Genomic DNA, 286921 nt, shown 5'->3' on the forward strand with positions numbered 1-286921 from the left:
CATCTGAAGAAATGGGGGTGGTGATTGATAGCACTTAGGTTGTTGGGTTAGGAGTGAGTGGCCACAGGGAAAGATGCTAAAGCTACACCAGTGCCCAGGGTAGACAAGTGCTCAATGAATGTGAGGTAGTATTATTTGTTGAAAACATCGTCTCCCAGTACATAGGGCTCAATAAAACAACAGTATTTGTGTACTTTGTGATTAAAGCAATTGGTAAATATTATACCATAAACTGAGCTGTACTTTCTTTTTTTTTTTTTTTTTTTTAAATTTTATTTATTTATTTATTTATTTATTTATTTTTGGCTGTGCTGGGTCTTCGGTTCGTGCGAGGGCTTTCTCTAGTTGCGGCAAGTGGGGGCCACTCTTCATCGCGGTGCGGGGACCGCTCTTCATCGCGGTGCGCGGGCCTTTCACTATCGCGGCCCCTCCCGTTGCGGGGCACAGGCTCCAGACGCGCAGGCTCAGCAGCTGTGGCTCACGGGCCCAGCTGCTCCGTGGCATGTGGGATCTTCCCAGACCAGGGCTCGAACCCGTGTCCCCTGCATTAGCAGGCAGATTCTCAACCACTGCGCCACCAGGGAAGCCCTGAGCTGTACTTTCATCCACACCTTCCATAGCCTGATGTGACTTTTGGCTTGTTTCTTCAAAGCTGTCATCTTCCGACAGCACTTGCTGACAGAAGCATGGATTATACTGCTTCCATGTTGCTTTTGTGTATTATTTCAGCCCTTTTTACTGTGGCAGGACAAGGTGATTCTACGATGGTTTATGGCTTTTTGTCTTTGGCATTTAATTAAGAACCTCAAGCCGTATATGTATCATTCCTACATGAAATTTTGTAAATTACAAAATTGAGTATTGCCTGACTTTAGGTACTGAAAAAATTGTAGTGGCTTGTCTTCATGTGCTGGACATTTAGTTTTTAAGTGTCATTAATCATGTTGGCCTCATAATATTTGTCAGTGCCGCCAGACCCAACATACACTTAGAGTGAGGAACGTCATTATCAATGTACGTTGTAAATGGACATTATTAATGTGTGATGTAAGTCCATGGTCTTGATAATTTAATACTTTTTGGGAGTTCCCTAGTGGTCTAGTGGTTGGGACTCCTCACTTTCACTGCCGAGGGCCTGGGTTCAATCCCTGGTCGGGGAACTAGGATCCTGCAAGCCACATGGCCAGATAAAAATAAAACTTTTTTATCAACTTCTTATCAGAAGATAATATTTTTTACCCGATAATGTGGCCATTGAAGAGTTTGTACTAGGAGTAGAAACATCAATCTTGTCATTTTCTTGTTCTGTGGAGTGAAGAGTGTACGCTGTAAGAATCTTGTAAAACACACATTTATTTACATTATTTGATTAAAACTTCCTTTCACCTGGTGAATGAACACTGGACTCAGAATGTAAACAAATGTATCAGGTACTTTGGTTTTTAAAAAGCCCATGTTGCAAAGCGGAAATAGAGACACAGACGTAGAGAACAAATGTATGGATACCAAGGGGGAAAGGGGTGGGTGGGAGGAAGTGGGAGATTGGGATTGACACACACTATTGATACTCTGTATAAAATAAAATATGACACATACACTATTGATACTATGTACAAAACTGATGGGAACATACTGTATAGCAAGGGAACCCTACTTAATGCACTGTGGTGGCCTAAATGGGAGGGAACTCCAAAAGGAAGGGGATATATGTATATGTATGGCTGATTCATTTTGCTGTGCAGTAGAAGCTAACACAACATTGTAAAGCAACTATATTCCAATAAAAATTAATTTAAAAAAATAAATAATAAATAAATTAATTTAAATAAATAAAACAAATAATAAATAGGCCCCATGCAGCACCATGGGTCAGGGGGTAGCTACAAATATCAGATGAAAGAAAGGATGAACTTGGATGTGCTGATGATGTGGACAGGGCAGAAATTCTCAATGATGCGCAGCAGAGAAGCAGGTAAGTAGGCCCAGGTAATAAAATACATATCCAGACAGGCTCCGAGACTACCAGCTCAGAGAGTCTGCATTTGCACAGTGCGTGGACACCAGGGTGTTTTGGGGCCTGCCCTGTTATGTTGGCAGGATTTCCATATTATGTGTCCTCTCTACCCAAGGCAGGAACGGAACTGGACTTCTCAGCTGGCTTGTGGGGAGGGCACAGGTGTCACTTAGAGTCACCAGTGAGATGTACTCACAAGAGACTCACTCAAGAGGGAACAAAGAGACCCCACAGGCCACTCTCTGGTTATAGCGACAACAGCACGTGCAGCTTCCGGGCAGCAGGGTAGCGTGACCGGCGTCCAGGGTCAGTCTCACTGGGATGAGCTGTAGTGGTGTCTCCCTGGGACAGGGGCAGTGAGGCTTCCTAGGCAGCCCTGTGGTATGGCTGGCCTTGTTCCTGGCTCTGTTTCTTCCCTTCTTGCCTCTCTGGCCCTCCCAGAGATTCTATGAACTTCCTAAGAATCTTTTAATAATTTCCTCTTTTTTTTGCTCAAATCAGCTAGAGCATTCTGTTGTTTGTGAGCTGGCAAGTTGACAAAAACTCCATTAAGGGCAGATTCATTGAACTCTAATGAGAAAATTGTACCTGTTGCCTTCACTTAATAAAGGAGATAAGACTAAAAAAAAACCCAGTGACATGAGAAGGACTCTCAGTGTGGGAAAAGGAAAATACAGATACAAGATGTTACAGTCAGTACTACCCTGGGGTCCTACATTTGAATCAGAAAAATCAATGTGAATTTGTTGGGTATTTTATCTCTTTTTAAAAAATTCCTAGCTTTGTCCTTCAAAAGCCCCAGAAACGGGAGTTCCCTTGTGGCCTAGTGGTTAGGATTCCAGGCTTTCACTGCCGTGGCCCTGGTCGGGGAACTGAGATCCCACAAGCTGCATGGCATAGCCAAAAAAGAAAAAAAAAAGCCCCAGAAAAAATGACCAACTCAGTGGTAATAAACACTTCTTGTGCGCAGTTGATTGTCTTGAAATGCTGTTTCTCAGTAAACGACAATGGGGCTTCTTGAAGAAATGGCTGATGCATGTGTGGGCAGGGAATGTACAAGGTGAACCTGAAACATCTGACCAGAAAGCAAAGAATGATCAAAGATGAGTAGGACTGGGTCAAAAAAGAGTCAGAACCAGGACTTCCCTGCTGGTCCAGTGGGTAAGAGACTCTGTGCTCCCAACGCAGGGGGCCCGGGTTCAATGCCCTGTCGGGGAACAAGATCCCGCATGCCACAACTAAGAAGTCCACGTGCCGCAACTAAAAAGATCCTGCATGCTGCAACTAAGACCTGGTGCAGCCAAAATAAATAAATAAATAAATATTTAAAAAAAAAAAAAGTCAGAACCAACTTGAAGACATCCCTGCTGGTCACAGAGGGCAGAGTTTGAACATCAATAGCATACAAATGGCAATGAACCAAAACATATCAATACATTTAAATCCAAGAATTCATAATAACACAAAAACAAGCAAACAAACACCAATTGTTCCCTTTGGAAGATGCTAGAAAGCTGACTATTTTGAAAACTACTCAACAGAGGGAGAGACTCAGGCCTTTACTCTTTCCTTCGTGTACAAACATTACTACCGGGTAACCACATAGATGAGAAATTTCTCTATATGGAAGTATTCCAGCATGTAAATAAACAAGGGATGATAAATTGAAATGTTACCGTTCACATTTCCTGAATTTAGAATCTAAGCACGGAACTAGCAAAACAAAACAAGACAGCCAGACGTAGGCCTCACGTTGAAAAACATACCACCACCTATGAAGAATCTTCCCTCCAAAAAACAACCAAACATTCATCTGATTAAACCTCTAAATACAACAATTTGTAGGAAATACAGAGCACAAGGGAACTCACTAAAGAGACAACAGTTTGAAGATACAGTCCACAAAATCCTCACTGTGGGAAGTCTGCAGGACAAATGGTCTGATTTCTTCAGTAAATAAATTGTAAAGGAAGAACGAGTGTAAAGGAAGAAAAAAGGGAACCTCTAGATTAAAAGAGACCTAAAAGACATGTTGGAAACAAAACAGACAAACAAAAAGCAGGCCAAAGCTAAACAATGATGTGCAGAGATTCAGGCCTGGATGATAAAAACCATGTAAGAAAAATGAGCAAGTAATCCCCGTAGAGGTCCACAGCCCTGCTCCTCGGGGGAATTGGGGTTGTCTGGGGACGGGCACATGGAGGGGTCAGGGTTGGGCTGTGTTGACAAAGTTCCAGTGGTGATGATAAGGTGTTGCTTTAGAATAACCCAATAAGCTGTGAATTTTCTTTATGCTGTTTTCTATATTTGTGTTGCATTTAACAATAAAAAGTTTTAAGTGATAATGGAAAACCAGAAAACATTTTCACTTGTTCATTTAGTTTTAAAATAATTTAACAAGCATTTCTGGCGTGTGAGCTGGGGAACCAGCAGATACTGATCCTTGCCTTCAAGAACTTTGTGTTTTGAAAGACGGGTGGTGCAGTGCCATGTATCTGTAATCACGGCAGATTGGAGCTGAGTGGAAGAAGGCAGGGCTTCAGGAGGTGATGGGTAGTCCGGGGAGGACTACATGGTGGCTGGGAATAGTGAGATGCAGTAGGAAAAAAAGGAGTAGACAGACTCCAAATATATTTTGGGGGTAGAACTGACAGATCTGTTGTTTGTGGGTGGGTGGGATAAAGAAAGTCAGTGATGCCTTTAGAATTGTTTCACTAAATGGACGTTGAAGCTATTATTACTAAGATGGCCAGATTTGAAGTAACATAAAGAAGAGGCACTCACGGCACTAAAACCTGCTGCCCTGCTACAAAAGGAGTGTCTCATACCATCTCCCAGGTTTCTGGAGCATCTTCTTTTATCTCATGGAGCTGTGAATGCCTTGCACGTAGAAGGCACTCAGTGCTGTCATTTGAATGCAAAGCACATGCCGTGCATTTACTGCGATTGCAGACTAGGAGGAGGTGATGCAGGCCAAGACCCTCCCCTGACATTGTGTCGTGTCAGCTTACTGAGTGCACACCATGCGTGTGACAGAGGAAGAAGTGTAACCACATGTCCTGACATTATACCCATGACATGTGAGCTTAGTGCTTTTATTCCTAAATTGTAAGTGAAGAAACCCAACAGCAGACAGCCTAAAGGATATGGCCAGGTTCTCACACTCCTAGGGGGTAAATCCAGACTCAAACTCAGATGTCAGCCTGAGGCCCATGTAGTTTGCTGCGATGACCAACTCACAGGGCCTCCATCACCATCTTTCTCTTCCCCCACAAACACTCCCACTCCCAAGCTACCATCCCCCGGGGAAGTCCTTCTCTTCTTGACCCCAGGACTCTGTCTGCTGGGGGCCCCTCAGAAGGCCACTCCGACTGCCCCAATGTCCTTGGGGCCAGAGCCACTTAGTGGACTGACCACAGGCTGAAAGACACTGGCTTCGACTGGCGATGACAAGGGGGGGATTGTGGCCGCGTCAGGCAGACCCAGCCCAAGTTTAAAGTCTCCGAGCTCTGCTGCTGCCCAAGTTGGTGAGAAGGGGAGCAAACCCAGGCGAAGCAGATCACTCCAGGCCTGCAGGCAAATCCCGCTCCCGAGAGGACCCGTCCGCAGACAAGCGGTGTGGGAGAGGTTTGGAATGAGCGGAGAGCAGGGTGAACCAGTGAGGGAGCTGTCATCCGTGAATGTATCTTAATCTTCTAGAACAAGATTTGTATACCTGACACCTACTCCCCAGTGGAAGGTAAACATGCACTTTCTAAATACCAGCTGTTTAGTGGCCACGAGGAAATTCTGCCTTCCCCCCTGCATGACGCCCACCCACGCCCCTGGCCTTGACAGCAATACTGCATCTGCCTGGCATCTTTCCCACATCACCCCCCACCCCCACCCCTTTTCTCCTTCTCTCGGTGAAATCCAAATTCAGCTGAAATGCCACTTCTGTGGAGCTTTCACAGGCATAGTTAATCTCTCCTTCCTCAGTTCTTCCAGAATCTGGTACTCTCCTCAATTAGAGCTTGCACTCCAGGGCGTTTTGATTTTCCTGGTCCACATAAGAGCTCTCTAAATGTGGTTGCAGGGAAGAATGAGGCCATGAAGCTGACAAGCATGTCAGCATATTACGAAGCTCAGGGGACTTCCCTGGCGGTCCAGTGGCTAAGACTCCGCGCTCCCAGTGCAGGGGGGCCGGGTTCGATCCCTGGTCGGGGAACTAGATCCCGCACGCATGCCACAACTAAGAGTTCGCATGCCCGCAACTAAGACCCGGCGCAGCCAAAATAAATAAATATTAAAAACAAACAAACAAACAAACAAAAAAAGAAGCTCGGGCTTCTGCTCTTGGGTTTCTTCACTTACAATTTAGGAATAAAATCACTGACCTCACATGTCATGGGTTTAATGTCAGGACATGTGGTTATACTTCTTCCTCTGTCACACGCTTGGTGTGCACTCAGTAAGCTGACATGACACAATGTCGGGGGAGGGTCTTGGCCTGCATCACCTCCTCCTAGTCTGCAACTGCAGTAAATGCATGGCATGTGTTTTGCATTCAAATGACAGCACTGAGTGCTTTCCACGTGCAAGGCGTTTACAGCTCCATGAGATAAAAGAGGATGCTCCAGGAACCTGGGAGATGATATGAGACACTCCTTTTGTAGCAGGGCAGCAGGTTTTAGTGCCATGAATGCCTCTCCTTTATGTTACTTTGGATCCAGCTTACTTTCCATCATCTACACTAATTGAAGGGTATTGTGTCATTGGTGACTGTGGTACCAAGGTAGTACCTACAAAATTCCGTAGGTGACTTTGTCACAATACGCAGAAAATTATTGTCTGATATCTTCTATTTAGCTTTGGAATGCTTCATATGATGGAAGGGGCAGACTCATTTTCTATTTAATCAAGGGATAGTGCCAGTCAGTGTGCTAGGCTCTGAGGACTCAAAGGTGCATAAGACGTTGACAGAAATGCAAAGAAAAGGTGATAAATTCCATAGTATAGGTATAAACAGACCTAGTTCTGGTTTAGAGGGAAGGAAAACCTCATGGAGAAAGTAGTGTATCAATCTGGATGGGCTAGACTTGCTGCAATAACAAACAAACCTCGACTCTCAGTAGCTTAACATCCCAAAAGCTTACTTCTCATCGATGCTACATATCAAATGCACATCAGCAGAAGTCTCTGCTCACTGCAGCCACCTAGGGCTGCAGGGTAATAGGGGTCTTGTCTGATCTCAGCGTGTGCTTCCAGGATCGCCTAGCCAGGGAGAGAAGGCATGCGGATTGTGCATTGCCTCTTCATGCTCCTACCTGGAAGAGGTGTGTATCATTTGCCACTTGCCACTTCCCTGCCCACAGTTAGCCACAGGGCCACACCTAACTTCACATCCTAGCCTGTGCCCAGAAGGCAGAGAGCTGGAAATACTCGATGAAGAACATGAATGACTAGTGCTGTGCAAGCGACTTTGTCCCAATGTGCAGAGATGCTTGTGAAGGGGAAGGGCTTCCCAGCGGGTGAGAAGCTTTAGGAAAGGTGCAAATGTGGGGAAGTCTGGCTGCAGAAAAGGGGTCCTAGTAGGAGTGCCGGGAGGCAAGTTTGCAAAGGAAGACAGGTCACGCTGTGAGAGCCAGGCAAGGAAGTTGGATTTGATCCAGGAGACACTGCGGGTTTTACAGGAGCTGTGGTTTAGGATGAGTAACCTGATTGCCGTGTGCCCGAGAGGTCAGAGGGTGGCAAACTGGAGGCAGGAGAGCCAGTTGCTTATTATTATTATTTTTTCTAAACGCACCACTTTACTTTCCTTGTAAGGCAGCCAGGCATTACAAACCTTAAGCACGTGACAGTCACATGATTTCTTCAATAAGCCCTAGAGCTTCCACAACTCTCCTGGGGCCTACAGCCCGAGTAGTCCTGAGAAGTCTAACGTTAATGCTTTCTCCACAGGCACATGTTCCTTTGAGGTTTGTTTTTTTTAAAAATAAATTTATTTATTTTTATTTATTTGTTTTTGGCTGCTCTGGGTCTTCCTTGCTGTGCGCAGGCTTCTCATTGCGGTGGCTTCTCTTGTTGCGGAGCAGGGGCTCTAGGCGCGCGGGCTTCAGTAGTTGTGGCGTGTGGGCTCAGTAGCTGTGGCGCACGGACTTAGTTGCTCCGCGGTGTGTGGGATCTTCCCGGACCAGAGATCGAACCCGCTTCCCCTGCATTGGCAGGCGGATTCTTAACCACTGCGCCACCAGGGAAGCCCTGATGTGTGGGTTGTTGAACACAAGCTCACTGGATCATTTGTCTTCAACACAGTCCATTTCTGTTTCTAGAAGTATTCACTGTGCTTTCTTCTCGATGAACATGCTGACACCATCTTGAACGACCTCCTAGTCAGAGTTTCCCTGTCTTCGTATATTCTAGCAGGTAGCAAAGGCCATTACAACCCTTGGTTTGGACACCAACTTTCACACCTACGTGTTCAGGCTTATCTTTCAGAAGTTGTTCTATCTTGTTTACTGCTGATGGGATCAGGGTGAGGGTGGCCCGGGTGGGCTGCAGCTTCCTCTGGCTCACAGCCTGCACAGTGGCCCTGACTAACAAAGCCGACATCCTCGCTGCCCTGGCGCCCCGGGGCCTCGGGCCAGAGCTTGGCCACCTCAGCCTCTCTCCATGGACAAGGTGGGCACATTCTCCATTTGCTTCTTATACTAATCCAGGCAAAGGGTGATAAGAGCTTGAAGTGGGGTCTTCTGAATGGGGAGGAAAGAGAGGTGGTACACATCAGCTACTGAAGAGAAAGACTTGCTCAGGTCTGGAACGAATTAGGTATGAGATGCAAGGGGGCTGCAGAGTCAAAGGCGATTCCACGGTTTTGAGCCTAGGAGAACAGTAATATTATAAATGGAGAAAACAGTGCAAGATGGCAAGGCTGGGAAGGAAGTTCAGGGCTTGCTGATGCAAAGCAGGGGTTTTTATTTTGTTTACTCTTGTTTCCCAGCACCCAGAACAGTACTTAGCATATAATATGTGCCCAATGATATTTGTTGACTCTGTAACGCCAGTAGAACACAAATGGAGAAGTTCCCAAGCAATTGTGAACGCCGAAGTGGCACTCCTTCATGATGCCAATGCTAGGAAGGCAGATTTACTTACTTGAAGCCACAAGATGAGTTGCCAAGAAAGTGTAGAGAAAAAAAGGAGGAGGCTGAAGAGAGAGAGCTTTGGGAACCTTGACATTTAGGGGCCAGAAGGTAGGACCGGAATCCAGGGAAGGCGGGCATTTGAGGACGGGATCAATCGGTATCGGATGCTGCAAATGGGTGAGGGAGGCTGGGGACAGGTAAGAGGGCACTGGGTTGAGGAACTCAGGGGGAGCTGGACTCGGCCACAGCGCTGCCCTCCTAGCGGCAGAAGAGGCAGCTGCTGGCCTGGAGCGAGAGGAGGGCAGTGGCCAGAGCGGGAGGCTGAGCCAGGGGCGGTTCTGGGTTTTGTTTGGGTTTGGAGGGGTTATAACTGAGACCTGGATGTGGAGCAAGGTGGGGAGAGATTGAAGATGCAGGGGGGAGGGAGGGAAAGAAACCAAGGTGGGCCTCTAGGAGGCGGCGGGGAGGTCGTCTTCCAGCGGGAAGGGCCACTTCTACTCGAGGAGGAGGGCGGGGGGTGGGGGGAGGGGGGTAGGGATTAAGTTTCGCAGTTGTTGTTCGGTCCTTCCCGCCCGCCTGTTCCGTGCGGAGGTTCCCGCTTCCCGAGGGGAGGAGGCGGTCCCGAGCCCGGCGGGATGGGGGTGGGGGAAGGGAGGGGAGGGGGGAGGGGAAGGGGAGCGGGGGGGAGGGGGAGGGGAGGGCCCGGGCCCGGGAAGGTGCGGCGGCGCGGCGGGCGGGGCGGCCCGGGAGCCACACCCTGAAACTACCTGTGCGCGACAGGAAGGGCCCGGCAGAGCCTCTGCGGCCGGAGCGCTGGGCCTGAGACCGGAACCAGGCCCGCCCCGCGCCCCGGCCCCGCGGCGATGGCCTGAGCCGCACGGCCTCCGGGACCATGAAGAGCGAGCGGGCGCGCAGGGCCACAGGCGGCTCCGGGGGCCTCGGCGCGGGACTCAAGTACACCTCGCGGCCGGAGGTGGGCGAGCGCGGGCGGCGCGAGCGGCGCGGGCGCCTTCGGGGCGGGACGCGTGGGGGTCCGCGGCCGGGGGCCTGGGGGGGCCGGGGGCCGGCGGGCCCGGGGGCTGGGGGCCGGGGGTCCCAGGGGGCGGGCAGCACCGCGCTCCTCTCGGCCAAGGGAGCCGCTACGCTGCCGGTTTGTGGCCGCGGCGCCGACCCGACAGGTGGAATTTCCTGCTCGGCGGGCTCCCGGCCGGACCTTCGGTTCCAGCCTCGCGGCGCCCACCCCGGTTCCGGCGGTCCCGCGGTCCCCTGTCCCGGCCCTCCTGCCCCTCGGGCCTTTCCCTGGCCTGGAAGCGGGCTCATCTCGGTCCCTGAAGAGCTCCGCGCTGTCCGTGCACATCGGGAAAGGAAGCAGCGGCGCAGGCTCTGAGTGGGTGATTCGGGCCGGGGAAGGGATGTTTCCAGGGGGCTTTGGAGTCCTAGCGTCCTCCGCTTCTGCAGGAATTTGTTTTTGTCTTGCTGGTCAGAAGGCAGTAGAGGACCTGTGCAGAGGGCAACTGGGAGACCAGAGCTTCGGTTGCCATGGAGCCTGGAGCTTAGGACTCCAAGGTGGGGCTTGCTTGGGCTTCTCCGAGGGGGGGATGGAGCCCTTTGGGAAGGTAACTCTATGGGACTAGATGTGAGAACCTGCGTCTTGAGATTTTTGGAGACTCTGAAGTAGGAAGCTCTCGTTTGGCAGAAAGAACAAGGACATCTTAAAAGATCTTAAAAACGAACATTGTCTTACCGTAGAGAGGCGGGAATGGGTTGTTAGCTGCTTTATTGATGGCTGCACCTAGGTGGCAGTGCCCAGGCAAAACTAGCAGCCAGGGCTCCACCTCTCTGCCAGCGGGGACCCCGGTGTCCTGGAAGGCCCGCACACTGAGTGGGCGCTGAGAGGCAGGGGCTGTTTCAGGGGGGAGCACTGGATGGTCTGCCTCTGCCTTTCCCCCGGGATCCTGGGGTCAGTAAGCTCCTCTGCTACCCCGCACTACAGCCGTTGCTCCCATGCCAGGCCAGATTTTGGAGGTCTCTCAAATCAGTCCCTTTCTCCAAGTGGCATCCTGACTGAGGGAGCTTGCAGAAGGCCAGATTCTGGGGCTGCCGTGGTTCCCTGAACCACAAATAGCAACTGAGGCTGGGCACTCTTGTCTTCTCCACTTTTCCACCCCCTTTGCGGAAGGAAGTGTGGACTCAGCAGCAGTCTGGAGGCTGAGGTCTGTGTTCCCACTGAGTGTCCGCCCTGCGGGAGGTGGATGCAGCTGGGTGGCCGTCTTCTGTGGCTTCTGTTTCCTTTCCGTAATTGCCATGTTTGTGAATCCCTGATAATTGCCTATTGGGGCTCTCGACTCCTGCCTCCTCAGCAGAGGGCCTGCTGTTTGGTGTTTGTTATTTCAGGACTGTTTTTCTTCCCTCCCTCCACGTCACTTGTTCTTCCTCACTCCCCTTCCTGGGACTGTCTCCTGCTGACACTGGTAGAGCTGGGTCTTCCTGGATTCGCCTCTCACCGCCCGCGCTGCACACCGTCCTCTGAGCTCCCACGGAGCTGCCACCCGTCAGCCCTCGCTTCCTTCCCCCTTGGTCCCTGCTCATTTCTCACCTGCCCTGAAGCTCATCCATTCTCCTCTGGGCTCTTCCTTCCACTCCGTTTCTGCCGTTTTCCCCCGCATGGGTCACTCTGTCTTTTCTCCTGCCAAGCTCCATTGAACCCAGTCTGTACCTCGTCCTGAGCTGGGCTCTCAAAGACAAATAAGATATGGTTGTTTCTTCCATGTCCTGGCTATTGTAAATACAGCTGCAATGAACATTTTGGTACATGACTCTTTTTGAATTATGGTTTTTTCAGGGTATATGCCCAGTAGTGGGATTGCTGGGTCGTATGGTAGTTCTATTTTTAGTTTTTTAAGGAACCTCCATACTGTTCTCCATAGTGGCTGTATCAATTTACATTCCCACCAACAGTGCAAGAGTGTTCCCTTTTCTCCACACCCTCTCCAGCATTTATTGTTTGTAGATTTTTTGATGATGGGGAGGGTGGGAGGGAGGGAGATGCGGGAGGGAGGAGATATGGGAACGTGTGTATATGTGTAGCTGATTCACTTTGTTATAAAGCAGAAACTAACACACCATTGTGAAGCAATTATACTTCAATAAAGATGTTTTAAAAAAAAAAGATATTAAGAGAGAGAGAGAAAAAAAAAAGATATGGTTGTTTCCCTTAAGGAGCTTCCCCTCTTGAGAGCCACGCTGAGAGTTGTGTGCGAACATTAGACGTGACTCACTGTCCTGGAGGAAGTAGCCTGCTGTGCCCAGAGCTCCTGTCTGTCTCTCCAGGAAGTCTGCGAATGTGCCCCTCCACTCCGTGCTTTCCCAGAGCTCTCAGCCTCTGGGTCACCCTGCAGTGTTTACAGTCAGGGTCTGCAGGCTCTCCCTTGACTCGTCTTCTGACTGGGAGGGGCAGCTGCTGTCCCTGGGTTTGTCCTTGGCATTAGCAGGGCCTGGCTGGGTCCTGCTGGGCCTCACAGGGGCACTGCTGCTTTTGAGTTCCTTGCTCCTGGCCTCTTCCATCCCTGCGTGGCTGGAGAAGGATTCTGTTTGATGGTGCTTGTACCTGGCTGCCTCCTTCCCAAGGCTGATGACTCTGGCCCCCGCCCCACTTCTACCTATTCCTATTTAGTGGGAAGTGGCCGCCTCTGTGTTCCCCATCGTCTCCGGAGCCCTGATGTACGTGTTGTGTCTGGGGACTGTGTGAGCCCTGCCTGCATGAGAGCAGGGGCACAGATGCCAGTTCTTGTGGCTGTTAATGAGAAGTGGGAAGCCTGCCTCACCGGGTGTCCTGGCCCCTGCTGAACCTTTGATGGAGGCTAGGAAGCTGCTTCGAAGGAGCTCTTGGTTCCTCCTCAAGTCAGCATTGCCCTGGGTAAGACTCAGTATCTCCTCGGCAAGCAGAGACCAGGATTGAGAAGTCAGATGTGGTGGGATCAAAATCAGAGGTCGTAGGGGCCAGGCTGTGCAGCTCTGGCTATTCAGAGTCTCATCTCTTTGTTAATTGGTCAAACATTCACTCATCCACATAATAGCTATTTATTAGGTGCCCACCGATGGAGCATGTGCCAGGTGCTGGGCAATAGCCCTGAGGAAGAGCCCAGTCACACAGTCCCTGCCTTCAGGGAGTTGAGTTCTGCATGATAAGAACTGGATTCTGGAGAAGCCCGCGGGCCACTTAGGAGGGATGTCTAACCCAGGCTCGAAGGGCCAGGGTGGGTGAATTGTGGCCAGAGCCATCTGTGATGTGGTGACAGGAGTATCCAACGTGGAGCCAAGACCTGGTGCTGCCGCTTTCCCGCCAGGTGATCTCAGAGATGTTACCTAATCTCTCTATGCCTCAGTTTCTGTGGCTATACAATGGAGATGATATATATGTTGCAGGTTTTTTGCAAACATTAAAGGGGATACCTTACATGAAAGCCCTTCGTAAGTTGCAGCCTGGTGTACAAATCACACAGTTTGAATTTCTGAGTTGGAAAAGCCTCAAGACAAACTGTAAGGTGATGTCGAATCAGCAGGATGCGTGGGAAGAGGCTGAGAACCCAGGTTGTCAGGATGCTAATGGCGCAGGTGTGCGGCCTACCTGCTGAGCACAGGGAGTGTCTTCGAGGGGTGCTGGGGAATAGCATCCCAGCCATGCAAACCCTCTTCAGTTTCCATTTCTCTCCCTTTACTTGGCCTCTATGAGGAAGGTCCTCCTGTGAAAGGGAAATGGGTGCTAAGACCAGCTACACATCCCTTTCTCCTTCCTACCACACAAAACAGAACTTCAAGCACTTCTTCCTTTCTCAGTTCTTTGAGCCTGTGCTGGCCTCTCCGGAAGGGGAAGGCCCTGTGCTGGGAGCTGTGTGCAGGGGTGAGGAGAGAGCAGGGGCGCTGGTAAGCAGTGGGAACTAAGACAGAGACCTGGGTGCTGTGAATGGACAGGAAGCCTGCGGGCCTTCTAACACCCTTCCCTCCACCTCGGTCCTGGGAGGACTTGGAAATCCGTGGCCCTCGTTTAGGACACGGGAAAACTGAGGGTAAGAGGAGACAACACGAGCTTGACAGCTGCCCAAGGAGGAAGCCCACGTCGCCTGCTACCCCTGGGAATCACTCGGGCATGGGTCTGTCCAGAGCCGGCTCCTTGGTGAGGGCGCTTCTCACCACAGGCTTCCCAACCTGGGCCTCTCACTGCTGGCTGCGGCCTGTGGCCGCCGTGGTTCTGGAGTCCCCTGCTGCCAGCTCGTTCTCTGGCCTGTGCTTCTGCCCAGGCTGTTGGCTCCTGTCTCTCCTAAGAGAGGAAGTCTGTTCTTGGAAGAGGAGTGAGGGTGTGACAAGCCCCCAAGGAGCCCAGGTCCCAAAGATGTGGCTTCTGACCTTGCTCACTGGCTACTACTGGAGCGTTTAGAATACTGATAATCATCGCTGGGTTTATTGAGCATGTACCGTGTATTGGTGTTGTACCTCTTAGAGTAAGACTATTATTATCCTTTTATAGGTGAGGAAAGTGTAGCACAGAGAGGCTAAGTAACTTGCCTAAGGTCACAGCGAAACAGTGTTGAGATCAGGATTTGAACTCAGGCCGTCTGGCTTCACTATATTCTACTTGGACTGCTGCAGTGCAAGGCAGGGCTGGCAGCGCAGTGGGCTCAGGAAGGGAAGAATTACTAAGGGTAAGAGTTGGTTTGATTTCGTAAGAAAATGGATTTTTTCTACTTGGGATTTTCTGAAATGCCTGGGGCTTAGCACATTTATAATAACCATTTGGTAGTATAGAAATGGGAAATGGGAACTTCCAAGATTCTCATGGAATTCTCACCCTGGCTGGCAGAGGTGAGAAGGGTATTTGGGGTTTGCTCAGAGCTCATGGGCAGTAATTGCCCTTTTTTCTTTGCTAAGAAATTTTTTTTCTTTTTTTCTTTTTAATATTTATTTATTTATTTATTTGGTTGCACCGGGTCTTAGTTGTGGCACGCGGGATCTTCAGTTGCAGCATGTGGGATCTATTTCCCTGACCAGGGATCGAACCCGGGCCCCCTGCATTGGGAGCGTGGAGTCTTAACCACTGAGCCACCAGGGAAGTCCCACTAAGAACTTTTCTAGAAGCAGATTCCTATGAAAATTCTGTCTTGGAATCTCATATTTTCAGAATTTGCTTATTCTGTCCAGGCTTGGCAACAGAACCTTTAGAACCCTTGTGATAGTTGGCTAACCAGTCAGAATCTTGGATCCTTTGTCTCTCTGAGTTGGTGGTGATGATGGTGAAAAGATGGAGAAGAATATGATGACAATCATTGCTACCCATCACTAAATATGAGGACTTCAATTTATTCTCTTTCTTTATCCTCACAGCAACTATACGCGAAAAACGCCTAGTTTACAGATGACAGCACTGAGATTCAGAGGACTTGCATAATGGCCCAAAGGCAGAGGCACAGCAAGAGTTCAAACCTAGATCTGTGCAACTTCAAAGCTTATAGCCTTAACCGCAAAGCCATTGTACAGTTGTATTCCAGAGACAGGGTGATTGATGCACATCCCCAGCAAAATCCTAGGACACATCGTTCAACAGAGTACTGAGAACGAGGTGCCAACACGAATCCACTAAAGACCTCTCACACCAAACTCGTCTGGTTTCTCCTCTTGATGAGGTTACTCACCTGATAGACCAGGAGATTTCAACAGGCTTTGAAAAATGTAGCTTTGTTTTTACTACACACACAACTAAAAATCATAATGGGACTCATCAGGTTGTTTACGTTTTGCATGACTCTTTCCAGTCTTTGCCACATGCATGGGTTTTATCTAGTGTGTTCCTGTACATGTACTGTTTATATTCTGGAAGGCATATCAGCCTCCTATCTGATGGTCACGCTGGAGGGCCAGGGACTGGAGGAGAGTCTGGTCTGGAGGGTGGTGTCTGGCTGAGCAGCTGGGCCTATGAGGGTCCCCTCGTGCATCCAAGTCCTTTGGGGCGGTGGCCTCGGGGCTGCCCCTGATTGCCTCCTGTGTCATTTCTTTCTTTTCTTTTTTTATAAATTGATTTATTTTATTTATTTATTTTTGGCTGCGTTGGGTCTTCGTTGCTGCGCGCGGGCTTTCTCTAGTTGCGGGGAGCAGAGGATGCTCTTCGTTGCGGTGCCCGGGCTTCTCATTGCAGCGGCTTCTCTTGTTGCACAGCACGGGCTCTAGGCACGTGGGCTTCAGTAGTTGTGGCACATAGGCTCAGTAGTTGTGGCTCGCGGGCTCTAGAGCGCAATGTCAGTAGTTGTGACACATGGGCGTAGTTGCTCCGCGGCATGTGGAATCTTCCCGGACCAGGGCTTGAACCCGTGTCCCCTGCATTGGCAGGCGGATTCTTAACCACTGCGCCACTATCGAAGCCCTGTGTCATTTCTTATCTAGTAACAACTCTGATGAAGTCTTGGAGGTTTGCTTCTCAGCTCTGTCGATGACACCCTAGTGGGAGGGAAAGGCCAGTACCTCGGATGACTTAATCATGAGTCAGAAGGACCTGGGCTGCCTGCAGGAGAGACTGCTGAGAATAGCACTGTGTCCGGCTGCCTTAGGGGTAAGAGCACCACCCTGACAGCAGACGCAAAGCCTCCATCCTCCCACAGCTGGGACGTGAGGAGTCTGAGGGGCGAACAGGGCACCACAGCAGATCCAGAATTTTGAGCTGACGAAGCCAGGCGTGTAATGGGGCTCCCTAAAATGTAAAGTAAAAAATTTTCCCCCTCCCTGATATTTTTATTTGTTTATACTATTTTTTTTTTGGCTGCACCCACGAGGCATGCGGGATCTTAGTTCCCGGACCGGGGATTGAACCCGGGCCCTCAGCAGTGAAAATGCGGAGTCCTAACCACTGGACCGCCAGGGAATTCCCTAGAGAGACATTTTAATAACTTGGTATTGCCTATGCATATTTTCTAAAAAAAGTTGCTTTCTTTTTTCTGATTATTAAAGTTAGAAAGGACTTTTCATTTTATTATTATTATTTTTAAATTTTATTTATTTATTTAGTTTTGGCTGCGTTGGGTCTTCGTTGCTGCGCGCGGGCTTTCTCTAGTTGCGGCAAGTGGGGGCCACTCTTCATCGCGGTGCGCGGACCTCTCACTATCGCGGCCTCTCTTGTTGCGGAGCACAGGCTCCAGACGCGCAGGCTCAGTAGTTGTGGCTCACGGGCCTAGTAGCTCCGCGGCATATGGGATTTTCCCAGACCAGGGCTCGAACCCATGTCCCCTGCATTGGCAGGCAGACTCTCAACCACTGCGCCACCAGGGAAGCCAGGAAAGGACTTTTTAAAGTTGAGCAATACAGAAACACACACAGTGAAATTCCTCTGAAATTCTCTTCCCCAGGTTTTATAACCCCTATAAATAGTTTGGTTTCTATTATCCCACAGTCTTCTATGCATGAACTAATACTTATGTGGATATTAATATATATGTGTACACGTATTCTTCCCCATATGGAATCATGATGTCATTCCTATTGTGCAGCTAAAGACAGGGTTGTAATGAATTAATTCATCACACGTTTATTACAAATCTTAACCCATGCTAAGATTGTGGGGCAAGACACAGCCGCCTCTCCGCTCCCCCATCCTTAAGGAGCAGATGATTGACTTTGAGAGACTGAGAGACTGGGATGCGGGTATGTTTGGGGTGATAGGGAAACCGGAGGATGTCACCCCACTAAAATGGTGGGGCAGGGGCTTTCCTTGGGAGCATCTCAGAGGAGACACCTAAGCTGAGTCTGGAAGGGTGGGAAGTGCCCAACAATTTGACTTTTTTTTTTTTTTTCATTTAATATTGTATCTTAGAGAGTTTTTCCATGTTATTTCCTACTCTTTGAAACACTGCTCTTGCTGTGTAAAGTTTCATCAGGTGGATCTGTCATTCTGTATTATTATTATTTTATTTGTATTATTTGTGTGTGCTAATTGACTGTGTTATTGGACAATTGATGGAAACAGAGTGATGGGGGATAAGGGAGGAAATTGGCGAACAGCCCTCATGGGGACCTTGCTGGGCAGGCCCTGTTTGGATTATGCTGTTGAATTCTGGGTTCCATGTCTTAACGGGAATGTTGCTGCTGTGCAATGGCCAGAGGTTCAGAAAACACTTTGAACCGTTGAGTTGAGCATTTTAGCCAGAGAAAGAGCAGACCCAGAAGAGTATTTCAGGAGCCTCCCTGAGCTGGAGGAATTAGGCTGGTTCTATCTCAGTGCTAATGTACAGGGCTATTGTGATGCCAATCACCCTGGGGGGGAAGGGAGAACTTTGTAACACTTGCCCTAATGGAAAATACTCTTTGCTGCAGAAAGGGTGGCCCTGGGAGGAGGGAGATGCAATGACGTCTAAACTGTTTCGGCTCTAAGAATCCGATTCCAAGGACACAGTTCTCTCCTCTCTCCCGTCCTTTGACTTCTGTGCACAGGTTGTAATTGTGGATTGGGGCCTCCAGGCGCCCTGCCCTGGCGACGGGGCTTTCTTGTTTGCATATTCAGTGCTTTCTCCCAAACAGCTAGATTTGTAGCTGAGTGAACATTCCTGGGAGCTACTGAAAAGGTGGAAGAGGCGTTTCTGAACATAGTCAATTCCTGGAGGCTGGTGTGCTTTGGGTGTTTCCACTAACTTCTTCAGATCCCTGGGTCCAGCAAGGCAGCCGTTAAAAAAGGCTAAAAGGTACCGTGGAATACTACTCAGCAATAAAAAGGAGCAAAGCATTGATGCACGATGCTCCAGGGAATTTTGCTGAGTGAAAAAAGGCAGCAATCCCCAAAAATTCTATACTGGGTGATCCATTTATATAACATTTTTTTTAAAATTTATTTATTTATTTATTTATTTATTTATTTATTTATTTTTGGCTGCGTTGGGTCTTCGCGGCTGCATGCCAGCTTTCTCTGGTTGCAGCGAGTCGGGGCTACTCTTCGTTGCCGTGCGCGGGCTTCTCATTGTGGTGGCTTCTCTTGTTGCGGAGCACGGGCTCTAGAGCACAGGCTCAGTAGTTGTGGTGCGCGGGCTTAGTTGCTCTGTGGCATGTGGGATCTTCCCGGACAAGGGATTATCTAACATTTTTGAAAGGACAGTTTTAGGCTAGTGGCTGGGGGGGCAGAAGGGAAGTGGGAGGGATCCTTGCGTTGGAACTGTTCAGAATCTTGACTCTTGGTGGTTACAGGAACATACACCAGTGATTAAATCGTATGGAACTTAATAGTTACACACAAAAGAGTACAAGTAAAATGGGAACTCTGAATCAGATCTGTGGGTTATATCAATATTGTGGTGTTATAATGTAGTCTTATGAGATGTTACCACTGAGGGAAACTGGGCAAAGTGTACAAGGGATCTTGGTATTATTTCTTACAACTGCGTTTGAATTTACAGTGATCTCAACAAAAATGTCAATAGCTAGAAAAAGCACTAGCCCATGAAATCGGAATGTGGGCTTGGTGAAAAGTCAAGAAGAAGGATGAAAAGAAGTTACACAGTACTGCCTTCACCTCTGTCTTGTTTAGTTTCTTTCTTGTTTAGTTTCTCATTTCTTAGTTTCTTAGTCTTGTTTCTTGGTTCCTTGTTTAGTCTCTTTCCAGTTTAGCTTCTGGGGGAACCTGCGTGGTTGTGCCCCTGCGGGCAGATACTTCTGCTCCCGGTCAGGTGACGGGGGCAGGAGAAAGGGGCGTGGCTGCCCCAGGAAGATGGTCTCTGGCCAGAAAAGACAGGGCAGGTGCAAAGTTTGTGGGATCAAAGAGACTGGCTGGGTTTGGGGGTGCTGCTCTGTTACACAATCTTGGAGCCCATCTGAGATGGAATTCTCTGGTTGGAATTACAAAAGAGGTTGTGCCCTGGGGGAGCATTTAACTGAGGACTGGGAGAGGGTGAGACCGGGAGGGCCTAAACTTAGATGCCTCGGTATCGGGTATAGCAGGTGACCGGGCTGGCTGACACCAGAGAGCCTGGGGGGCTATCAGCAGATCCCTGGGGTGTGGACTGAGCATTCTCTCCCCTTCTAGGCGTGGACACAGGTCTGGAAAGTTGCCTGGGTCCTGGCACCTGCCTTGGGTAGGCTACCTAATTCTGGCTAGGAAGAGAGAAGTCCTTCAGCCCATCAATCAGTCAGGTTCTAACCCTGGGCAAGGTCAAGGGAAGAGGGTACGGGGTAGAGAAGCAGTACAAAGAGGAAAGTGGGGCAGCCTGACCTCCTAGGACTGCCTGTCTGCCCTCTGTGGCTGGGGGGTATCATTGATGCCAAGGGTCTGAGGGAGGTGAGGTCCCAGGGAGAAAGACTGTGGACCAAGGTGGTCCTTGGACGCTTCCTGGAGGGGCTTGGCCCTGGGCTGTGTCCTCAGGGACAGGCTGGGCTTGGGAGGTGGTGACAGGAGCAGAGCCTTTCAGTGGTAGGATGGCTCCAGCCTCCTGCTTCCTTACAGCTTTGGGGGCCTCCTGGCTGGGGTCAAGGTTAGCACCCCCAGACCAGTGTTGAAGGGGTGGAAATCCACCAACTCCAACCCCTCATAAAAGAAAGACGAGGCTTGTATCCACGGAGTCTGGTTGCAGGTGGTGTGGTGCCAGTGCCACAGTGGTATGGGCCGGGGGTGGGGGGGGCTTGGGCAGTGCCAGGAATCGGGAGGGGACACAGACATGAAACCTGCAGGAGCTCGACGCCGGCTGGCAGAGAACCACCAGGTCCCGGGCCGACAGTGCCCGCGGTTGGCTGAGTCAGGCCCCTGGGGCTTTCCGTCCCGCTCTGACCAGGTGTGCAGAGTTTTGGGTTATTTTATTTCCTTCAGTGGGAGCTATTGGCTCTGGGTCAGCTTTCTGTTCTCCTTGGACTCACAGATCTACAGGTAATTCTGGATCCTCCTTAGGGCCCCGCAGCCTCACCCATTTTCCGGCAGGTCCTTCTTCAGGTGGGGCAGCTGAGGACAGTAACGAGTTTGAAGGGCAAGGGTGAGAGGTCAAGCAACAAGAAGGCAGAGGGCTTTGGGAGTCCATCACCAGCTGACCGGCCTTGGCTGGCAGTGTGTATCTGCAGAAATCTGCTGGCAGCCTCTGGGACTTCTGGATGGTGCTTATAACCTATCGTGGGAAGGTCCTGGGCGCAGAAGCCAAGTCCAGCCCCTTGCGCAGATACCTTGCATCCCAGGTGGTTGCTTAAAATAGGCTGACTGAAACTGACAACCCAGCTGGCTCCTGTCACTGCGGCGGGGGGTGGGTGAGCCAGGCCAGCAGCCCCCTGGGAATGGTAGGCAGCAGCGTATTCTCACAATCTAGTTCTCAAGAATGACCTGGGACACAGGTTAGACTTGCGGACCCCAGGGCTCTGCTCCTGCCGTGCTGCATTGGAATCTCCTGGGAGAGGGGCTGGGGAATCTGGATGCTGAGCAAGCACTGTGCTTCTTTTATTTATTTATTTATTTATTTATTTTATTTATAATTTATTTGTATTATTTATTTTTAATCTTTTGACTGTGTTGGGTCTTCGTTGCTGTGCGCGGGCTTTCTCTAGTTGTGGCGAGCGGGGGCTACTCTTCGTTGGGGTGCACAGGCTTCTCATTGCGGTGACTTCTCTTGTTGCGGAGCACAGGCTCTAGGCACGCGGGCTTCAGTAGTTGTGGCACACGGGCTCAGTAGTTGTGGCTCGCGGGCTCTAGAGCGCAGGCTCAGTAGTTGTGACACACGGGCTTAGTTGCTCCGCGACATGTGGGATCTTCCCGGACCAGGGCTCGAACCCGTGTCCCCTGCGTTGGCAGGTGGATTCTTAACCACTGCACCACCAGGGAAGTCCCATCTTTTATTTATATTTTTTATCGTTATTTTTCATGGCTAGGCAAGTCTGGAGTATGCTGGAGTGGTACCGTCAATGGGAGTTTCCTGTTTCTTGAGAATCTGGCTTCTTTGGGGATCAGATGCCCCGGGCTTGTGAGTGGGTGGATTCCGACATGGGTTTCTTTTCCCTTCTCCTTTGTTGCTTCGATCATCCTGTGATGAGCAAGTCAAGTGTCCTTTCTGTGCTCATAATTTCGCCGGGCCAGGACTGCTGTGACCACAGGATGGGTGAAGTCGCCACCCTTGGGAGCCTGCATATTGGCTGCACGCTGCCCACAGCCTCTTGAATTTTTTTGTGGGTGCTGACTTAACTGGAGAGAGTCCCTCTAAGTACAGGGTCCCTTCATCACCAGCAGCTTGAAGAAGGGGCCTTTCTCCAGTTTCACCCCTGGTATCTCAGTGCTACGCGTACTGTTCTCAGCGTCTCCCGGGATGACACATACAGTGTAAAGTTTTGGAATCCACTCCTTGCTCTGTCGTCTCCGGTGGCCTTGAGCCCATGCCGAGTTTCTGGGGACTCTGGCCAGGATCTGATTCGAACTGGCATCGGGGAGTGGCCACGAGAGTCATGCTGGCTTTGTCTTTCCTCTTGAAAAGGAAAGCATCTTCGAAGTGCTGTGGAATTGGCCCTCACCTTGGAAAACCATTGCAGGTGCTGAGACTGTGCTTTCTTGCTTGAACCATCTCAGGGATATTTTATGGTCCTCATGACCACGGTGGCGGGATGACATCATGGAATTGAAATCCGTCCCAGCTGGTGGTGGGTACACCGAGTCACGGAACCAACCGGTGAGCGAAGAGCGCCTGCCACCAGTCCACGGCAGAGTTGGACGTGGCACATGAAGCCAGCCACCCTTGTCTTCATCTCAGGTCGGTGTCTCCAGCCAGTGACATCACCTCTGTCCCTTGACCTTGATCCTCTGCTGCAGAAGCACATCACCAGACGTCACGTGAGGGCCTTTCGTGGCCCCTCCCAGGACTCTCGGCCACCTCTTCAGTCTTCAGCTTCATCCCCTGCCTTCCCGGCAAATCACACCCAACCTTGGCCAAATGAGGAACAGTCTTTAAAAAGAGAGCCTGGCATGAAGATTTATTTCTTCTCCGTCTGCTTTGACTGAAATCTTGTGCAGACTTTTAGATCGTTAGTGTTGTTTTTGCTATTTATAAACGTGAACACTTACCAGTAGCTTTTCTCCCATGAGGACCGCACGCAGCTGCCAATGCCACCTTCCGGCTTTGGATCTGCTGGTCCCTGGAGCCGGTGGGAGAGCGGGCCCTGGTGAGCGAGTGGCCGGTGCCAGGCCATCAGTGTGCGCTTGGGGAACCAGGTAAAAGGGTCCTCGCCAGCGTGAGGATTCTGTGGTTGACTTGGACACAGTTTTGCTTGCTAAGCATTTAGCTTTCAGCCCTGGTGAGTTTCGTACTTAACAGGAGTAGGGTGACCACAAAGGTTTTTCCTATAGCATCAAATAAAATATGCCTTTTCCTTTTTACCTTCTATAAATTAGTTTTTTGGACAACCACTGACCTTGGGGAGGACATGCGTCATTCGCACTAGTGTGCTTAAACCAGCAGAAAATATGATATTTTCCAGGGCTTATACATCTCCCCTCCTGGATTTTTGGACGGTACTCCCTCTATCCCTCCAGGAAGTTGGGTGGGGATGGTGGTGATCTGATTTGCCCCTGCACCCCACCCCTTGGGTTCTCCCCCTTTGTCCCTTTGGGGCTTCCCTCTGTGTGCACCCCTGATGCCTGTCTGTCCTCCAGGAAGTCATCCCTTGCTCTCTTGTCTGAGCTGGCCTTGAGCCAAGATCTAACTCGAGCTGGCCGGGGAGAAGAGGCCATGAGAGTTGCATGGGCTCTCTCTGTTTGTGGTAGGCCAGCACCTGCTTTACAACACTGTGTTTTGTAGGTGCACCTGTAAATGTGTTACTTTTACGAAAGAGAGGACAGGCGGAGGCAGGCACCAGCATCCTCCCTCTTCTGTTGGCTCTGCAGCCTGTAGAGAGACGGTTATGTGTAGGGAGAAGGTTATGTTTTCAATTAAGCCCGAACGGTTGGGAGCTCCCTGCCACCTGCTCCCGGGGGCCACCCAATCCCGTGCATCCGTGAAACCCCGACGACGGTTGGTGTGGCTTGTCCCGCTTTGCTGCTTTACTGGCTTCACTCCCTTTGTGACTTTGGACAGGTCACTCCCTGTCTCTCAGCCTCAGTCTCCTTATCAGTGAAAGGACTGGGTTAGGCAAGATGATCTCTAATATGCCTGAAAATGGAGCCAAGAGTAGGGTAATAAAAGGAAGTCGTCTAGTTACTGATTAAACAGCATTTCTGGGCTGAGTGGAGCCTGGTATTCACAGTGCAGGGACGACCAGGGCCCTGCCTATGAGCCGGCGTCACGGCTGACAACTTGCTCCACGGCCAGGCTGGGGTGGCCCTTGGCCTCCGCTGTCCATGCTGTTGGCCACCTTCCCCTTCCCAAGGAGCTTGCTTTCCCATATCCCAGAATACTTGCTCCCTGAGTCCTGGAAGCTGACCACAGGGAGGTAGAAAATCAGGATCAAATCTGGAGCTGCCGCCCAGTGACCGTGTGATCTTGCAAGGTCACCATTTCTCCCTGCCTTTCCGTAGAACGGCAGTGAGGGCACCAGGCATGCATGATTCCAGGATTGCTGTGAGGCTTGGGTAAGAAAACAGTTGTGAAATTACCCTGTGCATTGAAAATAAACATATTAAACTGTTATGTTACATTTCTTCCAACACATATAAACATAGACACACAGGGACTTCCCTGGTGGCACAGTGGTTGAGAGTCTGCCTACCAATGCAGGGGACACGGGTTCGAGCCCTGGTCTGGGAGGATCCCACATGCCGCGGAGCAACTGAGCCCTTGTACCACAACTGCTGAGCCCGCGCGCCACAACTACTGAAGCCCGTGTGCCTAGATTAAAACAAAAAACAAACAAAAAAACTTAACACAGTCTGCTCAGAGAGTCTAGCTAAAGCCTTACTGTTTTTTCATTTTCAAGTATGATTAGACAACCAAGGACCATTGGACATTTAAAGCAAACCTATAGCCTAGAAGGGCAAAGACAAGATTCTGAAGATAATATAAAAACAAGCAAGTTTGTATCCTAAGAAAGAACAAGGAGGTAGTGCATTCATAAAATAGAAAAGACTGCTCAAAAAAGAACCATCTAAGGATAAAAGTCACTCTTGGAAATGAAATATATAATTTTTTAAAATTAAACAAACATTTGGGGACTTCCCTGGTGGCGCAGTGGTTAAGAATCCGCCTGCCAACGCAGGGGACACGGGTTCGATCCCTGGTCTGGGAAGATCCCACATGCCGCGGAGCAACTAAGCCCGTGTGCCACAACTACTGAGCCTGCGCTCTAGAGCCGCGAGCCACAACTACTGAGGCCCATGTGCCTAGAGCCCGTGCTCCGCAACAAGAGAAGCCACCACAGTGAGAAGCCCGCGCACCACAATGAAGAGTAGCCCCCTCTCACCGCAACTAAAGAAAGCCCGCGCGCAGCAACGAAGACCCAATGCAGACAAAAATAAATAAATAAATTAGTAAATAAATAAATAAATAAAAACATTTGTTGCCTTTTTAGTAAATCTCGAGATCCGGTGATGTAAGTCCTCCAGTTTTATTCTTTTTCAGGGCTTGTTGCATTTCTATGTGAATTTCAGAAGCAGCTCATAAGTTTCTACAAACAGCCTGCTGAGGTTTTGATCAAGATTGTATTGACTCTGTAGGCACATTTGAGGAGAACAGACATCTTAACTCTCTTGAGTCTTCCAATCCATGAACACAGGATACTGCTTGATTTATTTCTGTCTTTTAAATTTCCTCTTACCAACGTTTTGTATTTTTCAGCGTACAGGTGTTTTGCATCTTTTGTCAGATTTTCCCAAAAGTATTTCATATTGTTGATGTTATTGTAAGGGTGTTTGGGGTTTTTTTTAGTTTTAATTTCCAATTGGTCATTGTTAATGTATAGAAGTACAATAGATTTTTAGATACTGATCTTATATCCTGCAACCTTGCTAAACTCACTTATTATTTCAATAGCTTTTTTGACTTACAAAGCTGCAGTAATGGAGACAGGGTGGTATTAGCATACAGATAGAAAAAGAGATCAATGGGATATAATAGTCTGGAAGTAGACCCGTGTATAAATGGACAACTGATTTTTGACAAAGGTGCAAAGGCAGTTCAGTAGAAAAGGGATAGTCTGCACAACGATGATAGTGGATATCCCATATGTAAAGGGAAAAAAAAGAAAAAAGAAAAAAAAAGAACTTTGATCCATACCTTGCACCGTTAAAAAAAAATTTTAACTCAAAATGGATTCTACACCCAAATGAAAAACCTAAAACATTAAAACTACTGGAAGAAAACATAGGAGAAAATCCTTGTTGCCTTGGGTTATGTAAAGATTTCTTAAATACAGCCACAAAATCAGAATCCATAAAGAAAAACCTGATAAATTAGACTTCATCAAAATGAAAAACTTCTCTTCTTCAAAAGACACAGTCAAGAGAATGAAAATCCAAGCCACAGACTAGGAGAAAATCTTTCAAAGTATATATATCTCATAAAAGACTTGTAACCAGAATACAGTAATAGGAAACTAAGCAAACCAATTTTTAAAACTAGGCAAAAGATTTGAAGAGATAAGTCACCAAAGAAGATAAACAGATGGCAACCAAGTATCCGAAAAGATGCTCAACATCATTAGTCAGTAGGGAAAAGGAACTTAAAACCACAGTGAGATACTTCTATTAGAACAGATAAAATGTAAATGACTGACCACATCGAGTGTTGGATAGGATGTGGACAACTGGATTTCTCACACACTGCTGATGGGAATGTAAAATGGTACAGTCACTTTGGAAGAGTTAAACATACAGCTGTCATACAAACTTGCTATTCCACTCAAGGTATTTGCCCAAGAGAAATGAAAGCATATATCAGTACAAGGACTCATACAGGAACGTTTATAGCAGCTTTATCTGTAATCACCCCTACCTGGAAACAACACAAATATCCATTAACAGGTGACTAAGTAGACAAATTGTGTTATATCCATTCAGTAGGCTACTACTCAACGCTGGAAAGGAATGCACTGTTAATATAATAAACATAATAACACAGGTGCATCTCATATGTTGAGTGAAAGTAGACAGTAAAGAGTACATACTGTTTAATTCCGTTTATATGAAGTTCTAGAAGAAGCAAACTAATCTTTACTGATGGGAAGCGGATCAGTGGTAGTTTGGGGACGGGAAAGGGAATCGGGAAGGAAATGAGGGAAGAGCCAGGAGGAAACTTTGGAAGGTGATGGATAGGTTCATTACCTTGATCATAGTGATAGTTTCATGGGTGTATACATATGCCAAAAATTGTACACTTTAAACATGTACAGTTTATTTTATGTCAGTTGTACCTCAGTGAAACTATTTTAAAAATTCCATAGAAGGTTTATGAGAGTACGTTTTTTTAAAAATCCCAAAATAGAACTAAATGACAAAGAAATGTAAAATATGAGAGAGGGGGAAAAATAGCCAGATAGGCGTGTAGAGGATGTACTCCTTTAAAAACATTTATTTTATTGGACTAGAGTTGATTTACAATGTTGTGTTAATTTATGCTGTACAAAAGAGTGACTCAGTTACATATATATATTCTTTTTCATATTCTTTTCCTGGTTTATCACAGAATATTGAATATAGTTCCCTGTGCTATACAGTAGGACCTTGTTGTTTATCCATCCTGTATATAATAACTTGCATCTGCTAATCCCGAACTCCCAGTCCAACCCTCCCCCGCCCCCCCCCCCCCCATCTTGGCAACCACAAGTCTGATCTCTATGTCTGTGAGTCTGTTTCTGTTTTGTAGATAAGTTCATTAGTGTCGTATTTTAATTTTTTTTTTTATTTTGGCCGCGCCTTGTGGCTTGCGGGATCTTAGTTCCCCGACCGGGGACTGAACCCGCGTCCTCAGCAGTGAAAGTGTGGAGTCCTAACCACTGGACCACCAAGGAATTCCCATGTGTCGTATTTTAGATTCCACATATAAGTGATATCATATGGTATTTGTCTTTCTCTTTCTGACTAACTTCGCTTAGTATGATAATCTCTAGGTCCATCCATGTTGCTGCAAATGACATTAATTCATTTTTTTATGGCCGAGTAGTATTCCATTGTATAAATATACCATATCTTCTTTATCCGTTCATCTGTGAATGGACATTTAGGTTGTTTCCATGTCTTGGCTATTGTGAATAGTGCTGCTATGAACATTGGGGTGCATGTATCTTTTCAAATTATGGTTTTCTCCAGATATATGTCCAGGAATGGGATTGCAGGATCATATGGCAACTCTATTTTTAGTTTTTTAAGGAACCTCCATACTGTTCTCCATAGTGGCTGCACCAATTTACATTCCCACCAACAGTGTAGGAGGGTTCCCTTTTCTCCACACCCTCTCCAGGATTTATTATTTGTCAACATTTTGATGATGGCCATTCTGCCTGGTGTGAGGTGTACCTCATTGTAGTTTTGATTTGCATTTCTCTAATAATTATTGATGTTGAGCATCTTTTTGTGTGCCTATTGTCCATCTGTATGTCTTCTTTGTATATTTTGGAAATTAAGCCCTTGTCAGTCATGTCATTTGCAATAGAGGATGTACTTTTAAGCTTTGGTGTTCTGAAATTTCAACATGATATCTTTTGTTATGTGTGCTTTTTCATTTATCTTTCTCACCATTCAGTGAGCCCTTTCAATCTGAAGAGACATACCTCTCTTTGGTGCTTGGAAATATTCTTCTAACATTTCTCTGATAACATCCTCTGCCAGACTCAGGAATTGGGCTCAGGTATTTATGGAAGATAGAGGTGAGACAGGGAAGGGCATTGTTAGAAATCCCCAGAGCCCCACCTCCATCCCAAACAAAACTACTCCTACCCATGAGTCCCCCATAAGGGATGGGAAATTGATTTCTCCAGACTTGAGGACAGCAGGTGCCAGAAGGCTGAAGTGAAGGGGAAAACAGTCACAGGTCTTTTCTCTCCCATGTTCTGAATGGTAGTGGCTGGGTTTAAATCACCCCACCCAGAAGATTAGAAAACTATTCTCTGCAGTAACTAAACCATCCCATAGAAAAGGTCTACACAGCCTAGCAGTTGGGAGTGCCCAGTGAAATATCTGGCTAGCCACTGAATTGTGGGCCAAGGTGAAGCCACCTGTGGACAAGCCATGCCCACAGAGCTTCTGAACAACCTTTAGGACTTCATTCCTAAATATGAGTAAACAGCCACACATCCTCAAGCATTTGAGGAAAGTCTTCAACACGAAAGAGGAGGTCAACAACAGAGAAAAGTTACTCAATAGAAATATCAGGATGAGAAGATTTTGCCTCCAAAATTCATAAAATAAGAAAGAACTCTTGGAAATGAAAGTTTTGATAGCAGAAATGAAAAACTCAATAGAAAGATTACAAAACAAGATGGATAAGTAAAGCAGAGGATCAGTATAATAGAACTTACAGAAAGAGAAGAGAGAAAATGCAGGAGAGGACATAATCTACAAAATAATACAAGAAAGTTCCCCAGACTGAAAGATATGAGTTTCCAGATTCAAAGGGCAGGTGGAGAGCTCAGTGTAGTGAAATTTAAAGACCCAATTCAAAGCATTTACTCAAGACTTTCAGAGAAAGACAACAAATCATGAATAGAAAATAATGGATTTGTACTATTATCATATTTCTCCAAAGCACAATTAGAAGCTGGAAAACTTTGGAGCCTTCAAACTTCTAAGTGAAAATTATTTGAAACTTATAGTCCTATACCCAGCCAAATGAGTGCAGAATTAAGGTCCTTCTAAACATGTAAAGTCACAAGAAACGTCCCTCTCTGGAAACTACTGAAGTATGTGTTCCACCCAAATGAAGTAAGCCAAGAGAGATGAAGACATGGAATCCAGGAAATAGGGGTTTTAACACAAGAGGGAGTTGGGAGTTCCCCGGTGGCCCAGTGGTTAGGACTCGGTGCTTTCACTGCCATGGCCCCGAGTTCAATCCCTGGTCAGGGAACTAAGACCCTGCAAGCTGTGCAGTGCGTCCAAAAAGACAAAAACAAAAACAGAACAAAACAACAACAAACCACACACACAAGAGGGAGTTGAAGGAACTTCCCAGGATGGTGGTGGAGGAAGTTCCAGACAGCAGCTGTGGGAAAGGACAGAGTGCCCCCAGGAGGAAAATGAAATGAGAGGTTCTTTGACAGACTTTACATGTGGAAGATTAGAAGAACATTGCAGTGCTCTTAGATTGTATGGAATGACTTGGGTGTATGTTAAAAAGAAACCCAAGTAAATGAATGTTCACAGCAGGAAAAACAACTCAGTTGTAGTGAGAAGGAAACAATAGTGAACAATATTTTCAAAGGCTAATAATGAAAACATACAGTATGGATATAATTTTTTTTTAAACTTTAGCCCCATAACTATTGAGAGGATGGGTGAGAGACAGAGAAGGAAGGACATCGAAATCCACCGTATCAGAATAGGAAGTCAGCTGATTATATTTTATATAGATGAATCAAGAGTTACTGGCATTGGCATATTATTTAGAAATATGGAGACAAATTCCAGAACAAGCAGCTTGGAAACATTTTAAGTGCCTCTGGGCTGTGTTTTTTATTTTCTTTTTAAAAATTTATTTCTTTTTGAGATGTAATTGACATAATAAGATGTACACCGTGTTGATTTGATACATTTATGTATTGTAATATGATTACCGTGGTAGGGTTAGCTATGGGATGTATTTCTGTGTTTGATATTGGATAAAGTCACAAATATAACCAATTAGGAAACTAAAGTTAGAGAAACGAGTATCCAGATGTGGCAGGAGTGGGGAGAATCTTTCACAACAGTGAGTAAATAGGTAATGTTTGAATGTGACAAATCATGAAATGGCAGTTCAAGCACTTCATTTACAGTTATGAGGTTAATACCAAAACACCAAATCTGTAAACTTAAACATGGCCACATCTGTGGAATTTGGGGTGGGGCTACTGCTTTTATTACACACCCTGTTGGAGTAGGTATGAGGCAGTTAACTCTAAAAGGGCCCAGCCCGGGACTTGCCTGGTGGCGCGATGGTTAAGAATCCGCCTGCCAATGCAGGGGACACGGGTTCGAGCCCTTGTTTGGGAAGATCCCACATGCTACAGAACAACTAAGCCCGTGCGCCACAACTACTGAGCCTGTGCTCTAGAGCCCGTGAGCCACGACTACTGAGCCCACGTGCCACAACTACTGAAGCCCGTGCGCCTAGAGCCCGTGCTCCGCAACAAGAGAAGCCACTGCAGTGAGAAGCCCGCGCACCACGACGAAGAGTAGCCCCAAGCCCGCGCGCAGCAACAAAGACCCAACACAGCAAAAAATAATAAAATTTTAAAAAACAATAATCATAAATGAATAAAAGGGCACAGCCCCTCCCTGGGTTTAGGACAGCAGATAGTGTGTCGGAGGGCGGAAAAGTTGCCAACCTGTCATCGCGTGCTGCAGACACCTCACCTGCCCGCCCGTACTCATGCCCCCCTCTTCCTGGAGACCCCCTGCCATCCTGTTTGTTGGAAGTTTTGTTTGTTTTTCATGCTCTTGGGTCTGAGCCTGGGTGTGGATTCCAGTAGAGACCTGGCCTTCTCAGCTCACCTTGGGGTCCTGGACTGGGAGACTTCAGGCTCAGAGCGGAGTGACTTGTCCTGCAGTGGCACGGCAGAGCTGCCCAGTTTACTGCCTTTTTGCTTTTGGCCGGTTAAACATCGGTGGAGCAAGGGTTGGGGTTAGGGCGTACAGCGCAGCTTGCCCGAGGCAATCCTGGCCCTGGGCTGGGCCCTCTGTCCCCACATCTGGGCATCCTCCTGTGTCAAAGATGAGTCATGTAGCTGACAGCCTCAATGACTGGGTTCAGATGGGCTGTTCGCTTCCCTTTTATTGAAACTCACAACTCTTAAGCAGCACGTGCCTGGGGGTGCATGGAGGGGAGGCCACAGCTCCTTCCTCCTGGCTTTTCCTTCCTGGGTGGAGCTGACAGCGTGCAAGGGTTCTGCCCGAGCCGGGCTGGGAGGCTGCTGAGGCCGGGGGTTCTGACCGGCAGTGCACTGATCTCTCTGTTCAGAACATGAATGGCTTTGAGGAAGGCGTGGAGTTCCTGCCGGCCAACAACACCAGGAAGGTGGAGAAGGGCGGCCTGCGGCGGTGGGTGGTGGCGGTAGCCGTGCTGGCCGGCCTTCTGGTGCTGTCCCTCGTGGCGGGGCTCCTGGCGTGGCACTTCCAGCGTGAGTGGACCCCCCTCCAGGGGCCCACCCAGGGCCGCCTGCTGTGAGCGGGAGGGAGGGATGGAGGGTGCGGTTGGGGGGGAGGGAAAGGAGGGCTCCTCCCACGGGGAGGTGATGGGGCTCAGGGTCTCCTCCTCCGGGGTGGCTGAGGGCAGCTGTGACAGTGGGGGGACAGGAGGGCGTGTGTCCCTTCCTCTGACCACCGTCCTTCGCTGGTCCCTCACAGACCGGAACGTGCGAGTCCAGAAGGTCTTCAATGGCTACCTGAGGGTCACGAACGAGAACTTTCTGGATGCTTATGAGAACTCCAGCTCCACTGAGTTTGCAAACCTGGCCAAGAAGGTGAAGGAAGCGGTGAGTCCCATCCCTGGGCAGAGCCCAGGCCCTGCTGTCGGCTCTGGCACGCGCACCCTCGCCCAGCAGAAAGGAGGCTCCCCTCTGCTCCCAGATGCCTGGGCTGGTGTGTGATGTGGGCTCCCGGGCACCTGGGAAGGGGGCCCGGGTCCCAGGAGGGAGGGAGCAGCCTGGGTGGGGGGCCGGGGTCATGGGTGCTCTCTGGACCCCCATCAGCCTCCTCTCCTTCCCTCAGCTGAAGCTCTTATACAGCGGGATCCCTGTCCTGGGCCCCTACTACAGGAAGTCAGCTGTGACCGCCTTCAGGTGGGTGCTGGAAGGCCGGCGGGAAGGCGCTGCTGTGCTGCAGTGTCTGGGGCCTGCGGAGTCATGAGGCCGCGAGGTCCTGCCTAGAGAGCCAAGGCCCCAGTCCTTGTCCTGACTTTATCTCCAAAGTACTTTTGCTTTTGCTGGTCTAATTGAATCTTTATGGGTGCTGCGTGGCAGGTGGCATTGTCAGCCCCTTTCAAGTTCAGGAAACAGGCGCAAGGAGCTGTGCCTCCGCGTGCCCAAGCTAGAGGTAGAACCCAGACTCCATTCCAGGCTTCTTCCCGCTCCTGAGCCTGAGCTGCACTGCCCCCCACAGCACAGCACGTCTGGTTGGGCGTGAGGCTGTGAGAGGAAAGGGCCCAGGCCTCTGGCTCAAGGGATCAGCAGGTGGGTGGGCGTACCAGAGCCTGGGGGCCGGCCCGGCCTGGAGAAGGTCTCTTGGTGAGGCCCCTCGGGAGGCTCTTAGTCCTGCCCCGTCTTCAGCGGGCGCCTGGGAGGGGTGGGCCCCGGCGCCTCAGGCTCGCCCTCTCTCCCCAGCGAGGGCAGCGTCATCGCCTACTACTGGTCGGAGTTCAGCGTCCCCAAGCACCTGGTGGGGGAGGCCGAGCAGGCCCTGGCGCAGGAGCACGTGGTCACACTTCCACCCCGGGCCCGCGCTGTCAGCTCCTTCGTGCTGACCTCGGTGGTGGCTTTCCGTGAGTGCAGGGGCGCGGGGGCGGGCATTTGTCTGGCCTGGGGCAGGCCCTGGACCGTGGCAGGGGGGGCCAGCTCTCCCAGAGCCAGTGCCCAGGAGAGGAGACTGCCTGCTGGCCGGGCACCTCCCTTTAGGGCAGTAAGGAAGCAGGAATAAGGAAATAGACATGTCAGTAAATGCTTTATTCTCCCTCTTGTTCTTCAGCCACTGACCCCAGAACAGTACAGAGCACCCAGGACAGTAAGTCTGCGCCCTCCTCCCAAAGGAGAAGCGGGGGGATGTGGCCAGATGCCCCTCCAGTCGAGGGGGTCCCCCAAAGTCACGTGGTTTGGACGGCCAGCACATCCCTCCGCCTTTCCCGGGCCACGAGAAGCCCGCTTCCCAGTCTCTCCCGGGTCCAGAGCAGCCTGGGACACCTCAGAGGGGCCTCCACCTCAGGCGGGGGTCCTGGTTGTTCCCCGTATGGCCCTGCCCAGCTCTGCCCCATATCCTCTTGCCCCACGCAGACAGCTGCAGCTTTGCCCTGCACGCCCGTGGCAGCGAGCCGACCCGCTTCACCACGCCTGGCTTCCCCGACAGCCCCTACCCGTCTCACGCCCGCTGCCAGTGGACCCTGCGGGGGGACGCTGACTCCACACTGAGCCTCACCTTCCGCAGCTTCGACGTCGCAACCTGTGACAAACGTGACAGTGACCTGGTCACTGTGTATGACAGCCTGAGCCCCGTGGAACCCCGGGCCGTGGTGCAGTGAGTGTCCCGGGCGAGTGGAGGTGGGCAGCGGGAGCCTGGCGGCTGCCCATGGTAGGCTGGGCCTCCAGAATGACTGCAGTGGAGGCTGGAGGTTCAGGCTACTGCCAACTTGCAGGCAGCAGGGAGCAGGCGTGGCGTGGTCCTCGGCCCGAGCCGCAGGGGAGCACCTCAGAGGTGACTGTCAGCCTTGGCAAGGATGCCGGAGGCCCACGGGTCCCTAGATGCGGGGCACTCCTTCACCTGTCTTTTACCTGCCGGAGTGGAGGTGCCACCTGCTGTTGTATTTTTCTTCCTTCCTTCCTTCCTTTCTTTCTCTCTCTCTCTTTCTTTCTTTCCTTCTTTCCTTCCTTCCTTCCTTCCTTTCTTTTTTTCTCTCTTTCTCTCCCTCTTTCTTTCCACAAGACTTGTGGGATCTTAGTTCCCCGACCAGGGATTGAACCCAGGCCATGGCAGTGGATGTGCGGAGTCCTAACCCCTGGACCGCCAGGGAATTCCTCCACCTGCTGTTGTAAATGAAGGTCTCGTTGTTACTCAGCGATAGTGAGGTCAACAGTTGAAAAGATAGTTTGTTACTCACAGTTCCCGAGAGGAGGGACCACACAGGGCCATATGGGGAAGCACCAGGGTCATCAGGAGGCAGAGGGGGCTGGAGGAAAACGTGGGCAAGAGCCTTTGTTGTAGATTCTCCAGGAAAGGCAAGGCAAGGCAAGGCAGGGCAGGGGAGCACCTTCGGACCGGCTGGTTTGAATAACTCCAGCGGGCTCTGGGGCCTAGGGCTGTCTCCAGTCGTCTGGTACCTGGGTGATTAGGGCAGGTGGAGAGTGGCCCAGAGCAGAACTCCACAGAGAAGGTGTTGGGGTATGGGCTCTGGATTGGTTAGTCTGCATGTGCAAGTCTCACCCTAGTCTTTACTGTCTCCAGGGATTGGCTAGCCCTGGGGGGTGGGGCTGCCTTTCCAGGGTGAGCAAGCCCCAGGTACCAAAGCATCAGGGTTATAGTAAATAAAAAGGCATAGATAGCAGGTACACACTACTATATATAAAATAGATAAACAAGGATCCCCTGTAGAGCACAGAGAACTATAGTCAATATCTCGTAATAACCTACAGTGGAAAAAATCTGAAGGAATATATCTACGTATAACTGAATCACTTTGCTGTACACCTGAAACATTGTAAATCAACTGTACTTCAATTAAGAAAAGGCATACTGCACCTGCTGAGGGTGCCGAGGTGAATCGGAGGCTGCCGGTGGGGGTGACCTGCCTTCACTCGGTTCCCCCTGCCGCTCCCAACTCAGTGGACCAGAGCCTTGCACTGCTGTCTGTGGAAGACGTTTCACAACTAATAAGGGGCTAAACTTCAGGCCCAAACCAGGAGGGAGCCATCTGCCGCCACAGCTTCACAGCCAGGACTTCGGTCCAAACACCCTTTTCATGCAGGGTTTCTTTCTGTTTCTCTAACTGATTGACTGTACAACAAATGAATACCTGGTCCTGGGCGGCAGAGTGGAGAACAGACAAGTACGAAGAGGACAGACGCCACTCATAATCTTACTATCTGGAAATAATCGCTGTTAAATGTGTGTTGCACATTCTTACAGAATTTTTTGCTATGTGTATGTTTGTGTATTTATTTAAAAACAGGATTCGTGGCACACTTGGTTTTGTTATGTGCCTTGTAAGGATGACGTATGTTATGATGGTCTTCCCAGGTGAGTGGTGTGTCTCTGACTGTCACCGGTAATGGCTGCAGGCCGTGGCGTTGGTTAGCGCACATGACACGCTCTTTGGCCGTGAGGCCTCTGGAGCCTGAGTGCTGAGTCTGAATTTCAGTCCTGCCACATTTTTTCTTTTTCTTTTTTCTTTTTTTTTTTTTTTTTTGGCTGTACCATACAGCAGGTGGGATCTTATTTCCCCAACCAGGGATTGAACCTATGCCCCCTGCACTGTAAGCACGGAGTCTTAACCACTGGACCACCAGGGAAGTCCCCTGACACTTCCCTGGTGGTCCAGTGAAGTGGACCACCACTTTTTTTTTTTTTTTGAGGGGGGGCAGATTTCTTTTCTCCATTTCTTTATTTATTGACTCATTTAAATTTTTAAAAATTTTAAAATTTGTTTTAATTTTATTTTTAAATTTTATATTGGAGTATAGTTGATTTACAATGTTGTGTTAGTTTCAGGTGTACAGCAAAGTGATTCAGTTATACATATACTTATATCTATTCTTTTTCAGATTCTTTTCCCATATAGGTTATTTCAGAGTATTGAGTAGAGTTCCCTGTGCTATACAGTAGGTCCTTGTTGATCATCTATTTTATGTAGAGTAGTGTGTATATGTCAATTCCAACCTCTTAATATATCCCTCCCCCCCTTCCCCCTTTGGTAGCCATAAGTTTGTTTTCCATGTATGTGAGTCTGTTTCTGTTTTGTAAATAAGTTCATTTGTATCATTTTTTTTTTAGATTCCACATATAGGTGATATCGTATGATATTTGTCTTTCTCTGTCTTTCTTCACTTACTATGATAATCTCTGGGTCGATCCATGTTTCTGCAAATGGCATTATTTCATTCCTTTTTATGGCTAATATCCCATTGTTTATATGTACCACATCTTCTTTATCCATTTATCTGTCGATGGACATTTAGGTTGCTTCCATGTCCTGGCTATTGTAATAGTGCTACTATGAACATTGGGGTGTATATATCTTTTTTTTTTTTTTTTTTTTTTAAAGGATTTTCTTATTTATTTATTTATTTATTTATTTATTTATTTTTGGCTGTGTTGGGTCTTCGGTTCGTGCGAGGGCTTTCTCCAGTTGCGGCAAGCGGGGGCCACTCTTCATCGCGGTGCGGGGACCGCTCTTCATCGCGGTGCGCGGGCCTTTCTCTATCGCGGCCCCTCCCGTCGCGGGGCACAGGCTCCAGACGCGCAGGCTCAGCAATTGTGGCTCACGGGCCCAGCTGCTCCGTGGCATGTGGGATCTTCCCAGACCAGGGCTCGAACCCGTGTCCCCTGCATTAGCAGGCAGATTCTCAACCACTGCGCCACGAGGGAAGCCCCTGGGGTGTATATATCTTTTTGAATTATGGTTTTCTCCGGATATATGCCCAGGAGTGGGATTGCTGGATCATATGGCAGCTCTATTTTTAGTTTTTTGAGGAGCCTCCATACTGTTCTCCATAGTGGCTGCACCAGTTTACATTCCCACCAACAGTGTAGGAGGGTTCCCTTTTCTCCACACCCTCTTCACCATTCTTGTTTGTAGACTTTTTTTTTTTTTTTTTGAAAGGATTTTCTTTTTTATTTATTTATTTATTTTTGGCTGTGTTGGGTCTTCGGTTCGTGCGAGGGCTTTCTCCAGTTGCGGCAAGCGGGGCCCACTCTTCATCGCGGTGCGGGGACCGCTCTTCATCGCAGTGCGCGGGCCTTTCTCTATCGCGGCCCCTCCCGTTGCGGGGCACAGGCTCCAGACGCGCAGGCTCAGCAATTGTGGCTCAGGGGCCCAGCTGCTCCGTGACATGTGGGATCTTCCCAGACCAGGGCTCGAACCTGTGTCCCCTGCATTAGCAGGCAGATTCTCAACCACTGCGCCACCAGGGAAGCCCTGTAGACTTTTTGATGATGGCCATTCTGAGTGGTGTGAGGTGATAGCTCATTGTACTTTTGATTTGCATTTCTCTAATAATTATCGATGTTGAGCATCCTTTCATATGCTTTTTGGCCATCTGTGTGTCTTCTTTGGAGAAATGTCTATTTAGATCTTCTGCCCATTTTTTGACTGGGTTGTTTGGTGTTTTTGATATTGAGCGGCATGAGCTGTTTGTATTTATATATTTTGGAGATTAGTCTCTCGTTGGTTGCATCGTTTGCAAATATTTTCTCCCATTCTATGGGTTGTCTTTTCGTTTAGTCCTGCCACTTATTAACTGTGCAATCTTGGGTAAGTTACTTCACCTATTTTGCCTCTGTTTCCTTATCTGTAAAATGGGGACAATAGTATTTAATGGTTGTTGTGACGAATACCTGAGTTAATGGATGCAGAAGCACTAAGGACAGTGCCTGGCGTGTTCCTAATAAGTGTTGGTAGTTGGTGCTGTTACTACTGCTATTGTTGCTATTATTTGGCCCATAGTGTGTTTAATGAGTCCTCTATTGTTAGGCATTCAGTGTTTCTGAGTTCTTGCTGTTATAAACAGAGGCAGTCTTTTGAGGAGATCCTTACTCAGGTGGCTGGTTGCCTGTGTGGGGAGGGCTTTTGGACCCCACCCTCGGCCCTCTGCCGGCTTCTATGCTCTCGTAACGCCTGCCCTTCTGCCCCGCAGGCTGTGTGGCACATACCCTCCCTCCTACAACCTGACCTTCCTCTCCTCCCAGAACGTCCTGCTCGTCACGCTGGTGACCAACACCGAGCGCCGACACCCCGGCTTCGAGGCCATGGTCTTCCAGCTGCCTCGGATGAGCAGTAAGGGGCAGCCCAGGAGGGGACAAGCCTCAGGACCACGTCTGATGCTCAGGCTCTCCTGGTTGTGGAGTGTCTGGTGCCCAGGCAGGAGCTTGAGGGAGGCTGGCCAGCTCCTCAGGGCACTCAGCCTGCCTGGGTCCTTGGTCCTCACGCCCTCCCCCCTCCCCTTCCTTTCAGGCTGTGGAGGCTACTTGCATGCAGCCCAGGGGACATTTAGCAGCCCCTACTATCCAGGCCACTACCCGCCCAACATCAACTGCACCTGGAACATCGAGGTAGGAGCTGTGATGAGGGGGGGGGCGGAAGCGGCTAGAGAAGTGGGGGGACAAGGGACAGGGAGGGGGAGGGAGGGGGGGATTGCTCCAGGGCGGCAGGAGAGAGCACGATGAATGCCTCCGGCCTCCCCTAAGGTGCAAGTATGGAGGCCGCGGGTGGGGCAGGTTCGGGCAGCATCCAGCAGACCCGGGCTCACACCCGCCTCCTGGCCGGCGCCTGACGTGATGGAGGGACCTGGGCCTGGGACTTCCCTCTCGGGCCGTGGCTCGCTCTGGGCAACGTGAGAGCAGGGGCGCCGGCCTCTTAGAGGAGCTGTTGGGACAAGGCCAAAGGCTGAGTGACACTCAGAGGACGCGCTTGCTGGACGGCAGGAGACATGCGTCTTGCCAATGGGGCCCCTCACGCCGTCCAGTCGATGGTGGGGGAGGACTTTCCAGCCTTCTTTAGTAACGTAATAGTGTGTCTCACCGTTTGCAAGTCTGGAAGGTCTTCCAAGCATGGAGCCCGGATCCCTCCTGCCACGTCCTTACTGCCCCCGTGGGCCGGAGGGAAGAACCCGGCAGCCGTGCTCCCGCCGTGGTCCTGGCCCCGTGGCCGCCACGGGCCACGCCGGACCTAGGAAGGAGCGAAGCCGCACAGACGATCAGCAGCGTCTCTCTCCCCAGGTGCCCAACAACCAGCACGTGAAGGTGCACTTCAAAGCCTTCTTCTTGCTGGAGCCCAACGTCCCCCTGGGCTCCTGCTCCAAGGACTACGTGGAGATCAACGGGGAAAGGTGAGTGTCGGGGGGAGGGGGAGGGGGGAGCCCCAGCCCTGGGGCTCTTCCTCCCGCTGAGCTCCCTGCCGCCCCCAGGTACTGTGGCGAGAGGCCCCAGTTTGTCGTGAGCAGCAGGAGTGGCAAGATGACTGTCCGCTTCCACTCGGACCAGTCGTACACGGACACCGGGTTCCTGGCCGAGTACCTGTCCTACGACGCCAGTGACCGTGAGTGACGCGCTCCGGAGGCGGAGCCTGGCTGGAGGGTGGACCCGCGATGCGCTCCCTAGTCTGCATCTTTTTTTTTTTTTTAATTTATTTATTTATTTATTTATTTATTTATGGCTGTGTTGGGTCTTCGTTTCTGTGCGAGGGCTTTCTCTAGTTGCGGCGAGCGGGGGCCACTCTTCATCGCGGTGCGCGGGCCTCTTCACTATCGCGGCCTCTCTTGTTGCGGAGCACAGGCTCCAGACGCGCAGGCTCAGTACTTGTGGCTCACGGGCCCAGTTGCTCCGCGGCATGTGGGATCTTCCCAGACCAGGGCTCGAACCCGTGTCCCCTGCATTGGCAGGCAGATTCTCAACCACTGTGCCACCAGGGAAGCCCTCTGCATCTTATTAGTACTGTGCTCTCCTGACTCTAGGCCGCCGGAGCTGGTAGTATGCATTATCAGTTGCTCTAGTAGCTTTCTGAGGAGAGAAAAGGCTACCTTAGATGCACTTATGAAAAAAGGCTGACAGTGAATGCCGGCACACACCATGTCCTTTGGTCCCTGGGTGCGGCATCTCAGGCCGAGGACCCCGAGTTCCTTTGGTCTATTGTCCCTTTGGTTCTGCATCACTTTGAGAATCTGTGCTTGTCTCTGTGGCCTTTTAGCACCTGTAGGATTAAGACCATTCTGAGACACATTAGAACATACTGGGGTATGAATCATCACACTAACTACTCCTAGCTTCGAAAATTCTGTGATCTCTACGGAAGAGGTCTGACAGTTTCCATGACCTTTAATTTCACTGTCTGCTGTGAATACCGGTTCTTCCACGTCCATGGTGATTTTTTTGTTAAAACCCTGCCTCATAGAATAACCTTTTGGAAGTCACTTTTACTGCACACAAACGTCCAAATTTAAGTTCCAATTCAACTACACGACTCACCACCAGAAGTGTAGTTAGATGAACAAACCGCTTTGACAAGTGACTAAGCTACCTGTGCAGAGAAAGTGACAACGGCCTCCTCTCCATTTTGTCATCTGCCTGATGACATCAGTTGTCAGACACATTCCAATTTCAGAAACACCGAAATGTGGTGAATATCTTAGAATTAAGGAAAGCCGGTGATGCCGCGTGAAACTAGCGTAGGACACGTACGTCAGCCATCCGCACAGCTGCTGCCGCTCAGAGTTGCTGACCCGGAGCCTGGCGCTCGGGGGCGTGGCTGACCGAGGACACGGGGCCGTAGAACTGCACGCGCACCAGCCAGCCTCTCTCCACTCTGCCCGGGGCTTCCCGGGGTTTGGCCATGGGGGGCGGGAGGGACCTCGACTGGCCCTCCCCAGCTAGCTGTAGGAGCCCCCTTGTCACAGCTCAGCGGGCCTGGAGACCCCCAGCTGCAGCCTCGCTCCTCTGTGCTTGGGGCCGGGCTGGGAGGGCTTCCCTGGCACTCAGCGCGGCCGTGAGGTTGGCTCCGCGGGCGGGGCGGGGCTGCGGGTCACGGACTGCAGGCCTGCGCCCTCTCCCCGCAGCGTGCCCGGGCAGGTTCATGTGTAACACGGGGCGGTGTATCCAGAAGGAGCTGCGCTGTGACGGCTGGGCTGACTGCACCGATCACAGCGACGAGCTGCACTGCCGTGAGTCGGGGCTGCCAGACCCGGCACCCTCTGCCCTTGCTGTGCCCGGCTTCTGCTACCGACCCCGCGGCGGGACGGCCCGAGGCGGGGGGCGGTTGTTCCCGGCCTGGGGCGGACGACAGGCCGCCTTTCCTCGGGCTCCTGGGGGCCCCCTTTGGAGCAGGCGGTGCGTGGCCCCCGGGAGCGCGGTGCCCCAGCTCCCGGGAAGCGCGGGTGCTCAGTGAGCCTCGCGTCTAACCGCGGCCCGTCGCCCCTCCAGAGTGCAACGCCACCTACCAGTTCACGTGCGCGGACAAGCTCTGCAAGCCCCTCTTCTGGGTCTGTGACTCCGTGAAGGACTGCGAGGACGGCAGTGACGAGCAGGGCTGCAGTGAGTGGGGCGCGGGGTGGCGGCTGGGCTCCGCGCGGCCCTCTGCTGACCCGCCAGCCCCTGCTGAGCCCTCGCGCTTCTCCAGGCTGCCCGCCCGAGACCTTCAGGTGTAACAACGGGAAGTGCCTCCCGCAGAGCCAGCGGTGTGACGGGAAGGACAACTGCGGGGACGGGTCCGACGAGGCCGCGTGCGACCATGGTGAGGCCAGGCCCCGCCGCCTTCCCTTGGGCGCTTGCCTGCCACACTCACGTGCAGCGGGTCCAGAGTTCAACACACACAGACCGCCCTGCACACTGAGTGTGAGAGAAAGGGTGTCGGCGGGGCACGGGTGTGGATGAGGCGGCAGGCCCGAGAGGGGCGCGAGGGGGATGGACCATCAGCTTGGGTGCGGGAGAGAGATTGATTCCCTCCCCCTGCGTCCTCCTCCGTGAGCAGTGAGCACTGTCACCTGCACCAGACACACCTACCGCTGCCTCGACGGGCTCTGTGTGAGCAAGGGCAACCCCGAGTGTGACGGGAAGAAGGACTGTATCGATGGCTCGGATGAGAAGGACTGTGGTGAGCAGGGCTGCCGCGTACAGTTGTGCAGGTTGTTCACTGTGCAAGGCACATGTGGAGGTGGGCGTTATGCCAGCGCTTCACTCACCCAGCTCTGCCCTGGTGACAGGGTGTGTCTGCCTGGAGGAAAGGATAACTTTGCTGATTGGCACCCAGGCACTGCCTCACAGGCAGTTCTGGTCCTGGAGGCAAGGCCCAGGGCAGCTAGTACGTCAGGGCCTCTGTGGCAGGGCTGGTGCCCTGGCCGCGGTGCTGGGCTGTCCCCTGCTCTGTAGACCTGGCCACGGGGGGCAAGTCCTGGCTTGCCTGTGCTGCCTGGAGGGGAGAGAGCATAGCTCCTGGAGCCCTCGGCAGGGTTTTGTCCCCACCCCGCCCATACTTTAATTTGCAGTCTCTTGTGTATTTCAGAAGCTCTGGCCATAGGTTAGATGAGAGCAGAGCTGCAGCTGTTCGGTGACTTCACGTCACCCATTGCTCTCCCCTCTGGGAGCTGTGTCCTTCAGCATGCAACAAGAGAATCTGGGCAGATGACACCCAGATTAAATCTAAGCAAACCAGCAGATGTCTGAAGGCCCCTGTGCAGGAGCGGGGAGGTGGGGAGTGAGGGTTTTGAATTTGGGGGCAGGGAGAGGGGCTAGGTGGCTTCCCCGGCTGCTGGGCTGGTGCCCCACTGTGACTCCCGTCTCTGCCCCTCCCAGACTGTGGGCTGCGGTCGTTCACCAGGCAGTCTCGGGTTGTCGGGGGTGAGAATGTGGACGAAGGTGAGTGGCCCTGGCAGGTGAGCCTCCACGCCCTGGGCCAGGGCCACGTGTGTGGGGCTTCCCTCATCTCCCCCAGCTGGATGGTGTCCGCCGCCCACTGCTTCATCGACCACAGAGGATTCAGGTACGCCACGGGCCAGAGCGGGGAGGCCTTGCGCCGGCCCTAAGTGGGGCGCCCCTCTGTGTTTCCTGGGGTGGAAAGGCCCTGTGTCTGTGAGTCGTGCCCAGGTGAGGCAGGGCTGGGACCGGAGGGGTGGCAGACCCCCCCCCCCCAGGATGGGGCTTAATAACAGCGGTAATAAAAATGAGCGTTTATTGGGTGCCCCTCTTGTCCAGCGGGCCTCTCAGTGCCTCTCCTAACAGCCCAGGCAGACGGGTCTGAACATGTCCCCGTTTTACAGAAACGGAGGATCAGAGAGGTGAGGACATTTGCCTGAGGTGGTACAGCTTTTAAGTGGCAGAGCCAGACTGGGGCCCACTTGTGTGGATTCCGGAGCCGGTGCGGTCAGCCTCTGCACGGTGGAGACCCCTCGGGACCCTCTCATTCACTGCCCGGCCCTGGCTTGCCAGGCTACTGTGGGCGAGTTATTCACCTTCCTAGGCCTCAGGCTCCTGGGTGCTGATGGTGACGCTGTGATTTTTACGCTGAGAGGTGTGAGAAGGGAGCGCGGGGATGCACCTGAAGCGCTGAGCCCATGCCTGGCGCACAGTAGGTGCTCAGCCCGTCGTAGCCTCAGGTCCACGGCAGACCTGAGCCCGGTGCAGGGAGGGGCACCAAGCATGCCACTGGGCCATGCCGGCCTCTCAGGGCGGGTGGGCAGGGCCAGGCTGAGCAGGAGCAGGTGTCCCAGCGCTGGGGCTCTTTGTGACTTAGGTCCAGCCCGCCCAGGCCCTCTGGCCATCGGCTGCGGGAGGGGGACTGAGGGGACAGCTTGCTCCTGGAGACTCGGGCACAGGGGTCCCCCTCGCCCAGGGCCTTCCTGCCGGGCGCCTGCCCTCCTGCCGCGGGCAGCTGCGTGGGAAGGGTGCCCAGGGTGCCACGTGCGGGCTGAGGACGGGATTGCTGACCAAGTCGCCCCTTGGCCAAGAGAGAGCGGGACCACCGTGGACTTTCGGGACAGACAGGACCCATAGCATGACGTAGGCCTAAGGCCAGACACTGGGGCCAGTCAGACAGATGCACGTGCTGGGGGTGATGTGACAGCAGAGGCCTCGGGGGAGTGGGGTCAGTGGTGGACCCCGGGCGCTGCTGGGCTGGTGAGGTGCAGCCTGGTCCAGCCTGCCCCCCTCTTCTCACTCTGTCACACTCCACTCCACTCTGGGCAAAAGCGATCTGCTTTCTTCTTGGGGTGATGGGAGCTTACTTAAGCATTTTTAGAATGAACTTATCATTTTGGAATGTGGACAAGTTGCAAAGATAGGACGCAATTTCCCCGTACCCTTGCCCGATTTCCCCGTACCCTCGCCCGATTTCCCTTGATGTTATCCTGCTGCTTTTGTCAGCACCGAGAAACTCACGGTCCCTTACTAGGAACTTGCCTCCGGGCTGCCTCGGGGCTCCCACTGGGCTTCCCCCCCAGGCTCCCTGGCACCAGTTTCACACCAGCATCCTTTCTGCTGCAGGAGTTTGTCCAGGTGCCCCCTTTGTGTCTGTTGTCCTGTCTCCCCAGTCTCCTCTGGTCCGGGACGATTTCTCAGTCTTTGTGTGTTTTTCGTGACCTGGACAGCCTGGAGGCCAGGGGCCCTGTAGAGCGCCCCCATCTGGATGCATCTGAGGTTGTTCTCGTGATTAGACTGGGGTCATGAGTGTTTGGAAGAAAGTCACGTTGTATCAGCAGGTAAATGATGTCAACGTGGCTTATCTCTGGTGACGCTCATCTCAGTCATCTGGTTAAGACGGTGATGCCAGCTCTCTCCCCTCGGAAGTGTTTCCCCCTTCTGTACTCTATTCTTTGAAAATGAGTCAGTGTGGAATTGCTTTTCAGGGAAGCTTTGTCCCTTCTCTCCCATGTATTTATTTAATCATATATTTATGTTTGTAGGGACTCGTGCATATATTTGTTTATTTATTTATTTATTTATTTATTTATTTAAACATCTTTATTGAAGTATAATTGCTTCACAATGGTGTGTTAGTTTCTGCTTTATAACGAAGTGAATCAGCTACACATATACACACGTTCCCATATCTCCTCCTCGTGCATATATTTATATTTCGGGTTGTGATCCAATACCGTGTTGTTTACTGTCGCCAGATTGTTCCAGAGCTGACCACTGAGGGCTCTCCAGGCTGGCGCCCGGCTCCCTAGGACATGCTGCCATTCTTTTGTTTCTCTGAGCCACCTCCTTGCTTTCGGACGCCACCTGGTGCTCTAGGCTCATCCTGTATCTTCCTGGTCCGGCCCCAGAACTAGGCATTCCCTGAGAAGAAACCAAGATCTGGGTGCTCTGAACCCACGCGGTCGCCACAGTCCCCGTTCCTAGCCCCGTCTCCAGGGTGAGCTGGGATGTGCGTGCGCTTCCTGAAGCACCTGCCCCTGGGCCCTGCCCTGCTTCTTCCTCTTTCCCTTGCTTCATCTTTTCATTTCTCATTTCCTTTTCCTTCATCTTCCCCTGCTCAGCAGTCTTACTTCTGCCCATTAATGCCCTCAACAGCCATTGTTACCATTGGCACCGGGAGAGAAAGCTGAATTAGACTTGGTCCCTGCACTTCCAGACGTCCCAGGGTAGGGGGACAAGTTGCGATACACACGTGCACGTAGTAAGGGCTGTGCCAGAGCTGGGGGGAGGCTGCCGAGGGCCCAGTGTGTGGGTTAGAGCACCCCTGAGGGCTGGGGCGGGTGGCTGCTAGGAATGCCTTTATGGGCAGGGTGTCTGGTCTGCTGTTGAAACGTGAGGGTGTTTGTCACTAGACCAGGTGACTCAGACCTTCCAGGCAAAGGGAGGGTTGTGAACAGGGACAGGCAGGGGTGAAGTGTGCCAGGACCTGGAGTGCAGGTACTTTGGACACATTTCTGAGTCAGCAAGCGATCCCAGGGTGTTACCGAGAGGTGGCATCTCGTGGTCAAGAGCGTGGGCTGCTGGGTTCAGACGGTGGCCCAAGACCACCCTGACTGGCTGTTTGGGGGCTAAGATGACGTAGCACGTCGGCCCCCAGAAGAGTGCTTGGCGTGGTCGGCTGTGTCGACCTCTGCCTTTTGCCTTAGGTCTTGACGGAATGGCCGGGGTTTATCTGCAGGTGTTTCTTTGCCGCCGTCTAACCCATCGCTGCTGGGTTGCCTCTTAACGCTTGAGCCTTCACCATTCTTTCTGTGTCTGCTGTGCAGCTGATGTGCTTGTGACGACGCAGCACAGGGATGTCACCCGTCGGCTCGACACGACCAGCTTTGGGGCTTTTTTTCTCCAAGAGGTCCTTCGTGACCTTGTGGAGTTTCCACACTTTGTCCTTTCTTTTCCTGCTTCTTTTTCTCTTGTTTGTCTTCTGGAAGTTCCAGGCCCTCTCTGGTGACTGACACTGAAGTCTTCTCCTCAGATTCCTTCTGCTGTTGGACACAGCACTCATCGGCGGGCTCGAGCACACGGATCACTCCCGAGCTGTGCTTCCCTAGACGTTCACGTTCCCCTTTCTGAGCCAGTTCCAAGTTAGGCGCAGCCATCGTGGTACGTCTTCCCCAAGGACGGCAGGCGGCGTCTCCCAAGAACAGGGAAACCCTCCCATGTCACCGCCATACGGTTATCACATCCGGAAACGATCGCACTGATGTAGCACTGTTAGCTGGCACGTGGTCCGCATTTCAGATTCCTCCAGTTCTCCCAGTATTTACAGGTTTTTGAAAAACGTAGGATCCAGTCAAGGGATATGCTTTGTGGTAGTCATTAGTTTTGACTAGTCTCTTTAAAATATAGAAGTCTCTCCCGGCCTTTTAATTTTTGTTCTTTTATGGCAGTACGTTTTTGAAAAGTGGAGGATGTTATTTTGCAGAATATCTCTCCATCTGGATGTTCCTGCTTGTTGTTTCATGATTAGAGTTGGGTTAAATTTTTTTTTTTCTGGTCAGGAAGCACTGCATAGGTGATGTGTCCTCAGGAAGTACATAATACCCCATCAGTGGGGATGATTTGGAGAAAAGTCTGACTACTTGGTTAGGGTGGTGTCTACCAGTACTTATAAAGGTACTTCCCCCGTTGGTTATGAATCTTGGGTGATGCTTTGAATCAGTGGGTATATCTTTTTTTTTTTTTAATATTTATTTATGTATTTATTTGGCTGCACCAGGTCTTAGTTGCGGCACGCGGGATCTTCCTTGCCGTGTGCAGGATCTTTAGTTGCGGCACGTGGGATCTTTTTTTTTAGTTGCCGCACGCGGGATCTAGTTCCCTGACCAGGGATCAAACCCGGGCCCCCTGCATTGGGAGCACAGAGTCTTAACCACTGGACCAGGAGGGAAGTCCCAGTGTGGATATCTTGTTACCCAGTGGCTTTTAGCATCTGTTGATGATTCTTGCGTGTATCGGTTATTGCTGTGGTAGGTGTGAAATATGACTTACTGTGTCATTTCTTCTGTATTTATTAGCTGGTGTTTTTCTGTAAAGCATAGCTTTCCTTCTCTTCTTATAAATTATTTTGAGATTATTTTTTAGATTCAGGATAGATTCTCCTCCGCTCCTTATATTCTTCATCATGTATAGTGATTTAACCCCCCAGTTTATTTTGGCGTCCAGGTGACCCAGATCTTGACTAGTGAAAGCCTTGTCCTGCTGGCACCGTCCCTGTGCAAGCTCTCACTCAGTTCTGGTAAAACAAAATATTCCTGGTTCACTCTATGTGCTACTTGCTCCAGACCTGAAATCAACCATCTCTCCAGGGAGCCTTGGTTCCTTTCCACGGGGAAGGATAGTTAGAAGCCAAGTTCTGGCTGCTGCTGGGGATGCCATTGCGCTGAGGCCATCTTTCTGAGCAGCCGTGAGCTTTTCCTGCTCTGATGGCATGTCAGCAGCATGGGGTTCTCCTCTCCTCCACCTCTGCCTGTTGGTGTCTCCCTTTTCCCACGTGGGAAACTGGGTCCCAGAAACACCAGGGTCTTGTCTTTTTACTGGTTCAGTCGTCCAATACACAATAGTCAGAACTGTTGCACCATCCCGCTACCGACGACAAACCTGGTGAAGTTCCATTTACTGTTCAGCTTCCCTGGTACTTAAAGTATGTACCGCTGTGTTGGAGAAGTATTTGGATTGATGTGTTCCTTCCACGGAAGGGTAGATTAATGAGAAGGGAAATCTTTTTGGTAATGAGATAAGCGAGGGCATCGTCCTGGGGTGGGCGCGGGCTCGGGTCGAGGGGCGCAGGGCACCGGGCTGAGGGCGCAGGCTCAGGCCTCCCTCTCCGCCCGTCCTCCGGCCCCCGGCAGGTACTCTGACCACAGCATGTGGACCGCCTTCCTGGGCCTGCACGACCAGAGCAAGCGCAGCGCCCCCGGGGTGCAGGAGCGCCGGCTGCAGCGTGTCGTCTCCCACCCCTTCTTCAACGACTTCACCTTTGACTACGACATCGCGCTGCTGCAGCTGGAGCAGCCAGCCGAGTACAGCGCTACCGTGCGGCCCATCTGCCTGCCGGACGCCGCGCACGCCTTCCCCACCGGCAAGGCCATCTGGGTCACCGGCTGGGGCCACACGCAGGAGGGAGGTGAGCGGGGGTGGGGGTGAAGCTGGGGTGAGGGGCCAACAGCTCTGCCCGCAGCCCAGCCGCTGTGGGAGGGGGTGCCTTGTGGCCGTCCTTCCGTCCCCCGCTTTCTCACACACCTTCCCAGGGGGGGTGTCGGATTCCTCACCCGACAGATGGTCAGCGTGGCCTGACCGCTCTGCCCGGCTGCACAGCGTCCCATCCTGGAGACGTGCCCTCAGGTTTTAGCCACGTGTGGGCTGCGGGCATCCGCGCTCTTTCGGGGGCTCCGCTGGTCGGGTCCCCCCGCTGACCGCCGGCCGCCCCTCCCGCCCTGTCCCCCCCTTCCCCTGCCTCCCAGGTATGGGGGCGCTGATCCTGCAAAAGGGCGAGATCCGCGTCATCAACCAGACCACGTGCGAGCGCCTGCTGCCGCAGCAGATCACCGCGCGCATGCTGTGCGTGGGCTACCTCAGCGGCGGCGTGGACGCCTGCCAGGTGGGCCGGCGGGGCGGCCGGCGGGGCTGGGGGCGGGTGGGTGGCGGCTCGGTGCCAAGGCCTGGTCTCCCCGCAGGGTGATTCCGGGGGCCCGCTGTCCAGCCCGGAGGCCAATGGGCGGATGTTCCAGGCTGGCGTGGTGAGCTGGGGCGACGGCTGCGCGCAGAGGGACAAGCCAGGCGTGTACACGAGGGTCTCCATGTTTCGGGACTGGATTAAACAGCAGACCGGGGTATAGAGGCGAGGTGCCACCCCAGGTGCGCACGTGCGGGCTGACGACGGGATTGCTGCCCGGACCCCCGGCTCGGCCCCCGGAACCCAGACTGGGACCTGATCCCCGAGCCTCTGGAGATGGAGACTCGCCCGCAGGCCTCTCACCCACCCCACACCCCCAGCTTCCCAAGCGGGGTCGGGGAGGGGAGGGGAGGACAGGACGCCTGGCAGTGCCGGGGCCGGAGGCTTGAAGACACAGCCTCTCGGCCCTTGCGCCACGCTGGGCCAGAGGCTCTTTTCCTCGGATACAGGGAAGGCCGGCTTCGTCTGCCTCGGATACAGGACCAGCTCTCGTTTGGACTTTGGGGCCCCTTGGGTGGGGCTGGTGGGGCACCACGGGCTCCCAGGGTCACACGCTTCAGGAAATCCAGGCCTCAGGGACCTGGAAGTCAGCCGGGTCCAAGGTTCGAATGTTTTACCGGCTCCCAGGGTGGGGTTCAGTGTGTATATTTGTGTGTATGAGTAAAACGCTTTATTTCTTTTTAGGTAATTTTTCTTTCTTACGGAGTTGATGGGCTCCCCTAGCCCCAGCAGCAAGAAACTGGGTTTAAATTCCCCTCAGCACAGAGCCTGGAGTCAGGCTGAGAGTGGGGACCACGGTGCCCTCTGACGGTCCCCAGGCCAGCGAGGGGCTGTGTTTCCTCCCTGACCTGAAGCTCCCCAGACGGGGCCTGGTGCCGGGACAGGAGGGGCGGGACGGGCTGCCGCTCCTCGGGATGGGGGAGGAGCTTTGTCCTGGGGGTTTCTGTCAGGTGGGGAGATGGTCACACGAATGCTGTGTGTGTGTGTGTACCTGTGCGCCTGCGCTTGCACACTCGGACATGAGAGTGCGCGTGAACTCACGGCTGTCTAGCGTGGGCTGAGTGGGTGGGTCCTGATGCTGCCGCCTCGCTTGAGGCTTCTCCCGTATCTCGTGCTGTCCTTCCTCCTTTGATTTCTACTTAGTAAATTACAATATTCTCTCTCTTCTTGCTTGGGATGACTCAGAGGGACAGAGATGAGGATGTGGGGAGGGCTCAGGGAGTTCTTGAGAAGACGTTTGAGGGCCTTCCGTATGCCAAGGCTCTGTACGAGCTGGGGCAGGGGGATAGCAGCAGACCCAGGAAGAGAAATCAGATGGCCGTGTGAGGGAGGGTGGGTGGTCTTCGCTCATTGCTGTATCGCCAGCTCAGGCCTGGCTCCTAGAAGATGCTAACACATATTTGTTGACTGAATGGTCTTTACTCTCTGCGTGTTTTGGAAACCACAGGGAACAATCTGGGCAGACTTCCTGGAGGAAGTGAGCTGCCTCTTTCATTTTAGCCTGAGTGCCTTACCCTCTGGAAGGAGGGAGAAGTTTTGTCTTGACAGCTGTGCAAGCATCCACATTGGGTTTTCCTTCCAGGGAAGGGAAAGGGTATCATTTTTACCGAGGTGTGGGGAGTAGGAGAATGAAGGTGCTGTCAGAAGACCCTGTGCGGACGGCGCCGAGTGTAAATAGCTGGTGTGTAGGGAGAGGCTTCACTTGTGGTCTGGTTCCCAAGGGTGAGAGCCCCTCAGGCAGCCAGGCCTGGCCTGTGCCTACCCACAGCACCTCTCTCCTATCGGCACCTGACATGGTCCAGAAGACCCCCTCCCCAGGTCAGAAACGCAGGCGGGGTCATGAGACGACTTCACTGTCCCCTAAAGGCACAGCGGCTCCCTCTCCGCAGCCCTCTGTCCCAGTTCATGGTGGTTTCTCAGCCTCATTGTTGTCCTCCTGGGGCCCTTTGGGGTCACCCCGCTGTCTCAGGGGTCTCACTGGCGCGTCCGGGGTGGGACTGGGCAGGTCATCCAGGACAGCGTTTCCACAGCGTGGCCCCGGGGCCGGGGGCATCCGCACCACCTGGGGCGTCGCAGAGACTCAATTCCCACGCTCCACCCAGACCTCCCGCGGCGGAGACTCTGGGAGGCGGGGCGCAGCCATCTGCTGTAACGAGGCTTCCGGGGGATTCTGACGAACCGCAGGGCGAAGAGCATCAGCATCACCGAGTGCCCACCAGGCGCCCGGCACTGCGCTTTGCAGGCGTGTCCTGCGGTCCTGGCAGGGTCCCGGAAGCCACAAACACTTGACGCCTGGAAACGGACAGAGCACCAGTGCCTTTCAAAAGACTGTGGAGCCAAATCCAGCGTTACTTCTGACCACAGATAAGAATCAGCTAAGACTCCTTAGCTAGTGGGAAGTCAGCCTCGTCTTCGAGCTGTAATGAAGACAGAGGCCCCAGCACAGTCAGGGTTGACGACGGGTGTGACAGCCGGCCCGGGTCCGCTCCTCTCTGCCGAGGGCAGCGGCGCCGGCATCAGCCCTGAGCCACCGCCTCAGCCTTCCCGCACCCAGGTGAAGGCCCGGGGAGAGACTAGTGACCAAAACTGGTTTGCACACGTTTGCACGTCCAGTTCAAGAACTCCAGCTCCAAGCGTGTGACCAAGTTCAGTTCCGCCCATGCGGCCTGCTGTGGCCGCAGCCAGGCCCACGACGGTGCAGTGCCGTTCGTGTGACCGCACCCAGGCAACCAGGCAGCGCTGCCCCAGGCAGGCGCACGGGCCCGGTGCACAAGGCGCTGCCTCGGCTTCATGCTCTCTGTTGCCTTCGGTTGAGTCCCCACAAAAGCTCAACGAACTTCTGTGAGGCCTTTTCCTGATGGACTAGCCTGTTTTAGTTGCTAGGATCTTGAAACGAGCCATCTCTCTGGTCCCTCAAACTACCTTGCGTCTCACTTGTTTCAGCCACCAATCACAAGCATTAAAATGGAAGTTCAGTCAATGTTTAATCCTGGATCCTGCAGGAGGAACAGTCTGCAGGGACCCAGGGCCGGGGGAGGGGTGGGGGGGTGGAATCCAGAAGGGCGTAGGGAAGCTGTTCAGCCACCAGGGGCACCGCAGGGCTTCCCAGGCCGCCAGCCTCCCGGTGGCCAAGGTGCTGTCACAGGAGAGGGGCCCTCGCTGCGCAGGGTGGGGAGGTGGGTTGGGACGGACCCCAGGCCCTGCTGTTCCCGGAAGGCTGTCTCCTGCTGCTTCCACTCCCTTTGTGCCCCGTGTCAGGTGGGCAGCCGGAGGCCCGGCACCCACCCACCCCTCCCTGCGGCCGGGACCTGCCAGCCCTCAGACTCTGGGACCCGGAGGACGAACATGCCCAGGGCGGGGTCAAAAGAGCTTAAGAGCTTTAGGGTTTGAGGACAGAGGTGACCTGTGGCAGGAGGTGGGTGTTATCTCTGGAGGAGCAAGCGTGGAACGGTACCTGTTATCACAGCCGGCAGATGCTGCAGCCCGCGAGCAGGTACGTTCTTACACACACGCACGCACGCACGCACGCACGCACGCAGGCGCGCGCGCGTCCTTGGGGGAGGGGCAGGGCTGCGTGTTAGCGCCTGAGCTCCCGGTCCTGGAAACATGGCCTGGCTGTTACCACAGGACACCCTCCCTCTCTGGGGCGCCTGGGGTGCCCGCAGACTCTAATTCAGGGGGCCTCCCTCAGCTCTCTGGGATGGAATGAGGCCTCCCACTTTCCCAGGCTTGGAATCACGAGGGTGTGTGTGTTTTGCACACCTGCAGCCACACGTAAGGGAGATTGGACCTTTAAGCCGGTGTTTGTCAGACTTGAGTTTCTTGGAACGCTGAAGCTCCAACATATCTACCATCTAATGAAAGTGCCTCCTGAGCGTTCCGAGTGCTTTACTTGTCTGATGTAAACCTCGCAACAGCCCTATGGTCGTTCCCACTTTACAACAGAAAACCACGGCGCCAAGAGTGTAAGTAACCGCCCAAGGTCCCACGTCTGGTCTCCTAGGACCCGGGCACCTAGGCTCTGTCCCCCATAGACTCTGTTACTCACACACCATCGTTTCATGAGGGAAGGAACTTCTCGCGGGTAGAAGGAAGGGGCCACGCTCTCAGAGACCCTGTGGGCCAGCCCCTAGGCTCGAGTCCCCCCTTGCTTTGGGGAACTCCAGCAGACCTGGTCACGAGGCCTCCCTGCCGTGAGAGCTATTTTCCAGGTGAGGGGTTTGCTCCAGGTGGGCAGTGCACTCGTTCTCCATCTGCTTTGCCAGCCTGGGTGGGACGCCGCTGCTTATTGGGTCCTTGGGGTCCACTTGGCCCAAAGGAGGGGGTTTTGCATCAGCCCTCGTGCCATTTCAACTCGTCCTGTAAGGGTGGTGGGCCGAGGGAGGGAAGGGGGAAGTGTCCGTTGGAAGGGGGTCCGGACAGCTGCTTTCAGGTCACCAGGCTGGGGTTCCTCAGGGTGACAATCAGGAACAGAGGTTGGAAAGCCACCAAACACCACTCAGATGATGAGAGCAGGCCCCAAAGCAGGAATACGAATTTTTATCACCTGCTTTTACGTCTCGGGTTGACCTAGAAGATCGTTCCAACTGTTCTTCCACAAGATGACAAACACGGCATTGACAACGGGGAGTGAAGACGTCAGAGGGGCTTCGAGCAAGTGGTGCTTCCGCTGGGCCTGGGCGTGGTCAGGCTCCTCCCTGAGGAGAGGGGCCGCCTGTGGTACGTCAGGAAAAGGGGGAGCGAGGGGGACCTGGGTCCCGGCCGAGCGCGAGGGCGGCCTGGGTCCAGATTCCCTTTTATGTTCAGGCTGTCCTCGCCCCCCACCCCCCTGCTCCCCGCAAGAGAGATGCTGAGGAAAGAGCAGCCCTTGACTCTCAGATCAGCGCTTGCACGACGCGCTAATTGCTCCTGGTCTGATATACCTACAATGATGACTGTATTTTGGTGAAGAAACCCCAGCTCTTCGGATTTCAGTTCATTTCATTTATCTGTTTCCCCCTTTTCTTCTCCAGAGGGCTGCGCGCTCCCGTGCCATCGCCCTGCACCTGCAGCTCCGAGGCTGTGTGTTTTTCTGCCTTTTCCCCTCATCTCCAGTTGTTTCCTAAAAAGTCAGGGTCCAGAGCTGTTTCCAGGCGAGGTGGAATCAACTCCATTGTCCGGTTGTTCCACTGCCTCAGAATCTTCCAGCGGGAGGGCTGTGTATTTTCCTGGGGTGCAAACCTAGCTTGCCCTTCCCCTTGGCTCTGTGCTTTCCTCCACCACATGCTTCCTTCACCCTGAGGTTATCACGATTTTCCCTGCCCACGCCCGTGTGGTCAGGAATAACTCAGTCTCCCTGCCAGACCTCTCTTCTGGAACTTTGTACGGACTTGTTTATCTCGAAAAGAAAACTCTTCCACCCTTAGCCTGTGTTCTTTTTCCAAAGAGCTGCAAGTACACGGTGTGTGTGTGGGAGGGCTGGGGGAGGGGAGAAGGACCAGGTCCGGAGAGAAGGGTAGGGGAGCTCTCTCCTTCCCTCTCCCTCCCACTCTCTCTCTCTCTCTCTCTCTCTCTCTGTCAGGCAACAGCTCCCGAAGGAAACAGGGCATCAGATGCCTCTTTGAATTTCATAACCTAGGTACTGTCCAAATATCTAAAAGGACAAGAAAAATGTGTAGAAACAGACTAGAAAAAATTGAAACCTATGTTTGGAACATGTGACCCTTGCAAAAAAATGGTTAAAAAATGGCTTATTTATACCAGCCAGAGGAAAGGATGAGGAAAGAAGTCACAGATTCGACAGGCTTTTGCCGAGGGTCGCCCTGCGCCCTTTGTGACTGGGGAACAGGGCCGTTGTAGGACGGGGTCTGCTTCAGGCTCCTCGGGCCTGGCCTTGCAGACGCTGGGAAGCAGGTCCTGGAGCCCGTCCGGGGTCCTTGGTGGGTGGGAGGGAGTTCACATTCCCAGGAGGTGTGAGGTCACAGGGCCTGGCCACTTGCCTCCCGGGCCTCTGTGACCCTCCAGTTGCTCAGTGGGATAACAGCTGCCTGAGGGCTGCCCTTTTAGAACTGGAAGGGCACCTCCATTCAACCTCACAGCTGGAAAGAAGCTTTGGAGGTCAGGTAGGTAGAAACCTGCTCTGCACACCTACCCTGCCGATGTGTCTGTCCCGCCGCTGTCCTCGCTGGGGAGGGTCTGGCAGCTCAGCCGCTCCGGTGACATCTACGAAGTGTCAGTAACGGGGCAGCGCGTGCCGAGTGCCTCATGTGCATCACATCACTACGTCCTGCCCACAGCATCTTGCTCAAGGTTCCTCAGAAAGAGAAGAGGAAGGATGCAAACCCAGCCGCTGGACTCCAAAGCCTGTGCAGTTAAGTCCTGGACTGCCCTCCAGAGGCAGGGCACCCCCAACCTGAAGCCTGGAGGATCCAGGGCCTCTTGCCAGGCGATCGGCTTCGTGGCTTAGGCACACGTGGAAAAGGCCAAAATGAACTAGCTGGACTCTGAAAGGGCCCCTTCAGCGTCTCAAAGTCTTTCCCATTCCTATTTCGTTGGCTACTACCCCCAGCAGCCCCTGGGCATTTCCCTTTCTCAGGGCCCAAACCATCTGCTTTCTCTTATTCCTCCGCCTAGGGCCAGTGGGGACCGGAGGGAGAGAACATTTCCTCGAGGTCTTGGCCGTGGGCAGCTGGACAACGTGTGATTCAGAAGGGTCACTTCTTCTGCCGTCATCTTCCTCCCTTGAGCCATACACGTCTGCTGAATGCTGGCTGGCCTTGGGGGAAGCTGAAGCAAAAGGAACAGAGGCCAAAAGTGATGGGGGTACCCGGGCTTGGAGAAGTGACGAAAAGGAGGACTGACAGAAGGTCTGCAGGGTCCTGCTGCGTCCAGGGAAATGCCCTTTCTCAGATTTTTTCCAGTCCCAAAGAAAGAGCCACAGAATGAGCCTGGGTGGGGTGATAGAAATGTTTCTGGGTCACCAATGACAAGGACGTTCACTGAGACCTGGGGGAATGTCGCAACCGGAGCTGAAAAGACAATCCATTTTGTTCTAGTTCAAAGGCTTTTGAAAAATAAACGCGTGGTTAACAGTTTGAACTGTTTCGCTGGGTATTTATTTTAAACAAAAGCCTTTTAATTAGGTTTAATAAATATTTTGTAAGTTTGGCTTAAAGGCAAAGAAAGATTCTTTTGAGTCCCTGCCCTGGGGATCATTCTAGGTGAGGGCAGTAGGGGGCGCTCACGCCCTGCACGTCACAGGCACAGTCGCTGAAGCAGCCGGTCCGGAAGGAAGCTGTGGGTGTCCCGCCTGTCTCCACGACCTCCTCCCACCCAATTCATGGTGAGTCTTGGCAAAGCTCAGATGTGGAACCCTGTGTTCCCAAGTGTGGAAACACCACGTCTGGGCCCACCGTGAAGGCGGCTCTCCAGCGGCTGTGCTGCCTTTCCTCTTCCCGACCCCTCACCCCAGAGTGCGAACTTCATGGGCAGGGGACACCATGGGAAACTCACCGTCCTGGAGAGGCTGGCAGGCGCTGGACGGCCAGCTCCGTAAGTGCAGCAGGGCTCGCTTACGTGACGCTGGAGCGTGTTCAGGGCTGGCATCACGCGGGAGTCCTTGGCAGACTCCTAGGCTGGAGCAGGTTTACGGGAGGCCCAGGGACTCGGGCGTCATGGTCACTGCCATGGGGACTGAGTGTCCTCTTTCCTCTCTTCCTGGGGTGGCGGGGGACAGGGATAGAGGGCTCCCAGAAGCTCCGCGGGTCGCCTTTTCCTGAGTGTGGATTTCATCCCACTTAATGTATCTGAAAACGTTCCACGTCTCCAAGGTCAACACTGATCCCCGTCCGGCTTTCCTCACTGATGCTGTTTTCTAGCTTCTCAGTCGTGTTCACATCACGGACTAGGGAAGCTGATGAAGAGCTTCACTCCCCCGTGAGCAGCTCATAATCAGGCGTTTCTCCATCACTGAGAGTGGAAGTGAGAGGTGGGAAGTGTGTTGAGGTTGTGTTACACCCGTTTTTCATCTGTGACAGGACAGACTGCCATTATTATGGACCCATTCCCAGGATGTGTACTCGTCCCTCCTCACTGACTGACCTCTCACCGTGTGCCAGGCCCGTGCCAGGCTCGGGCATGGGGTTGGGCAGGAGGAAAGCGAGGCTGTGAAGGTAAGTGGCTCACGAGCCCACACACGCTCCTGTCCTGTGCGTTGGTCACAGGAGGGAAAGAACCTTCAAAAGGCAGGCGGCAGAGCCGAGGGTTTCATGAAAAGCTCACCAATGCGCAGCTACTAAAAGGTGAGGTTTTCGCCCTGGAAAGGTCTTAAGCATATTTGTTACCACATGTTCCTGTCACCCTAGATTAACATTACTTTGGACTGAGTCTGAATTACATTCAGCCCTGACCTCCCCACATGCTTCTCATCCTCCTTGGGATTAGGGAACCCCTTCTATTTTCTACTTATTACCCATGGGACTTCGTTATGGGTAACTTCTGGGAAGCAAGGACCAAACTTCCACGTCTACACTGAAAACAGATTATGCTTCTTATGTAACGTACTTGGAGTGACGTGTGGGGAAGCAGGGAGAGGCGCCCCCCTCCCCCCCCTCCCCCCATCCGAGGTGCAGGACCCCGGGCGCTGAGGGCCGTGCTGTGGGCCGGGCCTCGAGGAGGCATCTGGTTCCCACTGGAGCCTGGGGGTTGCTGGGCAGAATGAACTGCTGGGTTTTTCCTTTGTTCTTGGCTCTGCTCACCCCTCCAACCTACACTTTACGACGGGAGAGGAGCCAGAAAATCCACTGACGCACATGAGAGCTGGGGTAAACCAGTGACTGAGGGACTTCCCTGGTGGTCCAGGGCTTAAGACTCCTCGCTTCCATTATGGTGGGTGCGGGTTCGAACCCTGGCCGGGGAACTAAGATCCTGCATGCCACTCGGCGGGGCCAAAAAATTAAAACCAAACAAAAAACCCCCAGTGACTGAGAGACAGTCCAGGTGGGAAGGGATTCAGCAAACTGGGGAAAAACCTTTTACACCTGGTGCCTGTCAACAGAGGCAAATTAGGGGCTCCAATTGTTTGGCTCTGGAATGGCGGCTGTTGCCGACAGCGAGGGGTGGGGCACGAAAGAGCTTCTGGTCCCATTGTTTCAGGGGTGCAGGCTCAGGGCCCCTAGAGAGTGGGCCTGGTAGCAGCCCCGGGGAGGAAGTGCTGGGCGGGCAGGACTCCCGACACGGGGAGACCAGAACTGTAGATGGACCCGGACTGAAACGGAGGCCTCCCTTCTTCCCTTGCTCCTACTTTTCGCGTGTGTGTTTGTATGTATGCGTGTATACATCCGTGTTTTGTGGCACTTATAACATGCAAGGCAAAGCTAGACCTTCCCCAAAGGTAATCTGTACCAGTCCCTCTCTCCTGGGACCACGTGGAAGGCCCTGCCACGTTGGACAGTGGATCTGAATTCTCACAGGTGTCACACGGTCGTACCTGGGAGGCCGCGGGAGCTGTGGAACCCCCGTTCTGGGTAGAAATCATGCATGGGTGTACCTGGCACGTGTTGGGCAGGACTGGATGCATCGGTGCTTGGTTCTTCCATGCATGTGCACGTTTCCCTGTTTAAATCTCATGCTTTCCCTAGGGCTTACTTGCTGTACCGCTTCAAAAGGCACTTGATAAAACCTTCCAGGGCAGTTATGCGTATCTCCTCACATGTCAGGAGGTTCCTGGGGGAAGAGCAACCGTCTTCCAAAAGCCACTCATGTTTCCTACGTCAATGGAGATGACACGCTGGCAGCCTACACCTCATCTCTGGGCTCCGTGTACGCAGGAGCCTGGGAGAGTCAGTCCCTGGTAGGAAAGGATGCATCTGGGTATTTGATACATGCAGCAGTCTCTTAAACGGCACCTTGAACTTAGAAGCCAAAAATCTGGATACATACAACGAGCTACGTTAAAAAGTTAAATCTACAGCTGCTGCTGTAGGTGTCCGGCCTTTAAGCTCAGTTTCTCACTCAGAGCAAGCTGCTCCTTGGCCTGTGTTGGGGAAACAGACTTCCTCTGAGTTTGTCCAGGAAAAGACGTTACACGTGGAAACAAACTTCCTCCATCCTCCATGCTCAGTCCCTTTTTAATCTCCGGGCACGTCCTGTTCTGCTCTGGCTCCTTCCCAGAGAGAAGTGGGTAGGGAGCCCGGCCTCCCTCCTGAACACGCCTGGTAGCGCCCTTGACCTTGTGGACCCTCACCTGCTTGGAGCTGGCTTACTGGCCATTCTCTCACCTTGGCCATCGTGAGAGAATGGCCAAACCGCTCCCCTGCCCACCCCCACACTTTATCTGCATTGTTGGCCACAGCCCTTCCCCTCCACCCAGATGATGAGCCCCACGAGGGCAAAGGTTTCTGTTGTTCCCTTCCATGCTGTGCTTGCAGCGCCTGCAAGTGTCTCGTGTGGCAGACACTCAGTGTCTGTTGAAGGAAAGTAGAAGGAATGTAAGAAGCAGAGCAAAGCAGGACAGGAGAAATGTCTTCGGAACTTTCAACCCCACCAACCTGGTTTAGTAGAAGCCAGGCTCTGCTAGGAAAGGGCCACCCAGCTGAGTAACTTCCTTGCACGACTATTCCTAAACCTCTCCTCACCCTAACTCTGAGCTCCGCTCTGGAACCTGACTCAGAACTCTGCCTAACCCTTTCTCTATTTTTGTCTAGGACACAGAGTTCTCCCTCAAAAACAAAGGGAGTTCCCCTAAGAATTTGACAATGTCAAGTAAATGACACTTCGAGGGCTTGAAATAGAGCTGATACTGTCCACTGTTCAGAGACTAGACATGCTTACGGTCCCAGCCCCACCTCTCACCAAACCCCTCCCCAGACCCCTGCTCCAGTGCCACTCACGGCACCTTCCTCCGGGCTCTCCCCCGGACTACTTAAGTAATTCCTCAGTGATCGCGGTTCAGTCTGTACGCCTTCCCTCTAACCTACTTCATGCTTGTTCTTATCTTTCTAGAGCAAGCTCTGATTAAGTTGTCCCTCTGCCTCAAAATGTGTGATGCTTTTCTGTTTCCTACCAAATTCAGTTCAAGTTCTTAAAGGCCTCCTCTGATCTGGTTCCAGTCTGCTTTCTAACATCTTCTCCCATTTTCTCTTTTCAGGGATGCTGTAACTCTCAGCAAATCAAACCACTTTCACTCCCTGGACATGCCACCTCTTGTGCTCAGTGTTGTTTCCTAAGTGCCGTCCCACCCCTATTTCTGCCAGTACAAATTTCTAGACCTCTTTACAAGGAAATTCCAGCTCAAATGTTCCTCCTCCACGTAGCCTCCCTGATCCCTCCAGCCAGGTCTCTCCCTCCAAATCTGCAGAGGACGTGCATGCTTTGCTGTTTCCCTCATGGCACTCAGTTATTTCTATATTCGTTTTATTTCTGTAAGTCTTTACTTCAGAAACCATAAGCTCCTAAGGTCAGAGACTTCATTCAATCAACCCCAGGCCTGGGGACACCTTGGTACAAGAGACAGGTATGGCCCTGTCCTAATGGAACTTAATCGAATGGAGTTTAGTCCAACTGCTTTTAAATAATCAATTACCATTGTAATAAAAAGCACAGGATGCTACGTTATTTAACCTAACAGGAAGTCCCAGCCCAGCGTGGGAGGCTCTGGGAATGCTTCTTTAGGAAGTGAAACTTAGGTATGGACTTGATGGATGAGTAAACCGGACTAAAGGGAGGACAATGGCAGCACCAGTGTTTCAGAGAACAATTTGGAGAAATTTTGGCCAGGCTGATGGCAGTTGTTCTGAGGATTAGACCTGAAGTGGGAGTTGAGGCAAACTCTCAGGTGCCATGTTTCTCAGTGTTCTGTCCTGAAGTTCCCTGGTGAGTACCTCTGAGCATTCTGGTAAAGTGAGCTTATGATCATTTCCTGGCAACAGTCAATTATTCACTCAACAGTTTTTTGAGCTCTACTATGTGCCTGGCACTACAGCGGATATACAAATAGAAGACACAGTCCGATGTCAAGAAATAAATCAGGTGAGGGAGACACACTAGTTACAACAGACAAGACTTATTAAGTGGCTACTCTATACTAGGTGCTTGCTGTTCTAAGCCTTTTACATATAATTCCACTCTCATAACTGCCCCAGGAGGTAGCTTTACAAGACAGTGTGATTGAGATGTGGTTTGGTGTAGCTAAACAAAATCTGCTAGGGAAATAGACATGAGGGGCCTTCACCCCAAAACTGGAGGCAGACGGGAGTGGGGACTGAGTGGCGGGTTCCGAGAGGAGGTGAAGCCTGGCCTTTGTAGTGAAAGTCCAACTACAACTAGCCGAGCACAGCAGCCGGGACGGATTTCCCAGGGAGAGGGAGGCGGACTTTAAGCAGGGCAGTGGCCCGGCTAAAACATGACCCAGCAGAAATGGGAAGGATGGACCAGAGGGGGCCGGACTGGAGAGAGGGCTGTTTTTGTTTCTAGGCCAGAAACAACAAAGGCTTGAATTAAGTAGCAGCAGCAGGGATGGAGAAAATGACAGAAAATATTACCAACAGGGGTGGTGGGAAAGATAATCCAGAGGTGATATTTAGGTAAAAGCACACAAAGAAAAGCACATGACCAGTTCACATATTTACAACAAGGTCACCTGTAATTGTTTTACATCAGAAGAATAAGTTAACTTGACTCTCCTTTAGAACTAGGCCCTGGCGCAAAAGACAAAAACACCCATCTGCATAAACGAACTCACATTTTCTGCCAGCATTACCCTCCCTCAAGGGTCTCCCAAAATGCTAGTGCCCCAAAGAATCGCAATGCTAGTACTGGCAGGGTCAAAGCTGCAGGTTTTTCTTCCTATCACTGGGTCTGGGAGAGCTGAGAGTTGTATCAACTCAAGACTTCTCGGGTTGCAGCCCTGTTGGTGCCTAGGGATTTCAGGGTGGATCTACTGCCTTTTTATAATGGGTAGGAAGGGCCCCAACTATCTGTGTGGGTCATACATTTGTTATTATGTCACTGGGTTTTTGAAAACCAAATCACTCACAGTGCTAGCATTTTATAAACTGTAAAACACACTGAAAAGGAATTTTTACTCACCTTGTAGGTAGACTCATTCACGTTCAACAGAGAATTCTGTTTCTGGACAAAAGTTATCGTGTACACAGGTCCTACCACATGTACCACTGCTGCCTGAACTGCCAAAGAGAGCACACCTGCCTCAGCCCCTAAATTAAGGTGAACTAGTGGAATTTTATTTGCTTGTGATCTTTTCTTCTTATGTTCTAAAGCAACTTTCCCAACAGAGGGTCTCTAGATGGCAAGAATCATCAGAGGTAATTCATTTGCAGCTGGCCCTTTACTGAGTGTGTGTATGTGTATGTTGCTAAGCCTGTCTAACTTTTCAGGTTCTCTGGTCAACGAGACGCACTCATTCACTTATTCAGTCTTTCAGACTCCAGCCAAAGGCCCCCAGAAATGTTAGCTGTGGAAAAAAGTAGGCAACAATAGAAAGAAGGGTGTGGAGGCGCCCTGCAAAATGACTCTAAAGACAACTCTGCCCATAGCCTCTGCAGTGACTTGTTTGCTTATCTATAAAGTGGGTGGGTATAAAAATTTCAAGTATTTTTGGTACAAGAATTCAAGTAAACAAATCAAGAGTTTAACAACAGTAAAACAGCTTTCCCTTCGTCCCCACGGCTGTTCAAACCCTAGTTCTCATCATTTTGCTGATGAGGAAGTTCTTTCTGGATTGACTATGCCCCATCTTAGTTTTCCCATCTGTATAAAAGTTTACCCATGTGAAAAATGAATTACATTACATTTTGGGATTTGATGTTTATGAGCAAGTTCCCCCCATTTAAACTCTCAGTACATTTGCAGATCTCTCAGTTCAGTACTTAGGACAAACATTCTGTTCAGAAAACAACGCCCCAACTATGTATCCCAGTGCCATGCATCGAGGAGACAGACACACATCTTCCTTTACTACCTTTAGCATCATTCTCTGAAAGGAATTTCTCTGGCCTGTTATTCATATGCAAATCAAACTGTAAGGCACGAGTACTTAAAATTCTACGTTCTGCATTTATATGGATCACCTGTGGCTGAGGTAGCTACTGAGGACCCCAACACAGTTTGCCGGCCTTGAATGGTTTGGTAAACCGTTGTTAAAAACACTCAACACACTCACTGAATGACAGAAAATGCTTCTTAAAAATTTACCCTTTTCCTCCCTGAACTTAAGTGATGCTGGTAGCTTGGGGTCAGCGCACAATCTCCTTTGCCTGTTGCTCTCACGCTACAGACCACTTATTGTCAAAATCCACAGCAAGGTGCATCTGTAGTTAGAATGCCCTTCCTTCAGGCTCTCGCAGGCTCAGCACCTAGGCAATGAGCTGCCTCCCCCCAGTAAGTACCATTCTCTACTCCTTGGCTGTAAGGTATTATTGAAATATCCCAACAGGTCTCTAATCAATAAAGTATAGCTTCAGAAAGATTCAAGGCAACTTCTCAAGATGTAACCCAACCACTCAGGAAAGCAGCTCTGCACAAGGTACCTGGCTCAACAGCTCTAGGATTTGATGACTTTCTCCAACTAGCCTCCTTTATATTCTTTTCCGTTTTAGGGATGGTGTTCATGGACTCCTTGCCCTTTCAGCTCTTTTCTTACCTGCCCAGGAAGCTGATGTGTGTGCTGCCTCGCAGAACACTCTCTAGTCTGTACAAACTCAATGGATGCTTACTTAAGGCGCGCCTTGGTCTCATGACTTTTTTTATCCACTTGACCTCGATCGGCACCACCAATTCTTCCTTCCAGCCAACAGTAAATAACAACAGCAGGAAGTTTTACTCCAGAAAGCATTAATAAGATATTTTAATGAAGGGTCGGGGGGCGGTGGGGGGGGGGAAACCAAACAAACCTTAGTCTTATGTTTCTATTCAAATACACTCAAAACTATTTTTTTCCCTGCCCATCCCTTCTGACTGCAATGTTATTTCTGACCATGTAATAAAGGCTGGTTTAAAGTTTTTTAAAAAGTTTAAGCCTTTTAAAAAGATTAAACAACCAGGCTAGCAAAAAGTACTCAATACATACTTTCCTTATATCAAACAAGCTAATATTTCAGTACAGTGTAACTATACAGAATATATACGATACACATATATTCACAAAGCAAACACTATAGGCTCAGAACATATTTGAAAAAACATGATATTCACAGTGATTACAATAACTCTAAAAATGATTGTAACATTGAAACGGCACTTAGTATACAAAAAAGTCACAAAAATATATATATGTATGTAGTCACCAAGAACTATGGTTCCTGTAAAGTACTAATAGCCAGATACTAGTATATAAAATGTGAAGTTCCGACACTGTATACATTCTTAGGAAATAAAACAAAATCCAAAACCATTTCCGTTACTGTTGAAAGTCAAACATGCCAAATAACTTAGCTATGGCCACTGTAACCAAGTAAAGCCAAACTTGAAGGAGATGACAACTGGATACAAAGCTGGTGAACTTGGGCCTGTCCCAGGTAAGAAAGTTGTACTGGTTCTAGGAGAGGGTAGAAGACGGGACAACACCCTTCCACATAATTTAATTCACATTTCTTCCCCAGCATCACCTTCCCTCCCCCGAGGGTTTCACAAAATGCCAGTGCCCAAAAAGAATCATAATGCTATAACTAGCAAGATAAAAGTTTCTCCCAAACTTCCTTGATGTTGGGCTATAGGCGAATTTTAAAGCATGCATTCATTAGCTAAGCAGGGCCGCCAGTCACCCATCTGGAAGACTGTGGTACACACACACCTTCCTCCTAGGCTGGTGGTACTAGAAAGTACTCCAGTTTTTGAATGGAGCCGGATTTATAGGTTAGCTCTGTAAAATATTGAGCTACTGTAGCAGCAAATACAAAATTACAGAAACTAAAACAATTTTATTTAAAAATTCATTTCTGTTACATCAAAACAATTTTTTTCCCTTCACATTTGTTTCCTTTAATCAGACATCAATTTCTTCTATCACTGAATTATGGTCTATTGTCTCAAATCGACTTGTTCATTATGCTGCTGTGGAAAAAGACAAGTTCAAATCCTGGAAAGTTTACATTTACTCTTAAAAATGGGAATACAGGAAATTTAAAGTAAAAAAAAAAAGTCTGTTCTAAAAGTATCGCTCACAAATATATATATTTAAATATTAAAATAGGCTACCTAGGATTTTTATAAAATGGCTTTTGAAAAGATAGCAGAGGCACAAAGAAGCCATATGCTATCTTCCAATTGGACATAAGGTGCCGCAAGGGTGCCCTACAAAGAGGCAGGCAATCTCTATCTGATGCCAACAGGAGGCACCAGCAACAACAGAAAAATCAAATATATTATTGGGACCTGGACTGAAATCAAATTTTACTCTACGAGAGACTTGTCTTTTTAAAAAATATCTTGAAATATAAGCATTAGAAGCCACCACTTTGTATAAGGAAGAAAATGAATAAAGTTTATGATCTTACTCCTGATCACCTGATGGCATTCATTTCAGGTACCTGAAAGAGGAACAGCAGTGTAACTTTCAGTAATTTAATGGACCGCTCTCAGTATGAGAGACTTTACATAGCATTTGTCAACTTGAAAACTGATAACTGAAATAAAAGAAAGCTCTCAGAGAAAACACAATTATAACCTAATCATAGAAAAGGTTCTTTCTAGAAAAAGCAGGTGTTACTAGGAGCTGCATGAAAGGCTTCCCATCTTTAAATGAACACAGCCTCCACTAATACCAAGGAAATAGCATGTGTTTAGAGGAGATGACGGTCCTCTTAATGTAGGGAAGACTGATCCTTCCTCAGCAGATGATGTACTTTGGTAACCTGAACATTCATTTACAGGATGATTTTTAAACCTGTTTAACTGAATAATGAAATCTGGATATGGTTAGACCGGTATTTGGGAAAACAGGGACAAGGGACAATTTAATAAAAGTCATGACACTGTAGGCCCTCAAACCATCAAGCAGCAATTTTATCAATAAATCATTACAACTGAGCCTAGGGCTTTAAGTTTACTCAGCAAAATCAGTCAGTTTAAAAGAGAAAGGCAATCATCAAAGAATCAGATTTTATAAACCAGGCACTTTAAACTGAAATTTAAAAATTTTAAGTCTTTAAAAAATTTTTTTAAAAAGTTTTATGTTTTCAACCAATGGGCTGAACCCTTAAATTCTTTGAAAACTATTATGTACATAAAAACCTTGGTATTAGTTGGAACTGGCCTGGCCCCTATGCAGAGGGAGCTATATAACCGAAGTAGCATATACACTTGAAGGCAGTCTCAATTTTTGGATACTGCCAAATTGAGATGCCAGTAACATCATCGCCTGACATCTCTGCAGAGACTATTTGTAAAGATATGGAACTATTACTTTTTTTTTTATCATAAAAATATAATCACTATGATGTAGTAGAAATATCTAACTGTGTCAAGTATGAAGTTAAAAAAAAAGTACAACTATGATGTCACTAAGAGTCTTCATCCCATGATCTGACATAGGCTTAACTTCCCATTAATAAATCTCAACATATTTATAATCTAAAAATGAAACACCCATAGACTGTCTGCTCCTTAGCTGAACCTGGAAATTGGTTCAACTCTACTTCATTGTTAATGTGAACCATTATTGCTTTTGGCAAATTAGTCTTGCTGAGGACCTTCCAAATAAAAATACCCTATGGTCACCAACATGTTGTCAAACAAAAATGACACTGAAAGATAAAAACGGGTATAGGCAAAATACGGAATAACTTGAATTTTGACGATCTGAGCCTGAAGCCTGGAGGAGTATGCTTAGCTCTAAATATCCCTCATAGACATGGTTACTGTAACTGAGCACCCCCCATTCTGTACCACTGACTGAGAAAAGAAAATCTTGTTTGTATACATGCTTCTCTCAGTAACTTTCAAAATCTAAATATACTATAAATAAATCATCTTATATCAATAACTTACACTGAAAACCACATTTACTACCTTTTAGCAACTTTGGGTCGCTTCCAGATGTGAACTTTACTAGTTTTTCCCCTCCCAATTAATATTAATAACTAGAAAACTATTCTCCCTCACTTAGATGTATACTCCAGAGCTTCAGAGTTTCTAATTCTCTTCATCAATTCCTTAAATCTCAAAGCCCTTTCAGGTACAATATTATAATTTTAGGATTGTTCATTCATCAAGTAATAAGAATAATTCTCTCCATGTGGTATACTAGTACAAACTGCCAATACCTTATAAAGTAATGTATTTCTCAGGGGCTACAAAGCTAAAAGAAACTAAACCATGATCTGAGAATCTTCAAAATAAAAGCCACTAAGCTAGATAACTCGCCTCTATTTAGATTAAGTATGAGAATAAAAAATAATAAGAGATAAAATAAAAGACCGAAAAGACTTGATACAACTTCCAAAGGCTCCCAGGGAACCATTTACACATCCGGAGAGACTGGCTCAGTAGTCAGAAGGTAACAGAGTTACCAACGATAAGTATATTAGATGTGCTGGCTGGTTCATTCCACTTGGTAACATATTTTAACAAAATGGAAGTTCTTTTGTTTTTAAAACCAAAGGGCATGTGTCATAACATGGACCAGAACGTAAGTTCTGTAAGCCAGAATGGTTGCTGAAATGTTAAAATGTAAGAATGAATGAAGCTATTTAAACATTTTAGTACACTTTTGCCTCACTGAAAGTGAGAACTTTAAAAACTGGCAATGTAACTAAATATATAACTAATTATTTAAAATGAAAATTAAGAAGGTTACTTTAAATTCAAAGTAAGAAATATCCATTTAAATACATTTGTGGGTGATAACCTCCATCTGCATCCCTTTCTCGAACTTAAAATTCAAAAAAATGAAAACAAGTATTAATGCTTTTGTTTCTGAATTAGTACAATCACTGACATGCTAGATGCTTCCGCTGTTAGAATACACCCTTAAAAATGGAAAGAATGACTGCAGGAGCTGTACTATCCAGTATCACAGCAAACATCTTTGCTCATTTCTAAAGTATGTATATCATACCTATTTGGTAGCTTTAAAATGAAAAATAAATGCTTTTCTTATATAAAATACTTGGTTTAAAAAGGCAATTTATCTTGCATCCTAAAATTTAAGCCCTTTAACAAAGTTACCCCCTTGGGCCGTTCAGAAAGATAGCTATGCTAAAGTATTCTAAACTGGAATTTTTTTAATGTTTAGTTACACTGGTAATTTCTAATGGATGAGATAATATAACTGGCTTTCATCTCTTTGCAATGTTTTCCATATATTCTGGTAAAAATTACACATCCAGGCATCCTTCTCTTAGAGGAATTTTAAATAAATCTAAATAGCACTATATACAATTATCCCTCATAGCTTAGTTTCCTAAAACAGATCCATAAGCTAAGTATGCTTAAACTGTGTATCAAGAAAAATGTAGAGCCTCACTGAAATAGAAAAAAAAGGACTCTGTTTATATCACACGTTAAGTACTAGTTAGTTACCTGTATTGATACGATTTGGGGAGCAGACAACCAACAATCAGCATTTTCACTGTAGATTCAAATGTTTCATAAAACTTGGAAATCTGTATAATTTGTAATTACCAATGAAAATCTAAAGTTTCCATTTGGGAAAACATAGCCAGTGATGGTTGTAATCCTACATTCTGAGAACACAGAACACCTCAGAGCTGCCAAAACTGTAGGACTCTCTTAATACAAAATTCTCAGGACAGGGGGTGTGCTAAAACACTTTCAACCAACAAATCTCCAAATGGTTCTGATATATTTCTTCTCATTAACCCTACTTCTTTCCTCCTTTTCTTCCTTCCTTCTTCTTCTTCTTTTTTAAAAAAATAACTCTTAGGGCTTCCCTGGTGGCGCAGTGGTTGAGAATCTGCCTGCTAATGCAGGGGACACGGGTTCGAGCCCTGGTCTGGGAAGATCCCACATGCCGCAGAGCGGCTGGGCCCGTGAGCCACAATTACTGAGCCTGCGCGTCTGGAGCCTGTGCTCCGCAACAAGAGAGGCCGTGACAGTGAGAGGCCCGCGCACCGTGATGAAGAGTGGCCCCCGCTTGCCACAACTACAGAAAGCCCTAGCACAGAAACGAAGACCCAACATAGCAATCAATTAATCAATTAAAAAAAAAAATAACTCTTAGAACTGAGGGCAACAATGACTCCTGGTCATAATTTTATCGATTCTTTGTCTTCTCCATTAAGATTTTAAAATTAACTTTTGAGATTTATCTACTGGTAGGCATAACAGTTTCCAAAGAATCTATATTACATTAAAAATAAAAATTCCTGACCTTTCCAGTTGAGACACAGCAGTACCGCTATTAGTATCACAGTCTGTTGAAGAAAGTAATTCAACCTATTAGTAAAGAAGCATAAATAATGGAAGGCCATCATAATCTGTATATGTTGATTTTCCTGAAGGTACTATACCTATGTTTGGGAGCAAAGAGGAAACAACAGGTTCATGAGTGAGAAAAGGAGTTGGAAACAAGTTAAAAACAGCAGAATATTCAAACAGACAGAAAGAACATTAGCCTAAAAAAAATCTTCAATGAGTTCACTTTCCCTTCCTTTACATTTGTAGGGGATAAAAGAAGTTATAGAATTAGCCAATTAAAAAAAAATGAAACAAATCACTATAACTTAGAAAAATTTTATTATTAACAACTAGCACCCAGACAAAACTGAGATCTTGTGTTTTGAATAAGAAACTGCATTTTCTTTTTCTAACCTCATCAGGTGTTTTCATAATTATTAAACTTTGGGTATATACATAGAAAAAAAGAGTTACTCAAAAGATCATTGTTCATGGACTCATGAATATTCAGGATCAAGGTCAGTGATGCTTTAACGGCACCAGGTAAAAACGTATATTCCAGTCTAGAGTATCATATGTATTTCAACTATAAACCACGAAGTTTCTTTCTTTTCTTTTCTTTTTTTAGCAGCAAGAGGTAATAGTCATTAATTTAAGGTTTTTAGTTTTTCTTTAGTCTTAACAATTCTTTTTTTTTTCCCCAAATAGGTTTGAGTCATAGATCATCATTTTATAGACTCTCCTCTACTTCTACATTATTGCTTACATTGCGTAAAAACTATCCTAACTGCTTTTAATATGACATTTGGCAATGTCTTAAACTATTTTGGAATAAGGACAATTTATCACTGTCATATGGGTATTTTGTAAACAATCGCAGTTGGGTTAAGAATATAGCCTTAACAGAGAATTCTTTATTTTGTCCAAAACAGCAGAATAAAAACATCCTCAACAATACACAAACCTATGTATAAAATATAGAACATCTCCAGTATATCTCCTTTTCATGGGATCATGCCAAGTATATAGGCAAGAGAAAACTGATTTAGGCAATGACCCAATTAGCCAGGCATTAACATTCAAAGACCAGGTAAACAATAATTTTATCCAGAAAAGCAGTATGAAAGAGTTCCTATGAAGCCGAGATTCACATACTATATTCTCTGTTCCTGGTCATTTCATGCACAAGTTGACTATCCTTAACCGTGGTTCTTCGCCTTCTTTCACAGAAGAAAGATTATTTGGAGGAGAGGTACTGTAAAGGTACAGGGAATACCTATCCCAATACCAAATTTTCACCATGAAAAATTATAGTGACAAAGCTTAAAAAAACAAAACAAAACAAAACACGTGGGATTTCAGAAGTATATACCCTAATAATTTTTAAGAAAGCTCACCATAAATACTTCCAAAAACAACAGGCTTTACAAAATACTGTACAATATCCTGTGTATAGGAGTAAACATCTATTCAGGCCATTTGCCAGATTCGTTCAGCAATATGTTTCTGGTGTACGCTTTCATTTCAGGAAGGTCAATAATCATCTGATTTCTTCTTGACCTAATGATCTGTTGTTAGCCTACTCCTGATAATGGAAGAGGAAACTGATACAAGTTTTAAGTCAACTGGTTCTCCTTAAGTCTCAAGGTTTCTATTATATTTCAACACCATGTTATTGTGCACTTACAGAAGCAATCTCTCAGTCATGAAAAATAAAACATCAGTTGCAGAACTTACAAAGTAAAAAAGGAAATTCTTTCCCAAACCCTTTTTTGCTTAAAAAGTTAAATTAAATTCAAATGTACAAGACCAAGCACAGGCACTTTCCAAAAATCAAAAATGAAGCCAAACCATGAAATTACTCAATAGTTACAGAAGACAGCTCTGATTTTGGGGGGTCCTCTCTGGTTGCCTCGGCACAAGCACTGGTCTTTGGCTGCCCTGGCATTTCCTCCTCTTTTTCTGTCAGCCCACCAAGAGACCCCAAGGGAAAAGTGCTTTCACAATTCTGGGTCGAGGAGACCTGTGAAATTACAGGCATCTGAACAGAGGAGTTGTTTTCAAAACTGTGTTCTCCAAGATCATATTGAACAAGGGTCTCTTCTTGCTCCTGGTTTAAGTAGTCCGGTACTAGGAAATCACTAGGTAAGAGGCAAAGGATGAAACAGGGAGTTAATTTTCAAGCCAGTAATAAATAAGACACAATAAAAAGACCTGATTTGTAAAACAAGATTGGGATTTTTCATTTCTCTAATTTTTGAATGAAGATTAGAACTCAGGAATTTTCAACTTCTAAACTTTCCTAAATATATGAACCAAAACCATCCATTAGAACCAAAGTATATCAACTCTCCCTACCACCAAGAGAGATAAGATTATCACCTTCAGTGTCACTCTGGACACCTAAACAGCCTTACTTGTTCTATGTAGAAGAGTTTTTGTATACAAAACAGATGGAAATAGCATGTTCATTTAAACAAAGATCATTTGAATAACTTATGCGTAACCTTTCTTGGATTATACACTAATTATAAGGTATATAAACCTAGCTTTTTATTACATCCTGGATATAAATTAGTTAAGAAACTAAATCCCCAGGCATAAATGACCTTTTATATAATCTACTATATAGAGAAATGTAAAAAACTACTTAGATGCTTGATTTAAATCTTTACTGTTAAACAAAAAAAAATTCATTACACTTTATAATATCAATAACTAATATACTTAAGGTTATTTTATAATTTGTCCACTATTAATAAAAAAAACTGAAGTCTGTTCATCTGCAAAGCAATTTAAGATGTCCTATGTTATATTTTCTAAAAAGTCTTCAGGTGTTAAACAAGAGTAGAGGATAGAGGGCTCAGTACAGGGAAGATACAGAAAACAGGCGTGGTTAACTGAGACACTATTTTAGTCTGGAACAAAGTTTGTTATGTCATGTATAATCTAGGTTTAGTGATATGATAACCAGACACCCAGAGTTAGAAATGATTACATTAAACAAAATGTCTGGCTTGAAGAGAAAAACAAAATCTATGCAGGAATAATTTACTGAAAAATAAGATTTAAAAAATGAAGGCAGTTAAAAATTTAAGATTTGATTTTATAAGGAACTAAGGAGTCCTACAGATGTACAATTCTGATAAAATATTAAAAATAGACAACAGAGTTTTATATCTAGAGGAGACCTTAGAAATCATCTTTAAAGCTTACATTTTATCTTTCTCTACGCTTCAAGCTTCTTCATCTGTAAAGTGACGTGTTAAATCATAACACTAGTTAGTGGCAGAGCTAGAACCAGAACCTGATCCTTGGATACCCAATAAATCAGAAAGGTAGCTCTATTATAAGTTTTTTATATTAAAAGCACGGAGCTCTAAACTGAAAGAAAAAAAGGAAAACTTCAATTGATGTAAATTATCATATCCATTATAGTTGGTGTAGAAGTTTCTCTCTTACTATTTAAAGAAAAAAGAGAGAAGTGGTCAAGAATTTAATTAACATCCAAAGAGTCTGAAGTAATCCACTATCACTAAATATCATCTGACACGGTAAATTCTCCAATAAGGTCTATTTTAAAATGTACTACAGAATTACTTTAACCTTGTATTTAAAAAAACAACAACAAAAACCCACAAAAAAACCAAAACAAGCTGGTAAGTAGTCTACTTCTGTAGTAAAAGATTTCTAATGCCAACTATAAATGTATTTAAAATTGTTTATACTTAGAAGGATCAGCAAAATTTGATCAGATCAGGAGATCAGAGCATTATTGGATAGTGGGAATTTAAAAGGCATGTGACTGATTAGCTGGCAACCTGATAAAAAAACACAGCAGGCTGCCCTAAAAGCAGGAAAAGAGAGTTTAGAAAGCAGTTTTCCTGGTTCGGTTTTCGTTGTGCACCTCACCTGCTCTGGAAGTAGTTTGCTAGCTCTGACGCTTCATGGTTCAGACTCCTCAGGTGCACGATTAAATTTCCAGAGTTGGTGAACATGGCGCCACATGTTTTGCACTCGTAAATCCGAGGCTTGCGGATAATGTGCCGGGAAACCCTCATGTGGTGTTTATATTCCCCGAAGGAAGTGAAAGTGGCACTACATATCTGGCACCGGAAACAGCGTTTACCTTCATGCTTTAGGCGATGCATCTTTAGCGAGTAAGCCCTGGTGAACTTTTTCCCACATCGGTCACACTGAAATGGTTTAATTCCTATAAAATAAAGCAAAACAAAATATTATCTAAAAACAAAATAAGTGGAAATGTCATAAACCTCACAGATTTCTGAACTGTAATTCTGTAGCAAGAGATAATCTGAAAAGACAAATATCATCAGCAAAAATGAGTTCCAAACTCAGTATCTCAGAAAAGGTACAGAACATCTAAGAAGTCACTAGTGCTTGAAAAAAGAAAGCGAGAAAGAAAGGCACCATGGGGTGGGGGTAATCGAGGTAATATATACTCCAACAGATTTTTGAACGCTTCCCAATCTTGTATTTTATAGACGTCAAAACACAATTTAACCAGAGTATTTAAGCAGAGCCTAAATCTTCACATAACATTACTTCATTTCATTAGAGTAGTGAGGTTTATATTGAGAAGATGTGAAAATGATCAGTACCTACTCTTCATTTCCTATCTCAAGAGAAAAATGAGAAGAAAAAAGGTAAATTCTAACATCTCCGAACATAATTAGTGATTGTAACAGAACTACTACTTGATTGAGTTTTGGGGTATTTAATGTAACAGTGATGGAAAAAATATGTAGAAATTAATATATGAAATATAAAGTATATTAATGGTCCCTTCCAGTTCATTATCACAGTTTTAACAAATAAAATTTCAAAAACCTTCAAAACATCATCTGTTGATTCAACAAAGTCATAGGGAATTAGTGTTAGCACAGGGGTTGTTAGACCTATCTAAGTGAGAGAGTTATACAGCTGAGAATAGCAGTAAAGATTTCTTACTTTATCAGAGGTCAGTGTTCTACCCCCAAGAATTTTACTGCCTTTATGTGAACACTTAACTTAAATTGCAAATATGTTTTACACATCATTTATCCAAAACCTCTTTTACACTAAAAAAATACTACAAGGCTGACTAATCAGGGCACAGAGAAATTTAGGATTGTAGAATTAAAATTAAATTATTGTTATTAATTTTTAAAAACACTTTTTATTTGGAAATAATTACAAACTTAGAGAAGTTACAAGAAGAATAGTACAAAGAACACCAATATACACCCTGTTAACCCCATTTGCTTTACGGTATGTATTTGTGCTTTTCTCCCTCACATATACACACACATGCATCTGATATCTTTTTCATTTACATATTACACCCGACCCAAGTCTTAATGAGAATACTGATGCCTGTAAGCAAATACATTTCTGACACTGCACCAATTCAGCAATGGACCTATGTTTATCTGTTCTCACTAGACTTCCCAGAGATAAACTTTTTTCTAACTCAAAAGCATCTGTTTACTGTTTTTAACTGGAATTTCAAAATAAAATGTTTTGGGGTGCTCATTTATGCCACAATAGGGATGACGACATTACCTGAGTGGATGAGCATGTGCTGTTTCAGGTTCTGAATACGGGTGAATCGCACCCCGCATGTTGGACACTGAAAAGGTCTATCGGGACCATTTGGACTTGGCCGTTCTGTGCTGCTGGTGGAAGGAGCAATGTAGAGTTGGTAGGGATACTGAACATTTTCCAATCTAAAAAACAGACCAAAGAAGGCAACCAGGCTCTGATTTTTAAGTTCAATAAACATTTCTGCACAACTTTAAATGAACAACAACAACCAAAAAACACTTTAAGACTTTTTGAAGCAGTTTAAAAGATTACAAGGTTCATTTATAACAATAGGAGAAACAATGTTATTGTCCAGAATGTCAAGTATCTTAAGTTAAGCAAGGACGTATGACCAAGCACATATCATAAATGATTTTACTTTAGGTATCCTTCATCTCTCTAATACTTCCCTTCCTACTATTGCTTTAATTCAGGCCCTCATCAATATACGGCTGAATTAATAACTCCTTCTCTTTAGCCCCACACCCCTTTAATCCATCCTCACTGTTTCACAGTGATCTCTCTGATTAAATCAGTCCCCGGATAAAAATCCTGCAATGGTTCACTGTTATCTTCAGAGTGAAGGCAGACAAGACTCCGCATGATCTGGGTCTGTGTACTCTTCCAGCCTCATTTCTTGTCATACTCCCCAAACATACCCATACCAAGCAGTTCCTCCTTAACAGTTCTCTCTCAGTGCTGTGCTTTCATATATTTAACTTCCTTTACGTGCCTACCGTTTCTGCCTAGATAACACGCCCAGATGTTTTATGAAATGTACCCAAGAAGTTACCTCCTCCTCCCGAAAGCCTTCTTTGACTCATCAGTGGTTTAGGTAGGTACCCTCCTATGCAGAGCGACAGACCCCTCTGCAGATGACTCATGATTATCTGCTTACTTGTCTGTCTTTAACCTCTTCCCCCTCCCCCAAAGTTGGCTTGATCTCTTTGAGGGTAAAGGGTTATTACGTTTCATCTCAATATGCCCACCACTCAGCACAGTATCTAGTATAGAACAGACAACCTCATTAATGTTTGAAATTAAGGATTCTAGGCATATTTCCATTTGTTTACACCTTCATTAACTTATTCAAATGACTCTGGTTCATAACCTGCTCTATCAGGTTTAGCTATTCAAGAACAATAAACCTTGTTTGAGTTCTTTGAATCCTTCAAGTTTTCAACAAATATACTTTTTAAGCCTGTCCCGGACTCTAAGAGGAGGAGTTAATTCAGTGAAGTCTATATTCAGTGGTCAGAGACAGACAATAAACACTCGAGGAAATGATCAGAACAGAGAATTAAAACAAGAGTGATCCAATAGTGATTGGTGCTGTTTTACTTTAGACTGGTGGTCAGGAAAATCTTCCTTGAGAACTGACACTTAGACAGTGATCTGAAGATTCAGGAAAGAGTGAGCAATGTGGAAATCAGGGGAGAAAGCATTTCAGGCAGAGTAAAGGCCCTAAAATGGCAGACAGGCCCCAAAGCCAGAACAAATATGGACTAGAAATATTCTAGGAACTGAAAGAAGGTCAGCGTGGCGGGATATGGTATGCAAGGAGGAGCATGGTCTGAAGGAAGTCCTATCAGGTAGGCCTTTAAAGGCATAGTGAGGAGTTTAGATTTTAAGTGTCAATCTACTGGAGAATTTTAAGGATCTGCTACTTAGAACAGCAACATAATCTGACTTAATTTAAAAAACAAAGTCATTCTGGCTGCTACATGGAGAATGACTGGAGTAGGGGAGAATGAAATCAGGGGCCAGTTGAAGGTTACTGTAGTAAAGGCGAAAGATGGTGGTGACCTGGGCTGGGGTGGTAGTAGCAGAGCTGGAGGAGAAGTGGACTGAGAAGGAGGAGAAGTATATTTTGGATGCAGAGCTGACAGGACTTTAGCTTAAAGATTAAATATGGTGGTGGGAGGTGAGGAAAAGAAGGATCAAGTATAATTCCCAGAGACAATGCTTGGGAAACTGGGGGGATGATGGTGCTGTTTACCGAGACAGGAGGACTGGAGGAGCAGGTCTGAGGGGAGGGAAAGGCTAGAGTTCTGTCTTGGCTATATATGAAGTCTTGGCCCTGTTACATCTATGTGAAAATTATCAAGCAGGAAGGGTCAATGTGAAGATAATGACTTGGGAACCATGAGTACATAGATAAGGGTTTGGTAAACTTTTTTGGTAGCAGGTCAGATGTAATTAGCTTTGGCTTTGCACACCACATGATCTGTTTCAACCCCTCAACTCTGCCATCCACAGACAATACGTAAACAAATGAGCATGTCTGTGTTCCAATAAAACTTGATTTACAAGTAAATGTGGTGGCTGGGATTGGCCTGTGGTCCACAGCTTGCCAACCCCTAATACAGATACTATTTAAAGCAACTGGGCTGGGAAGTCTTGGAAATGCCAAAAAAAAAAACCCCTTGTACTATAAGTTGTCTAATTTATGTGGCTACCTGATGACTAAAAAATATACTAAAGGGAGGTCGCAATAAACTTTTATGTAATTCCCAGATAGAATGCTTGGATTTAGAGTTACAAGCACAGCCCTTACAAGAAAACTATGTACTATGTTAGTACTAACCGATCGTCATCATCTGCGTGAGCACTGGTGCTAGAAGTGCTCTGAAGTGTAGGTAGCCCTTCAGTGACGCCTTCATCTACTGAACCTGTGAATAAAAAAGACAGCTGTCAATACTTTGGTGTAATAAATAAAGCCAAGATATAAATTGTAAGCTGTGTCTCCAAGCCTCTGAACAGATTATCTAATGTATATACCCTGAATTACTGGTCAGAAGTAGTAGTGTTCTATAACTTTTTTACTTTTGTTTAATTTTTACATTTTATTTTATTATTTGGCCGCATCGGGTCTTAGTTGCAGCACACGGGGTCTTTGTTGTGACGTGCGGGATCTTTTGTTGCGGTGCATGGGCTCAGTAGTTGCGGCACATGGGCTTAGCTGCCCCGCGGCAAGTGGGATCTGGATTGAACCCACATCCCCTGCATTGGAAGGGGGATTCTTAACCACTGGACCACCAGGTAAGTCCCTACTTTTATTTTAATTAAATGTTTATGTGATTTAAAAAAATCACATGCGAAACAACAGCCTTATATCACTACTGAAATTCTTTCAAGAGTATTTCTTTGATATAAATTTTAGAAAGAAGTAGAGCAATTGAAATGTAAACTAAACAAAAATTCACATAAAATTAAGTAATGTAACAATCATTTAAGGAAGCATTGACAAGTTTTGTTTTTTAAAACTTATTTTATTGTGACATACAACTTACTTGTTGTACACACAACTTCTACACAGAATTAGAAAGACAGCTGTAAGGTGAACATCTGTGAAACCTCCTCACAAACCCCCTAAAACACTGGCAGCATCCTGAAAGTTCCCATTACCCTTCTCTGATCACAAACCCCTCCTTCCAGGAGGCAACCATCAGCATCCTCTTTCACGGTAATCATTTCTTTCCTTTTCTTCTTATCCTGCTTCCTTTTATTTATTTTTTATTTTCATTTGTTTTTGGCTGCGCTGCTCCACTTGCTGGATCTTCCCCCAACCAGGGATCGAACCCGCGCCCTCGGCAGTGAAAGCGCAGAGTTCTAACCACTGGACCACCAGGAAATCCCCTCCCCCTTCCTTTTAAAAAGTAATTTTACCTCAAATGCATGTTTCCATAAACTAGGGGTTGTTTTATGCTACAACACAGCTGAGCACCATCGAGGGTTGCTTTCACTCCAGTGGCAGAGTGGAGCAAGTGAGCTTGTGACAGAGGTCAAGTCTAAAATATTTACTATCACGCCCTCACCACGAAGAGTACGCAAGAGTACATACCATTTAATGGTGCCTGGTTTAAACCTTACATAAAATGAGTCACACTGTATGTATTCTTATGTCTTGCTTCTTTCCTTCAATACTGTGGACTTATCCATGTTGTTACATGTAAATGAAGTTAGGTATTATTCATCATCTATCCAATTCACTCTTAAACAATTTTTTTTTTTAAATGGGATTTATTTATTTATGGCTGTGTTGGGTTTTCGTTTACTGTGCGAGGGCTTTCTCTAGTTGCGGCAAGTGGGGGCCACTCTTCATCGCAGTGCGCGGGCCTCTCACTATCGCGGCCTCTCCCGTTGCGGAGCACAGGCTCCAGAGGCGCAGGCTCAGCAACTGTGGCTCACGGGCCTAGTCGCTCCGCGGCATGTGGGATCTTCCCAGACCAGGGCTCGAACCCGTGTCCCCTGCATTGGCAGGCAGATTCTCAACCACTGCGCCACCAGGGAAGCCCCTCCAATTCACTCTTGATGGACAGTTTCAGGCTACTATGAGCAACACTGCTGGGAATATATATATATATATTTTTTTCGTTCCCGACCAGGGATTGAGAATGCACACCCCCTGCAGCGGAAGCGCACAGCCCTAACCACTGGACCGCTAGGGAATTCCCTGCTATGAATATATTCAAGTAACAATGCACATACACATGCTTTTTTTTCTAGGGTATCTATATCAGGAATGGACTTGCTCGGTCACAGAATATGTATTTTTTTAACTTCATGTATTTATTCAACCCCTCTTCTGTGACATGCCTGTTCAAGTCTTGCTATTGAGTTGTCCTTTTTATCATAAGAGTTCTTTTCATGTTTGTAGATAAAAGATGTTACAAATATTTTCCCCTCTTACATGGCTTGTCTTTTTACATTTTCTTTTGATGACCGAAAAATTTATATTTTAATTGAATTGATCAGTCTTCTCCTTTATGGTTATGGCTTTCAGAGCTTGTTTTTAAAAATCCTTCCCTATCTCAAATTACCTTATGAAAGATCTAGGTTTTGCCCTTGGCACTTGGGTCTTTTCTTTAACACACCTGGAGTTGATTTTGTGACAGAACACAGTTACTGGAAAGTCTGTCTTTTCTTCTCTGATCTGCAGTGCTCTGAAAGCATGGGTCTGTTTCTGAGTTCTCTGCTAGTTCCCTCTGCTGGTCTGCACTTGCATGAAGGCCACACTTGAGTTACTGTAGCTCTGTAATAAATCTTGATTTGAGGTGGATCAAATCCTCTCACCTTGTTCATTTGCTCCCTGAACATCTTGGCTATTCCTGGCCCTTTGCCTTTTTTACATTTTAGAATCAACTTGTTGAATATAAATGATAATAATCATTCCATTTCCCCCTTACAATTAGTTTGGAAATTACAGTCTTTTCCTATTCACTTTACTGGTTGCTTTGGAAATTAGACACATACTTAACCAAGTCTAAAAACTTTTCCTTCCTCATGGACAACAGAAGGATCTTAGAACATTTTAACTTCATTTCCCATACACACCCATTCTTCAATTTACAAATTATTGCCTGACGTTTTACTTCTTTGTTTTGATAAAGCCCCTACTCTTTAATATAAGCAATGTTTGTCCACATCTGTTCACATGTTTACCTTTCTCTGCTCTTCATTCTCTTGTGTATATTAAACCTTCCATCTGTGTTCACTTCACTTCTACCTGTAGTCTATCCTTCAACATTTCTTTAGTGATGATATACTGCTGAATTCTGTTTTTCTTTGAGAATGTCTTATCTTCATTCTTGAAAGATATTTTCACTGTGTGTAGACATCTGGATTGGTAGTTATTTCCTTCAGCATATGGAGGATATCATTTCACTGGTTTCTAACGTTATTTATAAGTCAGATATTCTTCTGAAGGTAATCTGTCATTAATTTTTTTCCCGGAATTTTCTCTATAATGTGTCTAGGTTCATGTTTCTTTTTATCTTTTCCCAGTTTGGGATTTGCTGGCCTCTAATCTATGGACTGTTGTCTTTCTTAGATTCCGGAAAATTCTCAGCCATTCTCTCCTCTCCTTTTAGGACTTCCATCATACCTATGTTTGTACCATCCATAACCCTTACCCTCTTTTACACCTGTAGTCTCTACCACTGTCTCTGTGATGGTTAACTTATGTGTCAATGTACTGGGCTAAGGGGTGACCAGAGGGCTGGTAAAATATTATTTCTGGGTGTGTCTGTGAGGGTATTTCCAGAGAGATTAGCATTTAAATTGGTAGACTGTGTAAGGAAGATCATCTTCACCAATTGCAGGTGGGTATCATCCAGTCTGGCGATGGCCTGAACAGAACGAAAAGGTGAAAGAAGGGCAAATTTGCTCTCTGCTTGAGCTGGGACATCCGTCTTCTCCTGCTCTTCAACATCAGCACTTCTGGTTCCTGGGCCTTTGGACTTGGACTGGGATTTTGGACACTAACAGGCCGGCAGTTCCCAGGCCTTCAGATTTGGGCTGGAACTACACAACCGACTTTCCTGGCCTCCACTTGGCAGACAGCAGATTATGGAATTTCTAATCCTCCGTAATCATGTGAGTGAATCCCTCCTAATAAACCTCCTTCTGCATATCTATATATATCCTACTGGTTCTGTTTCTCTGGAGAACCCTAATAGTTTCTCTCTCTGTGCAGCACTCAGGTGATGTCTTCTAATTTATCTTCTGATTCACCAATTCTCTCTTCTGCTGAAATCCAATCTGCTGCCAGAATGTTTGATATCCATGTTTCCTGCGTGCTCTGGTTGTTCTGACAGTGGTTACCGCCCGTGAAAATTATTTGCAGGGGACTGATTTGCTGAGGGGAGGATGAATATACCCTCTTCCAGAAAAGCTTTCTGTTTGCCCCTGCTAGGTTCCTAGAGGGCAGGCCCTATCTAACCCAATTCACTGTTTGAGATTCGTTGGCCTACCCATGCAAGGAGTAAGCAGGATGTAAATCTGCAAGAGGCTGGTCTGTGCCCACCACTTCTCAGGGATGTGTTTTTCCTTTTCCCTTTTCATCTCTTAGTCGGCCCACTGCCAAGGCAGCTGTTTCTAGAGTCCCCTGGAGTCTGGAGGAAGGGGAGCAGGTTGAGTCCTAGTGCTTAATGCGTGGAGCAACTTCTTTAAGACTTCACAGCTTTCATATGCTCTGGGTCGACCTCTGTTTCCCTCACTCTTCGACTTGATGAACCAAAGCCCTCTTGTGTTTTGGCAAATGTCTTACGGAAAAACTGGTTTTAGTGCTCTGGTATGTACTTACCTCTCTGCGTCAGGCCCCCCCCTAAAATTAACCTGGCAGTTCCCTAACCATCTTTTCAAATACTTTAAACCGTGACTTAACATAAAAAGATCATGTTGTTTTCAGTGGGAGGGTAGATCTAACCAGCCTCGCCTGTTCTCATCAGGTACTAAACCTGGCCAATGTCTTTACGGCGTGCGAATAAGCTGTGCTGCCCCAAGTAAACAAACGAGCCTTTGCGGCTGTGCAGTCCTTACCGCCAGCACCCTTCTGGTTGCAGTATTTTAATGAAAGCTAAAAGGTACTAACTGTAACAGTTGTACAACACCATATACATGTGAACATTTAATAAATATCATCTGTTAACAGATACATAGGATGAAACTTCCTCCCAATGAAAATTTTGAATCCGATACTTCAGTTTTCCCCCTTGGAACACTTGAATTTGCTGACATTAGGAACCGAATACATTTTCCACTTAAGTAAAATTTTCCAAAAAACTAACCGAATCCCTTTTAAGGCATCCAAGCTTACTTTATTAAATAATTTGCACTAGAAAATTTGTGACAGAGTTGTATTTTGCCTTGACTTCTTAAATAAATAACACTAAATATAATTCTTTTCTTGTTTCTTGATGACTCATGGTAATCATCAAGAACACCAATTGTTATCCTGTGTTCTAATACACTGATAGAGGTTTTTGAAAGGAGACAAGACCCTATGCGTTTACATTCATCCCCAGCTGCACCTCTATTCCTCCTGTCCCCTCACCCCCATCTTGCCCTTACTGGTGTGTGTTTGGCATTTCTGTGCATGCCTTTTCTTTTTCTCATTCCTTTACTATCAAAAAACATTTATGCTTTTCCCCTATGCCTATTTATCCAACTTATTCCTGATCCTTCTCATTTGTTTTAAACCAGATGTGGGTTGGAGGACCAGATAATGTTGCATTTTGTTTAAGAAAGAGCTGTTCACTTGTCAATATCTTCCCACTGTCACTTTTTTTCTTAAAGAGGGAACTAAACACTAACATTTCAATCTGTCCTAGGATTAAAAACCGGAAAAATCCCGGTATTTGGATCTGGTCACCATGGACACACACAAAAATCTACTTTATAGTATTCTGCAGTTCTTCAGAACGCAGGCAACATTAAAGCTTATAGGTAAAGACTTGCAAAAAAGGCCTGGAGGTGCAATTAGGGCAGGCCAGGAAGATTGATCTAACTGAAATTTGACCATCAAGTAAACTGTAATACTTTTTAGGAGGGAGTAGGGTCATGGTGAGGTGGAAATGAAACCCACTATGCTTTGGATTGATTCTGGTGTTACCAGGAGTCTGCTTAAAAGGCTGGTCAAAAAGAACTAAAATGGAGTACAAGACATATCTAGCAGATGGTCCCTCTTAAATCTATTTCCATTCTAAAATACCTAAACCTTGGCCTCCAGACCTCTAATTTGGTGGACAGTAAGCATGGAAAGTAAAACAAAGGGTGCTCTCTTCTAGTCCATAGCACATTAAATGTGCCAAAAGCTAAAAATAAAAACACCAAGCCAAATTAAGAGTTAAAACAGACTTGTAGAAATCTGTCCACACTGTGGACATTGTAACACATAGTGTTATATCACTTATGTAACCATCAGCACAAATAAATCTTGTAAACATTTTCCTGAGATGGTGGTTTCTGCCCATGACAGCACAAGTAACCATATTAATTGGAATTTTAATTGAACTGATTTAATAGCAGGCTATACCAGCAATTTTACTTTGCTGAGGTGATAGTGATGTTTCTTAAATTATTAAAATGAAGTTTCCTTTCTAAACTATAGGGATTCTGGGACTTCCCTGGTGGTCCAGTGGGTAAGACTCTGCACTCCCAATGCAGGGGGCCCGGGTTCGATCCCTGGTCAGGGAACTGGATCCTGCGTGCTGCAACTAAAAGAGCCCGCATGCTGCAACTAAAGATCCTGCATGCTGCAACTAAGATCCAGCACAGCCAAATAAATAAATAAATAAAAATTAAATAAATAAACTATAGAGATTCTGCTCTCAGTGGTAATGAGGACTAAGAATTCTGAATAGAACCCTCTCTCTTATAAAACAGTAAAGCTGATTTATAGAGACAATCAGCTTTATATGTTAAGGGCTATTTTATCAAGAGAGAATCTACTCTCTTCCATCATTAAGAAGTGCTGTATGATAGCTTCTGTTCCATCAAACTGATTTCTGTTTTCGCTAACCATTGTTTAAGTACTTAAGACACTTACAAAAACCCTTCTGGTGGTGAAAAATAATTACAGTGGTCCAGCAACTACTGCTTTTACCATGTTCCAGCCACAGTTCTACATGTTTTAAATACCTCATTTCATACTTGAGAAAGAGGAACTGGCCTGACACTGACACTTAGGAGTGGGCCTGGTATTCACAGCTAGGCCTGGTGTTTTCTGTTGGACATAAAACAATCTTGCAGAACACCAACGTCAGACCCGATCACACTGGTCTCAAACACATAATTTTTTTTAAGCACAGACAAAAACAAGGTCACTGTGCAATCACAAAAATACCAAACCTCCCCCCCCCTTTCTAGCTAATGGAAGTTCCTGTTGCTTTAGGTTTACTTTGGTCTGCATTCCTAGATATTTGTTAAGATCCTCAGTCACAGAGTTGTTTACGCTTTCCGACATCACCAGTCCCCAAGCAAACCCCACTTACTTGAATTGGATTGAACAAACAATCCTTTGTTCTTGCAGCTGTCCTGAAATCACATAACACAAGCCCAAATCCTCTAATAAGTCCTTTCTAACACCCTCTTACTGAGAAGCCCTAAAGACCCCATGGTGTGTGATCTCCCACACTTCAAATGGGTACTGAACTCAACTTGTTTAATTCTAGGTATGCTCCTGGTGGTCTCTGGCAACAGGGCATTGGCAGAAATGAAGGGCTCATCGAGATTTGGCTGAAGGTCTTACTGCCTTGCACTGGGAACCTCGACAAGAGTGCATATCTAAAAGTCCTTCTGAGGTGCAACCTGCCTTTGGCTGGGAGGTAAGTTCATGCTGAACTGAGCTCAACTATTTCACTGAAGACTTTCAGTGTTGGGCTTATTTTGCTTTCCTAGAAAAAGGTCTTTGGGGAATATTTTGTTTATCCAGTTGGACTTGTCATTGTTCCCTGACGAAACTGTTTTCTGGCCTTCTAACACCTGCTCCTATGATCTATCTATCTAGTGTTGACTCTTGTCTACAAGAGAGATACACTGTAATGAGAGGATGGACAGAGACCCGACTAGTCCATCTGAACTGGCCCTGGAGGCTGAGTTCAGAAGATCTCCGACTGGCAAAAACATTTCAAAACTTTACAAGGTATGACATATATGAGCCTTGAAAATATAATGGAAAGTGACAGAAGTCAGTCAGAAAAGACTGCATATTGCATACTCTGATTTATATGAAATATCCAGAACAGGCAAATCTATACAGACAGTGTATTAGTAGTTGCCTAGGGATAGGGGTAGGACTAGAAGAGAGGCATTGTTAAGGGGTACACGGTTTCTTTTTGGGGGGATAATTACACAACTCTGTGAATATACTAAAAACCACTATAGTATACACTTTAAATGGGTGGATTTTACGATATGTAAGTTCTTTCAATAAAGATGTTTAAAAAAACCTTATTAGGACCTGACTTCAATTTTGTCTTTGTGTGAACTGCTTTGCTTAGTTTCAAATGCCCAGAACCAGGAGGTTTCGTCTGGTCCCTGGCCTCTGCAACTGGAAATAAAAAGTTACACAAGCATTATTCTTATGGACCGCTGCAGTTCTCATGAGTCATCTCAATCTGAAACTGCATCTCTTCCAGGCCAAACATCTGTTTCCTTCATGTTTTCTCTGTAATACTAACACGTTACACTTATCTCTCAATTGACTCAATTTCACCAAGGACAATTTGGAGTTGGAAGTAGCCATTTCGCAGGGAGCTTCCGACATGAACAAGACTGTCCATCTGAGATACATCAATATTGTACCAACACTGGGGTGGGGATTTCAAGAGCTACCCCCATGGATATTTCCAGTGTATGGCCTTCCTGGCAATGACACAACCTTGGTAAGACAAAGATAGGAACCAAGCATTGACGTACATCTTTAAACACCTCCAAATGAGCTATGAGTTTGTTTGATTATTGTTTATTTTTAGGGTAGATTTAGCATGGCGTCCTCATGCTAAAGAGCTATGCTGTAACAGCAAAAGAAAAATTAATAGATTCCGCATTGCTGATTGGGGAAATCCCAACTACTCTCAAGTAACAGGACCACACATCACACTGATGTTGCTCTGAAAGAACTCTGTAAGCTGATCTTTTACTCAGACTCTCCGCTGTCCCCATCATCCACAAACTTCAAGAGAGAAATTAAGAGAACACATGAGATCCTAAAACTATACTTATCAAAGCAGTTAAAAACCCTCTAACTGGGCTTCCCTGGTGGCGCAGTGGTTGAGAGTCTGCCTGCTAATGCAGGGGACACGGGTTCGAGTCCTGGTCTGGGAAGATCCCACATGCCGCAGAGCAACTGGGCCCGTGAGCCACAACTACTGAGCCTGCGCGTCTGGAGCCTGTGCCCCGCAACGGGAGGGGCCGCGATAGTGAAAGGCCCGCGCACTGCGATGAAGAGCGGTCCCCGCACCGCGATGAAGAGTGGCCCCCGCTTGCCGCAACTAGAGAAAGCCCTCGCACGAACCGAAGACCCAACACAGCCAAAATTGAATAAATAAATAAAGTAGCTATAAAATTAAAAAAAAAAAATGCGTTTAAAAAAAAAAAAAAAAAAAACCCTCTAACTTCCACAGTCTTAAGTACTGCCAAGAGCCTTGACAGCAATAAGACAAATCATCTCTACGACCCACAAGTCGACTCCTTATGAGTTAATAGTAGGCTGCCTTTTTCAAGTGGGAATTTTGGTTTAAATCTTAGGTTCTACACGATTACCAACTGATACTGCAATGATAACCCAGGTTTATCACAAACAGAGAAGAGCTTATGAATGATTTAAAATCTGGAGTTGTGGTTTTCTGGAAAAGATGCTGCCAGAGAAAACTCTCCATTGATTATCAATAGAAAGGAACTGATCAGATATTGTTAACAACTGATTCAGTGGTAACAGTTTGAGGTGGCATTCATTGGATTCATGTTTCCCAACTTAAAAGACACGTATCACATCCTTCCGACTCCTGTGCATCCATTCCTTCTAAGGGATTCTCCAGAAGATACTGACTTCAAAAGTGGACAGCTCCTACCCAAGATGACAAAATCAGATTAATTTTCTGATTCTTCAGTACTCTTTACTATTAATCTTGCCTATTAAAACCAATACGATCTTTCTTCTTCATCCTATTGTTTTTGAACTCCTAAGATCTCCTTCTGCCACTTAAGGAAAAACAAAACTCTTGTTACTTCCCCCCCCCGCCCCAGCCCATAGTTACTAATCTGAATTTAACAGATTGCTGGATCTACTATCCTCCATCTGACCCTGCTGACAAAAACATAATAACTGTTCTTTTAAGCACTACAGAAGGCAGAGTCCCTTTTATAGGGAATATTATATCATATCCCAGGCTTCGGCCATAGAAAAATGGACCCTGACCTCAAATTAACATGTTTCTGCTGAAGTCATTACAATCCTAACAGCAAGACCTATTCAGTCAGAAAGACACTAATCCTGGGATCATCCTGATTACAATAGCCAGTTTGTTTTCTTCAGAGACACTTGAGCCTGGCTTGCAGGAACTATTTAACTCCACTTAAGGAATCTGTCCATTTTAAGGGACCAAAACTGGCTCACTCTTGCTGTAATGAATGATACATTTCCAATACGCCCACTACTAGGATACTACTTCTATGTTGGACATAGGGTTTACACATGCCCACTGCACACTAACTCATTCTGTATATTTAAGTAACTGTTTGGGATTTTCAGGTATTAAAACCACCACCCCAACTTGTTCAACTACAGGTGTGTTCCTGGTGGTCTTGCTGGAGAGCACTGACATACTTAATAGATAGGTAATACTACCATTACTTTATGGTTATGGAAACCTGGTAAGGTTCAGTGACTTGTTCAAAGTCACACATCTAGTAAGTGGCAGAAACTGATAGCAGACTCCAAACCTGCCTGACTCCAAGTCCTGAACTTTTAATCATTACGCTATACTGCATATATGCTCAGTGTCGCAAATTCTTCCATCATTCTAACTGCTCACCTCAGCAAGTTTATTCACCATTTACACACAAACTGCCAAATTTCTCAAGATCTTAACCAACCCTCATAAGTCACTTCTCTTTTAATGGCAGATTTTCGAGTCTAGAAAAAAACCCTGAATTTCTTTGTTAGCATAGTAAACTGTGGATTATCTAAAACTATTTTATTTATCTTCGGTGTATACAGATAATCGAATACTTCAAGACAAATAATGAAGCCCTATCATGAAGTCCTTCTCACTTAAACAAATTTTCCTTAAACCATACCGGATATAGATGGCCAGCTTTTTGAGAAACAAGACCCAATCTAAACTTAGCAATTATTTCTCTCTTAAATTTGCTGTACTTACTGTATTTATTGGGAGTGTCAGATTTTACAACTTTTTGCTGGGCAACTGGCAATAAAAAGAACAGGTAAAATCTTATTTGAATTAATTTCATGAGTAATTAAATTATTATTTTAGAATTTCATAATGAGTATTTTCAGTATTATACTCGCAGTCTCTAGAATGACAAACTACCTGCTATATATCATCTTTAATAAGTTAGTAAAATTAAGTACTCTTATGAAGTATTCTTATGGAATATGGAAAAAAAGTACCACCACACATCTTCCTCTTCTCCCTCCTACATTTTTTCACTGCCTAATATACTTTAGGAATTTAACGTTTTTCTGTAAGGCTTTATTTTAGTGTACAGATTTGGAGTTAAGATAGGTTAGTTGACAGTGATTAGTACATTTGCTATGAAGACAAGGGAAAAAAAACCTAATTTGGATTATCTGATTATACGATATTCAGATCAGAGTTCTTTGTACGTCTGCTTTGTAACAGAACCTACATTTGTAATAGTATATATTGGAAAGGAAGTATTCTTATAAAACTGAAAGGCTTATTCTACTTATGCTCCTAACTTCTCTATTTAATCATGTTAATAATATAATAAAGGCAAAATGTGAACTGATTAGATATACTTGAGAGTGGTAAAATAAGGCTGTTTCACGTATCTAATAAGGCTATTTCACATATCTAGTTAGCAAGATACTCAGGTTAATATTTGGTTTCTAAGTTCTCAGATAAATAATTAAAATAGTAATTACTTATTAGTTCATTATTCAGAAGGTACCAAGGTGTTTTCAAGATTAAACATGTTAGTAATTAAAAAAAAACTTGGTCACATTGTCAAATAGCTAGGATCTCCTGCCATCAAATATATTACTGAGTGTGTGGTCACTTGAAAAGCACAAGTATCTTGACCCAAATTTCGGAATATTATCTTTAGTAGGTATTATGAATAGAACTGTGTCCCCCCCCCCGCCCAAGACATACTCAAGTCCTAACCTCTAGTACCTGTAAATATAGCCCTATTTAGAAATAGGGTCTCTGCAGATGTATCAAGTTAGATCAGGTCATACTGGAGTAGGGTGGGCCATAATCCAATGACTGGTGTCCTTAGGAGGGAGATTTGGTGCTGAAGCCAGAGACAGAGGGAAGGCCCCATAAAGATGGAAGCAGAAATTGGAGAGATGCAGCTACACGTTGAGGACTGTCAAGGAATGTTAGTAACTGTCAGAAGCTAGGAAGAAGCAAAGGATCCTTCCCTACAACCTTCCCTGCCAACACCATAATTTCAGACTTTTAGCCTTCTGAACTGTGAGGAAATAAGTTTCTGTTGTTTTAAATCACCCAGTGTGTGGCGGCTGCTGTGACAGCCCTGGGAAACTCATACGGTGGATCAAAATCCAAGAAATTTACAAAGGTAAGAGGCCCTCCTGGTTCTCCAGTCTTTTGGAGAAATCCTCTTTATTGATCTTTGTTGGCTTTTCTTCTCTCCCTGAATATAGATACTTCTCAAGGATCAGTTCTTTGGCTTTGGCTCTCACATACACATTTTCCTGTTGAGAGACAATCTGTCACTGCTAAAAGTCCTGAACTGGTCATCTCCAGTCTTGATCTCACCCACCCTGCCTTTCAATGGCTCTGTGGCACGTTGCCTGGTCATCACCCAAGCATGGTTCACACGGAACAAACTTTGCTGACTTACTCTTAAAACTGGGCTCCCACCTCCTCCCAATGATTTTCAAAGTAGTTATGGCATCTAATAGATTCCTATCGAGTGTACAATTACCATTTTCTTTGTACCATTAAGAAAGAAAAAGTAACTGTAAAGATTATTAATTGTAAAACATATCTGAATTTAGAGATAATAAAATATGAAAAACTGTGACTTATAATCAATGAATACAATAAAATGTTATCAGTGTTTTCCTAGTCATCCTGGTACCCTGACCCTCTTATTCCCTCAAACCACATATTCAATATCATCAGGTAGTACTGATTCTTCCTTTACAAAGTCTCTTAATACCCATTTTCTTTATAGTATTATGCTAAGCATCTTCATTCATACAAAGACAACTGTACTGTAACTGGTTTTTGGACTGTCTCTCCCCAGCCAACCCCCTATGAATTTGACCAATATCCAATTCATTTTCCTAAAATATGTGTAAATGTTTTATTTTTCATTCATTTAAGGTAGATTCCTTATTACCACTAGGATAAAACCCAAGCTGACTTGGCCAAGCTGTGGTAGACACTGCTAGTTGCATACAATATCCATTCTCCTGTAATTTTGTGAGGCAGTTACATACCCAACTAATGTACATGTATTCCCAGATTCCCTTGCAGCTAGGAAAGATGACGTGACATAAACTGGCAGAAGTTTTTTTGGGACTTCTAGGAACATTTTCCATACAAGAGTTACCCCTTTCTAGAATATGAGGCTAAAGATGAAGCAAAAACCTTATAACCATGAAGCAATAAGTATATGGATGACAAACTAAGGATGGTGGATTATAAAAATATAAGGGGCCTAGGTCACTGTAGAGCCACTCTACCAGTCCTGGACTTCCTATTTCTGAATATTTTATGCAATAATAATAAAATCCCATTTGGTTTAAGCCATTTTGAAGGGATTCAGTTATATGCAGTTGAATGCACTCCTAGCTGAAACTAGTGTTCAAGGCTTTTCACAACATGCTCTCAACTGCTCATTTTTCTTATTTCCCATTATTTTCTATACTTGTAGGTTTCCATGCTTTATTCACATCATTGTGCATTGAATTCACTGCTTTATCAAATATGCAATGTTCTTCTACACCTCTGTGCTTTTATACATTTTCAAAGAAATGTCATTCCCTCACCTGGGCAAACTCCTACTTACTACATAAGATCCAGCTCAAATACACAGTGTTAACTTGCTCTTTCCTTAGTGAACCTGTGACACATTGTTCCTACCTCTAGTCTAGTGCTGATTGTTGATTTACTCATCTGCTTCCCCAATTAGACTATTAACTCCTCAGACACAGGCACTGTATGTCTTTTTCATCATATATCCCCAAGTTTGGCACATGGTAAGTTTTCAATAAACATTCTAATAAAGAATAAAACACTAACTGGATTTTTTTAACTGGTATTTTTTGCATTGAAAGTAATTCACAAATCACAGATATATGAACTGTGCCATCACATATGTGTCCCATCAGATACTGTTCAACTATTTCCTTTGTTCCCCGTGGGTAACTTATTAAAAAAATACTGTAGTACTAATACCATCTAAAAAACCCAGTTACCATGTTTTATTCTTCTTAATATTTCCTATAGGATACAGCACAAAACTTTTATCTAATAAGCACTTAAAAATGCTTCACTTAGGGACTTCCCTGGTGGTGCAGTGTATAAGAATCCGCCTGCCAATGCAGGGGACACGGGTTCGATCCCGGGTCCGGGAAGATCCCACATACCGCAGAGCAATTAAGCCCGGGAGCCACATCTACTGAACCTCTGCTCTAGAGCCCACGAGCCATAGCTACTGAGGCCCGCATGCCTAGAGCCCGTGCTCTGCAACAAGAGAAGCCACTGCAACGAGAAGCCCATGCACCACAATGAAGAGTAGCCCCCACTCGCCGCAACTAGAGAAAGCCTGCGCGCAGCAACAAAGACCCAACGCAGGGACTTCCCTGGTGGCGCAGTGGTTAAGAATCCGCCTACCAATGCAGGGGACACGGGTTCAAGCCCTGGTCCGGGAAGATCCAACATGCCACGGAGCAACTAAGCCTGTGCGCCACAACTACAGAGCCTGCGCTCTAGAGCCCGTTGAGCCACAACTACTGAGCCCATGGGCCACAACTACTGAAGCCCGAGCACCTAGATCCCATGCTCTGCAAACAAGAGAAGCCACTGCAATGAGAAGCCCGCGCACCACAACGAAGAGTAGCCCCCTCTCGCCACAACTAGAGAAAGCCAGCATGCAGCAACGAAGACCCAATGCAGCCAAAAATAAATTTATTAAAAAAAAAGAAAGACCCAACGCAGGCAAAAAAAAGAAAATTAAATTAAATCTTTTAAAAAAAGAAAAGCTAGACTTGACTTCATAGCATCATGGAAAACACAGAAGACGTTATACCTATAGAGGAAGACTGTGGACTAATCAGAAGGTCCTCTTGGACTTGTTCACTTCCTGGCACTGTCTGCTGATCACTCAGTGAACTCTGAGATGCACTGACAGGCTGGGATACTTCCTCATGGACCTCCTCATCACTTAACCTTTCTACTTTGACCCGGACATCTTCCTCGGTACCCAGAGGTAAGGTAGTTTTTGTGCTCTCACAAGTCACATAATCAGCCATTCTTCTACCTGCCTCAGATGGGCCAGGTAATTCTAAAGTCCGGGTATTTTCTGCTTGCTTAAGCTTATCAGGCTGAATCCTTCGATCAATTCCAAAAGGAAAAGTCCAGGGAAAAGCTAGAGAAGAGTCAACTGGTTGATTTCTATTTTCTGAGTAGGAAGCTGAAGAATTCAATACCTGTGGAGAACTTGTTTGTGTGCTACACTTTACAGGACTTTCAGGAGACATAACAATGTAGCTTTTGCGCTTTCTCCTCGACTCTCGGCAAACAGGAATGGTTCTTTCTACCACACTGCACTCTGAAGACACTGGAGAAATGCTTCCATCTCGAGACGTAAAATTGCAGTTAGAGTTATTTTCTTGTCCAGCATCTAGACCCTTTTCTGGTTGGCTGTTGGGTGTATTCCATAAAATGCTTGATTTCATGAACTCTGAGCAGGTGCTAGCAACACTGAACATTTGCATATAGCTGGCTGCAGCTAGAACATCAATGATATTTTCTGTGTTAATTGACAGAGTGGCTGTGTAAGCATATTCTAAAAGGGGTATAAAGCCAGTCACTGTAACATGATGCAAGTCCAACACATTCTTGTTCTCATCCTCTGCTTGGCCTACAAGTTTGGTGCGAAAGAAATCACTGCAAGCTGCTAGTACCACCTTATGTGCCCGGAAGATTTTGTCCTGGACACGAATAGTGATATCACAAAAATGTCCATCATTTCGAAGCATATTTAGCTTTCCAAGCATTTCCTGGCTGTGGGAAGAGGAGCTATGAGTAAATGTTTTCACACCCATCTTTTCCTTCCTCTTCTACCGATGCTCTTCAAGGATGCAAATGACTCAGAAATGTCCTAAAAGATACATAAAATAAGCATTAATTGATGATTTAGCAGCTGAAATAAAAGGTGATTTAGATCGTTTTCATGAGGCCACCATGCTAAATCAACAAGCTGAAAGATGGTAGTGAGAAAGTTAGTTCAAGGTAAGAAATATACTGAAATACATTCTCTATACCTGTCCCCTAAAGTGTCCTATCAGTGGAGTCTGTGAGCTAATGTCACACTTAATGAGCTGCATAGTTTTAAATAATAATAGTTTGCAAATAATGACAATTATAGAGTACTATTTTCCAGATATAGTTCTAAATGCTTCACATTCGATAATTTTGATTGTCATTATGTCTCTACCAGTAGGTACATTTTATCCCCATTTAACAGAAAAAGGTTAACTACCTTGCTGAAGTCAGAAAGTTATTAAGTGGCAGACCCAGGGTTCAAATCCAGTCAGGCTGGCTCCAGAACCTACACTCTTAACCTCAATGCTTTATCCTGCCTCTTTTAGGATATAAAGCGAGTAAATACAAGTGACCAAGAGTCTAAGTTTTATGACGTGATAGGTCTGCATTCTTTCTTCAACAATTCCTCCAAGGCTGTTATAAGGACTAAATGAGACAATATACGCTGCACATGCTGAGCACAGTATTTGGCACTTCAGAGCACTCAAGTGAAAGCAGCTACTGCTGTTTAGATTACTAACGCGATAAAAGCACCTTTCTGAAAGAAAATTTATAAAACAAATAATGTTTAGTAATCAACGGATTGGATTTTCCCTTAAAAAAAAGTTGGTTTGGGGCTTCCCTGGTGGCGCAGTGGTTGGGAGTCTGCCTGCTAATGCAGGGGACACGGGTTCGAGCCCTGGTCTGGGAAGATCCCACATGCCGCGGGGCGACTTGGCCCGTGAGCCACAACTGCTGAGCCTGCGCGTCTGGAGCCTGTGCCCCGCAACGGGAGGGGCCGCGATAGTGAAAGGCCCGCGCACCGCGATGAAGAGCGGTCCCCGCACCGCGATGAAGAGTGGCCCCCACTTGCCGCAACTAGAGAAAGCCCTTGCACGAACCGAAGACCCAACACAGTCAAATAAATAAATAAATAAATAAATAAATAAAAAGTAACTATAAAAAAAAAAAAAAAGTTGGTTTGCCTGTATCACATTTTACATTTATTCACTAAAAATATAAAAAACTGACATTCTTAAATACTTTTAATTTTGCAAATCTAATAATACTTTTAAATAATAGTTTTTACAGTACTTTCCCCCTAAACTCTTTTTACATCCTCTACGTGAAGTCACGGAGGTTTGTATTAGCCCCTTGATGAAGATAAGAAAACACTAATGCTCAGAGAAGTTAAATGGCTAACAAATGACAACCAAAGCTAAGATCTGGGTCTTTTGACTTTTAGATTGCTTTTCCAGTACAAGAACACATAGCTATGTACATCAATTATTTTATCTAAGACAAATAATTTTTCTTTTTTTTTAAAAAAAGTACTAAAATAAATGCAAAACGAATTTGGGGAAACACTTTTTGTAAATAATTTCTAGATAAAGAAGATTTCAAATGCCTCAAAAATATAGCCACCAGTTAAAAATGATGTTGAAGATGATGAATATTTAATTGACCTGGAAAAATGTGTGGTTCTGAGTATTAAACGAATGCACAATTACTGAATACAGTGAACACTCAATAGTGGTCATTACTATGTATTTAGAGAAAAATGTGATGAGAGTATATAGACGATAATCATTTTTGTGAAATATATACACATATGTATATATCTGTACACATATGCACACACACACACACAGAACAAGAGAACATGAGGTCTTAACTAGAGATTCATGGATTCACTAAGGGTGCCATGATCCTTCTGAAACTGCGCACAGAAAAATGCGTGTATTGATGGTAGCTTTCGTCATATTCAAGGGAATCACTGGTAGACTACGGGTGTTTATTCTCTTCTTTTTGCACATTAAACAATTTTTTTCTTTTAAAAAGCACCATACTGCTGCAAAACCCTAGGGTTTCAGTTCCTCTTGGTTCGAACCCCAAAGCCATGCAGAGTAGGTCTACTTCTTCTTTCCCCTTGAAAAAGCTTTCAAAAACTGAAGATGGCAATCACATTCCATTCTTTCCTAAGGTTCTGTTCTTTAAGCTAAACATCCCTTGTCCCTTTAAGTTCTCCTTAAAATTTGATGAACATCCTTGCTATGCTCTCAACAATCTCCATTTCCCATATTCCTTTAAAACTGGTTCCCATAGTTGTACACAATATGACAGGTATGGCAGGATTATAACTTGAGCATAACTTTACTATTTTTACCTCCCTTGTCTGCATACAAATATTAGTAAGACTAAACCCGGTATTCTGACAGTCAAATCATACTACTGACTGATTTTGTTTATACTATTGAAAACTTAATTCAATAATCGACTGATTAGATGTGAGGAACTTTATTATGTAAAGAGAGGAACACAATTAAAAATAAAACATTGTCCTTGACCTCATTAAGTTTACAGTCTTGGGCTTCCCTGGTGGCGCAGTGGTTAAGAATCTGCCTGCCAATGCAGGGGACATGGGTTCGAGCCCTGATCCGGGAAGATCCCACGCGCCACAGAGCTACTAAGCTCGTGCGCCACAACTACTGAGCCCGCGTGCCACAACTACTGAAGCCCGCGTGCCCAAAGCCCATGCTCCGCAACAAGAGAAGCCACCGCAGTGAGAAGCCCCTGCTCACCACAACTAGAGAAAGCCCACGCGCAGCAACGAAGACCCAATGCAGCCAAAAAAAAACCCAAAAAACTTACAGTCTTTATGAAGACGACACACGTACCTAATTAAAACTACACAGCTAGTGCTATGTGAAAGCAAATAAAGAAAAATTTAATTCTGAATGTGCAGGGCAGAAGAGGCACCATGGAGGACAGGGCGTAATGAGAGTAGAACTCTGCTGGGTGATAAAGCAGATGGGAGTGCCGGGCTCTCCTGGGACCTCACACGACCTCAGTGAGTGCTCACCATCCTGACTGCCTTGCGTACAGTGTGTGCACTGTACTGGCAAATTGTTGTTAATGGCACTATAAGTTACTCTAAATGTGGGCATGCAGAGGTCGTCAGTTCAAACATCAATCCACTACATAAACATCACTTTCGAATGTTCTTTGTAAGTAAATGTACATGTGAAGGGGAAAAGATTTAAAAAAAGACACCCTAAAGATTTCCAGCTGAATAAATATAAAAAATTCACTGGGGCTTCCCTGGTGGCGCAGTGGTTGAGAATCTGCCTGCTAATGCAGGGGACACGGGTTCGAGCCCTGGTCTGGGAAGATCCCACATGCCACGGAGCAGCTGGGCCCGTGAGCCACGATTGCTGAGCCTGCGCGTCTGGAGCCTGTGCCCCGCAACGGGAGGGGCCGCGATGGAGAAAGGCCCGCGCACCGCGATGAAGAGCGGTCCCCGCACCGCGATGAAGAGTGGCCCCCGCTTGCCGCAACTGGAGAAAGCCCTCGCACGAACCGAAGACCCAATACAGACAAAAATAAATAAATTAATTAATTAAAAAGAAAATCCTTAAAAAAAAAAAAAAAAAAAATTCACTGAATATTCCAACATGAGAAGACAAAATGATCAATCTGAGGTTCTTCTTCATCTGGTAACACAATAAATGGCATGAAGCTCTGTGCCGAGCCAGCCAGGTAAGGCCGCTGAAGTAACTACCCTGACCAATCAGAGGCGACATCTCAAATATAAACCTGCCCATGTGCTTTCCCAAAGACAAGCAATCACAACGAGACACCAGGCAGCTAGGACTGATCTGACCAAACTACCATTTAACGTATCTGCTGATTTCTCTCTCACAGTAATGAGATGAAGAGGGAAAAAAATGGGAAAGCTTTACTTGAAGTTTTTTGTTCATTTGATGTACCCCAGTAAACTGGCTTCTTGAAAAGCCAAGCCATCAAGAGCACTTAGTTTGATCAGGATCACGTGGTTCAGGGAGGAACATGCCTTCAAGCAAGTGACACTCATAATCCAGGGACCATCTGCATGAACAAAGGTGTGAAAAGCAAGAAATTAAATAGTATATTTGGAGAACACGTGCAACAGGGTGTTGAAAACATTTCAATCTTGGTTTGGGTGGAGGCCCCAAACAACAGATACTGCATCCAAAGTGAGGTGCAAGGCCACCTGTGCATGGAGGCAGGGGAAAACTTAGTTTCAACCTTGAGTTACACCCACCTTCCACGTTCAAAGAATTAAACGTTAGAAAAGGATTTTTGCCAAGTGATCAGTGTGTTGTGAGTTTCAAACCCTCTCCCATTCCCTTCTACTCCCCCATAATGGAAAGGGGTTAAGGCAAGTTTGCCCTTAGTTTACGGAAAATGTGTCACACTTGAAAAAAATCTAATGGATACAAGTCTGATTTAAACTCTGGCCAAGACTAGGAAGTATGCTTACCATCTCCCAACAGCATATAAAAGCAACGCCCGGGGTGGCTGAAGAGACTCTGGTGCCCAAATACTGGGTGCACATCCTGGTACCACCATGTGTAGCAGCGGGACCTTAGGCAAGTCACCAAACTTCACCGTAATTTCTTCAGCGGTGAAACAGGGATAACCGAACCTACTTCAGAGAGCTCTGAGCATTAACTGGCCTGATACACATAAAGTGCTTTTAACCGTACTTAGCACGAAATAAATGCTACAGAAACATCAGCCGCTGCTGCTACTGTTATTAAAGACCTTTTCTTCTGATTCAATCCTGGCTTCTCTCAATCCTGGAGGGGCCAGAAACCACAGTCAGCAAATGAGGAGGAATAAAAGGGCAGAGAGGAAAAACAGAAAGAAAAGGAAGCCAAACAAACCTCACTTTCCACTGCAGACCTATAGTAGGCCTGAGGTGGGCAAAGAAGAAAATCTTTAACTCTGAATTAAATTTATTAGTTCTCAAAAATAATGTTTCTATTCCCTGAAAGTAACCAGAAAAGTTATTAAGACTTGCCCTTCAAGAGGTTGGAGGGAGTATTAACCCCACAGAATACATTTATATGGATGGTGGAAGACAAAAATAAAATGGATTCTGAGTACCTTCCGTAAATTGTGTTTGTTCAATGTAATGGTTACACACATATGGTACAAAGTATAATACAGATGGAGGTATGGAATGGAAGGAAGATGAAGATTAGACTGGGAAATGCCCTGTATGCCATGTACTTATTACATTAATTTCCCAACACAGGTCTGTGAAAACTTAGTCTCATGGCATACTCTATAATAAATTACACAAATATAATTTAGAAATACTGCAGTAACATACACTGTGGCAAAACTTGGAATGAGATTATGTTATTTGAAAAAGTCATACATAATATGGATAGTACAGAAGCCAGAAAGTATGTCCTGAAATTTTTATAAATTAGATAATTCTATTTAAAAAAACCTCATATCTCTCCATATGCGTATAGATGAATATGTATGTGTGTAGTTATATATTTAATTTGGAACTCATTTAAAATTCTCAAATAAATATTTTTTAAATCCAATTACTAATGCAGAATTTATGTAGCACTCAAAATAAAAATGTATTTTGTAATAGTTTGCAATTTGAACTAGTGAGTAATTCAGAAAGTTCCCTTCCCATCCCTTTTATTCCAAATTACTTATGAAATAGTATATACGTGTTTATGAAAGCAGCCGTTGCTAAACAACATATATTTTAAGGAGAGAAAAAAATCCTATGATTCTGTTTTGCAGTTGGGTTGAAAAACATTTACCAAATAAGGTATATAGCCCAGTTGCTAGAATAGTTTAAGTTAGACAAATACTAAGTTTTGAACTCTGACTCTTCCATTTACCATTCAGGCATTAATCTTAAGTCTAGTTACTTCATCTCTCTATGCTTCAGTTTTCTCATTTGTAAAACAGGAATGGAAATTACACTTTCAAGATAGTCAAGAGGACTGAATTAGCACAATTCCTGGCACAAAGTAAACATTCAATAAATGTTAGCTTCTATTATTACCCTAGAAAAAGTGTGAATAAAACGAATGGAGATAAAATTTCAAAATATCTACTCTATTTCTTATATGACACAGAGCACATCTTGAATATGTATATTTTGATATAAAGATTAACTGATAAAAATTATCAGAGGATTTGAGATTAAAATGGAGTAGCTCGGACTTCCCTGGTGGCACAGTGGTTAAGAATCCGCCTGCCAATGCAGGGCACATGGGTTGGAGCCCTGGTCCAGGAAGATCCCACATGCCGCAGAGCAACTAAGCCCGAGCGCCACAACTACCGAGCCTGCACTCCAGAGCCCGCGAGCCACAACTACTGAGCCTGCGCTCTAGAGCCCATGAGCCACAACTACTGAGCCTGTGCTCTAGAGCCCGCGAGCCACAACTACTGAGCCTGCGCTCTAGAGCCCGCATGCCACAACTACTGAGCCTGCACGCCACAACTACTGAAGCCCGCATGCCTAGAGCCCGTGCTCCACAAGAGAAGCCACCGCAATGAGAAGTCCGTGCACCGCAACGAAGAGTAGCCCCCACTCACCGCAACTAGAGAAAGCCCGTGTGCAGCAACGAAGATCCAATGCAGCCAATAAATAAATAAATAAAATTAAAAAAAAAAATGGAGTAGCTCTTCAGCATATAAAGTGAGGTGGTTGCCTCAGATGATTAAAGAGAAAGTAATGAGAGACTGCTAACCTTGAAACTAATTTGCGAGGATGTGAAACTTGATATTTAATAAGAATTTGCATGTTTAAATATCCAGCCACATCTCAAAACTGGACACTAACTTTCCAAATTATTCTAACAAGGTTTTAATTATGCTAAAACTGAACTGAGATAACTTCGTTCCCACCCTATACTCTAATTAAAACCAATCAAGGACAGAAAAGAAGGTTAGGGAGAGAGACATACTGAATTTAAGATGCCTCTAATAGGAATATCCAGGTGGAATTTATATATGAAGTATCTGTACTAGTTGACTGTGTACAGTAGCAAATGCAGCACTAGGACCTTCAGATATGTTATCTCACATGAGGTAAGATGATAATAATCTGATTTTACAGAGGAATTGAGACTTGAAACACTGCTTGTTTGAGGCCACTTATTTTTATGTTTATACCAATGCTAAGGACCTAGGACCTTATGCAATAGGTAACCACTGGAGAACCGTTGGAGAGCAGTGTTATTTACAGCTACATTTTAAGATTATCCTGGTAGCGATATAGAGGGTGGCTGTTATAGCAGTACAAGTGTAAGATAAGATAAAATCGAACTAAGTCAGTGGCAGTGAGGATACAGAACATAAATTGAGAAATATTTAGGAGGTAAAACCACCTAGGCATGATTTTGTGATGGGGATGGGATGGGGGAGTAGTAGGAAACAAGAATGTAACCCTAGGTTTTGACATGGATGGCTGAGTGGATGGTATTTTCACCAAACAAGACAGTGAAAGAGGAAGAGCTGGTTTTGGTAGGGGTTATATTTGAATGAAAAGAAATATATTGGCTTTAAGCATACAACCTGAAATACTTCTGAGAGGAATATCCAAGAGTATATGTATATATGAAGTTGCCCATTCTGGTCTGGAGTTCGGGGAAGAGGTCGGAGCTGGACCTAAATACTGGGTTTTACGTAAGTCACTGGTAAATTTCATCCTGTTGAATTTGTTAGAGCCTAAGATATCTAAAGAATGTGTAGGGAGCAGAGGCAGGAAAGCAAGTTGTGAGAAGCTTGGAGCAAGCAGAGAGCAAAAGGATTTGGTGAAAACATTTTATGGTGTCTAATTTATATTTTGAACCTGTCCAGTATTTAGCATAATACAGAGGCAGTGAAATACGTGAATGGATAGATATATGTCCTGAAATTTCTATCTGGTTTGGCTATATAAAGTGCCTATATCTATTCATTATCAGTGGTTAAAAGGTGAAGATAAAGTTGCAATTTGAATTTACAGCCTTGAATTTGAATTAAAAACATCAGTATGAACTCATAACGTAGTTAATCTTCAGCCATGAATATCCCTAGCACCCAGACTGGCTTCCAAATTCCATTTCCCACTAAAAGAAATCATGGCTCCTTAGAGAAACAGCAGATTGCACTTTGGGGGCAGTAAATGTCCACCTGGAACATCTTATCAGCTATGCGAGGAAGCTATCAAAGATCACTAGGGGTATGCCAAAATGCAAGTCACTTTGAGGAGGTTCCCAATGGCAAAAAATGGAACAGTAAACTGAATCAATGAAATACATTCATGAGTTCACATGACACTAGAAACAAAAACAAACCTAATCCATCACCTTTAAAGATGCTAATGAACCAAAAAATTATTTTGAAAACTGGTATTAAAAAGAGAGAAAGAGGGACTTCCCTGGTGGTCCAGTGGCTAAGACTCCATGCTCCCAATGCAGGGGGCCCAGGTTCGATCCCTGGTCAGGGAACTAGATGCCACATGCATGCTCCAACTAAGAGTTTGCATATCACAACTAAGGAGCCCGCATGCCGCAACTAAGACCCAGTGCAACTAAATTTAAAATAATAATAATAATAATAAAAGATCTCACATGCCACAATGAAGATCCTACATGCCTCAACTAAGACCTGGTGCAGCCTAAATAAACAAATTAATTAATTAATTATTAAAAAGGGGGAGAGAATAAAGCATTTATCCTGCCTTTCCAATATAAACAGTGTTTTTAAGTAATCAAATAGAATATGAAAGGTTTCTCTTTATAGAAATATTCCAGCTAATAAATGAAGAAAGAATGTCAGAATTAGAAGAACACCATTTTGCACGCCCCCCCCCCCAAATAAAGAGGCATTAATCATCATGGTTTATAACTTCACAGAAAGAGCAGTAAGACACTGCAAAAAAGACTGAACAAAAATCTGACCAAGTTTCTAGATCCAACTACCAATTCACAGTAAATACAGAGGAACAGGAATATGTTAAGCTATACCACTGCAGTGCAAACGGCAAATTTAGACTGTGAGAAACTCTACAGGACAGAAGACTTGGAAGGAAAAAAACAGTAAGGAAGAAAGAGATAAAGGGGGAACTAGAATGGGGAACTCTGTGCATATCTTAAAGAATAAACTTATGAGATAATTGGAAATTTGTTTTTATTTACTTGAAAATGTCAAGAAATTATTGTTAATTTTTAAATGCAATAACATCATTATACATTTTATAAAACAGTTTTACTGAGATACAATTTACATCCTATACAATTCATCTCTTTAAAGTGTAGAATGCAAAGATTTTTGAGTATATTCATGTATGTACAAAAATAACCCATTTTAGGACTTTCTCATACCTCAAAAAGAAACCCTGTATGTTAGCTAACACCACCATCCTCTCCCCTCCACCTCACCTTCCACCTCTCTGCCAACCCTAAGCAACCACTAATCTACTTTGTTTCCATAAGTTTCTTTATTCAGCACTTCCACATGAATGGAATCATATAATTTGTGAACTGTGGCTGGTTTCATTCACTTACCATAGTGTTTTCAAGGTACATCCAAGTTGTAGCAAGTATCAGTGTTTCACTAATTTTTATGCCCAAATAATATTCCACTGTATGGATGTAGCACATTTTATCTATTCACCAGTTGATGGACATTTGGGTTGTTTCCACCTCTTAGCTATTACAAATAACTGTAACCATTTGTGTACAAGTTTCTGTCTGGACACACGTTTACTATTTTCCTGAGTACCACTTTAGGAGTAGAATTGAGTCCTAAGGTAACTCTTTGCTTAATTGTTTCAGAAACTGCCAGGCTGTTTTCCAAAGTGGCTGTACCTTTATGTTCTGATTTCTCCAAATCTCACCAATACTTCTTATTATTTGACTTCCTGATTCTAGCCATCCTAATGGGTGTGAAGTGGTATCTCACTGTGGTTTTGATTTGCATTTCCCTGATAACTAATGATGCTGAACATCTTTTCATGTGCTTATTGGCTATTTGCAAATCATCCTTGGAGAAATGTCTATTCAGCTGCTTTGTCCATTTTTTAACTGGGTTGTCTTTTTATTATTGAATTGTAAAAGTTCTTTATTCAAGACACAAGTTGCTTATCAGATATACAATTTTCTCTCATTCTGTGGGTTGTTATTTCACTTTCTTGGTGTCCTCTGAAGCAGAAGGTTTTAATCTTGATGAAGTTTAACATCTATTTTTTTCTTTTGTTGCTTGTGTTTTTGGTGTCATATCCATGAATACCTTGCCAACTCCCATGTCATGAGGAATTACCTCTGTCTTATTCTAGCAGTTTTATAGTTTTAGCTCATTTTGAGTTATTTTTTATATATGATGTGAGGTAAAGGTCCAACTTCATTCTTCTGTATGTGGCTACACAGTTGTCCCAGTACCATTTGTTAAAAAGACTGTTCTTCCCCATTCAATGGTCTTGACAGCCTGGTTGAAAATCAGTTAAGCATAGATATATGGGTTTACATCTGGAGTCTCAATTCTATTCCATTGTTCTATATGTCTATCCTTATTCTTATTGACTACTGCTACTACATAGTAAGTTTGAAATCAGGAAGTCTGAGTCTTACAAATTTGTCCCTTTTTCAATATTGTTTTGGCTATTCTGGGTTCCTTGTAACTTACTTTATTTATTTATTTATGGCTGTGTTGGGTCTTCGTTGCTGCATTCAGGCTTTCTCTAGTTGCGGTGAGTGGGGGCTACTCTTCGTGGTGGTGCACGGGCTTAGCTGCTCCACGGCATAAGGGATCTTCCTGGACCAGGGCTCGAACCTGTGTCCCCTGCATTGGCAGGCGGATTCTTAACCACTGCATCACCAGGGAAGCCCCCCTTGTAACTTTTAGAATCAGGGTGTCAACCTCTACAAAAAAAATCAGCTGAGATTTTTTTTTAAATTCATTAATTAATTTATTTTGGTTGCATTGGGTCTTAGTTGTGGCTTGTCAGCTCCTTAGTTGCAGCATGCGGGTTCCTTAGTTGTGGCATGTGAACTCTCTAAGTTGCAGCATGCATGTGGGATCTAGCTCCCTGACCAGGGATCAAAACCGGGCCCCCTGCTTCGGGAGTGCAGAGTCTTATCCACTGCGCCACCAGGGAAGTCCCTCATCTGAGATTTTGACAGTGATTGTGCTCAAGTTTATAGATTAGTTTGGGGTGTACTGCCATCTTCACAACACTGAGGCTTCCGATCCATGAACATGGGGTGTTTTTCCATTTACTTAGACCATCTTTAATTTCTTTCAACAACGTTTGGTAGTATTCAAAGTATAAGTTTTGCACTTCCTTTGTTAAATTATTTCCTAAGTATTTTATCCTTTTTTTAAAATTTTTTTTTATTTTTTATTTTTATTTTTTTTATTATTTTTTTTATAGCTACTTTATTTATTTATTTATTTTATTTTTGGCTGTGTTGGGTCTTCGGTTCGTGCGAGGGCTTTCTCCGGCTACGGCAAGTGGGGGCCACTCTTCATCGCGGTGCGGGGACCGCTCTTCATTGCGGTGCGCGGGCCTTTCACTATCGCGGCCCCACCCGTTGCGGGGCACAGGCTCCAGACGCGCAGGCTCAGTAGTTGTGGCTCACGGGCCCAGCTGCTCCGTGGCATGTGGGATCTTCCCAGACCAGGGCTCGAACCCGTGTCCCCTGCATTAGCAGGCAGATTCTCAACCACTGCGCCACCAGGGAAGCCCAGTATTTTATCCTTTTTGATGCTACTGTGAATGGAACTGCATTAATTTCATTTCTGATGGTTCATTGTTCATCGTATTCCTTTATAATCTTTATTACTTCCTTCCTTCTGGTTGCTTTAGCTTTAGTTTCCTCTTCTTTTCCCAGTGTCTTAAGGGGAAGGATGGTTATTAATTTGAGATCTTTCTTCTTCCTTAATATAGGTATATACAACTATAAATTTCCATCTAAGCATTGCTAGAGCTGCATACCATAAGTTTTGGTACGTTGTATCTTCATTTTAATTCACCTCAAAATGTTTTCTGATTTCCTGTTCGACTCCTTCTTTGACCCGCTGGTTCTTTAGGAATGCATTGTTTTATTTTCACATATCTACGAGATTTCCAAAATTTGTCCTGCTATTGATTTCTAATTTCATTCCAATAAGGTCTCAGAACATACTTTGCATTATTTCAACCTCTGAAGATCTACTGAGGTTTGTTTTACGGCCTAGCATATGAGCTACACTGGAGAATGCACTTGAGAATGTATATTCTATTGTTAATGGGTGCAGTGTTCTATAGTTGTCTGCTAGGTCTAGTTGGTTTATAGCATCTACTTCCTGTTGATCTTCTGTCAGCTATTCTATTCTCTTTATTTATTTATTTATTTTATTTTTTGGCCATGCCATGTGGCATGTTGGGATCTTAGTTCCCCGACCAGGGATCCAACCTGTGCCCCCTGCAGTGGAAGTGTGGAGTCCTAACCACTGGACCACCAGGGAATTCCCAAGCTATTCTATACATTACTAAAAGTGGTGTATTGAAGTCTCCATCTATTAATGTTGAATTGTCTATCTCTCCATTTCTGTCCATTTTTGTTTCGTGTATTTTGGTACTCTGTTGATAAGTGCATTAATTTTTATAATTGTTGTATCTTCCTGATGAAGTGACCCTATAATCATTATAAAATGTCCCTAGTAACATTTTTTGTTAAAGTCTATTTTGTCTGCTATTAGTACAACCACTCTGGTTTTCTTGTAGTTGCTGTTTGCATGGTACATCTTTTTTCTATTCTCTTTCAATCTGTGTCTATCTTTGGATCTAAAATGTGTCTCGGACTTCCCTGGTGGCACAGTGGTTAAGAAAATGCCTGCCAATGCAGGGCACATGGATTTGAGCCCTGGTCCGGGAACACCCCACACGCTGCAGAGCAACTAAGCCCGTGTGCCACAACTACTGAGCCTGCGGTCTAGAGCCCGTGAGCCACAACTACTGAGCCCGAATGCCACAACTACTGAAGCCCACGCACCTAGAGCCCATGCTCTGCAACAAGAGAAGCCACCACAATGAGAAGCCCGCTCACCACAACGAAGAGTAGCCCCCACTCGCCGCAACTAGAGAAAGCCCACGCGTAGCAACAAAGACCCAACGCAGCCAAAAACAAATTAATTAATTAAAAAAAAGTGTCTCCTGTAGACAGCATGTAGCTAGATCATTTTTTTTTGGTAGCCCAATTTGAGAATCTCTGCCTTTTGACTGTTTAATCCAGTCACATTTAATGTTATTATTGATATAGCTGGATTTATGCCTTTCATTCTAATTTGTTTCTATATGTCTCATGTCTTTTTTGTTCCTCTATTCTTCCTGTAGTGAATTCTTTTGGATTAAATGAGTATTTTCTAATGTAGCACTGTAATTTCCTTAATGACTTTTCTATTTTTTTGAGTTACATTCTCAGTGACTGCTCAAGAGTTTACCATATAAATCTCAACTTACCAGAATCAGCTGTTGATTTCTACTAGCTTAATATCAGTGACACACAGAAACATTACTCCTTCCTCCCTTTTCCTAGTACTATTATTATATATATATTAATGTTACAAACACAACATTGTTATGATCATTACTTTATCATCTGTAGTCACTTGTTTAGCCTAATACAGTTTTGTTCCCCCCGTTTTTGAGCTATTATTGACAAATACATTACATTCATCACACTTCTATATGTTATAGGCCCAATATTACATTATATACCTATTTTATAACTTGCATTTTAAATCAGTTATGAGAAGAAAGAAAAATATCCATTTCTACTATTTTTAATAATTACATATTTACCTATACCAATGCTCTTTTGTTTGTGTGTGCATTTGAATTACTATCTAGGGTCATTCGTTTTCAGCCTTAAGAACTTCTTTCAGTATTTCTTATAAGGTGGTCTGCTAGCAAGAAAATCAGTTTTTGTTTAAAATATTTTGCTTTCACTTTAGAAAGACAGTACAGGATTCTTGGTTGACAGTTTTTTTCTTTGAGCACTTTGAATATGTTATCACACTGCTTTCTGGCCTCCCCTATTTCTGATAGGCAGTCAGCTATTAATCTTACTTGGGAGGGTTCCATTGTAAGTAACGAGTTATTTTTCTCTTGCTGCTTTCAAAATTTTCTCCTTGTCTTTGATTTTCAGCATTTTTACTATGATAGGTCTGTTTGGAGATTTCTTTGCATTTTTCTTACTTGGGAGTTCATAGAGCTTCGGGATATGTAGGTTACTTTTCTTCAAAAAATTTGAGACGTTTCCTGTCATAATTTCTTCAAATATTTTTTCTTCTCTTTTCTCTCTCCTCTCCTTCTGGTAATCCAATTACACATATGTTGGTGTGCTGGATGGTGTCCCACATTCTTCTGAGACTGTTCATTTTTCTTCATCTTTTTTCCTCTCTGTTCTTTGGTTTGAATAATCTCTACTGTGCTATGTTCAAGTCTGCTAAATCTTTCTTTAGCCAGGTCAAACCTACTAATGAGTCCCTTTAGTGAATTTTTTATTTCTGTCATTGTGTTTTTCAATTCCAGAATTTCTATTGTTCTTTCCAACAACTCCTATTTACTATCAATAGTCCCTGTTTTATGTGAAATTGTCATTACACCATCCTTTACTTCTTTAATCACGCTTTCCTTTAGTTCCTTTAATTTCCTTTAGTGAATATATTTACAATGGTTACTTTGAAGTCTTTTTCTGTTAAATCTGATAACTGGTCTCTCTCTCACAGGCAGTTTTTGTGTTGCCTGCTTTTTTTCTGGTATATGTAGCCAATATTTTATAACTATAAATGGCGTAAAACCTTTAAAAATTGTGAATCACTATTGTGTATACCTGAAACAATACAATACTGTACATCAACTATACCTCAATAAAAAAATTTTTAAAAAGCCTTCTACAACTATTAAGTCACAGGACACGAGGTAAACATGAAGAAGTCAAGTGTATTTTTACACAATAGCAATGAACAATAGGAAATCTAAATTTAATTAAAAAAAAATTTAAACCCTCAATATCATTACAGTAATCCCAGAAAAAAAACCTTAAATATAAAACTAACAAAACATGTACAGAACCTATATGCTGAAAAGTATAAAACGTGGATAAAAGAAATTAAGGATGACCTAGGTAAATGGAGAAACATTATTTTCATGAATTGGAAAACAATATAATAAAAATGTCATTCCTTCTCAAATTGTTGTACAAATTTAACACTATTACAATTACAGCAGGATTTTTTTTTGTAGGTACAGACAAGTTGATTCTAAAATTTATATACAAAGCAAAAAGAACTAGAATGGACAAAGCAATTTTGAAAGAGAAAAATGAAGTTAAAGTTATCAAACTAAGTTAAACACTTACTATAAAGCTACCATAATCCAGACAGAGTAGTATTAGCAAAAGGACAGACACAGAGACCAATGGAACAGAAGAGAATCCAAAAATATATCCACACAAACATGGCTGATTTTTGACAAAGGGGCAAAAGCAATTCAATGGAGTAAAGAAAGTCATTTCAGTAAATGTTATTGCAACAACTGAAATTCCATATATGAAAAGAAAACCTTGACTGAAACCTCATCCTTCACCCAAAAGTTAACTCAAAATGGGTCACAGATCTAAATGTAAAGCTAAAACTATACAACATCTTTAAAAAAAGATAGGAGAAAACCTTCGTGACCAGAGGTTAGGCAAAGAGTTCTTAGATATTAAACCAAAAGCACAATGAAAAGCAAAAAGACGATAAACTGGACTTCAAAATTAAAAACTTTTGTGAAAACACTATTATTAAAAGAGAATGAAAAGACAAGCTCCAGCTTGGAAGAAATTATTTGCAAATCACACATCTGTCAAAGAACTTTTATCCAAAATACGTAAAGAGCTCTTACAACTAAATGGTAAGAAAACAACCCCATGAAAAAATGGGCAAGAGAGAGTTTTGATTCTGGGCCAAGATGAATATAACACATCTTTCTATTCCTTCCACTTAGTACAGTTAAGCACTATGTACATTATGTATAAAATAAACATAAGACAACTTTGAAAGACGGAGAAATAGTAGACCTGCAAGGAATGACACCAGTGAGTCCTCTGAGTTTTATATTTACCTATTATTTCCTGGACTGGGTGAAAGGAGCCAGAAGGCCAACAAATGCCAGAAGGTGCAGACAAAAAAAAAGTTCCAAGAAAAGCCAGCTCTTTATAGCCAAAGAACAAGGCAAGAGGAAGCCTAGTAAGAAAGAAAATGTTTAAGACAATAATTGCTCTACTCAGTCGAACGCCACAGAAAAAACTCTTACTTCAACCACATCAACACAGGCCAAGCGAGGAGCTGAGATGTCTCCCTTTCCACAAGCGTAACGAGGTGCCTCTGCCACCTGCTGGTATGTGTCAGAGAAGGCCAAGGCGGGTACGGACTTCCATCCCTGCCCAGTGATAAAGAGGACCCCCCCATCAGTCAGTGGAGGCCACAAGGGGAGCGTAAACAAGGTGTTCCTCCTCTTTCACCAGGGTAGTTCAACACAGGCCTAGTGGGGAACTCAAACTTCCAACTCTGACCAGCAGTAACTAGGCACTATTTTCTCCACCATGTATTTTTTCACCTCTACCTAGTAGTAATGAGGCAGAGCCCCCCTTCCCTTGCTGGAGTTGTGTCTGAGGAGGCCTGCTAAAACTGAAGATTTAAGTAAGATCCAGAGCCTCATAACATAAATCCAAAAATGTCCAGGATACAACAGAAAATCATCCATCATACAAGGAACCAAGAAAAACGTCAATTTGAATAAGAAAAGTCTATGCATGCCAACACTGAAATGACACAAATGTTCTAACTGCTTGACAAGGATTTTAAAGTAGCCATCATAAAAATGCTTTAAGGAATAATTATGAACATGCCTGTAACAAATGAAAAAATAGAAAATGTCAGTAAAAGAATAAAAGATAAAATACAATAACGGCAATGAGATACCACTTCACACCCACTAGGATGTTGTTATCTGCCAAAAAGACAGACAATGACAAATGTTGCGGAGAATACAGAGAAACAGAAAACTTCACACGCTGCTGCTGGGAATACAAAATGGCACAGCCACTTGGAAAACAGTCTTGGAAGTTCCTTAAAAGGTTATACAGAGTCATCATATGTTCTAACAACTCTACCCACCCAAAAGAATTGAAGAGATGTCCACACAGAAACCTATACAGCATAGCAAAATAGTCACGGTACTCAAAAAGTAAAAACAACCCAAATGTCCATCATTGATGAATGGACAAATAAAATGTGGTATATTTACACAATGGAGTATTATTTGGTAACAAAAAAGAAATGAAGTACTGATACATGCTACAACATGGATAAAATTTGAAAACATTATGCTAAGTGAAAAAGCCAGTTACAAAGGACCACATATTGTATGATTCCTTTTATATGAAATGTTCTGAACAGGCAAATCTAGAGAGACAGAAAGTAAATTAGTGGTTGCCTAGGGTTGGGGAGTGGGGAAATTTGGGGGTAACAGCTAAGGGGTTCAGGGATTTTTTAGGTAATGGAAAATGGTCTAAAATTGATTGCGGTGATTGATGCACAAATCAATGAATATACTAAAAGCCACTGAACTGTATGCTTTAAATGGGTGAATATGTAGGGTATGGTATACTAATTTTAAAGCTGTTACAAAAAATTCAAGAGATAGTTCAACAAAAGAATGAAGAGGACAGGGGAAAGAATCAGTAAACTTGATGATAGAACATTAGAAATTACTCAGTTTGAACAACAGAGAGAAAAGATAATGAATTGCGCCTGAAAAAATAATGAATTGCGTCTAAGGGACCTATGGAACTATAAAAAAGATCTAATATGGATATCTTCAGAGTTCTGACAGGAGAGGAAAGAGAGGCAGGGGCTGAAAAAAATAATGGCTGAAAACTTCCCAAATTTGGCAAGAACTCTATACCTAGAGATTTAAGAAGCTCAACACACCTGCACAGGATAAATTCAAAGAAGTCCATGCTCAGACACATCATAAGCAAACTGTTGGAAACAGAAAGACAAAGGAAAAAATCTTAAAAGCAACAAGAGGGGAATGACTCCCTACTTATAAGGGGAAAACAATTCAAATAATGGAGTCTTTCTCATCAGAAACCATGAGGCCAGAAGGAAGTGGCACAACACTTTTTAAGTACTCAAAGAAAAGAACTGCCAACCAAGAATGCTATAGGCAACAAAAATCATCCTTCAGGAATAAAGAGGAAATCAAGACATCCTTACATGATTGAAAACTAGAGAATCAGATGCCAGCAGATCCACCCAAAAAGAGTAAGTTCAGACAGCTCCTGAAGTGAAAGCAAGAACAATGAAATATATCAAATTATAGTGACCCTTTGAACTGTGCAGGTCCACTCATAATGTGGATTTTTTTTTCAATAGTGAATACTACAGTACATGATCTCCGGTTAGCTGAATCAAGGTTCACTGAATCCAAGGATGCAGAACCTTGAATACGGAGGAACCCTCAGATTCGAAGGGTTGACTATAAGTTATACACAGATTATCCACTGTGCAGAGGGTCAGCTCGGTGCCCCAATCCCTGCCGTGTTCAAAGGTCAACTGTATAGGCTATATAGTCTTTCCTTCTCCTCTGACTTTTCTAAATTGTTTCACATAATTGAAGCAAAAACTATAACAATGATGTGATTCTCAAAGCATGTACAGGAAATACTTAAGGCAATTATAAACAGGGGACTGTAACTTCAAAAAGAGGTAAGCCTTCTATACTTCACTCAGACTGGTAAAATACTGACAACCGTAGGCTGTGATAAGTTATTTATGTATATGTAATACTTAGAGCAAATTCAAAATAATATATACAAAGACATGCATTCAAAACACTAAGGATAAATCAAAATGGATTCTCAGAAAGGTACAAGTAACCCACAGGAAGGCAGGAAAATAACAGAAACAAAGAACAGAGGGAACAAATAAAAACAAAAAAATGGCAGACTTGAGCCTCAACATATCAATAATTTCCTTGAATGTACATAATCCAAATAAAACCAACTAAAAGACACAGACTGGTAGAATGCATATTTTCAAACCATGAGCCAACTACATGCTATCTGTAAGAAACTCACTTCAAATATAATGACATAGGTAGGCTGAAAGTAAAAGGATGAAGAAAATATAGAATTACACTGCTCAATGAAGGAGCTACTAGCGACATGTGGTTATTTTAATTTAAATCAATTAAAATAAATTAAATTGAAAATTCAGCTCCTCAGTCTTACTAGCCATACTTCAAGTAATGTATCAAAAAGCAGTTTTACTGTATTGGTGATGTGCTCATATCACTTTATTAAAAAAAAGTTCTCCAAAACTCTATTATAAATGAAAACACCTACATTATCTAATAAGTTATTTAATTAACAGCAGTTAATAAGGGTTTTTTTTTTATTGTGGCAAAATACATAACACAAAATTTACCATTTTAACCATTCTTCAGTGTACAGTCCAGTTGCTTTAAGGACATTCACATTGCTGTACAACCATCATCACTATGTCCAGATCTTTTTCATCATCCCATAACAAAACTCAGTGCTCATCAAACAGTAACTCCTCATTCTTCACCCTCTACCAGACCCTGGTAACCAACCTTCTATTTCTACCTCTATGAATGTGACTACTCTAGGTACATCATATAAATGGAATCATCCAATATTTGTCCTTCTGTAATTGGCTTATTTCATTCAGCATAATGTCTCATCCATTCTGTAGCATGTATCTGAATTTCCTTCCTTTTTAAATACTGTATAATATCCCACTGTATGTATATTTTGTTTATATATTCATCTGTTGATGAAAATTTGGATTGTTTCCACCGTTTTTTAATCCTCTACTTAACTAATGAAAGCAAGATTTATTCACAATTTCAAAGAATCTCCAGGTAGAGATCAATCTTGGAGGTCATCTAGTTCCACAGCCTTCTAATACTTAAAAATCCTTTGATGGAAGTTACCACAATCATAAAAGTTCTGTATCATCTTAAGTAAGAGTGGCTACCACTTTAAACTGTTCACATTTCTCTTTTCCAAGTTGGCAATTACCACCAGTATTTTAATTTTATTTATTTAGCCATCTCACACATGAAAGAGGATGTTCACATATATGATACACCTCCATGGGCAAAGATTCAGGTTTAAAAAAAAATTGTGTTAAATAGTTTCTCCAAAGAAGATATACAGATTGCCAACAAACACATGAAAGGATGCTCAACATCACTAATCATGAGAGAAATGCAAATCAAAACTACAATGAGGTATCACCTCACACCGGTCAGAATGGCCATCATCAAAAAATCTACAAACAATAAATGTTGGAGAGGGTGTGGCGAAAAGGGAACTCTCTTGCACTGTTGGTGGGAATGTAAACTGATACAGCCACTATGGAGAACAGTATGGAGGTTCCTTAAAAAACTACAAATAGAACTACCATACGACCCAGCAATCCCACTACTGGGCATATACCCTGAGAAAACCATAATTCAAAAAGAGTCATGGACCACAATGTTCATTGCAGCTCTGTTTACAAGAGCCAGGACATGGAAGCAACCTAAGTGTCCATCGACAGATGACTGGATAAAGAAGATGTGGCACATATATACAATGGAATATTACTCAGCCATAAAAAGAAACGAAATTGAGTTATTTGTAGTGAGGTGGATGGACCTAGAGACTGTCATACAGAGTGAAGTAAGTCAGAAAGAGAAAGACAAATACCGTATGCTAACGCATATATATGGAATCTAAAAAAAAAAAAAAAATCTTAAGAACCTAGGGGCAGGACAGGAATAAAGACGCAGACGTAGAGAATGGACTTGAGGACACAGGAAGTGGGAAGGGTAAGCTGGGACGAAGTGAGAGAATGGCATGAACATATATACACTACCAAATGTAAAATAGATAGCTAGTGGGAAGCAGCCGCATAGCACAGGGAGATCAGCTCGGTGCTTTGTGACCACCTAGAGGGGTGGGATAGGGAGGGGGGGAGGGAGACACAAGAGGGAGGAGATGTGGGGACATGTGTATATGTATGGCTGATTCACTTCGTTATTCAGCAGAAACTAACACACTATTTAAAGTAATTATACTCCAATAAAGATGTTAAAAAAAAAACTGTGTTAAATATATATAACATAAAATTTGCCATTCTAACCATTTTTAAGTGTACAGTTCAGTGGCATTAAGTACATTCACACTGTTGTGCAGACAGCACCATCATCTACTTCTAAAACTTTTTCATTGACAAGGCCAGATTTTGACAATCCTCAAAAGAACTGCAGAGAACAAAAGCAAATAGCATCAAACTTTACTTTGGCATGGTATTCCCAAAAGGATTTTACAAAGTGTGTAAGAAATAAGTTCATCATTTAAATAAATCAAAAAACTTCATTTTTATATAAAGAAAATAAATTAATATGTTCAACTTCACTTTTAAAAATTGAGTTTATTTGACAATGAGAAGGAATCTTGATTTTTTTTTCTGATTCTCTAGTCCACAGATAATATTAAAAAGGCAGCACATAGGTAGGTAAAATTTATAGAATTACATTGTATGTTGTTACTGCAAATTTTTTCATTGAATCATTCTTGCTTATAGGCAATATGGAAGTGTAACTCACACTTTGCTTACTCATCCTTTTCATTAAAAATTTATTCAAGGATAAAATAAAAGTAATTGTAATAATCACACTTAAATAATTCATAATTGCCACAACTATTAATGGTACTGTACATTAGTAATGGTTCTTTACAATAGCTCTAGCTTTAACTCACAACTGATAAAGAGACAGCAACCACAAAACCTCTGGTAATATCTGGTCCGTTGAGGACCCTGACTCAAATTGGTCAAGAACAGGACTTCCTACAGCAACTCTGGAAATCACCAATCTTTGAAGATACAGACAACTATGGAAAAACATAGCACTCTGATATAGTCAATACTATGTTAAGTGTCTCCAGAGGAACCATATGTCAGACTGTGAGGTATGTCTCTGGAACTGATAGTTTTCATTCTCTTATACTATAAGAGAATGTTTCATGGCTTGAACATTATCTTAGAACTTAAAGAGATAAAGGATGGAGGAATAGATTGAAAAGATGCAATTTTCCCCCCCCTCAACTGGGAAAAAACCCTCAGAAAATAAATAGAATGAAGGAACTTGAATTTTAAAGCTGAAAGGTATATTAGTAGATTATGTGTTTAAAAGTTTAGTTCACCAAACATTATCAAGTGCTAGATACTATGCTAAAAAGCCCAGAAACGTTAACCAGTCATAACTTAATGGAAGATGGGAGTGGAGCTCAGATTACTTGATTCTTGGAGTCTACTGCTTTGTACAAAAATCATAGTTAAAAACAGGACCTGGAGCCAGTATTCCTAAATTACAAGTACTCTTTCCATTGATTTGATAATAGTATAAGAATAATTGTTTCCATATAGGAAACAATTGGAGACAGCTTGCAATGGGCAAAGGTTATGACACATTCAAGTAAATACCTTTCTAAATTTTCAAACAAATGATTTAGTTAGGCAAATTCTATAACAAAATGATGTTTGAGATAAAGAAAAAAATTGCTCTTGGGCCAGAATTTTAAAAGCTGAGTTTTAGTTGCAGTCTTTGCTGCAAAACAACCTAAAGAGGAAAAGGTGACTGTGAAAATACCAAACATTAGCCTATTGTGATTATCTGAATATCCCAGAAAAATACATGCTTATAGTTACAACCCTTCAATCTATATAGAAATCTACAATAAAGTCTTAAAAAAACCTATAAATTTGAATTTTCTTAGAAACTTACTACCTCAAATCTCCCCAATGAGCAATATATTTCTTACATCATAACTCCTTAATTCCTATTAGTTTTAAATTCTAGATATGCCATAGATAGATACTCTTAGTATCCACACCCCTTTGAACTATAGAAAATTGCTATAAGGATAAATACATTGAGTCTTTTGACACAGTACAATGCATTAATTAAAAGAATTAAAGTCTTTTCATATTGCCCAAATCCAACAACAGATTTCTCCACCTCATGTATAACTAAGCATTATTTATTTCACTATACTCAATTATCAATTAATATATTAATGGTGCCTAGAGACAGCTTATATAGTAGGAAGAGCAATTGCTTTTTAGTTCAGACAAACCTGGATCTTTGTTGCTGTTGTTGTTTTATAACCTGTTTATTATTCAAGCATAGTTAATTTACAATATTTTGTTAGTCTCAAGGATACAGCACAGTGATTAAGGTTCTTCTGCAGCCCACATTCCATTGTAGGTTCTTACAAGATATTGGGTATAATTCCCTGTGCTACACAGTAAATCCTTGTTGCTTACCTGTTTTATGTATAGTAGTTTGTATCTGTTAATCTCATACTTCTAATTTGTTCTTCCATCTCTCCCCTTTGGTAACCAGAAGTTTGTTTTCTATGTCTGTGAGTCTGTTTCTGTTGTTTTGTTTTTTGTTTTGGCTGCGCCATGCAGCTTGCAGGATCTTAGTTCCCTGACCACCAGGGATGGAACCCATGCCCCCTGCAGTGGAGTTCCAAGTCCTAACCACTGGACAGCCAGGGAACTCCTGTTTTGTTTTTTTTTTTTAATTAAAAAAATTTTTTTATACAGTTGTAAAGGTCACTTTCCATTTACAGTTATCACAAAATATTGGCTATATTTCCCATGGTGTATAATACATCCTTGAGCCTATCTTACACCCAATAGTTTGTACCTCTCACTCCCCCACCCCTATATTGCCCCCACAACTGGTAACCACTAATTTGTTCTCTATATCTGTGAGTCTGCTTCTTTTGTGTTATATTCATTAGTTTGTTGTATTTTTTTTTTAAGATTCCACATAAAAGCGATATCATACAGTATTTATCTTTCTCTACAAAACTGGATCTGAATCATGACTATATCACTGAACTGACTGGAGGCCCTTAAACAAGTTAAATGTGGCAGGGGTTAAATGAGGTTAAATGAGTACATGGGAAGCACCCAGTGCCTAGCACATAGTATACACACAAGAATGTGATACAGCACTGAGTAATAGAGGAAGTATCCTTATTGATAGGTCTGACTCTCTCACCTTTGGCTGAATTAATCTCAAATCTCTAACCCCAGCATCCTTCCTGAACTCCAATTCTGGACCTCTTATGATGAGCTAGAGTGGCTAGACAATTCCATCTGAATGTGTTTGCCATCCTTCAAATTCACTGTCTGAAACTGAACTCAAATTCTTTCTCCTCAACTGATACTCCACAACAGGACTTCTAACTATTAATGACAGATGCTTTCAGTTATCCAGTCACCCAGAGCTTAAAATCTAGTACTCATTTTTGATTCACTATCTCCTGTCAAAACCTGGAAATCTTCCCTTAGCTACTCTCCCTTCATAGGCAAATTCAGAAAAATTACAGATACTCCCCAACTTATAAATGTTTATTGATAATTCAAAGTCATTCTCCAGAGCAAGGGTGTTAACTATACCCACTACCAAGAGACAATAATAATGGTTTTGCATGGTCATTTAAATCTTTGCTCTAGTCTTCATTAGTTTATCTCTCTGTGCTTAGTTTTGAGGTAGTTATGAATACTATTAAATCCATCATGGTCAATAAACACAAAAACCGTTAAACTTAATAAAGAGAAGTATGTGATTATGGTGGAAACAAAACTCAGAGTTAAACATTTTAATAAACAGTGAGAAAGGATGCTGCCCCCCCCATGAATGGAATAAATCACTGAGCAGTATGAATGATTCTGAAGTACGCACAACAAATCCTGCAATACATAAAGATGCCATATCTATGAGATAATTGATAATCATCAGCTAGGGAGACAAGGAAAACTAGTAAAATGGAAAAACTTTTGAGTATGTCTTTAGAGTAGCATCAACACTAGATGGCAAGATTTCAAACTCTTTAGTCTCAGGATGCATTCACACTCTTAAAATTTACTGAGAATTCCAAAGAACTTCTATTTATGTGAACTATATTTACTAATATTACCATATTATACATTGAAACTTAGAAATGCAAAAACTTCATTCGTTAAAAATAATAAGCCCATTACCTGTTAGCACAACATATTTTTCAAAAACCTACACTTTCTCAGAACAAAAGAGAAGCAAGAGTGGCATGGATTTTTGCAAATCTCTTCAAGTCTGGTTTATTATTATTATATCAGTGGAATCCTCCTATCTGCATCTGCACTCAGTCTGTTGTGACATCCCACTTCAAGTAGCCTCTTGAAAACTCCACTGTACACCATGAGAATAAGAATGAAAATGACAAACAATATTTTAACACTATTATGAAATTGTTTTGACCTCGTGTACCCTCTAAAAGCTTCTGGGGATCTCAGGAGAGTTCCCACACCACAGTAACCACTGCCTTAACATTTAATGTTAAATCAGGAGATGGTTAGATATTTGTAGACAAGAACTTCGAAAAGGCTCAGCAAGGTGAATAGACTGCTGTTCAAACATCTGAGCCAAGCCAGAGAAAGATGGTTTTGTATATTCAAATTTGCACATCAAAGAGTAGTAAAATCCACTTGTCAGTCAAGATAATCATAAAGGACCAACTGCAACATAGACATAATAGATCTATTTAGGTAAAAGTTAGTCAAGAAAATGTTAAAATGTTTATCTGGCTAAGAGGAATAGAGCTTGCTGGGGAGATTCAGGGGTTAGGGTTAGGTCTCCTTGCTGATTAAAGAAAAAAAAAGGCACACAAAACAAGTCGGTTAGGTGTTTTCATCTCTGGACTTAAGGCTTAGAACTGTAAGGGGTCACCTTGGAACCATAAGGAGAGCTACCTTAAGATGGCAAAGCAAAAAGTTGAGAATTGAGGCCCTTGATGATGTCACTGAATTGCTGAGTAACTAACTCTGAAGCTGTCTTACTCTAGCATTTGTTTTGTTTTTGTTTGAAATAGTGAATGTTCTTAGTGTTTAAGTCACTCGATTCAAAGTTTTCTGATACACACAAAATGAATATCCATATACAGATGTCCCATAGGTACTTCAACAGGTCCAAATGAATTCAATCATCACTTCTCACAAATGTACTCTTCCTCTTGAAGTTCTCTGGCCAATGATACCACATTCCAGAAAGTGAAAAACCTAGGAGTCATCTTTGACTTCTGTGGTAGACTAAAAAAGGTCACTCCTCAAACATGTCCATGAACTACTCCCTGGAATTTGCAAATGGTACTTTTATGGCAGACTTTGCAGGGGTGATTAAGTATGCCAGAATAGGAAGACTTCTCCGGATATCCAGGTGGCCCCTACATACAATCTTTAGCATTGTTCTAAGAGAGAGGTTAGAAGACTGGACACCAGTGTCAGAGAAGGTGACAGGAAGACAGGCAGAAATTGGAGTGACGCGGCTGCAAGGCACAGCATGCCTACACAGCCACCAGAAACTAGCAGAGGTAAGGAATGGACTCCCCACCCCGCCAGAGCCTTTGGAGGAAGGGGGCACCTGCCAACACTGTGATCTCAACCCAGTGATACTGATTTTGAACTTCTGGCCTCCAGAACTGTGAGAGAATAAGTTTGTTGTTTTAAGCCATCCAGTTCATGATAATTTATTACAAGAGCCACAGGAAACTAATACAACTTCTATCTTTCACTTTTCCTCCTAACACAGACTTGGTCACTAAGACCTTTCTCAAATCCACCCTTTCTTTTCTCCATTAGCCACACTACCTTGGGCTACTTAACATCCTGATTGGTCTCCTTGCCTTTAGTCTCACCAATCTTGAGTTAATCCTCCACCATTGTTCACACTGTCTAAAATCCAATCATTTTATACAGCAATTATTACCTCATGCCTTAGCTATCACATTGTACAACTCTGAACAGCACTAAGTTCTTTTCAGCATGTTCATATATGTATCATTGGACATCAATTGATTTCAATACATAAAATACTCAAGATAAGGCAGACTATTATCCTCCCATTATAGTGATGAAGAAACTGAAGCTCAGAGGATAAATGACTTATCCAAAGCCATAAGGCAATTAAACAGCAATTTACATCCTGATGCTAGTCTTTCTCGCTATATATCTCATATTCTCTCTGCTCTATTATGCTTTTAGACGCTTTAGTTATCTTTTCTTCCTTGCTCTCCAACACGAACTCTTTGCTCCAGTCAAACTGATCTTTGACTCATTCTCTGAACATACTATACATATTTCCACTTTCCCACCTCTGGTCTCATTTTGGAATTCCCTTATTGCTCTCAACAGGTCAAATACTACTCTATTTTGTTCTTCCTTCTACTCTGGATATCAGCAATACCTTCCATTTGCATGCCACTTTTCAGATTACAGTGTATTTTAAAATATATTTTCTTTGGATCTTAAAAATCTTATGAAGTAGATTAGGAAATTCTTCAAAGATCACAGAAAATAAAGATCAGAAAAAATAAGTGGCCTAATAGGGCCTCAAAATCAAGTACTCTGACTTTAATCCTCTCCTCATTTTATTATTAAACTATGCTGCCTTTCCCTCCACTGAACTCCTGTAGCATTTTCTGTCTTGACCACTGATCTGGAATTTGATATAATACCAGTTTAGGTATTTGATATAATACCAATTTAGGTTTACCAGGTATATGCCCTGTCTCTCCAAGGATAATTCCAGTATATTTTTAGAATCAATTATACCCATGTTCTTTAAAAATCATTTTATAAATGCTTGAAGTATAACTGATGTAAAATAAACCAAACATATTTACAGCATACAATTAGGTCAGTTTTCACACAGATATCAAGATAAGGAACATTTCCATGACTCCTATAATTTTCTTTGTGCCTCTTCACAATCTCTCCCTCCAGCCCCCCTACCCCCCCAACCATGAATTTGCTTTTCATTTTAGACTAGTCGCATTTTCTAGAATTTTAACATAAATGGAATCAGGCAGTATATATTTTCTTATTCATCTGGCTTCTTTCACTGGATATAATTATTTTGAGATTCATCCATGCTGTTAGGCTCAAGAATTTTTGTTCCTTTTTATTGCTGAGTACTATTCCATTGTGTGGATGTACCACAGTCTGGTTATCATTTAACAGAGGACAAACTCTTGAGTTGTTTCCAGTTTGGGGATATTACAAATAAAGCTGTTATGAACATTTGTGCACAAGTCTTCGTGTAGACACACCAGCAGAGTTTCTAAATCATTTCTGTCTCCACACCATTTACATGTGCTATACTCTTATCAGTAACGTTCCTTATTATAGTGCAGTGGTTCTCAACTAGGCATCCCTTTATGGCCACACAAGGATCACTGCTCTTTTAATCAGTATTTTATGTATAATAGGTGATCAATTAGCTGCCTACAGATTTTGCTTTCCTATAGACTCATATGCTATTTGAGGGAAAAGGTTGAGCCTGTGTACATTCTTTAACTGCCTAACACAGGGCATTTTTAAAAAGTTGAATGAATATTTGTGACTTATGGTGCTTACTTTTGGAATAAGCGTATTCTTTTATGTTCATCCACATTATTAATAAAAGTATAATTATAAATGATGGACAACAAAATAAAACTTGAGGCAAAATACCTGAAATAAATATTTTTTAAGGAGTTTGACAAATACAACATGCAAACGTTTTATAGAAAATTTGTCAGTATAGATGGTTTAAGAATGGAAGAAAAAACTTCATGCTAAAATTACACAGAAATCTGAGTGAAGTAGTGAAAATTACAACTCACTTACTTCCTTCTCCAGGAAGTTATTGTTAAAATAAGATGTTTTCCACTATTATTTCCTTTAGAATCAAGTTTTTTGGACAAATATGACAGCATCTCATACTTTAAATTTTGTTCTAAGAAAACCTGTCACTATGTTGTCAATCTAAGCAAAAACAAATATCTACATTTTTCCATGAAAGGAATCACACTTTTCAGAATGGATTCATATGAGTACTCATATTTGAGAACATGAACACTAATAAAAGTTCATGTGCTATTTATCTGACAACAGTTTAATCCCCAAGGGTCTTCCTTAAGACTTTACTGAGTTTTCAGGAATAATTCCAAATGAATTACTGTATCTGAGTTATTAAAAAAAAAAAGTCATTTAACTTTTATAACTAGCCACTTTTTAATCAAGTAAAGGTTTTAATCATTTTACTACACGAAGTTCTTTCAAGTTCAGAGCTTTGAGAAGAGAGAATGAGATTTACCTGGAGTTAAACAATAAATCAATTAAACCAGTGACATTAAACTATTAGAATTTCTTCTCATTGCTGGTAACCACAGAGTCATGCTGATTATTAATTTCTATATCCAGGGAAAATAAGTTAATATACATTGAGTAACTCCTACCAAGTGTCTTTATCACACTCTGGTCTCACAATTCTGGGAAAATAATTTTTAAGATCCAGTTATAGGGGCTTCCCTGGTGGCGCAGTGGTTAGGAATCCGCCTGCCAATGCAGGGGACACGAGTTCGTGCCCCGGTCCGGGAAGATCCCACATGCCGCGGAGCGGCTAGGCCCGTGCGCCACAACTACTGAGCCTGCGCGTCTGGAGCCTGTGCTCCGCAACAAGAGAGGCCGCGACAGTGAGAGGCCCGCGCTCCGCGATGAAGAGTGGCCCCCGCTCGCCTTAACTAGAGAAGGCCCTTGCACAGAAACGAAGACCCAACACAGCCGAAAATAAATAAATAAATAAATTAATTTAAAAAAAAAAAAGAAAAAGAGAGTTTGTTCTTAAAAAAAAAAATAATAAGATCCAGTTATAAAGGAGGAAACAGAAGGTTAAATTAACTTGCCCATATTCCTATAAGTAATAAAACCAGGATTTGAAGAAAGGTCTGTCTGACTGAAAACTCAAATTCACAGTCCCCTCTCTCTCCCCATCCCATCAGATGCCATTTACAAGAATTCAATCACAGTACTTAAGGGATATCAGCTATTAACCTCAAATCGTTTTTACCAGAAAGAAAGCTTGAAGAAAGGGTATATCTTATTCAGTCTCTTGGATCCTTACATAAGCAAATCAAATTCAAGTCAGTTTTAGTCAGTTAGCATTTAAAGAGCTCTGTGTTTCTCTAAAGAGTGTTTTAAGTGTTCCTACCAAGTACTCATGAGTCCTACTATGTATGCTTTAAAATATGTACACAAGTATAGTGGCTTTACCTAATACGCTTTTGCACTGTTGCCAACCTTATATGCGTCTTATGGATTGAAGCGCGTCCCCCAAAAGATAGGCTGAAATCCTAATCCCCAGTACCTAAGAATGTTACCTTCCTTGGAAACATGCTCTTTAAAAAGCAATCAAATTAAACTGAGGTAATCAGGATGTTCTTATATAAAGTGAAATTCAAAGACAGATGCACAAAGGGAGAATGCCGTGTTAAGATTGAAATTATGCTGCCACAAGGCAAGGCACTAGTAAAAGCAAGGAGAGAGGCCAAGAAGAGATCCTTCCCTCATAAGTTCCTTCCCTTAGAAGAAACCAACCCTGCCAACACCATGATTTCAGACTTCTACCCTCCAGAACTGAGACAAAAGTTTCTCTTCATGCCATCCAGTTTGTGGTTACCACAGCCCTAGCAAACTAATACACGTCTGCTTTTCAAAATAATGTAAAATGTAACTACATTAAATTTTAATGGACTAATAAACATTTCAATTTAAAAGGCAGAGAAAGTAGGATTAAAAAAGCAAGCCCAACTACATGTTTGTTACAGGGAACCTACTTTAAATAAAAAGACAGAGGTATTTTAGAAGATACACCATGCAAACAGCAAGTAAAGGAAGTCTAGAGTCAGCTATCTTTAATATCATAAAGGTCACTGGTACACAGTCTTTTCAAGTGCAACAAGGTATGTTCACCTAGACAGACCATATGCTGGGCCATAAGACAAATCTTCTGAATAATTTTTAAAGGGATGAATGCACACGGAGTATGTTCTCTAATCACAATTAAAAAATTAGAAGTCAATGAGTTATCAAGAAAATTTCATGTATTTTAAATATAACACACTTCTAAATAACCCACAGTGATGAAGGAATCAACAAGAGAAACTGCAAAGTATTTTTACCTGAGTAAAATACTGAAAATACATTATCAACATTTGTACAATGCAGCTAAAGTAGTGCTTAAATATATATATTTATTTAGCTTTAAATATATATATTAGAGAAGGTCTAAAAATCAGTGGCCTACCACCTCACACTCTACCATCTCACATTCATTACGATGACTACTATAAAAAACAAAATAACAGAAAATAACAAGTGTTGACAAGGATGTGGAGAAATGGAGCCCTTGTGCACTGTTGGTGGGAATGTAAGCGTAGACACTATGGAAAACAGTATGGCAGTTACTCAAAAAATTAAACATAGAATTACCGTATGATCCAGCAACTCTACTTCTGGGTATATACCCAAAAGAACTGAAAGCAGAGACATGAGCATATACCTGTACATGAATGTTCACAGGAGCATTATTCACAATAGCTAAATGTCTATCGATAGATAAATGAATAAACAAAATGTGGTATATATGTACAATGGAATATTATTTAGCCTTAAAAAGGAAGGAAATTCTGATATGTGCTATGATATGGATGAACCTTGAGGACATAATGCTGAGTGAAACAAGCCAGTCACAAAATGACAAACGTTGTTGGATTTCAATTATATGAGGTCCCTAGAGCAGTCAAATTCATAGATAGAAAGTAGAAGGGTGGTTGCCAGGGGCTGGGGGGAGAGGGGAATAGGGAGTTACTATTTAATGAGTACAGAATTATATTACAGTTCTGCAGATGAAAGCAGTTCTGAAGATCGATGGTGGTGATAGTTGCATAATAGTGTGAATGTACTTTATGCCACTGAACAGCGCACTTAAAAATGGTTAAGTTGGTAAATTTTTTATCTGTATTTCACTACAATTAAAAAAAAAATCAATGGCCTAGGTTTCTACCTTAAGAAGCTAGAAAATGAGCAAGACAAGCCCTAAAAAAATAGAAGGAAATAAAGCTCAGACATAAATTAAACAGAAAATAGAAAAATCACAAAAAAAATTAAAGCCAAAACTTGGTTCTCTGAAGAGACAAGCAAAATTGATAAGTCTTTAGCTAGACTGACCAAGGGAAAAAGAGGTGGGAAAAAAAGGGTGACGGGGCAGCAAAAGGAAAACCTGGGCAAGTGATATATAGAATGACCATGTTACTGAGCCCAAGCTCACTCTGCTTGCCACATGACAGGCGAATAAGTCAGGAGACGAGGTGTTGAGGCAAGGAAGAGTGACTTTATTTGGAAAGCTGGGAGTCCAAAAAGATGGCGCATTAGCGGCCTAGAGTACCATCTTATCGGGATGGGGGCGCTAGTTTCTTTTATAGAACAGAGAGGTGGAGGAGGTGAGGAAGTAAAGTAAAAAGCCCGTAAGTCTTGCAAAATATCTCCTGGTTCTGTCCAGTCCCAGGGAGGGGATGTGTTAATTTCTTCTTTTCTGCAGCCATTCACACACAGGTGGGCAGGTCATCGTTTCCCTGTGAGCTAAACAAAGGCACTTCAGTTTAACATTCAGGCAGAGGGGCAGGCCATTATGTATGCCTATAGCTACAGACAGAACAAAAACAATGGAAAGCAAAGGTCAAAGTAAAAGAAACAGATCCAACATGGTGTCAGATTTTGTTCTTCCCTGTTACAACCAGGATGGTAGAATGCTCCAGAAATGAAGGGCATAGAGCACTTCAAGGAGGAGTGGTTGACAGAGTCAAATGATGCTGATAGGTCAAATAAGATATAAAGTCTATTCACTTTATCTGCAAGGAGTCACTGGTGACCTTAAGACAGCACATAATGGAGAGGCAGTAGAGTTAGATGCTAGATTGCAATAAAGATAAAGACTATCTAGAAATGAGGAAGTGAAAATTTTGAGTAGACAATTCAATCTAAAGAAGTTTGGCTCTAAAGATAGGGCAAGGGGGTTAGCTGGAGGGAAATAAGGGCTCGAGGGAGGATACCGATATTTTTATAGAATGGGAGAAACTACAGAATGTTTTTTCCCCCAGATAAGCTTTTCTAAATTGTGGTAAAATATACAGAGAATGTTTTGAGTATTGGTGGAAAAGAATCAGAGAAGGAAAAGATATAGAAAACAGGTGATAACAAATAGTGTAAGATCCCTGGATAAATAGAAAGAAACTGGATTCAGTGCTTGAGTGTAAGAATTAGCCTTAAACAGAATGAGACCCAGTGTAAGAAAAAAGGAAAGGAAGGGGTGTAGTTACAGTTAGGCTTATAGGTGGGTGGTGAGAAGAAGTAGTGGGAGTTCTTTTCTGATAGCTTTGGCTTTTACTTCTCTCTGAAGTTATAGGTAGAGGTTAGACTGCTGAAAAGAGAGGACATAAAGTAGAATTTTGAGGAAAATGAAATATGCAAAAAATGTGTGGAGGAGAAAAAACGGACGGCTAGGTGGCACTGAAGGCCCCACTGAAATTGGAGACCACAAATTTCTAGTGTCAATAATCTATGGCTTTTGAGTTATGTATATCTCAAGAAACTGTTAAAGAATAATCAATGGCTTTGAACCATTTTTTTTTAAAAAGCAGTAATAATCATTAGTTAATACTTACATAGTACTCAATATGTACCAAGCATTATTCTAGGTATTTTTTACATATTAAATAATTTAATTTTCACACAACCTTTTGAGATAGGTTATCACTTGGTATCTCCACTTAACCAAGGAAAATGAAGCACAGAGAAGTTAAGGAACCAGCCCGTGGCCATACAATTAGTAAACACTAGAGTCAAGATCTGAACCTAGGCGGTATGCTCAGTGATGCGTTACACTGAACTGCCTCTCAAAGTAAAGCTAAGTGAACCTAGTTGAAGGAAGTAGGAAGAAAAGAGGAAGAAACATATCAGATGGGCCAAAAACAGAGGCAGTGATTCCTGTAAATAGAAACAATTCTCACAGAAGTAGGGTATAGTTTCACATGGCACGTAAAAGGCACCAAAGATAAAAGAAACTGTCCTCGTGGAGTAATGGAAAGCCACAAAAAGGAAATGAACAATGTTGGGTGATCCAAAGCAAAAGGAAAGAAAAGCAAAAGCAAAGGAAAAAGTAAAACCCAGATAGTCAAAATGTAAAAAAGGAGAAAAAGGTAAAAATGGGAGAAAGCACACACACACATGCTAGTAAACACACCAGTAAAAGAGAAAAACGAAATGGAAGCAAAGTAAGTATGCCTCGAGTCCCTGAAAACTCTTATATTTTATTTGCTTTGTTTGGACCAAAGAATTTACTAATTTTATCAAAGTGAATAAAATTAACATTTAATAGAGGGTAGTTCTGAATAGGCTTGCTTGCTAACAGTAGGTGAAGATCAGATACTTAGGTTAAGATCTGAATTAAGAGAAAATCATTTTTAAAAGGAATTATCTAAAGTCATTTCAGAAGCCCGAGGGAAGCAGTTCCACAAAATCCTGATTCCAAAGATTCAAAGTCTTGGTTATATGTTACCCGAAGATGTTTGTACAATAGTTATGCTGAATGCATCAAAAATTATCAAAACCAAGTAAACAGCAAATCTTGTCAACATTAAAAAAAAATACATGTATATACCATTGAATACCTATAGAAGAATAACAATATAGAATACTGAAATTACAAATTCTTGGAGTATCAAACATTTGTAATTTTTAAGTTTTTTTTAAAGCTATACAATTATTAAAATGGAAGAACATTCAATATGGAGACAAAGAAGATGTTCTCCCAGAAAAGTGAGACATTAATAAGTTTCATCCATCAACTTTCACTCTTATAAGACAGAGTTATCAATGTGAAATACCACAATGATATAAGCCAGTGATGTACTCCATGATCAGTTATGTAAAAATGTGCTGGCTAAGGTCACCTTTGCCCCTAATAATGTTAGTGAAGAAATTAATGTAATATTCAATGTGCCCTTCAAGCAAGAGTGTAATATAAATTTAATGTATCTTTATATTTTTAAAGACACATATGCAATCACTATTTTATTTTAGATCCTGTGACTAAGAATCCAGAGATTTCCAGCTCACTGTCTAAAATTGGGTGAAGTATTTCTGATATAAAGCACAAAGGAAAACTAATGTGGCTTTCAGCTTAACAGGAGATAAATTTCAAGCAATCAGTCTGAGGTACAGGGAAAACTGTCTCAGTCATGAATGCGGTTGCATTTAAAGTAAAAACATCCCATTATACCTTATATAAAGACATGCTCAATAGTCTACAGAATACCAGGAAACCACAGGAGGGGAAAAAAAAAAAATATATATATATACACACACACATTCAATATATATATAATAAAGATATTAAAAAATTACAGTTGGAAGAAGCCAAATTAATTAGGCTCCCCCAACTAATGAAGGAAACCCCTTTACAACAGTCTTTGATTCTTGACCATTTTCAATAACAAGAGAGTTTTATCCTTTACAAGGCTAGGAAGACTTAAAGTTTAAAACCTCCAACACTGCGGACTTCCCTGGTGGCGCAGTGGTTAAGAATCCGTCTGCCAGTGCAGGGGACACGGGTTCGAGCCCTGGTCTGGGAAGATCCCACATGCTGCGGAGCAACTAAGCCCGTGAGCAACAACTACTGAGCCTGCGCTCTAGACCCCAGGAGCCACAACTACTGAGCCCATGTGCCACAACTACTGAAGCCTGTGCGCCTAAAGCCCGAGCTCCGCAACAAGAGAAACCACTGCAATGAGAAGCCCGCGCACCGCAACGGAGAGTAGCCCCCGCTCGATGCAACTAGAGAAAGCCCATGTGCAGCAACGAAGACCCAACACAACCAAATAAATAAGTAAATAAAAATAAATAAATAAATAAATAAAACCTCCAACACTTTATTAGGAAAATTTTAGATGCAATCTTCAGTGCTGCTATAGGACTAATGTCAGTCATGTACTTCCTTTAATTTGATTCATGCTGAGTGAAAATATATCCAATTTTATGACATATATTTAGTTGTAAGGTGCAGCAAAGTAGTTAAGTGAAACACTGAAGACAGACTTGAGTTTGAAACCTGGATATCAGTTTCCTTATTTGCAGATACCAGCAGCAATAACAAAGGGTTAATCTGAGATGTGAATGAGATGATGCATGAAATGTCTAGCACAGTGCTACCTTTTTAAAAGGGCTCAACAAATGTTGGCAATTATCATCACTGTATTAGCCCACTCAGTCTACCACAATAAGCTCTAGCTGCTATGTAAGTGTATATACCTATGCTACACTTTGTGGCATTTTTTCATCACCTTACGTGTTCTAATCTTGGATAGTATATTTTACCAAGATTAAAGACAGAATGAAAGCAAATGGGACCAAAGCATATGTATCCCTCATTTTCCCACTCCATTTCCTGAAGGAAAGAGATGTTTGCTCTATTACCAAAAGCAGTGATGGTATACACAGAGAGAAACACACCGTGGGCACAACTTTTCCTGGGTGATAGGCAGCTTATAAACTGCGTAATTGTATTCTGCTTATTTTAGACAACCACTGATTGCTCCCTTTTATATTCTCATTTGAAGGCATAATTATAATTTCTATCAAATTTTGCCCAGTGGAAAAAAAAGTGTTATCCTCACTGATCATATACCCAAATACCTTTAATATTTGCAGATAGCATATGTATGTCAGTTTTGCTGTGTGACGTATAAGTAGATGGATTCATAAAACTCTACCAACTACATGCCCCTTTAAAGACATGGTTTTCGGAATTCCCCGGTGGCCTAGTGATTAGGTTTCCGGGCTTTCAATGCCAGGGCCCAGGGTCAGGGAACTAAGATCCCACAAACCTGCAGCCGAAAGGAAAAAAAAACAAAAAACAAAAAACAAAAAAAAAAACTGACCAAACAATAAAGATATGATTTTCAAAGTAAAGCTTGCAAAAACAAGCTTGAAATCTACTTCTCTGCTCACCTCTAAAGATTAGTGTTTTCTCTTTGCCAGAGGAATCGGAATCGAATTGCAAAATTTAAAAGTACTCCTATATCGTTCCACATAAGTAACATACTTTGCCTACTGCAGTCAAGATTTATGAGATTAGATATTAAAAGGGTTGAGGAAGTTAAAGAACACTTCATCTTAAAAACTAATTTGGGTGAGTCTTCTTTAAGCATACTTTTAAAATATTATTTTGACTTTTGAACCTTGTATATATTTAATATACTCAAACATAAAATTTAAAAAGGGAGCCCTTTTACACTGTTGGTGGGAACATAAACTAGTGCAGCCACTGTGGAGAACAGTATGGAGGTTCCTTAAAAAACTAAAAATAGAGCTACCATATGATCCTGCAATCCCACTCCTGGGCATATACCCCGAGAAAACCATAATTCAAAAAGAGTCATGTACCATAATGTTCACTGCAGCACTGTTTACAATAGCCAGGACATGGAAGCAACCTACATGTCCACTGGCAGATGAATGGATAAAGAGATGTAGTATGTGTGTATACAAACACACACACACACACACCCCTCCACACACTGGAATATTACTCAGCCATAAAAAACAATAATGCCATTTGCAGCAACATAGATGGACCTAGAGATTATCATACTAAGTGAAGTAAATCAGACAAAGACAAATATCACATGATATCGCTTATATGTGGAATCTAAAAAAGTGATACAAATGAACTTATTTACAAAATAGAAACAGACACAAAGAAAACAAACTTACCAAAGGTTAACCAAAGGTTACCAAAGGGGGAAGGGGGGGTGAAAAATTAGGGGTTTGGGATTAACAGATACACATTACTAAACATAAAATAAACAAGGACCTATTGTATGGCACAGGGAACTATATTCAGTATCTTGTAATAACTTATAAAGGAAAAGAATTTGAAAAAGAATGTATGTATATCTGAATCACTTTGCTGTACACCTACAACTAACACAACATTGTAAATCAACTACACTTCAATAAAAAGTTGTTTCGGGAAAAAAAAAAGTTTAAAAAAGAAAACCTTAAGATAAAAAATGAAACCAATGAACCATATCAAATTGGCAGTATAACCAGAGAAAAGTACTTCAAGTGACTTCTGAACACAGTAAGTACTCTGATTATACAGCCTTCATGTAATATATTCTAAGGACAAAAATAAATGCAAAGAAATCTTAAACTTTATTCAGTTTATTGTTAGTAATGATATTGGTATGATAATTTTGAAATGATTTTAAGTATACATAGTGGGATACGGCAAGTATGTTAATTTTATTAGGAACCAAGATTTTTGTTTAAGACAAAAGAGACCAATATAGAATCAAAGAAGTTAAAGAAAAATTTGCTATGTTAAATCTGAATTGGATATATCACTATGAACTTGATTCACAAGCAAAAAACCATTTTTAGCTCTCCCCTCTGAAAGGGCCTAGAAATAGTGACACTCCAGCAGCAATGAATATGCCAAACATCCAGATCTTGGTTTCTATACACCATTTCTCCTAAAAAGAACCAAGACTCCTTAGATTAACAGCCCATTCCAGATCTGGAACAAGGAAAGTAACAAGGCAAGCCTGGGATATCCTGTGCCAGAAAGCACTCCCAGCATTAAAAAGACACAGGAGACAGCTTGAAAAGGTTCCTACTGTCCACATTTGGGACAGTTAGATCATCAAGAAGAAAAATGACTGTAATGGTTATTAAAAAAAAAAAAAGAATAAATTAAAACCCATGAGTCCATAGTGAAACTGTTAATGCAAGTTCATGTGCCTGACACACAGTGAGGCCAAACAAACTGAAACGTCGGAGTTTGGAGCAGAGAAAGGTTTACTGCAGGGCCACGCGAGGAGATGAGGTGGCTCAGGCCCTAATAAGCCCGAGCTCCCCGAAGGGTTTCGGCTGAGTACTTTTAAAAGCCAGGTGAGGGAGGGGGGTCTCGAGGTATGTGATCAGCTTGTGCACAATTCTCTTACTGTCTGACGGTGAGGCAGCAGGGTGGTGTCACAGGGGTTAACATTATCAGTCCTTAGGCAACAGGAGGCCTGGGGCTCTGTGCTCAAGGTCGCCAAGTAGTTAACGTCTTCCATTTGTTGGAGGGGGGTAGGTTTACATCTGCAAAACAACTCAGGAAATGTGCATCAAACACTATTATCTAGGTACTTCAGAGAGGAGCCAAAGCAGAGGATCTGGGGGAAGGCCTGTCCTGGGAAGGCCCCATGGGGTCCTGCTCAGTGACAGTTATCCCCATAAAAAAGAAAAAGAAAACACCCTTATTTGCCACCATTGGGGGTGACTATCGCCCCAGCTCTTTACTCTGAATACTGATAACTGGAGAGAGGACATGAGCATTTTTAGGAGGAAGTTTAGTTCACTCAGTTAATGAAGGAAATCTTCCTGACAGAAAATCTCCAATAAAATAACTGATTTAAGCAAGAGTCATCAATGGGTGCTAAAATCACTGAGCAAAGGGTAGGCAGAAACAGGTATTTGCTTGGTGTCAAGGTATTACTCCAAGATCACGTACAAATGACAAACAGGGAAACCACATCTTTATAACAGATCTGGTAGTCACCACTTTGATCAAGTGGTCACATTTAGTATCCTTAACAGTGTGGCAATCTGACGTTAAATACCTCCTAAATGGCGTAACATGAAGTACACAGCATCATCTATTAAATATTCTTGCCAAATAAAGTTTTCCTTAAGCTACTCAAGCTTTTCTTTAGACCTAACTTCCAGTAACAGGAAATTCAGGGGGACAGAGGAATAAATTAAATGACACCACTAGGAAACAGACAAACCCAGAAGTGGGAGCATTCTATAAAGCAAGTGGTTTGGTTAATTGTCAGAATAAAAAAAGATGGGCACCCATCTTTTAAAAAAAGGACTAGAGGCGTAATCAACAAATGCAATGCTGGGGGCAGGGGTAGATTTCCCAAAAGAGACCTTGGCATGCTAAGGAAATTTGCATATGGATTGTTAATTTAGAAAGGTGTTGATAATGATACTGGGGTTAGAATGTCCTTAGTTTTAGGAAACCATGCTGAAATACTGGAGAGTTGTGGGGTTTGCAATTTACTTTCAAATGATTACATACTGAGACACACAGAAAGGGAGGAGGGGGGGAAACGGCAAAAATGTCAATCACTGAATCTAGGTACTGGGGTGTTCACTGCATTTTCCCCTCAATTTCAAAGAGACTGACATTTTTCATAATTAAGTTTAAAAAAAGCGTACCCGTACTGAGAGGAATGATAGAAAACACACCTACGCTGGAATTATATCTGGATACAAATCTCACCTCTATCACTAACTAGTTGTGTGGCCTAAAGCAAGTTACTTGATATCACTTGAGTTTGTCTCATCTGTAAAACTCAAGTAATAATATCTTAAGTCATTAGGTTGTTCTGAGAATAAAATCACATCAGATATGTAAAATGCCTAGCAGTGCTGCGCACAATAAGTAAATCTGATTTTCATAATTAATGCAATCATCCTAAAATACAAGACTATAGGAAAACATTCCTTTCATTATTGCCACATTCCATGATTAGGAAGCTACATTAGGTAAAATTAAGTACCCATTGGCAGTGAAAGTGAAGTAATGGGGGTAAGTAACTGTATAAATGAAGATTTACATAATATTTTTTTAAATGCAATAATTCCGACCGAAACCCTCTAGGCAAAAAAAATCTACCTATCCAAACTATTGGTATCTATCAAATTGTGAAGTCTGCTTTTGGTATTAGCCGCTTATCCGAATAAAACAGAAAATAAGAGGAAGTTAAAGAGAATGTCTTCCCAACCAACAGAAAATCTACTTATACGTCGAAAAAAATGTAAGTTCTGGCCTTCATTTCTATAAGTCAGTCCCAATAAAGCAGACTTACTGGGCTTTACTCTAAATTCTGGTTAACCTTCATACAACTCACAAGCATGCTTCCTTTCATCAGTTCTAACGTACTCGTCATTTCACTCACAGGTAACCCTTTTCTGGTTAGGCCAGCAGAAAATGACTAGACGCAGACTGATCCCCAGATAGCGAAGAAGAAAAGGGTTTTTTTCATTTTTTGTTTTTTAAGAAAGTGCCAACCTTTTCTTCCCAGTACCAGAGAAAAAAAGCAGCAGGGGAGAGGAGGGAACAGTGGGTCTCGCGCTGCAGGCTCGACCAGGTGAGACGCTAACACCCCGCCTCCTCGGGGTTAGGGTGCTGGGCACACGCGCGTGCGGATGCGGGGCGTCCTGGGAGATCGGGGCAATTTCTCCTGGACGGTGGGACCCAAGGCCAGTCTCCTTCCCGAAGGCTTAGATGCCATTGAGGGGACCCTGCGGGGTGTCTCCCGGCGCGGAGGGGGTGACGAGACCAGGCGTTCCCTTCCGTCCAGCGCCCAGATGGGGGACGCGCGGCGTCAGCCCTTCGGAGGGCGCGCTCGAGGGCGCGGGCGGCGAAGAGGGGCCGGCCCTGCCCTCCCCTCCCCGTTACCTGCGGGCGGCGGTGCCAGGGCCCGGAGGCCTGCTGCTCCTCCTCCTCCTCCTCCTCCTCCCCGCCAGGCTGAGGCGGCGAGGGGGTGGTGGCGGCGGTGGCGGCGGCAGCCCGGGGGGAGGGGGCGGAGCGCGCGGCCCGCTCCCTCTCTCCTCCCCCGGGAGGCGGAGGAGACCCTATCTCGGGCCGCCGCGCCTAGGCCCGTGAACAGCCTGCGGCAGGGGCATGGCGGCCCCGAGCAGCGGCGTGCCTGCGAGGTGGGAGAGTGCGAGGCGGCGGGAGGGGAGCGCTCCGGGGGCCTGAGGGGAGGAGCGAGGGGGCCCGGCGGGCCGCGCGCGGGCGGCCGTTGGGGGCGGTTGGCCGAGGGCAGGCGGCGGTTTGGGGAGCGCGGCGACGGCTCGCGTTTTCTCGGCGGGGCGGGGTGGGGAAGGGGAAGGGGAGTGAGGGGAGGGGAGGGGGAGGTTGGGAGGGAGCCGCCGCCGCGCGCGTGCGGGCCGGCGCCGCCGCGGTTGCCGCTCCGCTCACTCCAGCCTGTTTGGGGGCACTTTGTTTGTGTCCCACAATGCTCTGCGCGGGCGGCCGGGCTGGGGATGGGGAGGGCAAGTGGGCGGGGCGGAGCGAGCTCGGGGGCGGGGCGCGAGCTCCGGGCGGGGGTGAAAACGCGGGTACTGCGCAGGCGCAGAGGAGGCCGCTCCCGGTCGCTGTCGCTTGAGCTCGGACTCCCGACGCACCCGCGGGTTTTGACAGGGGCCGTGCATCTTCGTGCCTTCGTGAACACGTGTAGAGTTACCTTCACAGGCCGCCTAGGTCCTGACCAATTCGCCCTTCCTCTACCCGTCCGCTCAGCCGGCTTCCCGCTAACCTTGACAAGCATTTCTGCGCACGGTGCACGCTTCTTGCATTTTTTTTTTCCTTCTTTGAGCTAAAAGCGAAACAAACTCCTGTTTTCTCCAGTGCTTTCTGTAGCGGCGCTGAACCGGAACACCCCAGACGCTTTCTCTCGGTGAGAGGGTGAGCTGGTAGTCAGCCCATTTCTCACACGCGGAAACTGAGGCCTGCGGAGAGGCGGCCCCGGACAGGTGAGGATGCCGTGCGCCGCGGGCTCCCGCGCCCGCCTCCCCGCAGGCAGCCAAGCCCGGCCGGTGCCCGGCTCCCTGCGGCCTCTGCAGCCCGGGGCGTCCTCTCGGCGCCCGAGGATTGTTCTAGAATTTCCCTGGGCCACCTGGCGGGAGGTGCGGTTCTGAAATGACTGGAGAAATCCATCTCATTCCCCCAACACGGGGGGCACCTAGAGCCGCTCCCCAAATATGCCTGTTCCTTCCACACCTGGAGTCTCATTTGGTTCCACCGCCAGTAACCTGGCTTTCCGGCGAGGGAGTATGCGGGGGGCTTGAGAGTTCTCGGTCAACTGCAAAATCGCGTCAAGTGTTAAAACTCCCGGGACCCCAAGCCTTAGCGTCCCCGGCCCGGCGGGCGAGCGCTCGGACGGGGCCCGGTGGCCCGGAGGGGCGCCCTGGGCGGCTGGCAGGAGCGCGCCCCAGGCTAGCCGGCCGGCCGCGCGGGGGCCGAGGGGGTGCGGCCTGCAGCGCCCCGGGGGCTCCGCAGCTGCATGCTGTGTTTTCCCACGCCTTCAGCTTTTGCACCGAAAAACTTCTCCAAAGGGCTTTGTGCAAGGTGGGCCGGCACCCCGTCTGAAGTAGAGTGGCGTTTTCTTCTGAAACACTTGGCAACGTCTTGCATTGATCTCACTGAGAGACAAGCACCCCAGCACCCTAGCACCTCCTCTTTCTAGTCACCGAAATCTACGTGAGAAATAAAGGCCATTAAAAAGCAACGTCAAATTGTGTAGTCTTGTGCGGTTTCCAACAGATTTTCAAGTATATATAATGTTTAATCCTCACAGCAATCGTCATACGTAGGTTTTGCTGTTATTCCCACCATCATTTTTATTATTCCCATTTCAGAGATGAGGAAAGTCAGGAAGATGCGAATGAGGCTCAGAAAGTTTTGTGCTGAGATTTGAAGAAGGAGAAGAAAAAGAAGGCGGAATGCTTACCCTGGGAGGGGAACGGCAGCGACAGAGCAAGTCTCAGGAAGGGCCTGGTGTGTGTGAGAGCAGGTGCACAAGGTAATACCTGGAGAAGGATCAGGGTGGGAATAAAGCAGTCAAACAAATCCCGCGGACCTCTCCTAGGGCATTTAATCAGAGAGTCGATAAGGGACCTCTAGGCAAGTCCTTACTGCTTCCCAGGGGACTGAGGTGGCAGCCCTGGCACAAAATACAGCTCTTCCTGTATTACTCTCTTGTCTCTTCTCCGTTTCCTCCCTTTTTGTACTTTTCTGTTTTTCATTTTATATTTAAAAATTATCATTCTCTCACCCCACCCCCTCCCTGGGACCGGAGGATCAATTAACCACCCAATGGCTGTGGGACCCTGAGGGCCCAGGGCTAGATGGTTGGAGAGGGTGTGAGAAAATATACAAAGATTAACTTTGTAGGAGTCCTCTCCTCTGTTTTGGCTTTGGGCAGGGTCACTTTCTGTGGCATCTGCAGCCTCCCACCTTCTCCTGGGCTAGTAGAGACTTGCCCTTGGGTTGGTGGAATATATACACCTTTATTCCACACTAGATTAAATAATACTGCTGGGAGGATTTTATGAAACCAGAATCCTGCACACAGGTGAAACAAACAAACGGAGACAGTATGAGGAACCTTTAATTATTAACCTGGTGTAGGTGATTCTGAGGAATTCAAATTTCAGGCGGAGAGGGTTTTATTTCAGCCCTGAGCTGTTTGGGGGACCAGATTCTGGCAGAAATGGCACTTGCGTGTGGTAGACCATGAGGGCTGAATGGGGAACTTAGTTACTTAGTCCACAACTTATTTCAGAGCAAGAACACTGGACACTTAACTGAAAGATCTCTAGTCCAACTCGGATAATTCCAATAGAGGAGAACTCAGTGCTGCACAAAGCACCCTTGCTCCCCTGTTAGATCATTCCAACTATATTAACAAATTCGTCTTGCCCCCCGACCCTGAAACTTGCACCTCTTCTCGTATTCCCATTTCATCCTCCATACGGTTAGCACGTCAGCTTGGCTACTTCACTCCTCTGCCACATCTCAGTTCCAACCCATCAGCAGGTCTCCTGCTGAATTCGTCCATTCCTACGACCACCATCGTAATCTTGTAACCAAGCAGGACCCCCTGGCGCCTTCCCAGCACAGGCCTTCCCCCAGGTCCTCTGCTTTAGCTCCTCTCCGAAGTACCTAGATAGTAGTGGATTTGATGCACATTTCCTGAGTTGTTTTGCAGATGTAAAAAAAAACCCCTCTCCAATAAATGGAAGATGTTAACCTTGAGCACATAGCCCCAGGCCTCCTGGAGCCTAAGGACTGATAATGTTAACCCCTGTGACACCACCCTGCTGCCTCAGCATCAGACAATCAGAGAATTGATAAGCTGATAAGCTGATCACATACCCTGAGGCTCCCCCTGCCACCCTGGCTTTTAAAAGTGCCTTGCCGACCTTCGACCTTCGGGGAGCTCGGGGCTTTTTAGGGCGTGAGCCTCCTCATCTCCTTGCATGGCCCCGATGTTTCAGTTTGTTTGGCCTCACTGTGCATCGGGCACACGAACTTGTGTTAACAGTCTAAGACACCAACCAATACCTTGTACCCGGAGAACTGTAACACCACTTACCTGGTTTCCCGAATATACCCCCCGCCCTTCTCTTCACTCTCTGCATGGTAGCTGGAGTTACAATGCATAGTGATCTTATCACACAACAATGGCTTCCTATTGTTTTTAGGATAAAATCTCAAACTTCTACCATGGCTTTCACAGCTACAAATGTGGGCCTGTTCAATACATAGCTTCAGCTTCAACTCTCATTATACTCTTTCAAGGAACATGCCAGATGCAGATTTTTTTTTCACATCTAAAATGCCACACTCTTTCCTCCAGTGCACACATTACTCCCTCTGTATATGTATACATTGTTCCTTAGCTAATTCCTCTCAATCGACACATCTCTTCTGCATAATATACGTATTTAAAGAGAAAAACCAGGGCTTCCCGGTGGTTCAGTGGTTAAGAATCCGCCTGCCAATGCAGGGGACACGGGTTCGAGCCCTTGTTTGGGAAGATCCCATATGCTACAGAACAACTAAGCCCGTGTGCCACAGCTACTGAGCCTGCACTCTAGAGCCCACGAGCCACAACTGAGCCCGTGTGCCACAACTACTGAAGCCCATGAGCCTGGAGTCCGTGCTCTGCAACAAGAGAAGCCACTGCAGTGAAGAAACCCGCGCACCACAAGGAAGAGTAGCCCCCGCTCCCTGCAACTAGAGAAAGCCCGCGCACAGCAAGGAAGACCCAACACAGCCAAAAATAAATAAATAACATAATAATAATAAAATAAAGAGAAAAACCCCAAGCCCAAATGGCGTCAATTTTCCTAAAGCCCATGGTACCAAACCTAGATTTAATACCTGACCTAATTGCAGTTTCAACCTTTACCGGGAATGTAATCTTAATCAGCCAGTTTGGAAGTTTCTGGTCAGCAATAATAATAATCTGTCACATGGACCCTCTCCATTCCCCACCCCATCCCGCCGCAGGAAGAAGATGCAGTCTGCATGATGAAACCCTTGCTGTCACTTCCCCCCACAGAAGAAGGTGTCCTGGCCTAAAAATAATCCTTTCTATTCTTTTATTAAACATCCGTTGCCCCCCCCCCCCCATTCTTCCTATAAAACCTTCCATTTTGTACAGCCCCTCAGAGCACACTTCTCATTGCTAGATAGGATGCTACCTGATTCAGGAATCGAATAAGCTGAATTAGATCCTCAAATTTACTGAGTTGAGTTTTGTTTTTTTAACAATATACATGAACATTATGAGATATAATTCACATACCATACAATGCACCCATTTAATGTGTTACAGTTCAGTGTTTCCTAGTGTATGCAGAGTTGTGCAGTCATCACCACAGTCAAATTTTTTTTAAAAATTAATTAATTTATTTATATTTATTTTTGGCTGTGTTGGGTCTTCGTTTCTGTGCGAGGGCTTTCTCCAGTTGCGGCGAGCAGGGGCCACTCTTCATCGCGGTGCGCGCGGGCCTCTCACTATCGCGGCCTCTCGTTGCGGAGCACAGGCTCCAGACGCGCAGGCTCAGTAGTTGTGGCTCACAGGCCCAGTTGCTCCGCGGCATGTGGGATCTTCCCAGACCAGGGCTCGAACTCGTGTCCCCTGCATTGGCAGGCAGATTCTCAACCACTGCACCACCAGGGAAGCCCCACAGTCAATTTTTGAACATTCTCGTAGCCCCAAGAAGAAACTCTTACCATTAGCAGTCACTCTCCCTTCCTCCCCAACTCCTCAGCCCTAGGCAACCACTAATCTGTATACTTTCTGCTTCTACAGATTTGCCCATTCTGGACATTTCATATAAATGGAATTCAGCTCTCTTTTCGACAACCACTCATTCAAGGCCTCCTCCCCTGTTTCCCCTGTGTTAGATCCCATTGTATAGATTCTTAGAGCTCCCTGCATTTCTCCAACACTCTTCTAATTGCCACTGTAGTTCCCTCTTATCATTCACCACTTTAATCCCAGAGCCTAGCACAGTGTCTAGCCCATAATAGGTATTTGATAAATGTTTAAGGAATGAATCATGATTAATGAAATAAATGAATATGGGGGCCAATTTTATCAGTTAGTAGAATGGCAACTTCCCAAGACCTGTGATGTCAGGGAAGAAGCTTGTGCTTCAGTAGACTTACCCATTGTTCTCCAAGATGCCAGAATATCCACAATTAAAGTCCATCCTTTTGATTTTTTTTTTTGAATGTTTGTAGCAGCTTTATTCATAATTGTCAAATCTGGTCACAACATCCTTTTGATTTTTGAAGACTCGTTAGATCTTTAAGATGAAACTGTTGAAATACAACTCATCTTCAGATGGGGAATTGGTGGTTTAATTTTTTTCTTTTAGTTCAAGGAAGAAGGCAGTGCTTTGGTCTCAGTGATTTGATCTTAATGCTTTTGTTTGCTCTCAGCCCACCTCGCCTCCCACCACAACACTTATTTTTCTTCGTCTTCACAGGATTCACAGCCAGACTTCTCAAACCTAGATGTTATCCGCACTCACTGTTCTTTGTTCTTGCTTCTCCTTCTTTACTTCTCATCCCCTCTAATTTGATCTTCCCTTCACTCTACCTTCTTACTGTCACCAATTATTTCTATGTTGCTAATCCAGAGGATATTTATTTGCACTCTCATCTTAGTGGATTTTTTTTGGGGGGGGGTGCCACACAGCTTGTGGAATCTTAGTTCCCTGATCAGGGATGGAACCCCGGGCCCACGGCAGTGAAAGCGCCAAGTCCTAACCACTGGACCGCAAGGGAATTCCCCATCTTACTGGACTTTTGAGCAGCATTTGGATTTGTTGAGTACTCGATCAAACTTGAAACACTCTCTCCGTTGTCTTTGCTGACATTCTCAATGTGCATGCAGGGTTGAGAACTAGTGTTTATACTATCTTCCGGGACCAGTGAGTCTCAAAAATGTGGTCTCCAGCCTGCAGCATTAGCGTCACCTGTCAAATTGTTAGAAATGTGAATTCTTAAGTCATATCTAGACCTACTGATTCAGAAACTCTGGGGTAGTGGCCCAGCGATCTGTGTTTAAATGAACTCTCCAGGTAATTCAGACCCTTGCTCAAGTTTAAGAACTGGTGCCCAGGCAAACCTGTCTACTCACATAAACTCTTTGAGCCATTCTTTTTTTTTTTAATGCACTTTTAAAAAAATTTATTTTTATTTTTGGCTGCATCGGGTGTTAGTTATGGCACATGGGCTTCTCTCTCGTTGTGGCGTGTGGGTTTTCTCTCTCTAGTTGTGGCACGTGGGCTTAGTTGCCCTGCAGTATGTGGAATCTTATATCCCCAAGCAGGGACCGAACCCACATCTCCTGCATTGGAAGGCAGATTCTTTACCACTGGACCACCCAAGCCACTGATTCTTAAATGCACGCTGCTAGTCCATCTCTCTCTACCCAGCTCCAGATGTGCCTGTCTAACTGCCTACTAGTTCCACTTTGCTTGGTTGTCTCAGAAATACCTCAGACTCAACATGTCCAAGATAGACGAATGGCCTTCTATAGACAGTGTTCTTGCTCACTGTTTTCTAATCACCGAAGGGTACCATTTTAGAACCAGGCACAAAAATCAGAACCCAGGGTCATCTCTGACACCTCCCTCTCTCGATTTATTATTAAATTATGTCAATTTTGCTTTCCAAATTTCTTTTAATATAAACATCTTCTTTATTGTGGAGAATTTCAAACATATAAAATATAGAAAGAACAGTTAAAAATATATAAACATGTACCTAACACCCAAGCCCCCAAATCCAGTCAATGGCCAACATTGCCTCGTCCATACCCCCATCAGTTTTTTCCCCTTCCCATATTATTTTGAAGAAAAGTCCAGATATCATATGATTTTCTATGTAAATAGTCTGTATTTCTAAAAGAGTTCAAAAAAAACTCCCAATGCCATAATCACAATTTTAAAATAACAATGATTTCTTAATGTCATAAAATATCCTGTTAGTATACACATTTCCAATAGACTCATAAATGTTACATTTTTTTTTAACCAAATGTTTCAGTGAGGAGCTATACTGTGTTTGGTTGGTACATTTTTTTTTTAATTAAAAAATAAATTTTTTTTGGAGTGTAGTTGATTTATAATGTTGTGTTAGTTTCAGGTATACAGCAAAGTGAATCAGTTATACATGTACATCTATCCACTCTTTTGTAGATTCTTTTTGGGTTGGTACATTTTTTTAAATTTTTTATTTATTATTTATTATTTTTATTTTTGGCTGTGTTGGGTCTTTGTTTCTGTGTGAGAGCTTTCTCCAGTTGCGGCAAGTGGGGGCCACTCTTCATCGCGGCACGTGGGCCTCTCACTATCGCGGCCTCTCTTGTTGCGGAGCAGAGGCTCCAGACACTCAGGCTCAGTAGTTGTGGCTCACGGGCCTAGTTGCTCCGCGGCATGTGGGATCTTCCCAGACCAGGGCTCGAACCCGTGTCCCCTGCATTGGCAGGCAAATTCTCAACCACTGCGCCACCAGGGAAGCCCTGGGTTGGTACATTTTTGAAAGTCCTCCGTATTTATTTTTTCTTTCTTTCTTTTCCCTTTTTTTGTTTTTTGTTTTTGGTTTTTTTGCCACGCCGCTAGGTGTGCGGGTTCTCAGTTCCCTGACCAGGGATTGAACCCGGGCCATGGTAGTGAAAGCCCAGAATCCTAACCACTAGGCCGCCAGGGAACGCCTAGTATTTTTTTTTTTTTTTAATTTAAGGAAGTTAGTTGTTTGTCCTTTAGTTTTTACCACAATACAGATTTTGTCAGTTGCATCCCCACGGCATACTTTAACGTGTTACCTTGTCCTCTGTTATTTTCTATAAATTGGTAGTAAGATCTAGATGTATTATCAGATTCGAGTTTAATGTTTTGGCAGGATACCTTCCTAGGTGGTGGTGTATTTTTCCATTAGGAGACACACAGTGTGTGCTTGTCTCTCTTTTTGTAGTGTTAACAGCTGTTGATGAATAATGCCTGCATCAATTCATTCATTAGGAGTTTTAAAATGATGATATAATTCAATCATTCTTCATTTAGAAGCTGCAATATTTCTACACGGGAAATCACCCCTCTTCAATTATTTGATTACCCGTTGGTATAGTTCATGTAAGAAAGCAGGATAAATGCTTGATTCTTTCCCTTTCACTATCTCTTAACCCTGTCTACTCTCATTTTCAACTGCCACCATCCTGATCCAAAATCCTTAACCTAACCTCCAAGATCTTGAACCTTTAGTGCCCTATTCATCTTGCAAGGTCCTGAATGATCTGGATTAGAGAAGGGGCTTATTAGCTTAGATCAGGTCAGGTACTCATCCCTAAACCAACCAACCAAAATCAACACGATGGGCATCATTAAGAACATGCAGCTTCTATGCCAGATATGTGGATGCAAAGGGGCAATTTCCGGAAGAAGGGGGAATGCCAGGCAGACAATCTCATAGAGGGTACACACATATTTCTTCCCATACATCCAGTATCATAAATTCCCTTGTCCAACATAATGCACTTTTCCCACATAGAACAACAGATACTTTGCCTCCTCAATGAGAAACTATTCAAAGACATAACTAGCTACCACATCCATCTCTGATTCCCAGAATCTCTGTTTGACCATGTCTGGATATGATTGCACACAGTTTTGCAACCTATCGGCTAAATGACAAATTAAATACTTTCAAAACAGTAGAGTCACAATTGTTTGCAAAGATTCTAAAGTCAGCTCCTGATGCTGAATTTACCTTGGGCCAGTGATAACCTCCAAGACCCATATTAGGCAAAGTTATCCCAGAGGCCACAGAGGAGAAAAGTGCATAGACCAAACTAAGAAGCTCAAATCCCACAGTTTATCAATAAAGTTTAAAACACATAGTGAGAAGTAAGGGGAAAGGTGGTGTATGTGAACACACATTGGATAAGCTACGAGCACGGTGGAAGAACCATACTACCTGAGTCTGGATTATACAATGTTCATATTCCTGTTTTTTCCCTGTTGTGTTAGCTTTCCTCTCTGGTGGTGGGGCTTTATGGGAATCAGTTGCGTCTGAGCAAGGGGATCCCATAGACTGAAGGTACATAGGGCCATCATACACACTTGTTTATTGGAATGATGCAGGGGCAAATATACCTGGCAAATACCTGTATCAGTTACCCTGATGAGTAGCTGTGTTGTTTTTTTTTTTAAGTAATTTTATTTTATTTTTTTTATTTTTATTTTTTTATTAATTATTTTATTTTTGGCTGCATTGGGTCTTCGTTTCTGTGCGAGGGCTTTTTCGACTTGTGGCGTGCGGGGGCCACTCTTCATCGCGGCGCGCAGGCCTCTCAGTGTTGCGGCCTCTCTTGTTACGGAGCACAGGCTCCAGACACACAGGCTCAGTAGTTGTGGCTCACGGGCCTAGTTGCTCCGCGGCATGTGGGATCTTCCCAGACCAGGGCCCGAACCTGTGTCCCCCGCATTGGCAGGCAGATTCTTAACCACTGTGCCACCAGGGAAGCCCAGGTAATTTTATTTAATTAATTAATTTATTTACTTTTTGGCTGCGTTGGATTTTCGTTGCTGCGAGCGGGCTTTCTCTCTAGTTGCAGCGAGCGGGGGCTACTCTTCGTTGCGGTGCGCAGGCTTCTCATTGCGGTGGCTTCTCTTGTTGTGGAGCACAGGCTCTGGGCACACAAGCTTCAGTAGTTGCAGCACGCAGGCTCAGTAGTTGTGGTGCACAGGCTTAGTTGCTCTGCTGCATGTGGGATCTTCCCAGACCAGGAATCGAACCTGTGTCCCCTGCATTGGCAGGCAGATTCTTAACCACTGCGCCACCAGGGAAGTCCATTAGCTGTGGTTTCACCTACATTTCTCGGGCAGAGGACAAGTGGGGTCAGAAGGGCATCATCTATGGGTGGCTCATAAACGTTGGATGCTTGGTGTATCTCACGTATATTTAGTGAATCAGGAATATTTGGTATGTCTTGGTCCTTCCTTCCCTGGCTATCTAGTTCAGAACATGTATGCTCTACTTATTTTTATATCTCTCCAACATTCCTCGCATGCCATTGGCTTCTATACTCAGTTTCATCTAGCCGCCTTCTTTTTTTGTCTTATTTTCCATAGTAAACATGGAAAATAACTAAATTATACAACAAACACGTTACAAATCTTATAAATCAGGTGTAGTTGAAATTACCTTGGAAGATCTCTTAAATCACCCATAGAGCACAATATGTTGTACTTATGAGCCACTTTGGAGGCTGACATGCCACCTCTCACGATGTCTGACCCAGTGGGTCTTCCCTCCAGTGTGGGGACAGATTGCTCACTCCTCTGTTGAGTACCAGAGAAGGCTGTGGGCTTCTGTTTAGCGACTCGCACTCCGACTGCTGGGTGTCCCCGAAACTGAGACCAGAAACCGAGTCCAACCAAGCAAACGACAGGTTCCCGTCTCCCACCTCCTGCTTACTCCGAGCATCCACTCGCTGGATGAAACAGTCAATGAAATACTGCCCAGTTGTGGGTAATAAAAAACCAGACTTCCCACAATAGCCATCTACACGGGGGAAAAGAAGTTCCCAACTCCCTTAGGCGTGTTTTTAACACTGGCCGGTAATCGTGCTCTATTTTCCTAGTCAATTCACTCTTTTGCTTTCCTACAGGACTATTTCCTAACGTCTCCTCTCCTGTCAAACCTCTAATACCTCTTCTTTACTCTCACTCACAGTTGATGACCCATAACATGAATGACCACAAATGTAATGCCTGAGATCAACACAAATATATTGTCTTATAGTTCTATAGGTCAAAACGTCGACACAGGACTCACTGGGCTAAAATCAAGGTGTAGGCAAGGCTGTGTCCCTTTCTGGAAGCTCAAGGGGAGAACCCATTTCCTTGCTTTTTCGGGCTCTAGAGGCCACCTGCATTCCTTGGCTCACGGTCTCCTGTCTGTAAAGTCAGCAACTCTCTGACCCTATATCCATTGTCACATGTTGCTCTGATGCAACCTTCTGTTTCCCTCTTCCAGTTTTGTTTGATTTTAGTAACAGCTTTATTGAAGATCTAATTCACATACTATACAATTCACCCATTTAAAGTGTACAATTCAGTCATCTTTAGTATATCCACAGAATTGTGCACCTTTCAGCACTACCAATTACAGAACAGTTTTCATCATCCCCCAGAGAAACCCTGTACCCTTTAGCAGTCACCCTGTATTCTCCCCAGCCCCAAACCCTGGCAACCACTAATTTACTCTCTGTCTCTATGGATTTGCCTATTCTGGACATTTCATCTAAGTGGAATTATACAATACATGCTCGTTTGTGCCTGTCTTCTCTCACTTAGCATGTTTTTAAGGTTCCTCCGTGTTGTAACATGTGGCAGTATTTCATTCCCCTCTTCCACTTTTAAGGACTCATGTAATTAGATTGGGCCTACCCAGATAATCCAGCATAATCTTCCCATCTCAAGGTCCTTACCGTTAATCACATCTGCAAATTCCCTTTGACCATGTAAGTTAATATTCACAGGTTCCAGGGATTAGGATGTGACAACTTTGGGGGGCCATTACTCTGTCTACCACAATGACCATCCTTCCTATATCAGAAAGGAAAGAAAAGCAGTCAGAAGAGAATTTTGACAGACTCTTTATCACCACATCTACCCACCCATCCCCACTGTGTGGATCCAGGGACTCTGCCTTCCTTCCTGTGGGGTGGTTGAAACTCTCTTGCTCCCAGCATTTCCTTCATTTTGTTTCCTGTTTTCGTTTTTTTTGCCCGCACCTCGCGGCATGTGGGATCTTAGTTCCCCAACCAGGGATCAAACCCGTACTCCCTGCAGTGGAAGCGCAGAGTCTTAACCACTGGACCGCCAGGGAAGTCCCAGCCCTTCCTTCAGAGACTGCCCCTTCCTCTGCTGCCAGCAAGGCCTCACTGCCACCTGGCACCAGGCCATGTCCTCTTGCTCACTCAGTAACACCCCTGGAGCTATCTCCCTGCTCTCTGCATTATCATTTCCCCCCTTCTCCAGCTTCATTACAACTGGCATCAAAACAACTTGTAATTTCTCCCTTCTTAAATTCTTTCTTGACCTCTTCCTTCTCCTTCTACTGTCCCATTTCTTTGCTCCCTTTTACAACAAAACTTCCTGAAAGATTTGTCTGCATTGTTTCCAATTCTTTCCCTTTAAAAAATTTTTTGTTGTTGCATGGTTAAATGTACATAATATAAAATTTGCCATTTTATCCGTTTTTAAGCATACAGATCAGTGGCACTAAGAACATTCACACTTGTGCAATCATGACCACGTCGAGAACTTTCCAGAACTTTTAAATCATCCCAAACAGAAACTCTGTACACATTAAACGATAACTCCCAGTACCTCACCCCAGCCTCTGGTAACCACCATTTACTTTTTGTTTCTATGAATTTGAGCATTCTAAATGCCTCGTATAAGTGGAATCCTGCAATATTTGTCCTTTTTTGTCTAGTTTATTTCACTTAGTATAAGTTTTCAAGGTTCATCCATCTTGTAGTTCGTATCAGAATTTCCTTCCTATTCCATTGTATGTATGTATATACCACATTGTGTTTATCCATTCATCTACTGATGGACATCTGGGTTGTTAACGCCTTTTGGCTAGCGTGAATAATGCTATTATGAACATTGACAAGTATGAACATTGACAAGTACAAGTATCTATTTGAGCTAGTTCTCTTAAATCCATTCCAGTTAGGCTTTTGCTCTCACTGCTCTGCCCAAACAGCTTTTGTCCAGGTAACGGATCACCTCTGGATTGCTGTAGCCAATGGTCAATGCTCCATCCTAACCTTGCTTAGTGCCATTTGACTGAGTTGATCATTGCCTCTTTGGGATGCTCTTCACTTGACATCTGGGACACCACCACACGCTCCCAGCTCTCCTCCCACCTCTCTAGGCACCCTGTCTTAGTCTCCTTTGCTAATCGTCCTCACTGTCTCCTCCTCAGTCCTTGGACCTACTCTGTTTGTAGAGTAGGTTTGCACTCACTCCCTTGGTGGGTGATATAACCCTGTCTTATGGCTTTAAATATGCTGACAACTTCCAAATGTATATCTCCAGCCTGGGCTTCTCCCTCGAATGTCAAACTCCAGTAATCTACCTGACATCTCTGTTTGAATATCAAGTGGGCATCTTCGATTTAACGTGCCCTACACTAAATTCCTCCTCATCCTTATCCTCCCCACCAAAACCCAATCCCCTCAGTACTTCTTAGTTAATTTGTTGGATCTTTATCCTTCTAGTTGCTTAGGCAAAAAATCTTGGAATCATCCTTGATTCCTCTCTTTTGCTCCCACTCCACATTCAGTGCATTAACAAATACTATTGGCACTTTCTTCAAAATATATACAGAATTTGACCATTTCTCACTACTTTCACTACTACTACCTTGATAGGAGTTACCAGCATCTCTTGCCTGTATTATTTCCGTAACCTCCTAACTAGTTTCCCTGAGTCTGCTCTTACATCTCTTCAGCCAACTGTCAACATAGCAGCGGAGAGGTGCCATTAAAATATTAACATCTCGGGCTTCCCTGGTGGCGCAGTGGTTGAGGGTCTGCCTGCCAATGCAGGGGACACGGGTTCGAGCCCTGGTCTGGGAAGATCCCACGTGCTACGGAGCAACTAAGCCAGTGCGCCACAACTTCTGAGCCTGCGCATCTGGAGCCTGTGCTCCGCAACAAGAGAGGCCGCGACAGTGAGAGGCCCGCGCACCGTGATGAAGAGTGGCCCCCACTCGCCGCAACTAGAGAAAGCCCTTGCACGGAAACGAAGACCCAACACAGCCAAAAAAAAAAAAAAAAAAAAAAAAAATTAACATCTCAAGTCATCCCTCTACTCAGAATCCTCCAAAGGCTTTCCATCTAACTCAAAGTGAAATTCAATGTCCTGGTAATGGCTTACAAGACCCTACACAATCTCACCCCTCCTTAGTTCTGTGACCTTACTTCCCACAGTGCTCTATTCACTCACCTCTCTTTAGCCGACCTGGCGTCATTGCTTTTCTCAAACACACCAGGCATGTCTCTACCCGTACTTTCTATTTCCTCATTCCTTCACTGCCTTTATTAAGATGCCACCTTTTCAGTGAGAACTTTCCTGATAACCCTATCTAAAATTGTAATCCTGCCAGCATTTTACTTTTCTTCATTACACTGAAAACTTTCTAAGATACAATGTAATTTACTTACTTTATTTTATTATTTTCTTTTCTGCCAGTAGAATGTAAACTATATAGGGGAGGGATTTTTGTTTCTTTTGTTCATTGATGTATACACAGGACCTAAAACACTGCCTGGCACACAACATGTACTCAAAAAAAAAATGAAAAACCACATTTGATACAGGGCTTTCATGAGGGCAGTAAGTTGATGGTGAAGGCATCTGATACTCTCAATGTTTTCATCTAGATAGGAAGCAAAGTTACCTGCTGGGTCAGAGTTGTGGTGCATGGCTTGAAGAGAATGTTGCAGATTTACAAGAGCACTTGTGGGAAATAGGAAAGGCCTCACAAACAAGGTCCCCAAGCCCCACAGAGGGTCTTGCTGAGGGTGAAAATCTGGAGATTTTCTCCAGAATCTAATAATAACTACATTTATTGAAAGTGTCAGGAGTTGTGCTGAGTGCTTTGCCTTTACTATTTTATTTTGTTCTTACAATAACTCTGAGATGCATATTATTATTTACATTTTACTGGAGAAAAATGAAGGCTTAGAGAAGTTAAATAACTTGCCCAGGGTTACTTGGCTAGTGAATGGCAGAGCTGGGATTCAAATTTAGCTGTTTTACTCCAAAGTCCATGCTTGCACTGTGTTCATCATAGGCTTGCTATAAGAAAAGGGATTTTCAGATAGATCCCATCTTGAGTGTTTGCCACATGGGTGAGGCAGAATAAAAGAAGTCTACAGGTGGGTTGTAGGAAGTAGAATGGTTGAATGGTGTACTGTAGATTCCAGTCTGGTTAGGGATGGCACCATAGCCATGAGTGGAGTAAGGTTCCTGGACAAATGGAGAAATGAAGGAATTAGAGTTATTCATGAAGTAGCAATGTAAGGGGACACCAGTCTTAGCATCATGGCAGAATGAGCCAGTGAGGATCTCTGTTACCCCTTTCCACTGCACAGGCATAGAAATGGTGTTCCTGGTGCCAAAAGTGAAAGAGGAGCTAAAATCTGGATCTGTAAACTTGATTCATCAGCCAGGGAGATAACAAAGCAGTGTATATACTTTAGAGGCTAGGTACTGGGCTCACAACACCTGTGTAAGAATAGGAGATAGAGCCTTAAGAGAGAACAAGGCAAGAAGCTGGAACTGAGATCCCTAAATCAAGCCAGGACTCTGATAAAATTACCTCCGCTATCTCAGTGAAAACTACAAACTTCCCAGGGAAGTAATAAGGAAATGTATTTCTGCCCCATGTGCAGATTTTGAATCTTAATTTTCCTTTTCATTAATGGGATTCCTGAAGAGGAGATATTAGTATAAAGGCTGGTCCTGGACAGTTTGTTATCCTGGACAGTGAAATCCTTTGTGTGCCTGGAAGATGCAAATATAAAGTCACTATGTAGTATACCTCCATCAACCAGGAGACTCACATGGGAAAACTAATCTCTATTGAAGATGAGCTTATACTCAAAATTCCAAATCACATGGGAAATGATCCATTATGCAGAGATTTATCCAAATCTAATTCTATCAATGGAGTTAGAACTCTGAATCCTTGTTTTTATAAAACAGTCTTGAAAAGATTATAAAATAAGTAGTTTGAAACTAACTAAAGAGATGAAAGAAGATATAGAAATCATAATGAGAGAACAGGACTCTGTGAAAATAGACTGGGTAGATTTGAAGAAGGGCCAAATAGTTTCTCAAAATGAAAAACAGGGCTTCCCTGGTGGCGCAGTGGTTGAGAATCTGCCTGCTAATGCAGGGGACACGGGTTCGAGCCCTGGTCTGGGAGGATCCCACATGCCACGGAGCGACTGGGCCCGTGAGCCACAACTGCTGAGCCTGCGCGTCTGGAGCTTGTGCTCCGCAACGGGAGAGGCCGCGATGGTGGGAGGCCCGCGCGCCGCGATGGGGAGTGGCCCTCGCTTGCCGCAACTAGAGAGGGCCCTTGCACAGAGACGAAGACCCAACACAGCCAAAAATAAATGAATAAATAAATAAATAATAAAAATAAAGGAATTCCTTTAAAAAAAAAAAAGAAAAACATTTTTTTTGAAATGAAAACTGAATAAGTGGGCTAAACTATAGACTAACACATTAATGAATGCTTTGTGAAGTGAAACATAGCCAAAAGGTAACTATCCAAATGATTGCACAAACAGGATGGAGACTATGAAAGAAAAGTGGAGATATAGAGGATATAGTAGCTTCCAGGAAAAGAAAGTAGAAAGAATGGGGGAGAGAGCTGAACCAAGATGGCAGAGTAGAAGGACGTACTCTCACTCCCTCTTGTGAGAACACCAGAATCACAACTAGCTGCTGGACAATCATAGACAGGAGGACACTGGAACTCACCAAAAAAGATACCCCACATCCAAAGACAAAGGAGAAGCCACAGTGAGACGGTAGGAGGGGCGCAATCACAGTAAAATCAAATCCCGTAACTGCTGGGTGGGTGACTCACAGACTGGAGAATACTTATATCAGAGAAGTCCACTTACTGGAGTGAAGGTTCTGAGCCCCACGTCAGGCTTCCCAACCTGGGAGTCCGGCAACGGGAGGAGGAATTCATAGAGAATCAGACTTTGAAGCCTAGTGGGAATTGATTGCAGGACTTCGACAGGACTGGGGGAAACAGAGACCCCACTATTGGAGGGTGCACATGGAATAGTGTGCACATTGGGACCCGGGGGAAGGAGCAGTGACCCCGGGGGAGACTGAACCAGACCTACCTGCTAGTGATGGAGGGTCTCCTGCAGAGGCGGGGGGGTGGCTGAGGCTCACCCTGGGGACAAGGACACTGGCAGCAGAAGTTCCGGGAAGTACTCCTTGGCGTGAGCCCTCCCAGAGTCTGCCATTAGCCCCACCAAAGAGCCCAGGTAGGGTTGCCTCCAGTGTTGGGTTGCCTCGGGCCAAACAACCAAGAGGGAGGGAACCCAGCCCCACCCATAAGCAGTCAACCGGATTAAAGTTTTACTGAGCTCTGCCCACCAGAGCAACAGTCAGCTCTACCCACCGCCAGCCCCTCCCATCAGGAAACTTGCACAAGCCTCTTAGATAGCCGCATCCACCAGAGGGCAGACAGCAGAAGCAAGAAGAACTACAATCCTGCAGCCTGTGGAACAAAAACCACATTCACAGAAAGACAAACAAGATGAAAAGGCAGATGGCTATGTACCAGATGAAGGAACAAGATAAAACCCCAGAAAAATGACTAAATGAAGTGGAGATAGGCAACCCTCCAGAAAAAGAATTCAGAATAATGATAGTGAAGATGATCCAGGACCTCGGAAAAAGAATGGAGGCAAAGATCGAGAAGATGCAAGAAATGTTTAACAAAGGCCTAGAAGAATTAAAGAACAAACAAACAGAGATGAACAATACAATAACTGAAATGAAAACTACATTAGAAGGAATCAATAGCAGAATAACTGAGGCAGAAGAATGGATAAGTGACCTGGAAGACAGAATGGTGGAATTCACTGCTGCAGAACAGAATAAAGAAAAAAGAATGAAAAGAAATGAAGACAGCCTAAGAGACCTCTGGGACAACATTAAAAGCAACAACATTCGCATTATAGGGGTCCCAGAAGGAGAAGAGGGAGAGAAAGGACCCGAGAAAATATTTGAAGAGATTATAGTCGAGAACTTCCCTAACATGGGAAAGGAAATAGCCACCCAAGTCCAGGAAGCGCAGCGAGTCGCATACAGGATAAACCCAAGGAGAAACACACTGAGACACATAGTAATCAAAATGGCAAAAATTAAAGACAGAGAAAAATTATTGAAAGCAGCAAGGGAAAAACGACAAATAACATACAAGGGAACTCCCATAAGGTTAACAGCTGATTTCTCAGCAGAAACTCTACAAGCCAGAAGGGAGTGGCATGATATACTTAAAGTGATGAAAGGGAAGAACCTACAACCAAGATTACTCTACCCAGCAAGGATCTCATTCAGATTTGATGGAGAAATCAAAAGCTTTACAGACAAGCAAAAGCTAAGAGAATTCAGCACCACCAAACCAGCTCTACAACAAATGCTAAAGGAACTTCTCTAAGTGGGAAATACACGAGAAGAAAAGGACCTACAAAAACAAACCCAAAACAACTAAGAACATGGTCATAGGAAAATACATATCGATAATCACCTTAAACTTGAATGGATTAAATGCTCCAACCAAAAGATACAGGCTTGCTGAATGGATACAAAAACAAGACCCATATTTATGCTGTCTACACGAGGCCCACTTCAGACCTAGGGACACATACAGACTGAAAGTGAGGGGATGGAAAAAGATATTCCATGCAAATGGAAATCAAAAGAAAGCTGGAGTAACAATACTCATATCAGATAAAATAGACTTTAGAATAAAGAATGTTACAAGAGACAAGGAAGGACACTACATAATGATCAAGGGATCAATCCAAGAAGAAGATATAACAATTATAAATATATATGCACCCAACATAGGAGCACCTCAATACATAAGGCAACTGCTAAGAGCTCTAAAAGAGGAAATCAACAGTAACACAATAATAGTGGGGGACTTTAACACCTCACTTACACCAATGGACAGATCATCCAAAATGAAAATAAATAAGGAAACAGAAGCTTTAAACGACACAATAGACCGGATAGATTTAATTGATATTTATAGGACATTCCATCCAAAAACAGCAGATTACACGTTCTTCTCAAGTGCACACGGAACATTCTCCAGGGTAGATCACATCTTGGGTCACAAATCAAGCCTCAGTAAATTTAAGAAAATTGAAATTATATCAAGCATCTTTTCTGACCACAACGCTATGAGATTAGAAATGAAGTACAGGGAAAAAACCGTAAAAAACACAAACACATGGAGGCTAAACAATACATTACTAAATAACCAAGAGATCACTGAAGAAATCAAAGAGGAAATCAAAAAATACCTAGAGAAAAATGACAATGAAAACACAATGATCCAAAACCTATAGGATGCAGCAAAAGCTGTTCTAAGAGGGAGGTTTATAGCTATACAAGCCTACCTCAAGAAACAAGAAAAATCTCAAATAAACAATCTAACCTTGCACCTAAAGGAACTAGAGAAATAAGAACAAACAAAACCCAAAGTTAGTAGAAGGAAAGAAATCATAAAGATCAGAGCAGAAATAAATGAAATAGAAACAAAGAAAACAATAGCAAAGATCAATAAAACTAAAAGCTGGTTCTTTGAGAAGAAAAACAAAATTGATAAACCATTAGCCAGACTCATCAAGAAAAAGAGGGAGAGTACTCAAATCAATAAAATTAGAAATGAAAAAGAAGTTACAACAGACACCGCAGAAATACAAAGCATCCTAAGAGACTACTACGAGCAACTCTATGCCAATAAAATGGACAATCTGGAAGAAATGGACAAATTCTTAGAGAGGTATAACCTTCCGAGACTGAACCAGGAAGAAATAGAAAATATGAACAGACCAATCACAAGTAAGGAAATTGAAACTGTGATTAAAAATCTTCCAACAAACAAAAGTCCAGGACCAGATGGCTTCACAGTTGAATTCTATCAAACATATAGAGAAGAGCTAACGCCTATCCTTCTCAAAGTCTTCCAAAAAAATTGCAGAGGAAGGAACACTCCCAAACTCATTCTATGAGGCCACCATCGCCCTGATACCAAAACCAGACAAAGATACTACAAAAACAGAAAATTACAGACCAATATCACTGATGAATATAGACGCAAAAATCCTCAAGAAAATACTAGCAAACAGAATTCAACAACACATTAAAAGGATCATACAACATGATTAAGTGGGATTTATCCCAGGGATGCAAGGATTCTTCAATATACACAAATCAATCAATGTGATTCACCATATTAACAAATTGAAGAATAAAAACCATGTGATCATCTTAATAGATGCAGAAAAAGCTTTTGAGAAAATTCAACACCCATTTATGATAAAAACTCTCCAGAATGTGGGCATAGAGGGAACCTACCTCAACATAATAAAGGCAATATACAACAAACCCACAGCAAACATCATTCTCCATGGTGAAAAACTGAAAGCATTTCCTCTAAGATCAGGAAGAAGACAAGGATGTCCACTCTCGCCACTATTATTCAACATAGTTTTGGAAGTCCTAGCTACGGCAGTCAGAGGAGAAAAAGAAATAAAAGGAATACAAATTGGAAAAGAAGAAGTAAAACTGTCACTGTTTGCAGATGACATGATACTGTACATAGAGAATCCTAAAGATGTCACCAGAAAACTACTAGAGCTAATCAATGAATTTGGTAAAGTTGCAGGATACAAAATTAATGCACAGAAATCTCTTGCATTCCTATACACTAATGATGCAAAATCTGAAAGAGAAATTAAGGAAACACTCCCGTTTACCATTGCAACAAAAAGAATAAAATACCTAGGAATAAACTTACCTAGGGAGACAAAAGACCTGTATGCAGAAAACTATAAGACACTGATGAAAGAAATTAAAGATGATACCAACAGATGGAGAGATATACCATGTTCTTGGATTGGAAGAATCAATATTATGAAAATGACTATATTACCCAAAGCAATCTACAGATTCAATGCAGTCCCTATCAAATTACCAATGGCATTTTTTACAGAACTAGGACAAAAAAATCTTAAAATTTGTATGGAGACACAAAAGACCCCAAATGGCCAAAGCAGTCTTGTGGGAAAGAAAACGGAGCTGGAGGAATCAGACTCCCTGACTTCAGACTATACTACAAAGCTACAGTAATCAAGACAATATGGTACTGGCACAAAAACAGAACTATAGATCAATGGAACAAGATAGAAAGCCCATAGATAAACTCACGCACCTATGGTCAGCTAATCTATGACAAAGGAGGCAAGGACATACAATGGAGAAAAGACAGTCTCTTCAATAAGTGGTGCTGGGAAAACTGGACAGCTACATGTAAAAGAATGAAATTAGAACACTCCTTAACACTATACACAAAAATAAACTCAAAATGGATTAGAGACCTAAATGTAAGACTGGACACTATAAAACTCTTGGAGGAAAACATAGGAAGAACACTCTTTGACATAAATCACAGCAAGGTATTTTTTGATCCACCTCCTAGAGTAATGGAAATAAAAACAAAAATAAACAAATGGGACCTAATGAAACTTCAAAGCTTTTGCACAGCAAAGGAAACCATAAACAAGATGAAAAGACAACCCTTAGAATGGGAGAAAATATTTGCAAATGAATCAACGGACAAAGGATTAATCTCCAAAATATATAAACAGCTCATGCAGCTCAATATTAAAAAAACAAACAACCCAGTCCAAAAATGGGCCAAAGACCTAAATAAACATTTCTCCAAAGAAGACATACAGATGGCCAAGAAGCACATGAAAAGCTACTCAGCATCGCTAATTATTAGGGAAATGCAAATCAAAACTACAATGAGGTACCACCTCACACCAGTTAGAATGGCGTCATCAGAAGATCTACAAACAACAAATGCTGGAGAGGGTGAGGAGAAAAGGGAACCCTCTTGCACTGTTGGTGGGAACGTAAATTGATACAGCCACTATGGAGAACAGTATGGAGGTTCCTTAAAAAACTAAAAATAAAATTACCATATGATTCAGCAATCCCACTACTGGGCATATACCCAGAGAAAGCCATAATTCAAAAGGACACATGCACCTCAATGTTCCTTGCAGCACTATTTACAATAGCCAGGTCATGGAAGCAACCTAAATGCACATCGACAGACGAATGGATAAAGAAGATGTGATACATATATACAATGGAATATTACTCAGCCATAAAAAGGAACGAATTTGGGTCATTTGTTGAGACGTGGATGGATCTAGAGACTGTCATACAGAGTGAAGTAAGTCAGAAAGAGAAAAACAAATATCGTATATTAACGCATATACGTGGAACCTAGAAAAATGGTACAGATGAACCAGTTTGCAAGGCAGAAATTGAGACACAAATGTAGAGAACAAACATACGGACACCAAATGGGGAAAGTGGCAGGGTGTTGGGGGTGGGGTGTGATGAATTGGGCGATTGGGATTGACATGTATACACTGATGTGTATAAAATTGATGACTAATAAGAACCTGCTGTATAAAAAAATAAATAAAATAAAATTAAAAAATTTAAAAAAGAAAAAAAGAGAATGGGGGAAAGGCAATATCAAAAAGATATGGGCTGAGAATTTTCCAAGAATTAGAAGACTTGATTGTTCAAATTGAAGAAAGCTGACTCATGAGCAAAATAAATCAATAGCAATCCTTATGTAAACACAGGACACTAGATACAATGACAAAGGTCACCTATGGAGAAAAAAAGTATTAAGCTGGTATCTTGTCATTGAGACTAGAAGCTAGAAAACACTGGAATAATATCTTCAAAGTTCTGAGAGGAAATAACCGGTACATCAAAATTCTATACCCAGCTAAACTAACACAGAATATTGAGGATAGGATAAAAACATGTTCAGCCAGTCAAAAGACTGAGAATGTGTCTCTCAGTGACTCTTTCTGAAAGCATCATTAAATGTAGTAACTCAATAAGAAGGAAATTGGAATCATAAGAAATAAATGGAATGCATGAAGCAGTGGTGCTCAAGTAAGCAAAGCAGGTTTACTGGGGAAAAAGAGAGTGAAAAAGCTGGAGGTTTAGCAAGTATGGTCATGGATCTGTATATTTAGGCTTAATATTTCATAGATGGAGGAGTCCTGTGTGCTGATAAGTTTCATGTAGCCTCAAGGGTGGTTGACTAGAGTGAGCAGCCTGAAGATCATTTGATCCCAGAAAGTCAAGAAGTTTTGAAACTAAGATATGGGAGGGGCCATATATTATACTGATTATTTTCCTCCACTGCATCCCAAATAGACTCTCCAATCTTCTCTCAGTGCTGATTTGGATATGCAAGACTGACCCCTATGAACTGTGTCATGCAGGTGTCCTTGCTAGCTGGCTTCATGTGGAGTTTGACAAATTGGAGTCACTGGCCAAAAATCAGTGTGAGTGAAAGAGAAAACAGAGTTCCTTCCCATTCTCTCCCTGCTTCAACATTGCTTCTCTAGTAGCATATGTGTCTCTCCATGACTAGAGTTCCCACTAATGGCCCCTTTTCCATGGATCCAGCTTTCACTGGGCTCAGATAACTCTCTTTCTTCTTCTTGCATTTTGGTCCTATGAATAACAGATTTTTACCACCATTGATTTCTAGGTAATATCAGGAGATAATTCTCCACGGGTCTCTCATGTTTTTGTACATCTTGTGAGTAAGGTACTAAATGCCCTTTGTTGCTGATGATCTTTTCAAGGATGTTTGTATACCGAATAGCCTTGGAAAGTGAAGATAGTGTCTCTCTCTGGAGCAAAAGGCAGTCATACTCACTGTCCAGTGTAATGAAGGTAACGTCTCCCTCTGAAGCAAAGGGCAGACATGCCTACTGCCCATTATAAAAGATTGTGTTTCCTAAACTCAGGGTTTCCTGGCCTATAATTGAACCCATCGCATGTGCAGTTGTTATCTGGCCCCCTTCGTGTCACTCTGGGGGAGTTGGGGCTTAGATAACTAAAACAAAAATACTGATGCTCTGGCTACTGTTATTGCTATGTGTAGTCAACCATCCTTCATCTTTGACCCAGGAGTGTCATGTCTTCAATCACTGCCCATGAAGCTGTAACAGGCTATCTCATTAGCTTTCAAATAGGGTAAAATCTCAAATCCCTAACAGTTCTTGACAGGTACTTGGCATCTCTTGTTTGTTCCCTTAAACCTGACAGTACTTCTAAAGATAGTTCTTTCACAAAACCCATCTCATTGAATTCTATTTCCTGCTGGGCTCCTACCTGATATATCTAGATAGTTTGAAATCTCTATGGTCAGTTAATTTACGACAAAGGAGGCAAGAATATACAATGGAGAAAAGACAGGCTCTTCAATAAGTGGTACTGGGAGAAGTGGACAAATACATATAAAAGAATGAAATTAGAACATTTTCTAACACCATACACAGAAACAAACTCAAAATGGATTAAAGACCTAAATGTAAGACTGGATACCATAAAACTCCTAGAGGGAAACATAGGCAGAACACTCTTTGACATAAATCACAGCAATATCTTTTTGGATCCATCTCCTAGAGTAGTGGAAATAAAAACAAAAATAAATCAATGGGACCTAATTAAACTTAAAAGCTTTTGCACAGAAAAGGAAACCATAAACAAAACAAAAAGACAACCTACGGGGGTGGGGGGGGAGGAAGAGGAGCTTGTTTTTTAGTGTGATATTTACCTAGTGATAATAAACTGAAAATCTTTTGCCAAAAAAAAAAAGACAACCTACAGAATGGGAAAAAATATTTGCAAATGACGTGACCAAGAAGAGATTAATCTCCAAAATATACAAATAGTTCATACAGCTCAATATCAAAAAACCAAATAACCCAGTCAAAAAATAGACAGAAGATCTAAATAGACATCCCCAAATAAGACATACAGATGGCCAAAGGCACATGAAAAGATGCTGAACCTTGCTAGTTATTAGAGAAATGCAAATCAAAACTATGATGAGTTATCATCTCACACTGGTCAGAATGGCCATCATCAAAAAGTCTACAAATAAATGCTGGAGAGGGTGTGGAGAAAAAGGAACCCTCCTACACTGTTTGTGAGAATGTAAACTGGTATAGCCACTATGGAGAACAGTATGGAGGTTCCTTAAAAAACTAAAAAATAGAGCAATCCCACTCCTGGGCATATATCCAGAGAAAACCATAACTGAAAAGACATGCACCCCAATGTTCACTGCAGCACTATTTACAATAGCCAAGACATGGAAGCAGCCTAAATGTCCATTGACAGATGAATAGATAAAGAAGATGGAGTATATATATATACACTGGAATATTACTCAGCTATAAAAAGAATGAAATAATGCCATTTGCAGCAACATGGATGGGCCTAGTGATTATCATACTAAGTGAAGTAAGTCAGACATAGAAAGACAAGTATCACATGATATTGCTTATATGTGGAATCTAAAATAAAAATGATACAAATAAACTTATATACAAAACAGAAATAGACCCACAGGCATAGAAAATAAACTTATGGTTACTGAAGGGGAAGGGGGGTATAAATTAGGGGTTTGCCATTACCATATACACAGTAATATATATATATATATATATATATATATATATATATATATATATATATATATATATATATAATAGATAAACAACAAGGACCTACTGTATAGCACAGGGAACTATACTTAATATTTTGTAATAATCTATAAGGGAAAAGTATCTGAAAAAGAATATATGTCTGTTAGATTTACTTTCATGCCTTTCCAAGCAGATTATAAAGCCCTTTATGACGGAGACTATTCTGTGTATCTTTGAAAGCTGAGAACCTATCGGAGAGCTGACATCTGGTTAGCAATCAATACATTTGGTTGAATAAGGGGAAAAGATCAAATGACACTTAATGGGTGGTTTGAGAGGGCTATGAAAACACATTTTATCTTCAATATAGTTTAAAAAAATTTATTGTAAAATATATATAACATGAAATTTACCATTTTAACCATTTTTAAGTATAAAATTCAGTGACATTAAGTACATTTAAATTGTTGTGCAACCATTACCGCTAACCCTTTCCAGAACTCCTTCATTATCCCAAACAGAAACTCTGTACACATTAAACAATAATGCCTCATTCTACCTTCCCCACAGCCCTTGGTCACCTCTAATCTACTTTCTGTTTTCTGTGAATTTGCCTATTCTTGGTAACTCATGTAAGTGGAATTATATGGTATCTGTCCTTTTGTATCTGTATTATTTCACTTAGCATTGTGTTTTCAAGGTTCATCTATGTTGTAGCATGTACCAGAATTTCATTCATTTTCAAGGCTCAAAAATATTCCATTGTATGTATCTGCTACATTTTGTTATCCATTCATCTGTTGATGGACACTTGGATTGTCTCCACCTTTCGGCTATTGTGAATAATGTTGCTATGAACATTGGTGTACAAGTATCTGTTTGAGTCCTTGGTTTCAATTCTTTTGGATATGTACCTAGAAGTGGAATTGCTGGATCATATGGTAGTTCTGTTTACCTTTTTGAGGAACCGTCATACCGTTTTCCACAGTGGCTGCACCATTTTACATTTCCACCAGCAATAAACAAGGGTTCCAATTTTTCCACATCCTCACAAACACCTGTAATTTTCTTTGTTTTTTTTTTTCTTTTCTTGTTGGGTATTATCCATTCTTTAGAATATTAAGTACAGTTGACCCTTGAAAATTCGCAGTGAAAATCTGCTTATAACTTTATGCTTGGTCCTCCAAATCTGCTGTTTAACATCTAAGGATTCAAACAACCTTGATTGTGCAGTACTGTAGCATGTATTTACTGATAAATATACACAATTCAAGACCTGTGCAATTCAAACCCATGCTGTTCAAGGATCAACTGTTGTATCTCCTTGTGGTTTTGATTTGCATTTCTCAAATGGCTAGTGATGTTAAACATCTTTCCATGTGCTTGTTGGCCAATCGTATATCTTCTTCAGATAGATGTCTTTTCAAGTATTTCACCTATTTTTAAATTCTTTTTCTGTGTGTGAGTGATTCAATTGCAGGAATTCTTTATATATTCTGGGTATATGACATATGATTGACAAATATTTTCTCCCTTTTTGTGAGCTACCTTTTCACTCGCTCAGTAGTGTCCTTTGATTCACAAAAGTTTTAAATTTTAATGAAGTCCAGTGTATCTACTTTTTCTTTTGTGACCAACAAAAACAGGTGTCATAGCTAAGAAATCATTGCCAAATACAATTCACGAAGTTTTTGTATGTTTTCTTCTAACAGTTTTATAGTTTCAGCTCTTATATTTAGGTTTTTGACCCATTTTGAGTTAATTTTTACATATGATGTGAAATAAGGATCCAACTTCATTCTTTTCCATGTGGATATCCATTTTTCCCAGCACCATTTGTTGAAAAGATCGTCCTTCCCCCATTGAATAGTCTTGGCACCCTGTTTTAAATCATTTGACCACGTGAAGGTTTTTTTCTGGGGTGTCTATTCTATTCCATTGGTCTACATGTCTTTATGCTAGTACCACACTGTTTTGATTACTGTGTCTTTGTAGTAAGTTTTGAAATCAAGAAGAGTGTGAAACCTCCAACTTTGTTTTTCTTTTCAAGATTGTTTTGACTATTTGGGGTCCATTGAGATTCTATATGTATTTTAGAATGAATTTTCTATTTATGCAAAAAAAGTCATTGTAATTTTAATAGGAATATCATTGAATCTATAGATTGCTTTTGGTAGTGTTGATGTCTTAACAATATTGAGTTTTCTGATCCATGAACATTGGATGTCTTTCTATTTATTTCTGTTTTTAATTTCTTTCAGCAACATTTTATTGTTGTAAGTGCAAAGTTCTTTAGACTCTTTGGTTAAGTTTATTCATAAGTATTTTATTCTTTTTGATACTATTGTATATGAAATTTAAAAAATTTTCTTTTCAGATTAATTGTTGCTATTATATAGAAATACAGTATTTTTGAGTGTTGATTTTGTATCCTGCAAGTTTTCTAAATTTTTAACCAGTTCTAACAGTTTTTTTGTGATGTGTGGACTCTGTAGGTTTTCTACATATAATATCATGTTGTCTTCAAACACAGATAACTTTACTTTTCTTTTTCCAATTTGGATACCTTTTTCTTCCCTCCCTTCTTTCCTCCCTTCCTTCCTTCCTTCCTTCCTTCCTTCCCTTTTCTTTTATTCCTTCCCTTCTTCTTTTTTTCCTTCCTCCCCTCCTTTATTTCTTTCTTTCTCTCTCTCTCTCTCTTTCTTCCTCTTCCTCTCTCTCTCTTTCTTCCTTCCTTCCTTCCTTCTTTCCCTCCCTCCCTCCCTCCTTCCTTGCTCCCTCCCTCCCTCCCTCCCTTCCTTCCTTCCTTCCTTCACCTAGTTGCTCTGGCTAGAACTTCCAATACTGTTTTGAATAGAAGTAGCAAAAGTGAGCATCCTTGTGTTGTTCCTGATCTTAGAGGAAAAGCTTTCAGTCTTTCAGCATTGAGTATGATGTTAGCTGTGGATATATATATATATATATATATATATATATATATATATATATATATAGGCTTTATCATGTTGAGTAAATTTCTTTCTATTCCTACTTCATTGATTGTATTTGTCATGAAAGGGTGTTGAATTTTGTCAAATGCCTTTTTTTTTTGCATTAGTTGTGTTTTTTCCCCTTCATTCTATTAATTCAATTGATATCGTGTTCTACATTGGTTGATTTTCATGTGATGAACTAGTCTTGCATTCTGGGAATAAAACTCACTAGGTCATGGTATATAACCCTTTTAAAATGCTGCTGAATTTGGTTTGCTAGTTTGTTGAGGATTTTTTTTTAAATTTATTTTTGGCTGTGTTGGGTCTTCGTTTCTGTGCGAGGGCTTTCTCTAGTTGCGGCAAGCGGGGGCCACTCTTCATTGCGGTGCGCAGGCCTCTCACTATCGCGGCCTCTCATTGCGGAGCACAGGCTCCAGACGCGCAGGCTCAGTAGTTGTGGCTCATGGGCCCAGTTGCTCCGTGGCATGTGGGATCTTCCCAGACCAGGGCTCGAACCCGTGTCCCCTGCATTGGCAGGCAGATTCTCAACCACTGCGCCACCAGGGAAGCCCTGTTGAGGATTTTTGCATAAATATTCTTAAGGGATGTGCGTCTGTAGTTTTCTTTAGTATCTTTTTCTGGCTTTGATATCAGGGTAATGATAGCCTCATAGAATGAGTTAGGAAGTATTCCCTCCTCTTCAATTTTTGTGAAGAATTTAAGAAGGACTTGTGTTAATTTTTCTTAAGTGTTTGGTAGAATTCACCAGTGAGCCATCTGATCTTGGGCTTTTCTTTGTTGAGAGATTTTTTTTTTTTAATAAATTTATTTATTTATTTATTTTTATTTTTGGCTGCATTGGGTCTTCATTGGGTCTTCATTGGGTCTTCGTTGCTGTGCGCGGGCTTTCTCTAGTTGCAGTGAGCGGGGGCTACTCTTCGTTGTGGTGCACAGGCTTCTCATTGCAGTGGCTTCTCTTGTTGCGGAGCATGGGCTCTAGGTGCATGGGCTTCAGTAGTTGTGGCACATGGGCTCAGTAGTTGTGGCTCATGGGCCTTAGAGCACAGGCTCAGTAGTTGTGGCACATGGAATTAGTTGCTCTGCGGCATGTGGGATCTTCCCAGATCAGGGCTCGAACCCGTGTCCCCTGAATTGGCAGGTGGATTCTTAACCACTGTGCCACCAGGGAAGCCCTCTTTGTTGAGAGATTTTGATTACTGATTCAATCTTCTTACTAATTATAGATCTATTCAGATTTTCTCTTTCTTCATGAGTCAGTTTTGGTAGGTTGTATATTTCTAGGAATTTGTCCACTTTATCTAGATTATCCAGTGTGTTGGCATACAATTATTCATAGTATTCTCTTATAATCCTTTTTATCTCTGTAAAGTCAATAGTAATGTCCTTTCCCCCCAACCTTATTTAGTAATTTGAGTTTTCTCTTTTTTTTCTTATCCAATCTAGCTAAAGAGTTGTCAATTTTACTGATTTTTTTCAAAGCATCAACTTTTAGTTTTGTTGATTTTCTCTATTTTTTTTATTCTCTATTTTTCTCCACTCTAATCTTTACTATTTCCTTCTTTCTGTTAGTGTTGAGCTTCCCTGTTTGTCTTTTCTAGTTCTCTTAAGGTATAAGTTAGGTTATTGATTTGAGATCTTTCTCCTTTTTTAATGTAAATTTTTACGGCTGCAAATTTCCCTTTTAATACTACTTTTTCTGCATCCCACAAATTTTGATATATTGTGTTTTCATTTTCATTTTTAATCAAGGTATTTTCTAATTTCTAATTTCTCTTCTTTAACCCTTTGGATATTTAAGAGTATGTTGTTTAATTTCCACATATTTTTGAATTTTCTAATTTCCCTTGTATTTTGATTTCCAGTTTCATTCTATTTTGATAGGAAGATACTCTGCATGACTTCAATCTTTTTAAATTTATTAAGAATTGTTTTGTCATCTAACATATGGTCTATCTTGGAGAATGTTCCATGTGCACTTAAGAAAAGTGTGTATTCTGTTGTTGCTAGAGTTTTCTGCATATATATGTATATATATATTTAGTTTATGGTGTTGTTTAAGCCCTCTATTCCTTATTAATCTTATGTCTGGTTGTTCTATTCATTACTGAAGGTAGGGTTTGTAGTGTCCAACTATTTTTGAAGGACTATTTCTCCTTTCAATTCTGTCAAGGTTTTCTGCATATAGTCTTTGGCCCTGCTGTTTGGTGCATCTATGCTTGTAATTATTATATCTTCCTGATGAATTGACCCTTTTATAGATACATAATATCTTATATAGTCCTTATTTGTCTCTTGTAACAGTCTTTGACTTAATGTCTATTTTGTCTAACAAGTATAGCCACCCTAGCACTCTTTGGATTATTGTTTGCATGGGATATCTTCTTCCACCTTTTCACTTTCAGCCCATTTGTGTTTTTGGATATAAAGAGAATCTGTTTTAGACATTATATAGTTGGATCATGTTTTTTTTTTTTTTAAATTATTATTATTATTATTATTTTAAATAAATTTATTTATTTATTTATTTATTTATGGCTGTGTTGGGTCTTCGTTTCTGTGCGAGGGCTTTCTTCAGTTGCGGTGAGCGGGGGCCACTCTTCATCACGGTGTGCGGGCCTCTCACTGTCGTGGCCTCTCTTGTTGCGGAGCACAGGCTCCAGACGCGCAGGCTCAGTAGCTGTGGCTCACGGGCTTAGTTGCTCCGCGGCATGTGGGATCTTCTCAGACCAGGGCTCGAACCCGCGTCCCCTGCATTGGCAGGACAGATTCTCAACCACTGTGCCACCAGGGAAGCCCCTGGATCATGTTTTTAAATCAATTCTGCCAGTCTTTGCCTTTTGATTGAAGAGTTTAATCCATTTACATCTAAAGCAGTTACTGATAATGAAGGACTTATTTCCATCATTTTGCTATTTGGTTTTTGTATGTCTGTTAGCTTTTTTGTTCCTCATTTACTCCATTATTGCTTTCTTCTGTGTTATGTTCATTTTTTTGGTAGTCACACATTTTGATTCCCTTCTCATTTCCTTTTGTGTATATTCTCTAGCTATATTTTTGTGGCTATAATCATGATCACATTTAACATCCTAAATTTATAACAACCTAATTTGAATTGACACCAGCTTAATTTCAACTGCATACAAAAACTCTACTTCTATATAGGTCTGTCTTCCTTGCCACTTTATGTTATTGATGTCACAAATTACATCCTTATCTATTATGTGCCTATAATAGTTTCCTGATGCTACTCTAAAAAATTATCACAAATTGGGTCGCTTAAATAAGAGAAATTTATTGTCTCAGAGGTATGGAGGCTAGAAGTCCGAGATCAACATGTCAGCAAGTTGCTATCTTTTGAGGCTGTGAGAGAGAATCTGTTCCATGCCTCTTACTTAGCTTCAGGTGGTCTCCTGACAATCTTTGTTGCTCCTTGGCTTGTAGAAACATCACCCTGATCTCTGCCTTCATCTTCATATAGCATTCTCCCCATATGCCTCTCTCAAATTTCCCCTTTTTATAAGGACACCAGTCATATTGGATTAGGGGTCCACCCATTCCAGTATGACCTCATCTTAACTAATTATATCTGCAATGACCTTATGTCCAAATAAGATCACATTCTGAGGTCCTGAGGATTAGGACTTCAACTATTAATTGGTGGTGGTGGTGGTGGGACATAATACCACCCATAACAGTGCCCAATAACATAGCTCTATAATTATTCTTTATGCATTTTTTCTTTTAAACCCTTTATCAGAGACCTTTATTTCTTCATACAGCTTCAATTTACTGAATAACATCCTTTCATTTTAACCTGAAAGACTCCCTTTAGCATTTCTGGTAGGACAAGCCTAGTGGTAATCAGTTTCCTCAGCTTTTGTTTATCTAGGAATGTCTTAATTTTTCCTTTATTTTTGAAGGAAAGTTTTGCCAGCTATAGAATTCTTGGTTGACAGGTTTATCTTTCAGTACTTTAAAGATTTTATCCCATGTTTTTCTGGCCTCCAGGGTTTGTTGTGATAAATTGGCTGATATTGTTATTGAGAATCCCTAGTACATGATGATGATTCACTTTTCTCTTGCTGCTTTTAAGACTCTCTCTTTATCTTTGGATAGTTTGCTTATATGTCTTGGTTGGGTCTTTTTGAGTTTATCCTTTTTGGAGTCCATCAGGCTTCTTACAGTTGTAGGTTTATTTATTTCATCAAAGTTGAGATGTTTTGCCATTATTTCTTCAAATAATCTCCACCCCCCTCTTGTCTCTTCTGGGACTCTAATAATGTGTATGTTGGTATACTTCATGATCCCTTAGTTCACTTTTCTTCATTGTTTTTGTTTCTGCACCTCAGACTCTATGATTTTGATTGTCTTATTTTCAAGCTTGCTGATTCTTTCTTCTCTTTGCTCAAATCTGCTGTTGAATCCCTCCAGTGAAATTTTCATTTCAATTACTGTAATTTACAGCTCCACAATTTCTGTTTGGTTCCTTTTTATAATTTCTGTTGATATTCTCATTTTATCTATACATCATTTTCCCTGGTTTCCTTTAGTTCCTTATCCATGTTTTCCTTTAGGTCTTTGAGCATATTTAAGTTTCATCTAGTAATTCTGATGTCTGGGCTTCCTCAGGAATGGTTTCTGTGAATTGATTTTGTTCCTTTGAATGTTTGCCCGTTTCTGTCTATGCCTTGCAGTCTTCTTTTCCTGAAAATTGGATATTTAACTATTATAATATGGTAACTCTGGGGACCTCCCTGGTGGTCCAGTGGTTAAAACTCCATGCTTCCACTGCAAGGGTGCGGGTTCAATCCCTGGATGGAGAACTAATATCCCATATGCCAGGGGCATGGCCAAATATATGATGACTCTGGAAATCACATTCTTCCCCTTTCCCAGGGTTTGCTGGTTTTGTTGTTGTTATTGTTGTTGAAGTCTATAATAGTCTGTTTGTTTTGAGTGATTTCCTAACTATTTTTGCAGAGGCTATTGCTGGTCAGATGTGATCACTGAAGTCTGTTCCTTTAGCTCATATTCAGCTCAAAATCAGATGTTTTGATAGAAATTTTCTTGAGTGCCAGGAACTCTTCCAGTGTTTGCAGATTGGCTCTGTACTAGGGCATTCCTTCAATACTTAGCTAGGCTAGTTCTGAGGCTAGCAATCAGTCTGAGGTAAAATCTTAAGGTCTTCTCAGCAATTTTCTGAGCATGCATCTTGCCTGGGTGTGCATATGGCTTCCTAAATCCCCCCATATTTTTGGCTGCTTTCAAATGTCCTAGATTCCCAGTCTTACCCCAGATTTTCCTCTGCACCTTAGAAGGTCTATTGTATGTTTCCACCTATAATTTCTTGCTCCAGGAGTCTGTGGGTCTATAGTCATTTGCAAGTTTTATGAGTAGTGTCCACCACTTTTACCACCTGATTTCTGAGTTAGACATAACAGAGACAGGCTCTTGTGTCAGTCCTTCAGGTATCCACAAGACAGTTTAAATGTACACAATAATTTGCAAATAATTTCTGCTCTGCTTCTTCTAGTTTGAGGAGTGATACTGGAAACCAGGTTGCTACCACTTCAAGACCAAAACCACTGCCATGCTGGGGAAGGGTGGAGTAAGGGTAACTAAAAATGCCACAGAACTTTCCTACCATTTTGAAGATGGCTTTTTCTTTTCTTTTCTTTTTTAAAATTTATTTTATCTTTGGCTGTGTTGGGTCTTTGCTGCTGTGCACAGGCTTTCTCTAGTTGCGGCGAGCAGGAGCTACTATTTGTTGTGGTGTGCGGGCTTCTCACTGCGGTGGCTTCTCTTGTTGCAGAGCACGGGCTCTAGGCCCTTGGGCTTCAGTAGTTGTAGCTCGCAGGCTCTAGAGCGTAGGCTCAGTAGTTGTGGCACACGGGCTTAGTTGATCTGCGGCATGTGGGATCTTCCCAGACCAGGGCTTGAACCCGTGTCCCCCGCATTGGCAGGCGGATTCTTAACCACTGCGCCACCAGGGAAGCCCCAAGATGGCTTTTTCTTGATTGGGTATTTGTTTGGTGGCTATAAAACTTTGAGTGTTTTCCAGAGCTCCAGTAAGATTAGTTCAGACAGTTTCTGCCTTTTTAAAAAACATTTCTGTTGGGGAATGAAAACTTGGAGCTTCCTAGGCTGCCATTTTGCTGAAGTCTTTTCTTTAACCTAGTTTTGCCTTCACTTGGACTTTCACCAAAGAGCATCAGAGCACTTGGCATGTAACCTAAGTGAAGGTGTGTGTAGTTACTAAAAAATGGTGGAGCAAAGACACTCTGAGCCACTGTAAGGAGGCTTGGAATAGGAACTTGCTTGGAGAGTTGAAATTTTATAGATGAGGAATCCACTAGGTTATTGGATGACAGTTGAGAACAGATAAGCTTATGAAATGAACTTCTGTCCAGATAGTAAATTGCTCAGGGAGTTGGCGCTTGCTGACAGTGTGGGACAGCTGCAGTTACGTGCTACAAATGGTTGGGTCTGATTTCTGGATGCATATTAATTCCAGCTCTTGAAGGGTCTTGAGCAATGCCAAAAATGACCAAGTAGAAGAAAATGTGAAGATAATGATATGGCTGGTTCTGGTGCTGAATTAGATCCTCCCCTCAGAGCTCAGAGAATCTAATTCAATTCATTCCTAATGGTAGCTGTCATATCAGCTTGTCCTAACCCTGACTGTGGTTCACAGCTGTATCTCAGAAGTGACTTGGGAGGAAAACCTTTAGTAATTGTCTTCACCTCTCCATTTCTTCACTCTTTCTCCTATCATTAGTATCCCCTGCCTCTCCTCTCCTTTTACTTCTCTGACTACTTATCCTCCTTTGCCTCCTACTACCTCAGTGAAAATATGTTCCAATCTGCTAAATGAATTCACATTAAAGTGCACATAGCCAATAAGACTCGAGTGTAAACCTGTCCAGGGGCTGTTTGCATTTTAACAGAAGTCTGTATTTCAAGCTAAAAGAAAACATTTCTAATTGTGAAGCTCTAAGTATTAGCTGTTCCATAGGAAAGAGAATTTTTAGAGGACCTGGTTCTAACTCAGAATGTTTTTAAGGTATACTCTACTCTAGATAGTATAAAGAAATTCCCAATTATAAAGGGACTTTAGAAAATCAAATCTCTCCTCGCAATATGAAAAGACGCTCTGAGGCTGATTTGAATGTGACATCATTGGATAATGAACTTTTACACCTTTCCAGCCCAAGATACCAAGGATAAAGCCAAAACCTTGATCGTATTGAGAAGTCAGGTCAGGGAGATTTTCACCTTGCCACAGGAAAAGAAAGGCTGATGAGGAGGAATAGAACAGATCTAATTTAGAATCTTACCTGTTTTAGAAGATAGTAAGCAGCCTCCATACATTAATATGGCCTTTCTTCCCAGTCATCACCGGAAAACCTTTGGGATACAGTATACGAAGTGAGGAGCTGCCAGTGCTGGAAGGACGGGTCCCAGAAGGTAAGAGCAAAGAGTGGGAAGCACATTAACACTGATTGAATTTAACCTCTACCAGCCTCTGTTTCTTCCTCTGTAATGTGGGAACAGTAATATCAATTGAAGAGGGTTAGAACGCTTTTGACTGCAAATTATAAGAAGCCATATTGAACGCATTAACATAAGTTAAAAATAAAAAAAGGAATTTGTAGGCTTTTATTCCTGGTTGTCCAAGGGCTTTTGGGCAAGGCTGGATCCAAAGACCCAAATGATGCCTTTAAAACTTTTTGGCTCTCCATTTCTTAGCTCTGCTTGTTTTTGTTTGGCTTTTTCTCAGATAGTTTTAATTTATGTGTCAGTTAAGAAGATCTAAAGAACTTATCTCCCAGCTTAACAATTCCAACAGAAAATCTTTTTCAAATATCATTCCCAGGGAAGATTATATTGCCTTGCTCAGGTCAGATGTCCAAACCCTAGCCTATTACCGTGTGTTGGGATTTTTGGATTGGCCAGCCTAGATCGCATATATAACACAGTATTTGGCCAGTGTACCATAATTGACTGTCTCTCCAGGATCACATTGCATGAAGGGGGAGTTCCCTAAAGGATTCAAGAGACAGAGGATGGGAAAGTATGCTGGGCATGAAAATATGGTGGCTATTATAATCTACCAAACCTACCACTATAGGTTAAAGAATCAAATGAGCAGACACAGGGAAGCTGTTTATAAACTATAATCATAATTAAAACGTCATTCAAATAATGATAAATACCATGTTCATTAAAATCAAGAAAGCTGCATCATATAACGATGGCTTTACAAATCAGTGGGAAAAGATGGACTATTCAACAGCTGTTGTGAGATAACTGGATGGAAAAACTGCAAGTCAGAGCCGCACCTCCCACCATACACTAGCATATACTATAAATGGATTAAAGATTTAAACGTAAAAGTGAAACCATAAAAGTGTCAGAAGAAAACGTGGTAAAACTTTTATAATCTTGGAATGAGGAAGGTCTTCCTAGCCGTTACTTAATATTCTGAACTCATAAATAGTATGACTGATAAATAAAACTACATCAAAATGAAACCTTTGCATGATGAAAAACATCATTTGAAAAAAAAAGTCAAAAGGCAGAAAACAAATAGAATAAAAGGCAGTGGGGTGTTGGAGATGGCCTGCACTGGCTCACAGGAGCTGATTATTAAATTTTAGAAATTTTGCAAGCTGGTTGTCAACCACAGCCATTATTTAAAATTAAGTTATATAAACTTATAATTAAATAAAGAATGATACAAAGGTAATATATGCTCAAAGACTCATCACTCTAATTGTTTAACTACATTTTGCTATCATCCATGCTCTTGGAGTGATTTACATCTGTTGTGTCTGTATCATGGAGATATTACATAATGGCCTGGTGTTGCACGTTTCTCCCCAACTCCACATTTAGTGATGTCATGTTGGTAGCTTGAAATTGGCTGTGGTGGGAATATTTACATCATGGAACTTGGCAAATGCTATAAACCAGGATTTATTTTCCCCAGAGACCATTACTAAACACTGACCAACACACCACTGGAAAAAAATTTTGAAACTCACATTACAGAGAAAGGGCTAATATCCGTATATGTAATGTGCTTCTCATAAGCCAAGTATACAAAGATGATTAACCTAACAGAAACATAAGAAAGGTATGAAGTATCCATCCATTCATAGAAATAAAGAGGTGCTCTGTGTCACAAGAGAAATGCAAATAAAAACCATACTGAGGTATTATTTTTTACTTACTAGATTAGCAAAACTCTAAGTTTGATAAAACTCTGTTGGCAAGGTGGTGGGAAGACAGACATTTTTTTTTTACATTGCTGGTGAGGACTTAAATTTACATAACCCCTTTGGAAGGCAATTTGGCAATATGTATATAAAATTACCAAGACATAAACTATTTGACCTAGCAATCCTATCTCTGGGAATTTATACTATTATATAGTATAGAGTGCTTTTGTTTTTTAATAGCAGAAGATTGGAAACCACACAAGTGTCCATCCACATGGGCTGGTTTAATAAACTGTGGAACATGGGCTTCCCTGGTGGCGCAGTGGTTGAGAATCTGCCTGCCAAGGCAGGGGACACGGGTTCGAGCCCTGGTCTGGGAAGATCCCACATGCCGCGGAGCAACTAGGCCCGTGAGCCACAATTACTGAGCCTGCGCGTCTGGAGCCTGTGCTCCGCAACAAGAGAGGCCGCGATAGTGAGAGGCCCGCGCACCGCGATGAAGAGTGGCCCCCCACTTGCCGCAACTAGAGAAAGCCCTCACACAGAAACGAAGACCCAACACAGCCATAAATAAATAAGTAAATAAATAAAAATTTAAAAAAAAAATAAACTGTGGAACATTTAAACAGTAGAATTGACTGGAACTGTAAAAAAAAAAAAAAAAAAAATTGAAGACACCAAATTGAACTTGAAGAATCTCCAAATTATATCTTTCCCTTCCATTTTATTGAGAAACAACTGACATAACATTGTATTAGTTTAAGATGTACAACATAATGATTTGATGTACGTGTGTATTGCAAAATGATCACCACAATAGATTTAGTTAACATCCATCACCTCACATAGTTACAATTATTTTTTCTTGTGATGGGAACTTTTAAAATCTACTCTCTTAGCAACTTTCCAATGTACAATACAGTATTGTTAACTATAGTCACCATGCTGTATGTTATATCTCTAGAACTTACTTATCTTAGAACTAGAAGTTTGTACCTTTGGACTGCCTTCACCCCAGTTTCTCCACCCCGCCCCCAGCCTCTAGCAACCACCAACCTCTTCTCTACTTCTATGAGTATGATTTTTTTTTTTAGATTTCCCATATAAAGGAGATCATGCAGTATTTGTCTTTCCTGTCTGACTCATTTCACTTAGCACGATGCCCTCAAGGTCCATCCATGTTATCACAAATGGCAGAATTTCCTTCTTTTTTATGGTAGAATAATATTCTATTGTATAAATATACCACATTACCCATTCATCAACTTATATTATTGAATGAAAAAAAGCAAGGTTAATATCAGAGTAGATAGTATGTTATCTTTTGCATAATAAAATAAAAATATAGTTGTATTTGATTTGCATAAACAAAGTCTGGAAGGAAAGTAATAAAAATGGTTACAGAACGTGGTTGCTGGGTGGGAACCAGTCAGGCAGAGAATATGGTAAGAACAAGGCCTTGTGTTGCCTTTTTACACTAAAATGAATGTTGAACTATGTCAACATACTACCCTTTTACAAAATTAAATGACAGGAAACAAATAAAAACTTCATTGAAGAGCACTTGACATTCAATAAGAAGTTACTGAGTGCCTATCATGTGGCAGGCACTGTTCTAGGAGCTGCACCCAGAAGGTAGCACCATTTCATGTAAGTTGTGATGTGAAGCTGAAGAGTTCGTTATTGTCCTCAGCCACATAAACCACTCTTCAGATTCCACGTCTTCCATTATGTCCGTCCAACGGTTTTCTCTTCTCCCTTTAGTCTCATATCCATGAGCTCAACAGGGTCAAACTATCCCCAGGCCGTTCAGGTCTAGCAACAATTTAATGTTTGTGTTCTTCTCCGTGTAGATTCTCTGTTTTCACATCTTGGTCATCTTTCTTTTCTTTTTTTTTTTAAACTTATTTTATTGAAGTATAGTTGATTTACAGTGCTGTGGTAGTTTCTGCTGTACAGCAAATTGATGCAGTTATACATATATATATTCTTTTTCATGTTCTTTTCCATTATGGTTTGTTACAGGATATTGAATATAGTTCCCTGTGCTATACAGTAGGACCTTGTTGTTTATTCATCCTATATATAGGACATCTTTCTTCTTGACTATGATGTTTAAGGTACTCAGTGGAAGATGACATTTTAAAAGTTCAGGTCTTTAATTTTGTGGACAGTGAACAAAACAGACAAAAATCCCAGTGAATGTACATTCTAGCGGTGATCAGGGAAGGGCTTTCTGAGGAGGTGGTGCTGAGCACAGACATGAGAGATACGAGGGAGTGTGCCTTGTCAGTATCTGGGGTTACGCTTGTCCGTTCATAATAATTACCATTATCGCTGCCCTCAAGGAGATTGCAAAACATTACATGTGCACATGCACAGGCCCACACACACACACACACACACACACACACACACACACACGCTCATATTTACCATTATTTATGAGCACAGTAACGCTGCCAAACCACCTAATGGCCGTGTCCTGTCAATGGCATAATATCTGGTAACGATGATGGGTTTGGATGGAGCGAACCTCTTTTTGTCTCTTGCTCTGGCCCCAGTAAGCAAGGACACAGTTCACATTTGCTAAGCCTCTGGCTTAGATTGAGGGGTAAACCTCTGATCGTGGGGGCTTAATTCTCTTTCCAAATGAAGCTAAATGTTCCACAAAATTAAAGCCTTGACCTTTTAATATATCCTACCAACCAGAGTAAATAACACCCTCAAAAAGAAAGACATCTGAGATATGAAAACACATCAGAGAACATACATAGAAAAACAAAACATTAAATTATTACTAGACCTTAAGGGCCATGGGGGATATTTTTACCATGCTGAGGTCATAGGTATGAGCCTGGATTGGATGAGAGACAACTGTTGGGTGGAATTTGAAGAGTGGTTCATGCGTGTTTGAAGATACAAATTCTTTAGCTTTACATAACAACTTAACATAAGCTGGTGCCTGTTTCCTAGGTGCCTGCGGTACTTGTGCTCTCCTTTACCCCAGCTCCTACTGCATTTTTTCACTTTTTTATAATTGTTTACTAGGTGGTGAGACCCTTAGAGGGGAATACTGTGCATATTTCCTTCACATCCCCAGCACCTAGCACAGCCAGCCCTGACATTTAGAAGCTTCGAATAGGTGTTTGTTGAAAGACTGATAAGAGACATGCCCTGTGAAGCAAGACACTGGGTAACATTGTAGATATGGCTTTGGCCTGGGGGATTTGGAGTCCAAAGGCCTGCTTTGTTTTCCAGTTAGGTGGGCTGATATACTGCTGGGTGTTTTGGTAACTGTTAAGATGTCCTGCTCCCATTTAGCTTGTGCTCTGCATGCACAGGCAAGGCAGCTGGCTCAGCACAGCCATCTGTGACAGTTCTCAGGTCCCTGCCAGCCGGGTAGGCTCTCCCATCAATCTGTCCCAGAGTCTCCCACACCCTGTGATCCGACAGTAATTCAATCCTCTTCCACAGATTTCTCTGATCTCCCGCCCTGCCTTCTCCTCACCTCTTTCCCTTGCTCTCTGAGCTGCAGACTTCGGCAGCCATGTGGACTAAAGCAAAAGTGAGTTCATCCACAGAGCATGTGCCTGGGCAGCCAAGTCCCCCAGGTTTGAATAAAATGACCCAATCTATTTGGCGTTCCCTGGGCAGTCACACAGGGACATGTCCATTCTGGGATGTCCCTCAGCAGGGCAGATGCTTCCTCAGCCAGACTGGCCAAGAGTCTTTGAGTGGGGTTCCTGGTGGGAGGCACAGGAGATCAAAGCCCACCTCCCTCCACCCCCATTCTGCTAACACTGATTTTGCTTTAATAATGAGTTCCCAATAGGAATTTCGGTTCCCAATTCCATTTGGATTCTTTCCAAATAGAAGTCCTTCACCTGGTCTATAGCTGCAAATTTAAAAGACTCCAAATAGTGGCTTTCATAAACAACAGACTATTTTATTTCTAAGGGGTAAAGAATTGGCCCTGGCTAATGAGTTATATTCCGATGTACAATGCCCTCTGATTGTGTATTATATATTAGCACTCTGGACTTGAAAGAGACAATTGCGTAATGTTTGCCCATTAATTGAGAATAATCATCTCAGCTGCACAGTATTGCATACCAACCAAGCGTGTCATTCTCGTATCCAACAGCTTTTAATTGTTGTGTTGCCCTTTAATGGCAACCTTTCTCAGAGTTTGGAGAACAAAAACAGAGACCTATCTAAATATCAGCTCCTTCTCACCCTGAGAGAAAAGAATCTATTTAGATGGAAAGGATTTGAGTTGTCTAATCCCCAGGGAGTGATCATGCCTTAGCAATTTCCATTATCCATCAAGTCTAAATGCTAAGGCCATGGGATTGCTTCTTCCTAATAAAGTTAGGAAATGTATCAGACAAGAAAGGGGCTTACATGATTATACAGTAAGTTGAAGACTAAAATAGAAGTGCCTTAAAACTCATTGTCAGAACCCTTTTGAATGCAAGTAACAGAAAATTTAGCTCAAACTGTCTTAAGTAAAAAAAAGTTGTTGGCTCACATAACTGAAAATTCCCAGGATGGAATTGCTTCAGCACGTCTCGATTCCAGGGCTCAAAGTTCCTTTGAGCTCTGGTCCCATGTTCCCCATATCTCAGCCTTTCTCTCCTCTGTTGCTGCGTTCTCAGGTGGGCCCCCTCTTCCTCTGGCAAGAGGGCAGCTGGCAGCTCAGCTCCAGGCTCACGGCTCTAGTGAAAAGTCCCAAGGTGCAATTTCATTGGACCAACTTGGGTCATACTCCTTATTCAGAACCAGTCATGGCGGCCAGGGGGAAAGGAGTATGCTGATTGGCCAGGCCTTGATCACACTCAGCCCTGGAGGTGAAGGGCAGGGTCAGATCCATCAACCTGAACGGCATGAACTGGCACTAGAAGGTGGTGATGACTCTCTAAGAAAAAACAGTCGCTGCCTCCAGGAAAGTGGGACTGAGTGCTGAACGGGCAAGCACTGAGGTGCTGTCCCTTCATCTCAGCCTCACGGAGGAATGTTTTGTAGGTTGGAAATTTAAGCCTCACATCTTCCACCAGAAGCCTGTCCATAAAAGAGATGGCCATTTACCAAGTGCTGGACATTGTACAGAGTGTTTTACATGAATCCTCTCATTTGATCCTTATGGCTCCCCTACCAGGGAGGTACGACCAACCCCCTTTTCTTAATAAGGGCGCGGAGGCGCAGGGAGATTAAACGGCACGCTCTAAGCCCACAACTGTTAACGGGTGAGTGATTATGGAGCTCTGGCCTAACTCCAAAGCCCATGCTTATTCTCCTGTTGTGTGTTTCCCAAACTTGCCCATTTACAAGACTTCTGGAGTGGTTATTAAAATGAAAATACAGGTTCCAGGCACCCCCCCACCCCGTCCCACTCTGAGATTCTGATTTGGTAAGTCTGGGCTAAAGTCTGGGAGTCTCTTTTGTTAGCAAGTGCGCTCAGGGACTGTCGTGATCAGACTCACAGGTAAAACCTGCACGTGGCTGCTGCCACCGCCAGCCCCTCTTCCTGCCTCTCCCTTTCCCCGCAGAGGCTCTGCGCGGACTGCTTTAGCCGCTGGTCATGTTCAGTCCACTCTCTAGTGCGGTGGTCTCCAAAGATGGGGTGCATAAGAGGTTCCACTGGTGTATGGGAGGCAATATTTTTCCTTTTCCTTCAATTTCTATTTAATTTTTATCTAAAAAGAAAAAAAATCCAGCTTTACTAAAATTTGATATCCAAATTGGCCCTGGCATTCTCCCTCCATCATGAGCCCTGGGCTGTCCATGCTACCTGAGGGGGCCTAAGAGGAGGGTGAGGGTTCCACGATGCCGAGGGAGAATGGCGCCCCCCTTTGTTGGCTTCCCAGCGATTGAGACCTTATTGTACCTAAGTGGAATTATCGGTTATATTACCCAGTCTCCTGTACCCCAAAGTCACCCCAAAGTCAGGCCCAGATGGTTTTGGAGACAAGTTTTACAAAGTCATCAACAAACATACAGTCCTTATATTATACCTGTTTCAGATGATAGAAAAGGGAGACAGCTCCCCATATCTTTTTTTTTTAATTAATTAATTAATTAATTAATTTATTTATGGCTGTGTTGGGTCTTCGTTTCTGTGCGAGGGCTTTCTCCAGTTGCGGCGAGCGGGGGCCACTCTTCATCGCGGTGCGCGGGCCTCTCACTGTCGCGGCCTCTCGTGTTGCGGGGCACAGGCTCCAGACGCGCAGGCTCAGTAATTGTGGCTCACGGGCCCAGCCGCTCCACGGCATGTGGGATCCTCCCGGACCAGGGCTCGAACCCGTGTCCCCCGCATGGGCAGGCAGATTCTCAACCACTGCGCCACCAGGGAAGCCCCCCCATATCTTTTTATGAAGTTAGTATAACTTCGATACCAAAGCTGACAAGGACAAGACAAGATAATTATCTATTAACCACATTTAAGAATGTAGATGCAAGATTCCTAAGTAAAATATTAGCAAATTTAATTCAGCAACGTAATAAAGATAATAAGTACTTCAAGTGAGTAGGATCCATGGAATACAGTTGCGCAGTATCGCTGTTTGCCTCCTGCTCTTGTCCTCGTAAGCTGAATTGTGGACCAATTCTTTCTTGCCACTGAATAAACGAAAACTCATTCACTTTTTTGGCCACTCCAACTAAAAAGTCCTTTGATCGTGAGAAATGGTATCAGTTTATGAATTAAGATATATAGTGCCAGGTAACAGTCAAAACTTCCAGCATCACAAAGTTGAAGCTTATCTTCATCCCCAGCCTGAGTCTGCAACAGGTGGAAAGCTTGCAATGGGAATAGACAGCACGGTATGTGTGCCGTCTGTTTCCTCGACTAGATTTTCTCCTCCTCCCCTTGCACTCATTAGGTGGTCTCTGGCTCCTCTAGAATTGAAGCAGGGAAAGAGAGGGGAGCAAAAGGAAAGGTCCTACTGGCCCAGCCCTGTTACGAGCTGGTTATCAGACCACCCTGGACTGGGCGGAGGTTTAAAGCTGACTTCTTCTATCATGGAGGTCTTCTGTGGGCGTTCTTGGACACCTTCTGTTTCTGGGAATCTCTCATCTCCAATTTCATTCATATGGGAGAGTGCATCTTTTCCACCGGGTTACTTAGCTTACCATCAGCTCTAGTTCTTTATAGAAGCTGGCCCTCTTACATGGGTCTAAGATGATCCCACAAAGACAAGTCTTTCCTATGGCCCACACCTGGCTCAGGGGAAATACCTCCACGCTTCACTCAGATAAATTCTGGGGATGTGGGATCCCCCTAATGCCTGCCTTTACTCTGCCGTCAGAGCAGCAACCAGCCAGATTTCTCAGATGTTAGACACAGTCTACACTGTCCTTCAGGCTCCGGGAGACTGTGGAGGAGCAAGGGGCCAAGAACTGAGATTCCATTTCAAAAAAGAAGAGGTGGAAGTGAGAGAGTGGTGTGGACATATACACACTACCAAATGTAAAATAGATAGCTAGTGGGAAGCAGCCGCATAGCACAGGGAGATCAGCTCGGTGCTTTGTAACCACCTAGAGAGGTGGGATAGGGAGGGTGGGAGGGAGACACAAGAGGGAGGAGATATGGGGATATATGTATACGTATAGCTGATTCACTTTGTTATACAGCAGAAACTAACACACCATTGTAAAGCAATTATACTCCATAAAGATGTTAAAAAAAAAAAAAAAAAGAAGAGGTGGGACTTGTTCTATGAGATATGAAGGCTTATTTTAAAATAAAAGTCTTAGAAATTCGGACATAGTGGGATGGTGCAAGAATTGGAAAATGAATCAATGGAACAGGATAGGAAGCCCAGAGACACACTCACACATATGTGGACACAATATGTAATAAATGTAGAATTATAAATAAATGGGAAAACAAAGACTGTTCAATAAATGGTGCTTGGAAAATTGATTATGTGTGTGGAAAAACACAAAGTTGGATCCCTTTCTTACATCACAGGTGGGTTAAAACCCTACAAGTAAAAAAAACAAAAACAAAAAAAAATACTTTAAACTTTTATAAGAAAATACAGGTCTTTATGACCTTGTGTATAGAAAGATTTCTTAGGCTTTACACCAAAACCTTGAACTGTATAAGAAAAACTAAGGACAAAATTTTATTACATCATATTAACAAAAATCTTTCTGCAAAAACAAAGTAAAAAGACGAATTGCAGACATTTGGGAAAAGATATTTAAAATGCAAAATCTGACAAAGAAAATAGTCTCCAGAATATAGAAAGAACCCCGGCAAGCCAATAACGATGATGATGGTGATGGCTGGACACTGTCCTAAGCACTCGAGATATATTAACTCATTTAATCTTTACTATGCCCCTATGAGATAGGCGTTTACCACCCCCACTTTACAGATGAAGAAACAAGCACAGAAAGGGCTAAATAGTGTGCCTAACATCACTGATAGTTAAGTGATGGAGCTGAGCTTGAGCCTAGGAGTCTGGCTTCAGTTCCCATGGTCTTAACCACTATGCTCTCACACGCAATAGAAACAACCACGCAAGGAGCCAACACACCTCACTAGCAGTCACGGAAGTGAAAATTAAGATGCCAGGGAGAAATCACTTCACAAATTAAAAAGTCTGATAATACCAAGTTTGAGTGAGATTGTAGGAAGAAAGTGGGAACTTTTGTACACTGCTGGTGGAAGTATCAATTTGCACAAACATTTCGGAGAGCAATTAGCAGTATCTAGTAAATCTGAAAGTGCTCATACCCAAAGACTGAGCAGTTTCACATCTAGAAATATACCCTAGAGAAATTCTCATGCTATGCACAGTGAGGTGTGATGGAGAATATTCATTGCAGTATTGTTTGTAATAGCAAAATTTGAAAACCAAAGAATTCATCAACAGGAAAAAAACTGTGTTATATTTATACCAGGAAATAACATGCAGCAGTTAATATGAACCGGCAATATATCTACCAATATGGGTAAATATAAAAAATATAGTATTGTGTGGAAAACACTGGTTGAAATAAGATACACACAGTGTAATACCATCTTATAAGATTTAAATATCTGCAGGACAATGCCGTTCAGTATGTATGTATACAAAATATGTAGTAAAAGAATAAAAACTTGAACAAGAAGGATAAATAACACATTCATGGTAGTATTTACCTCCAATGGAAAAAAAAAGGGCAATGAGATCCAAGAGATGTCCACACAGAAACTCTCAATTATGTTTGCAATGCTTAATTAAAAAAAAATCCTGACATGGGTCTCTAAATACCATTTCCCATAGTGAAATGGCTGATTCCAGGTCTGGGACAAGAAATCTACATGATGAGCCGTGGACCACTTGTTTTGCAAGGAAACTCTCCCAGACTATTAGAGGTCATGTCAAAACAACACAGGAACCACTTTAAAGGGGCCCTTATTGGCCAAAATAGGGCAATTTCTGCATCAAAAAGAATAATAACTTCAATGGATTAAAACCCGTCAAATACATAAAAACCATGAGTTCATAATGAAACCAAAAAAATCACAAACAACCTAATAGGCTTGCCATTGGAAGTTGCTAGGGTAATATTTTTTTATTCTGAAAATGAATAAATAATGAGAAAGTATTTTATCTTTCCTATGCCATATATTATGGGGTAACTAAATCTTTGATACAAGTAGGTCCTATAATAGGAGAATTCCAACCAATAAATGCAGAAGGAATGATAGAATTTTTAAAAATGCACCATTTTCCACCTCTAAAGAGTTAATTGATCTAGGCAACTTCCATTAGTGAGGCTAAAACTATTAGCTGAAATGTCAGTGGGGAGCATTATGATGGAATGGTCAGGCTGACACCACCTACACCCTGTGATCAATCTTAGCCTCCCTAAAAGTGGGACAGCACAAACATTATATGTGGTGATGCAACAGGAAGTATCTCTTATAATGTTTCTTGCCTAAAAAACTGATCCTGATTTTAATCAAGTCATTAGAACTGCTGTTAATTTATAGGAAATATGGGGGATGGGAGTACTACTTAAATGACAAGGATACAATTGGCTAAATCCAAAAGGTGGGACATTCTGTAGGAAAAATGACCCAGTTTTTCCAACTAATAATGCATTATGCTCCAACAAAAATGGCATTAGAGAAAAAAGGAGGGTGAGTTATTATCAGACAAAACAGACTGAGAAGAGATAACCAAATGCATTGTGAGGCCCTTGTTTGGATCCTGATGGAAACAGATCCACAATAAAAAAGACTGGGAGAATCAAGGAAATATGCATAGGGATTGGTAGGAGAGGACTTTAAGGAATTATTGTTATTTCTGTTAAGTGTGATGAAGGCACAGTGATTATGTTTTAAAATGTCCTCAACGTTAAGATAAGGACACTTTAGAAGAGTGTACTGGGACGCCCCCGGCCATCCAGTGGTCAAGCCCGCGCTTCCAATGCAGGGGACTCGGCCAAAAAAAAAGAGTGTAACATGGTGAGACGCCTTTCGAATGGTCTTTTACCCCAGCCCTTCAAGGAAGCTTAGTGAACTGCAGAAACCAGTCAGGTACTTCCCTCAAGGTCTGTGTGATGTGGGAGCCCAAGAAGAGAGTGGAATGAAACTGGAGAGGAGCAGTTGGGCCCTCTGGGGAGGGGAGTGCCGGAGCCGAGCACTAGAATGCCACACCAGGGTTTGTAAGGTCAGCACGGCCCACAGCCCAGACTGGGGCTCCAGTGGCGTCGCCGCAGCCAGAGGAAGGGCACGGCGTCCGGGGACTGAGCTGCCGGGAGGAAGCAGCCCACGAGGAAGGTTCTTGTTACCGCTGAGAACTGAGCCTGAAGTGACCATCACGGTTGCCACTCCAGGCTGATGTGGCTTGAGGACATTTGGCTGACGCTCGGAGCGTAGATCTGGCATCTTCCATACAAGCACAACAGTCCCAGTCCAGGAAAACCCATCTTACGGCTGGGGACATAGACGCACAGAACCATTTGGCTTTTTATCTCTTAGAAGGGCCAGGTGAGAACTACCTTCTGATTCCAGGCTGCAGCACTCACCCCCAACTGCCTGTAAATCTTTCTGATTTTCCGCACCCCTTTGTCTAAGATGCAGAAAGACTGTCAAAAGAGGTGCAGGCCTCAGCCCAAAGGGTGTTAATAACTACTATCTTCTTTCTGAGCTTTTATCGGGAACTGCTGTTCACAAATCATACCGTGAGAACGTTTGCCAGAGATTTCTCAGGAGCAGGCTTAACTCTTCCTGCTGTAGCAGAATTAGCCTGTTTAGTGATCTTCTCACTTCTTGGAGCCTGGGGCCTCTACCAAGCCAGGTGCACCCTGTCCCTGGTAGCTGGTGCTCTGCTCTTGTGATTTGATGCCTGCTTCCCGGTGGTGCCCAGGGGGTTGGAATGCTTCTGGGGCAGTTTGCCAGCAGCAAGAAGAATAAGCTTGCCCTGAGAGTTTCCATTCGTGGGCTCTGAACCAAGTCCAGGGAACCATCTACCAAGGAGGTCCTGGTGGCGTTGTGGCCAGGAGAGACAGGAACACTTGCAGACAGCTGCTTTCCTGGCCCTGCCTGCTGATGGAGGCGTCTGTGATTGGCTGATTTCTCACATTCTGCACAATTAGGCCGCTTCTTCTGATAAAATTCCCTCCTCACCGTATGCATAGACTCTAATCTGGGAATTACTTTTTTTTTTTTCTTTTTGGCTGAGCTGCTTGGCTTGTGGGATCTCCGTTCCTGGACCAGGGATTGAACTCAGGTCACGGCAGTAAAAGTGCTGAGTCCTAACCATTGGACCGCCAGGGAATTCTTTGGGAATTACTTTTGATCTTGAAAGACTTTTGCTTTTTGGATGTATTTAGACCCTGTCTGCCTTGTTTATATAGAGTAGGACATCTTCCTATTATAAGTGCTCATCTGTACCCTCTATGAAGGCATGGGACTAAAAAAAGGGGTTAATGAGAAGGGAATAAAAAGAACTGGGGTATCTTTTCTGGCCTTCTTGAAGATAATTCCATGACATACATGCCAGAGATTAAAAAATAGAGGCTAATATTGAGCAGAATGGCCTAGAATAAAGAGCCTTGCATTGGACAATATGATTTTCATAAGCATTTGGTCTACATTGGCCTCGGTTACTTTGTCTGTAAAATGAGGCTAATAATAATTAACCTAGGTAAAGGTAAGAGGTTCAACCTGATAAGTATCTGGAGTGACTTGCCTTTTCCCTAAGTCTGGGAAATACTGACAGTCCATCCCATTCATTCAATTATTTATATTGCTTTATATCCTCATTCATTCATGCATTCCTTCACTCAGCAAGTATTCATGGAGGACATATTATATGAAATTAACAATGCATGGTACTATGGGAGATAAGATAAAAGTTTGTGTCCCCAGGAATTTCCATTTTAATTGGAGAGCAAAGATGTACATGGAAAACTGGAATACAGAGTGTGCTAAATACAGTAAGAAAGGTGCCAAGTGCTACAGGAGTTCAGAAAAAGAGAAATTGCTTCCAGGAGGAAATTTCAGGGAAGACTCAATGAAGGATGATGTGGTTAGACTGAATCTTGAAGAATAAATAAAATTTGAATAGGCAGATATGGGGGGAAATAGGCCAGAGGCCCCGCAAAGGCTTGAGCAAAGATCTGGGGGTGGAAATGTGTGGGACATGTTTGGGAAACTATAAATTACCTAGAAAAAAAACTGGAAACTGTCGAAGATATTTGAGTGGAAGACCGATTAGAAGACAGCTGCCGCAGTTCAAGGGACAGTTAGTGAGCATTTAGCTCAAGGGGCAGGGGAGAGAAGGGGATGTGAGGACTGGCTGGGGAAAGGATGACTGTGGGGATGGAAAGGAAGGGATGGAGTTGAGGGAGTCTGGAGGGAAGAATCCTCACATCTGCTTCTTTTCCTCAAGGTTGGTGGTCACCTCCCCAAACCTGACTGTCCCTCTACTTTTTTTTTTTATTTATTATTTTTGGCTGCATTGGGTCTTTGTTGCTGCGTGTGGGCTTTCTCTAGTTGTGGCGAGTGGGGGCTGCTGTTCGTTGTGACGTGCGGGCTTCTCATTGCAGTGGCTTCTCTTGTTGAGGAGCACGGGCTCTCGGCACGTGGGCTCAGTAGTTGTGGCTCGTGGGCTCTAGACCGCAGGCTCAGTAGTTGTGGTGCATGGGCTTAGTTGCTCCGCGGCGTGTGGGATCTTCCCGGACCAGGGCTCGAACCTGTGTCTCCTGCACTGGCAGGCGGATTCTTAACCACTGCGCCACCAGGGAAGTCCCCTCTACTTTTTTATTAGAATAGTACTGGTTTTAATACCCAGTTATCCGTTCAGAGCAAGTCAGAGTTTGGACAAACAGCGATACTATTTGGCTGTGATCTTCATCTTGGAGGTGATTTGTGCTTTGCTTAAGTGTCACTTTGCTCTAAAAGTCAGTGAAGGAGTCAGCAACAGGTATTGAGGCCTCACGTCTCCTTCTCCGCCCCCTTGACTTCAGACGCGCACTAACTGCCCCTTGAACTATGGCAGTTGTCTCCTAATTGGTTTCCCACTCACAAATCTTCAACAGTTTCCTTTTTTTTTTTTAGATGATTTATAGCTTCCCAACTATACAAAATATATTTGTATATATTTTCAGTAAGAGTTTATTGAATATCTCTGATGTTTAAGGTGATGTGGGGAGAGGGCGATTATATCTCACCCACAGGAGTTTACAAACTAGTGGGGGAAAAGCTGTGTATGTAAATAATCAGACAAAACGAGGTACGTGAAAAGTGCCATGAGATGAGCACCAGTTCAAAAAAGGCAGCATTCAGTCCTGGTAACCTGGGAAAGCATTAGGCAGGGGGTAGCCAATAAAATAAAATATGGGTCTGTCTATAAATGCTCAAGGTTGGGGAATCCGAGAGGAGTGGGAGGCTGGCGGTTGGAACTGGAAGTCCAGGAAAGCAGCGGGTTTCGTCAGGGTACGCTGCCGACCCATGGTAACTCTGAGAGCCTTCAAACTCCCTGTAGCCATTTCCCACACAACCAACCATGCTGACTTCTGCAATCTGCTTTCCTTTGGGTTGAAATTGGCTTAGTCTCTGTTGTAGGGTATGCCTAAGGCATGGTGGAATGAAGTCAGCGCAAACTACGTGGGCTCCCCATGCAAGGCTTTCGACAAGACTGGAGTTGGACGATGAAGCTGATGCAGATGGGACAGGTGGTGCCCCCAGGGCCCTTCATGTTGCTTTCAGAATCGGTGTGGTTTGTTCAAAATCCCACCTACTGCTTTTGCCAAGACCAGCTTTCCACACTCTGAGAATGGATTTCTCTTTGTGGTCTGTTAGGCCACTGTGTGGTTTCCCCTACTGGATTCTTTTTTGTGGTTGCAGGTCAAACCCTTTCTTGCCTGCTGCTTCCAGGAATGTGTGGTGTGTGTCCCAGCGTGCTATACCAGAGGGTTTTATTTCACCTCCCTTGAATGGAATGGCAGTCATCCAGCAGGCCTGGGTGCACATATAAATAGACGGACACGTAAGCCTGCATTTCATATCCAGAACATAAACCAGCCACCACTGCGCGCTACACCGTCATGTTTTGATGAAAGACTGCTGACAGCGCCACAGACCATGCCATGGGGCCCAGCAAACCACCTAATCCCAACTGCTTTATCCCAGGCATCGATGGGGCAGATTTCACTGCCAGGAACAATTTCTTTCCAGCCACCAGCAGCTCTCAGTTTCTTTGGCTTTTCCTGCTTCAGCTGCCCATTACTGGTGACCCTCAGTCAGAGAGGCCAGGGTGAACACGGAAGACTAAAATGTACAGCTAATCCCCCCATTTTTTTTTTCCAGGCAGAAAATTTAGACCCACTTGCCTGTGAAGCCCTTTGACTCTGGAGCTCATGTCAAAAGGGCCCATTGAAAGCTTAGCATTTCCATATCTCCTGCCTAAATTTCTCCAGCTTACAACAGGGGAGTGTCCCGTCCTAGACTCTATAGGATTAAGTATGAATTCCTGCCATTCAGATTCTTTACAATATGGTCCCAAACTACCTTTCCCATTCTATAACAACTGTGTCCTTACTTTAGCCTCTGTTTGAATCTTGGTCCACTTTCCGTTTTCCAAGGCCACTTATATCACTATGCCATTGTTGTAGTGGCCCCCTCCCCTGGAATAGTCCGCCTTCTCGCTGCCTGTTGAAAGCATTTCTATCCTCTAAGGCTGAGTTTCATTCCGGGACCTCCATGACCACTCCCACTCATGTCTTTCTCTCCATAGCGTGCATTGTTTCTACTCTTTATTCAATGAGTCATTGCATTACTTATGATAGATTCTTTGTAGTCTTATAAACTGATTAGAACTGACATTTTGCACATTGGAATTCTAGATTCTAGTCTCCTCTAGAGTGGAATCCCCACGAGGTCAGGGTTCATGCATTATCTTCCTTGTACCTCCTACGGTGTTAAGTGCTGTATCTACAAGAGGAGCCAGGAAGTGCTTGTTGATTGAATGAATAATAATCACTCTTGAAAAATCAGAGCTTTGTCAGTGTCTGTGAGTGAATCCAGGGACCTTTCAAGGACATTCTCTGGCTAAGCAGTGAAAAATTGGAATATGAGGTAATAATTAAAGTTATTCTCAGGTCCAGAAGGGAGCTCAGAGACTATCCCTCCACTGAAGTGCCCTGGAGCCACTAGAATGTCAGCTTAACTCAGCTTCCAGGCTGGGTTGCTTCCACAGTTTTGGGTTTCTTGGCATTCTAGTCTATGGATTCAGAAGACCTGATTTTTACAATTGTCATCCCTCAATAACCTTCATATATTTATTCAGTAAATACTTGATTTGAATTAAGCTGGGAACAGTGGTTCTAACCTTTTTCTAGATATTGTGGAGAATGGGTCTGGGATGTTTGAGTAAGATGTAAGTGCTTTTTTTTTAATTTTAATTTTAATTTTAATTTTTTTTGATGTAAGTGCTTCTTATACAACATTTGAGTTTTGAACCATGCCTTTAGAATTCCATAAGTACCTGAAGTGTATAGTCAGTGATTGCAACACTTTTTCTTTAAACAGTGGATTTGACTTTTGTGAACCTCTAAATATAATTTTTAGATAAATCTGATTAATAAAATGGAGACTCAAATATGGTAATATTTTAGCACAAAATAAGGAATTAAAATAATTAGAAAAAAACCCCCTATGCTTTTTACATGTGGCTTATAAAAGGGCTTTGAAGGTGATTCCAAAAGAAAACTTTCAGAAATGTATTAAATTATGGAAGCATTACTGTAATAAGAATAGCTTTCACTTACTGAGCATTTGTTGTGAGTCATTAAATACTTGATATTCAAAATCTCATTTAATCCTAAAAGCAACCTGATGAAGAGGGATTTTATTAGCTCCATTTCAGAGGTATGGAAACTGAAGGTTAAAATAGTTAACCTGGATTTGAACTCCCAAGTCCATGTACCACTGTGAGGACCATCTTGAAGGACAAACACTGATTGCATATGAAAGGTGGAGTATTTCCTGCCATATCAGTAAAGAAAGTATGTCACAGTCATCACCGATTGCAGCCACCACTGCGATGGATATGAGCTGGTGAGCCCTGAGGGAACTCAGGAAGGAAAGAATACCTGCCATCTAGCAGCCATCAGGCTGCAGCCACTCCCCACGGTGCACCCTGAGGAGACTCAGGATGAGAAAGCACAGGATACTGGCCCCAGATAGCTGAGGTGCACATCAAAGGAGTGATTTCAGTGAGCCCAGACTCTTGCATCTTCCCATACATAGAAAAGCGCTAAATTCCTTAACTTGGGGTATCTGGTTTTCTTTCATTAAAAATAATCTTTTGGGGACTTCCCTGGTGGCGCAGTGGTTAAGACTCTGCGCTCCCAATGCAGGGGGCCCGGGTTTGGTCCCTGGCCAGGGATTCACTCACAGACACTAGATCCCACATGCATGCCGTAACTAAGAGTTCGCATGCCACAGGTAAGGAGCCCGCCTGCCGCAACTAAGACCCAGCACAACCAAATAAATAAATATTTTTTAAAAAATAATAATCTTTTGATGTTCTGGCTCCCTGCCCTTTGTTGCAAAACTTCTGTTGATATATAACCTGGCTCCCACCTCACCTCTTTGGAGCAGTTTTCTCAGGGTTACTTGAGATGTTGCTTCCCGGGCTTGAAGTCCTAAAAATTCCCGCCGAATAAAACATAACTCTCAACTTTTAGGTTGTGAATAATTTTTTAGGTCCACAGATATGTTCAACTTCTCATGTTTAAGGCCACTTAGGGCTGGTCATTGCACAACTCCGGGGTCAGCACTTGCCCCCTGCTCATAGCATATTTGGGTCGTTTTTAATGACAACTTTCTAGCAGATGGCGGTAAACTGTCTTGAGCAAGGTGGGTGGGAAGTGGTTCCTAATTCACAGTTGCTCAAAAATGGTTCTCAGTGGTCTATGGTCACACGTAGAAGGCAGGGGCCGTAACCTGGAGAAATTAAAAATCTTGAGCAGCTTCTAGATGAGCCATCTTGGAACTGACAAATGAGGGTTCTTATTACTTAGGGTCTGAAGTAATATCTCACTTGCCCGTTGTCAGGGTACTGCCCTTCTTCTGTATTTGGAGTGAACTGTAATCTCCTAATCTTCTTAGTTATTAACGTAATTTAATGGAACAAGCAGTGTATTGAGAATCGCCTATGCAGAAGAAGCTATGATAGTCCCTTTACAGGAGGAATGAGGATGGGGAATGGTGGGGCATGGAGAGACCTGGTGGAGGTGGGAATTCGAGGGAAGACGCAGGAATGAATGCGTGGCTGGATCTTACTTTATAAACCGCAGAGGAGACTGAACTCTCAGGACCGTACATAAGTATTATGACGGTGGGGTTGGAGGCAGGATATAAACAAGAATTCTTCGGGAACCTAAGGGAGAGAGGAGTTTATTCTGTCTGGGAGAGCTGGAGAAGCCTTCACGGAGGATGGGACATTTGAGCTAATGCTTGAAGGATGCGCAGGCCCCTGACAAAAGGAGAAGGAAGGAACAGGAGCAGGAAAACATGAGGTGAAAGTGGTCTAACTGCCAGAGTGAGAGTGAGCTCTGCATACATGTGTTGGGTCAGGTAGGGACTGTGGCAGAAAAAGTAAAGAAACTTGAATACCCTCTTAAAGACTTTAGACTTTATTGGGCAATGGGGAGTCCCTGAGGAACTGGGGACCACCGAAGACCTTTTGATCTTTTGATTTTCCGGAGATGGCTCCTTTTGCATGCAGTTATTGGCAGTGTTGGCTACATTATGCGGGCACGAGATTTCACTTTTCTTTTTTCTTTCCAGGGGAGCCGGCTCAAGGAAAAGGACCTTATTGTTCTTTTGTTCCCTTTCATCCAGGTTTGATACTCTGCTTGCCATTTCCTCTCCCTTCTCTTTGATGCTTGTGGTAGGGGAAGTTGTATCCTTGGTTCTTCCTGCTGACATCTGGGTCAGGTATTTGACTCATATTACCTCATGCCTATTCTTTTCGGAGAGTTAGATGGGATAGGGAGTAAGTTGTCGTCACTGTCCGTGGGTTGAAAACTCAAGAAAGTTTAGGAATAAAAGAGTTGGAGGAAGAAGCGTATAGACGAAGAGGTGGGACACGCATCAAAGCACAGGACAGCGTGCGCTGGGTTGAGAGAGGTCCCAAAATAGAAAGCTCTTCTCTTGGGATTCACACTGCAGGCCTTGGCAGGCGGCCCGCCCTTATCACCATTAATTTTCAGACTTCGGAATTGGGCACCACACCCTGGTGTTAAGCTGTTAACCTCCAGAATCAAGGCCACAGCTGCCGGGAAGAATTCCTCTTTCAAGCTGTGGCCTCGTCAGAGTTCTTCGTCTGGACACGCCACAAAGGGTAAATGTTCCTAAATTCAGTTCCATGATTCTGGGATTCTATATATACTCAGGCAGCTCCCACTCCTTTACTCCAGGACACACACACAGAGCAGAACTGTCCTGGAGTGGATCAGGGCACTGCAGTTGCAGAGAGAGAGACAGACAGACAGACCGCCCTTCTTTGTTCTACTTCCCGGAAGAGTAAAATCGGAAAAAATGTGGATACTTTGAGGAAATAAAGGACCTTTCTAGAGCCTGGATTTTCACAGCAAAAGTCTGCTCTGGGTCTAGAGACAGTTTACAGTTTTCAGATTCAGGAGATCTCGAGACTTCACCCAGTTTTCCTTGCCATGTGCTGTGAAGTTACACCCAGGCCATCAGCAGGGGGCTCCCTCAACCTTACAAGCTGCTACTGGTGCTTGGGAGGCCACGCCATGTAAATGAGAGAAGAAATGCAGATCTGACTGTGAGTTTAAAATCCAATGCCCCAAAGTACTTTTGGAGAGAAGAAACCCTAACCCATCCCGAAAACAGACCACTTCAGCAAGAAGGTATTTGCTAGCGTTTACATTAAATGACACTGTTTAAATTCCTGGATCGAGGTCAGCGTAATGTTTATGCTCAGAGTAACACGTAGCTAAGTTATCCTTCAGAAAACCTAAGAAGCAGAACAACTCTCTGACCAGTGGTTTAATTGTTTCTGGACTGGCGGCTCGATGATTCCTAAATATTGAATCACAGCACCATCAGTCACCATCGGTCCCAGGTCTGAACCAAAGCTTTGCAGATGCCAAATCCCTATGTGGCATTTGCCCAAAATCATGCCAGCTAAACACACAGTGCCTGATTGATAAAGCATAATGTCCGGGTAGCTAATGGCCGCGGTCTGTTAGGGCCGTTGGAGCTGGCCAACTGCTCTCAATTAAGATGGAAAAGGCCGCATGGTGAAGATGGAATCAGGAAAAGGAAACCGGACACTGCCAGGACCACATCTGTCTGGAGTTAATATCTCTTGGGAGTGTTGTAATTTTCCACTCCGTAGACACAGCAGGCTGGGCTCCAGTGCAAGTATTAGTAGGAATCAGGGTGCCCGCTTCCTCGGAAGTTCCTAGACAACCTCTGCTCAGGTTTTATTACTACCTAACTCTTTTTTTCTTAGCTCTAGGCAAATAATCATGTTCCTTTATTACAACTTCATCTGAGACGTGTTACAATGAATGTTGCCATTGATGGTTTGATATCAGGTATGCTTCTTTGAGGAAATTACAGGAGAATGCCCCAAATTCCCCAACTACATTTGGGAGACATCTTGGACTTTTATTTGGGGGTGATGGGGACACACCTAGTCAGTGGGTGAGGTTTTGTAACCTTTTCCAATTCCAGGGAAGAGGAGGCACCATACTGTGACCAAATTCTACCTCCCACCTGTCCCCTATAAAAATGTACCAAACAGAGGGACCAGATAGCTCCTGGGCAAACTGCACCCTGAGTGCCGAGTGGACTCGAGGGGACATGGGCTTTGGGAGGTCAGGGTTAATCAGCAGGATCTGGAGACGTTTCCATGGGGCATGAGTCCTCTTTGTGACAGAAAGGCAGACGCATCTGAGTAGAAACTTTGGGGAAGCCACTCCAGGCTACTGCGGTGGGAAACTCAACGGTTTCTGTTTGTACTGGCTTCGTTCATTCATATGTTTCTCATCAGCTGCATTCAGACTGATTCCATTTCCAAAGCTCTCCTGGCAGTCTTGGTGCATGAGGCTTGGTGGCAAAATCTCCGGCAGTTCTGATCCTGCCCAGGCCCTGCTCTTCTCGTGTAGTTTCTTGGCGCTTTAGCTTCTAAGCAGAAATTGGCTAAGCAGACGCAGCAGTTGAACAAAACCAAATGTAAAACAGAACGTTGGAACACCGAATGAAGAGAGATTTCTATGTGTGGGGAGCAGGAATGCAGTGAGGGGCAGTGAGGGAGGGGCTTCCTTAGAACCAGACTGAATCAGGCTCCCATCTTGTCAGCATCCTCGCTAATTACGCCAGATCAGAAGTTGTATCCCCTTTACTCTTCTGTCTCACGGACGCGATAGAAAATATTTGGGTCCCTGGCCCTCACAGAAGTTGTAACCCACGACACGCTGACACCACTTAATTTCTCTCAGAATCCTTTAACTTAGCCTTGCACACTCCCATCAGCTTCCTTCTTCGCACCCACCTCCCCAGCCCCAACTGTTTCACATGTGTGGCTCATCTTTTCTTCCTCCACTTGACGCTGACTTTTCTTGTGCCGTTAGGGAGGATGCTTGTCATCCCACCCTTTATATCGACACGGCAAGGGAAAGGCCATCCAGTTGGAGAAGCGGCCAAGCCCTTTCTTCCCACTGTTGAGACTGGGAGAAAGGCACTGCTGTCCACAGCCCTTGGCTGTTTCCCAGGGACTGACAGCATGTGTTCTGTTGCTCTTGTCCTGCGTGTTGCTGTCTGGATTTGATTTCTGCATGTGCGGGTCATGGGGTCTGAAATTAGGGTGGAGACCTAAGTATTAGGAAGGAGAGAGTCCATTGGCTTCAGGTTCAAGACGTTGATCCAGTCCAGTAAAACTGGTATGCACACGCACAAACACGTACGTGCATGCACACATGCACACACTTACACGCACACACAGGGCGGTCTCACAGTCACGCAGTTCAAAATGCAAAAGGCACAAAGGGCCATATATATCTTCCCGCACTCCTGTCCCCCAGCTTCTTAGTCCCCTTTGTAGAGCCCACCAGGGTTTACAGTGTCTCCTGTCCCTGCAGACATGTTTTAAACGTACATTAGCAAATAAATCATACATTGCCCCACAGTTGGTAGCATACTATATATAGTGTTCAACATCCTCTTGTTTTTTTTCACCTTTTAAAATGGCTGCATAGTGTATCATTGAAGGAATTTCCATAATTTATTTAACTAGTCCCATATGGACAGGCATTTGGGAGTTTCCAATCTCTTGCTATTGTAAAAATATAAAGTGTCTATTCTGATCCTCAGATCTTGTGTTTATTTCCCAAGTCTCCACACTCAGAGGGGGAGGAGGGTGGTCCACCCTCTACACGTCTGCCCAGCCTGGCGCTGGCTTTGAAGCCCCAGACCCCTGAGTCAGACATGGCCAGGGTGGCTCTTTTGTTCCCTCCAATTCTCGCCAACTTGCCATCACGCAGAGAACTTACGCCACCAATTCCGGTGTTCTCTAAATTTAGGTAAGTTTATGCTTTTCTTTCTCCTGCTCTGCCTACAGCCTCCTCCAGCCCAGGGATTTGGTTGTAACCAAAACCCTGATCCAGCAGGTGATGCCTCCACTCTCCTAAGACTTAGGGTATTGAATCCCCTCCACTTCCATAGCACGTGATAATGTGCAGAGCACTTTCACGTAGCGTTCTTTCATCTAAATCTTACACAAATTATCTGAGGTTGGTAGGACATTTTCTCCACGAAGGAACTGTTGCTCAGAGGGACTGCGTGGCTTGCCCACGTTCACTTAGTTGATAAATGACAGACACAAAGCTCAAAGCCAGATCACCTAACTCTCAGTCTACAGCTTTTCTAATACACACGCTCACCCTTTTGCCACGTATGTGACATCCAAGTCAGCTTTCAACTTGGAATACAGTGGAGGCTGAAGATCTAGCAAATTTATTCTCAGTTTTCATTTCCATCAGTAGATAGATTGAGGCTATTCAGACAAAAGGAATTACGCACCACTTCATCCACATGGATCCGCTGGGACAGTGTGCAACATGACGAGGGCAACGGCAGCTGTCCAGGGAGCAGGAAAATACGGTGGGAGAGGTGCCAGGGCTGGAGGCACACGTGTGACGTGGAGGTCAGGGGATGCGCTTGGGAACGGGCAGCAGCGAGAGGGGAGAAGGACGTCTGTGTACCGGGCGTCCACTGTGTGCCACGCTCACCCGTTAACCGCTCACGGGACTTGGGAAGGATACGCACACAGATGCGGCAGGCCCCGCTGGTTCCCTCGGGATGTGGAAGCGGGGCGCGGTGGGCCGGCTCTGCTCCGCCGGTGGGCAGCCAGGGACCGAGAGACTGCGCAGCGCACACCGAGCTGAGTGCGCGCACCGAGCTGGTCTCAGTCTCCTCCCCCCAGCTCACGTGCGCGGCTCTTTCCTCCCCCGGCATGTGTTTCATTTCCTCTCCTCTCCGGCAGCTCCTCACCTCCTAGGAGCACAGTTTTGGGCAGTTTTACTGCATCCGCTCACCGGGCATCTTCGGCTGCACCACCCCAGCTGCAGGGATCCGGGCTGTGAAGGGGCTGCGGGCAAGGTGTGCTGCCACGGTGGAGAGAGCCACCCCGTAGGGGGCAGGGGTGTGAGGGCAGCCAGGGCACTGAACGTGCTCCTGCAGAAGAGGGAGTTATGCAGGGGCGCTGCCGAGAGAGGCACCGGACCGAGAGGAGGGCCGGGTCACCGCAGGCTCAGAAACTGTGCTGAGGGCCTCAGGAATTGTCCTATAGGCGGTGGGAATTGCAGAGGAACTTGAAGGAGGTTCTCTCCCCGTGAGCATGCACCGAGGGAAGGTCGTATGTGGACACGGAGGAAGGGGGCTGCCGGCCAGCCAGGAGGTGGGTTCTCACCAGGAACTGACCGTGGTTGCACCCTGGTCTCAGACTTGCAGCCTCCAGAACAGGGAGAATCAGATTCCTGTTATTTAAGCCCCTAGTCTCCGGTGCTGTGTTATGGCAGCCCACCTGATGGAGACGCACACAGCCCTGCGCCTGTTGGCTCTGGAAATCCAGGGCGAACACAGAATCCTCGCCCCCATGGAGCTTGCAGTCTAGTGGGGGGGGGGGGAGAGGGAGGCATGAAATGAACGCTCCTCGCAGACATATGTAATTACTGTTATGGAAGAGAGTAACAAGGCCTCATTTAGACTACGGAAGACAGGGGAGGACTTCTGAGGACGCGACCGCCAACCTTCAACGTGAAGGATGAGTGGAGGGAGCCTGGCGTGAGCCGAGGAAAGGGCATCACAGGCTCGGGGAGGGTGCGTGTGAGGCCCCTGGGTGAGAAAGGGCTTGGAGAGAAACTGACAAGACACAGTGTCACCAGAGCAGGGAGGGACGTGAAATCAGACTGGGAGTTCCGGGGGGCAGGTCGCTGGGGGACTGGCAGGTCTTGCTGAGAGGGTTACGTTTATGTGCTCAGTGCATCGGGGGGAGCCATTAGAGGGTTTAAGTGGAGAAGTGAAATGATCCACTGTTCAGGTTTAAAAGAGAACTCTGAATAACGTGAGAATCAGATGGGAGGGGTGGGACGTGCCGTCTGTTCCGTCCCGGGTTGGGGGTCCTGAGCAGCTGGTGGACTAGAGGGAAGTGGTTCGCGTGGAGGCCAGTGCATAGGACGGGTGGCGGGGCGGGGAACAGGCACGACAGCTGGGAGAGGGTGAGTTTGAGGCCGCTGAGTCTGGTGGGGAGCTGGAAGCATATGGGCCTGTGGTTCAGGAGACAGAGCCAGCCTGCGCGGAAAGGAGGGAACACAGCAGGCCCGAGGCCGCCGTCCTTAGAGACACCTGATGGCACGGCTGGCTGGCCCTTGGCTGGTATCTGGGACCTCGGCTCTCAGGGTGTCCCCGTCACCAGTGAACTGACAAGGCTGGTTTTCCGCGCCTAGACTGTCTGCGCAGACGCTGTGGTTTATGCCAGACGCCGGCTTTCCTTCCGGGAGTCTGGCATGTTGGTGTGTGTGAGGCGGAGGGCGTCCACATGAGCAGCCCCCGGATACAGCCCTGAGCTCTGAGTCTCTCCTGGGCGTCCCTGGGCTGAAACCTCACATGCATGTGGCTGCATTTTCATTGCTGGGGAAGAGCGAGCTCCACGCGGCCCCCGTGGGAGGCGGAGAGCACAGAAGCCTCACACGGATTCCTCTGGACCCGCCCGTGTCTCTGTCCCTTATGATTCGGCTGGTATCCTCACTGTGTCTCTAATAAATCTCAGCCATGAGCACAACTCACCCTGAGTCTCGGGAGTTCTAGCGAATCTCAGAATGATGGGGTGGTCTTGGGGACCCCTGACAGTCTCAGGATTTAAATCTGGGAGTGATCAGCATGTAGGAAAAAACTGTAACCACGTGACCGTACGAAATTCCCACCCCCCCCCCCCACCACCGCCCCGCCCCGGGAAGAGTAAGTAGGACAAGTTAGGAGTGAGCGGGGGACAGGAACCACGAAGGAGGTGAGGACGCAGGCAGCCGGAGAGAGGAATGTCTGCAGACTTAGCAAGGTCACTGCCGGCTTTGGCCAGCAGTCCTGTGGGCAGTTGTGGGGAAAGCTGGCTTGTTAGGGGGTGAGGAGGGTGGAAGAAACAGAGAGGGACGTGGGGAGGTGTAAACATATTGTTTGTAAGACAGAAAAAAAACTTGATCACGTGTTTTCTCATGTATTAAGTGCCTGCTGCATGACAGGCTCTAGGCCAGACGTGAGTGATGCAGTGAGCACAGGGTGTGGTCCAGACCTTGCGGAGGAGTCTGTGGTCCAGCGGAGTGTTTGAAAAGCAAAGTGCACAAGGCCGTGCGGGTGTTGCACCTAACCCGAGGGCTTCCTTGACTAAGTGACCTTGAATCTGGGAACTGATGAATAAGTAGGAATTTGTTGAAGTCAGGGGAGTAGAAAAAGGGAAAAAGGTCATTTCAGGCAGAGGGAAGAATATATATGGGCTGAGGACCTTGAGAAGGTGGAGGGCTCTGGTTTCTAGAAGGGATTGATTCTGACTGGCGGAAATACCTCAACATGTAACAGAAAAAGTAAAAGAGGATAGGTTTTTAAAGAATAGATAGAGCTACATACAGGTAAGGCTTAGGACTGGCGGTAAGACACTGAGGTTTCTTGTAGGATGACTTTCATTCTCTTGTGGGGCAGCGTTTTGTTTTGTTTTGTTGTTTTCATCCCATCCCTTTTCTGAGATCTAGCACATTCGGGGGCTAGAAAAATAGAAGGGATCTTTGGTAATATAACACAAGATGGAGAAGAGAGAGACATTCTTTCAGCATCATAACACACCAGAGATGGGCGAGCATGGGGGAAAGGCTGCTGTCATTGTTGTTCTTGGTTCTGTCCCCATGAGGGCTTTTCCACCTTCCCTTCCTCCACCCTGAGATCTGAAGGTCAAGCTCCATAGAGCAGTGAAACCAGACAGAGTGGAATAACTGATAAATCATGTCAGGGAACAAGCACAAGGAAAGGCGTTACTCTGGGTGGGTGGTGGAGAACAGAGGGGTGGACAAGGATGACGGGGTAGGGAGTCCTGGATGCCTAGAACCTGACGTGCTGTGCCCTGGAGGACCTGGGAGATTAATTTAATAAGGTCCTGAATCTCCACTCTCCGACGGACTTGATAGTTACTGGAGTATGCCTCTTGATTCTAAAATAAGGCAGAATCAGGATGTTCCTCTAGACTCGTGTCTGTAGCCTGACCTGTCAACAGTGAGACCATGTCCCCTCTCTCCTCGTATCATGGGAGATGCAGTGTTGGGTTCTGCTGAGTAGGTGGAGGTGAGGTCTTCCACTCACAGCAGGATCCTGAGTTTGTGAGGAGAGTGGAGAGAGTGGAAGATAATCTTGTAGAGAAGCAGCAACAGAGCCGACGAGGGAAGCCTGTGTGGGTGGCTGGTCAGAGCTTCCCCTGGAGATGCCAGCTTCACGGTGGTCCCACATGCTCGGTGGTGTGGAGCCTGGTTGCCAGAGTCATGATGGCGAGCCTCAGGCAGAGGGTGGAACGGTCTTCGTGGGCTCTGCTGTGGAGCCCCAGACAGTCAGCGGGGCTAGGAAGGTGGGAATGTTGGAAGATCGAGCTTGAGGTGCTGGAACACGGACTTTAAGCACACAGGGAAAGAAGAAACAGAGGCAGAGGCAGAGAAATAAAGATGGGGACGTGTGTATGGGGGGCCGTCAAGGATCTGGGGTCCCTAGAATAAATGTAGGGGGAGCAGTGAGAGGTCGGGAAGGATCGTAAATTGTGGTTGGGGGGCAGGATATTTAAATCTATGACTTCAGAGGTGGAGAAGTTGTGAGGAATAAATAAGCAAGTTCAGGACGTGGTCTTCGGAGGCCCACACTGACCTTCGTCATCACCGGGTCCCTCTCTTTGATCCGACATTCACACGGCTTTTCTCTCTCCTTTTAGCCTCGGATGCACCTCTCATCTCAGCTACGCTTTTTCCACTTTCTGGTCCAGCAAGAGAAACCCACAGCATCTTTTCTTACTTCCGGAGAAATTTATTCCACATGTGTCTGATTCATTTGCGTTTACAGAAACTCAACATCTCCAGTGTCTAAAAACCCTTTCAACTATTTTTTTCTTCCCTTTCTTAGAAACAGGAAGTTGTGTTTGGCTGAGGACAAACTCTTCCAGAGCCCCTGGGACTTACAAGTTGTTTGGAATGAGGAAGGGTGAGGGCTGGGGAAGACTCTTCTCTCCTTTCCTGGGGCAATTGTGCATCTGCCAGGGGTAGGCTGGGCAGCTCGTGGGGATGGAAGACTAGCCAGAACTTTCCTGTCTCTCGTCGCTGAGCCCCAGGCCTGAGGGAAAGTATGTCCTAAAAGAGACAGGTGCGTTTGAAGGCTCCTGTGTTCCTCTCTTCCAGCACTAGCATCTCAGCTTACGCCCTACTTCTGCACTGGGTCTCATCTTTCTCTTCCCAATACTTGAGCAGGGTCTTGTTTTGGGGGGTGTGGGTTGGCTGACACTCAGTTTTAAGCCGGGAAGGCCCACTACCTCCCCAGTGGAGTATCAGAGAAGGTCCCCATGTGAAGAAGCAGGGACAGAGCTGTAACGGGGCGCACCTGTTCTGATCAGCCTGGCCGGGTTGTTGGGAAGAAGTGTTGACCTGAAAAGCAGACAGGTGCCTGGGAGGGGCTGACGTGGTGCCCGCGAGGCAGGGGCAGCAGGGGGTCGCAACCCAACTGCCCTGCTCACTCAGCGCTCCAACTTCCAGTTCCCTTTGCGAGTTATTTCGTTTTGTTTAGAACTGTTTTGTATGCAAGGTCGATCTGACCACAGTACGTCTAGTGATTACCTAGATTGAATCAGCTAAAGCATCAGCTTAGGTTGGTGCCTTCTTTCTCTCTCACATTCCGCGGGCAGCTTTCTCGAAGCTACAAGCTCAGCGGAGGACCACGGGGAAAGGTGCCGTACTAGGAGAGACCTTTCTCAGAAAGACACGCCGTCCTGCAGCCGAGGCCACCACAGGCAGTGAACCCCGGTTTGCGTGCCTCCCGGGCGTGGGTGCTACTGCCTCTCTCCCCTCCTAGGACTCACGGGCAGTGCCTGCTCAGGACCCTGGGCTGGCTGAGTGTCTAATCGACGGTGGAATTAGGGGAGGAGGGCGCTGCTGGGGATACACGTCTCTCCACTCCGCACGGAGCAGAGCCTGGGTGGAGGAGGCCAGATGTCGAGACAGTGATTTAGCCTTGCCTAAAATGCTGTCTTCACAGTCTTCGTCACGCTCAGCCCATCTCGTGTTTGACTTTGGCCATGTACTTAGTAATCTGCCTTCAACTCACCCTAGAGGCGAGAGGAAGTGACGCGACTATGGCAGGAGAAATCTGGAAATCCAAGGATAGCACTACCCCTGATTCTCTTTGGTAAATTCCATGTTTCTGGTCACTCTTATGGACAAACCATTCCTAATTCCCCAACAGCCATGGGTGCGCCGCTGCTTCCCGGAGGGGCTTGGAGATCTGAGGCATAGCATACAGAGCCGAGATCGCTGTGGGCTCGGGAGCCTCCTTCCCCGCGACCAGGGGAGACTCGGACTCTGGGGGACTCAGGCCGCGTGCGAAGGCCTGGCGCACAGCAGAGGTACCACCTCACTTCACAGGCCTGAGAGTGAAGCTGTGACAAAGCCACTCTGTTTGTCTGGACCACACAGAGATATCACAACAAAGCAAAAGACAACATATTCTTAAGAACTTTCCTCTTGTTCCTGTCTTTTTTTGTTTGTTTATTTGTTTGTTTTGGTGGTGGTAGGAAGGCTTGGTAAAAATGAAGAGGGCTCCAGGGGAAAGCAAGAAGAACTAATGTTTGGATGCTAGGAAGGAGGAAAAATCCTCAGTAAGAGGGTCCACTGGCTAAAATGCCCAAACACGAAGGATCTAAAACCTAGTGGACATGATCAGAGAGCAAGGTGTGGAGCTAGTGGGAAGACATTCCCATCACCCCTGGGAGAGAAGGGTGGTTTACTAAAGCGGGCCGGGGAACATGCTTTTGTAAATTCACAAAGCCCTCTGGTCAGCTACAGGAGAATAAAGGACAGAGAATAAACCCCAGACAAGGATTCACTTGTCTCGCGGACAGAGGTTGGAAATGGACGTCGATGCTAATGTACCACCTTTGAAATATTTCTGGCAGGAGCTCGGAGGATCCAGAGGAATGACCAAGTTACCTGCCGAGTCAGGGCCTTGTGGACGTTCGCGAGGAGGCACCACTACCATTTCTGCGAGGAACTCTAGCTGGAAAATGCAAGCTCTCAGCAGAGGAAATGCAATCTTCCCTTCTCTGGGCTAGAAGGGTGGTCGTGGTAGGCTGGGGGGAATGATGGCATGGTCTCTCTCTGCAGATCTGTTTTCTGAGTCCCTGAGCTGCAGCTGTTGAGTTTCCAGACACAAACAAGTACGTATTCTGTGAGCCTCGCTGAGCCCACACAGCAAGGAAGAGCCAAGCTGGATTCCATTCTGCTTTGCACATCAGCAGCCCTGCTGCCAGCTGAACTCCAGGGCAAACTCTGTGCCTGGTAATGATGCAGGCTCTAGGTATAGCACAGCCGGACTGGTGTGGGTGGTTAATGGGGACACGCCTGGCCTTGATTATTTGGGGGAGAGTGAGAAATGGAAGGAGATGAAGGGTTGCAGGAGCATACAATCAATCTCAGTAGAGCTGGTTCACAGCAAGGACAGATCTGGCTTTCCTGGTCGTCATCAACATGCCGGTGTGTGTGACTGTTTATGCTTAGGTAAGCCCGGCCTCCCACTCACTAAAAGCCGGCGGTCAGGGAAAAGTGGTCAGCGGCCACCGTGTCCACGGCCACCGTGCAGAGTGTGCACCACACAAAGACGACCAGCTGAGGGCACGGTAGGGGCTGAAATCCTGTTTGCCCTGCCTCTGTCCCAACGGCCTGTGTCCTCCCAGCGGGCACCTTTTCCTCATTTACACAGGGGCTCCTTGTAGCATCCTCTCTGCCCAGGCCACTTTTTTTTTTTCATATATATATATATATATATATATATATATATATATATATATATATATATATTTGGTTTTATTAATTAATTTTATTTATTTTTGGCTGCGTTGGGTCTTCGTTTCTGTGCGAGGGCTTTCTCCAGTTGCGGCAAGCGGGGGCCACTCTTCATCGCGGTGTGTGGGCCTCTCACTATCGCGGCCTCTCTCACTGCGGAGCACAGGCTCCAGACGCGCAGGCTCGGCAGTTGTGGCTCACGGGCCTAGTTGCTCTGCAGCATGTGGGATCTTCCCAGACCAGGGCTTGAACCCGTGTCCCCTGCATTAGCAGGCAGATTCTCAACCACTGCACCACCAGGGAAGCCCTGCCCAGGCCAATTTTTACTTGAAGGGGTCTTGAGAGAAAGCTAAAGGGAAGGACAAGGGGGGTGGGGTCAATGGTGACAGGAAAAGCGACCATGCAAATTTAGATATTTTCCTCCTTTTCCCTAGAACGTCATTTCTTGATGTTGTCTGTTCCTTTTCGCCCACTATGACCAAGGACTGAGCTCCCTCTACACCAGACCATATGGAAGTCGAGCTGGGGGCTTTGTCTGACCAGGAAGAGATGAGGTGACGTGGAGGGAAGATGGGATTTGGGAGGCTCTCAGGCAGGTTTCAGGTGGCTAGTGGGGAAGGTCAGGCTATGTAAAAGGGCTGATTGGGACAGTTGCAATTTGCCTGGGGCAAAAGAGTTGTGAGCTGGGAATGACATTTGGCGTGGAGAGAAGGAGCTGAGGTCACTGGGATGATGTTACTTAGAAACAGGTGCGGCATTCCTCAGATGCTAGGAGAATCTTGTATCTCTGCCTGGTCAGTATGTAAATGTGAGGATGAGGACATATGCAGAGTGGAGTGGCACAGGCTTTCTCGAGAATAACGTTTTGTTACCTCAGAGCTGGAAGTTTCCACTAGAGCAGTGGTTCTCAAAGTGCGGTCCCCAAACTAGCAGCCTCCATGTCACCTGGCAACTTGTTAGAAATGTGGATTCTCAGGCCCCTAACCCGCTGAATCGGAAACTCTGGGGTGGGGCGCAGCCATCTGTGTTTCAAGCAGCCCTTTAGATGACCCTAATGCCCACTAAAGTTTGAGAACCGCTGGTCTAGATTATGCAGATAAAGACTTGCCTGAATGACCTGGATTCAGCAGACGTGAGAACTCGGGGGAGGCCTCAGAGGTGCAGGCAAGGTGCCCGCTTCCCTGGCTGTGCTCAAGGTGAGCCGACCTGGTTTTAGCCTCTGTCCTTGGGCCCTGGGTCCCCTGCCCTTTCCAAACAAATACCGAACCAGATCAGACCACTCCATTGGCGCAAGATCACACTTTAGTTCAGAGACACATTTGTATAAATACTTGAAATGGATCCACCCCTGCAGGTGGGAGCCTGAGAACACGGGGCTCTCCACAATCCTGCGACTCGCAGCCCTCCAGGCGATGGGTTTAATACTGAAGACACTCCTGGTCATTTCTGAAGACAGTTTGGGGTGCAGCTACAGTGCTTGCTTTGACACTCACCATCCACCCCTACTCCACATCTCTCTTTGACTAATTTTTTCCCCTCTGAGGTAGATTATTTAACGAGGGAACCAAGTAGAAAAAACTTTTTTCATTTAACTTTGTTAGTCCTTTGCAAACAGGCTGACCAAGTCTTCCTTTTGGGTCCGTAAGAGCACTCTTTACCTTTTAACCTATGCCCTCTACTTGAACCCAAGCAAGGTCCAGCCCACTAGATAGTAGACTTTAGCATCTGTGGTCTGTCTCCTCTCCTCTCCTCCCCCCATGGATTCATGCCCAGCTGCAGCAGCGGGGGGCCTGGGTAGGCAGGCCACGCCACCCCCAGACGTGGGGTCACCGTAGCGTGACCCTGGTCTGCACCCCGCGCCCCGAGTCCACGAGCATAAGCCCGGCCCGCCCGCTGGGTCACGGGGCGCACGGCTGGCTTCCGCACGGCTTGCCATCCTCCGGCTTCAGAGCCTCGTCGCAGGTGGTGGAGGCCTGGCCTCTGGGGTCGCGGCACTCCACCGCCCGCCGCTGCCAGCCGTCCCCGCAGCTGCTGGAGCACTCAGACCAGTCTCCCAGGACCCACTGCGCGTTGAGCAGGGGCTGGATGACGTTGGTCGTCGCTCTCTCTTTGCTGCTCTGTATGCTGAAGTTCACGTCATTAGGGACAAAGAAGGTGTATTTGACTTTGGGGGGAAAGACCTCCCCAGGGACTGTCAGGAGTTGCACGGTCAGGGGCTCAGGCAGGGGCCAGAAGCTCTGCAGCCGCTCCAGGGAGGTGATGGAACCGCTGTACTTGAGGATGGTGCCCTTCACCAGGATGTCCTGTTCCACGGCGGAGATGGCCAGGTTTCCGTTGAGCAGGTACTGCCCGTCGGCGGTCTTCAAGGCCAGGTAGTTGCCGTCGTTCTGGACCCCTGGGTGGCTCCGCTGTTTCACGTCAATGTTAGTGGCGCCAGCTGGGATGGTGACGATGTCACTGTAGCCATAACTATGACAGGAAGACACCTTTAGGACCCGTGGCTCCCCAGCCCGGTACTCAGGAAGTCAGCATGCGGGGACTGGGGGTGGGCAGACAAAAGTTTGCTAGCGAATAAGGAAGTAGTCGCCCCAAAGTGCCCAGTAAATTAGCTGCTGAGGCGGACAGGAACACTTGGTACACCGGGACTTTTGCTTGGCCTGGGAGCTCTATTTCAAATGTTTGGAGTTTCGATCTCGACAATAGCACAGAGGGGAAGGCAGCCTAGAGGGGGTGAATGCTGTGCCGTTGCTGCCAAACCTGGGCTCTTGGCTGAAAAGAGATCTCAGGCACACGCAGCTCCTTGCACTGGTGTAAACTTTGCTTGGCCACTTTCATCCCAGAGCTCACACCCACGTTGGAAAGATCTGATCCACACACCGATTCCAGAAGCTGACCAGGTGGACGCGTCACGCCACCTCCTAGGGTCCATCAGTTCCTGGTATTTGGTTATCGTGGCTCTAGGGCAGGAAGCAGGCAACACAGCCTGCTCCGAGGGGCCTTCTTCTGGGCGTGCCCAGCACCACGAGCGGGGCTGCCCGGGGTGCTGGGATGCTGTTTGGGGAAAATGTTCCAACTTTATTGTGGGTCTGGGGCTTTATGTGGGATGGAGAAACCTTAATTCTTACTCTTGTCTTTTGGGGTAGAAGTATTTGGCTTCGCAGGCTGGGAGGGAGGCGGAGAGGACTGAGGACGGCAGCCACTCTGCTCCTGGCTGTCCTTGCCTCGCGCCCACTGGGCGGCTGGGAAAGGACCCTGGGCCCCATGTCTGATGCCTGAGAGAGCTCTGTGAAGGGACCCAACGTCTGACTGTCCCACACCCCGTGCTTCTTTTTTCTATATCCTTTGAGTTTAAATTTGAAAAGACTCCTGAGTTGTCTGCCATAGGCAGATTCTGTTTTCTGAGGCTGATGAGAGGAGAGAGAGCGAGGGAACCAGCTAGGGGTGTAGTGCGGCCGCAGGCGCTAGCCCTTCCTCCCCGGGAAGTGTGTGTGGGACAGGGAAAACCCGCCCGGGAATGGGTAAACCTAGGCTCACCTCTGGCCGCCGTGACCTACCACTGTGACCCTAGAAGAGTCATGTAGTCTCTTTGTGCCTATGCTTCCTCATCTGTAAAAGGGGAGTAACGGTCTTGGCCCCAATAGACTTATCTGAGGAATCCGTCGAGCCCACAGAAGTGAAAGCACTTGAACAGATATAGGAGCTTTATGAACGTGTGGCTTTAAGGTGGAAGAAAGCGTCTGGAGTTCTCAGATTCATGAGGCCCTGAGGCTGCCAAGACCCCCCTGTGGGCCCCCGTTTCTGAAGATCCACCTGCAGAAAGGGCAGAGCCCGCCAGATTAGGGTGAAATGTCCTTCCCACAGCAGGCCTGGAAGAGCTGCTTTCTGGCAAAAGTCCCGGTTACTCAGTGTAGCTCTACTGCCAGTTGACTCAGAGAAGATACATCCCTATCCGTGTGGCCTCTGGCTGCCCTGAGAGCCGTCATCTCTGCGGGCCGGACCCTGGGCCAAGTGCTCTGCCCATCTCGTGCCTCCTCACAGCGACTCTGAGATGGAGAGGACACCGAGTTTTATGAAGGAACTGAAGTTCAGTGCTCCGCGGGGATGGGAGTCGCAGCCACAACTCAAACTTAGGCCCCCGTGACTCCAAAGCCCGGTCCGCTCGCGCAGCTAGGGACAGAACTTCCGGGGAGACCCACCTGGAGGGGTTGAGGGAACCGGACACCTTCCTGCACGAGTTGCCTTTGCCGCCGCACACGCCGCATTTGTCCAGCTTCCTAGGCGAGTCCACCACGTGGTCACAGCCAGCCTTGACACACTGGCCACGGACACAGATGGCCAGAGTCTCGGGCCCGCACGGAGTGCCGTCGATCACCTGCAGCGGGGAAGCGGGGGTGGGGGGGGGGCGGTCAGAGGGCCCAGTGAGCACTGACGCCGCCCACTCTTGGGCTCAGGCCAGGGGGCCCTCCTCCCCACCTGTGCACCTGAGTTCCAGAAGGATCCTCACCTTGGCTTCGAACACTTTGAACTCACTCCGCCCCCGGGCTCGGCAAAAGAGCTTGCAGCGGTCCCGGGGGGACACCCCTGCGTACTTGGGGACCCACTGCAGCAGGTTCCCCTCCATGTCCGTGTAATTGTAGGCATTGTACTTCTCACACTGCTGCTCCCTGAAGCTCTTCCCTAAAATGAGGGCGAGAGGGCATGGAGTTAACAGGCTGAGCTGAAGCAGGCAGGACCCCACGGGAGAAATGCCGAGATTCCGGGCACCCTTCTTCCTCCCGGACTTGACCCAACCTGAGGACACAGGTCCAGTGTCACCTGGGCCTGACTTCCCTGGACACCGACCTAAGCCCTGACTCACGGGGCAAGGAAAGGAGCAGCCAGCCTCAGCTGGGCTTTCTGGGGAAAACAGTCTTCCCGTTTGGGGAGAATATTAATTCTGCTTTACAGATGAACAAATTTAGGTGGGGACAGGGGAAGCACGGAATGACACGTGGAGTTATGTTCTTGGGCCTCTGCGGATCGTGATTTATCTTGACCTCCTTGGACATGTGGCCAAAGGCTCCCAGATGTACATCTCTAGTTCTGACCTTGCCTCTACACCCCACTTGCTATAATTCTGGGTCTCTCTGGGGGAGCTCCATTTGTAGATGCAGCCATTACCTCCAGCTCAGCGAGGCCCAACTCCATATGGTTTCTCCATATGAAGAACTGGCTGGATTTTCATTTGGTGATGCTACCGCATTCCAGCCTGAGACTGGAACCCTGGTATCTTCTGAATATTTGCGCATCTACATCCACTATTCCCAACCTGTCATTAAGTCCTGTACTCTACTCAGGACGATCTGTGATTTTAAATGTCTCCTTCCCACTGTCAGCATCTTGGTCCACTGCTCACAAGCCAAGGCCTGTGGTTTCCTGCGAGACTTGGTGCCCAGCCTCCGACACACAGCCTGCTTCCTCTCCCGTCCTGCTGCACGCTGCCTCCAGAACAATCTGTCTGAAGTAAGACCTGGGCTTTTCCCTTCCACAATCCTGAAGTTAAACCCGCTCTTACTACTGAGGTTCTCCACGCCAGCTGTACATCTGCCTGGTCTGTGGAGCTTCAAATCCCGGGTGGCCGTGCACTCCTCCTGAGACTCTGAGTCAGGACACCTGAGGCGTCTGGGCCTCTGTGTTTGGAAAAGCTTCCCAGGTGACCTGATGGGACAGCCAGCACAGAGAGCCTCCTGAGGCTATTTTAGCTTTTACGCACCCTTGGCTGGCCTGGAAACGCTGGCCCACCCTGCTCAGCTGTGTCCTGGGGGGATCATAGCCCCCATCGCAGCGCGTCCTCCTGCACCTCATCTCTGTCTCAGCCCTCCAGGCCCTGCTCAGCCCTGACTCCCCAAGAAGCTTCCGACCAGGCCAGGCCTCTCCTCGCTCTGGATTCCTTGTCAGTCTGGGGTCTGTGCCTCACAGATTGACCTTTAATTGCTCTGTAAAAGGGGTTTGGATCTCTAACAAGATCTGCATGTTCTCTGAGTACAGAGAACATGCTTCTTATGTCATTATAACACCTATTCCAGTTCTGCCCACACAAGAGGCACCAAAACACTCACTGACTGAGATGGCTGGTCCCGGTGCACCTGAAATCATGGTATCACCTACGGTCCGTGTCTACCGCATGCCTATATCCATTCCCCTCCCCCTTCTCTCTCTCTCATTCCCCCGGGAACGCTTCACGCGTGTGCCAGGCAGACTCGCACAGCTCCAGAGCTTCGTGCCGTTACTGATCCTCCTCATCTTGCAAAACTGCAAAGCCTCCAGATTCCCTCATTAGACACCATTCCAATGCCAGTGCGCCTCTGCGCTTGGATGCGTCTCTCTGCTTGTCGTTTGCAGCCTGCCAATACTTCCTGGGGCTGCACAAGGGGAGCTGGATGGGATGGTGGGGAAAAGACCTGCAATGATTTGCTCTCACGTCGCCTGCTGCCCCTGAGTTAATGTGTGGGCTTTCTAGCAGGCACTGGGGAGGACGTCCCCAGGAGAGGCAGAGGTGGGGCTGCTTCCCAAGAAGGGGCCGCCAGGCAGCTACCACGCTCCGAGAGGAGATGGGCGACTCTTCTCAGGGGGAATGCGCGCTAGGGTCAGATGCAGAAATCTTCCCTCCGCCCTGAGCTGGATGTTGGCTGGAAAGATATTGGAGGTTTGGCTCTGACCCTGGCTTTGGAAAACGCCTCCATTCTGCATACAGACGAGGGTTCAGACGTTATCCTAGACGCTCGCCCCTCTGCAAAGCCCTCCCCCAGCTCTAATGAATAAGTTTGGTTGGGAGTGACGCCCTCCATCTCCACATGTTGGAAGACCAGGGCAGTGTCTCTCCTTGACTTTGCCAGGCTCTCCCCGGACAGGGAGAGCTGTCCTGGGTCGCCATGGGCTGCTCTAAACCATTTATGTCTGCACCCAGGAAAGCTCTGCGCCCGGGAGAGCCCCGCACTCCTCTGGGGATCTGCTGCAGGCAACACAGCAGCTGCTCTGGCCGGTGTGGCGATTACCATCAGGGGGGCACTCCTCCGTGTGACACGACTGGTACTTGGCTCTCCGACCCAGGCAGTATCTCCCTCCGTTCCGAGGCTCGGGGTCCTCGCACTCGCGGTGTGAAAACTGTACTCCTCCTCCGCAGGTCCGTGAACATTCTCCCCAGGGTCCCCACGGGGACCAGCCTCCATCCACCACGGCCTGCAACACACAAGGCTGCGCTGAGTGGGGAGCAGAGGGCAGGAGGCCTCCTCACCTAGTTGCGCCCGTCCTGGTGCGTGCAGTTCGGTAAACTGCCTGATTCATTTGTGCAGGGGCTGTGTGGCCCGTGCAGCTGCGGCTCCCCGATCACAGTCTGTGCTGGCCTTGCTCGTGGCTGGCCGCCTGGTGTCTACAACAGTGCCTCGCCCTCTGCAAGGTGCTCAACGGGAGTTGCTGAGTGAAACACTTTTATGGGAATAAGGTTGGGTCTAACGCAGCGGTTCTCCATCGGCCGGGACGCGTGGCAGTGTTCGGAGACCCTGTGGTTGTCACAGCTGGGCAGGGCGTAGGCTGCTGGCCTCGAGCGGGTGGGGGACAGGGTGCTGCTAAACATCCAGCAACGAGCACGACAGCCTCCCACGGCCGGGGCGCACGCAGCCCAGATGCCCCCGGTGCTGAGGCGGGTAAGTTCTGATCTGAAGGACTAATCTTTAGGAGGTGCGGCCACTAGTCTACCAGCCGCCAGGTCCAGGGGTAGGATGGTGCTGGGAAATAAACTAGAGTTGCTTCCAACTTTACAACTGACCCTGAGGACAAGGCATTGCCTTGGGTGGGTTCATTAAGTTTTCAAAATGAAAATAATTTTTAAAAAGTTGCAGAAGTCATACGTGCTCATATAAAAAATGAAAAATACAGAAAGGTCTAAAAAAGAAAGTAACGCTTACAAAATACCACTACCCAGATGAAACGATTGACATGATTTTCATCAATATCCTTTTGTACCTTTGCTCTGACTATAGGATCATGAAGGTGCCAGGTTTTATTTTACACAGATATGATCCTGTCATATACATATACATACATATATATACACACACACACATATGTATATATAGTATTTTATGATCTGTCTTTTCCCCTTAAACATAGGTGATAAGCATCATCCGGTGATCATTTTCTGGCCACCTTTCCCTGTACTGGGCTTGGCTGGGGTGCTGGGAAAGGTTGGATGGGCTCCCTCCCTGCCTCTCCCCTCAGGAACGTGTGAAGCACACGCCACAGGACAGGGTTGGGAGAAGCTCAGTGTCGGGGTGTGGGCTGGGAGGGGGCTGAGAATGAATCCGCGGATCCCGTCCTGGCTCAGGCTTAGAAGGAGCATGTGCTTTACCCGCCCATGCGGGCCCCCGGGCCTCAGTGCAACGGAAGCACCGCTGAGGACAGCCCTCCGGAGGGTGAGCGCACAGGCCACCCTGGTGATTCCGAGCTGGGCCGGGCCCAGGCTGCGAACCCGGTGGATGCTGTTTCAGAGGTGGCTCAGTGACTCGCAGAGAAATGTGATCAGCCTCACAGTTCGGATGTATTAAGAGCAGGGCAAAGAAGCAAATCGTTTAAAAACTCTCACTGGCATTGCCTTTCCTTTCCTTGCGTGTTTACTCTGCCAGGTTTTCTCTGCCTGGTCAGAGGTGATTCTGATTCCTCCTTCCCTCCTCCTTGAGCAAGGAGTTCCCACAATTACTCTCAGTCTCCTGACCCCTAGCTATGCATTCAGCTCCGACACGGGTAGGATACGAATACTTTCCCCTCATTCTTGATTGGATGTCCCTCCTCTGCTGTCACGCTACCTGTTTATAATAGAATTCATAACGGCTTCTGTTTGTTGAGGGCCCGCGACTGCTCTTGCGCTGGAGTGTTCCACACCTAGCACCAAGCCTCACAGGCCTTCAAGTCAGCTCCGCGGCAGCCCCAAAGGCAGAGTCCCCTGAGTGCCCGGAGCCCTGCCGACATCAGCCATCGGCTCTGAGTACGGTCTTGAGCAGCTCCCCTCGACTCTGGATAAATATGCTTTGCTTTGTCCAAAGGTGAGTGATTTTCCTCACAGTTGCCCCTGGCCCAAAGTCTCTTAGTTCATGGCTCTCAGGTGTGGTTTCCTCCTTGGAAACAGCCCTCCCCCTCCCTGTCCCCCACTCCCAGTGGCCGTCCCTCACCTTGGGCTTCTCTACTTCCTCCTGAGGCAGGCAGCTGCCATCCAAGCAGAGGCTCCCGGGCCCGCAAGGCGTCCCGTCCGCCCAGGGCAGGCTGCCGTTCTTCGTGTGGCAAAGGGGCTCGGCGCCATCCATGTGGCACCAGAGCTGGGCACAGATGTCCTGAGCAGAGGTGTTGGGGCAGTGGCGGAAGCCCAGCCCAAAGATCTGCTTGCACTGTTGGTCCAGCTCGTAGAGGGCCCTGCGGCCTGGGAGGCCTGTGGGCAGAGGCAGGGCCGAGGTAGGGGCGTCCAGGAGACAGTCTCCTGTGGAGGAAGCAGAGGAATAAGAAGAAGGGGTCCCCCCTCATCACACTCGAGGCCTCCTTGACCTCCACCTACAAACTGTCAACACTCAGTCATCCACAGAAGCTCCTCCAAGTTTTGACTATCAGTAGCAATTTTTTTTTAAGGGTTGCATTTCTTTTGGTATCCAGAACATCTTATATGCATTCAGTGTTTACCTAGGGAAGGCCAGCTAATCGTAACACTAATCTACGTCACACAGTATAATTGGGGATGTAAATGGACTCTTAAAAACTAGGCCAGGAGAAATAAAGCCAAAGTATTGATGTTGGCCAATCTATTATTTTTGTATCAAGAATCAAGAACCAGTTGTGTGGGGCTTCCCTGGTGGCGCAGTGGTTGAGAATCTGCCTGCCGATGCAGGGGACACGGGTTCGAGCCCTGGTCCGGGAGGATCCCACATGCCACGGAGCAACTGGGCCCGTGAGCCACAGCTACTGAGCCTGCGCGTCTGGAGCCTGTGCTCTGCAACAAGAGAGGCCGCTACAGTGAGAGGCCTGCGCACCGCGATGAAGAGTGACCCCCGCTCGCCGCAACTGGAGGAAGCCCTCGCACAGAAACTAAGACCCAACACAGCCATAAATAAATAAATAAAAATAATTTAAAAAAAAAAAAAAAAAAAAAGAACCAGTTGTGTTTTCACTGCTTTACTCAACAAGTCAGGCTGTCTTCACCAGGCACCTCGCCCCACTCCATGCCCTCACGGGGCACTTCCTGCCTCTCCGCCATTTGCACGCTACCCTGTGATCTATCGCTCCAGCCAGAAGCTCCCTTCTCCCCTCTGCACGACAAAAATTCTTCCATTCCTTCGAGCTCTGTTCGAACCCACGTCCTCCAGACAGACCTTCTCAGACGACTTCCACCTGCTCTGTGGGATAACCTAAAGGGACTGCTGGAAGCTGGGCCAAGGAAGGGCATGCTTTGTGGAGAGGTCGGAACACTGAGCCCGGCGGGGTGGCGGGGACACAGCTCCTGAGTCTCTCCCAGGCCGAGATGCCTGCGCTGCAGGTGCCGGCCGCCGGCCAGGGAGAAGGCTGGGGGACCTACCGTGCCCGCCGTCCAGGAGCTCCGTGAGGTACATGGCGCTGCAGGGGGACCAGGGCAGCGTCTTGTTCAGGTGGACGAAGAGGGGCGCCATCATGTGGCGCTTGCCCAGGGGCCCGAAGAGCCGAGCACAGGGCTTGGAGTCGTCGTGGGGCATGCTGAGGACGTGCCCTGGGGAGGACGAGACCCGCGGTCCGCCCAGCGTCTCCACTGCCCTCAGCCGTCCGCCCAGGGGGCAGAGGGCCTCTGAAGGCCTAAGCAGCGCCAGCGCCTCGAGGGACCACCCCACCGCTCCGCTTATTCCTCAAAGACTGTTCCCGGCCCACTCTGCCTGGCTCTCCTCCCCCAGGAAGCTTTCTCAGAGCACCAGGAACACCGGGGTCCCTTTATTTTCTGCCGGGGCCTGTGCTGATTCACACCCGTCTCAGTCATTCGCTAGTTGACCTTCCAGAATCCTGACTGCTTAGCCGGGAGGCGGCCCCACGGCTCTACCTGAGCACTGGCATTTCCCTGGTGACCTCTGAGGATGGCCCCGTGCTCAGGGTGGGGATGGAGACAGCACGAGGGCAGAGTCACCCTGCTGGAACGAGGAGGGGTGGCCCCAAGAGGCGGCCGGGTCCTGGGGGCGCCGCCCTGGCTGGACTCGGGAGGGCGGGTCCTCCCACCCGGTCCAGCAGCCCAGGCCTCCGGTGTGGCGAGCCTTACCGAGCTCGTGGGCCAGAGTGTAGGCCGCCTGCAGGCCCTCGTCCTCGATCACGGAGCAGCTCTTGCTGGGGTCACAGATGGTGCCAATGTCCGCCACGCCCAGGGTGTCACACAAGCCCTCCTTCCCACAGAAGTTCTGCTCGCGGAGAGAGAGGGACGTGAGGATGGACACAGGATGGAAACCCTCCCCATTCCTGCGCCTCCGGAGACACAGGACACGTTTTAAGCCAAATCCCTATTTCTCCCCAAAGGCCATTTCTCCTTCTGTGTCGGCGTGTCCTCGGGCTGCCTGGGACTCGGAAAGCTTGTCCCGGGAGGTGGGACAGCCTGGCGGGTGATTAAGGGTGTGGACCCCACAGCAAGGCGGCCGGGGCCTGACTGCGGGCACTGCCACGGGGTGGCCGCTCTGTGCCTCGGTTTCCCCAGCTGTAAAGTGGCGCTAAAAACGCAGCACTCGCCTTGGGGTTGTGCGTGCGGCCTGGGGGGTGAGCAGGGTCTCCGCACGTGATCACACTTGCTGGCCTTCAGGAAGCCATCTGTTTAAACCACACCAGGGAGATGGGCAGGCCTACTGCCATTGGGGAAGTCTTGAGGGGACCCTGGTTACCTCCACCGGCTTTAACCCCCACTGCAGCTGGACCTCCTGTCTTAGTTCCAGCTCCACATCGCTCTCTGGGCAGTTTGAGCCCGTTTCCTCTTGTTATGACCTCAGCAGACAGCTGGTCACAAACTTCTGGAGAAGAGCCCTCACGAATTCCTCTCCTTCCCCCGCACATGCCTCATACATGTCCTCGTGACCTCCTCCTCCTGCTGGTCCACACACGAGGCTCCTGGTGTCCAGCTGGGGCCAGCAGGGAGCCGGTCCCCGTGTCTGGGCGGCCGTGGCGCCCCTCGGTGCACCCTACCACCCTGCCCCCGGTTCCCAGAGGCCCGCGGACCTGTCTGGTGAGCAGGATGGCCGTGTCGAAGTGCTCGGGGTGCCGGTCGCTGGGCTGGTTGAAGCGCCGTTGCCAGCTGCAGAAGTTGCGCAGTGTCAGCCCGCCGTTGTCGGACACCTCGGGGCCCCATCTCTCATCCTCCACGATCAGCACCTTCACCACCATCAGGTTGATGGAGTTCCTGATGCTGGGGTGCTTGTAGATGTGGGCCGCCACAGACATCAGCGTCAGGACGTGGTTCTGCAGGAAGGAGGGGTGGAGAGGGAGGGGTAAATCTGGCCACCGCCTGCCCCTGCCGTCACGCCGAATTATGCACCCTGTGTGCTGGGCATTGGTGTATAGCATCTCCGTGAAGGCTCAGAAAACCCCCGAGGCCCTGGCATTACTTCCCTTCATTGTACATATAAGAAATTCACGGCTCAGTAGGTGGCCCAAGGTCCCAGAGCTAGTGTGTCAACCAGCCTGTAAACCCAGAACGCCTGGCTCCAAAGCTTAAGCGTTTAACATTCTGACCAGCCACATGTGGCCATGGACATCAAAATCCATTAAAATTCAATAAAATTAAAATCCTAGCTCCTCTGCCACACTGGCCACATTTCAAGAGCACCAATAGCCGTGTATGGCTCATGGCTACTGCAGCGGACTAAGCAGACAGAACATTCCCATCATCACAGAAAGTTCTAGTGGACGGCACTGGTGATTCTACCTTAACCTCGACACCAACCGTCTCCCTGCCAGCCACCCATCCCCTCTCCGCCCTCAGCCCAGAAGCAATTATCTGAGCGCTCAAGGTTAAAATCCGTCGAGAATTTTCCTGATGTCTGCTGGGGTAACCCCTACTCTTCAGGATGGGAAAACTTTGCTCTGATGATCACTCCTAACAGTAGCTCCTCTGCACCAGTCACAGACGGTACACGTGTCACCTCATTAAATGCTCACAATAACTCTGGGAAGTAGGGATTGTCATCCCCATTTCACGAACGAGGAAGTGGAAGTTCTCACAAGTTAAATAACTAGTCTACAGCCGCGCAGCTCTTAAAGCCGGAGTGCCAGCCCAAGCGTGTCTGTCTCTGAGGTCTACACTCTTCTCAGTAAGTTTCCCAGGGCTTGGCCTCCTGCCTTCTGCCTGGACAGCCCAGAGGGTTTACTCCCCTCTGCCTGGGGTGGGAGAGAATCGGGTGGGTCGGTGAGACCCAGGCGCTCAGGCTCCCACCGCTCCCGTTCCCAACAAGGCCAGCTGAAGGCGGTGACATCGGTGCTTGGCCTCTGCCGCAACCCTGGGCTGCCAACTGCTCCCAAGGCTTTGGGCGAGGCCAGATGGGGCTCACTCTTCTGCCTCCAGGACCTCCAGAAGGGAGTCCTCTTGGATGACTTCGAGGAACAGGAGACGAATGGGGCAGAGGCGTACAGGCCTTCAGGCCGTCAGCCAGGAGTGTGGCCAGCCCTGCTCCCTGCTCCCTAGGGCACCACCTCCTGTAGCCTCTCTTTCTTCCCTCCGGTGTTCTGGAAGGTGGGAGAAGAAGGAAGGAAAGGAGGGTGAAAGGCTAGAGACGGACATTCCATGGGCTGAGGCCATGTGTGGGAGTTCTAGACGAATCCCATTGTCTGTGAATGGGATCTGTCTGTTCACCTCGCAGGCAACCAGCCAGATATTTTGTAAGCCCTACAAACAGGGGTTGGCAGGTTACTTAGTGTGTCAAGCACTCCAGCTATGTTTAGGCTGATGTAAACATCTTATCAGCAAAGCTGAAACTTGGCACCAGCCCCTGGAGTCGGATTCCTGAGGGAAACAAGCAATCACGTCATTATGCAACTGGGGGCGAGGGCTGAGGAGTGGCAGCTTGCTGGGGGCTACTTCCTCCAGGCCTCTGCTGCGTCCGGGGTCTCCTACCCCAGGAAGGGCCAGGGGCCAACTCCGGGAACTTCTTCCGAGACAACCTGAAACTCTCCTCACAGGAGGCCTTCCTTTCAGTCCCACCTTCACAATCTCAAAACTGGGGAGCTGATGTCTTACAAAGAAGGTGAGAAGATGAGAGACGCCAGATGCTCCGAAGCAGTCCCCGAAGGCTCAGGATAAGGAACTGAAGACCTAAGGTCTCAGAAGGGTCTGGTTCCCAAGCTGCCTGGCCAGACGAGCAGAGACCATGCGATGGGCACGTCCCCGATGACAACCAGAGGTGCACACGTACAAACTGCTGCACAAAGGCCGGCATGGGGGGGCGCGTCCGGACACCGAGGTCCTTGGAGTCTCCGTGCTTGAGTTCAGGCAGCTCACATCATCTTCTCCAGACACTGAGTAGCAACTGGGGGGCTGAGCTGGCCTGAGAGTCGTTTTCCTTCCAGGAGGTGGGTTAGACGGGAGGACGTTTGAAGGTCCTTCTGGCTGCCTTCTCAGAAGATAATTCCCATCGCAAGAGGGCTGCCAGGACAGTGTGGTCCAGAGTTTCTGCTCAAGTCCCCAGTCCCGGTCCGGCTCACCTCCGCCTCTGTCTTGCCTCACTGAACTTTTGGGGACACGATGCCCTGCCACCCTTGCATCGGCTCCTCTGAGGAACGGTGGCCCGGGTGCCTGTGCATCTGACAGCGCCCTGGGGGAAGGGCCACTGGGCCTGGGCGGGTGGGCGGCCGTGGGTCTGTGAGCCCCCGCTTCTCGGTGCATCTCCAGGTCCGAAAGGGCAGGCCTGACTTCCAGTCCCACAGAGAGTGGGCCCAGGAGCCAGTCAAGGAGAAGGTTAGCTCGCTTGCTCTACCGCGCCCTGTCTATTTATACCTCCCTGTGCACCACTTGGGCGCGGGCTGCGGGCTGCAGACAACCTCCCCACAACCAGGTCGGGTAGGTCAGAGCCCAGGGCCAGCCCGGCCGGGGTGGTCACACAACCCGGCTCTGGAATGGCCTGGGGATCTCCTGCCCTTGGGTCTCTCTAGGGAAAGGTGGGCACTTTTCAGGGAGCCTCCTTCTCCACTGGTGCCCCCAGGACCTGGTGGAGCGAAAAGACACTCCGCCAGCTAGGCTGGGACGTAGCCCTCTGATTCTCTGAGACACAAACAAGGAGATTCCTCCCCCGGAGCTCCCTCCCGTGCAGCCAAGGCCAGCTATGGCGGGAGTCTGGGGAAGGCTGGGCCCGGGCCAAACGCACTTCCAGCAGCTCCTTCGCTCATAACGTCATCCCTGACGCTGTGGGCCCAGCGCTCTCCTCGCAGCACGCCTGGGAGAGGCAGGGAGAGGAGGGGTGGTAACATGGGAACCCTGCGGCCTCAGCAACGGGGCCATCACTCTCCCTTCTGGCATCTCTCTGGGGCCTGAGACTGCTGGGGAGGAGGGAGAAGCAAAGGGAGAGGAAAGAAGAGATGGAGAAAAGACAGGGTCCTGCACAGATGTCCTTCATCCCTCCTCGTCCTCCAAGCAGCGAGGGGCAAGGCCACCTCGCCAAAGCACGCAGTTACCAGCACCACAAGGAGTCCAGTGGATACAGTCCAGGCAGAGCAGGCTGAAAGGCAGGTCCTGTGCTGCGTGGGACAGCACAGCTGGTACAGCGCTGGCTGGCTCTGACGGCGTGGGACCGCCCTGCCCTCCTACTCTGACAAATGCATCACCCAAGGCAACTCTAGCGCCAGCCACGCTTCGCCGAGCACCTACTATGTGCTAGGCTCTGGGTCAGGTGCCTTCCGTATTTTACCATCTCCTCCAGACACTGCCAGGACATTGGTATAACTGTGCCTGTCAGGCTGGTGAGGAAATCGAGGTACAAAGAAATGGGTAACTCGCTCAAGGCTACTCATGTCTATTTCCTGTCAAAGGCTATGCTCTTCATCATGGCACTGACTGCCACCCTCTTTGCTGCTGCAAGGAAAACTGCAGCACAGCCCGAACAAAGCATGCAAGCAAGCCAGCCAGGGTCCCCCTGACATTGTCTCTGCCCAACTCCCCCTCCCCCCTGGGGGGGAGGGGGAAGTGGTGAATCAAAGACGGTTGAATACTAGGGCCTTCTTTTTGGGAAATACTTCATATAATCCATCATTCTGACGGCAGCAGACCAAAGGGATGGAGAAGACTTGGTCTTTTGCCAGTGGGGGAACATACTTCACATGCATATAACGTGGCCTGTGGAGACTTGGGCACGTGTCTGTTTCTGTTATTATCCAAAACAGGACACTTTTGAGAGTGAAAGATGAGACTATTAATAATTATGCCAGAATGAACAGGCCCAGATGGAGGCTGTGCTGGGCGAGCCGGGGTACTTGGCCACTTCGGGTATTAGGGCTGGCGGGGGAGGCGTTTCCCCAGGGGGCAAGGCAAGGGGAGACGAAATGGCTGTGACTTGGCCCTTCCCTGAAACCACCTGCTAGTAGCCTGAATCTTGGGACTCCTCTGGTCTTCTCTGGGGGCCCTCCCTGCTCAGCAGTGAGTTCAGAAGCTCAGCCTGCAGCTGCTGCCCTGGCAGGACAGCTTCCCAGACCAACCACGGGGAGCAGCACAGTCCCCACTCGCCCCTCTCCTGCTCCGGTTTCATCCAGGGAACAATCAGCTGCGGCCGGATGCAGACAGAGTTAACCGTCTCTTCCGAGGTGGTCCCTCCTTTCAGAACGCCCCCTTTGTCTGAGCTCCTTAACTGTGAAGCCAGAGAGGAAGGTGGGAGACAGGGCCCCTCCTGTCGAGGGATTGACTGAACTCAAGTGTACAGAGTCTGGAAGACTCCCCTGTCGCTTAGCAGTGGGACCAGCCTTGCGCGCGGCTGATTCTTTCTCTTGGCCTCGAAGGCGGCTCCTTCTCAGGACCTGGCCTCCCACTGCGGCTGGACGTCTTTGGGCTGCTGGGTTCGGTGACGCATTCCCACAGCGTGGATGACGTGGGGGGGCCAGGGCCTCAGACCCTCCTGGTGCTCAGGAGGCGGCATGGCTCAGTGAACCAGCACCGCCCTCGGGCGCTGCGAGAGCTGGCCTTTCTTCCGCCGCCCCTTCACAGGTATTTCCGCCAGGCGGTGTGTGGAAACCACTCTGCAGATTGAACAGGCTCAGTGGGTGGCTTCTCCACGTGGCACTGAACTTTCCAGAAGACTCACCACGAAGCAGCCTCATCGACGTTCAGGCTAGAATCGATTACCTAGTGCAGGCGCCTCGCTTCACAGGTGAGGGGGAAGGCCCTCTTCATCCTCCTCACACACACCCCCCCCCGTTGCCGGGACACCCCGAAGCTTTTCCCATCTGTATGAATGAAGTCTCCAGGAGGCCCCTCGGAGAGTTACTTGTAAAGAACTAGGCTCTATTTTGGGAGGTGGGTCTGGGAAGGCAAGGTCTCGGGGAACCGGCCCTTGACACCCACTCCTGTCTTGGCTGAGCCAGGAAGCCCAGGGAATGGAGCTGAGAAGTTCAAGTCCGTTCTGTGGTACCTCCGTAGCCAGTGAGCGGTCAGAGCAGAGGGGCCGGGGCCAGTCATAGAAACAGCTGTGTCTCAGCCCCTGCCCCACCCCAGCGCGGCGACAGCAGGATGCAGGCAGTGACGTGATGAGACCAAGGGGGAGGTGGCAGGGCTGGCCCCAAGGAGAGAGGGAGCCCCCCCGCCCGCCCAGGGAGAGGACCTCAGTCTTCAAGGTGCCTGATGCCTATTGTGACGCGCTCTCCTGACCCAAGGGAGCTGGCAGCTGCAGAGGTGCCAGTCTGTGAATAGTCCAGAAACCTGTGTGTGTGCAGGGGGAACAGATGGGACAGGCGTGCTCTGGGTCACCCAGCCAGGGGTCATACGAGGCTGGAAGTGCTCCTGGGTGGCTCTGCGAAGAGAAAGTCAACTCGTCTGGTGCAGCAGACCTGGGCAGAACCCAGCCCAGCCCCTGGCTTCAGTGGCTTGGGAGCCCTGGCGGCAGCAAGCACGTCTGCTTTCAGATGGCTCTGACATCCGGAGCTGCCGAGTGTGTGCTGGAGGCAAACAGAGAGCATCTGAAGTGTCTGGGCGTTGAGCTGAGAGTGAAATGGTAGGAAAACGTCAGGGAGGACATTCTGGCTCTGAAGACCGAAGGGCAAGTTTCTTTTTCTGCTGCTGCTCCGGTTCTTGTTGGCTTTCCCACCTCCTGGTTCTCAGGCAGCTGTCAGAAAGGAGTCGTGCATGGGAGGGGCCGAGCCCCTCAGCTCTGGGTTTGCGGTGAACGTGCTTTCTGATGGAGCCCCTGGTAGCCGCAATAGCCATCCTCACCTGAGACGGGAGAAGCCCACCGCCCTGCCGCCCTCTGGAGGACTTGCTTGCGGAAAGGAGTCAGGGAAGGCGGCTGGTGCCTCCCCCTGCTCTCACGGAAGGCAGGGAAGCAGATACTCAGTCAGTGCAGACCCACAGTCCCGGGGGCAGACCGCGCTGACGGCTCCAAGCCGCCTTCCCATGCTCTGGGAGGACCGAATACCGGGACAGCGCCCACGGAGCCCGCGGGGCTTTAACAGCCCCGGCAGCAGCCAGCTCTTCCCATCCTTCCATCTAGAATGCATTTCCCAGTGACCGCAGAGTGAGACGGATGGGGCGAGAAGCTGGAGGGCCGGCTGCGCCTCGTCTAGGCTATTCTGCATAGGGGATGCCGAAGCACTCGGTGCCCGCAACAGCTGGGCACAGGCCGAGCCGAGAATAGGGTCCCAGCCAAGAGTGCCATCACCGAAAAGGCAGCAACTGAGCTGCAGCAGCGGCCAAGGTGCCTTTTTCAGGAAACTATGACCGCTGGGCAGGTCAGTTCTTCTCCACCGCGCACGTCTCTGGTTCTGTGCTGCCCCAGGGGGGAGAAAAGCGCAGCCTCTCCTGGAACCCTTCCACTTCACGAGGTGCTGGGGTGTAGGGTGACACACACACCTCCTGCTGATGCTGCACCATCTTGGAATCTAGTTGGAAATGGCCTGGCGACAGGAGCTGTCCCCTGGAATCAGCTTTCCTGCCCCAGCTCAGTAGAGAGCTGTGTCTGGGCGGAGAGCAGCTCGGGCGGACCAAGGCTAGTTCTGGCTCCACCAGGAACATTCACCAGAGGAGTTCAGATCCCCACCCCCTTCTCCTTCCCTTTTCCACTGAAGCTTCAGTTTCCCGGGCTGAGCCCCCAGGCAGAAATTCTGTTCCCCTCCCTTGTTGTGCTGATGCTGGCACTGCCAAGTTCTGCCAGGGCTGAGCGCCAGGTTGGCAAGGTGTCCGTGCCCCTGATCAGAACCAGCTGGGCACACAGAAGTTGGGCAGCCCCTTTCCAGGTTCAACTCGCTGCAAACAATGTCTTTTACTTATGGCAGCCTCAGTTCTATAGGCAAAGGGAATCTTTCCATCCCAGCTGCCTTTCCCTGGGAGCCTCCCAGGTCTGGAGACAGTAGAGGGCGGAGAGATGGGGGTGGGGTGGATGTCCTCCCACATGTTCACTTATCGTGTCTGTTGGGAGGGGCAGGTGTCTGGGGCGGGGGTGCTTTAAAACCCACTTTCAGTTCAGGATGTGAGGGACGGGGCTGAGCGGGGAGGAGGACGCCCAGGGCCTGCGCTCTAAGTTGGCAGGGGCGCGTGGGAGGAGCAGGAGGTAGCCCAGGTGTCAGGGGTCAGGGAAGGAGTTACTGGCCTTTCTCAGAAAGGAAAGAACCTTGTCTGGGGTGAGGAACGCGGAGGGTTTCCTCAGAGGGACGGAAAGGGAAGAATCTGGAGACTCTGGGAGGTGACCGGGGTCTCCGGGCAGAGCGAGTCCTACCTGCAGGTCGGCTCCGTAGAAAGCAGCCATGGACGCGTCGGCCACCAGCAGCGTTTCCACGAAGCGAGCCTCAGACACAAACCGCTTGGTCCTGCTCGTGGCCCCCAGGGTCGGCGGCGGCTCGCTGGCGCCTTCTGCCTCCTCTTCTTTGCCCTGCTCGTCCTCCTCCTCCTCCTCCTCCTCCTCCTCCTCCTCCTCCTCCTCCGCCTCCTCCTGCCTCTGACCCTCTCCCTTCTCCGCCTCCCCCTCGGGCGCTCCGGGCAAGGGCTGGGCTTCGGCGGCGGCGGCGCGCCCGGGCCCCCAGCGCTGCAGGCGGTGCGGCCGGTGCAAGGAGCCCCCCGCGCCCTGAGGCTGGATGGTGAACTCCTCGCCGTCCAGCAGGAAAGAGCCGCTCAGCCCGCGGCACAGGCTGACGGCGGCCAGCGACTCGGGCTCCCCGTTCACCGTGCCCGAGAAGAAGCAGCCGCGCAGCTGCTGCTCGCGCCCGGCCGCCCCGCCGGGGCCCCCGAGGCGCTCGATCTTGAACTCGGGCGCCAGGAAGCTGGCGTCGGGCGCCAGGCGCAGCTCGAAGTCGCGGCCGAAGGCGGACAGGTGGAGCGCGAGCTCGCCCGCGCCGCCCGGCAACCGCGTGGGCACCACCAGCGCCGAGGCCGGCCCCCCGCCTGCAGGCCTGGCCGGGGCGCCGCGGGCGAGTGGCGGCGGCGGCGGCAGCAGCAGCGGTAGCAGCGGCAGCAGCAGCAGGAGCGGCGGCCACCGGGGGGCGGCGCGGGGCATGGAGGCTGCGGCTGCGGCGCGGGCGATGCAGGAAGCGGGCCCGGCGCGGGCAGGTGCTGGCGGCCCGGCCGCTGGCCCCGCGGGCGGGAGCTCGGGCGGCGGGCCGGCCGCGTGGCCGGTGGGCGCCTGGCGGCGGCGGTCCCCGGGCGGCCCCTCCGGCTGGCGCGGCCGCTGCTCCCGCGCCCTCCCGCCCAGCCGAGCGCGAGCAACTGGCGCCCCGGCCGCGTGCGCGTCCTCCGCCCCTGCCTTCTCCCCACCCCGGGAAGCACAGAGTGGGCTGCCGAGCCCTTCGTATTTATACTTCCTTCCCGGCTTTGACATAAGAGGTTTATTTTTGATCTCTCACTATTCCCGTTTCCCCTCCCCTGGGATCAGAGAGAGAAACTGAAAAGAGGGAGCGAGAGAGGAGAGAAAAAAAAATTGGATGAAATGTAAAACCAATCAGGAGTCAGCGGGGCTCGCTCCCCCGCCCCCCCCCCCCGCCCCCCTTTAAGTGTCAACTCCAACTTTTTCCCCTTCGCTTACGCGGTCCCACATTAACTCCTCCAGTGCTGGACGGGCCCCTCAACCAGCGTCCTTGGGGAGACCCCAGTCGCTCCCTCCTCTGAGGCCAAGTGCCCGGGACACATACCCCAGGAGACCCTCACACCGGTCCCAGCGACAGTGTCACTCCGGGGATCCGACTGTGCAGAAGAGAGATCTCCAGAGAAGGTTCCAGAGCTTTTCATTGTAAAGCAAAAGAGGGAGGCGAGAAAGGTCATATTAAAGTCACTCTGTCTGCTAAAAGACTCGTTTTCACCCCAAGCTGCGGATCGGGGCAAGCAATACCACCTTGGTTAAGGCAACCAAGGACTTTGTGACTGCCTGGTCGGGGGCTGGGGGCAGAACCCAGCACGGGGGTAAATTACACCAGGGGAGGTGGCAGCAGGGTGGAATCACCCCGGGGCAGGTAAGCACTTGGCGAGGAGGGCACCTGAGCTCCAGGGGCTTCGTGTCTGGCCCTGAAAACTCAACTGGAACAGCGCTCAGCTGCCTGGGGACCTCAAGAAAGGTGGCACTCCCACCCCCCATCGCACTGCCCATGGCTGTGGGTACCAGCGTGTATGAGAGTTGATTCATTCTGTCCCACAACGTCACCTCCCTGGGATGAGAGGGGCCGGAACCTGGAGAGGGGAATGGTACGGTCCTCTCTCAAGACCGCAAAACACAACACTGGCACCCCAGTCCTAATGGCACAGGTCTGGGCTGGGCCAAGGGTCCTGTCCTCTGAGGATGGGCTCTGAGTTGTCAGTGTGGGAGACTCCTGGGGGTCAGGACCTTTGCCGGCTCACCTACCCCAGCTGCCCAGTTCTCCGCCTGGGTTGCGGTGCCGACAGACAGTTGGGGCCGCCCCTTCTTCATTTTAGCCCATCCTGCTCCCTCACCGTCTATGCAGGATCAGCATGAGTGTGAGACTCTCAGGGCTTCTTACCCCCGAAAACAGGAGCCCCTCACAGACACAAAAGTTCCTTAGCGACTACAGAATCCCGGGCACGTCCTGGCAGATTCCCTCCAAGTGTCCCCTCCCTCTGCTTTCTCAGAAACACAGAAGGCTTTGAGTTAGATGAAAGGAAGGATGAGCTTTTTATCGTATCATGCTCCCGAGTCTTCTTTCCTGGATAATTTACAAGACAGGAATAACTGGAGTTCCGGGGAAACACTTCTGGAGGCAGGGGGATGGAAAGAATGGCCTGTTCAATCCTTTTCCAAAAATGAGCAAAACACTTCATCCCAGGACAATGGTATCACAGCCCTGGGGGAGTCTGACCCGGGCAGGCAATGAGTAATCCCATTTGCTGCAGGCCTTTTGTAACACTGTGATCATCAGTCTTTGCTTCCTAGAGCCTAAAGTCCCCTGTTCACCATCCCCCCGACCCCAGCCCCCCAGTAGAACTCCTGATTATCAATAGTAATTGGGTCCTTACATTTTTTTTCTTTCTCCTTCGTTGGGGAGGCAACAGTTGGGAGATTTAACTAGACCAGGGAAAGTCTTGGACATCCTTGGGCCTCCTGGTTTCAGCTGGGAGGGCTCTGGGAGTTGTTGTTTTTAAATAGAATGAAATGCCTCCAAAGACAGCTCTTTGGAAGTTCCTTTGGAGAGAGGTCGGGTGGTGGACTTTGGGCTGAGCGTGCATGGCTGGCCTCCCTCCGCCCTTCTGGATCCACCCTTCCCCGGAGCTGTACGTGCCTTGCTGGTAACTCCAGGGTGCATCCTCAAGGTGTCAGGCTTACCTTAGCTATGCTTCCACCTAGTGCCCTTGCCGCTGGGACTGAGAGGGGGGTCCCTGGCTTGTGGTGAAAGCCCTCAGGAGAATGGCAGGTAGAAACAGTACAACAAAACAAAATGCAACAACGGGCCCGTGAAAATCCCAGGGGGGTATCTGCCAGTTGCGGATTTCCTACGTTACCACATTCTTTCCCAAAATGCATAATTACACCAGGGGCTGGCAAACCACGGCCCATGGGCTAAATCCTGCGTGCTGCCTGCTTTTGTATAGTCCACAAACTAAGGATGCTTCCCACCCCCATTTTTGAAATGATTGAAAAAAATGAAAAAGAACAGTAAGATTTCACGATGCTTGAAAATGGTATGAAATTCACACTTCAGTGTCCATAAATAACATTTTTTTGGAAAGCAGCTGCAGTCATTCATCTACACATTGGCTGTTCTTGTACTATAAGGGCAGGGTTAAGCGCCTCTAAAATATATGTACTATCTGGCCCTTTACAGAAACAGTTTGTTGACCTCTGAATTACAGTAGAGCGACATTAATTTGGCGTCCTCAAATTTGGAATGTGAGATTATTTAGACTCAGTGTCTGTGATTCATGTGGAATAAGAATTGTAACATAATTTCTTGCTCTGAATATGAAGGGGAAATTATATAAAAAATGAAAATCAAAATATCTCTGTCTGTCTTTAATTCTGTATCTAGCAATTATTTATTATTTAATTAGTCTTTAAATAATTAAAGGATGTTTATGTTTATGGTACCTTATACTACAGGTTTATTATGAATTTTAAGTTTTTAATTAACTCATACTATTAGTAACTGGTTATCTCTTAGCTTATCACTAGAGATTTATAGAGTATATATTATAAATTTATAACGTATCCTAAGCTCTGCTATCTCTAGAATCTCCTTCCAGTTGGAAGATCCATTCATTAGTGGCCATCTGATCCATTTGCACTCAAATTTTGCAGAGAAGAAACAAATTCAGAGGTTAAGTGACTTACCCAAAGACACATAATTAGTGGTAAAAATTTTCCTAAAATGCTCTGGTACCCACTGCAGGAAGATAAAAAAAATGTATTACTTTCAAATTTCATTTGCAATTCATACCTTTCTGTTAAAAGTGAGTGCTTACTCTGAGCCAGGCAATGTTCTAAAGACTCATTTAAATTTAATTTCCATTAAATCCTCGGTAATAATAGCGTCCATCTTTTGACTGCTTGCTGTGGGCTAGGCACTGTGTGAACAGCTCACAAACATGATTTCACTTTACCATCAAGACAATCCTCTGAAAAAGGCATCTTACGATAAAGAAATAGGTTTAGAGAGGTTAGATAACTTGCTTAGGTTCACTCAGTTAATAAGTGGTGGAAACAGCGGTCTTAACTAAGGTCGCATTCATAAACTACTAATTAAATATAATATTTTTCTAGTGATGATGTCCTACACTGAATTAGCGTTTCTTTGTTTAGAACCAAAGATTAAATCATGGTATTACAGAGCTGGAAGGGCCTCTAGGATTTTGATTTCAAAGAAGGGAACAAACAGCTTTTCTCAAAAGCCTGTGATGGCATTTAAATATAAACAGAGTTCTTTTTTTCTAAACAAAATAATGCCTTTTTTTGCGTCAGTTCATGTTCATTTTCTATAACTTTGGTTAATTGCTGTGACCCACACATTGCCTATAACAGAGGGAGGATTTCCTGGTCCTTCTCTGTCTCACTAGTGAGCTCAGACCCCCAGCAGTTCGGGTTTGGTTTTTGACATCACTTCTGTGCTAATGTGCCTTTGTATTCCCTTTGGTATGCAGGGTTTTGTGAGCGCCACTTGTACGTACACAAGCATTCCTCTGTGTTTTTATTTGCTTAATTCTTTCTTAGTCCTAAGTATTCGATCTTTTGGAACCTTTGGAACTTCACCCAGTATATGGAAAATCTGTAATTCATATTCTTGAGGCCACTTTAAGTTCAATGTCCTAACTCCTGTGCAGCGCTAGCTACTCTGATTATTTTTCCTACCTTCATCTGACTGTTCTGGTGTTTACAGACAGTCTCAATGGGAACGCTCCCAATCCTGTTATTTACATCACCGAGAACCAGATCTAGCACAAACTTTAGTCCGATATTGACGTCGACTTGCTTGCTGACCAGACGTTGATTGATTTTAATATAACGAGCAGAAGCAAACAGACGTTTTTTGTTCCTACTTTGTATATTCAACGACTAACTGCCAAGTATTGGGCTCATTGTGGGGCACCCCAAATATAAGGTCGCCCCAGATCCATGTGGGCTGCATCCGTGATGACAATCTGTGGTCACTACCGTAACCGGCCAGTCACTTGCGCATTTTGAGTCTTAACATGCGGTAACGACGGCCACAAAGATGAACGACAAGAGGTTTGGGTCATGATTGCTTTACCACCAAATGGCCAGCAGGTGGCACTGTTCAACGTGACATTTATCCGCTGCAGAGCAACTTTTTCCAAAGTTAGAAATTTCTATCACATCATGCAAGTCTGAGGCGGCAGTCCTTCACAATTGTGCACATAAATCTAAGTGTTCATTCTGTTTCTCACACCCAGTCCCCGGAGAAGGTTGAAGGAGGTGTTGTGTGGTTGTCCTCCTTGTTATAACCAGTGCTTCCCCTTCCCACCATCTTTCCTTCACCTCGATTTCCGGTCTTCATCAGACCAGTGTGTCTCAACTCAAATTACCTGGCAGTCTTGGAGAGCTGACCAAGCTGCGGTGTCTCCAGGGCCCGGGACCACCTTAATTGTGAGGATGGTTTGGCTTTCGAGCATCCTTTAATCATGAATGAAAACAATCCGTTTCCTCTACATCTTCATTATTGATTCTAACCACCAGATGGGAGTCTTGTCACATTTACCTTTAATAGCCAATGCAAGAGGGTCTGAAGTCTCTCTAAACAATGGGTCTAATTAACCACTTCTGATTATACACACACAGGCACACACATACATATAAATATATTTTATTGTACTAACGTGCAACGCTGCATGCATTTCTCCTTGTAACAGAGGGAAGAAAAGAGGGATGAAGGAAAGGAGCTGGGATTTCAGGATGGAGGGTGACTTCTCAGGGCAGATGAAGTGCTTACTCAAGGTCATCAAGGGACTTGATATAAAAACGATCCACTTTTTATAAATATGTTCCCAGTGAGTTAGGATGGGAAGTGCTAAGAAGAGTGCTTGGCCCACGGTAGGCGTATGTAAATGGTCACTGTTTTCCATCACATCGTCATCGCTGTCTTCATCGTTATCTACCGGCCCTGGCCTGGTGGACTAAAGGTCGTGAAGTCTCTGGAGTTTATCTTGGCCTCGTTCTCCTCACCCTCAGCTTCTCTCTTCTTCAGAGTTGTCCAGGGTGCTTCCCTGACCTGCTCTCATTGACAGAAAGGAATCCAAGTCATGTACCCTTTGGTTTGATAGCAAGTACCCCTAGGAGTGTTTGAATTTTAAGAGACCGGAGGAAGCGGAACCAAAAGAAATAAACAACTAATGGTGGAATTTCAGACACCATGGCTGTAGCCTGAGCGAGAAATCTGGGGGCCAGGGGCACACACCAGGGCTCCTAAGTGATAGATGGGGGCACCCGAAAGGGTGTTAAAAGAGGATTTTTAAAAACTTTTTATTCTATATTGGAGTATAGTTGATGAACAATGTTGTGTTAGTTTCAGGTGTACAACAAAGTGATTTAATTATACGTACACATGTGTCTATTCTTTTTCAAATTAAAAGAGGATTTCTGAACTGGGAGGGGGATGATGTTATGAGAACGTGAGGGCCCCATGCATTCTATTTTCCAGGTGTTCTTGGGCAGTGGAGGAAATGAGCATTCTCTTGATTCTGGATTAAAAAATCCAGATATTTTTCTCTTAGACACCTGGGCCTAGTGCAAACTGCCCACCCATCCCACTTCCTGAGGTTACAGGACTCATTTCTTTTTTTCAGAACATTCTTCCTTGCAGTCCTCTCTGTCTGCATCAAGCTCACTGGATTTGAGAATTTAAAGAGGACGGTAGACATTAGATGAGGCTGGCAGAGGTCATTTCTCCATCCTCCCGTTTTACAGATGGGGAGGTTGAGACCTGCAAGGCCGTCCTCCTTCCCGAGTCACACAGCTGGTCGTCAGACAGGAGATTCAGGGCCTGAATGTACGTTCTCAGCCCGGCGTTCTCTCTGTGTCCCATCTAACACCACCTTCTCCTGCAGAGCAGGACCTGAGCTCAGAGTGTTCGTCTGACACGACCCAAGTCCCAGTGCTGCCTGGAGACGGGCCTGGCGGCGGAGCCCCAGTCCGTGGGCACAGCGAGGCGGGCTGGTGTATTTCAGCATCCTTCGTCATCCAGCATGTTACCTTCACTCAGAACTCTTCCTTGGTATGTTTGCTTTTTCTCCAGTAAAAGAACCTTCCATTAAGGAAGAATTCAAAGTATTTAGACTTTAGCCATATTTAGTGACTTACAGAGGAGTGTTTCATCCTGAGTGAAACTATCTAAGAATGTGGAGGTATCTTCCGAATGCCTCAAAAGGTGATGGGGCAACAGGAGAGGCCTGAGGACTTAGGAAGAGAGTGGCATTTGCGCAGCCACGTGGCTGGGGAGGAAGGGGAAGAGGATACAGATGGAGGGCCTGGTGCCCTTGCATGGAAAAGCTTTTTAATTAGCATTGAAGCTTCGAAATATCGAAGGCTTTTTTCCCACGTCTTGTCGTGTGTGTGTGTGTGTGTGTGCACGCCCCACGCACCCGCTCATACCTATACCCCCCAGCGCACGCATGCGTGCACACACACACACACACACACACACACAATGACATTAAAGGAGCTTTTGCACTTGGGAAGGAACGGAGTTCAGTGCGTCTTGCAGGTCTGGAGCGGCGGGGGTGGCGGGCAGTGAAGCAGTTGCTGGGGCAGGTGCGAGGGGTGTATTTGTTACTTGCGCACTTGAGTTTTCTTCCAGAGGGCGATGCAAACTCATTAAAGACTTGGAAGCAGGGACGTGACATGACTGCATCCATCTTTTAGAAGGATGACTCCAGCAATTATGTAGAACGAGCATTGCATTAAGGGAGAGATTGGAGTAACGGGGGCCTGTTATGACACGCTTTCCAGCGGCGGTGTGCGCCTGAGGGAAGGAAGGAGCGGTGGAGACACACAGAAACGCCCTGGAGTCTTTGAGTTCGTCTGGTGATGCTGCGGGGGGCCGAGGGGAGGGAGGAGGTGGGGCTGACGCACGGGGTGATGAGGTGGACAGAGGTGCCGTTGCCCCAGTTGCAGAAAACGGCACGAGGTGTATGTGTACGTGCAGGATGCTTTGGGAATGTGCGTGGGAGTGATACCTTTGGTTTCAGACCTGTTGAGCGCCCTCTGGGACGGCTGGTGGGGATGGATACACAGCCACGAGGCTCATGCAGGGGTGGGGACGGGCGTACGGATGTGGAGCTGGCTGCCAAGATGGGTAGTTGAAGCTATGAGTGTGCTCTGCTCTACTAATGTGTGCGCAGTTAAGGATCCTCTTTGTTTCCTCCTAAGTTTCTACTCATCTTCCCAGCATCTCCCCATTCCTTCACTTTCCTCTCTTTTCGCACCTCCCAGGGTGCAGGTGAGGCCAGCCTGTCCAATCCCCGTTCTGGGGTCTTTCCCGAAGAGTCAGCACCCTTGGTTCTCCTTGATGAGATGCGGTGATTTTCACCCACCTGGGCTCTGTGGTCTGCAGGTGTCTTCCAGTTGGTCTGTTGGCTGACTCGGATGTGAGGGTGGGCTGCCCTGGTGAAGGAGGAGATTCCTAGCTGGCCGGAGAGAGAAGGGGAGCAGGGAGAAGTCTTTACTTGGAGTGACTCATGTCTGGCGTCTCACCAACCACAGCTGGAAAGTACTGGATGGGTTGCTGGGCTGATCCTGCCAGGTTGGCTAAGGAGTGACATTACTGGATCCCATCACCTCTTGACTCTCGAGAGTGACCAGGGAGACGGCACAGAGGCGCTGGGAGGAGGAGGCGAGGGCGGGCAGAGCGCGAGAGCCTTGACCAAGGAGACGACATCCTGCCTCGCTACAGAGCTTTGGGGCGCCCCGGCTGGGAGCAAGCAGGGATCTGCCGGGCACCCAGGCTCTGCTCTGGGACCCCCGCTCAGGTGGGAGGGGGCCCGGGCCAGGAGAGCCAGAGCAGCTTTCCTTTTCCCGATGGACTGGTCAGGGGCTCGTTCTATGTTCTACTTTAGTTTTTGTTAAATAAATAATTTTATTTATTTATTTATTTTTTGGCTGCGTTGGGTGTTCGTTGTGGTGCACGGGCTTCTCATTATGCAACTTCTCTAGTTGTGGGAGCACGGGCTCTAGGCGCTCGGGCTTCAGTAGTTGTGGCTCGTGGGCTCTAGGCACACAGGCTCAGTGATTGTGGCACATGGGCTTAGTTGCTCCGTGGCATGTGGGATCTTCCCGGACCAGGGATCAAACCCGTGTCCCCTGCATCGGCAGGCGGATTCTTAACCACTGTGCCACCAGGGAAGTCCCGTTCTTTAGTTAAATACCAGGGTTTTCTGCCGTTTAATTTCTTTCTCTCTTTCTTCTTCTTTTTGCCACGCCACGCAGCATGTGGGATCTTAGTTCCCCGACCAGGGATCGAACCCATGCCCCCTGCATTGGAAGTGCGGAGTCCTAACCACTGGACCACCAGGGAACTCCCGGTCTGCCCTTTAATTTCTGATGTCCTGTAAGCATGTCCGTGAATGTTGGGTCATGGCGGCTCAGGTGGGAATTGTCTCTGCTGCTCTGGCTCCTGCTCTGACCTTGGCCGTCCATGGCACCTGTTCCCTTTGCCCCCTCGCTTCTCTGCTTCCAGGGTGAAGCAGAGAGGCCTAAGTGCATTGACCCCATTAGGGACAGAGCAGGGGGAGGCAGTTCACGGAGCATTTCTAAATGAGACGCCAGAGAAAAAACGCAGGGACAGTAGCTTCCTCAGTGGACAGCCTCCAGTCCTGGGAGGTTCGGTGAGAACCCTTCCAGCCTGTCGGGCCCAGGGAACAGAGTGATGGGTGAGAGCAGGGTGGGCACGCGAATCAGATGTGGCACAGGTGGTTTATTTCTCCTTGTTTTTGAGACCCGCGCCCCCAGAGCTGGGCTGTGACCCTGCCTGGGAAGGTCTCTGTGCCACCCTCTCGCCCTCCTGCCCTCTTAAAGCACCTCACTTGGTGGCCACTCTCTGAGATCCTACTGTCAGAACTTTGTTTTGGAAAAGGCTTTGATCCTTTTAAAGTGTAAAGATACGTGAATGGGAAACATTTTAAAGCTGTTATCAGTTGCTTGCACCTTAGTGCAAATGAAGCTGGTGGCAGCAGCAGATTTTGAGAAAGCCAAGTGAGGATGCAGGAATTGGAGAGAGGACAGAAAGCCTGGCGGGGGTGGGGGGGTGGTGGGGGGTGTGGGTGGATGGGGAAGCAGAGGGTGGAGGGGGCAGGGTGGGGTGCGGACGGGAAGAGCTGGCCCCCCGGGCTTTCCACGGGCCACATGCCCCTCCCCCCCCATTTTACCCACAGGGAGAGAGCCAGAGCCTGCAGCTCGCCCCAGGTTTTCTTGGCAAACTCCTGAAGCGAGGACGGTATTGTACTTTCTAATGACAAGAGTCCCAAATGATGCTTTACTCTGTGGGCTCCATGGGTCCTCACTAATGACAGTAAGAATAGTCCTCCTCTTTTGTAGACAGATAGGGAACTCAAAGCTGCAGGAATCGGGGCCATTTAGCTGACACCCGCAAACAACCCACCGCCAGAGCTGGGGCTGGGTGCCGGCTTGCAGATCTGCAGTTTGGGGCAGTGAGCTACCCTCAGTCACATCAGGGCTGCTTTTTTTCTGCGCAGGTCCTGCTGTGGCCTATCTGATGTTCAAGTATTTTAACAACAGGCGTGAGAGGAGATTTCTCCTCTTGTTTGGGCGCAGGCAGGACTTGCTAAGCCTCCAGGAGCAGAGGGATGGGCTTCTGAGGGTCTACAAATCTCCCAAAGTTACCCGCAAAGTTCTGAGTGTGTGTCTGCGCCTGGGTGATTCCAGGGATCAGGTTTCTCCCTGTTTACGACATCCTCTGCGGTCCCTAAGAGGCTCGGGATCGCTACATTGGAGCAAACTGTGATCTATGCTGAGTTCCATTGAGTTGGGTTCCCTTAGTGCCCTAGCTTAGAAGGAAGGAAGTGAAAATGAATACAACAGAAAAAATGCCCTTTGAATACAGATTAAATAATACTCCTCTGCTATGTTAGGGTGTTCTCTGTGACTTTTTGTAAAAACTCCAAACACAGTAGCTCAGTCACTTTAGGGCCATCAAGTTAATTGTTTTTCTTACCCATAGTGGAGATGTTACTCATTCCTGTCCCACCCCCCCCCGCCCCCCGCCAGTGTTTTGTGAGGATAAAGTCAGATAATATATATCAATATGAACTCCTTTACAGGTCACATGCTATTCTGTACATGTCAAGTATTTTTATTAAGAAGGAGAATGGGTTGATGGAGAAGAACATGGCACTTTGGAGGCATGATGAAATTATCTTGGGGCCTTTTCTGACATCCTGATGTTTAGAGGCGGTGTTTCCTACTGACCACGCAGGGGGCCTGGGGCTCTGGTCCAAGCCCAATCTTGAAGCTACTATTCTGGATGCTGATGGTGGTGGGAAAGCATATACTGGAGGAGCAGAGCAGCAAGAAGCTTGCTTGGCAGAAAGAACGAGCTGCTTTCTAACTCCCCAGGCAGGAGTTGAGGATTTTGCCTCATTTCATCTCCATTCTAGGTGTTGCTCCTGCACCAGTTCGAAGGCCAGCGATATCCCGAACAGCCAAGAGCTCCACAGTGATTTACATTGGCGTGTGTGTGCGTGTGTGTGTAAATCTATGAAATAAGTTACTAAATTGGGGATCCTGAGATATGAGTGTGGTGGCTGTTATTTAAGACGGTTGAAGGGGGGACTCAGGGTGCAAGAAGGAGAAAGCCTGGAACTATTATCTGGTGAGCATCCCCAGGCCAAGTCAGGACCCTGTGTTCTAACCTCCTAGCATCCAAGAGAAGAGATACAGGACTTAAGTACCAGAGGGATGTCTATTAAATACTGAGCCCCAGAGGAAAAACAGAGTGGGGAAAAATAGACTTAATTATTTCCTGTGAGCAGAGAAGAATGGACCCAGGCCCAGGGCTATAATTCATGGGGCCTGAGGTGAATCTCCAGCTGCCTCAGCTGTCTCCACATCTGGGGGAAGACTGGCCAAGAGCTCCAGCACTGGTTGGGAGCCCGTGGATGATGCCTTTAACACTTCCTGAGCCTCTTCCAAAAAGCTTCCCTAATGCCTCTGTGGATGTTATCTGCTTTGCCCGTCTCCATGGCACAGTTTCCATGAAAAGCAGATTAAACACACCTGGGACTTTCAGGGATCTTTGCCGGAGAATGGTTGAGACATACAGCACACACGCAAAAATGGTACGTTCTTAAATCTATTTTCCGATCTAAATGCTAACATGGTAAACCAATGATTTAATAACACCTGATCTGAGGAGCTGAGAGACATCCCTCCCCACTGAAATCTTGCCTCGACTGTAGGGCTTCTTCCTCCTTTCCCTCCCACTCTCTTTTCTCCTCCTGTTTGGGGAGATACGCCAGGATGCTCGATTTTACAGGAGGCAGAAGTCATCCTTGGTCCTGATGTTGGTGAATAAGCAGAATCTGAAAGCAGTGAGTTCTAAGTCTCCTAACGGAATCCTGTGGCTGTTTCCTCTGACCTCAGTACATCGCCCTTCGGGGCTGATCTTCTACCTGGAAACTTCAGCACCCACCTGGCTCAGCCAAGCCACCCACAGCTGCTCTGGGGACTGTCATGGAGACTCACGTGAAAGAAAAGGAAGCCCCTGTTTTGCTGATTTCAGGTCCAGTGTGGCTGCAGCCCAGTCCCAGGAAAAGGGTTTAACATTTAATTAGCGAAAGGCAAGCAAGTTCGAATTGAATGTTCATTTGCTAGAAATGGAACACACATATGCTGAAGGAACTAAGAAAAAAGGCATAATCAAAGCTGTGAGAGTTAAATGAAGTGGTTTCCTATAGGAGGTGAGAGTTATAGAGACAAGCAGAGGTGAGGTTGGGAGGGCATCCCATGTCGGGGAGATGGTGAGCTGAAGTAACAGCTTCGGAGCAGAAGAAGCCAAACTAACTAATTTAGCTAAAGCCAGGTTTTCATGGAAAGGGTAAAGAGCAATGAGTTTATAAGACGAGCAAAGCAGCTCGCTGGCACGGAACTTTCTCTCTCTGGACCTCAGCGGCCTCAACTATGACACGAGGGTCCTGGGCTGGGTGACTAGGGCGCTGGGCTGAGGTTTCGTCACAGAGATGTAGGGAATTAATAATTATGGGAGCAGTTGCGGGGCGCTCACAATTCTCCTGGGAGATAGCCTCACCCCCATTTGGGAGCTGAAGTTCCGTGTCCACTGCGAGTGGCCGAGCTGAGATTAGAATCGGGCGAATTCATTCATTCACTCAGTATTTATGGAGAGCTCCCTATTGACCAAACGCTGGGCCAGGCCCTGGGGAGGTAACAGTGAATGAGACAGAGGAGGTCCCACTCTCATTCTATAGTTGGGGGCGTTCAATAAAGAAGTAAAGATCCAAGTGAACAAAACAGGTTTAGATAGAGGTAAATGCTGTGGAGAAAAATAAAATATGGACTCATAATCACGATTTGGGGCTTGTTAGGTTGGGTGGCCTAGGGAAGGCCTCTCTGAGGGGGTGGCACCTGGGCTGAGGCCAGAAGGCCAGGAAGAGGTCAGCCTAGTAGGTGAAGGGCATGAAGGCCAAGCTGAGGTACTCAGATCTGACAGCAGGGCCAGGCCCCGATCTTTCTTTGGGGGAAGCGCTGTTTTTTATCTCCCAAAGATCTTAACATCCTGGAGGACAGGGAGAAGTGAGAGGGTGGCACTTGCAGTGTCCTAGTATGGAAGCAGGGCCACCAAAGCGACATTGGGAGGCCCAGCAGAGCTGGGAGAAGGTTGTCCCACTAGCTTTCCTCCTTTCCCACTAGAAATACCAGAAATTTCAGAAGGTGATGATGCAATCATCTCGGAAGGTCAAGTAAAGCTTGGTGGTAATAATAATTCACAATAATAGCTAATAAGTATATTCACAGCACTACTAGATAACTTTGAGAAAGCTTTTTTATGCACCAGCACTTCCGAGCACTTTTTAAGCATTCACTTATTTAATCCTCATAATAAGTATAGGACATGGGTAGCATTATTGCGCTAATTTTAATAGTGAAGAAGCTGAGGCTTAAGGAGGTACAGTAACTCATCCAAGATGGCACAACTAAGATGGGGTGGAGCCAGGATGCACACTGGGTCCTCCGAGCCTGGGCTCCCAATCATTACGCTCTGCCGCCTTCCACAGGCCTGGAACAGTCAGGTGGTATTTGACCTGGAAGTGATCACAGACATCACCTAGACCAGAGGTTTCCAGTTCAGTCTTCCGACCGAAGACCTCTGATGGAGGAGAATCCCTCTTCCTCTGACACGTGAGAAAGTGTAGGGTCAGAGAATCAGATCAGTGATAGCACTGGAGTGTCCGTGCGGAGTTCTCCCACCTTCTCCTCAAGCGTTCTCTGTGCTTTACCTCGGCATTTCCCTAGAGCCTCAATTCCTGCTTAGGAACCCCTGGTAAAAGTGCCTGGGCAGAATTGCAGCTTCCCAAGCGGGGAGAGACCAGCATTAAATAAGAACGCATCTAAAACTCTTGGTGCAGTGCTTAGAGGCGAGTAAGGGCTCAGTGCATGCTCGTGCCTTTGAGGATGTCCACGTGGCCTGTTGCTGTGCTCAGGGGGTGAGAGCAGCTGGGGTGAGACTGGGGAAGGGGAAGCGAGGCCCACAGCTGGGGAAAGGCTTCCTCTCTCGGGCCTGCCATCGTGAGTGACATGCCACGGCCCCCTACCAAACCCCATGGGTCACAGTGAAAGTAACCTTGTAACTCACCATTGAAACTGCTGGGTGTAGGAAAACAATTGCTTGCCCTAAATAAGTGACTTACGATTGCCCTTGGTTGTCTGAGTTTCTCTTTAATTACAGGCCCTCTTTAAACACTCAAACACAGAAGGCCTTTGGAAACGTGAACTCTCTCTCTCACCGGCCTCCATATGCACACCCTCTCTCTCTCATTTACAGAGCAGAGACGCCGTCTCTTCCTCATTCGCAGAATGAATCTCAGCCCCGTGCATCTCGGTTGAAGAGGGGCCCCAGGAGACTCGCGGGCATCCCAGCACTCTTCCTGTTCCAAGGCCCCAGGGGGCTCTTGCAGACGGGATCCTTTACGGGGAGAAGATAATGGGCAGAAAGCCCTCTCCGCCAGACCCGTCCCAGCTTTCTCTTCCCTTCAACAACAGGGCTGTTTACTCGCCAGCAGCCACTTTCCTGAGAAAATTCCAAACTTCTTCCGAACACCCCCTTCTCATGCTTCACGGCGACACATACTGTCCTGCCCCCTCCTCTTGCGAACTCAACCCAGAGCCCTTTGGCTCTGGGAAGATGTTCTCGGTGTCAGGAGAGACTAGGAAAGGCTTCCTTCCTCTACTTGACCTCCTTCCTGGTGAGAAGAAAAGACGTGGATTTTCCGGCGGCCTAGGGAGGACCTGGGGCCCAGAGCCTGAAACCGGGCTCCTAGCCTCCCCGCACAGTAAGCGCGAGCTCGCGGCCTGACGGCCATCCCACCCACACACCCTCAGCGTCGCGCTCCGGGGTCCTGCGTCTACTTGGTCAAGGATCAAATGAGAGGAAGTCAGGGCGGAAATACTTTTTCTTGATGATTCTCCCACCGTCCACCAGTGCCTCAGCGCCTCCCGGGCGGGAAGAGCACCTCTGACTCTGCCTCCCCCCCTGCACCGGTGCGCTGGTCAGGGCTGAACACGGAGGCTCGCCTCCCTCCCTCAAGCCCGGAGTGGCAGCGTCTGCCCGTTTGGGTGGTGTGAACATCCCACAGGACCTGGTCCGGGCCCCCCGTCCCCGTCGTGACACCCCAGCCTGGGGCCATGCGGAATGGCGCACCACTCAATCCTGCCATCGTACTCCCGCCCCTCTGCTCTCCTGCCCCGGGGGCTGGGGGCTGTCCTGGAGGCTCAAGAGCCCAGATAACCCTGCACAAATAATTGGGAAGCGATGGGGCTTGTTATTAAACGTAATTTATAAGTTCACATAATTAAAATGTTAGGAATGACTGTGTAACAGCCGACTGGCAAAGTTCTTGAAAATTAACCGTCAGTATCATCCCAGCCAGCACACCACCGCCCCCATGGCAGACTGTGGACCTGGGCGGCCCTGGCTTCCAGAAGGTCCCTCCATGTGCCCGGGAGTGTGCACATTTACAGGGGGCAATTCTTGGCTCCGGGACTTTCAGGGGACACTAGGATGAGGAAACAGGGATGCTGCAGCGGTAGGGGTGAGGGGGTCAGCGGCGGGTCTTCATGTCCGACTCCTGACCCCAACTGCCTTGAGATAAAGGCTAAGACCCAGAGAGCGGCCGGATGGTGGGTCCGGACCGACGTGTCGGGCACTGGGACTTAGCGCGAGGGCAGGACACGAATCCAGACTCCGGCGCTGGTTTCTCTGGCCAGCCCACGCCTCCTGCCTCAGCTCAACGCCACTCCCTCCCCGCCAAGTGGCTCTCCGCTCGGGAGGCGGGACCGAGTTCTTCGGTGGCCCCAGGAGGCTGCAAGCTTTGGGAGGCTGGGAGGGGAGGGAGGGGAGGGAGGGGAGGGAGGGAGGGCGCTGACTGGGCAGTCCAAAGAGGAGGGGGCCTTTAATAGGCTCGCCCAGCGCCTGGTTTGCGGCGCTGCGAGCGGAGCGGCTGCGGTTCGGAGGAGCGGCCGACACCTCCCTCCAGTTCTCGGCTGCAAATCTTCGTCCTTGCACTTGACAGCGATTGTACTTAAGCTCCCAGGGCGCGCTTTGCTTGGAAAGGCCAGGTAGGAGGCGCGAACTGCCCGGTGCACGCTCGCTGCTGGCGAGGAGTCTCCCTCCCCGGGCTCTCCTTTCTGGGAGCTGCGGGCGGTCCCAGGCGTCGGTGGTTCCGGTGTACGGGCTGCGAGGAGACGGTGCCGGCGGCCGGGGAGCCGGCCGAGCCCTTCCCAGAGCGCTGCTGTGCGCCGCCCGGCGCCATGCTTCTGCTGGGCATCTTAACGCTGGCTCTCGCCGGGGCACCCGCTGGCGGCTCGGAGCCAGAGCGAGAGGTGGTGGTCCCCATCCGACTGGACCCGGACATCAACGGCCGCCACTACTACTGGCGGGGTCCCCAGGACTCCGGGGACCAGGGACTCATTTTTCAGATCTCAGCATTTCAGGAGGACTTTTACCTACACCTGACGCCGGATGCTCAGTTCCTGGCGCCCGCCTTCGCCACTGAACATCTGGGCGTCCCCCTCCAGGGACTCATCGGGAGCTCTCCGGACTTGCGACGTTGCTTCTACTCTGGGGACGTGAATGCCGAGCCGGACTCGTTCGCCGCCCTGAGCCTGTGCGGGGGGCTACGCGGAGCCTTTGGCTACCGAGGCGCCGAGTACGTCATTAGCCCGCTGCCCAACGCCAGGGCGCCGGCGGCGCAGCGCAACGGCCAGCGCGCACACCTCCTGCAGCGCCGGGGCACCCCCGGCGGGCCTCCCGCAGGTCCCACGTCTCGCTGCGGGGTGGCCTCAAGCTGGAACCCCTCCATCCTGCGGGCCCTGGACCCTTACAAGCCTCCGCGGATCGGCTTAGGGGAGGGTCGCAGCCCGCGCAGGTCCGGGCGCGCCAAGCGCTTCGTGTCTATCCCGCGGTACGTGGAGACGCTGGTGGTGGCCGACGAGTCGATGGTCAAGTTCCACGGCGCGGACTTGGAGCATTATCTGCTGACGCTGCTGGCCACGGCGGCGCGGCTCTACCGCCATCCCAGTATCCTCAACCCCATCAACATCGTCGTGGTCAAGGTGCTGCTTCTCGGAGACCGCGACACGGGGCCCAAGGTCACGGGCAACGCGGCCTTGACGCTGCGCAACTTCTGCGCGTGGCAGAAGAAGTTGAACAAAGTGAGTGACAAGCACCCTGAGTACTGGGACACCGCCATCCTCTTCACCCGGCAGGTGAGTTGATTTGTCACCTCTGTGGACCCAGATAGCCCCCATTTTTGGGGGGGAGGTCACTGCCCTTAGCTCTCCAAATGCCCTCTGTGGCGCGCAATCACCTCCATCCCCCACCCCCGAGTTGAAATCTCGTTGATCTCTTCCGACTGCCACTCGGGATCTTCCGGGGAGAGCCGGCTCCTGGGCTCGGTGGAGCTCCGGCTCTAGTGCATCCGGATGCACGTGGGCGGTCAGAGGAACGCCTGCTCCTTCGGAAGGTGTAGGCCCGGCGCGGCCAATGAGCGCCTCCTGGATCCGGCGCCGAGGGGCCGGAACCCAGGAAGTTGCCGCCCCGGAGCCACAGTTTGTCTCCAAGGCAGACAGGAGGCGCTCTGAGGATGGTGTTGGCGAGGTCCGCCCCTACTGTAAGGGGGCGTCTAAGTCCTTTCGGACATATCCTTCCCAGGCTTCTTTTTTTCTGCTTGTGGAACTGGAAGTTGAGCGCCCGCTGCTTTTCTCGTGGGTAGCATGTCGTTACCCTCTATCTGTCCTGGGCCTGGGAAAGCTGGATTGGGATAGAGGGGCTCGTTTGGGATTTTTCCTGGGTTGCAGTGAAAGGACAGACTCAAGTACAGGCAACATTTCCGTCTTCCTTGCTGCTTCTCCTACACCCGTCTGTGCTGGGCCTGTCTCCTCTTTGAGGAGCTTCTGGTCCATTCAGGGCAGGCAAACGGTTCGAGGCTTGGAGTTTCAAGTGGAGCTTCACTTAGAGCCGAGTTGAGGACATCTCTTTCACTTTTCCCGTGTCCCTGTTGGTGGAGTGTGACCCCGGGCCCTGATGTAGGCTCTGGGCAGAGCGGGCAGGGCTGCTCATGACCCAGACTCACTGACACTTCCTATGACGGTGCTCGACTACGGGGCTCCAGCTTCTGGCCCTGGCAGTGCGGAAGTGGAGTGAGCTCAGGGCAGAGCATCTGGAGATCCCAGCTGCAGGGTTGGAAAGATACTGAGTCTTGGGATTAGAAAGACAGATCAAAAAAGCAGATCAGAAAAGCAGCTCTGCCTTTTGCTATGGATCTATTGAACATTTAGATTCGTAGATGTTGCAGTGACTGGGTGCTGTGTTTTTGGATTCTTGAAATTTCTCAGATACAGGAGACTGGGAGGAAGGAGAGCATCCATGTGACCTGCTGCTTCCTCTGATCTGGGGGGCTGTGGTTTGAATCTGTGCCAGGCTCTTGTTTTGTTGACATCATAACCACGGGCTTCTGGGGGTGGCAAGGAATCCTTGGGTACCTACGGGGCCCTGACTCTCCACCGTATCCAGAGGGACTGGCGCGCATGGGGCTGGAACAGGAGCTGAAGACGTCCACACTAACCCATTTGGCACAGCTGGGCCCTTCCTGGAGCTAAGCTTCCTCCTTTCCCAGCCTTCTCCTCCCACCACCTGGTTCCTCTAGGGAGGCCTTTGGCCCGAGGCCGTTTCCTTGCGCTCATTCTTCCAGCTGAGGTCTTTGGAGCCGTCACTGCCCAGCGCCTACAAGCACTGCCTGAGTCACGGGGAAGCCGCAAAGGAGGAGGCTTCAGCCTCTGCACACAGCCCAACTCGGCAGTCAGATGGCTGGGGAAAAAGCAAAGGCCAAGAACAGGATCTCTTAATGGGCAAAGCAGCTGTTGCCCCATCTGCTACCTGGGATGCCCCTGTGGAGGCCATTCACTGGTCTAAAGTAACAGACCTCCGTCTCTACTGCCTGGTGGTGAGGCTGACTATTGGAACCAGCCCTGGGAAGAGCACTCCTGCTGGGGATATGGGCCATGCCGTCAGAAGGATCCGCCTTTTGAAGAAGAAGCAATCAAACAGCGTGACAGCTTCTGTTTGTCAGCGGTGTGTGCCAGACCTCCCCTAGGGGGCTACGTTGACCATGCATAATGGGTACAAGATGTGTGGCCACTTGGGTCGGAAGCAGGGATGTGCATGGTGTGACTCTTAGAAGCTGTCTTTCCCTTAGGCGTGGAGAGGGCAAAGCCAGAGAGTGGGGAGGCTGTGTCGGCAGGCCCATTATGCCGGTATGTGCTTCATGCTTCAGAGCAAACGTCTCTCCTCCACCTCCCTGCCAGTACAGACCTCAGGGCCTGCTGCATTCTCAGAGCCTTAGGAACGGCTCATTCCTGAGCTCCCCGGGGAAGGTACAGTATGAGATGAGAACACCAGCGCGCAGCTGCTCTTTCTAGACGGAGGCCGACGTGGTCTCCAGGAACCTGGAGCCTCCTCTCTGCTCCAGTGCAAGAGGGACTTTTGTCTTACTCTGTAAGGGTGGGGAGGAATCCTTTACATCAGACGTGTGAGCGTCTCTGCTTAAACCCTATTTATTGGAATAGTGGTGTAATCAATGCTTTTTCAAACTAAAATTTGAAAAGAATAGATATAATTTGTTTGGATAAGACGTTTTTTACAAAGGTGCTTATTTTGTAAATTACCTTTTGTCTCTAAAGGACCTTGAGCTGACGGACACCGTTTTTTGTGTTGTTGTTATTGTTGTTTTTAATATTTATGTATTTATTTGGCTGCGCCGGGTCTTAGTTGCAGCACATGGAATCTTCGTGGCCGTGTCCGGGATCTTTACTTGCGGCATGTGGACTCTTAGTTGTGGCACGCAGGATCTAGTTCCCTGACCAGGGATCGAACCCGGGCCGCCTGCATTGGGAGTGTGGAGTCTTAACCACTGGACCTCCAGGGGAGTCCCTTTAGAGTCACCTATCTCTTGGTTGCCCCAGAGAAATTGGAAAAATGGCGATTGCCTCTTTCTGACTGCACTCCGGTTGTGTTTCTCACGGGGAGGAAGCAGTTAGGAAGGGGTCGGGCTTGGCCGGATGGTACCTCCTCCTGTGAGGAAGAGGTGAGAGCAGCTCCAGGGAGCTCCCGGTGCCAGGGTGCCCAGCAGAGAGCAGGAGGAGGGTAGGCCTGGCAGGCGTGGAGTTCCCCTCCAACGTCTCAGAGCTGCAGCGGTGGAAACAAGCCCGGGCCAGGCTGTGGGGAGCCTGCTGTCCCCTTGGCAGGAGGATGGAGGGATGTGAGGTATTGAAATCAAAACACTGGGAAGATGAGACCCAGGGAGGATCCTTTACTGTCCACAAAGGGGAAACAATGGATCCTACAGCAAGGATTTTGACAATTGGAGGAATTTCCTTAAAGATTCGGAATAAGTCCATTCCCATAGGAAGAGTGCACGTTGGATTCTGTAAAGTGATCAGCCTCCAGCTCATAACAGCAGGGTGAGGTCACATAGGGCTGGAACCAGGATCTGTGGAGAATGAGAGCCAGCCTTTCTGTGTGGACATTTATTTCTGAGAGGAGGAGTTTCTATGGCTTCTGCTGTGCTGGGCAGTGGTCCAGTGGGACCGCACTTCTCCGGGTCTTCTCTCTCTTTAGGTCTAGCGCCTCTGCTGTTTGGGCAACTTTGTGGTCCGCTGGCTTCCATTCATTTATCCATACATTCTCGTAACACTTATTGAGCATCTATTATTTCTGGTACTATCCCGGGCTGTGGAGCAACAGATACTCCTAAGATGTGGCCTCTGGCCTCCAGGAATTCACTGTGTGTCAGGGACCCCTGACAAGGAAACAACCCATTACAATGCGGTGTAAGTGCCCTGGCGAAGGCTCGGACCCTGTCTTCTGGAAGCCCAGAGGGGGGTCATTCTCTTTAACACTGGAGTCTGGAAGCTGAGGACAAGGGACAGACAGATGCTGGACCGAAGAAAAGGCAAGAAGGAAGGAGGTGGTGGTGATGGGACAGGAAGCTTGTTTTCTATTTTGCAGGAAGCCCTTCCTTCAGGCCACCTTCTGGTTGGCTATTTGTGACGTTTCCTCCATGGGACTGGCTGTTTTTTAGGATTCATAGTTTGTGGGTTTTTGTTTGCCTGCTTATTCCTTCATTTACTTGTTTTTCCTGTCGCGCTGAGTACCGTGCTTGCTGCTGCCTCATCCCCTTCTCGCCCCGATTTCTTCCGCGCTGTCTTCTTCCTCTTGTGGGGTCATCGAGGCAGGCTCTCTGTCATCGTTCTCTTCTCTTCCTCTCCTCACTCATGCTCTCACCTTTCCTCCTCTCACGTCCCAAGGCTGGCGCTTGTCTTCCCGCTCTGGCCTTGGGTTTTGTGGGGATGTATATGTATTCTACACTGTGCAGAAAGGATCAGCATTCTGGACCCTCATTTGAAACAGAGGCCAGTTCTTTCCATAATCAACTAGTTGCAGCATGGCAGTGAAATTTAGTGTTCTGACAAAAGAAATGCTAATGATAAAATAATAATATGGATTTTACACACATCTCCCAACACAATAAAAAGAATCATAATTTTGTCAGGATCTTTTAATTTTTTAAAAAAATATTTATGTATTTGGTGGCATTGAGTCTTAGTTGTGGCAGGCAACCTCCTTAGTTGCAGCTCGTGGGCTCCTTAGTTGTGGCATGTGAACTCTTAGTTGCACCATACATGTGGGATCTAGTTCCCTGACCAGAGATCAAACCCGGGCCCCCTGCACTGGGAGCATGGAATCTTAACCACTGCACCACCAGGGAAGTTGCCAGGATCTTTTAATTTTTTTTGATTTACCATGTTGTTTTAGTTTCAGGTGTACAGCAAAGTGATTCATGTGTGTATATATATATATATATATTCTTGTTCAGATAATTTTCCCTTATAGGTTATTACAAAATATTGAGTATCGTTCCCTATGCTGTATAGTAGGACCTTGTTGTTTATTTTATATATATACATATGTGTTATATGTTTATATATATATAAAAAACATATGTAAGTGTATATATGTTAATTCCAAACTCCTAATTTATCCCTCCCCCAACCCCTTCCCTCTTTGGTAACTGTAAGTTTGTTTTCTATGTCTGTGAGGTCTATTTCTGTTTTTGTAAATAAGTTCATTTGTATCATTCTGTTACATTCCACATATAAGTGATATCATATGATATTTGTCTTTCTCTGTCTGGCTTACTTCACTTAGTATGATAATCTCTAGATCCATTCATGTTGCTGCAAATGGTATGATTTCATTCTTTTTTATGGCTGAGTAATATACCATTGTATAAATATACCACATCTTCTTTATCCATTCATCTGTCGATAGACACTTAGGTTGCTTCCAGGTCTTGGCTATTGTAAATAGTGTTGCTATAACATTGGGGCGCATGTATCTTTCCGAATTAGAGTTTTTGTCTTTTGTGAGAAGCTTTTTTGAAGTCGGGTCTTGGAGGAAGATGTTAGCAGAGAGAGAGAGACAGCTGTAGATTTGGCATTTCATAGTTTGTAAATCTTTATCACTAAATGGAAACTCAACCCCACTCCTTCTGGGAGGCAGGAGGAAGAGAGATGATTCTCCCTGGCCTGTAGGGTGATAGTTCTTCTGCCTCGTTTCTTACTTACAGCAAATAAGCAAGCCGGAGTGATGGGGGAGGGTGGGGAGGAAGTTTGGAGGGAGGAATGTGCCCTGTAATCTTTTCTTTCTTTTTTTAAACGCTGGTTAGTCAGGAGGGCCAGCGAGGTTGGTTCCTCGGTAGGTCCTGCCCTTCCCCTGCCTTTCAACGTCTCTGTAGCTGTTGGCATCACATGGGGCCCTCACGCTCACCTTGCTGTGACACCTTGCCCGGGTCGCAGGGCGCAATGGAAAGAACACAGGCGTGGAGTCGGGCAGAGCTGAGTTGGGATCCTGGCACTTGCACTTTTAGCAACGACAGTGAGCGAATCAGCTGTTTGAACTACTCTCCCCTCATCTGTGAAACAAGGATAATGAAGATGACGAGGGTACCTGACTGGCAGGGCTGTTGACGGGACGAGCTACCGAGAGTTCCAGGACTGGTGCCGCTGATACCATCGCTGCCTTCGTCTCGCTCAGTATGTTTGCTGCTGTCCCGTCATCACCGATGGGTCCCTGGCCAGAGCTTAGGTTTCAGACGGCCCTGCTTCAAAGCATTCTGCCCCATCCCCCTGCAGGTATGCCCACCACTTCCTATTTGTGTGGAAACTCTGGGCTCCACAGTTGCCAGTCCCACTGATCTTCCGGGCAGGACCTCTCTACTTCTTTGTAGCGCCTCCGATGGGCCCATGCGTGTCGCCGTTGTTCAGTGTGTTCGCAGGAGGGAGGTGCTGATGCAGTGAAAGGACCACAGAGCTGAGTGCTCAGGTAGTTTCACCTCCCTTCCTGGGGACTGTTCATCCAACTTTTGAGGCTGCAGGGTTGGGAGAGGGAGCCTTGGGTTCTTTGGCATTTCATCTTGGCTCTTTACCATCAGGCTTTGCCCAGGAGGAGCCGGCAGACGGTGCACGGCAGGGCTGGGGTCAGTGTGTCTGTGCAGGTGTGGGGCTGGGAGTCTGGCGCAGACCCCGTTCCCAGAGCACTCGTGGCCTTTAATCCTGCCTTCCCCTCCCCCCGGGCCTCTCCGGCCTTTCCCCACCCGTGACCAGCCTGCGCTCTGGGGTCAGGGGGTCCGGAATGGACGACCTTGCCCTCTTGAGACCCCCCAGCCCCTTCGTTCTTTGGGAGCACGTGCCCTGGAAGTAGCATGAAAGGGTAGGGAGGGCCCAGCTCTGCTGATGCACTGCCTGGGTTCAGCCCTCCCTCGGCCCCTCCCTCCTAGTCTAACCTGGGCTTGCTGTTTGACCCTGGGCTGGTTACGCATCTTCTCCGGGTCTCATCTGTAGAACGGGGCCTGATAATGGCATCTCCTTCATAAAGCTGCTGTGAGGATTCTGTAAGCGAGGAGGTGAAGTGCTCAGAATAGCGTCTGTGCATGAAGGCCAGCTACTGTTGGACGTGGTACACACCCTTCCTTGAGGTGATGGCTTCTGGAGAAAGTTGTTTGGTCTTCCTGCAGTGAGGTTGCTCTGCTTCCTCAATGATGTAATTCTTGTTTGGTTTCGTCCATCTCTTGCTGGGATACCACTCTGTATATCTTGAGGTGTTTATATCCCAGTGGAACAGAATCTGCTGATAGAAGCTGCCTCTTCTTCCAGGCGTCCTGAGTCACACTGCCCAGGCACTGAACTGCTAGATTATTTTTCTTCTAGCAAAGCCACGCCCTCCTATCCTTGGAGATTACAAACAGAAGTGGATTCTGAGTTGGATGAAGAAATCCGGTGACGCCTGAGAGATTCAGCTGGGTAACAGGCTGTGGGGCAGTGTTAATACAAGTGCAGGGTGGTTTCACCAGTGATTAGGATACCCTAACTCGTGTGATGCCATCCAGACCAACGGCCCCTGCTGGCCTGGTGTCAAAAGGCACGGATGCGGACCCTGTTCTTTACGTCATAGCGGTGTGGCCTTGGGGGAGTGATCTTAGCTCACGCAGCCTCAGTTTCCTCGCCTGCAGAATGAGAGGGCGGCTCTGAAGTTCTGTGAGTGGAATTCCTGGAAGCTGTGGCGTGGCCGTGAACACGAGTGCTGGCTCGCACGCGTAGGAGTTCAGTGTGAGCAGAAAGTTGGCTCCATCGGAACACGTATCTTCTGCCACATTAAAAAAACGAATGTGCTTGATTTTTGTGGGTCTCCCTCTCTTCCTACCGTTGAACACGCGAGCATCTCAGCAGATGGCGGGGGAAGTGAGAGGAGGTGGAAGGAAGGCCATAAGGAAGGCAGCTGCCGGGGAGGTGTGGTGCGTATGTAGCGCACAATCTTGGTAAACGTGGGATAGGCCGCTGCGAGGTGTTATCCTTTTTTTTTTTTTTTTTTTTAAAGGATTTTCTTATTTATTTATTTATTTATTTATTTATTTTTGGCTGTGTTGGGTCTTCGGTTCGTGCGAGGGCTTTCTCCAGTTGCGGCAAGCGGGGGCCACTCTTCATCGCGGTGCGGGGACCGCTCTTCATCGCGGTGCGCGGGCCTCTCACTATCGCGGCCTCTCTTGTTGCGGAGCACAGGCTCCAGACGCGCAGGCTCAGTAATCGTGGCTCACGGCCCCAGTAGCTCCGCGGCATGTGGGATCTTCCCAGACCAGGGCTCGAACCCGTGTCCCCTGCATTAGCAGGCAGATTCTCAACCACTGCGCCACCAGGGAAGCCCTGTTATCCTTATTTATTGATTTGTTTCCAAAATGCGGCTCTAGTCCTAAATTATTTTTATAAAAAGAGACAATTAGAAAAGAATAATCCAGGAAGATTAAGTTCTTGGCCAAGATGATTCTTGGGTCATTTGGAAAGGCAGTTGCAGCTACAAGAAGAAATGGCAAATCACCAGAAATAGTGAGGGGCTGGGCTGGGCGGTGCCTACGCCCTCCAGGTGGAAGGAACCAGAACCGTTTCAGTTTCTGGAGACAAGTGCCTGAGCTGAAGAGGTTAAGGCAGCTTGAGTGCATCTGAGTTCGTTCCAGAAGGGTGGAGACACACAGGGCCACAAACGAGGCACCCTGGGACCCTGCACAGCCACCTGTGGGAGTTCAAAGCGTGGAGGCCCAGCGAGGTTCCACCTGAGTCCTGACTCGGGGCAAAGGGCCAGGCAGAGGGCCAGGCAGCACCTCTGACCCCACGCAGCTGGTCTTCCCACAGCGATGGGCTGGGTACTGCGGGACGGCTGCTCTCAGCTGCATCCGACCCGCGGGAAGTTTGCCGGCTCTTGCCTTGTTCCTCTTGTTTGATCCAGGGAAACTGGGATTTCTTGATGGAAAGAACGGGTTGCTCCTGGCCAGGAAGGGCCTGCAGCTGCATGTCTGCTTCAGAGAGAATCCACACTCCCCGAGAGGAAGGCGGCTTTTGGCTTTAAGGACCTCCTGACCACAGAGGCAGGCTGCCCCGTGGCCGCGGGACTCCGGCCTGAGCTCTCACTCTGCTCTAGCCTTTTCCGCTGAGCAGGGCAGGGGCTGGGCCTCTGAATCTCCATGTGGGTGACTTCACGTTTCTGTGACTCAGTTTTATCAACTACATAGCATGGGTCAGCAGACCAGATCAGCTTTAGGGTTCTTTCCATTCTACAAGCAGACCGTTCTGGGTGTTCCTTTTATAACCCAGAGGCCGGGGGTGGGGCGGGGCTGAGCACCCTGGGGTCGGGAAGAAGCAGAGGCTTCAGGTGCTGGGACCGTCTGGGTTTTAGCTGGGAACTGGCCCTTCCGCAGAGGAGGAGAACGAGGGGACAGGAGTGACTTGCCCGAAGGGACACACCTGCAGAGTGATGGGCCAGGACCAGACTCTGGGCTTCTTGGTGCTTGTTGCCGTGCCCTCTCGTACACAAGGCCAGTGCTGGGTGCACATGGTGGCCCGGGGACAGTGTGACATGCTCGTCCTGCAGGCTCTCCCTACGGCTGTGACCGCCAGGCTAGAACTTTCAGGGCGACCACCTTTGTGGGCTCCTGTGCTCTCGTGCCCCCCTCCCTCTGCCCCTGCACGAGCCTCCCTGCCTCCCTTCTGTCCTCCGCTCCCGGGCCGCTCCACCGACCCAGCCTGCTCCTCGGCGGCCACGCTCCCTCAACCACTGGCCAGGTGAGCCTCCCCCGCGCCAGCCCCCATGCGTCCTGACAGCAGGTGTTTTCTGGGTTTCAGAACTCTGGCGTAGGGAGAACTTTCTGGGGAGTGAGCCTTTGGAGAGGGAAGGGGACTTGGAAGAGGCCGGAATTCGAGGTCCCCCCGGGGCCTCCCAGAAGGGACAGAGGAGCCGTGAGCAAGTGCGGGACAGCCTTTTACCCGCCAGAGACTCGGGTGGCCTTGGGTTCAGTCTGATCGCCCTGGAAGCTCTCTGGCCAGAATCCCCGTGAACTCCTGCGGAGGTGTGACTATCACCTGACCGTGAGAAGCCAAGTCTGACTGCTCAGGCGGTAAACCTCTGAGCGCTTGGGATGACATTCTGCTGGTTTTCTGTGCTGTGACCACGTTTCCTCCTGTGTGCCCTTGCTCCCCTTACACGCCCTGGCTGCCCACCTTTTCCCCATGTCAGCACACGTGCACACACACATACACACACAGGCACACACACACCCCTAGGGAGACACACAGCTGAGGACAGCTCTCCGTGCCTGTTGTGTGAGCCCCTGGGCTCCCGGGGGAATCACCCGCAGTGCGTGGGCTCAGGAGACGCTGGGTAAACAGCTGCGATGAAGCGGACAGAGGGTGAGTGTCCAGCCCTCGGACCCTGACTGGGACTTGAGCTTCTCTGAGCTTCAGGGGACTCTGAAGAGGTGTCTGTGGAGGGTGACGGTGGCAGTCATGACTCTAGGGGATGCTGGAGGATTAACTAGCACTATGTGTGTCAGGTGCAGGCCCGGTGTCAGCATTTACTCAGTCACCACCGTGAGTAGCTGTGATCATGAGTCGCGGTCTCCACCGTCGCCAAATGGGTGTAATACTACCTCCGCCTCCTCAGCCTGTGGTGGGGATTACACGAGATGCTGCATGTCAACTTCGTGTAAACTGTCAAATGCCCTCCACGTTAAAGGCAGGGATGTGATGTAGAGAGTACCAGTGTCACCCGTTCAAAGTGTCTTCTCAGGAGGAGCAGAATGTGTACAGGTGTCTCTTCCTATTTCCAACTCTGGGCTCCGAAGGCACCTGGGTGCGTTGCTGGCCCATATGCTCCTGAGTCCTGCAAGATGTGCTCCCAGGAGACCCCTCCACATCCGTGAAGTGTATTCCGTCCGGGCTGCCAGAGGCTCTGGCCCCGCTGCAGGCTGTTTCAGTGCAAAAAGAGGGACCTTCCTGCTTAGGTCACGACTCGTGTAATGTATCTTCTTCGGAGCGGCCGTGGAGCCTGTGGTCCCCCAAGCCTCTGTGGCCAGTGGAGCTGGGTCTGTATCCGGGCTCGTCTCTGCCTCGTTGTGCCTACTCCCAGCCCGCGGAAGCCGGGCCTTGGGCAGGGCGGGCCCTTGGCCAGTGACCCTTTGGCTGAGAATCTGAGCTTAATTCATGGTGGTCCAAAGGCAGTCCCTCATCAAGGATCGAGGCTCCCAGAGCCGACCCTGGCTGGAGTTGTGCCGGCCTTCCACCCCCTCCTGCCCAGTGAGCCATGACCGGAACCTCAACCGGCTGGGGAGTCGCCGTTTTCAGGGCTGGAAGGCTGTGTCTATAGAAAGCAACGGTCCTTTCAGTGTAATCCTGTACCTCCTAATTTCCTCCCAGGGCCTCCCCGGGTAGGATTTGGGTCGCATCTTCTCAGCGAGACGCCGAGCTTCCCTCCTGAGGCTTTTTCCCTGCGTGCATTCCATGAATGACAGCCCTGCAGCCCCCTGGGCAAAGGGCCTGGCTGGGAAGTGCCGGGCCTGCTGGGGCCCGGAGCGGGGCGAGTGCCCCTCCTTCCCATCTGGTCCTTCTGTCACGTCTCTAACTTCTGGCCGGCTTCTGCTTCTCCCCAACCTGGGCAGGACCTGTGCGGGGCCACCACCTGTGACACGCTGGGCATGGCCGACGTGGGCACCATGTGCGACCCCAAGAGAAGCTGTTCTGTGATCGAGGACGACGGGCTTCCCTCGGCCTTCACCACCGCCCACGAGCTGGGTGAGGCGGGGGGCTCGTGGGGGAGGGAGGAGGGAGTGCCCTTCTGGGTTTGCACCGGGTGTTCTGGGCAGGGGTAGACGTCTATCTTTGCTCCCTTGGGCTCCTTCCTTAGGGTCAGAGTCGGCCTTGATGATGGCTCACTTTCCCGATCGCCCCAGCCCAGGTGGCCGGTGACACTGTGTCGGTCAGCGGTCAGAGTGTCTCATCAACTAGGGGCCAAGGGGAGAGTAGGTTCCCTACCGTGCTGTCCTCACTGAGCCCACAGCCGATGGGCAGGGCAGGACCTGTGAGATCATGCTCTCTCTGTTTTTTTTAATATAACAGCAATAAAACCCCAACATGATTTTTTTTTTTTTTTTTGGCGATATCCTTGCCTTGTTCTTTTTTATTTATTTATTTATTTATTTTTGGCTGTGTTGGGTCTTCGTTTCTGTGCGAGGGCTTTCTCCAGTTGCGGCAAGTGGGGGCCACTCTTCATCGCGGTGCGCGGGCCTCTTATTATCGTGGCCTCTCTTGTTGCGGAGCACAGGCTCCAGACGCGCAGGCTCAGTAGTTGTGGCTCACGGGCCTGGCTGCTCCGCGGCATGTGGGATCCTCCCAGACCAGGGCTCGAGCCCGTGTCCCCTGCATTAGCAGGCAGATTCTCAACCACTAGCGCCACCAGGGAAGCCCCCAACATGATTTTTTTTAAAAAATATTTATTTATTTATTTGGTTGTGCCGGGCCTTCGTTGTGGCAGATGGCTTCCTTAGTTGCGGCTCGTGGGCTCCTTAGTTGTAGCACGCAGGCTCCTTAGGTGTGGCACGCATGTGGGATCTTAGTTCCCTGACCAGGGACTGAACCTGCTCCCCCTGCATTGGGAGCGTGGAGTCTTATCCGCTGCGCCGACAGGGAAGTCCCCAGGAACATGATCTTGAGAACACTTGCAAAGCAATCTACCGTTAGGCAGAAATGACCCACCTGAAAGCCGTTGACCCAGGTCCTCTAGCTCCTGACCCCCACCCGCCCCTCGGGCTGCTCCACGCTCGCCCGCGTGCCGCCCTCTGAAGCCTCTCGCCTCCCCTGCAGGCCACGTGTTCAACATGCCCCACGACAACGTGAAGGTGTGCGAGGAGGTGTCCGGGAAGCTCCGGGGCAACCACATGATGTCCCCGACGCTCATCCAGATCGACCGCGCCAACCCCTGGTCGGCCTGCAGCGCCGCCATCGTCACCGACTTCCTGGACAGCGGGCACGGTAAGCGGGGCCCCGGGGAGGCGGGCTTGGCCCCGTCCCGTCTGTGCCCCGTGGCCCACGGCGTCTGACGGGGCCCATTCCGTTCCTCTGGCTTCATCCCTGCTCCCGTCGAGACCCTGCGCTGGCCACGGCCACCTTTCTGGCTCGCCCCTGATGAGCGCCCTCGGCCCCCTGCAGGCGACTGCCTTCTGGATGAGCCCAGCAAGCCCGTGTCCCTGCCCGAGGACCTGCCGGGTGCCAGCTACCCCCTGAGCCAGCAGTGCGAGCTGGCCTTCGGCCTGGGCTCCAAGCCCTGCCCCTACATGCAGCGCTGCAGCAAGCTGTGGTGCACGGGCAAGGCCAAGGGCCAGACGCTGTGCCAGACCCGCCACTTCCCCTGGGCCGACGGCACCAGCTGCGGGGACGGCAGCTCCTGCCTCAAGGGGGCCTGTGTGGAGAGACGCAGCCTCAGCGAGCACAGGGTGAGTGGGCTGGGGGGCGGGGGGAGGACTCCGGGGCCCTGCCCTGGGGACCAGCCCCGGCACACGCTGCTGTGTGGCCGTAACTGCATCTCACTGCTGCTCTGTGCCTCGATGGCCCTGGCTGCGGTCCTGGCCCCTTCTTGACTCCAAAACCGGAGAGAAAAGATGAGGCCGGTCAGAGAAACTGGTGAGGCCGTAGGCAGGTGAGGTGCTTTCCCAGGGGCAGCGGGCCCGGCCCTGAGCTGCACCCTGGGAGGAGCTCTGGAGCCCAACACCTGGAGCCCGACACCTGGAGCTCGGACTGGCTCACTGCCCGCTCCTTCCTTTCTGCCCTCAGCGGGTGTTTCATGGCCGGGGAGCCGTGGGCTCAAGATGAGCCGGGCTCAGAACGAGCCAGGCTCAGAACCCTATTTGTTACATCCGGAACCAAGCTTCAGTTTCTGTTGTGATTGGTCGTTTTTGAAGTTGAAACATAAATGAACAAAAGTTATTTTTTCCCAATAAATAGGAATAGCACCCAAACCGGAACAAATTCAGAATCCAAATATTCTCTGAATATAATAAAAACTTTATTTTCTCCAGATCTTGGGTTGGGATAGCAAAGGGATTTGCACTTTTCCACCAAAAGGAATGAGAAAGAGGCCCACCTTCTCCCTTGATCCTGGCGGGGATTGTCAAGCCCTCTCCTGCCCCTGCCTTGGCCACGGGACGGCTTGCCTTGGGGTTTTATGTACTCAGAGGCCATGGATCAATAATAAAAAAACATTCACCAAGCACTTTATCCATTGCCCTGAGATGGGCATGGTACAGAATTATGTAGAATCTTCTGTGTTCTGGGAATATACATTTAATTAAAGCTTCATTTGTTCATTAGGCAACCACCCACTCTATTCAGGGATCTGGGTAAAGTACTGTGGTGGTCAGAAAAACGAATGAAACATGGGCCATGTCAGAGAGGGCTCACAGTCTGGTGGGGAAGCTAGAAATGTAACTGTAATCCAAGATGCAGAGGGGTGTGTGCTGTGTGTTGAGACAGAGTGCGAGAACATGTCGTGGAGAACAGGGATGAGAGATTAACGATGATTAGAAGGGCCTGAAAAAGCCTTGATGAGGAGGTTGGATTTGAAGAGAGCCTCGAGGGATGAGTAGGGTCTCAACAGGCAGAGCTGGAGCAGAGTCTGGGAGGTGGGCTGAGCTGGAGGCTTGAGTGGATGAGCACTCCATTGGAGGCATCTTTGGGAGGGTGGTTTGCTACTAGCCCCTAGTTGCCTTGACCACCAGCCTGATGCATTGAGGCTGGAAGGTCCTGAGGACAGGCCAGTCACTGTCAGTTCCTTCTCTTGGGAAGATGAGTCGGAGGATAAAGAGATTGGTCAGGGGGATACTGGATACAGGAAATGTGATGGGAGAAGCTCTCTGGACCTCTCAATCCATCAGGAGCCAAATCCACTCTATCCTCAACCTTCTTTCTGAGCGAACTGCCCCTCCTCCACCCTGGCCCTTTAGGGAGGACACTGCCTTCATCAGCCAAGGTCAAAGCACAAAGCTTGTCCTATTAATCACCCCAGAGATCTCATTTCAGGGGTCCCACTCTGTCCACTGAAGCCCTATTTTCCCAGCTCACTCCCTCCAGTTTTGGGACTCCAGCAATTCTTCAATCCCATCTGACCTACCGTCCCTTGATCCGACATCTTTCCATCGTCCCTCAGGCTTCTCAGGCCCTCACCAGCCTCTTATTGAGCTGAGACACGGTGGTCCATTGTTGGAAGCACTGCTTCACGTACACTCCTCTGCCCCCGTCCCCACTCATCGTACCCACTGGGCTAAGCCACCACGCTGGTGGCATCCGACCCCCTCACCTTCTCAGTGGTGCCAGCGTAGGTGAGCACGGCCGGAGGAGCACACGCAGCCCTGCTCGCTGGCCTCAGCTTAAATCAATGACCTGGACGCTGCGGCGGGCCTGTCCTGCTGCTCAGGGGTCACGTCACGTTTTATTTCCTGAGTTCTCACTCTCCCAACCACCTAAGCTGTTACTTCACACCTTCACTTCTCTCTTCCATGACCAGCTCTTTCTTCCTCATTTTTCACTTTTGCCAGTGACCTTTCTTCCTCTTTCCCTAAGAAAAACGAAGCATTTAAGTTATCAGACGTGAACTGCCACCAGCTCCCAGCACCGCATCCGCCGTCGGACCTGCCTCTGCGCCCATGGCGCTGCCTTTCCTCCTGCACAGCGGACGAGCTGCCCACACGCTCACCTGAGGCCAGGCTTTGTGCTTTGTGCTCCGATGCTCTCCTCTCCCGTCTCTTCAAGGAAAGCACCCTGTCAATCTCCGCTCTCTCTCCTGCAGCATTGGATTGTCCCCTGTTGAGTCGGGTCGTTCCTAACAGGATGCACGCTGTAGTTTCTTCCACCTCAAACTAAACTTCTCACGATCCCTCCTGTTCTCATGTATCACAGTCTCTCTCCTTGACTCCCTTCTACAACAAAGTTCCTTGAAAGAGTTGTATGAACCGGCTCTCACCAATGCCTGTCTTGCCACTTTTCTCTGGAGCCCATTCCAAACAGGCTTTCAGTCCTCCTGTTTCTCTGAAGTAACTCTTCTTAAGGTCATCAACGACCTGCACGTTGCTGGTCGGTGATTCTTGCCTGACCTGCGAGCAGCATTTGACCCGGCCATGGCTCTCTGCCCTGAGGACACAGCCTCACCCGCCTCGGTTTCCCTCCTCCCCCCTGGCTGCCCCTTCGCCACACTCCTGTTTCCCAGCGCTGGGGTGGGTGCTGCAGAGCTCGGTCCTCGCCCCCATCAAGATCCACGCCACCCTCTGAGGTGGTTCATCTAGATCACTGGCTGTAGACACCATTTACATTTACATGTTGAAGACTCCCAAGTTTGCTGCCCAGACCTCTCTCCTGGACACTGCCTGTCTCCCTGGATCTCCATCTCCCCATCTGGATAACTGATGACTGTCCTAAATACGACATTTGTAAAAGGCAGCTCCTCGTCACCACCCCGAACCTGCTCTGGCGTCTTCCAGGTGCTCAGGCCAACGCCTCTTTGCCCCAGACTCGTGTCCAGCAATCGCTGTGGACTGTCTTCAAAATCGATGTGGACTGTCTTCAAAATCGATGCAGAGCCTAACCATTTCTCACCATCTCCTCTGCTGTCACCCCCTCCCCGCCACCGCCCCCTGCCCCGTGGATTATCACCCCTGCTCCCTAACCGGTCCCCCTGCTTCTGACCTTACTCCTTACACACGGTTCCCTCCAGAGCAGCCAGAGGGATCCTTTGAAATGCAAGCCAGGTCCTGCCACTTCTCTGCACGGACCTTTCAGGGCTTTCACTCCTCGCTCAGACCCAGTGAGTCCCGTCTCTGTGTTCAGCCCCTGCCCTTCCCGCTCCCTCCTCGAGGTCTTTGCGCTGGGTCGCTCTTTCCCTAATATCGACATGCTTCACTCCCATACTTCCTTCAGGCCTCTGTACAAATGTCGCCTCAGCGGTGAGGCCTCCATGCCCCCCTGTAACACAGGGCAGCCCACCTCGCCAGGGCCCTCCCCATCTCCCGCTCCCAGCACCTGCTTTAACCCCACCTGACACTATGTGCACAGGCTTATTTTTATGGTCTGTCTTCCCCGCTGGGATGCAGTTGCTTCAAAGGCAGGGGTTTGCTGCACATGGTGCCAGGCTTGTGGTAGGAATTCAACAAATGTTTGGCAAATGAGTGACTGAGTGGCACATGGCAGGAGTGTTTCCCGTAGGAATGGGTAGGAAGAAGTGATGCCAGGTACAAGAAAACATAGCATCGTCTCAGAAGCCACAGGAGCAAAGTTAAATATTGAAGATTGGGGACCACGGGCCTGGGCACGGACTCTTTCATTCTTTAGGGGGGTCACTGCTGACCTTTGAGAGGGGACACTGCTGACCTTCGAGAGGGGTCACTGCTGACCTTTGAGAGAGCAGCTCCCGTGGTGCGATGGGGACAGAGCCCGTACTGCAAGGCACGGAGGAGGCAGCAGGTAGAAAGAGCAGGTGCGGCTGACTCTGGGGAAGGGAAGGCATGAATGAGGTGGGCTATGGTTTGAGGAGAAAGCAGGGTTCAGGGAAAGTGTTCTTCCTCAGGATGAAACTCTGAGCATCTACCTAAGTTAAGGTATCTGTCTTACCTGCAGCCGGTTCCCGACTGGCTCCGAGCAGGTTTGCGGCTTTCGGTGACCTGTGACAGCCTCTCCACCAGCCTCGTACACCTGGGCCCTGTTGCCCAACTCGTGTGTATTCAGGGCTGAGAACTGGCTAAGAAAAACATAATGAAGACTATAAATTTTCTCTCCCTTCTCCACCCTCTTGAAAAGTAAAACAACACTGCATAATTCACCCCAAAGCCAAACAGAGTTTCAGGATTGCTCAATAGTCTCCTATCTTTATCTCCTCTCAGCACAAACATTATATCTGCTTGTAGTGAAACTTTCTCAAATTTAACCCCGGATTGAGGTGAAGACCAGTCTGGCTTGGTGAAAAGTCTGAATTACGGAAACCTTACAAATAAAAATATTCAGATATCTATGGCGACACGGTTTACTGGCCACCCTTTAGACTCAGAGACTTTTGTAAGGACACTAACGGCACAGAAAGAGAAACCCTGAGCTCCCTCGCGGTGGTAAGCGCGGAGCTAGGAAATTTCACACACGCTGCATCATTTAAATCTTCCATCTGACCTCACACCCGAGGTCGATGTGCTGGCCCCATTTTTGCACACGAAGCACCTGAAACTTAAGGAAGTTTCTCTGCTTGCTCAAGACCACCCACGTGGCGAGGGCAGAGGCCCGGGTGGAACTTGCCTGCCTGACTCCACAGCCAGGAGCCCTGTCCTGCACGCGGCCTCGTGTGTAACTGGGAGCAGTGGGCACTCGCTAATCAACGGGCTGAAGTGTCGTGTGCGTCCCAGGCACAGGATCATTTGCTGCTCATTCTCTCCCTCGTGGCACAAAGTGGGTTTCGTTCCGGTGGGATGGCACGGTGGAGGCTGTCCCCGAGGGGCTCCCGTGCAGGCTCAGCGTGTGGGTGCGGTGCCCCGACCCCGCAGGGACATAACAGACCCTTCCTCACAGGTGGACGGCTCCTGGGCCAAGTGGGAGCCCTATGGGCCCTGCTCGCGCACCTGCGGCGGGGGCGTGCAGCTGGCGCGGAGGCAGTGCAGCAGCCCCGCCCCCGCCAACGGCGGCAAGTACTGCGAGGGAGTGAGGGTGAAATACCGCTCCTGCAGCCTGGAGTCCTGCCCCAGCTCAGGTGAGCGGGGGCGGCCGCGGCCGGGCTGGGAGGTGGGCCGGAGGCCACAGAGCTCCTGCAGTCGAGATTCTCACTCCCAGGGCACAGTCCGGACGTGCAGATGTGCAGAATCCTTGGGATCATTTCTTGGCCTCGCCACCTTTGCCAGGGCTGTTTTCCTCTGATGCTGAGGCTGGGAGTCTAGATGGCCCAAGGGGACAGGATACTAGAACCCTCTTAGTTAAGCACAGATAAGCCCATCTTCATAAGCAGAAGTTTTTTTTTTTTTTTTTTTAAATAGGTTAGCTTTTAATTTGTTTTCTGAGGATAATCCTATGCAATAACAATAGCAGAAAGGAAGTAACATGGTTTAGAAAAAAAAGGAACTGTTACATATCCCTTGTTTGACTTTCCTATAGACCACGATCAGCTGTCTGTAATTTGCTGGGATAAAAGTAAATTACATCTTTTCCACATTCTCAGTTTCTTGCTATTTTTAATGAGATTGGAATAGGTACAGCCCAGTTTCAAACTCAGACACCATTCTTACTTGTATACAAGCAGGAATTCTTTCTTTCCTCCCTCCCTCCCTCCCTCTTTTTTTCTTTCTGGCTGCGTTGGGTCTTCATTGCTGTGCACGGGCTTTCTCTAGTTGCATCGAATGGGGGCTGCTCTTTGTTCCAGTGTGCGGGCTTCTCACTGCAGTGGCTTCTCTTGCTGCAGACTCTAGGCCCACGGGCTTCAGTAGTTGTGGCACGCAGGCTCAGTAGTTGTGGCGCACGGGCTTAGCTGCTCCGCGGCATGTGGGATCTTCCCGGACCAGGGCTTGAACCTGTGTCCCCTGCATTGGCAGGTGGATTCTTAACCACTGAGCCACCAGGGAAGTCCAAGCAGGAATTCTTTATCCAAGCCTCATGAACTTGGGTGGGAGGAAAATGACATCTCTATATTTACTAACCTTTTAATCTAAAATTTAGTATTTCCTTCAGTTAGAAATGTAGTAGTTTGTACTAACCTTTCCACCCAAAATTTAGTGTTTCTCTTAATTAGGCAACAAACTACAATGCTAGTCACAGTACCTGTGGCTCTGCCACTAGAAATCACGGGCATTTTCATATATTGCATATTTTCAGTTGTTGCAGATTTTCCTTCAAATGGCCTTTGTGCTCATCACTACCTCACGATTACAGTGGGTTTTTGACTCATTATTGGATCTTGCTATTTAATAGGTTAACAAGGAAGCACATAAATCACAAATACGTTTCAAAATATATTGATAGCTGTATATAAATATAATTGGTATTCTTTGTCATCTGTCTATGTATTTTATGCATTTAAGAACGTTCTGAAAGCAGTTTCAATAGACTGCTGGGGGGTTCTATTTAGGATTCCGGTTAGAGGGAATTTAAGGCCAGACCACTGGGAGAGGTGGCACATTGCCTGCGGGATGCGTTACCATCTGTATCCTGCATCCTTTGGTCCCCGCCTGCCTTGGGCCTTTGAGCTGGGGTGGCTTCAGTGATGAGGACCACTCGGCGGCGGGTGAGGAGAAGCTGTTTAGAGCCGGGGGAGGCTGAGCGCCCCTGAGGGGCGTCTCTCCTTCGCCCCTCCCTTTAGCTTCTTGCATGTGCTTCCCCCTCCCCAGCCTCTGGCAAGAGCTTCCGGGAGGAGCAGTGCCAGGCCTTCAACGGCTACAACCACAGCACCAACCGGCTCACCCTGGCCGTGGCCTGGGTGCCCAAGTACTCGGGCGTCTCCCCACGGGACAAGTGCAAGCTCATCTGCCGAGCCAACGGCACCGGTTACTTCTACGTGCTGGCACCGAAGGTGGGTGAGCCTGGGCAGGGGACCAGGGCAGGGGCAAGGTCTGGGGGAGCATCAGGCAGAGTTGCCCCCGCTCCTCTTCTCCCCTTCCTGGGCCACTGCAGGTGGTGGACGGCACACTGTGTACCCCTGACTCCACCTCGGTCTGCGTCCAAGGCAAGTGCATCAAGGCTGGCTGCGACGGGAACCTGGGCTCCAAGAAGAAGTTCGACAAATGTGGGGTGTGCGGGGGAGACAATAAGAGCTGTAAGAAGGTGTCAGGACTCTTCACCAAGCCCATGTGAGTTCTGGGCCCTGGGGGGTGGGGGGAGGGAAGGAGGGCAATTCCCGTGCAATTGCCCCCAGGTGTCGGAAGCTTGGGTTAGATGGAGTAAGTGTCAAATCCCAGCCAGTACCCTTGCTGCAGAGGCCACTCATGCTCGGCTACAAGTATGATGTTCATTCATTCATTCATCCAACAAAGATGAAGGCTTGACTAGGATGCCACTTAGCTGGAGATGATATTCAGGCATTTGGCAGAGTTGTTAGGGTCTGTCTAGAATTCTAGAGTGAGACTGACCTGTGTTCAAGTCCCAGTTCCCCATTTTCTGGATGACGCTGGGCAAGTGACACAATCTCTAGAATTCTAGATTTCCCCACTTGTAAAGTGAGTACGATGCTAATATATTTCATGTCCTGCTATTGTGAGGATTAGGGAGTTTATTCAAGTAACATGCTTAGCATAGTACCTGCTGCATAATAAATGCTCACTAAATGTTCATGATGATGATAACAAAACATACCTGGGGACAGATGTGACAGCCTCCCCCTTTTCTGAGCCTGAGGCCCTGGCCTTGGGGACAGGATTAAGCTGAGAATGGCACTAAACTGCAGGGAGACGGCGGAGTGAACGGCTGGGACTGAGGGAGCTCCCTCCTGGGAGATGGGTGCCCAGATCAGCTGAGGAAATGTCTCTGCTGAGCCTGGGCTCCTGTCTTTCTGAGGTCCAGCACGTTCCCTTTATTTTCAGGGGGCTATGCTCCTTGCAAAGTCCCGACCCAAGCTCTGGAAGAAGCAGGGGCAAGCAGAGTCCCTGCTGTCTCTGTTGAGGGGTGTGCTTGGCTCTGAGGACTTGGGGGTCCAGGTGCCAGTGGCAGTAAGGCCTCGATGGCTGTCCAGGAGCCTCGCCCGCCCCCTGGTCACAGTGCCCTCTGCCGAGCCCGGGGTGCAACCTCTCTGGCCACTCGGGTGCTGCAGGCGGGTGGTGTTGCAGGCTGGCCCTCAGGGGCCCGCAAGGGAGACCGGGCTGGGAATTAAAGGTAGATCCCCGGACTCTCTTCACAGGCTAAATGGCAGGTGTCCCTTTCATAGACTAGTGGAGTGGGAAGGAGCTGAGGCATCATCTCTTTTAACCTGATCATTGCGTAGATGAGGCCCCTGGAGCCCAGAGAGGCTGATTTGCTTGAAGTCATCAGGGAGCTGGCGCCCGAGCCAAGGCTTGGTGTAGGTCCCTGCCTCCAGGGTGTGTACCTCCCGGCATCAGCCCCAGCTCTGGCCCCTCCCATCCTCCTCGCCCTTCCTCTCCGCTCCCTCTGGAGGCGACAGGTGCAGCCAGCGTATCGAGGGGGCTGGCCGATGTGCCGACAGCCTCCCCACCTCTCGGTTTGTGAGACCCATGGACTGGGCCAGGCCCTGTACCCTGCCACCTGCGTGACCTGCCCGGGGTGTGGGAAGGGGAACCCGTCTCGGCGTCGGAGGGCAGCGAGGTCCTCCTGCAGGCATCGGTCTAACGCTTAGTCTTCTGCCGCCGCAGGCACGGCTACAATTTCGTGGTCGCCATCCCGGCGGGCGCCTCCAGCATCGACATCCGCCAGCGCGGCTACAAAGGGCTGATCGGAGACGACAACTACCTGGCCCTGAAGAACAGCCAAGGCAAGTACCTGCTCAACGGGCACTTCGTGGTGTCGGCCGTGGAGCGGGACCTGGTGGTGAAGGGCAGCGTGCTGCGCTACAGCGGCACGGGCACCGCCGTGGAGAGCCTGCAGGCCTCGCGGCCCATCCTGGAGCCCCTGACCGTGGAGGTGCTCTCCGTGGGGAAGATGACGCCGCCCCGGGTCCGCTACTCCTTCTACCTGCCCAAGGAGCCCCGGGAGGACCGGGCCCCGCCGCCCCCGGGCCCCCGGGCCCCCTCCGTGCTCCACAACAGCGTCCTCAGCCTCTCCAATCAGGTGGAGCAGCCGGACGCCCGGCCCCCCGCGCGCTGGGTGGCGGGCAGCTGGGGGCCGTGCTCGGCCAGCTGCGGGGGCGGCCTGCAGCGGCGGCCCGTGGACTGTCGCGGGCCCCCCGGGCAGCGCGGGGCATCCGCCTGCGACGCCGCCCACCGGCCGGCGGACGCGCGCGCCTGTGGGGAGCCCTGCCCGGCCTGGGAGCTGGGCGCCTGGTCCCCCTGCTCCAAGAGCTGCGGCCGGGGCTTCAAGAGGCGTCCGCTCAAGTGCGTGGGCCACGGAGGGCGGCTGCTGGCCCGGGACCGGTGCAACCTGCGCCGGAAGCCCCAGGAGCTGGACTTCTGCGTCCTGAGGCCGTGCTGAGCGGAGCGCTCCGCCTCCTCACTCTCCAGCCCCTCGCGCTGCTGCCTCCGGGGCGGCCACGGGCAGAGGGCAGTGGCCGGGGCCCAAGCCACGAGGTCACCCACATCCAGGGACAAGGACCTGGGCGGGGAACCTGTCACTAAGGCACAGTCTACCTCACGCCCGGCTCCTCCGGGGCCAGCCTCGGGGTGAGGCTGAGAGGTGCTTGGAGCTGGGCAGGAGGCACCGGGCCCCGTCTCCCAGGGACCTGGAGGATGGGCGCCTCCCCGCAGAACTTCAGGGACCTTGGCCCCCGTCAGGGAGGCCGCAGGCTGCTGGAAGAGCCAAGGCCCGGCAGCTTGGCAACTTCAGGGGGCCCCAGGGCTCTGAGCCGTCTCTGAACAAGGCAGGTTTTTATGGTGCTTTCAGCCACTTTCTTTTCTGACCGATGTGGACTGAACAGTGAAAACTGGCCGGGGGTGGGCAGAGCTGAGGGGCAGGGGGCAGGTATAACTGGAGCCTGGGCCGCTCCATTTGGGATGAGGCGTGTGGGGGACAGTCCCAAGTTCCTCATCTTCCTTCCACCCTCGGCCGTCCCTTAAAGGGTCACCTCCTCTCCCTGTGTCGTCCGGTCTTCAGACTAGTGGGAGGGCTTCCGCATAGGTGTCCTCTGAGGCTTTGCAGGTGGAGGTAGGCGGTCAGTAAGGAGACTGTTGTCTTCTTCAAGAGGGATCCGACCATCAGAAAAAAAGATGCTGGGGTGATGGATTCTGTGCCCGAAGCAGGGAGTTTGAGGAGAGATCTAGAGGGTTCTGCTGTCACTGGGGCTGGGTCTGAGCTTTGCAGGAATGTCGCCCTAGGATGGGGAGGAGGGGGCCCCAGTTCTGATGGCTTCTTCCTCCAGGGAGCCAGATATAAATAAGGCTGTTACCTTAACCCAGCATTGCCACAGTCCTGACCCCACGAGGGGGACGTGGGACATGCCCAGAAGGGCCAGGTGCTGAACAAACAAGTGGGCACATCATCCAGACAGCTACGTGCGGTCTTGCCCGGGGTCTGTCACGTTGCATCGCAGGCTGTAGTTTCTGCAGTTGGATAGCGGGGTTCACTGTTTGCTACCTCAGGCTCTGCTCTCTGGGAACCCACCCTTGTCCCTCCCTGGGGCAGTGGGGACCCTGGTGCTTCCAGCAACCCCGGCTGTCATCCCCTGTAGACTGAGCTGCCCACACACAGAGATGAGCTTGGGTGCATGCTTCCTGCTCCCCACAGCCCGGCCACCCCCCGGGCCTCCAAATGCGATGACAGGGTCTCTCTCTTCAGGTGCCATGGGGACAGGTTTCAGGAGACACCAGGAATCACTTAGCTGACCCAGGGGCCCTTGGCAGCTACCAGTAGGAACTGCCGGAGACTTGTCTATCTCGGAGACACGGTAGCGGAGCGGAAACCGGATGTTTCCTACAGCTCCAAGGGGGACGATGTTTTGGAGTTAGGGATTCTTTGGCCACGCAGGGTATTTCTTGAGGGTGCAGCTGCCCCAGCACGAAGACGGGAGATTCTGCCTCTGAGAGCAGGTAGTGAGTCCTGGACCTCGGTGAGGTGACAGCACAGCACTGCCTTCCCTGGGAAAGGCAGTCAGTCCTTTTATTTGGTTTCCCCTGATAGAATCCACAAACCAGCCGACCAGCCGGGTGAGCCTGGGATGGTGTTCTAATCCCAGTCTGACCCTGGCTGAGCCCTGAACAAGTTCCCGCGGGGGGCGAAGGGCAGGAGGGTCTCGGAGGCTGGGCTGCAGCCACCCTTGAAGAAGGGAGCGAGGAGGAACCCCCCTCCCTGCGCGAGCGAACAGCGGGGCTGCAGGGCACAGGTGGACCCCCGCTGGCTGACGACAGCACCGCACCCTGTGCTGGGTGCAGCCCTCCTCGTTGGGGAGAGGGTGGCGCGGGGGCGTGCGGAAGGGGCGGGGACCGGGTGGGTGGGAAGGGGGGTGCCGTCACTGGGGGCGCCTGGCCCCCAGGAGAGCGGCTTGACGGATCGTTTCCAGGAGGGACAGCTAACCTTGTTCCTGAAGTAAGCTGGGTCTCAGCGCTCTTTTCTGTCGTGATGTTTTCCTTTTACCTATTTTTTTCCTTTTTAAAAGAAGTACGAGCAAGACAACTTGGGAGGTGTGTCTTGTCTGGGACCATTTCACTAATCCAACCATACTCTCCAAGGCTGAGCAGAGACAAGCCTCAAGGCACAGGTTTCTGGTGATGGAGAAAAAGTTAAGGTGGTCTCTCATGTCTGTGGAAGAAGAGGAACATTCTGGGGCTGCAGCAACCTCTTCCGAGGGGTGTGGACCAGTAAGGGTCTGGGCTCAGGAGCCCCTGCCTCCTCTGCCCGTTGTGTGCACTGATTGGAGGATCTCAACCTCGTGGGCCTCGCCATGCTGGAGCAGGGGCAGGGGAGCCGAGGACGGGAGGAGGGACCCGAGTGCCCCCAGCCTGGGCACTGGCTCCCGAAGGCACTACACACTGTCGTTTACCGAGACCCCCTTGTGTTTGGTTCTTTTGCATTCCGTGTGTGTACTGCAGAAGGATGGAAGGACCTGGGTACTGGCTGGGCTCTGTATACTGTGTATACGTGGGAGCTGGCCGCTGCGGGGACAACGGCCTGCTCCCAATAAAGTTGTATTTAAGACCCGTGTCCTGCCTCTGTGACTTCATCTCATCCACACACACCTTCCCCAGATCTACTGAGCACCCACCATCCGCCAGCCTGTGGGTCCCTGTCTCGCGCAGCACCCAGGCTGGCAAAGACGCAGATGGTGACAGGTGTGGTGAGTGTGAAGAGGGGTCGGACTGGGGCTGAGAAGGAGCACTTGGGTCTGGGGGTGTGGGGAGAGGGACCAGGGGAGGGCTCAGGGGAGGGGCACACCCTGCTGAGTGGCAGAGGGGATCCAGAGGAGCGGATGTGCAGGTGGCCTGAGGGGCGGCCTCTGGGGCTGGACCGAGGTCAGGGGGCCCAGCACGCTCCTGGGCACCTGCCTCAGGAGAGAGCCCAAGTTTTCAGAGGGAAGTTTCATTCTGTTTGGAGAATATTCCTTTCTTCCTTGTTTTGTTTTGGTCGGACCACGTTAGCAGACGTACGGCAGGGGCGTGACACATTTTAAAGAACATCCAACTAAGAGTCCAGAAGCTTGCCTTGGTCTCAGATCTGAGATTGTCTCTGGAATCCCATTTCCTAATCTGCAAAGTGAGGAAGGTAGATTTCCTGTTCCCTTAGGGCATTTCCAACATTCACAGTCTGGGTTTCTAGGCACAGTTATGCTTTACACATTGGTGGATGATTATTTTGTTTCAATTTGGGATTCAGAGATGAGTGAGGGGTCTAAAGGAGGGGCTGGGACAAAGCTTTGGCACTTGATAGAAAGTCGTCGTGGAAGGAGTGGGGAGCCAGAAGAGCTTGCATGACTCTCCGAGCTAGTTGGAGGCCTGGACGGGATCTGGAGGGGCTTAGGGTTGATGTCTAAGCTGGCAGTCAGCGACTGTAAGATCTCTGTAAAATTACCCACAACCTTGTCACATTTCTGGGGTTGTTATTTTTGGTATCCCTTCTGTTTTCCATTGTGGCAATTGCCAACAAAAGCTTTGTGAGGAAAAGTTCCCATGGGTTGGTTTGGGGGTAAAGGAAAAACTGTTTCTCTGCCTACAACACTTTTGATACCAAATTCATGTGGTTTTTTTTTTTTTTTTTTCCTCTCGCCAACCAATTTTCCAACTCTCCGGGCACCAACTGGGTGTCGTATAGTTTCATTCATTTCTGGAATTAGCACCAGCCTCCGCGGGTTAAGAGCTCAGTCCCACAAGACTGCCTGCACTTCAGACACATTGCAAGTAATGGGTCCCCAGCGTCCGCACACTTCTGACCTACTTGGCTACAAAGTTGAGGGTTCCCACAGTTCCCTCTCAGGCTTGATAATTTGCTGGAATGGTCACAGAACTCAGGGAAACACTTGCTTGTGTTTACTCGTTTATCATAAGGGACATGATCAAGGACACAGATAAGAGTCAGACGAGGAGGTACATAGGGCGAGGTCCAGGAGGGTCCCGACGCAGGAGCTTCTGTCCCTGTGGACTTGGGGTGCATCACCCTCAGCATGTGGATGTGTTGACCAACCCAGAAGCTTCCCAACCACATAGTGTAGGGATTTGTATGGAGGTTGCCTCGCACTGGAAACTGCAAGGGATTGAAAAGGAGCTCTGTACCAGGAACCAGCATCAAAGACCAAATATCAAAACAAAAAGATACTTCTAGCACTTCTGTCACTAAGGAAGTTACAAGTGCTTTAGGAGTTGTGTGTCAGGAACCAGGGGACAAAGACCAATATATATTTCTTATTGTGCTGCAGCAAATAACAGAGGAAGGGGAGAAGGCTGGGTCCCACCCCGCAGCGAGTCTGGGGGCTCAGGAGCGCCCCAGGCAAAGTAATAGGGGCAGCGACTTAACACTGAAACGTCGAAAGCAGACAAACCTGCCTGTGTTTTCAAGCTTTCTGGAGAAGGAAGGAGCAGTTTCCTAACCTCACTGGCCTTTAAAGAGAGGCAGGAACAATTTGCTTTGTAATTCCTCCTCGGGAGAGGAATGTCTTCTTGCCCCAGTAGAGAAAAAGCCTCTATGATTGCATAAAGGTCTTGATTCCCTGGGCCATGCTCCCTGTGCCCAGCGAGCCCTGGCTGGTCCCCAGCAGGCTGAGCTGGCACAGCCCACGGCCGCGTGTGTAACCCCACAGTCTTTCCATGGCCCTTGGCTTGTGCCCAGCCCTACCGGGTGAGTCAGGCCTGAAGCTGGCAGTCCTAGCAGCAAGTCCCAGAAGAGCCCAACGTCTCCTTCAAGCTCCCCAGATGCCACCCTCACTTGCCAGCCCACGTGGCCCGGAGGGGGTTGCGGTGGCACCCTCACTGCACCCATTGTGAGGCCCAAGTGGGAGGAGACCCCTTACCGCCTCCGTCCTGGGGCCCTGGAAGGGGAGGCTCCTCCCTGCCTGCATCACGGGGGCTCTGGCGGGAGGAGACCCCAAGCTGCGTGGGAAGCTCAGCTCCCCCTCACCTCCCACCCGGCAGCACCGCTCAGCCCGTGCGTGCAGCTGGGAGGGCCTCGCATTGTTTTATTCTGCGCTTGTGGTCAGTAATGTACATCACATTCCAAGCACTGGCCGGAATGTTGTTGAGGGAGATAACAGTCCCTGGCTTCCAGCGGCATTCCAAGGACGAAGCAGAGCTATTGGTTTCCAAAGGAGAGCGATCTTGGCAGAAAGGGCAAGATAGAGGGAGAGGATGAGAGAAGAGAATCTCCTCCTGAAAAGTGGGATTTGGGAAAATGGTGAAAGTACAGTGATGGCAAATGCTCGGAGGTTGATGAGGTTTCAGCCGCATTCCTGAGCTGTCACAAACAGTCCCCTTCTACCCACCCCTCTCCCCTGTCCCCACGCGGGCCACAGTCCCAGACAGTACATGCAGGGGTTTAGGCCACCGCTCCCTGGGACTTCTGACCCCACGGGACTGGGATTCCAGACTCATCAGAGAGGACCTGTCACCACCACAGGTCATCAAGCAGAGACTCCTGATGTGGGGCTGCTGGTGGTGAGGATTTTGAGGAAAGAGTCTTTGGGAGGCCTAAGGACATGTATCTGGGGGATGCCATGACCCCGTCAAGGACCCTCCTGGGCCTGGGTCTGCAGAGCGTGGGGATCTGGCCCAGGCAGCAGGTACACACACACGGAGAGCAGGGCCCGGGGCCGGTCAAACACCAGGGAGCGATTCCCAGATGGAGGCTTCCCTGGGAACATGCGTCAGACCAGGAGGGATGATGGAGCCTGTCTTCTCTGCAACTATGAGGACCCTGCTCCGTGCAGGCAGCGTTTAACCTACAAACACGCTCCCACTTGCTCTTCACAGCCACACTCTGTGGGTTGATCCATCCAGCCTTCTAGATGCTGAAACTGGTCTTTCAGAATGTGACGTGACTTGTACAGTTACCCTGGTGAGTGGCGGAGCCAGGATTCAAGCCCAAGTTTGCTTCCTTCCAGAACTAGGCTCTTCCCTACTCCGCTGTGCTTTAGGAGGCCTTGTCAGCCTCTTGGTACGGCAGGGAGACAATGACCTTTCTTCAGTGACCAGTGTTCCGTTTTTCTGCCCTGAAAGACTTCTTGGGATGAGTGAGAGCATGTTCTTGAGGCAATGTTTTGTGGTTTCTAAAGGACTTCTTAACACAACCCAAACATGCCCTGATTCCTGTACAGACAGACCTGGGAGATATTGCAGGTTCTGTTCCGGATCACCGCAACAAGGAAAATATCGCCATAAATCGAGTTGCACGAATTTTTTGGTGTCCTGGTGCATATAAAAGTTATATTTACACTATTCTGTAGTCTATTAAGGGTGCAATAGTATTATGACCAAAAAATGTACATACTTAGATTAAAAAATACTTTATTGCTAAAAAATGCAAACCATTGGGACTCCCCTGGTGGTCTAGTGGGTAAGACTCTGCGCTCCCAGTGGGGGGCAGTGGGGCCTGGGTTCGATCCCTGGTCGGGGAACTAGATCCCACATGCCACAACTAAGGAGTCCATATGCCGCAACAAAGAGTTTGCATGCTGCAACTGAAAAGATCCCGCGTGCCCCAACTACGACCCGGCACAGCAAAAGAAAAAGAGAGAGAGAGAGAGAGAGAGAGAGAGAGGAAGAAAGAAAGAAAGGAAGAAAGAAAAAAACTAAAAAAAATTTACTAAAAAAAAAATGCTAACCATTATCTGTGCGAGTCGTAATCTTTGCAATACTAACATCAAAGATTACTGTCACAGATCACCATACCAAATATCAAAATAGTAATGAAAAAACTTGATATACTGTGAGAATTACTGAAATGTGACACAGAGACACGAAGTGAGCAAATGCTGTCGGAAAAATTGTGCTGATAGACTTGCTCAACACAGGGTTACCACAAACCTTCAATTTACAAAAATGCAATATCCGCGAAGCATAATAAAGAGAGGTGCAATGAAAAGAGGTCTGCCTGTAACCTCTCCTAACAGGAAACCCATGCACTTGACTGCTTTCTTGGTATGTTTCCCAGGGGAGCATTTTCTGAGGTTTTTTAGGGCTGGCATTTGACTCTTGGAAACATTCTGCCACCAAATGAACCTAGAGTTCAGAGAAGCCCCAGAAGTCTCAGATGGTTTGAGCTACTTTGAGTCAAAGGAGCAGAAAAGAATGATGAGATGTGAGTAAAACTGGCAAGGGAGTCCAGCAACCCCCATGACTCTTTATTTTCCCTGAAAACCTGGCAGGGGAAAAAAAAAACAAACCCAGAATTTTTTTTTTCATTTTTTTCCTTAAAATAATTATTAAATATTTAAGTCATACATAAGGAACAAAGAATAATAAAATAAAACTTAGGTGCTAATCACCCAGTGTAAGAAATAACACATCACCAGCAGAGTCGAGGCCCCCTGGGGATGCCTGCCCTTTCGTGCCCCTCCCCCCCTCTGCCCAGCGTAGGGGTGGAGCAAACATTACCTTGAATTTGGTGTTTATCACCCCCAGCCATTCCTTCATTCTCTCACTACATGTGTCTGTATCCCCAAACAATGCCTAGTTTGCTTGGTGTGCTTTTCAACCGTCCATGCAGGGTAGCATGTGCATTTACCTGCAGGGACCTGTGTTCTTCAACCTCTTACCTTCTTTGCTTAACGTTCTGCCTGTAGGCGTCATTCACGTGGGTACATGTAGTTCTAGTTTGCTTGCTTTTCAGTCTGGTATATTATTTCATTATTTAGATAGGAATGATGGACATTTAGGTAGTTTCCAGAATCCTGCTAATACAAACAATTCTGCTGTGAAGATTCCTGTACGTGTTTTCCAGAGCATGTATTATGTGAGAGATTTTAGGGGTGGAATTTCTGGGCCATAGAGTATTTGCATCTTCAACTTCATTATGAGCTATTTCCAAATTGTTCTCCAATGTGATTTTACCATGCCCAGTTTTCCCAATTTGCCTTACTATTTTTTAGGGGCTGCCTTACCCACCAACCAGGGTTGCTTCTTGACCCACTAACCTGTTGGGTAATGATTCACCTGTCTCCAATTTCTTTCTCTTTTTCTCACCCTCTGGCTCCCAGGATTCCAGCAGGAAATAGGCACACTCAACTTAGGATAATTTGAGGAGAGAGTTAAGTAAGGAGCAGGTTACAAAGCTGTGGGCTGGGGTAGGGAAAACCCAAGGGCTTGTGCAGCACCCCAGGTAGTAACTGTTGGGCTTAGTTTCCACACTCCCTGAAAGGTGAGGGGAGAAACGTGGTGAGGACCAGAGTTAGGGAGCTCTGTGTAGACAGGGCAGCTAGACACGTGCTGAGACTTTTGATTGGGGGACACAGCTTCAATTGCTTTAACTATAAAAGAGGGAATAACAGTACTTACCTCTGCAGCTTCTGTGTGAATCAATGGACTGACGTGAGCAGCAGAGTGCCTGGGCTGTAGCAAGCACTCAGTAAATGCCATTAGTTATTACTCTAAACCTGGAGTAAGTTACACTGCCTCCAGAATTCTCAAAGAATTTTCATAGCTGTTGTTTCCCAATCTGTGTTGAAATATAAGTGGCTTAAGGTTATTCCTTTCAGAGCCGTGTCCCCGACATTTAAAAAAATAGGAAATGTGTCATCTCCACTTTCTGTACTTTTCTGGGACTCTGCCTACTGCCTTTTCTCTAGGACCTCAGGAGTCAACATGGTTCCTGCTTCTTGGATATTGCAGAACTATTTCTGGGGGATGACTCTCCAAGGTTCTGAAGAATGAGTTTCTCAATCTCTCCCCCAATTTTTATAATGAAACCTATCAGACATACAAAACTGGAAAGAGTAGAGTTACCCTCTGCTTAGAATCTGTGTATTATTTTACTGTATTTTCTTCATCTCTTTAATCGAGAGACCTTTTTTGTCAAACCATTTGGGAGTTGCACCCTGACACTTCACCCCTAAATACTTCAGCTGCATTTCCTGAGACTAAAGATTGTCTTCTACAGTCTACTATAAACATGATACCGTTATCATACCTAAGAAAACGAACAGTTCCGTGTCAGCATCTGATATCCAGTCCATATTCGCATTGCCCCAGTTGTTCCAAGAATGTCATTTATAGGATTCAGTCAAGCTTCTCACCTGGAATATCGTTCTCTGGTTGTTTCCTCATGTGCCCTTTGACTTGTCCCATTTCCCCCTGTCTTCCCCGCGTGGCTCTCATGCTGTCCCTGGCGTCCGGGGGCTCGTAGTGCCTGGTGTTCCACTGCTGGTGAAGCTGCTGGGTGACTTGGTCTCCTTGACTCTTTTTTAGGTGTCTTGAGGCCATTCACGCCCTCTGTCCTCTGTGGAGTGGGGCTCAGCCAGCCCTCTCCCCTTCGGTTCCCCTACTCTTCCCTGAAGTCCAAGGTCCCTCTCTCCTTTTTACATGTGCATTTTTTTTTTTTTTGGCCCCGCCGAGTGGCCTGTGGGATCTTAGTTCCCCGACCAGGGACGGAAGCCATGCCCCCTGCACTGGAAGCGTGGAGTCCTAACCACCGGACCGCCGGGGAAGTGCCATCTCCCTGATCTTCAATACCCCAAGACGCTGTTAGGGTAAAATAATAGGCGTGCACCTACTCCTATGAAAGCCCTTTCATATGTCTTCAGTTTTAAGTGGGTCATTTAAATTCAGTGATTCACTCATTTACTCCACAAATATCTGTATACCTGCCAGGTATCGGGCACCGGCACTAAGACTCTCCAGAATATTCTTTTCTCTGCTTCCTTGCTGCTTCTGTGCTGGGTTCCTCCGCTCTGCCTGGTTGTGGCCCTCATGAGCTCGTCTTCCTCCTTTGGCCCTTCAATGCTGCTCCGTGCAGCCCTCTGCACAGCTCATTCCACACGCTCCCCTCCCTGCCCCCGCATCACGCGCTCTCCGGTTGCTTCCGTGAAAACCAGCACAGGGATGGCTCCTGAGTCTGCATTCTAAACCTCCCCCGGGCCGGTGCTCGCCAGACTCTCCCTGGCAGGGACCCCACATCTCATCACTCACTAGTCACATGACTTAATTCCACCTCCCAGATGTCTTGAAAGCTGTCCCCTCCATTCCTGTCCACGGCTGCTGCCTTAGCGCAGGCCAGCATCACGTCTCATCCGGGAAATGTCAGGAGGCTGTTCCCCATCCTCTGTGGTTTCAGATTCATCCCCTTTCAGTCCTTCCTCCAGGAATGACTTTCAGCCTCGATAGTAGATGGCCCATTTTGCGCTCTCCCGGCACCTCCGTGTCCTTCTGATGCTGCACTAATGGTTTGTCTGTCTCTTCAGTTATACTCTGAGGACCTCGCGGGTGGGCCCTAATTGACCTTGCACTTGTGCTTGGCACACAGCCATAATATAACAGTAATAGCCATCCCTCAGCACTAACCATATACGAGGATTGTGTTAGGAGCTTTGCTTGTATTATTGTATTTATTCATCATACTAACATTATGCATGATGTTAAATTACTGTGCCCATTTGCGTATGAAGAAGCTGAGGGCCTAAGACGTAAAGGACCTAGTATGTGTTCTCCCAACTTCTAAGTGGCAGTCAGGTCTCCATACTCCATATTTACTGAATGAGTTATAGGATGAAACCTCTTGTCCTGGCTCTCAGGAGGCTCACATTTCACTGGGGGGACAGGCGGATGACCGTGATGTGGCGTGGGAAGGGCTATACTCGAGGTATGTGTTAGGTCTATGGGATTGTAGAAGAAGAAGTTGCAGTGATAATTTTCAGAGGATCTGGGAAGACCTCGCAGAGGAAATGATGCCGGAGCTGGGTCTCAAAGAGTGAATAGAATTTGCTAGTAGCTAAGGAGGGAAGGCGTTCCTCACAGTGGGGCCAGCATGGACAATGGCACGAGAGTGTCAGGAATGGAAGTACTTGCTATGGTAGGACTACAGGGTGCTTGGGGTGGAGTGGTGGGAGATGAGGCTTGAAGGCTGGGCTGGGGTCTCGTCATGAAGGCCCTTCATGCCACCTTAAGGAGTTTGTGCTTTGTTTGGTGGGCAATAGAGAGCCATGGAAAGATTTAAAATCAGATATTTAACTCAGATCAGATTTTAATCAGCTCACAACTCCGGTGAGCTTGAGCAAGCATGAATTAGGATAGGAAATGACTGTTGGCAGAAACACCAAGTAAGAGGCTCCGGCAATAATCCAGATTCAAGACCACGAAAACTAGACCAGGGCAGTGTAAGTGGATTGGAGAAGATGACCTAAATTCTAGAAATGTATATGGTTAAGGGTGAGCTGGTCTTGAAAACGAACTGTGTACAGAGTATGACAATGAAAGAAGTGTCAGAGGAAACTGCAGATCAATGTTTTCCCTGTCAGTGACTTCCGTGCTTTACAAAGGAAGTGTAAAATGAGGTCATTCTTTGACACATGGATATGACCATGGAACAAGGGGAGAGGAAAGTGGAAATTCTTGATCTCCTGTCTGGATTAAGTTTCGAAAATATAGTACGGCCAGGGTTCAGAGGGATGTGATGACTGATAGTTTTCTTTTCTCCTGTTGCTCCTAACTGCCAACCACACCTTCTTACTAACTGCCTTAGTTCCTGGAATCACATCCCCCTCCCTCTAATCTTACTATTCTGTGGTTAGCTTGGCACCAAGAAAACATACAAGGAGACATGGGAGGTTGAAAGGAAAAGGAAAGAGCAATCAGAGGAAAAGACAGTGAGATAGTTCACTATCTTTTCCTCCACATACAGTTGAAAGCAACTGTATGGTATTTCAAATGTATTTCAGCATAGGTCATATAAACAGATTTATTTTTTAATATACCCCCTGTATCTTTCCATTAACCATACACTGTGCATAATATATTTCAATACACATCTCTCAGGATGGGAATAACAGGAACATATGTTAACAGAGTTATATTAACTCTAGGGACAATACCACTGGGTTACGAGATATTATGCCTCCATATGGTACCCATAAAGGATCCTGTGGCTTTATGTGTAACACATTCTGCTTTGGATTGGCAAATGGATTGGAGTCAGGCTGAGAAAAATGAGGATCTTCCGGATGAGAAGGTTTATGTACTGTTCTGGGCAAGAAAACCTTCTTAAAAGCAAACTGGGTAAATCTCCTTGCTGCCCAATCTCTATCTAAATGAAGATTCCAATGGTAAGGCCACTGCTATTTTCTCCCCACCATGCTGGGAAAGTCTGACACATACATATTGCCTTTGAGATAATTAGATAAATACCTAACTGCTTAATGGGAAAGTCTCTCCATGAGTCTAGGGCACTATGTCTGAGTCACTTTGCTCTTATTTCTTCAAAAGTCACCTATCTACACATGGCTCTGGTAGCCTGGACAGTCATGGCCTGAGAGTCAGGAGACCCAACCTTCTTTCTAGGCTATGCTACCACCAGGTGACTTTCTGCAGGTGACTTGTCTTTTCTCGGTGTCCAGTTCCTTTTTAGATGAGGCATTCAACTTGATCAGTAATTTCATGGTCCCTTTCAAGCTTTAAGACTCATCAATTCCATAAATTGGAAATCTCAGCTCCAAGGGGATTTTCAAAAGCTTTTGTCTGTCACTTTTTCTGAAACAAAAGAAGATGTATTTTTTGGCTTTATACTTAGGAAATTTCCATGCTTCCCCACTTTTTTGGGAAGTGTCCCATCTGAAGCATGCCTACCTACTCTTCCATCTGCAGGCAGCCCTTGGAAGGAGAATAAATATTTAAGAAATCTCACTGCAACATAGGTTTGCTACTGCCTCTGGGGTTTCCTTAGTCCTTCTTGACTTCTAAAGTAGTTTTGGATGTCATGGACCAGGAAAGTGATATTAAATATTTCCATTTCTTCCCTCTACTTATCAAACCCATACCTAGACACCAAAATCTGTTTTAAACTCTGCACTGCTGCCCAGTGGGTAGCTCTCATCATTGCATTCTCTTTATACTGGGCCTTGGGGAGAGAAACCTGGACACCTTTTGGAAAGTGGGATAATAATAAGGCCGCTGCTGCTAATAATGGGGGGTTTTCTACATCCCACCCAGGCACTGTTAAGTCTTTATATGTTGTGTATGTTGTGTGTGTTTATAGCTTATAATTATTTATATGTTACATGCGGTCTATCCTCACAGCAGCTTGATGGATAATAGAACAATAAAGTTCAATTATTATTCCCATTCTGCAGATTAGAAAACTGACATTGGTTAAGTGACAACTAGGTTGGTAGGATTTAGGGCTAGAAACAGTGAGAATCGTTCCTCCTGGGTCTCTGATCTCACAGAATTTCTCAACAGCCGAGTTTCTGTCTCAACTGTTGTCTCAGGCATCAGAAGAGAAGGGATTTATTCTTGGACAGTGTCTTCAGTTTAGTCCGATAACTGTCTATTGTAGTGTGTGCTTGGAGCTTTATAAGAAAGAAGCCCAAGAAATGGTCCTTGCCCTCAAAGGGCCTACAGTCCAGTTCAGAGGGTTGTGCAGAGTCCTAGGAAATAAATAAGTAGTGCAGCGTAGTCCAGAAAGTTTCCTAGAGGAGGAGGAGTTGGGGTGGGTGAGGACAGCCCAGCTTGAGTCTGGAGGCTGGAGAGGGATGGGAGGTGGCAGAGTGTGCATGGAGTGGAAGGTCGTCATCTCCTCGAGGCAGGCACTGCGTCCTTCCTTATTCTTTTTCTCCTCTTTCCCCTTTTTCCGTATTTATCATTTTCTCACCAGAATCCAGGAATGTGGAATATGAGACATATAGACTCTGCACTCAGAGGGCTCACAGTCGAAGGGAGCGACTGTATGATTAGCCTGAGCAAGGGCAGCAGCAGGGGTAGTGAGGCCTCTGCAGAGGCAGAGGTGCTGTGCCGGAGAGGGGCGGTGGGAGAGGGCAGATAAGAACCGGGCCTTGAGCCCTCACCCGGAAAGCTGGGGCTTTATGCTGAGCCACAGACATGGCGAGTCTGGTTTCCGAACAGGGACTAGCATTCTGAAATCACATGGTATTGACTGTTTTTTTTTTTTTATTTTAAATTTTTATTTATTTATTTTTGGCTGTGTTGGGTCTTCGTTTCTGTGCGAGGGCTTTCTCCAGTTGCGGCAAGCGGGGGCCACTCTTCATCGCGGTGCGCGGGCCTCTCATTGTCGCGGCCTCTCTTGTTGCGGAGCCCAGGCTCCAGACGCGCAGGCTCAGTAGTTGTGGCTCATGGGCCCAGCCGCTCCGCGGCATGTGGGATCTTCCCAGACCAGGGCTCGAACCCGTGTCCCCTGCATTAGCAGGCGGATTCTCAACCACTGCGCCACCAGGGAAGCCCTTGACTGTTTTTAAGAAAGAGAAATGAGGAGAGGAGAGAAGACTATGGACATACGCTTTGTGCCAGAAATGAGTCTCTGCGTTCATGCGTTGAACTCTTTGAAGCCAACTGCAGGGAACTCTCCAACATGGCTGTGCCGCTGCCTCCCTCCAGCGGCAGCTGCTTCTGGAGGGGTTTGGCAATGACAACTGAATTGACTTCGAGTGTCACGTGGCTTCCTAGGTCTTCGTGTGGCCTCTGTGAGTTTAAGGAATTGTGTAGGAACTCGAGAGACGAAGAGCTGGAGCTGGAGACAGAGCAGCCTCCTTGACTTCGGTGAGGCTGAGGGCTTCTGTCGTCCTCCTGGAGTTAAGCCTGTGCCTGACTCTTTTCCTTTTTATCTCCTTCTCTATGAAAAAGGTCCAGTGCAATCCGAAAAATGAAACGGGCAACATAAAAGGGGGAGCAGGAAGCCAAGTGAGTGCAGAAAAAGAACAGCAATGAATTACTTAATAAACTACATGCATGCAAAACTCAAAGCTCCCGGGCGATAGGTATTGACTTACAAAACATGCTTCTTAGTTGACATGAGAACTGTTCTTTGATGAATGTAACCTATGGAAACACTCACTCATAAACGTGCAAGAATATTCCTAGGGATATCCATTATAGCACTGTGTGTAATTGAAAAGGAAGAAAGAAGAAAGAAAGAAAGAAAGAGAAAGAAAGAAAGAAAGAAAGAAAGAACGAAAGAAAGAGGGGAAGGAAGAAAGAAGGGAAGGAAGGAAGGAAGAAAGGAAGAAAAGAAGGAAGGGAGGCCTTAGATTCCTACAAAAAGAGAACTATTTAAATCAATCATGGTACATTTATCAAAAAGAATTCCATGTGGCAGATGAAAAGAACTGTGATAAAGCTGTGTATTAGTTTTCTGGGGCTGCCATAGCAAGTACCACAGACTGGGTGCCTTAAGCAATTTTCTCATAGTTCCGGAGGCTGGAAGTCCAAGATCAAGGTGTCAACAGGGTTGCTTTCTTCTCAGGCTTCTCTCCTTGGCTTTCAGCTACCTTCTCCTTGTGTCCTCACAGGGTCTTCCCTCTGTACCTGTCTGTGTCCTTTACTCTTCTTATAAGGGCACCAGTCATATTGAATAGGGACCCTAATGACCTCATTTTACCTTAATTACATCTTTAAATGCCCCATCTCCAAATACAGTCATATTTTGACGTACTGGGGGTTGGGACCCCACCATACGAATTTTGGGGGAACACAATGTAGCCCATAACAAGCTACACATACTCATATGGAAAGGTGTCTAGAATTGTTAAAAATAAATAAATTGAAGATCAGTATAATAAGTATGATACCATTGTGAAAAAACTAGTATGTATGTAACAAATATGAATGTATGGGGACTTCCCTGAGAGTCCAGCAGTTAAGACTCCGTGCTTCCAATGCAGGGGGCGCGGGTTCCATCCCTGGTTAGGGAACTATGATCCCACGTTCCACGAGGTGCGGCCAAAAACAATTGAAAAATATACGCATGTACGTACACCAAAAAACATTTGGAAGGATGTGTGTCAAACACTTAGCAGTGGAAATCTGTGTGAAAGAGGTGGGCATCGTGGTGAAGGGGAGATGGCTGTGTAACAATGGATTATGGGGATCTTTTTCCCATTTATTTATTGTATGAATTTCATTTTTAATATGTTTATTTTGGGGATTAGCTTAGTGATAAAGAGCACAAATCCCTAGACTGGGGTTGTTTGACTCATGATTTGAGCACAGACTCAAATCCCAGCTTTGCCTCTTTGTAACTGCTTCTCTAAACCTCTGGGGCTTTCTTCGTAATGGGGAAAATACTAATAAGATTTTTATGACAGTTACATTAGATAATGAATGTGAAACATTAGGCACAGTACTTGGTACTAAGTACTAAGACCAATGAATGTTAGCTATTTTTATTACCGTGTTAATAAAGAAAAAAAGCTCTCACTTGCAACTTGGGGTAAAGAGGTGTGTCCTTAACCCCTGAGTGTTGTTAATTGAATCTGGTTCAATGGAACACATAATTGAAAGTCTGCCATGTATGCGAGGCGCTGTGATAAAATCTGCAGAGGAGCAACTCAGGTCAATGCCTGCCTGTGAATAGCGAACAACAGGCAGACACAGCTTCGTCTACAAAATAACCCTAACTCACAGGAGTCTTGTGACTGTCTGAGGGAGAAACACCTATAAAGCACTTAGTAAGAATTCAGTATAAGACAACCATCGTTACTGTTATTATTGTCCTCTCTTTTGTAGTAAAATCTACTTGGAAAATTAAATTTAGAAGGCAGCTCAGGAAGGACAGATTCAGGGAGATTACTTAAGGGAAGTGAAATCAAGCCATGCACATTCTGGTCTATTCCAGCCATCTCTAGAAGCAGATAGGAATACCTGTGATGGCTGGTCACTGTGTGTGGTCTACTCGGGTGAGGGGGATGGCGGTGGGGTGGGGAGTGCTGACAGATTTCCTTTTTTTCTTTTTCTTTTTTTCTTTATTAACTTTTAATTTTATATTGGAGTAGAGCCAATTAACAATGTTGTGATAGTTTCAGGTGCACAGCAAAGCGACTCAGCCGTTTGTATACATGTGTCCATTCTCCCCTAGACTCCCCTCCCATCCAGGCTGCCGCATAACACTGAGCGGAGTTCCCTGTGCTGTACAGCAGGCCCTTGTTGGTTATCCTTTTTAAATGTAGCAGTGTGGACGTGTCAGTCCCAGACTCCCAATATTCCTCTTTGGTCACCATGAGCGTCTTTGTATATAGCTGCAAGTTATAGCTACTTCGACCACTGTCCCACCCTGAGAGACTGGTCTTTTCCTGGCACTTCCTCCACGTGAATGGACGCGTTCCTGCAGATTCTCGTTCCTCGCCCTGTGCCTTGGAGCACACTTTTGTTCGTGGCCACCTGCTAGCCAGTCCTTGGTCAGGTGCACTGTGCTGGTCACCGCTCAGAAGTGACGGCGACGTCCCGGCACTGGGGCTTTTCCCTCTTGGGCTCATTAACAGGCCGGGGCTCGTCATCTCCGAGTGGGGCGCGTGCCCTTCCGGCCCCCTCTGCTCCCTGCGCGCCCCCTCCTCCTCCGCATCTGCGCCTTCGGACTCCTCCGTGTAACCCTAAGGGGCTGGCTTATCAAGACCCACTTGACTGAAAAATAAAAAGACTATTTGGGATAGAAAAGGGGAGCAGTCCATTCCTCCTTTCCTTTGAAGGAAGTCCTGTGGAACTGGCCTGTGAGTGAAAGCCAACGTATATATACGTATACGTACCCGTATGCGTGAACGCGTATATACGCGTAGGCTTTGGGCCCGACGCCGGAAGCTGGGAGGGGTCCGGCCAAGGGGCCGCAGGAAGAGGCCCAGGGAGCCAGCGGAGGGAGAGGGACGGAAGGCGGCGCCTGCAGGTGGAACCGTGGTCTCCAAGGCCACAAGCGACAGGGAAGCTCAGGTGAGTGGCCGGCGGTCGGGCTCACACCCGCACCTGGAGCAGGTACGGGGCCTTGGGGAAGCCGGGCCGCGGAGCCGCCTTTCCGCTCAGGCTCCAGAGCCAAGCGGCAGGTTCAAGGCGGGTCTGCTGTGAACACGTGTGACCTTGGCTCCTTATCTGTACCTGGAGGTGATAGCAGTACCTGCCTGGCAGGTTCGCCGAGTGGACTAGGTGAGATAACCTGTGAGAAGGAATACCGAGCGCCTGGCGCTCTTCGTGTCGCCCGGTGCGCGCGGAGCGTGAGTGACGCAGGGCGCAGATGGGGGCGCGCGGCCGGCGGGGAGGGGTGGCGGCGACGGGTCACCCCCGCGGCTCCCGAGCCCCGCCGTCGCTTCCGGCGTCTCACAGCGGGTGTGACTCAGGCAGATTCTTAGGGGAAACGTCCCCCTCCCCACAAGGTCACTCTTCCAAGCCCCCAGGGTCGGGAGGGGCACCTCCTGAGCTTCAGGCCTCAAGGGCCCTCTTTCCTTGTTGGATCCTGGGGGCCCGGCCGGCAGAGAAAAGTGCCTCGGCTGCTGCTGTCGCCGGATCAGAGCAGACCCCACCCCCCTCGCCGGACAGGCGTCTCCCGAGAGGAGAAGGGGCCGCGGCTGGCTCCCCGGGGCCTGCGTGGTGGAAATATGAAGTGAGACTTCCCTTGCACAGGGGAGCCTGAGCCAATCCCGGCCCGGCTTATCGCTTTGCTCAGCGCAGTGTTTGTTTTAAGAAAATCAAAGCACGTTCCTCTTCTGCGTTCTTCGAAGGGAGCAGGAGCGCGCTGGCCGCTGCCTGGGGAGGAGGGCTGCCGGGTGCCGAGGGGTCAGCTCACAGCTTCCCTCTTCTCGGTCCCCCTCGGGTCGTCCCCGTGCCCCTTCCTTGCGCAGCTAAGCGTTGTGGCGTCAGACTGCATCAGAGGCCCCAGGCTTACGGCTGGGCATCCTGCAGTCTCTCTGAATTTGGCTCTGGGGGGCGAGGCTGCCTGGAGTTCACCCACCTCTGAGGACCTCGGGGCTCCCCGGTCGCAGCTCTTCCCCTCTGCTCAGCTGTAGCCCCTCCTCCGCTCCAGGCTCTGCAACCCCAGGCTCCTCCTTGCTGGACCATCCCTCGTGACTCCAGCTTCTAACTCACGAGTCTGCAGGCAGGGAGGCCTTGGCTGGACAGGAAGGTTATCCCTGCCGTCCTCCGCTTTCTGCTCCTTCTCCTTCCTTCCTCCCATCCCGGAGCCACTAGTGGTGGAGCCAAGGCCATGTTCTCCCTCCCCCGCTCCTGGGAGGGTCAGAGCCCCCGGTTTCCCCCCCCCCACCTCCACTGAGGGTCAAAGTTTCTTATTGGCAGCCATTGAAGGGGCTGAGACCAGCTCTCCAAGGCCCACCACTGGATTGGGAACAAACAGCTCATTGTTTGAGGTGCTTTTAGGACCCCTCAGAGTCCACTGGGTCACCGGGTGCCCTGGACCAGGACTCGGACGAGGCCTGCGTGTGAACTCTGGAAGGCCGCTTGGGGCTTCGTGGAGCCGGGTCACAGCAGCAGCAGTGAATAGTGGGTAACCCGGGGAGTGCTTTACAGGGTTCAGATCGCTTTTCATGGCCAGAATCTTGCAGTATAAATTGCAGTGCGCCTAGGTTTAAACTTTTTTTTTTTTTTTTAAATATGGGTATTTTCAAACATACAAAAGCAGAGAGAATAGGACAGTGAAAGCCCAGGTACCTGGTCACCCAGATTTAGGAAGCCCTGACTTTCTGCTGCTGCTGTTTCCTCAGCGCTGCCACCCCCATGCCCAGTTCTCGCCTCTCTCTTTGCAGCACTCTCTTCTTTAACTTGCAAACAATTGATGACTTTTAAGATGAATTTGTCACATGCCCTTCTGCCACAGTAATTATGGTTTATTATCGTAGCTTTTTTTTTCTACTCAGGAGACATGATCTGTTTTAATAGAGAGCTGAATCCAATGGCAATTTATTGTCAGAAAGAGCAACCCACCCTCATGCCAAATGGAAAATAGTTGTTTGAGGCAAGCATTTTCCGACACCCAGTCAGACAGCATTAAATAAGGATGTGACTGGCCAATTTCGCAGCTGCGTGGGGCTGGTGGGTCGGCTGGGGGCTGGCTCGTACTGGAGCCCTTTCTGATCCTCCCCCAGAAGCAGGGCCTCCCTGGGTTAGAGACCTGTCCTAACTGGTTTGGGGAGGGGGCAGCTGGTTTGGGGAGGGGGCAGCTGAGGAAGCTGCCCACAGTGTTATTCATCAGCCTTTTAAAAGGACTGACACCCTGATTCCTGCAAAAGGCAGCTCCTAGAAAGGATTTATCTTCCCCAGTGTCGGTATGATATTTTTTTCTGACAATGAGAGCTAAGAACGTTATCACATTTTGCTTTTTGCCTTGGCTACCAGGAAGCTTAGCACTCAATTTAGAGCCCACTTGCAGTGACTGTTTCACCTCTGGTTGCAGTTAACTTATCTCCCCCAATTCCTCTCTCCATTTCCGATTTCTCAGTTTTGCCTTATGTGCCGGGGCTTAGGGGTTTTATTGTACCCAACCTTCAATTTCATTCCGTTGAAATTAGGAGTGGTAGAAATTAAAAACAAAAGCAAACAATGCAACCTCACCTTCCCTGTGATCCTTGCCCACAGAGCCTTGTTTGTGAGAAACCAAAGAGGTTAAAGTACTAGGCCCAGTTCACGTAGTAGGTGGTGCATACACACACACACACACACACACACACACACACACACACATACGTGTATATATATATATATATATATATGTATATATATATATATATATAATGCCTTTATATATATACACACACACACATATATACACACATATACATGTATATACAATGCCTTTACACTTTGTAATTTATGGTTTATACTTTTAAAAGGGCTTCCTCATCGGGAGCAAATTGTCTCAGTTTGTCCTTGATTTAGTCTTTCAACAAAGAACTCACTGCCCACTTTATCTGTGTCCTACTAGGCAGTATGGGTGGACAAATAAACATAAAACAAACACGTGTCCTCAGGGAATTTACACTTTAGTAGGGAATATCAGACATGTTCATCTAATTATAACACAAGATAAGAAGTGTGGGAGTGTTTTAAATAAAGTTTTTAGGGGTTGAGAGGAGGGAGAAGTTATTTGAAGATGAACGAGGGCAGACTTTGTGTAGATGGTTGGCATTTAAGTTGATTTTTTTTTTGATGTGGACCATTTTTAAAGTCTTTATGGAATTTGTTACAATATTGCTTCTGTTTTATGTTTTGGTTTCTTGGCCCCGAGGCAAGTGGGATCTTACTTAGTTCCCTGACCAGGAATCGAACCCACACCCCCTGCATTGGAAGGTGAAGCCTTAACCACTGGATCACCCCAGAAGTCCCTAAGTTGATTTTTGAAGGTGAGGGAAGGCATAGATGTAGACCCTCCTATCTTGCTATGACCTCCATGTTACAGAGGATGAAATCAGTGCAGAGAGAGGAAGGAAGTTTTCCCGCATCACCCAGTGAGAAGATATTACTGTTGTAACCACCCCATCTGCCTCTCCGTGTTGAAGCTGGTCCTGTGGCTTTAGGGCAACTGTAGGCTGGATTGAATTTGTTCGTAGGTGACAGTTATTTAATTCATGCTATTTAAATTGTCAGAGCCCAAGCCTTGGTTTTTGGGGCAGTGCGTTTTTTTATTTGCAAGGGACAAAACATTATCTTGAGCTAACTTAGGGTAAAAAGTGGGAATGCATGGAGGCCACCAGAGTATCTCAGATCATTTAAGGAAGTGTTGAAGAACCAACTGGGGCTCAGAGGCAGCTGGGACCGGG

The 286921-nt window shown here is 47.0% G+C and overlaps 4 protein-coding genes, 1 long non-coding RNA gene, 1 other non-coding gene and 1 pseudogene across 17 annotated transcripts; 4 read left to right on the forward strand and 3 right to left on the reverse strand.

The window, feature by feature from the left end:
- Nucleotides 1-7854: 7854 nt before the first annotated feature.
- On the reverse strand, nt 7855-8677 carry LOC102998080 (iron-sulfur cluster assembly 1 homolog, mitochondrial-like; annotated as a pseudogene).
- Nucleotides 8678-9287: 610 nt separating this feature from the next.
- ST14 (ST14 transmembrane serine protease matriptase) lies at nt 9288-50416 on the forward strand. Of its 4 annotated transcripts, XM_057553517.1 has the most exons (20): nt 10050-10111; nt 10623-10704; nt 32199-32358; nt 32585-32712; nt 32948-33018; nt 33559-33716; nt 33920-33955; nt 34222-34462; nt 38794-38933; nt 39111-39208; nt 39875-39984; nt 40063-40193; nt 41707-41811; nt 42071-42181; nt 42267-42380; nt 42618-42740; nt 43439-43625; nt 48910-49184; nt 49522-49658; nt 49735-50416. In XM_057553517.1, the coding sequence occupies exons 3-20, from the start codon at nt 32202-32204 to the stop codon at nt 49894-49896; spliced, it is 2484 nt and encodes an 827-aa protein (XP_057409500.1). In that variant the 5' UTR covers nt 10050-10111; nt 10623-10704; nt 32199-32201; the 3' UTR covers nt 49897-50416. The 4 variants fall into 4 exon arrangements, with proteins under 4 accessions (XP_057409498.1, XP_057409499.1, XP_057409497.1 ...); XM_057553515.1 differs by lacking the exons at nt 10050-10111; nt 10623-10704 and adding an exon at nt 9288-9335; XM_057553516.1 differs by lacking the exons at nt 10050-10111; nt 10623-10704 and adding an exon at nt 9487-9531.
- Nucleotides 50417-69892: 19476 nt separating this feature from the next.
- ZBTB44 (zinc finger and BTB domain containing 44) lies at nt 69893-136161 on the reverse strand. 6 transcript variants are annotated; one of them, XM_057552220.1, is made up of 7 exons: nt 136017-136154; nt 133507-133645; nt 93450-94523; nt 78259-78343; nt 75651-75760; nt 73998-74298; nt 69893-72226 (listed from the first exon to the last, which is right to left on the reverse strand). In XM_057552220.1, exons 3-7 carry the CDS (start codon nt 94465-94467, stop codon nt 71944-71946), a joined length of 1797 nt encoding a protein of 598 aa, XP_057408203.1. In that variant the 5' UTR covers nt 94468-94523; nt 133507-133645; nt 136017-136154; the 3' UTR covers nt 69893-71943. The 6 variants fall into 6 exon arrangements, with proteins under 6 accessions (XP_057408203.1, XP_057408202.1, XP_057408201.1 ...); XM_057552219.1 differs by having other exon boundaries at nt 75651-75763; XM_057552218.1 differs by having other exon boundaries at nt 75651-75814.
- On the forward strand, nt 84578-84650 carry TRNAG-CCC (transfer RNA glycine (anticodon CCC)). Its single transcript has one exon. It is a non-coding gene; the product is annotated as a tRNA-Gly (tRNA).
- On the forward strand, nt 136139-214312 carry LOC102999828 (uncharacterized). 2 transcript variants are annotated; one of them, XR_009009174.1, is made up of 8 exons: nt 136139-136273; nt 136971-137095; nt 137981-138144; nt 172440-172514; nt 203503-204222; nt 204823-211679; nt 213269-213465; nt 214229-214312. It is a non-coding gene; the product is annotated as an uncharacterized LOC102999828 (long non-coding RNA). The 2 variants fall into 2 exon arrangements; XR_009009175.1 differs by lacking the exons at nt 136139-136273; nt 214229-214312 and adding an exon at nt 136714-136823 and having other exon boundaries at nt 213269-213566.
- Nucleotides 206287-225111, reverse strand: ADAMTS8 (ADAM metallopeptidase with thrombospondin type 1 motif 8). Of its 3 annotated transcripts, none has more exons than XM_007183339.3 (9): nt 224302-225111; nt 216620-216859; nt 215682-215817; nt 214980-215147; nt 213592-213893; nt 211423-211606; nt 208893-209065; nt 208585-208760; nt 206287-206857 (listed from the first exon to the last, which is right to left on the reverse strand). In XM_007183339.3, exons 1-9 carry the CDS (start codon nt 225073-225075, stop codon nt 206287-206289), a joined length of 2724 nt encoding a protein of 907 aa, XP_007183401.2. In that variant the 5' UTR covers nt 225076-225111. The 3 variants fall into 3 exon arrangements, with proteins under 3 accessions (XP_007183401.2, XP_057408199.1, XP_057408200.1); XM_057552217.1 differs by lacking the exon at nt 206287-206857 and adding an exon at nt 208346-208431; XM_057552216.1 differs by lacking the exon at nt 214980-215147.
- Nucleotides 225112-241150: 16039 nt separating this feature from the next.
- Nucleotides 241151-267197, forward strand: ADAMTS15 (ADAM metallopeptidase with thrombospondin type 1 motif 15). Its single transcript, XM_057553954.1, has 8 exons — nt 241151-242484; nt 253815-253947; nt 255016-255183; nt 255361-255644; nt 260749-260926; nt 262551-262732; nt 262834-263009; nt 264522-267197. Exons 1-8 carry the CDS (start codon nt 241528-241530, stop codon nt 265294-265296), a joined length of 2853 nt encoding a protein of 950 aa, XP_057409937.1. The 5' UTR covers nt 241151-241527; the 3' UTR covers nt 265297-267197.
- The last annotated feature ends 19724 nt before the right edge of the window (nt 267198-286921 follow it).

The sequence above is a fragment of the Balaenoptera acutorostrata genome, chromosome 9, assembly GCF_949987535.1.
Source record: "Balaenoptera acutorostrata chromosome 9, mBalAcu1.1, whole genome shotgun sequence".
Classification (NCBI taxonomy): domain Eukaryota; kingdom Metazoa; phylum Chordata; class Mammalia; order Artiodactyla; family Balaenopteridae; genus Balaenoptera; species Balaenoptera acutorostrata.

What these genes read in the sequence shown, in the direction of transcription:
- ST14 (XM_057553514.1), top strand. Translation starts at nt 10,031, where the DNA reads ATGAAGAGCGAGCGGGCGCGCAGGGCCACAGGCGGCTCCGGGGGCCTC. An exon ending in ACTGCACCTGGAACATCGAG is followed by an intron (nt 39,209 to 39,874) that starts GTAGGAGCTGTG and finishes CTCTCTCCCCAG; the next exon opens with GTGCCCAACAACCAGCACGT. An exon ending in GTCCTACGACGCCAGTGACC is followed by an intron (nt 40,194 to 41,706) that starts GTGAGTGACGCG and finishes CTCTCCCCGCAG; the next exon opens with CGTGCCCGGGCAGGTTCATG.
- ADAMTS8 (XM_007183339.3), bottom strand. Translation starts at nt 225,075, where the DNA reads ATGCCCCGCGCCGCCCCCCGGTGGCCGCCGCTCCTGCTGCTGCTGCCG. An exon ending in CCATCCTGCTCACCAGACAG is followed by an intron (nt 215,818 to 216,619) that starts GTCCGCGGGCCT and finishes CTCCGCGAGCAG; the next exon opens with AACTTCTGTGGGAAGGAGGG. An exon ending in GGTTCCCTCAACCCCTCCAG is followed by an intron (nt 206,858 to 208,584) that starts GTGGGTCTCCCC and finishes TTCCTGTCATAG; the next exon opens with TTATGGCTACAGTGACATCG.
- ZBTB44 (XM_007183340.2), bottom strand. Translation starts at nt 94,467, where the DNA reads ATGGGTGTGAAAACATTTACTCATAGCTCCTCTTCCCACAGCCAGGAA. An exon ending in TCCACAGTCTTCCTCTATAG is followed by an intron (nt 78,344 to 93,449) that starts GTATAACGTCTT and finishes TTTTATTCACAG; the next exon opens with GTTCAGTAGATGAAGGCGTC. An exon ending in GCACATGCTCATCCACTCAG is followed by an intron (nt 74,299 to 75,650) that starts GTAATGTCGTCA and finishes TTTATTTTATAG; the next exon opens with GAATTAAACCATTTCAGTGT.
- ADAMTS15 (XM_057553954.1), top strand. Translation starts at nt 241,528, where the DNA reads ATGCTTCTGCTGGGCATCTTAACGCTGGCTCTCGCCGGGGCACCCGCT. An exon ending in CCATCCTCTTCACCCGGCAG is followed by an intron (nt 242,485 to 253,814) that starts GTGAGTTGATTT and finishes CAACCTGGGCAG; the next exon opens with GACCTGTGCGGGGCCACCAC. An exon ending in CACCACCGCCCACGAGCTGG is followed by an intron (nt 253,948 to 255,015) that starts GTGAGGCGGGGG and finishes CCTCCCCTGCAG; the next exon opens with GCCACGTGTTCAACATGCCC.